The sequence below is a fragment of the Sceloporus occidentalis genome, unplaced genomic scaffold (genome assembly GCF_023333645.1).
Source record: "Sceloporus occidentalis isolate IW3139 unplaced genomic scaffold, rSceOcc1.0.p SCAF_3, whole genome shotgun sequence".
NCBI classification, from domain to species: domain Eukaryota; kingdom Metazoa; phylum Chordata; class Lepidosauria; order Squamata; family Phrynosomatidae; genus Sceloporus; species Sceloporus occidentalis.
The window spans coordinates 28,503,345-28,791,702 of NW_028316983.1; the positions used below are offsets into that span (position 1 = coordinate 28,503,345).

General features: G+C 40.3%; 1 protein-coding gene across 4 annotated transcripts; it reads right to left on the reverse strand.

The window, feature by feature from the left end:
* Window positions 1-15,897: 15,897 nt before the first annotated feature.
* On the reverse strand, window positions 15,898-214,840 carry LOC149315685 (protein phosphatase EYA2). Of its 4 annotated transcripts, none has more exons than XM_089513900.1 (16): window positions 214,806-214,840; window positions 146,902-147,020; window positions 139,041-139,089; window positions 134,269-134,411; window positions 126,387-126,503; window positions 92,894-92,961; window positions 89,859-90,036; window positions 85,093-85,217; window positions 83,151-83,234; window positions 56,985-57,074; window positions 36,625-36,683; window positions 34,605-34,765; window positions 27,733-27,847; window positions 27,071-27,192; window positions 22,755-22,855; window positions 15,898-16,707 (listed from the first exon to the last, which is right to left on the reverse strand). In XM_089513900.1, exons 2-16 carry the CDS (start codon window positions 147,008-147,010, stop codon window positions 16,627-16,629), a joined length of 1,602 nt encoding a protein of 533 aa, XP_089370026.1. In that variant the 5' UTR covers window positions 147,011-147,020; window positions 214,806-214,840; the 3' UTR covers window positions 15,898-16,626. The 4 variants fall into 4 exon arrangements, with proteins under 4 accessions (XP_089370026.1, XP_089370024.1, XP_089370025.1 ...); XM_089513898.1 differs by lacking the exon at window positions 214,806-214,840 and adding an exon at window positions 214,487-214,561; XM_089513899.1 differs by lacking the exon at window positions 214,806-214,840 and adding an exon at window positions 153,551-153,627.
* Between the last annotated feature and the right edge of the window lie 73,518 nt (window positions 214,841-288,358).

Genomic DNA, 288,358 nt, shown 5'->3' on the forward strand with positions numbered 1-288,358 from the left:
GCTCAAGGCCGCATATGGCGTGCCCGCGTATGGCGCAGGCGCGCTGTAGTGAGTTATTACTAAGGCAGATATTGAGATCACTAATAGTAGCACTGTTACCCCTTTTTTCAAAATCTGATTTGCTCATCTCTTAAATCTGTGGCCCAGTTCTGAAAGTTGTGGGCAATGCATGACCACCAGTGAGTTGATTTTAAACTGATCAAAAAGTTTCGCAGAGTGGTGTATCAGTGCTGTATGAAGAGGAATTCACCTTGCTGTGTAGTGAGTGAATGGTAGTCTCTTTTACTAGGAATTTCAGGGTTCTCGAGTCATAGCCATCTTTACTAGCTGTCAGAAAAACTGAAATTAGGGGAAATAGTTCAATAGTATGAACCTATGCTGAGAAAATTGTGGCTAAATTGTGAGTTTCATTTGCTGTGAGTTTTCATCAAGCCTGGCACCAACAGACAACGTTCTCAAGTGGGGACCAAGGATTTAGTAGGACTCACCACCATTGCTGCATCTGTCAGGATTGAGACTGGTGACACATGTAGGGATTTGGCACTTCAATCAGTATAATAGCCTAGTTGTAGCAGCCCAGATAGGCCACAAAGCTAAAGGCCAAAATGTCCTCCCAATATTCTTGAATTGCAACCCATCAGCAGGAATGGTGTACAAGTTACAATGGCAACTCTAAATGTGGACAGTGGTTTGTCCACTGCTGACCAAACTACTGTGGGCAGGTGGCCGTCCATCATTAATAAGATGTGGGCAAGCATTGAGGTGAGTGAGTAAGCATGGAGCACGACAGCCATCATGGTGCAGTATTTTGAGTGTTGAACGACGGCTCTAGAGACCATGGATTGATTCCCTACTTGGCCATGAACCCCTTTAGGCGACTTTGGGCAAGTCACATGCTCTCAGCCTCCGGGGACGGCAACGGTGAACTGCTGAACAAATCTTACCAAGAAACCACATGATAGGTTCACCTTAGAATCACCATATGTCAGTAACAACTTGAACTTGACAAGCCTGTTCCACGTCTGACAACCTGGAGTCCACTTTGGCTTTTTTTGAATTGGAAGTTACCTGTTACTAGATCAGACCGCTAGAAACTGGTTCTGTATACCATCGAGGCTGACATCTTTCCCCTTATCCCTTATCTAATCCCTTTTTAGCTGGAGGCTGAAGTGGTTTGGCCACCTGCATGCTGGGGATAAACTAAGGTCCCTCCCTAACAAATATCTAGATTACTCATTCAGAAGTGTCTTACATATGCACCAAGATAGACATGCACTAAGATACAGATGTGTTAGTCTTTATCAATATACAAAGTGACCTTGTATACTGATACAATTTTGAAGCAAAATGAGAGAAAAACTGGCATAAACTTTTATAGATTCAGTCTACTCTCACTTAGTCTCACAGATCTCAAATCTCTGTATGATTCAGGAGATAGCGAATTTTAATCCCCCCCCCCCCCCCATACACACCATTTTTAAAAGGAAAATTGAACTTGTTATTCAGTCTCGGGAACAATCTCAGGAAATTCATGGAGTGCTTGCAACCCATTCCTGATGTTAGAGGACAATCTTCATATGAGCGAGTTTAGAAGACTAAAAATTTTTGGACTATAATGTCAATACAACTACAGGTGCCAATACCAATGCTGCCTGGACATTCTGGGAGTAGTAGCACCAGGCAACAGCACCACTTTATATAGTGGTGGCTTTGGAGAAGTGATAGGAAGCAAACCTACATTGTAAAAAATTTTTTTTCGTTTGCCTGGAAACTATGATTCTACTTTAACTGACATGGTTTCACTGTGTGCAATCCTTGGATTTGGAGTTTTAAGGAGAGGCACTTTGAATTCACTGTCAGAGAGTTTTAGTCACTGTCCAAACTACAAATCCCAAGCTATAGGATATTGCCATGGCAGTCGAAGTGGAATCATTGTGCATTTTAGTCACTGTCCAAACTACAAATCCCAAGCTATAGGATATTGCCATGGCAGTTGAAGTGGAATCATTGTGCTACAATTGTAGAGTGTGAATTGCTGCATCAAGCCCATAGTACCGGCGCGGTCAAAAGGTGAGCCTCCAGATATTGTTGGACTTCCATTTCTTCTGCCCTTGACTATTGGCTGCCTGGGGCTGACGGGAGCAGCAGTTCAACAACATCTGGAGGACATAGTTTGCTCATCACTCCCCTAGCGAAAGGCGCACTTAAGGTACAGGTAAAACACATGACATTCCAGATATTCTTGAACTACAATACCTATTAATTCTACACTGCACAGGCAAAGATGGCGGTTGCAGTTTAGTAGCATCAAGGACCACACATTTGCCAATCCAGACTCAAAAGAGAGGTCTGTGCAAGCCTTTAGACAGTCCTCAGGTGTTGCAGTTTCCATCCTGTAGATGAATCTCATGATTGTGTTAGGTTTCCCCATTCAGGCTCCTACTGATGTTCTTGGAAACCCATGTACTTCCACCCCTGCAATTACAACCTCTAGTTTTCAAACACCTACTGTGGCAAGAACTACTTTCCCTTTCTTTTTGTCCCACAGATTTCTAGTTAAGACAAGGATATGAAATGGCTTTTAGGATTTCTAAGCTAAGACTTTCTCAAAGAAGAGTGCTCTGTTTTGTTTCACACTGGCTGGGTTCTTTGCAAGATCTGGGATCTAGTTGTCTATAAGTTTGTAACAAAACAATTTAGGCTGTATCCACAATGCATAAATAATCCTGTTTGACACTGTTTTAACTGCCACATTCAATGCTGTGGAATTCTGGGAATTGTAGTTTTGTGAGACATTTAGCCTTCTCTGCCAGAGAACTCTGGTGCCACAACAAACTACAATCCCCAGGATTCCATAACATTGAGCTATGGCAGTGAAAGTGCAGTCTGCCTTTGCCTTATGCAGGGATCCGCTCCGGACACACACACACACACCGTGTAATGCAAAAAGTGTGTATGCTCAAGCTCCATTACATATAATGGGGCTCGTGCATGTTGCAACCTCCCACATAAGCTGGAAGCCGCCTATAACGAGCCTGCGTATGGTGTGGGCTCACTGTGGTGTGAAACTGCATTAGTTCTACAGTGCAGATGCAGCCTTGATCACACTGAGTGTAATTCTACAATGACTGTTTTCCATAGTGTAATTCCATTAGGTACCCATTGTCATGACTAGTACCCAAAATCATGGTGGTCTAAAGGAAACTAGTTTCTTCTGGGGGAGTTGTGTTGGCATATTCCATTGTGGAAGGTAATAAACATAGGAGGAGAATGACAGAAGCAAAGTTGCTTTTCCCAGTAAGGTGTCTGTGTGTCCTTTTGCAAAAGGCCATAGTTAATAGGCAGCAGGGATGTAGCCAAGGGGGGGGGGGGTGGATCTTGGGGTCCGGACCCCCCCCCCCTTCCATTAGAAAAATGAATGGTGTGTGCTGCTGCACCGCTGCACCCAAGCCTCATTATAATGGTGGCACTTAGTCTGGACCCCCCCTTCCTAAAATCCTGGCTACGTCTCTGAAGGCAGAATACATATTTGACCAGGATCAATTCCTAATATCTCAGATTAAAGTGGCTTCAGGTAATAGCTGATGTAACTGACCTCTGAATGCTAGTCAGAGTAAGCTAGTATTCAACTTGGTGGACCAGACATCTGACTCAATATGATAACTTTCTGTGTTTAGGTGACTTTTATGTACCATAGAGTCCAATTCCTAAGTGTTCTGCATGAAGCAGCATCACAAAGTAATGAAAGGAAAGCTGTCATGGTAGTGGTCTTCCAAGCTTTTACCTACATAGTTAATCTGTGATTAACTTTTCTCCTCCTGTCTTTGTCAGTCAGAATATCAATGGTTCTATGTTTGTGCCTTTTATATGGGCAAAAATGTTGACCCAACAAACAGCAGGACAGCCATTTCTCTTGAAACATGACAACCACTATTGATCTACCTCCTTGTTTTACTGATGGAAAGCTACATCAACCTGCACTTGACTTTCAAGGAATGCTAAGAACAAATATGAAAATTAGACAAGTCACTCCCTGTAAAATCCAGTTTCTGGGGCTGTGTTTGGTTTATTCCACTAAAATTGTAAAAAGGTATCTTGTGGTACCTTAAATACTGACAAATTTACTATGACATGAGCTTTCAGATGCAGGTAGTATTGTCTCTGAAGTTTAAAAAAAAGGATTCAGTAGTAAATTAAAGCAATCCCACTTCTGATAAGTAGGAAAGGGATTTGCCAGCATAATCTGACATGATATGAGCAAATGATATGATTAGAACTCACTATAGTTACTTTAGACAAAGGTGGAGGATGTCTCCTTGTGAGTTATTACTGAGAGTTTGCTGCCATCATGTGTCAGTCTGTAGTAATAACAAACTAATACATTTGAATGTGTGTTCACTTGGGACAAAGTTTGTGCTAAAGTTCTCCAACATGGAACTGAACAATGTAAGATGAAGTCTTAGCCCACAGTTCTTTCCACAGCTGTTCCAAGGTGGCTCTGCTACTTCAGTCTTCAAGTATATCCCCCAAAATTTTTATGGATTAAAACTGGTGGCATGCTTCTTAACTTTGAAAGTAAAAGGCAAAAATACAGTGGGACATTGGTATTTTCTGGGGTTTGATTCCAGTACACCCCATGGATACAAAAATCCATGGATGCTCAAATCCCATTAAACACAACAGGGTAGTACAGTCATGTTGGTTATATAAAATGTCAAAATCAAGGCTGGCTTTTTGGAATACAGATATATATTTAAAATATTTTCAAGCCATGAAAAGTTGAATCTATGAATAAAGAATCTGTGGATATGGATGGCTGAGTGTATCAATGTAATGTTCTTTATTAATTAGAAATATATAAATTGTCATGATTTAACAAAGTCTTAAACTGTCTGCCCTATTTTTTTGTTATCTGTCTCTCTGTGCCATTTGTAGATGTGCAAGAAATCTGATGTGAAAATATGCTGGCTAAGAGGATGACCTTTAAAAGCTATCTTGAGATGATCTAGCCTGCTGCATAAATGACATATAGAATCATAGAATCATAGAGTTGGAAGAGACCACAAGGGCCATCCAGCCTCTGCTTAAAGACCTCCAAGGAAGGAGACTCCACTACACTCCAAGGGAGTTTGTTCCACTGTCGAACAGCCCTTACTGTCAGGAAGTTCCTCCTAATGTTGAGGTGGAATCTCTTTTCCTGGAGCTTGCATCCATTGCTCCGGGTTCTAGCCTCTGGAGCAGCTGAAAACAAGTCAGCTCCTTCCTCAGTATGACATCCCTTCAAGTATTTAAACAGGGCTATCATATCACCTCTTAACCTTCTCTTCTCCAGGCTAAACATACCCAGCTCCTTAAGTCGTTCTTCATAGGACATGGTTTCCAGACCATTCACCATTTTAGTCAGGTGTCCCCCATCCTATATCTGTGCATTTTATTTTTCCGCCCTAAGTGCAATACCTTACATTTCTCCCTGTTGAAGTTCATTTTGTTAGCTGTGGCCCAACTTTCTAGTTTATTCAGGTCATTTTGAAATTTGATCCTGTCCTCTGGGGTATTAGCTACTCCTTCTACTTTGGTGTCATCTGCAAATTTGATAAGTATGCTCCCAATTCCGTCATCCAAGTCATTGATAAAGATGTTGAATAGCACTGGGCCCTGTGGGACCCCACTGGTCACTTCTTTCCAGGATGAAAAAGAGCCATTGTTGAGCACCCTTTGGGTTCGGCCGGTCAACCAATTACAGATCCATTTAACAGTTACTTTGTCTAGCCCACATTTTACAAGCTTCTTTGCAAGAATGTCACGGGAAACCTTGTCAAAGGCCTTACTGAAATCAAGATATACTATATCCACAGCATTCCCTTCATCTACCAAGCTGGTAATTTTATCACAAAAAAGAGATCAGATTTGTCTGGCATGACTTCTTTCTCTGAAACCCATGTTGACTTTTTGTGATTATGGCATTGCCTTCTAGATGTTCACAGACTCTCTGTTTAATGATCTGCTCTATAATCTTTTCTGGTATTGATGTCAGACTAACTGGACGATAATTTTTGGATCCTCTTTCTTCCCCTTTTTGAAGATGGGGACAACGTTTGCCCTCCTCCAGTCTGCTGGGACTTCTCCTGTTCTCCAGGAATTCTCAAAGATTATTGCCAATGGCTCCGATATTACATTTGCCCGTTCTTTTAATACCCTTGGATGTAGTTCATCTGGTCCTGGAGATTTGTATTCATTTATATAAAAGTGATTGTCACTGGGAAATGTGTGCTGTTTGATTAATTGAATTAATAATTCTTATAGTTAGCCAATATTTTAATTGGCTATGCTGTTTTTCAGTCTTCCTTACCAAAGTCCTTAGGAAAAGAAGGATTAAAAAACTGACATAAATGTATCTACTTTTGCCATAAGATGAAACTGAAGAGGCGAATACTGGTACAAGTGCTGTACAGTAAAGAAGGAAAAACTATGAAGGTAAAATGTGATGCTCCATTAGAGTAAAAGGGGGATCTGCTTGGCAGACCTTTTCCTCAGAAGTTTTCTCTCAGAATGACAAGCTGCATCTTGTCAAAAGCAATTTATCTCTTTATAATTATAGCTTTTCTGCTACAATCCCTTCGGCACCTGTACTGTCCTCGCAAGTGGGGAGATGCAGACAAAGGCACACCCTCATAATAAATCATCTGTCTTTCTACCACCCAACCTTGTCACAGATGAATCATACCTTTTAGGACAAAAACACAAACAGGCATGCCTGAACTAGTTCATAGGATTTCCCTGTTGTAGATTATTTTAGAAAATGTGATTAGTTAAATATGTAGATATATTTAATCATTCTTTGCTAGGTTGCACTAGCTTCACTTGGGAGTTCCTTGTGACTAGGCTAGACCCCAGCTTTTAAAGCATCACCTGAAGCCCTCTTGCTGCCTCCTATTGAGCTGAAATAATTTCTCTACTGAATACAATTCTGGGTGCCCTCACAGGACCCCAGCATTTTAGGTAAAAGTGGCATGTTTCTGAAATTGTCATTTTTTACTTATAGCAACCCTAAGGTGAGCCTGTCACAGGGGTTTTCTTGACAAGATTTGTTCAGAGGTGGTTTGCCTTTGACTTCCTCAGAGGCTGAGAGTGTGTGACTTACCCAAGGTCAGCCAGTGAGTTTCCATATTTCAAACACTACTCTCCAGAGTAATAATCCAGCACTCAAACCAATACATCATACTGGCTCCCAATTAAAAAAACAAACATATTTCTTATAATGTTGTTGTTGTTGTTGTTGTTGTTGTTGTTGTTGTGTGTCTTCAAGTTGTTTCTGACTTATGGCAATCCTATCATGGAATTTTCTTGCAAGATTTGTTCAGAGGGAGGTTTGCATCTGTTTTTCTTTGAAGCCAAGAGAGAATGATTTGCCCAAGATCACCCAGTGGGTTTCCACAACCAAACAGGGAGAACTTTGGTCCCCAGAATCGAAGTCTAACACTTGAACCACTACACGATGCAGATACTAGGGAAGGGACAAGCAGCTATGGAAGCTATGAGGGCCAAACCTGTCCCAATTCTGCATCCTCTGGATCACCACAGATGATCACCATAGGCAGCTGAAAAAGTGAGATAGAGGATTAATTGGGACTGTCCCTCTCAAATCAGAACTTTTGGAGGACATGCATAAATGGAGTTGAGCATAGGTGACAAGTGACCCGACTGAACTGACCCTATTGGCTAATGCTGGAGAAAATTTCTTTCTGCCTTTCCTTCTGGCTTTTGTACTCCAGCAGAAGGAACACTTTTCAGAGGAACACTGCAGCAGAAATGATAATACAAATACAGTAGAGGAAAATTCCAGTATAGGGAATATATAAGCAATCCTGCCAAGATACAGTGAGAAATTAAAAAATAAAACACAAGCAGCTAATGGGGCATGTGCTGTTCCTGGAAAGGCACTTCTAGCCTGACGAGGCACTGTTCCGTGAAGCTATTGGAAAGGTTATTTTCCTTCTGAATGAGAAAGAAAGAGGTTTGGTTTTTTTTAAAAACAGGAGCTGTTGTGCATGGATGCTGAAGTGACTGTTCAGCACAAATGTCTTTCTCAGAGAACTGAAGGTTTAATTAAAAAGTAATTAGCAACCATTCTAATTCCAAGGAGCCTATACAGTGGACCCTTGTTATATGCTGGGATTTGGTTCCAAAATCCCCAGTGGATAACAAAATCCATGGATGCTCAAGTCCCATTAAATAGCAAAATGGTGTCCCTTATAAAAAATGGAAAATCAAGGTTTGATATTCGAACATTTTCAGACTGTGGATGCTTGAATCTGTGTATAAGGAATCCGTGTATAAGAAGGGATGACTATAATTAGTTACCATTATAGTTGGGATTTTTTTTAAAAAAAAGATAGCTACTTACTATCAAAATTCTCAAAGATAACTAGAATAGTTACTTTCGTTACTTTAAAAACATCTGCAATCAGCCCTCCTGGGCCCAGTGCTATTCAACATCTTTATCAATGACTTAGATGAAAGAATTGGGGACACACTTATCAAATTTGCAGAAGACACCAAATTAGGAGGAGTAGCTAATACCCCAGAGGACAGGATCAAGATTCAAAGTGACCTGAACAGACTACAAAACTGGGCCAAAGCTAACAAAATGAAATTCAGCATGGATAAATGCAACGTGCTGCACCTAGGACGGAAAAATAAAATGCACAGATATAGGATGGGGGACACCTGACTGAATGAAACTATGTGTGAAAGGGATCTAGGAGTCCAAGTAGACCAAAAGTTGAACATGAGTCAACGGTGTGATGCGGCAGCTAACAAGGTTAATGCAATTTTAGGCTGCATCAATAGAAATATTTTTTTATTTGCAGTGTCTAGATCAAGGGAAGTAATAGTGCCACTCTATTCTGCTCTGATCAGGCCGCACCTGGAATACTGTGTCCAGTTCTGGGCACCACAATTCAAAAAGGATGTGGAGAAACTGGAGCGTGTCCAAAGGAGGGCAACTAAAATGGTGAAGGTCTGGAAACCATGCCCTATGAGGAACGCTTTAAGGAGCTGGGAATGTTTAGCCTGGAGAAGAGGAGGTGAAGAGGTGATATGACAGCCCTGTTTAAGCATTTGAAGGGATGCCATATTGAGGAGGGGGCAAGTTTGTTTTCTGCTGCTCCAGAGACTAGAACGCAGAACAATGGATGCAAACTGCAGGAAAAGAGATTCCAGCTCAACATTAGGAGGAACTTCCTGACAGTAAGGGCTGTTTGACAGTGGAACAAACTTCCTCGGAGTGTAGTGGAGTCTCCTTCATTAGAGGTCTTCAAACAGAGGCTGGATGGTCAGCTGTCGAGGATGCTTTGATTTAGATTTCCTGCATGTCAGTGGGTTGGACTGGATGACCCTTGTGGTCTCTTCCAACTCTATGATTCTATGATTCTATGATCCATGTTAGCTGCTTTGGTTTTGCGGCTTTGATTATTTGTGGATTTGAGTAAAAAGTTCTGTTTAGGAATTTTTACGCCCTCCAGTGTGACTCTATAATCAATTTTTGCCAGACATTGCACTGGAGGATTTAGAGATTACTAGAGAGAACACTTCTCTAACCATTTGTAGGTCCTCCGGCACAATTCTATGGTCAGCATTCATAGAATAGATGGCTGTTGACCATAGAATTGCACTGGAGTACATATAAAATCTTAGAGAGGTGTTCTCTCAAATAAAAAAATAAGTGTGAAGTCAAAGGCTTTCATAGCCAGCATCCATAGTTTTTTGTGGGTTTCTTGGATTATGTGTAGAAGAGTTTGTTCCTGATGTTTTGTCAGCATCTGTGGCTGGCATCTTCAGAGAATGAAAGTTGTACCTGCATCTTCTCTGAAGATGCCAACCACAGATGCTGGTGAAATGTCAGGAACAAACTCTTCTAGAACATGGCCACATAACCCGGAATACCCACAAAAAACTATATAAAATATTTTTTTATTTGCAGTTTTTCTACTTTCACAGAAGTCCTGTGTCCTTATTCCCAGAGAATGTGGAAGGCCCAGTACATACAGTAGCACAGATGGTGTAGCATAGGCACTCCAACCGCATGATATTCCTTCTATATTCTTGTTGTGTACCTTCAAGTCATTTCTGCTGAACCTCTCCCAAGTTTGTCTTGGCAGCACTTGCCTTTCCGTCTGTCAGGGATGCTTTCATTTAGATTTCCTGTATTGTAGGGGGTTGGACTGGATGGCCCTTGTGGTCTCTTCCAACTCTATGATTCTATGATTCTATTCTATGATTCTCTGAGGCTGAGAGAGTATGACATGCCCAAGATCACCCACTGGGTTTCCATGGCCAAGCCAGGGTTTGAACCCTGGTCTCCAGAGTTGTAGTCCAACTTTCAGACTTCTGCACCACACTGGCTCCCATTCTTCCTCTACCATCTAGTTATGAGACCACTCCGCACAACCAAAAAATTAACTAAAATTCCAGTTATACTCCAAAGAAATAATAGCCCCCATTCAGTTACCATTTTAAAGTCATGTAGTTATACTTTTGCTACTAACAAAAATAAAAAATTATCAGGCAATGTAAACACCAGCATTTCTCAGAGTAAAAACAATGACTCGAATATCCCACCAAAAAATGATCTGTTCTAAATATTGGGATTGAATAGGTCCATCCTAACTAACTTGAAATGTGAACAAGGCTATTTGTTTTAGCTCTCCTGCCAGCTGAGTGGCTTCCACAAAATTCTCAGAGGGGATCCCAGTGATGATCTCCAACACAAAATAATATTTTGACTTCCCTTGTAGAAGCCAAGACCGGCCTGGCCCAGGTCCAAGAAGAGTGCGAATCCTATATAAACAAAACAGGGATTGACTCGAAAAAGACCATGAAAGCAGTGCCAATAATGGTCTCCATGCACTTCCCCACCTGCAGCAGAGAGGGGTCTGGCTTAGAATAATTGAATCCAGGCACACAGAGTAAATGCTCCCATGGATTCATTATAGCTATAATTGAGGTTGTTTAAGATATTTGGGATATTCTGTTTTGTTAACCTGGTGACTGAAAATAGAATAATAAAAATCCAGTTCATAGTTTGCTGTCCAAGAGCCATTATAATTCTCTACAGGGGCAGACAAACCACCTTTATACCCTCTTCATCCCTGCTGAACTAAGCAGACCTTATTTCTGAGTAAACATGTACAGGGCTGCACTGTTAGAATGTCTTCTGCCACTACTCCTTCACTACATGTGTGAGTTGCTGTCCTGTGTGTTTGAAGACAGAAAATGACATTTCTCTTATTCTTCAATCTTGCTCAAGTAGACACATCCCATGTAACCAATTAGTTATCTACCAGAACAGGACCAGTGAATATGTGGCCCTCCAGACAATTGTAGCCTGCATAGGGATTGGTCTGGAATTATGAGAGCTTGCAATAGCTAGATGATGCAGCTCTTAGGTGGATTTGTTATTGGTTGACCAACAAAACCCAAAGGGTGCTCAGCAATTATTCCTCTTCATTCTGGAGAGAAGTGACTAGTGGGATGCCACAGGGTTCTGTTCTGGACCCAGCGCTACTCAACAACTTTATAAATTACTTGGATGATGGAACAGAGGGCATGCTTATCAAATTTGCAGATGGCATCAAATTAGCAGGCTTAGCTATTAGCTCCCCAGAAGGCAGGATCAGGATTTGAAATGACTGTAACAGATTAGAGAGCTGGAGCAGAACTAACGAAATGAATTTCAACAGGGAGAAATATATTTTCCCTAATACTTGGGGAGAAAAAAGATGAAATGTACAGATATAGGATGGGTGACACCTGGCTTGACAACAGTGCATGCAAAAAGTATCTAATAAGCCACAAGCTGAACATGAGCAGCTAACAATGCCAATGCAGTTCTAGGCTGCATCAATAGGAGTATAGTGTCTAGATTGAGAGAAGTACAGTTGGCCCTTCTTATACATGGATTTCTTATACATGGATTCAAGCATCCACGGTTTGAAAATGCTCAAAAAAAGTATAAATTTCAAACTCAAGCCTTGATTTTCCATTTTTTATAAGGGACACCATTTTGCTATGTCATTATATTTAATGGGACTTGAGCATCCACGGATTTTGTTATTCACTGGGGATCTTGGAACCAAACCCCAGAGTATAACAAGGGTCCACTGTAATAGTACCACTATATTCTGCTTTGGTCAGGCCTCATCTGGAATACTGTGTCCAGTTCTGGGCACCACAATTCAAGAAAGATATTAATAAGCTGGAATGTGTCAAGAGGAGTGTGATCAAAATGGTAAAAGGTCTGGAAACTATGCTCTATGAGGAGGGGCTTATGGAGGTGGGTATGTTAGCCTGGAGAAGAGAAGGTTAAGAGGTGACATGACAGCCATTTTTAAATATTTGAGGATGGGTCAAACTTGTTTTCTGCTGCTCCAGAGTCTAGGTCCTGGAGCAATGGATTCAAACTAGAGGAAAAGAGATTCCACCTAAACATCAAGAAGAACATTTTGAAAGTAAGAGCTGTTTGACAGAAGAAAACACTGCTTCAGAAAGTAATGGATGCTCCTTTGGAGTTTTTAAACAAAGGCTGAGTGAGCATCTATCTAGAGTGCTTTGATTGTGTATTCCTGCATGGCAAGGGGCTGGACTGGATGGCCCTTGAGGTCTCTTTCAACTTTATGATTCTGTGGTTTTAAATAACATCTCGAGAGGGTGTACACTGCCCATCCCTGCAGCAGGAGGATCCTGTTTGGATAGGACCTCTGATTTCTCTTCCCTTGCTCTAGGTACAGATGATTGCAAGCAATTCCACTTAAATGTAAGTGTTGAGATAACAGCTAAATCAAAGATTTGTACTGTATAAATATTCTCCATAAATTTGGCAGGTTTTTTATTTCCTTTCACAAGTGTGGTATGATTGATCTCTGGGTGTATTTTATGGCTGGGCCTCTGGCAGAATCCTGGGGATCTCTGGTGACTGGGTGTGTACTCTTACTGTGAGGAGTGTTTCCCTCACTCTCAAATCTTTCACATTCACAAATTGTAGTGGTTCAAGTCAGGGATAGTTCACAATAGTAATGCTAAAAATAAAAAGAGGATGCAGAGTGTTGTTTCATGCGTTTCTCCTCTCCCAAGGCAATTTAAGAAATCTGTGAGAGATTATTTATTCCTCTTCCCCAGCTGGGACAGATGTTGTATAGTCATGTTCTCCCTTCCTCCCCCAGCCATTAAATAGCCATAGCAATGTAACAGGGACTTGAAAAGTGCCTGGGTGGAACTTTTAAATATTGTACAAGGACCTAATTAATAGCTCCTTGCATAACTTGCAAACAAGATATGCACATGTAACTGAGTTACATGCCTCTATGCCATCAAGCCGGCATGGTGTGTGAGAGCCATCATTGGTATCATTGTTTGAATGTTGGACTAGGATTGTGGGAAACCAGGCTTCAAATCTCCACTCAATGATGGAAACCCGCTGGGTGATCTTGGGCAAGTCACACTATCTCAGCCTCCGAGGAAGGCAATGGGAAACCTCTTCTGAATATCCTGCCAAGAAAACTCTAGGTATGGTTGACAGGACTCAGAATAATGACAACAACAGTCAGAATCCTGTATTTATGTACCGATATGCATAAGCACTGAACATACAGTGCTGCATAGTGAATCCCACCTTGGGAAACCCTTACTGGGAAGCCACTACAATAAACAGGAATCTGTTTCTCTGTTGCTCAAGAAGTAACAGGCTGCCATTTCTACCTTCTCCCATGATATCTAGTGGAACAGGTGGTAGTCGGTCTCTGTCACAATTCTCTTTTGTGCTGGAGATCACTCATGCAGTGTTTGTGTGTGTAAACATCAGTCAGCTAATTCCTGATTGACAGGTAAACAGATGGCTGTCAGTCATGGTGGCTGCTTCCCGGTAAGTGGGGATGTGGGGGGGGACTTTCACAGTCCCTACATAGCCACTAAACTAGGAGTTATGTAGGGATAATGAATAACAGTCATGAATGCATAACTCTAGATTATGTATTTGTAACTGCCATAGAGGATCAACCACCATGGACAGGATTCCAGCCACTAACTAGAGTGAATCTGGCACTAAAAAGCCAATCACACAGGAGACAAAAAACTTTACTCAAACATGATCTTCATGGTAAATTCCTAAACAATTAGGAATTTGTGGTAAATTTCTACATGATGAACTATGCTATTGCATAAAATATGTCAGTCTGCTACAGTAACTTTAAGATTCCAGGCAAAAGCAACAATTTGATGATTGACAAGTGCTAAATGATTCAGTGTTGCTGTCTATCACTGACTTGGCCTTCAGCTGTCCCAGCATTGTGTGAGTCTCAAAAGTCTTAATTCAATTTGTTCATCTCTTGGAAGCCTGACAGCTTTATTATTTTTCTTTTCTTTTCAGTTTTCCATTTTCTTCCTTTGGTTTCCTGTCTTCACCTTGCAGCCAAAAGTATTTCTGTTTTTGACAGTAATTCAGCTGTGAATGTAGGGCCAGAAAAGTATGTTCTGTGCTGTCCCAGTTTTGTGTCCTTACTCACCCATTCTTCTCTCACTCCATTTTGTAATAAATAATGATACAGCTCAAGGGCAAGGACATCCATTGAAGGGCATGAGGTACTGTCCTTTCTTGATACTGTAAAACTTGCCCCTGTTGTGAAGATAAACTCTAGGTTTAAATTCTGCAAGAACTTATGATCATGAAGATCATTCTTTTTGTAGCATCTCTTAAGTAGCAAAAATTCCAGTAGCACTGCATACAAAAACCCAACATATATATCTAGGAATGGCTGACTCTTCATATGTTGTTGGACTGCAATTCCCATCAGTTCTAGCCAACTTAACCAATAGTGTTTCAACATGGGAATCTGACTACAACAATCTCTAGATGGCCACAGATTCACCATTCTTGAGCTAGCAAACACTGCCTCAGAGATATATATTCTTTCCCCTACTATCTCCTGGTAGAGGAAACAAGTGGCAAAAAGGCATTAGTGGCATATTTAGTGAAAATGAACAGATAAGTGGAAAGAAGAGAACCAGTGAGCTACTTAGTTGTGACAGCTATAAATGACTTCTAGGATCAGAGGAAATATGCTTCTTAACACTGTTGAAATGCACCATGAACAGAAAGGTGTTGTTGCACTTATGTCTCGCTTGTGGGCTTCCAATAGTCATTTGTGTGGCTACTGTGAGATCATAATGTTGGCAAAGCTAGGCCTTTGGCTAGATCCAGCTTACTTCTTAAGTTCTTATGAAAGAATAGAGGAGATGGTCCTTAAACTAAGGCTGCACCCACACTGCAGAAATAATTCAGTTTGACACCGCTTTAACTGCCATGGCTCAATGCTGTAGAATTCCAGGAATTGTACTTTTGTGAAATACGTAGCCTTCTCTGTCAAAGAGCTCTGGTGCCACAACAAAACTATGTTTCTCAGAATTCCATAGCATTCAGCCATGGCAAAGTAGTGGCAAACTGGATTATTTCTGCAGTTGCAGATGCAGCTTTAATGTATTCTAGGTTTACCTGGTTCAGACCATAAACAGTCCCCTATATACTACAGTGAAGGAGTCAATTTTCTACCTTTTTTCAGTTACAGGAGTGTAGTAGTACACTGATGTACCAAATGATTCCCCTGCCCTACAGAACTCCTGAAGGTACATAATCCTCTCAGGATTTGTTCCCTGCAACTCTATATACTTTCTAGATTTAATGGATGGTTTGGTGTTTAAGCAGCCATTGTCAGGAATTATTGGTTATATCTAAGGAAAACTTTAGAAGCTTTCTCTGGAGAAAGAGCAATGAAGACATCAAGCTTCATCCATGGCAAAAAGTAAACATTTCAACCCTAAAATTGTAAACATAGTTTTATTGCCATTCACTCATCACAGGGTAATTCCTCTTCCCAACCATGAGAAAACAAGATGACAGCCTATGGTGATACATGTGAAGCTCACATGCCATAGCTTTTCAAAACTAGTTATAGTTCTTACATCAACAGTCCCAAATGTGCTCATTTAAAATGGACATGATAATGATTGTTCCCCAGATTTTACTTGGAGAAAAGAGCTATTAAATTAGAATGGGCTGAATCCATCCAACCCAGCAGATACAAACACAGGTATGAGCTTAATATCAGAGTAATAGGATTAGTTCATAAATTAAAAAAATACAAAAAAATTCATCTATTTCAATCTCCCTGTACCCCCACTTTCCCTCAGAAACTCATCTGAATTGATAAAACTGTCCAACATATATGCCTAGAAGCTCCATGTCATGTCTTCCCACCCAATTCCCATTTATTAAAGCAAGGAAAACACATAATCCTAATTAATAAAACCGTGACTGGTCTTCTGCATGCCTGGAAGTAATTTACATGGCAAAAGCCCCACATCAGTTCTGAGCATCCAGTTATTAGGCCATTTAAAGATTTCTCCTCCACTCAGATAGAAAGGAGCTTGGTATGTTGTGTTCCCGATGCAGATTCTTTTAAAGGTTTTCCTAGAAAATTGCTCCACCTCAGGAAAAGGACTGCATAAAATGCCAATAAAAGAGATGGTGTCTTGAAGAGTTATCGGAAGCCCACAGCAGAAGATTGTCTGAGCCTGCTACAAATATTCCAGCTCTAGTGCGTGACGCAGAGCTTCGAGGTCAGCATGACAGGAGATCCTCCAGAAAGGCATGTTGTGCTAGAATTAGACATTTAAAAAAAATACTTCAGTAGATATTTCTGAGACTGCCATACCTTGGACACATCATGAAAAGTCATGACTCATTGGAAAAAAAACCAATAATGGTAGAAAAGGTGGAGGGAAGTATAAAGAGAAGATGATCACATGCTAGATGGATGGACTCTAATAAGGAAGTCACAGGTATGAATTTGCAAAAACTAAGAAGAGCAGTGGAGGACAGGGTGTCTTGGAGATGTTTCATCCACAGGTTCACCATGGGTCAAGAGTGACTCGAGGGCAGTTAATAACATCAAAGGTGTTTCCTATATCCTAGCACACAAAGTGGTAATTGTAGAAATGTGACCAGTTTTGTTCACATAGAATTGAAAAGTAATTTCAGATTATGACACAGGCCTCAGTCCAACATCCCTGCAGCATTCTGTAAATATCTGCATACAGATTTAAGATAGACTGAGCCATATATGCTCCCCCTGACTTACTGTAATGCCCTTGAAGCTGAATTGCTGTTTTCTGCTTTGTGGCAAGCAGGCAGGATCAGAGAAATGGCCAGCTATCTCTCCATAGCTAGACATGCAATGATTACAGCAACACTGAGACTCCTGAAGGACCCTGGTGGATCTCAGTCCTGATGTCATCAATTTGCATCTGGCTATAGACAGTGGGATCACTAGGGGGGCGCAGGGGGTTCAGACTGCACAAAGTTGCACCCTAAGGGTGGGTGACACCACTGCTCCTCAAACACTTGCTTTTTGGCAGAAATGGGCTGTGACATTTGCCTGTGTTCCATTAAAATGCAGAAGAGATCCGGTGAGTGGCATGAGGCTCAGTGGAAGGAGAAAGGAGAGGTCCAAAAGTTTGTTTTTTAAAAATAATTTTTAATGTAAAAAAAGATTTTAATTTTTTAAAAAATATTTTTATTCTTTTAAAATTTTCCTTAAAACAGCACCTTTTACTAAATTTTCACTTCAACCACGTGAAACGATGTATATGTAAATGCACTGAGGCTGTGCCTATGATAATGTAATTTAAAAGTATAATTTTTATTTTGCTAGTTGTTTATGTCACAACTATTACCATGACATTCAGTGACATTCAAGAATTATGGTTAACGAGTAACATTAGTACAAAAAACAAGAGTAAAGATTCTGTACGGTGGCGGGATAGGAGAACAACAATGGGGCAGGGGTGACACCACGAGTTACTGCACTGAGTGACACCAACCCTAGTGATGCACTAGCTATTGTTGAGGTAGCCAGATGCTTCTCTGACCTCGCCTACTTGACACAAGGCATAGAATGGTGGAAGCAGCTTTGAGGTTTTACAATAGGTTTGTGTGGGGTGATTTTGGGGCCTGCAGAGAGAAGAAGTGAATATCAGTCCCCATGGCACCCAAAAATTGGACATCCATGTGTGTAAAGGACACTTAGACATGCATATGTCCTTAACTGAATCCCAACCAAAGACAATAAAGGAAAGGGGAAGAAGCAAGCGAAAATGTATTATGTACATTCGACAACCATCTACAACAGTTTGTTCTCTCTGTGTCTTTTCCATAATTTCTTACCCCCATATGCATGACGACAGAACAAAACAACAATAATAAAAAGTCATGTGCATGGCAAAGGTCAGTGAAGAACTGCCTGTGTCCAAAAATGTTTTACTGCTTGCATCAGGGCTGGCCCAAGATGCCTTGGAACCAAGGTGGAAAATTCAGAAGATGCATCCTTGAATCCTTCAGTCCTTGAAGCCTCTCCTTTCTCCTCCCAGTGAGCTCCACTCACACCATCTCTAGCATTTTAAAGGGATGCACACAAATGCCACAGCCCATTTCTGCCAAAAGGCAAATGTTTGAGAAGCAGTGGCGTCACCCTCCTTTGGATGTCATCTGGTGCAGGGTGCACCCCCAGCAGCCCCTTAGTAATGCCTTGGCAGTGAACACTGCCTGCAGCAATACAGTTGGGTCCAAAGCAGCTGGACATTTCTTCACGCATGCATTCTCCTTGCTCACAGATGGAGCAATCAGGTACTTGGTCCCAATAATAGACAATCAGTATAAGGGTAAAAGACTGAAAGGAAAAAAAACGTATTTTAAAATTCTATTTCTTTATTGTTTTCTCATCTATTTGTGGGAACACTATTGTCTCAAATGAAATGGAGGATAGTATTCCATAATCACAGGGATTATTTTGAAGTGTAGCTGGACATAATGGCTGAGATCTGTATGGCACAGAGTAGCATAATACAGTCTGAGTCTCTCTTATCCAAAATGCTTGGGACCAGAAGTGTTTTGAATTTTGGATTTTTAAAAATTTTTGGACCACCTGTATTTGCATATACATACATAGTGAGATATCTTGAAAACGGGACCCACGTCAAAGGACAAAATTCGTTTATGTTTCATGTATACCTTACACACACATAGCCTGAAGGTAATTTTAAATAATATTTTAAAATAATTTTGTGTATAAAGGAAATAATAATAATAATAATAATAATAATAAAATTTTATTTGTAGCCCGCCTTTCCAGTGATCAAGGCAAGTAACAACATGTTAAAATACATCACAACATTATACACAGTAAAACCTCAAAATAAAATCACAAATACACAATACAATACAAATAACACCAGCTAACATTACAGTGCTGCTGAGAGGAGAGAGGGGAGTACTTCAGGGGCATTAGCGGTATGCCTGCTGGAACAGGTGTGTTTTTAACCCCTTTTTTAATTGGTCCAGTGAGGTGGCTGAACGAAGCTCGCCGGGAAGCGAGTTCCAGAGCCTAGGGGCTGAGATGGAGAAGGCCCTCTGGTTAGTGCTGGAATATCTCACTTCTGGGACTCTTAGCAATTGCTTCCTGGCAGACCTAAGTGTGCGGGGCGGATTGTAAAGTTGTTTACACTGAACGATCAGAAATCAAAAGTGTCACTATCTCAGTCACCCATGAAAAAAGTTTTGGGTTTTGGAATATTTCAGATTTTGGAATGCTAGATAATATAGATGCAACCACATGCTGAACTACACTACATCTGTGCTCTCAAGACCACACTCACAGTTTAGCTGCTGCAGCTATTTGATCATTTTGTGGAAGAAACAGCTCTGTGCAAGCTGTGTGTCATACACAATTTTGTCCTCTAACAAGGGAATGCTGCTTATTCCCTTATTACTACAGACACTCAACTACTGCTGTTTTTTGTTGCCTGATGCAATAATCTCTTTCTGTGTAATGTTAGGGCTGGCCCTGATTTGTCCGATAAAGTCACATAAAAATAAATCCAAAGTGAACTGCTCCCACCTAAAGGATAAAATGCCAGGCAAGTTCTCCTTTCATTCTTCTTCTCTGTTTCCCACATGGTCCCACTTTCCATTTAAACATTCTGTTTTTCTTTCTCTAAAGAGAGGCAAAGTTGGCAGCTCAGCCACGCCTGCTGCTCAGCTCCCATCAATTTATCACTCCTCCGACAGGTGAAGAGAAATGACCCACTCAGGCTGAGATATCATCAGTGCTGCCGGTGAAGCAGTAAAAGGCGCCCTGTCCTCCCCATGGGTTTATAAAGCTCAGGTGTGTAGTCACCCGTGCTAATGATCATCATCAATCAAAGGCCCTGACAGCTCCAGCAAAGAATGTGTGCCCATTAATAGGAAAAGAGGCTTAAAGCAAGAGACACCGGCAAAATGAGGCCTCTTGGAGCACAGTTGGTAAAAGGCATTGCTTAACCCTACTGCTGGGGAGCCCGCTGGCCTTTGATGCACTCAGGTGCACTGACCCCATTAGTTTTGAAGTTCAGAGGAGCCCTATCTAAGGCTGCACACTGTTATCATTATGTCACTTTCTTCCTATGGAGCTTTTCTTTTTGGTAGGGGGTGCTCTTTAACTCTTGGTGAATAACCATGTTTATCTGGGAACTGTACATTTTATGGATATCTTTAAGGGGCCAAGAAGAGGCAGTCAGTTCCACATGTAGGAACAACATTCAGTTTCTGGGGGGAGACAACAGCATTACGCAAAGGATTTTTTTCATTAGGAAAAACAGGTTACACAGGCAGAGTTTGCAGCTGTGATGCCCCTGAAAGCTGTTGCCAGTTGGTAAAGGTGGGAGCATAATTCCCCCCCCGTTTCATGCTGAATTTACTTGGGGATGATCTCTCAGGGGCTGCATGCTAGTTGTAGCTGATACTAAAGCCAGTAGCAGTTGAGCACCAGAGCCAATGACAACAGATTTACCTCTCTTCATTCTCTGTCCACTTTCACTCCCCTCTGTTTCTCCCATTCTGAACAAGCACTATGGAGTCAGATGGACTAATGGTCTGACCTGGTACAAAGCAACTTTGCTGTGTTCATCCAAACTGGCTTTCTTGGTAACCTCTCCCTGGCTTTGTCCTGAAGGAGACTCAACTATCCATCATTGTTGCATTTTTGTTGGCAGGCAAAAACCTTCTATTTAAGGCAGGCCTTTGGCAACTTCTTACTTGTGGCAGCAGAGGCTTTTAAAACTCTGTGGGTACTGTATTTTTCTTTTGCTGTTTTGTTTTGAAAAACAACAACAACTATGGCTGAGATCCTGCACTGGGATCCCAAAACCAACCTTTTGGTCTTTGTAGCCCTCCTCAACATGGCTGTTTCCAAATTGCTGGAGATCAGGGAGATGAATGCTGACCACACCCAGCTCTCTTTCTCTAGGCTGTGGTCTCTGCAGTGTATCCAACTATATACAGGAAGAGGGCAGGAAACATTATTGTTCATTCCTGCTCTGTAGCAAATTAGAAATGGCCATGTTGAAGGAAGGGGTTACCCACAGAGCTTAAAACGTATGTTGATGGGTGCTTTTGGTGACTGTGATGGTGCAACAACCATAAAAGTGAATTGTAATGTCCTAAGTGAGGCTTACAACTTTGTAATCAGTGAACTGCCTCTGTTTTAAAAAATAAATTGAGTATTTTTAATTATATTTGTTTTATTTAATAATACTTGTACTATTTAATAAGCCACATTGAATTCCATTCATAAGAGAAACATGGGATATTAATCAAATGAATGAATAAATCTTTGATTCCACAGTCTTGCCTGATTCCATGACTGCTATCTGCTAGCATTTAAAAGAAGTGTGGCTATATCATGCCTTTCCAGATGTTGCTAGATCAAACACCTCAACTCAGAACTGATAACGGTAAAGGCTGACGGGAGCTGCAGTACAACAACATCTGGTGAATTTTGAGTTACCCAGTCTTGACTTAGTGATTTGGGAATTCAGCCAATGAATCTCTGTAATCTTAGACCAGGAGTGGGAATCATGCAGCCTTCTATGTGGTGTCAGATTGCAGTTCCCATCAGCCACCATTGCCAGTGTGAGGACTTTTAGGGGCTGTGGACCAATAACATCTGGACAGCTGCATTATTCCTACCCTAGACTTAGACCTTGAGCTTAGGCTATGGCAAACCAGCTTTCAACATGTTTAACCATGTTGCCAATTGGTCCTGGATCTATGCACACAAGTTATTTTATAATCTTTACAATGTGATTGTTCCTGTTTTCTTTCCATTGCAACACCTTACTTATTATGGAATAAAGGAAAATGGAAAAGAGGAGGAATGAGGATAAGAAAATAAAAATGGCAATTAGCCATTTATTAATGAATAAGTATACAAAGCACCCACTTTATAGAGAGGTATATTTAACCATTCTTCCCACATATTTGTTTTTGGAAGTGTAGCCACACTGTAGAAATGAATATGGCAGGTCTTGTCACACTGACAGACCTGTTCTCCCTCCTTATTTATGCACTTAACTTGTTGCACTTAAATTGTTACTAACCAAGGGCAGTAGCAAGCGCAAACTATCGAAAAGGCCACAAAAGATGCCAGGGGGCTGGAATGAGGATTTACAGTTGGAAATTGTTCAAGAGGCTTTATGGATGTTCAAGCCAGGGAAGGGGGGGGGGATTCTAATTGTAAATATCTTAGAATAAGAAGGAATTTCTACTCTTGTTTCAGGTAGAGGGAGAGATTTTCTATTTTCTCAAATAGTTGTAAAATAGAAAGGGGTACCTTTTTTGCCCCTTGTTCCTCTTCAGCACCATCTCCTATTACAATGTAGACAGCTTTACGTCCAAACCTCTGCATTATCCTCTCAAAGCAGCTCTCCTTTCCTGCATAATGAAGGAGGAACATTAATTTATTTTGATGAATCACAGAAGCAAAGGAGATTCCCCAATATCATTTTTCTGCTTGCATTTAATTTATTCCTTGTAAGCCATTATCTTCCTTCTCAATAAGGTGATTCTTTCTCTCACCTCTTTTCATAATATAATAAAAACAGAACTGAGCAGAAAGAGTTCATAAACATATATTTTGCTTGGGTGCCTGGATCAGGAAACTTCAGCATGCAGACTTGACAGTACTGGGATTCTTTAACATAAGTTGCAACCATCATGCAACTCACTTCCACACTTATCCATTTAAGCCTTTTTTTTAAAAAGCCACTCAATGGCAGGAGATTTGTGGGGTACAATTTTAGTTTCCCAGGGGGTTATAAAGGGAAACAAAAATATGCAAGTTTGAAAGTTAAACTAGTTAGAGTTCAGCTTTCATCAGCAAAACAATGAAAATGTGGGCCAGACTATTATTTTAAATCTGCCTTCCCAAAGAATAAAGACTTACTCATTTGTAGTTTTAAAAAACAAATAATAATGGCTTTAATAAATAAATATATATATAACAAACTAAACCCTATCCTAACTCGTGATGGTTTGGGAAAAGAGATGAAATCTCATCACCTTTTAATATATGACAGGAAAAAAATTGCAACTGATTGCTTGAAGAAGCCTAGAATTTTGAGAGAGCTGTTAAACTACTTCCAAGCTTGAGTGACAGGAGCCACATGATAGAATGAGAGAGGGAGGGAGCATCCCTGTCTAACTAAGGAGGGACAGGAGAATGCAAACATAAATTTCCCAACAATTACAGCTCTGCAGACTCTCTGGGCTATTAGGAAGGATGATATAAGGACATTTTCTCTGTGTATGTAACTTCAAGTCACCTGTTGACCTATGGCGACCCCTTGAATTTCACAGAGTTTTTTTTAAGTAAGGAATATTCAGAGGTGGGTTTGCCGGTTTCTTCTTTTATAATATAGTCTCCCATTCAGGACTGACCATCTTAGTTTCCAAGATCACACAGGATCTGGAGCCTTTAAGGTATTTATACCCTCTAATGGCATTTCCTAGCACTTGAGAATTCAGCCTTGACTTGTTTTTAACTGTATATATTTCTCTGAAGTTGCCAGCCACAGATGCTGGTGAAACGTCAGAAAGAAACTCTGCTAGAACATGGCCACATAGCCCGAAAAACCCACAAAAAACTATTGTTTTTAACTGTCTGTAGAATTCAGAGACATAGCCATGTTAGTCTGGAATATCAGTATGCAAAGGGATCTTGTCACATCTGCATGCATCTAAGGAAGTAGACCAAGTCTACGAAAGGTTATGGTACAACTTCTTTCACATAGTTAGTCTCAAAGGTGTTACATCTGTATAAGTCATGTTACGGACTGGTCTGGTTGAAAATCAGTCTAAGCCAGGAATTGAAATCATAAGTTGCAGTCCAACAAGTTGCAGTTCAATCATAAGTCATGCAGTCCCTGAATAATGCATATTCCATATCAAGCAAGTGACAAGATATCTCATTGCTTTTTTGTGTTGAGTAGGACTGAATGTTGCTGCAGTCCAGCATCTGAAAGCCAAATTCTCCTCATCTCTGATTTACACCACTTTCTGTTTTGTTATATCCCATACTCTCTTCATATGTGAACAAGTAATGGCATGTGCAGAATATGGTCATGAATCCTCTTGGTCATCTCAACTAGACTAGACCCACTGAATCAATTGCTGAATGGTGAGTCTCTCCTTTGAATCCTACTAATTAAATGGGTCTACTCTAGTGGGAACTAGTAACAAGGTTCAGGCTTTTGCTGTTGTTACCTGCCACCAAGTCAACTTAAACATATGGTGACCCTATGAATGAGAGAATTCCAAACACCTTGTTATTAACAACCCTACTAAAGTCTTGCAAACTCAGGGCTGTGTCTTCTTAGATTGAGTCTATTCACTTGTAATGCAGAATTCCTCTTTTTCTACTGCCTTCAGCTTTACCAAACACTGAGTCATTTCATCTCATTGGATGCTGGAAGTATGAGAGCCATTGGCCTGAGACAGACGGTCTGAAAGGGGCATGGCAGCGGCGACACTAGGGTTCTGGACCGCACAGTAACCACACGGTCCGGAACCCTAGTATGTAATGGCAGTGACCTGATGGTGGTGTCCCATCCACATGGGCGCCGCCATCTTGATGTAAGGGATGTGCAGTGTCCACATGTCACTGTGTGTCTGTTACATCACAAGTGCTGTGTGTCTGTTACATCACAAGTGCACCATTGGCGCACTCATGATGTCCGCCCAGCAACCTAAAAAGAACACAGTGCTTCTGGTTCTTTTTACTCTGTAGGGATGCCGCATGGTTTGGTGGCTGCAGTGTCCCTCCGGAGGGAAACAGGCTGCCACCAGCCCGTCCTTTTGGGGTGGTCTGTCCTGGGCCTTAGCTGAGACATTTTAGTTTCTAAGACGCTGTCTGCACAGACCAAATAAACCAGCTTCCCCCTGTCCTCTCAGTGTGTAGTCTGGATAATGTATGGGCCAAAACCTGAGTCTGGTGAAAAAAGACTGGACAATGTCTAGCCCATTCAGCACCAATCCTGGGGTATAAAATAAGAGCCTGTTTGCTGGATCTTCCCAGAAGATCCAGAGCCCTCTGTTCCAAGACAAGGAACAGAAATGTGTCCACCATCACTACAGGTTGCTAACTCTGATGTCAGAACAAGGCATCCAGCTATGTGATTGAAGATGGGCAGTTCATTCTGACCTCAGAGTGGAGCGACCCGTAGTAATGGCATCAGGCAGCACAGTGGGATGTCTGTGCAAACAGCTGCTCAGCACCGGAATGGAGGGCTTGAGGTAACAGGGAGGCTGGAGAAACTCTGGAGCCAAGATGCTCCAGGCTGCCCCTGGAGTATCTTGGCCAGTGCAGACAGGACCTAGGAGGGTTCAGGCTTTAGTATTTTATAAAGGTTTTCTAAGAAAGGAAGACAGAATTAATTATTCTGAACTCCAAAGCCATATTTACTGTGCTGTTCCTCCTTGAGAGGTCCAAACTTACTAATAACTAAACTGGTTCTAATATAAGGGTATACAGAGAAATTCTGAGAAAAATCCAGGTGATAACACCTCTGGCTCACAGGTCCATGTTTTAGGGTTCATCTTTATTATTTTTTGATTCTACAGGTAATTTATATATGTAAGAGTGAGTCACTCTGGTAAATAACTAGTTACTTGTAAATAAATTCTCTTCCACACGATTGAGGGTATAACTAAGACACATTATGGATATAACTTCATAAGTAACAACTTCATTTCCTGTTGCATTACTGTAGCTTTTAATTACTTTTATGGTTACAAGGATCACTACATGGTGGTAGAGAAGTAGTAGAGAAGTACATAGTTCAAGTGCTAATTTTGTGCTGTGGTCTTCAGATTTTTTGTGTTTGTTGTGTTGATAGCAAATGGGATGTGGAAGAATAGGTTTTGTATCACAGGCCAGTGATTTATAACTTTCAGATTTTTAATAGTATCTCAAAAGTATCTTTTGGGACCAATTACATTTTAAAAAGTAACTTTCTAAGTGCTGGTGGAAGTCCAAAACAGTATGCGAATTATTTCAGCCTAATTTTATGTCAGCCAATGTAGAGATATACTTGAGGAAGTTGACCAGGAATGTGATTTTCAACATTAATTTGTGCACAATTTGAAAAATGGCGCTATATAAAAGTTTATCCTGGAGGCAGTGTGGGGTAGTGGTTTGATCACTGGACCATTTGGAGACCAGGGTTCAAACCCTTGCTTGGCCACTGGGTGATCTTGGAAAAGTCATGCTGCATAACATAACAAATAAAGGTGGCGCAGTGGTTAAATGCCTGTATTGCAGCCACTCACTCACAAACAACAAGGTTGTGAGTTCAATACCAGTCAGGGGTTCAGGGTTGACTCAGCCTGGCATCCTTCCAAGGTCACTAAAATGAGTACCCAGCTTGTTGGGGGCAATTAGCTCACACTTTGTAAATTGCTTAGGGAGTTCTTAAGTGCACTGATAAGCAGTATAGAAATGTACTTGCTATTGCTATTGCTATTGCTAGGTTTCCAAGCATTCTGAACCTGCAATGGTATGGTTAGCATTTATGTACAATAACTGTCACTCATTCTCTAAATATCATTGGTTATGCTTATACAACTATACTTTAGTGATGTTGTTCTTACCTGTCTTTGTTGCACTATAAATATTTTCGATAGGAAAGACTGTGCCTAGACCATATAACAGCACTTTTGCAAGTGCTGGTATGAGTTGGGTTGTAGTTACCAAAACATTTACGCAGTTAGGCCTACAAAACAGAAAACAGGATGAGAATGAAAGCAAAAGGGGACCCCTCCCTTTCCTAAATAGAGATCCTTGTTTCCAAACCCTATTAGTCTAAACTGGAAGCAGGATGTAAGGTTTGCCAGCAATGAGTCCCATGAAATCAGTGATTAACACAGTCAGCAGTGGCTAGACTTTTAAACATTTTTCTTCTTCCATAATTTATTAGAACTCAAAACTAGTCTGAAAGTGAAGTACGTCACACGTAATCACACTCCGGGGATATAAATGGTGTAAAACTCCAATAGCATTTACACTCTGTGCCTCTTGGGCAGCCGACTCCCTTTATTGCTTTCTTGTGTTTCACAAAAGGCATATCTAAGAGCCAGGACTTGGACTTGAATGTTCAAGTTTGACATTTAGTTCTCCATCACATGCCCAGATGGGCCCCCCACAAATCTGACCAAAGGTGTCCTATAAAAGAATATGCCTTGGTTTGTTTGGAAAACACAAGAGGAAAGTAAAATGTTTGCAACTTGGAGACGACTCCTTAAGCCGTTCTTACCGGGAATGTATCAAATCCAGAGCTTTCAAAGCATGTGTTAGCCAGAGATCAGTCAGCGCTTCCAGTTCTGCTCTTAACTGCAGCCAGGTTTCCCTCTTAGGAGCGCCTATTAAACCTGCAGATAGAGAAAGCAGCATTTGTGGCTCACTCCAATGGGAGGGCATGGAATACCTTGCACATGGCTTTTGCAAAACCAGAGAATCATGGAGTGTGGAATGAACGAGAAATCCATCTTGTCCACCCTGGTGCTCCAGGCAAGCCAATCCACCCACCAATAGCCTGCAAACACAGTTGATAAACAGTGTGTCAAAAATGGGGAAGGAGGGAGGATGGGAGAGACCGCATTGCAAAAGGGGTTTATAATACAATAAACAGCCTGTTCCTATCACCTAGTCAGCGCCTGTTGATTTGTTCCTTTCTATCTTACTCATTATCTACAAATATCTTATTTTGAAAAATAATAAAAATGAAATATTGTTAATTCTGATTTTATAATCCTGTTCATTATTTCTCTTATTGCTCCATTATGTTTCATCGTTTTAAGTCTTTCAAGCCATCTTGGAAGGATTTAGTCTAAAATGGGATTATCATTTAATTTATATGTTGAATATATCATAGGTAAAGCTGGATAAGATTCAGAAGGAAGCATGGAAACTGAAGGCAGGAACATCAAGAATGTAAGTGATGCAGATGACACCGTACTACGAGCAGAGAATAGCAAAAACCTGGAACGATTATTGAAGAAAGTCAAGGAAAAAAGTGCAAAAGCAAGTTTACAACTGAACATTAAGAAAACAAAAATAATGACCACAGATGATTTAGCTTAGTCATTAATCAGAATGGAGTATATAGTCAAGAAATCAGAAGACAAGGAAGGAGAAGGGAAGCTATGAAGGAACTAGACTACATCCTGAAGTGTAAATATATATGAACAAATACTAAAGTTAGGTTTGTCCATACCATCGTATCTCCAATTTGTATGCATGGTTGTGAATGCTGGACAGTGAAGAAAGCTGACAGGAAGAAAATCAAATCATTTGAAATGTGTTGCTGGAGAAGAGTTCTACACATATTGTGGAGTGCTAAAAAGACAAATAAATGGGTCGTAGAACAGATCAACAACTACTGAGCAGCAGCAGTAGGGGTGGGTGATACTGGTGGAAGACCTTACAGACACCAGTTAGTACTGTGTGAAGGGAGCCAAAGATGAAACTTCTTGTGAATCCCTCTCATGAAGAACACCCTATAATGAGACAACCCAAAATGAATCAAAAGGCAGGATTAGAACACAAACAGATAGTTAAAAGGAAGAATCGGAGGACAATTACTAACAGAGACATGGCAAAGGGAACAACAGAACTCAAAAAGATGGGAAAGCAAATAGGCATATATGAAAATGTAAACAAGGTTCAAAGTTGTACAACACATTTTACAGGAACATATAACATGAGAGATATGAGCCATGGGAAGCTAGACATAGTAAAAAACAAAACAAAATAGAATGTATGCACATAGTAGTGCTAAGGGCGAGTGAGTTAAAATGGTCAGGAATGGGACATTCTGATTCTAACAATCAGTGAAATGATGTAACACAAAGTCAGACCGAATCATGTCAATAAGGTTTCAGTGAAAACCTATAAACATTACCATAATCCAAGTATATCTATCAATCATGGAGGTAGACGAAGAAGAAATTGAAAGATTCTATGGTGGAGTCAAGGAAGAAATTAATGACATTCCAAAACAGGACTGAATGCTAATAATATGCAACGGGAATGCTAAAGTAGGAAGCAAAGGGGAAAAAACGTAGGAAGTTTTGGAGTTGGTACAAGAAATGAAGCAGGAGAGCAACTAATAGAGTTTTGTGAGGCCAATTACCTATTCATTGCAAATACCTTCTTCATATAACCAGAGAGGAGACTATACTCATTGACATTTCCAGATGATCAATAGAAAAATCAGATAGACTACATAAGTAGAAGCTTCCATTCTTGCAACTAAAACTAGATCAGGTGCTGACTGTGGTACAGGTCATGAACTACCAGTATTTATATCAAAACAAAAATCCACCAAACAGTGATACCTTTACTGGCCAACCGAAATGCACAATATACTTGCTGCAAGCTTTCGAAGCTCAACTAGCTTCTTCATGAGGCAAAATGTTACAAACCAAGCAGGAGAAAAATCAGAGATGTTAGTAAGAAGCCAGCATTCTGTTGTTTCTGTCCTTAGTTAAGATGGTATGTTCCAATTAGGGTTGCCATAATTCTCTACTAAAAACTGGGACAAAATGTAGGACAAAATTTAGACCAAAATATAGGACAATTGTAGGATAAAATTTAGCCCAAAATGTAGGACATTTAAGAAAAATGGATTACCTTAAATGTCCTACATTTTGGGCTAAATTTTATCCTACAGTTATCCTATATTTTGGTCTAAATTTTGTCCTACATTTTGTCCCAGTTTTTAGTAGAGAATTATGGCACCCTAGTTCCAATGGAAGAAAAACACAAAACCAGTCATCATGGCAAAATATGACTTGAACAACGTCTCAGCAGAATTTACTGATAATGTAAGAAAATGATTTGTGTTATTAAGCATAATCAACAAGGAACTAGAAGAATTATGGTCAGAAGCTAGGGACATAGTCCAAAAAGACAAATGAACAGGCCTGAAATCAAATCAAGTCTGAATTCTCACTAGAAGCCAAAATGATAAAACTGAGGCCATTCCACTTTGGACACATGAAACAGCATGACTGATTGAAAAAGATAATAATGCTGGGGAAAGTAGAAGGCAGTACAAAAAAAGGATGATTGCATTACAGTTGATTGACTTAATCCTGGAGGCCATAGCCCTGAGCGTGCAGGACCTGAGTAGGGCTGATGATGATTGGGGTTCTTGGAGGTCCTTCATTTATGGAGTCAGGATAAGTTGATTGACCACAAATAACCATGAAAACAGCTACCAATGTGTAACTTTTGCCTTGCAGGGTACCGAACAGCTTGAAATGTAATTTTGATAAGATAAATTGCTCAGAGTAAAAGAGAGAAGAGCCCTCTTCTTCCTCCTACAAGAACATGTGGTCCAGACTGCTTCTTTCCATACTTCTTTTAGATAATTCCCTCTGTGCCAATCTTACTGTGTGACGTTCATACATCTTAGTGCCATGTGAAGCCTTATAAAGACTCAGCAATCTTGCAATTCCCCTGAATAATGTGTGTCATGGAAGTTAAGAACCAGAAAGGATCTCAGGGTTTGGAGGTGAGTTTAAAAAAACAAAACCCTCTATCAGCTGTTACCATTTTATATGAACCTTTAAAACATATTCAGCAGAACATGAACAGAACTTAAACAATAACCATTAAAGTTTGCAGACTATTTCCTGTAGATTAGCAAACTGTAGAGAGCAGCCAATGCTCTGAGCTAAAGCAGAGGACTGGAAAGGCCTAACCATGAACTCAATTCCCCAGAAAAGTTGTGTGCCAAGCCATTATTCCCAATAACCACAGGAAGGTCATTATTCTGGATTATAAAGGCAGACAATGCATAAGTTTAAAATACCTGGAGGGCCAATTGCTATTTCTACCACTTTTCTTTTTGGTGGTTGTTCTGGCTCTACCTATATGACAGATGTGATGAGGTAATGCTGGGCCAGATCTGCTCTGAGATATGTTGGATTTCAGCACAGGTGGGGCTCCCCACTGTTTTTGTGATGAGGTTATGAAAGTGAATGGCAGGTCCCCCCACCCCCCCAGGAGTGTATTTCCCCTCAGATCTATGAATAATTCTCCTTTCCACTAATGTTTGCAGGGCCAGCCCTGCTACTAAATGAAACAGAAGAAGGCAGCTGCCTCAGCCAGAAAATCTTGCCTGAAATGGTAGCAAAGTAATTGTATTACTACTACTATGACTACTATTATTAGCTATTTGACTACTAGGGATAGGAAGAGGCACTTGTGGGATTCTCTGCCCCTTGTGTCAAAATTGGGCAATTGAGGTCCATGGGTTGTACAAAAGACCTGCTCCAGGTATAGATGATGTCAAGACAATTCTTTGTGAATCTGAATATTTAAATTGTTAAGGTACCTGTCCATCTTTCCAGCTCATTATCTTTAACAGTCTAAAGACTTGAAGCACATTTTATCAATAGCTCCGTGAAGCTTTCAAAATCATGTTCAGTGTTCTTAGAATGAACCAATGCATTTATGAGAATGGGGAATGAAGCAATGTTAGGAATTATAAGGATCAATTCTCTCCCAAAAGGATTGGGAGAGGCTGGTCTGTGAGGAAAAAAATTCACATTTGGCAATGCCTTTATTATGACCACTGAAAATGTTAAAAGGGTGTACTAGCTAACCTGATGAACCAGCCACTTGTATGCATTTGGGGGGAACCTTGTGGAAGGAGATGTCCTGGATCACCCTGTACAACAGCTCTTGACCCAGGTGGGAAACAGCATCCATGGTGCTTGTGGGCCATTCCTTTGGCCACTGACAATCTGCAAGAGAACGCTAGGGAATGTTCTAGCTACCCCTCTCTCACAAACAGAGGGGAAAAAGTACAAACTTATGGTGAAAGTGGGATCTGCTCCTTTTTTGTCTGGTGCACAAGGGCAGTTGGAACATATCTGGGTGTTCCTTTCCCCTGTAGATACTGGGTAATCAAGGGGAAGGAGCTGCATCCATAAGTGCTCTGACTGCTGTTGCTCACTAGCAGAGCCAGTGGGAAAGAGAGAACAGCCTCTTCTCCTATCCCCCCCAAACATAAGCACAGTTGGCCCTCCATATCCACGGACTCCTTATCCACAGATTCAACCACCCATGCCCTGAAAATATTCAAAACTATATAAATTCTAAAAAGATAAACCTTGAGTTTGTCATTTTATATAAGGGAAACGATTTCTCTATCCCATTGCATTTAATGGAACGTGAGCACCCAAAGATTCTGTATCTATAATGAGTCCTGGAATCAAATCCAGGTAGATATGAAGGACTCACTGTACATGGACAAAGGCAGCATACCTATTTGATTTCACCTATAATGTGCCATGAATAGAGTCAGAGCCCTAGTCTTTCCAGCTCAATATTACCTAATTTGACTGGCAGCAGTTTCTCAAGGCTTAGACTCAAAGTCCTTTCCCAATTCTGCCACCCACAATCCTAACTGGAAGTACTGGGGACTACATTAGAATTCTTCTGCATGAAAAGTATACACATGGGTGTGATCCTTGACTCAATGTATGCCTTGCTCCCATGTATGAATATAGAAATTTTATATCCTATCCTTCCATTTCAATGTATGCATGCCAGAATTGTGCCAACTCTTGGCTCATTTTGAGGAAGTAGGATTACATTTTTCCATCTTTCACAGGATAGCAATCCTGCAACTGCCTCACTATGTTATTTCTTGTTGTTATGTGTTGTCAGGTTGACTCTAGCTTATGACAACCTTGCTGAGGTTTTCTTGTCAAGATTTGTTCAGGGGAGGTTTCCCACTACCAGTGTGGCCTGCCCAAATTTATCCAGTGGGTTTCCACAGTTGAGTGAGAATTTGAAGCCTCATCCTATGAAGTTCTAGTCCAACATTCAAATAATAATAATAATAATATGCCATCACTCTATATGCCATCACTCTTACAAGTAAAAGAACAACAAAAAGATCCCTGCTCTCAGTCTTACAACCTAATTAAAACATGACACAAAAAGAAAAGGAGATGGCACTGTGGGAGGGGATTAAGTCCAGCAGATATACAGTCAGCCCTCGATATCCATGGATTCTTTATCAATGGATTCAGCCATCCACTGCTTGAAAATATTCAAAAAAATACATGTTCTCAGCCTTAGGGGAAGGCAATGGCAATGTTCCTCTGAATAAATCTTGCTAAGAAAACATGGACTTTATCACATGGGGAAAATCGGGGCTTTAAACAGCCGATTCTCCCATGCAGAACGCGGTATCACATTTAAGATTGTCAGACACATCACTATTAAAGAGGCAATAAAGAGGCTATAAAGAGGCAATAAACAGCAACAAATCATTTTGGGGATTTTCCCCGTGTTGCTGTTTATTGCTTCTTTATAGCCTCTTTAATAGTGATGTGTGAAAATCTAAAATGCAATATTGTGTTTTGAATGGGAGAATCAGCTGTTTAAACTCCAATTTTGCCCTATTTTCCCTGTGTGATAAAGTCGTATGATAAGTTTGCTTAATGTCATCATAAGTTCAAAATGACTTGAAGGCACACATCAAACTGCATTATTTCTGCACTGCAGATTCACCCATAGCTGTGACAGTTTGTACATCAACTCAGGAGCTTCTGAAAATAGAGTTGGCTCTCTGTATCCATGGATTCCTTATCAACAGATTCAACCATTCACGTCTTGAAAATATTTTTTAAAAATATAAATAAATTCCAAATATATATTTATTTTTATATATTAATATATATAAATTCAAAAAAACAAACCTTTTTTTTGGCTATCTTTTATAAGGGACACCATTTTACTATGCCACTGTATTTAATGGGACTTGAACATCCATGGATTTTGGTATCCACCAGGGTTCCTGAAACCAAACCCCAGTGAATACCAAGGACCCATTGTAATGTTTCTTCTCTTTCTGTGAAGCCAGGCCAGTGGCAGTTGGGATGGAGGGAGGGTCTTTCATCACCCAGTGGACCTATATTCTGAAGCCTTCTCCATTCATCTCTCAGGATAACTGGAAATTAATGGCCCAAACAATTCCTCTTTTTTGAATTTCTCTCTTTCTAAATTGTAACATACGTAGACAGTTCTGTGCATCCGGTCTGAAGTACAGACTAACAGCAAGATGAGAAGGTGATTTCCCTGATGGTTTGGGAAGACACTTACCTCCGACATTGTTTTTGTAGGTGTTGTAGAGTTCTTTCACCCTCCGGTAGCGGAATGCTAATTTCCTCATCCAGTCAACTCCCCCGTGAACTCCAGAGCCCAGACAAAGATTTGCTCCAGCGGTTGAGCTGTGAAAGCCATCTGCTGAGAAATTATATGTGCTGTGGCAGAGGAAGGAGGAGAAGGGGAAGGGGTGAAATTATAACCTACACTTCCCATTAGGATGCAGAAACTAGTAAAGAGAAAAGAGGAGAGACTGAGAAGGGGGAGGACATGTTCCAGACTTGTGGCCTTCTTAGACAATGAGTGGAGACCAGATAAAAAAGGTTGTTTTGCCCTCCCATTTCTCAAAAGTAGAGTTCAGTGGCCTTGTGTTGGTTTGCTTTTTTAGCCTAGTATTTAACTACTGCTTGTACTTTAGCTGAATGATTATCTACAGTTGGGTTAGCCTGTGAGCAACACAAGGCCACTGAACTCTACTTTTGCATACCACAAAGCTGGCTTGCCAGTGCTTTGAAGCCTCCTGAGCCCCTGCATTTATTAAAATAAATAAATAAATATTATGACTTGCATTTGAATGCAGTCCACAATGGGTTCATGGGTGTAAAAATTGGCCCCTGTCCCCCCCACAGTTATACATCTCAATATACATCTAGTTCCCATTTGTTGTTGTTGTTGTTGTGTGCCTTTAAGCAGTTTCTGACTTATGGCAACCCTAAGGTGACCCCATCACAGGGTTTTCTTGACATGATTTGCCCAGCTGGAGGTTGCCATTGCCTTTTCTCAGAGGCTGAAAGAGCGTGACTTGCCCAAGATCACCTGGTGGGTTTTCATGGCTAAGTGGGGATTTGAACCCGGGTCTCCAGAGTCATAGTCCAACACTCAACTTTTGTTAACATGTTAGTGAAAAGAAGCACAAGAAGACGGTTGTATTCTTATGCAACCCTCATTTATTTTAGAAACTGGGAGGGCTTTTATAACTCTGAATCACAAGCCCAGCCTTACAATTACATAGAGGGAGGCAACCATCTTGACTGGCAGGTGCTAGGAAGCCACAGTGAAAGCTCGTGGTTATTCTTGTCTGTTGGAACTGTATATATCTCTGATTCCTCTAAATAATCATGATGCCTGAGGAACAGTTCTGTGTACTGCCTCGATTGTCTTTTGACAGAGAGGTGGGGTAAAAATAAAGTTTATTATTATTATTATTATTATTATTATTATTATTATTATTATTACAGTGGAGGATGTGTTTTCTGTGTTGAGGCAAGGTTCAACTGCCAATCAAGTTAGCTTCTGTACATGGAATGGAATGAATGCCAGCTTGCCCTTTGACTCAGGCAGCAAAATTTGCATCAACTTGTCTTTTCCATAACCCACACCAAAGAGTTGGCACTAGTGAGCAATATGCCTTTTGCCCAATAGGTAAATTGGCTTTTAGGAGGTAGGAATGTAATCTCGTAAAATTAGCCTAAACACCTTGAAGACATCAAATCTTGTCAGCTCTTGGAAGTTAAGCAGAATTAGGCCTGATTAATATTTGGAAAGGGGACCTCCAAGACATAACAGGTTCTGTGGGCTATATTTCAGAGGAAGGCAATGGCAAACCACCACTGAGTATTCCTTGTCTAAGAAAAAACAATGAAATTCATAGGATTGTCATAAATAGACAGGTGACTTGAAGGCACATACTAACATAATCTCATAGGGAGATTAATTTAAACATACAAGATCCTGGCACTGTTATGTGGATTTGATGCATATAACAAATAAATTGATGGGTCTACTCTAGTTGAGACTAACAAAAAAGAGTCAGACCTAATTCACCTTTGAGGCAACTGACAGCTATAAGAAAATAAAAAAGTGAGCTAACTGCTTTGTGAGAACACAGAAGTTCCAACATATAAGGATGTAAGGCTACCAAAATCCAAGAGATACATTTATGCCACTGGCTATTCTCCAGATATCGATAAATAGCTGGGGGCTGGTTGCACAAGATGCTGCAGTAGAGATGGCTTACCTTAAATCTTGCCCATTGTCATCTGATGATACATCATCTATATGTATCTGGTCACAGTCCTGAAAATCATTTCCAAAATGCAATCAGCCAGGAAAGGACTATTTCTTTGTTAAGAGAAAGAGCAACTCACCCACCCAAAAACTGAAACACAACAACAATGGAGAGATTTCGTGCAACAGAAACCAAGCTGAGGAAAGATTCCCCAACAATTTCTGGTCAATTATAGTAATCAGATTACAAGCAACATTTCAGATACCACATTCCCAGAACATGAGTACTATGTGGTTAAACACAGTAATTCTCTCAGACAATAAAGTCACTTATACAATTCTTTATTCACCTAAGGCTAAATTGCCTGCTATTCATTCAAGGCAATGTTGAAACATGTAAAGAAAAATCATTGTGTTTCAAGAAGAAGACATTATTAGTACTTTCTAAATCTAAGCCTGTAACTTATTTAAAAGCAGGAAGTGCTAAGAAAAACTAACAAGCTGTTTTGCACTGCATCTACACTGCAGAATTAATGCAGTTTGACACCACTTATCTGTCATGGCTCAGTGCTGTTGAATTCTAGGATCTGTGGTTTTGTGAAGTATTTCCTTCTCTGTCAGAGATTTCTGGTGCCACAAAAAATTACAAATCCCAGGATTCCATAGTATGAAGCCATGAAAGTGGTGTCGAACTTTAATTCTGCAGTTTGGCAGCAGTTTCATATGAGTCCTTCATTACACCATCAGCTTGTCATATTCAAAGAATCCTATGAGGATTTTAGGTAACATCATCCTCTACTTGTAATTCACCCTGCTTTCTCACTACTTCTTCTGCCTTTTCCCCTTACTGAACAAAATCCATGAAGGTGAAAAAGAAGGAATAGATGTAAACTGCCTCTAACTACTAGTGAGTGGAATGCTCTGACTGGAAACACTTTAATGCAGGTATACAACAGTTAACAAAGTACATGTGTTCTGAGCATTATTGCTTCTTTAACAGACATTTTGGTACCAGAGGTAGAAAAAATATGGAAAGAATAAGGATAGGTTTCTACATCACAAAAAAGAAGAGTAGCTTGAACATGTTTCAGCAGATGTTTTATTCAGAACTAAAGATAGGCACATGTGAAATGAAACAGACAGTTCAGGCAAGCCTTGCATGAGTAAAGAGATACACGCTGAACCTTCCAGATACCATTTCTTTCAAAATGCACTCAGGGATAATTATTTCTTTCACCAATATGCATTTTTTCTTATGATTTCCATTTTAGTGGTAGATCTATCCTTTTTAATGTGTTGGGAATCGCTGGGGAGGTGTACTTATTTGCTCTAGATTTTCCCCTCTGCTTTGCCATTCACACAGGCTTAGTAAGGAATTCTGGAGGTTGCTGGTGTACACCTTGCCACAGACACAATAGAATTAGCTACAGCAGAATCCCACTCTTTCCCAGCTCAAGGTTTATTACATTGTTTAGTCTGTGTTTCCCTAGCCTTCTTTCACCATCTTCCCAGTGCTGATGTTGCTAAAAAGCCTCCTGCTAGACTGAGGACAAGAAGGAAGGAGGGCTGAGCAGGCATAAAAAGACTTTGTAAAAAGAAGCTTCTTTCTCAGAGGCTTTGTTGACTGAGGTATACCTATACATGTATCTGACTCTATCTAAAATAAGGTTCAGTGACTCTGCTAGCTGTGGGGATTCAGGGAGTTATAGTCCAAAACGTAACATTTGCAAGTTCAGATGAAAAGTGTCAGAGGAAATAATACAGCAGGCACTGCTCCAACAGATCAGCTGCCAGATATTAGATCTGAGGATGTGCAATTCAGGTTTCTTTCTGTCTTCAGGTATTTGTTGTTGCTGTGTGCCTTCAAGTCATTTTTGTCTTATGGTGCCTCTAGGGTGGGGGTTTCCTGGCAAGATTGGTTCAGAGGGGGTTTGCCCGAGGCTAAGAGTATGTGACTTGCCTAAAATCACCCAGTGCGCTTCATGGCTCAGTGAGGATTTGAACTCTGGTCTCCAGAGTCATAGTCCAGGTATTTAAATGGGATTAAAGGTCTATATCAATCTTTGACTGTGAGATTGCACCCTCTGTTTATTGTTCTTAACTACCCTTGCATCGATCTCAACCCATGGTGACCCTATGGATGAGTTATCTCCAGGCCGCCTGTCCTCTACTGCTCTGCCCAGCTCCTGCAAACTCATATTCATGGTCTCTTTAATAAAGTCCATCCATCTATCATGTGGCCTTCCTCTCTTTAACTTCTCTCTACCTTTCCTAACATTATTGTCTTTTCCAACGATTCATGCCTTCTCATGATGTGCCCAAAGTATGACAGTCTAAGTCTTGTCATCTTGGCCTCTAGGGATATTTCCGGCTTGATCTGCTCTAGGACCCATTTTTTGTCCTTTTGACTGTCCATGGAATCTTCAGCACTCTTCTCCAGCACCACGTCTTAAATGAATTGATTTTCTTCCTATCTTCTTTCTCAACGATTCTGTCAAAGGCTTTGTGTGGTGCTGCTTCTGATGGGGTTTGCCTCTCTGAGTGTTTACTGCTTGCTTTGTCATTTTTGACTGCCCTTAGCTGCTCTTGCAAGTGTGTTTTCCTTTAGTTTCTATCTTTCTCTCTGTTAGTGTTCTTGTCGTGTCTGTGTGACACTTTTGATGCCTCCTCATAGGGTTTTCTAGGTGGGGGGTTACACAAGGAGGACCACCTACACTTCCTTGTGCTCAATGCTAACATTCCCCTCTCTCCCCCCCATTATTGTTGAAGGATTTCATCCCTACCCTTCTGCTCCCTCCTTCCTCCTTTTTCCTCCCCACCTCATTTCCTTCTTTATTTTATTCTCATCTGCTTTCTGGCACTTGTTTGATTTTCCTTGTCTGTCCTCTCTGTTTTCTCCTCTCTTCCCTCTGGAAGGTGGAGGGGGGGGGGCTGAGATGGTCTGTTCCAGGGCCGAGATGGACTCAAGTGGCTAGCTTTTCCCTTCTTCTTCCTCCCAGCTATTTCTCCTCTCCTCTCTCTGGAAGGTGGTGATGGGGGGTGGGGGGCTGAGATGGTCTGTGCCAGGGCTGAGATGGACTGACTGGGATACAATTAGATGGGGTCTTTTCCCACCTCTCTTTGCTGGTTCCTGAGGCTCCTATACTGGGCAACATTAAGACCCAACCTTACTTTATAAAATTCTACTTCTATCCTACTATGACTGAAGAAGGTCCTTTTTCATACAGACAACATTAATAAATTGGGAATGGTTATCATTTCCCTTCTCATGATGTTAAGGCAGGGGTAGGCAACCGGCCCGGCGAGGCCTTGGGACCGGCCCCAGCCCAGTCCTGCCGCCGATTGCCACCGGGGCCTTTGGGGGGCAATTGTCTATAGAAGCCTCAGAAACATGCATTTATGTTAACATTTTTTAAAAAATCAGCAAATTTTTTCGTGTGTCCTCCATTTTTTTAAAAAAGTGTCTTCCATTTGAAAATTTTGTCCTACATTTGTCCTAGTTTATTTATATATTTAATTTTTAAAATAGTTATTTATTTATTTATTTATTGGCTTCGGCCCCCCAGTTGTCTGAGGGACAGCAACCCGGCCCCTGGCTCAAAAAGAGTGCCTACCCCTGTGTTAAGGCATGGAGATTGAGAGAAGGAACGAGAAAATATGGCTGCTATAAACCCAATTCCTTGTGCATATCTATAAACTGTTAGACAAATACTGGAGGAAAAACCAACAACCAAGTCCACCTTAATATATTATACACTTGGAATTCAGCCACTATAAAATATGCACTTCAAATCTTATCTTCCAAGTTCTTTATTGTCTGAGTGGAGGAGGTCTCAACCTCAAAAAACTTTTAAAATGTTGTTTTAATGGTTTCTTTATTTGATTTGACATTCCAAATTCCTAAAGACTCAGGAAGCATCTTTATGTAAGCAGGAAAAAAAAAGTATGCTGCAAAGTACATGCAAATGGGCAAGTTGTCCCCCACTTCCCAAATCCCTCCTTGAAATATGCTGAAGCCACACACTGGAAAGGCTTTTATTAATAAAATTTAATGGTACTATTAGTGAGCAGATTGCTGGTCAAATTACTTATTTTTTAAACTGCTTCATTTAATATGGCTGTTGTTCAAAACAAAAATGATCACTGTATGTATATGTGTGTGTGTGTTTGTGGGTGTGTGAAACACACACAGAAGATTTATTCCTTTCTCTCTTGCTATACTCATCATGCAAATAACCCATCCCATACTTTCACATGAAATAGCCCAATAAAAGAACACATGATTAGCATACAGAATTTTCTAGGTTTAATCCTTGACATCTCCTGGGAAACACTTTTGTCTGAATCCTGCTGTTTATCAATACAAAGAGAGAAAAGCTTGGTGGACTAAGGATGTGACTCAAAACATAGGGTGCCCATGTGTCACAAAAACATCTTCTCTTTGAAGGGCTGTCCAGGCCAAGTCTGGCTCAAAGATCAAGAATCATGAGAAGAAGGGAGCTCAGGCCTTGGGTTTGTTCACCTTCTTCTCACTGAATAGGCATCTAAGTCATCCCATTTGTGGTGAGGTGCATTCTATTTGTATTAAAATTATTTTTAAATATGGGTCTAGACCTGTGAATTGGTACATGACATTTTATGCAGATATCTGCCCTTTCCCCCCCCCCTCTTTCTTGATGATTTATCTTGATGATGTAAATTCCTACCCCTTGGAATAAGGCGGCTGCTTATGTTTCCAAGATGCGCTTTGCATTAGGAGGAAAGTGCCGATCAACCCTAAAGAGAAAATGACAGAGTAACAGAAAGAACCAGAGCAAAGGCTGAGTCCAGAAAAGACAATGATCTTGGAAGGTCAAAATCTCAAAGGGCTGCAGTACAATTTTCATTTTTTAAAATTTTTATGAAGAGCTTGGAAATGTTCCTTTTTTGGGCAACAAGTTTCAGAATACCCAGTCAGTATAACCACACCAGGGAACCAGCATAGCGTAGAGGTTTTAGTGTTGGACTACAATTCTGGAGATCAGGAAACATCCAGGAATAGGAGATCAGGGTTCAGTTCTCTGTTCGGCCTTGGAAACCCATTGGGTGATCTTGGGCAAATCATATGCTCTCAGCCTCAGGAGAAGGCAATGCCAAATCTTGCCAATAAAACTCAGTGATAGGTTCACCTTAGGTCAGAAATGACTTGAAGGCACACAACAACAACAACAGCAACAACAACAGCTGTCAAGCCCTGGGGTGGGCGACCATTTTTACTTATTGATGGGGAGGCAGTCAGACAAGATAGGTCTGAGGGGAAGTGAAAGGAGAATGCACCTCATTTGTGAACCTACACTCCTTTTCTGCCCCTCTGAGCCAAGATCAGCCAGTTCTTCATAACCTGGCTTGTCTCCCTTCTTCTTCTTCTTTCCACTTGTAAGCAGCAGCATTCTCTCTTCAGAGCTGCTGGCAGTGTAGGGAGCGAGGTTTTGGATGCAAAAGACTAGATGCAGTGATTCCCAAACTTTGGTCGTCCAGATGCTTTGAACTTCAATTTTCAGAAGCTCCAGCAGGCTTGGCCAGCAATGAGGGAGCTGATGTCCAAAACATCTGGGGGACCAAAGTTTGAGAACTACTGGACTAGAGGATAGCCTCTTGAGCCCTGTTCAAAGAAAGACGGAACGTTATGTGGGGGATGAACGTAGAATTGAGCAGGTGGAGTGTTATGGTCTACCTGCTTGATGTAAGATGCCAGCCAATATATGTTAAATATGGAAGTATAAAAATATAAAGCATAAATGGATGCTTATCAGAGACTAAAAGTAGCTACAACCTAAACATATAGATCTGAATCTAACTGCTAAGTTTCAAGGAAAAGTAGCACAGTTGAATCAGTAAACTATGTAACTCAACACATACAAATTCCATTAGTTAAATAGGTTCCGTCTAGTTGGGATTAAGAATTGTATTTGGGTGATACTGCCTTTATATTGATTGTGGTTTTGGCTTTCATGTTTTATGGGTCTCAAGTATACCTGAAAAAGCAATCTGACTCACTTTCTTTTACCGTTGCTCAGACTGTTTCTGAAACCCAAACTTTTTGGATGTTTGGATATGATCTTTTGGTTGCAGATTATTTTATTGATTGATTGAAATTATATCCTGGCTTTCTCCAAAAATAGGATACTATGAATTCATCTGATAATACTGAGGTGGGTTAGTATTGCATCCTAGATAGCATCTTTGATTTCCTCTTGAATGTCATCTGTTAGGGTTGCCAAGGAATTGGAGTACTGGTGTTATATGAGATAAGGTGTCAGAGCTCGGAAATTTTACGTTTAAATCACTACATCCAGAATTCACTGCCAATGCTGGCTGGGAATTTCTGAGAGTAACATTCCATGCTGTGATAGTTCCTGCCTTCTGGAGTCTCTGGTTTGAGACCTATCTCTTAGCATCTTACACTGTGTGCAATGTGGATTAATAGCTCAAAAAAATCCATGTACATTTTACATTACTATTTTACATTACATCCTTTGGCACAACTGTTTTAGAATGAAAAAAGAAAAAGAAAAGATTCATGTTAGAGACACACTGATCTTTATTTAACTTGCTTGAGCATTGTAAAAATACCATCTTCTGCTGTAGGCAAATCTGATATACCAATAATTCCATACTTATGGTTATATCTCTAGTTCCTTCCTTCTTTAGTCATATTCAGGCTGCATTTTAAGTGAGGGCTGACTCTACAAACATGTCTTGAGAAAACAGAATCAAAAGCACATTTCTGCTGGCACACTCACACACATGCCTCACCAAAATGATAAAAACATTCACAACCGTGCATGTGACATGGTGTAAGCCATGCTGGAATAATATTGTGGCAGCCCACTCAACTTCAGCTGCACTGTGCAGTGAAAATTATGTCAGGGGAAAGGCATTTGTGGAAGGATCTGCTTTTCTCATTTGTGAATGAATTGTTCTGAATGCTAAAGCTTGACAACAGTAGCTATCACATTTCTGACTTAATAAAATACCATGACACTTAGTGAGACACTACCTCATAGTCCACCGACCGACACTATCATGTTACGGCGTAAAACATAGCAAAACTGGACAAGGCAAGAATGTAGACCATATTTTACTACAGTACTTGGTTACTAGACTAATTTTTCATTCTTGTAGATTTTGCTTTAGAGACCTTGGTAAGCAAGAAAAGGAGGATGTGAACATCTGGGTGGCTAAATACAAGACTCCAGCTTTGCTTGAATAAAGTTTGGTAATGAGGACATTTCCTAGTCCAGGCTCCACATGTGGTGGCTTTAACTGATATGCTGAGATCTCACAGGGTTGTGTGATTAGTGTGCTTCATACAGGCCATGTGGGTAATTAAAATAAACCACAAGAACCATTTTTGGTTGCCCAGCACATTTGCTGTGGTGCTGTAATGTCTCTCTGGTGATCAGAGGTGAAGTGATATAAACAGGAGATAGCAAGCGCTCAGTGAAATTCTGGATTTTATGGGCTCAAAGAGCATGAGGATTCTGACTCATAGGCTGTGAAAGCTGAAACTTTGAAGATTTGTATGTTACAGCAGTTAGAAGTATTACTAACTAATGACACTGTGTATTTTTAGTACCAGAGTCTTCCATTCCTGGTCAAACAGTTTATGGGGCCCTGTACAAAATTTCCACATGTGTATGCACACATTTGTGCACATAAATGCACATATGGTAATAGAAATAAAAGCATTTTGTAAAGTAATTCTCTGGCTCTGATTGATTCTCATGTTGTTGTTATTGCTGTTGTTATATGACTTCAAGTTGATTCTCATATATGGTGACCCTATCATAGGGTTTTCTTGATGATATATTAGTTTTGCCATTGCTTTTTTTCTCTAAGGATGAGAGAGTGTGGTTTGCCCAGTTGGGGGCTTCTACAACTGCACAGGGATTCAAATGCTGGTGTCTTAGAGTCCTAGGATATTATCACATTACCAAAACTGTGTCTTATCCCCAATGGGATACAGTCGTGTTTCGGATTGCAAGCGAGTTTATTGCACTCAAAAATGCTGTTGCTGCCACTAGGTGACTGCAATCCACATGCAACCCAGGTCCCAGCCGCGCTTAGCCAGCCGATTTACAAAGACGGGAGTTTCCTGTCTTTGAAAATCAGCCGGGCTGCATACGGGTTGCAGTCGTCTGGCAGCAGCAGTGACATTTATGTGTACAACAAGACTCACATGCAATTCAAAATGCGACTGTATCCTATTGGGGATAAGGTGTTTTTTTTTTGTAATGCAATAATCTCCCTAGTTCAGTACATCATGCTGGTTCAGACGGACCCATCCAAATCTCCTCTTCCTCTTCCCCAGCAAATCTCAAACTCAGGAAGAGTTCTCTGTTATTCATAGTCCCAAATGTAATGTTATGAAAACTGCTTGGCCCTCACATAAATATATATTTTATACTGTCCCATTAGCACTTGGTTCTAATTTACTATATGTATATGACTCCCTTATTAAAAATAGCTTCACTGGCTACTGGTTTGTTTCCAGGCCCAATTCAAAGTGTTGGTCATGACCTATAAAGCCCTATACAGCTTGGGTCCAGATCATCTAAAAGACTGTATTTACTGTAGTTGGAAGTAGTTCATTCTGTTCCACTTCGTTGCCTCGTTTAAGATAGAACATATTTTAAAAAGTGTGGGACCAGAACTGTGTGTTAATCTTTTCTTTTTAAGGATATCAGAAATGTGAACGCGTATACACTACTTTAAGCTTACTGATGGGAGTTTAAATATTCTTAATATTTTCAGGCTGGGTAGAAGAATGTGGCAACACTGTTAACTGCAAACAGAATAGGAGTGAAGAGAAGCATAGTCAAAGTATACAGTGTTAAACTTTACCTTAATTCAATATAGGCTATCTTATCTAAGGTCTCTAGGGAAAAGTAAAATTAGTATTAACATCATTTGTATATCCTCCACTCTTACTTAACTGACTTATATTAACTGCAGTTTGTGTGATACAGTTATATCATAATATTGTGAGAACAATAACACACTAGATTAACACTGTAGTAACAAATGTTGGACTGTTTTCTATGCATTTATAATAGTATTTCAAGCCATAATACTGTGAAATAAGGTATTTTGTGTAAGATGATGACAGCATACCAGAAACCACAACAATTTAGACCACAAATACCCACGCAGATCAGAAGAGGCTCTACAGATATGGCCAACAAACAAATAGACTCAAGCCAAATGTTAGTTGAGGAAATGCGGAATTTCAAATCAGAAATCTGGCAGGAACTGCAAGATAATAGAAAGGAAACTAGTGAAAACCTCAATAGAGGGCTGGAAAAATTTGGAAAAAAACTTGACTCAATCTCCAGTGAAATCACCACTTTGAAAAAAGATGTTGATTTACTTAGAACTAAAACAACAAGTCTAGAAGAAAATGTGAAATGTATATCAGACAGACAGAAGTCGGAAGAAAATACATCTTTGATCCAAGAACTGAGATATTGCGAGAGATGCCTGAAGCTCCGCGGGGTGCCCGAATCAGCACAGGAAAATCTTTATCAAACTGTTGTTCCATATTTGGCCAATTTTATTGGCATAACGGAAGTGGAACTAGAATATGATATGGATAAGATCTTTCACGTAAACTCATTATTAGCTAAGGAAAGGCAACTGTCTAGAGACATTGTAATTTGTTTAACAAGAACAAAAGTTCATGAAGAGATATTACAGAAAAGTTATACAGATACATTTACAATTGAAGAAAAACCTATTGGCATTTTAAAGGACATTTCGATGGCTATATTAAAAAGAAGGCAGGAATATAAAACGCTAACACAACTGCTATCTAAGCATAATATAAAGTATGCGTGGGACCGGTTGGAAGGAGTCTCATTTGCGTAAGACAAAGGAGACACAAATTAAATACGAAAGAAAAGTCTGAGAATTTCTATAAAAAACTTCAAAGACAAGAAAGAGAAAGAAGAGATAATATGGAAACAAGAGCTCAAACAAGATAAAAAGAAGCCAAGATGAATAAGGATGATAATGAAAAAATGAACAGACAGAAGGAGGAAGATATGAAAAAGGCTGAAACAGAGTCTGATCAAAATTTTTAATAAAGGAGACACTACTGAAGAAGGAGAAAGTACATTATAGTAACTTGTGTACAGAGATTTTGAAATTTTATTTTACTTCTTGACTTACTTACTTGTATTTTATTGAATTATTTTGATGATGAACATTAAAATTTGCTCTTGGAATATTAAAGGTATCAGTGCTATTCACAAAAGAAGATGTATATTTCATTATTTGGAGAAAAAACATTTTGACATTCTGTGTTTACAGCAAACTACCTACCATCAAAATTTCTTGGTCTTGTATTTTTACTTTGACACCCACATAATGTCCTTCCTGATCTTTAAAACATTCCTTGGCAGGGATTTTATTTTGAATATAAAGGGAGACTCCACCTTTCTTTTTATCATTATTTGAGCTAAACAATTGTCCCAACTTCCAATTCCTTAAATATTTTACATCTTTTTGTTTTATTTTAGTTTCCTGTAGTTTCCTGCTAGGCTAGCCCTCTCCCTGCTTTCCTTTAGCCAGAAGGTAAAGATGTTTTTGGTCAGGCAGGCTTTTTAATATGTTTCACTTTCAGGGTGGCTTCTCATTGGGGTGTGTGCTGTGTTTATGTTTTTAACTTTTGAATTTTTAATGTAATTTTATACTGCTTAAATGAAATGATGTTAATTGTTTTTAAAATCGGATGGATAAAGTTTTAATGAATTTAATCTGTGAGCCACCTTGAGTCCCACTCCAGGAGAAAGGTGGCATATAAATTAATGAAATAAATAAATGAACATTTTCTTTGGAGTTTGAGCTGCAAATTTAAAGCACTGTTTTGAAATGGAATGCATCTAGTCTTTGTTTTATTCCCAGTATGGGAAAACTGACCTTAACTGGGGAATGTCAAATTTATTTAACTGATGGATATGGAACACCAATACAATTACACAAGCAGGAGCAGAGGACCTCAAAATACAGGCATACGTGTACAAGGCTGATCTCACAAGGTGGAATTTTTTATTGGGAACAAACTAACAAAAGAGGCTGTTTTACCTGGATCTAGGATAGAAGGCTATATTCCCCTTCCTCTCATGGTTCCCCTTTCTACAATCTCATAAGCTCTTTTTGTGTACATATTAACATACAAGTAAATATGCTGGATAGATATAGTTTTTGATTACTGTGTAGATATAAGCTAACCAATCTCGCATGACTATCATATACCACTTGATGGTGCTACAGCATGCCACAACTTGGCAGATAAAACAGTGATCAATCTTTCTGCCTGCTTTTCTTCCTTTTCTTTTCCCCCATCAGAATCCAATTAGGCCAAATTAGATGAGATACCAGATTTGAGTGAATGGTCACCTAGTGTTTTCTGTTTACCCTAAAAGATTGGGGCAACAGGAAAGGCAGGTTTACTCAACCCTTTCCCTATGTCATTTTTCTGATCAAATTCCTCTCTCCTGGCTACATTTTCCTGCAGGGAAAAATACTTCTTTCTTTGAAAGGGGGAAGGTAGATGCAGGGGGAGTAAGAAAGTACATAGTTCAGAAGCGCATTATATGTTTTACATCCAAAAGTTCTAATGTTAGATCCCTACAATATCCTGGTACAACTGTGTATATATGTACCTTTAGATTGCCAGTCAACTTATGGTGACTTCATGAATTTCAAAAGCAAGCAAGGAAGACTTAGAGGTGGTTTGGAAATACTTTCCCCTGAAATATAGCCTACAGCACTTGATATTCCTTGGTGGTCTGCCATTCAAGTATTAACCAAGACTGACTCTGAGTAGTTTCCAAGATCACATGGTACCTTCAGGGTATTTATGGTATGAAAAATATCCCAGTAGTGCTGGAAAAAGTCCTGCCTGAAACCTTGAAAAGATGCTGCCAGCCAGAGTTGAGAACACTGGGTCAGATGGACCAGAACTCTGACTCCTAAGTCATCTTCCTATGTTTCTATGCTCAGAAAAGTGGCCTTTGAGAAAATGGTCAGATATCTCCTTCAGTGTGCCTATCAAATTCTCAGACAGCCATGTTTCAGTTTTTTAAACTGGGTTGCTGGTCATCTAGCTTTGTCTAGTTTGACCCCTTGAAATATAAATGTTCTGAGGGATAATTTAAACAGTTTGTATCCAAATGTTGGGCATAAAAGTTTTATTTGATCACACAGAAGAAGCAAGACAATGGCAGAGTGAGGTGACAGCAGCACTTAATTTCAGGTGTCATGAAAGGGCAGCAACTTGTTACTTAATTCATTATATCATATAAATGTGACTATAAGTTGACTTCATGTATAAGGGCCAAAATTATTAATTTTGATATGACCCGTAGGTAAATCGAGGGTAAAATTAGGGGCCTGTAACAAAAGATGTAAAGGATGAAGAAAAGGGAAACAATGCCAAAGAACTTACAAAATCCAGAAGGCATAACTGTTTGCACTCACTCTAAAGCAGTGGTTCACAACCTTTAGCTCTCCTAATGTTTTGGACCTCAACTCCCAAAAGTCTCAGCCAGCTGCCCAAATGATCAGGGATTCTGGGAGCTGAAGTCTAAAATGCCTGGAGGACCCAAGTTTGAGAACCTCTGCTCTAAAGGCTGGGTGGATGAGAGACTAGAGGAAGATCAGAGCTCATTGGATAGAGGACAGTTCCTTTTTAAAATAAGAGTTAAAGTACAATATTTATATTGACCCCGTGGATAAGTCAACTCAGGTTTTGGGGAGCAATTTTTTGACTAAAATTTCTAGACTTATACATGAGTACATACAGAGGTGCTTTTGGACTCTTTCACATCAGGCGCCAAAAATGTTGGCTGGCCTTGAACATTATCCATTTCATTCTGAGAGGCCTGCCATTTGTGTTTTCCTGTTAAAAGAATCTTTCTAGATTTAACTTTTAAAAATAGACTTTCTCCCTCTACTTCTGTCAATATTTGTTGCTAGTGATTCTCCCAAAACTGAGACATTACAGTGTTTATGAACATTAATTGTGAATCAAATGACTCTTGGTTCAAATCTCTGACAATCTATGTACTCAGAAACATACAGAAAATATATGTATGCTTTTATATATATAAAAAACTTCAATTAGTAGATGAGGAAATCCAATCAGAATTGGGATCACAATGAATAAAAATACTTCTCCTCTGTGCTGTTTCCCCAAAAAACGTTGCTTGCATTGGAGAGATAATTCCGTTAACACATATGGGGCTTCCTTGCCTTATGCCAATAGCTACTGTGGGAGGCCTTTTCATTGAGAAATGGGTGAAAATGCCCTTTCTTATTCACATAAGTCTCAGGGTGTAGATGCAATGTAGAAATAATGCAGTCTGACACTACTTTAAGTCCATTTTATGGAATCCTGGGACTTGCAGTTTTGACCAGTCTTTTCCCTTCTTTGCCAAAGAGTGCTGGTCCCTTACATAACTCCAAATTTGTTGATTCTGTAGTATGGAGCCATTAAAGCTACAATGGTGTCAAACTGCATTATTCTATAGTATAGATGCACCTTTAAGCAAAGGCCCCCACAGCTATTTAAAAGGTACAAAGAATTTAAATGGACCCTTAAAACATTTTTGGTGGAATTTGTGAATTGACTTTAATTCTAAAATATTACAATGGATACAACTGGCCAGTAACCATGCTCTGTCTCATCTGAGAGCACCTTGTCTTCCAGTACAGCATTGTTATGGTTATGGCAAATGTTATCTTGCCAAACAGTCAAGAACTCACAGTGCCTGCCTGATTTTTTTTAGATTTCTTTGGTCTGAAATAAACAATGATAGGCATAGAAACCAGAACACAGGAACATATCCTGCTGCCTTCTACTGTGTTAACTCAGGATGCATCTACATTGTAGAAATAATACAGTTCAACACCACTTTAAGTGCTGTAGCTCCATCCTATGGAATCCTAGGATTTGTAGTTTTATAAGGTCTTTAGCCTTCTCTGTCAAAGTGTGCTGGTGCCTCACAAAACTACAAATCCCAAGATTCTGTAGGATAGGGTCATGGTAGTTAAAGTGGTGTCACACCATATTATTTTCACTGTACAATGTAGATGCACCCTCAGTGGATCAGCAGCTCTTGGAGTGAAGGTCAAAGTGGATCCCTGGGGCCATCCACAGGTGCCCATGCAAGACTACTTTTGCTTCCCCTCCAGAGTCTTCTGGGTCATGGGTTTTCTGGGGAAAAGGAGGAAATGCAACTTCTGAAAGCTGGCAGAAATGGAGATTCACCCTTTAAATGGGTCACAGGGCCCCTTATACTCTTTAGCATCAGGTTTTCAAAAACCAGAATTGGACTCCTGGTCAGTTTCAAATTTGTCCCCTCCCCCCCTTGCACTTCTGGAAGTTACTGTGTGGCCTCTGGGGGACCCTGAGAAAGAAAACTGGTCCCTGGACCTACTGGAGTTTCCCAACACTACTCTAGGGTTTTGAGCAGGGTTCTTTTCTAGCAGTAACAGCTCAACTCAGTTTCATAAAGGATTCCTTTTGAGAAATCCCTGTTATTCTCTACTGGTCTTCCATCCAAACAGAGCCAAAGTGCTGTAGTGGTTTGAGTGTTGGATTATGACTCTGGAGACCAGGGTTCAAATTCCTGCTCAGCCATGGAAACCTTGCTGACCTTGAACAAGTCACAGGAGATTATCGCATGGAGAAAAAGACCCAAAATAGATTCAGGATTGCAAATTCAAAACTGGGTATTATCACATGTAAAATCGCCACCACTGCCGGTGGTCCCACCCATGCTCAGACAGCTGCTTTGCAAAACCAGGAGCTTTCCGTTTTTGCAAAACGGCCAGATGAGTACGGCTGAGACCTGGATTGTAGCCGCCCTGCAGCAGTGATGGCAATTTTACATGCGATAACACCCTGTTTTGAGATTGCAATTCCGAATCTATTTTGGTGTTTTTACTCCGTGTGATAATCTCCATACTCTCTCAGTCTCTGGGGAAAACAAAGGCAAACTCCCTCTGAACAAGTCTTGTCAAGAAAACCCTATGATAGATTCATGTTGGGGTTGTGATATATTGGAAATGACTTGAAGGCACATAGCAACAATAACTACTACTGCTGCTGCTACTACTACTATTGCCTACACTGTGATCAATCCCACTTAGCTTCCAAAATCAGGTATATTCAGGGTAGAATGGTGGTTGCTTGAGCATTCTTCCAGTATGTATTCTCTACTTTGCCTTGAGTTATACAGCAAGTGGAAATTCTCATTGTAATTATTATAATGATGTGGGATAAGCTTGGGCAAACAAGTGCCCAAATCATTAGAACAGAGTTCTCCTTCCTGCACTGCACCATCCTCCTGAAACTAGTGGCAAGGACATCTTAGCTAAAAGAAGATGCAAACTGCCTGGTCCAGCTGGGTAAATGACACATATTTTTAGCTCTGCAATTTCTGGTTTGTGGTGAGGCAGTCCAAAATCACCTTAGCCAGGGCTCTTAGTTTGCTGTATGTTCTCATCACATTTGCAAACATCAGAATTTGGATCTAATGCAACCACCAGGTTTGAAACTTCAGGTTTTTTTTTTTAATTAAACCTAGTGTCTATTATTTGTTTGTTCACTGAAACATAACTTCCCTTCTATATGCAAGAGGCCAATATACAATGAGTGTGATTACAAACATACAAGATACAAGAGAAATGGAAAAACAACATATAGCTAAACCTCAGTTAACAGAGTACATGTGTTCCAAGGCATTTTTGCAATAGAAAATTTGTTCAAAGAGGCAGAAATAATTGGGGTGGTGGTGGAAGCAAGATTTCTAGACCACAAAAAAAGGAACATTCCATCATGTTTTGGTAAAGTTTTTATTCAAAACTAATAATATGCACACGTGAAATGGAAACAAGGTCAGGTAAACCTGGAATAACTAAGCAAAAACATTTTGAGCCTTTTAGATACTATCTCAGTTTTTCTTCCAAAATGCCTCCAAGGATGACATTTTCTTTCACCAGCTTCCACTTTTGTTATTTCTATTTTAGTGGCCAAACTTACAGGTCAATGACTAATCACCTCCCCCCGGCCACCCTGTCTCTCTATTTGGTTGCTCACACATGTTCAAGGGATTCGGGAGGCAGTTGCTGTTTACCTTGCCTGTAGTAAGCAGGCACACACAGCTACAGTAAGATCAGCTAGAGAAGCATACAATCCATCCTGCCAATGTGGATGTTACTAAAAGAAATTTCCAGCTAGACGGAGGACAAGGAGGAAAGGTAGAATGGGTGAGTGTGCAGCAGATCCATTCCTTGATCCAGGCTAGGTTTATCAGAATGTCCTGGAGTAGGTATAAATGGTCCCTGCCATGTTTTCTATTGGATGTCTGAGAAGGATAGAAAAGTTGGCCAGTGGCCATGGACAGGAAAGGAACAACAGGACAATAGATCATGCATGTGAAACTATCTGAAGAGTTTACTGTCATATTTCTGAGAATTCACGCCTCATCACAAAGAAAAAATTTTCAGGGGTATTCAATCCATTGCAAAATGGAGATGACATCTAATAAGATTTTACCAATCAATTTCTCCCAGAATTTCTAACTATCATCTATCACATATTTTTAAGTAGGAATGAGTCCCATTCTACTATTTGCTTCAGATACAGCAAGTGTGGATTTGCCTTAGATAATAGTAATTCCTGTAACAATGAACTCTCTCAGCCTCAAAGGCAAACCTCCTTTGACCAATTTTGAAAAGAAAATCCCATTATAGCTTTTGCTTTAGGATTATCATATGCCAGAAATGATTTGAAGACAAACAACAACAACCCAATTGGACAGATATCATCAGATCAAATAAGGTTTATAAAAGAGATGCAATCTGAACACTTTTATTATTATGGTAATTTGTACATTCTGATTCTTCAGGTTAGTCTTGTGACAAACCAAAATCTTAAAGTGACCAAGTTCTGAAGGAAAGTAAGGAGAAGCAAGCATTCAAGAGGACACAGAGAATCTTTTCCTTCATTTTCAATTACACTAGAAGCTAGGCTCATATAATAAAACTGATTGACAGGAGGTTTGGGACAGACAAAAGGTAGTCAGTCTTTTTTCACACAGGGCAGAACTAATTTGTGGAATTTGCTGCCATAACACATTGTGATAGCCTCTAGCTAAGATGGCTTTAACAGAGGATTAGACAAATTTATAAAGTGTTTCAATGGCTACAATGTCTAGGTTTAGGGGTGGAATGTCACTGAATAACATTTGCTGGGACAAACATCTGGAGAGGCTGTTGCCTTCATGCCCTGCTTATAAGCTTCCCAAAGGAGTCTGCTTGGCCATTGTAGGAAATATGATGCTGGACAAAATTGGTGCAATCCAGCAAGGCTCTGACCACATGCCACTCTCACTCGTTGGAATGGAGTTAAATCTAATATGAAACAACTACAGTATGACTCCTCCGGTACCCCCGGTTTCACTTACCATGTAACCACGGGACAAGTACCCATGGTTTCACTTATCCATTTCCAAAAAAATAAAATAAAAAAAATTCTCTCTAGGCATTTTCTACATTCTCCACTGGAGAATGCACTGGAGGACCTAGAAATGCCTAGAGAAGTGTTCTTTTCAGGAATCTCTAGGTCTTCCACTGCGACTCTATGGTCAATTTTATCTGTATATCATTCATTTCAGTAGGATTTGCTATTATCTACGGTTTTGTGTTTCCATGTCAAGCCTAGGAAATAACAACCCCCAGGAGTACAGGGGTCATTTTTTGCATAGTAGTCGAGACTTTACAGCACATATATTAATTTTTAGGTGTTCTGGAGTAGATCGCTGTCTCTTATTTGAATCATGGGAAGCCCAGTATGTGTTCACAGAACAAGAATGCAAATGATTTTCACATGATTTTTGTTGTCCCTATTCCAATATTGCTTTTTCACTGTCTGAACATTTTTTCCGTAGCTGGGTTTAGCAACCATAAAACAGGAATATCAACAAAGTAAGTACCACATTCACATCTGCTATGGCTTCCCTTTCACCACATGTATGCACATGCAATAAAAATAAGAATCACATCCAGCTAACATGGACATATTAACTACTGCTCATAATAGAATCTAAAGTGGTCTGTCATGGAAATGTCTTGGGCATTCATGGGCAAAATTTGTCCAGAGTCCCCAGACAGATGACCATAAGTGGATAAGAGTCGTTCTTAACATTTTCTTGGCTGGAGATTCTGGATTCCACTGGCTGGCTGTGGCTTCTGGGAGTTGAAGTTAAACATACCTGAAGACTAGAGACTGGGAATCACTACTGGTCTCTAGCCAGACAACGTTTCACCCTTTCCCTAGCAACACCTAGATAATACTAGTGATAGCAGAGCTCCTCCTCAGCTTGGAAGAGATGTGGTAAAACACTGTGTGAATTTGCTGTCAAATATCAGCAAATGCACAGCTGGCTCCTACACCTGAGATTCATAACTGGTAGGCTCTTCAGACTGGCCATTATGGCCACATGACGCACACCCCAACTCTGCCCCCCAGGGTACCGTGGCGTTGCACACTGCTCCACATAGCATCCAGCATCATGGTGCTCCTCCAGTGCTGCATCTGGATGACAGAGCACCAAAGAAGCACCATATAGCTGTGGCACTGTGACTGTTGCGCCCTTGAAAGGCCAGATTGGGGCTATGGCATGCGGTTGCTGCAGTCCCAATCTGGCTAGGAAAGGGGCAGCATTGTGCCTTCCCTTAGGGGCTGTCTGTACATCTCCTTGCTCTGCCTTGCTCTAAAACAATTTAAAAGGCCTTCCCCCCCCTACTGCTGATGATAATCAGCACAGCCAAAGGATTTTTCAATTTGTTTTTGCTGGTAGTGCAGTTTGGTCACCAGATACTTTATTTACTAGTTACAAAACTGGGTTGATTCCCCCCCCCCCCAATCAGGAATGCATTATTGTTATTTTTATATCTTGTTTTGTTATGAACTGCTTTGGGTTTACTGTTTACAGAAAACGGGAACACAATGTGATTTATTGATTGACTGAAGAAGTTCCAAGATGTCATTCTGAGAGCCCATGACATGGAGAAGCTGTAGACAGGACTGCTGGTTCTTGGTTTTATTTATCTTTTTCTGCAATTATATCTCAACTGTGTTACAATACACTCATAGCGGAATGTATGGTTCTCCTCTTCCCCACTCTATCCTCACAACAATCTTGTGGGGTAGGTCAGGGAGAGAGAGAGAGAAAGAGAGAGTGTGTATGGATACCCTCCAACTGTCCTAATTTGTCTTACTTTTTAAAGCTGATTTAAAATGTATCCATTTCTCTCTCATTGTCTCACTTTCCCCCTTTGCCCTCAGCTTACTTCGATTGCTGCAAACTGAGTTCAAAATGCAAAAGTAGTTTATACTCAATTAGCAGGGGAGAAAGAAGAGGAGAGGGTTGAAACTTGCCCTTCCCAGTAGGCTCAGGCAAAAGCAAACTCCTATAGCCTCTACTAGGTTGTGTGTTCTTTCTCATTAATAATGTTTGCCATCTTGATAATACTCTGACATTGCTTGGCCACATGTCCTGGTTTTCATTTATGAAATGTGAAGAGGATGCATGATTGGTTCATGATGATACAGAGAGTTTCACAGCTCAGTGTCATTACAATTAGATCTCCCACAGCCCACTACAAAGCTCTAACCACTACACCACCTGGTTCACGGTTTTAGCCTCACCACTTTTCTCCCTTTACAATTAACTACTACACAGACTAATGGACATGAATAATGGCTTAGTTCTGTTTGTTTGTTTTGTGCAGACAAGGGAGAGTCATTTATAGGGAACACAAGCTTTCATTCACTAGAACTAACTCTGTGAGCCCAAGGCTAATTTGTTATCTGGCTTTTGAAATCATTGCCAATTTAGATCATGAATTACTGCCATTTATTTTAAAAGGATTGTCCATGCTCCACCCACTCTTGAATGTTTTTTTAAAAAACTGGGCCTCAAGTACATGAAGTTCCAGCTTCAAAATATTTTCAAACAAACTTTTAAAAATTCTAAGAAACAAATAGCAAATTCCAGAAAGCATTGACAACAGTATTTAGCAAATAATCTTGAGACCTGTTTATGAGTGCTACTATAAACTTACTTTTACATTCAAATTATCATGGAGTAAAGACACATGAACTGCAACTTTAAAACAGGATCTGGTCATAATGTACTTTACCCATTAACGAAACACAGAGAAGCAACCCCCCCCCCCCGAAATTGTTGAACTTCTAGTGGTTAAGGGGAAGGAAATAATAAGAACTACATAATTAAAAAATACAATCCCTACCTCCAAGTCATTAAAGAACAGATGTGTATCTGCAAGGTTGAAGATCATTTCTTCCATCATAAGACCTATCCGGACAGACGTAGTAGTGTCCTGTTAAAAACAAAAGCTATCAGCCATTTTGTCTTCCTATTTACAACCATTTTTTGGAGATAAATTTGATTTTGTAGAGCAGACTTTCTTGACCATTTTATTTTGCATAAAAGTTATTATATCTACATTTTAAAACAAATGATTATTGTTTTCTCCAGTCACAATCTCTTGCAGAACCCCTAGAGACCTTTCATAGAACCCTAGGGTTTTAGAGGAACTCTGCTTGAGAAACCTTGTTGTAGAGTAACAGTAAGAAGACTTAAATCATCTGTCTCCTCTTCAGATGCAAGGGGCAGAATATTTCCTGTTGTCTTTCAGATGGGAAGAATAAGCCAAGGGCCCTTTCACATTAAATTTGAGTGTTAACTTTCACTTAAACTGCATCTACACTGCAAAATTAATGCAGGTTGACACCATTTTAACTGCCATGGCTCAATGTTATGGAATTCTGAGATTTGTAGCTTCTCTGTCAGAGAAGGATGGAGGATGAAGCCATGACAGTTGAAGCAGTGTTAACCTGCATTCATTCTGCAGTGTGGCAGCAGACTTAAACTGCCATTGCAGCATCCTATGGAATCCTGGGGTTTGTAGTTTGTGGCAGCACTAGAATTCTGTGATTGAGAATTCTAAGTATCCCTCCCTAAACTGTAAAGGCCAGGATTCCACAGGATGTTGCTATGGCAGTTAACATGGAATCATAGCATGGTAACTGTGTAGTGATGGAGGATCACCAACACTGGGTCAAGCATGAATAAAGAGAAGGAAGAGGCTGACCAGCTCTTCCAGCTGCCACCACTGTTCTGCATTTAAGACTTTTCTGCTATTTTTCTTGTTTTCTGGAAAGGGGAAGAAGCCATTCCTTTTGTGAAAAGAGGCATGAGGGTTGTGTTTTAATGGTCAACCTAATCCCTGACACTTACCAGAAGGCATCCCTTCCTCTTACCTACCTGAGCCTAGAACAGCAGTTTCAAAGCAGAGTGAGCAGAGCCTGGGAAATTTCATTTTGTGGATTACAATTCTCAGCAGTTTTCAACAAGTGTAGGCAACTAATGGTTGTAGTTTAAAAAATAACTTATCCAAGCACATGGACATATGCACCCTTTTTCTATTTGTTCTTTGACTTTGGAAATCACTTTTTGTTACCCCCTCCCCCATTTTTTTATTTCTGCATATCTCTGACATTTCACTATTCTTTTTCTTGCGATTTCTGCTGACAAACATAAGCATCAGCATACCGAGCATTCAATCAGAAATAGAACAGATGATAATATTTTCCCCTCCACTTCTGTATATTTGAACTTTGAAGACATATGAATGATTTTAATCCCACTTGATTACAAAGCACATCAAAACCATGCAAATTTGTATAGATTTATGTTATTGTACAATGAGGTCACTCAAGAAATTCCATTTGGGAGAATCTCCAAAGAGTCACAATGCTCAGAGACAGACCATGTTTCATTCAATCAACCTTTGTGGCAAATATTGTTGACAATGGTTGACGTGTTTATGTACCAAACCAATTACTATGCATTCTTGATGCAGTTGTTAATTACAAAAGAATGGATGTGGTACAGCCATGTGGAGGTCTCAATTAAAGCAAAAGGAAAACTGTGCTCCTTAATTGTCTTTGAAATGTGATTACTGATGTCTTAAACCTAAAAACAGCCATCATTTGTTTTACTCTCTAAGTTTTCCATTCTCCACCTACCCCTCACCCCTCCGTCATCACCCTGGATTTTCCTAGAGCCCAAAATGACTTTAATATTATCCATTTTTCCCCTTTATGTGAAATTATATATATATATCTCAGTGAAAAACTATGCATCTTTCCAGGTGCAGTATGAGCAGGATGCATGTCAGCAGCTGACACTTGTTCAAATTATTCTCGCTGATTTCTACAGTGGTCTGAGTTGTGTGTGTATGTATGTGTCTGTGTCCTCCAGGTACACTGATTCCAGTTTGCTACTTCCACTTGTCCTCTGCTGTTCACAGCCAGTGAACAGTTTCTCCTATCCTATGACCATGTCCTGTCCTCTTTTAAAAAGCAAATTTGGCTGAGATTCTACATCACAGATGTACCGTAGTTACAAATGCATCTATGTATTGTCTTCTGATCCGACTTCCCAAATCTGCCTTAACAGCCAGCAATGCTGAACGATGAAGGACTGATCTGCTGGTGACTGGGATGCAGCAAAATTACATTTCTAGCCACCTCCCACCACTTATCTGCAGGGAGTTGTGATTGAGTCCTGCTTCTGATTGTCATGCTGCAGATCGCTGATGGGAGAGGGCTGGAAATGTCATTCTACTGCATTGTGATCACCAGCAGAACAGATCTTCGGTGTGATCACTGGTTATTAAGATAGGTTTGGGAGGAATTTGTGATCATGGTAATAGTGAAGAACTGTTAATCAAACTGTGGATTTATTACTATTAATATGTGGAAAATGAACTAAATGTATATTAGCTAAACCTCAGATATGTAGAACAAGAACTGTAACGATGGTTTGCAGAATGTTTTTTTTAAGTTGTATATCAAAAATAACCAGCATAGTGTAGTGGTTTGAGCACTGGATTATGACTCTGGGGATCAGGGTTCAGTTCCCTGCTTGGTCATGAAAACCCACCAGGTGACTTTAGGGTTGCTGCAAGTTGGAACTGTCTTGAAGGCACACAGCAACAACAACAACAACAACAACAGTTAACAACAACAACATCAATGGTGGGCACCATTTTTGTATACCACTGCCAAAACATCTGCCAAATATTTAGTTTTCTGCTGCTACAGAGAGTAGGACACAGAGCAATGGATGCAAACTACAAGAAAAGAGATTCTACCTCAACATTAGAAGGATCATCCTGACAATAAGAGCTGTTTGACAGTGGAACACACTCCCTCGGAGAATCATGGAGTCTCCTTCTTTGGAGGTTTTTAAACAGAGGCTGGATGGCCATCTGTCAGGGATGCTTTGATTCTGTGTTCCTGCATGGCCTTGATGGCCCTTGAGATCTCTTTCAGCTTTATGATTCTGTGATTCTATCTGGGCTTATGCATACTTTTTCCATAAAGAAAAATATAATGTTGAGAATGTCCAGTACCTTGAACAGAAGACTTCCATGGAAACAGGGAAGATCTTTGAAAAAACTTTGCTACTCACAAAATTCAGGAGTGTGCATTATTCTATAATCAAGCTTTCAAGTTTGGAAAAGTTACTTTTTGGGACTGCACCTCCCAGTATCCCCCAGCCAACACAGCCAGTACTAAAAAACTAAATTTTCTAAGGCCTGGGACTATTTTCATGTTTTCACTTTTTAAAAGATGTTTTAGTATCTATTTATTTAAAGAATGTTAATCTTGTCTTAAGAATAAAAGGTTCCCAGAGTGATTTGCAGATGAGTGCATCCCCACCTCCAAAACCGCTCTCCCCTTAAAGCAATGAGGCCCTACCTTCATGCACTACGAGAGGCAGGGACATGAAGGGCAATCTGAGGCATCAATGTTTAATGATAAAAAGTTTCTCATAATGACCAGCTGAAATAAAAACAATTCAGAGACAGGAAGAGCCAAATCGGACAAATCTCTTAGATAAGCCACTTTGTTGGGTCCTGACTTCTACCTCTTTGGGGGCCTCCACAAAGGGGGAAAATCTTTTGAAGTCTCAAGAAGTTCCAGTTCTTTTTACTTTGATTGTAGCTGCTTATTCATGACTTGTATGCATTCTTTTTCTTTAACCATGCCGGGTTTCCCTCTCCCTGCTTCCCTCTCTCACTCATCAGGTGTCCTATCCAATTTTATGCAACATTTCAGAACTTGATTTACGCCACTTTCCACTGAGCCTTTTAAACACTATTATTTATGAGTTACAGTTTGAGTGCTAAAGTGGTTTAACAATATGGCACTAGTTAAGCATTGGGATCATTTTAGCACTAAGATCCCTTTTCCTCATTTGATCTCTGTTGAATCTGTGTCCTGGAAACACTAGTTAAGCATTGGGATCATTTTAGCACTAAGAACCCTCTTTTCCACACTTGCTCTCTGTTGAATCTGTGTCCTGGAAACAACAGCTGTGTTTACAGGAGGTGAAAATTGTAGCTAGTTCCCAGAATTTAGAAATGCACAAGTCCTGTACAGATTCATTTCATATTGAAAAAACACTGGGTTAATTTATTCTGATCTGGAGAGTGGGAATGAAAAGTCTTTGGCAATGCATAGAGCTCCCAGGAAATACTTCAGGCTGAAGTAAACGTCACATAGCTCTCCAAAATAAAATCAGCAGAGGTACAAAACCTAGGACTTTCAGGTTTTAAAACAATTTACCTTAATGCGAAGGGACCTTATAGCACCTTTGAGACTAACTGAGAAAGAATAGTTGGTAGCATGGTCTTTCATAGACTTGAGTCTCGTGCATCTGAAGAAGCAGACTCGAGTCTACAAAAGGTCATGCTAGCCAAATCCCCAAGTATTTAACTTTATCTTTAATTTTATAGCCAGATATAGATTCTAGAGTTACTTTTTCTATTTTATTCAAGTTCATCACTAAGGTAGATGTTTTTTCTTTGTTGACCACCAGGCCAGCTACGGCTCCAAATTGTGCTAGCTTTTTGTTTGTTATCGGAATGTGCTCAATTGGATTTGCCAGAGTAAGGACTAGATCATCTGCGTAGGCTTTAAGTTTAAATTCTGTCCCCTTGATTTTGACCCCTTCTATATTTATATCATTCCTTATAGTCATAGTAAGTATCTCCAATACCAATATGAACAGAAGAGGGGACAGGGGACATCCTTGTCTGGTGCCTTTAAAGATGTTAATTTTTTTTGAGTTTTCTCCATTTACAATTAAGTTTGTATGCTGTTTCTTGTAAATTTTTTCAACCCATCTACAGAAATTCAATCCAAGATCCATCTTTTTAATTGTTTCTTTCAGAAATAACCAATTGACATGGTCGAATGCTTTTTCGAAATCAATAAAGATGAGAGCTAACTTCCTATCAGGTCTTTTCTCGTGATATTCTATAATGTTTAACAAAAATCTTATATTATCTTTCAACTTCCTTCCTGGAAGGAATCCTCTCTGATCCTGGTTAATCCATACATAATCGAAGACGACCAGCCCTCCCTTCAGCCACCATCTGGGAGAGAGAGGCAGGAGAGCTCCAACTGCCTTCCTCGAAGAGGACCAACCCTCCCTTCAGCCACCATCTGGGAGAGAGAGGCAGGAGAGCTCCAACTGCCTTCCTCGAAGAGGACCAGCCCTCCCTTCAGCCACTATCTGGGAGAGAGAGGCAGGCGAGCTCCAACTGCCTTCCTCGAAGAGGACCAGCCCTCCCTTCAGCCACCATCTTGAAGGGGAGAGAGGCAGGCGAGCTCCACCAGGCCTGCCTGGAAGAAGCAGAGCCCTCCCTCCGGTCCATCTGCCTTGGTCCAGGCCTCAGAGGGAGAGAAGAATGCTGGACCTGATCCCCTCCCCCTCACCATTCCCTTCTCTTTTTGTGTCGTGTCTTTTAGATTGTAAGCCTGCGGGCAGGGAACTGTCTGGTTAAAAATAATAATAAATGTAAGCCGCCCTGATAGCCATTAGGGCTGAAGGGCGGGATATAAATACCTAAATAAATAAAAATAAATAAATAAATACTTTCAGAACTTTTTTCAACCTAGATGCTAACACCGATGCAAAGATTTTATAATTTGCATTGAGGAGCGCTATTGGGCGGTAATTTTTTGGATCTGAGGTGTCTTTATCTTCTTTAGGAATTAAGATAGTATTGGATTCCGATGAGGAGTCGGGAATTTGACCCTGTAGACTATTATTTATTGTGTTTTGTAAAGGGTTTATTAATTCCTCTATGAATATTTTATAAAATTCAGATGGAAATCCATCAGGACCCGTAGCTTTACCTCTTTTACTACTTTGTATCGCATCTCTTATTTCTTGTAAAGTAATATCTCTATTTAAGACATTTTTCTGTTCCTCATTTATTTTGGGAATATTTTTATTGTCCAAATAATTTTTAATTAAATCCTCTGGAATTTGACATTTTGTAAACAAGCAAGTATAAAAATTAACAAAAATCTGCATAATTTTGCTTTGCTTATTGTATGAATTTCCATTATGTTTTATCATTAAGATTTGTTTTTTTTTGTAACTGATTTCTTAATCTATATGCCAGCAATTTACCTGGTTTATTGGCCAACTCAAAATATCTTTGCTTTGTTAATCTCATTTTTTTGTTTATCTGCTCCACTAATAATAGAGAAATTTGGTTCTGTATGATTTTAATATCTTTTAGTATTTCTTTATCTGCTCCCTTATTCCAAGATTTTCTTTACTCCTTAATTGATCTTGCAAATCTGCTAATTTTTTATTTTTGTCCTTTCTTTTTTCTATTCCTTTTTTTTATATATAAAGAAGCCTCTCAATACAGATTTCATTGCATCCCATACTATATGGGGATGTACCTCTTCGTTTAGGTTTTCTTTAAAATAATTTTTTAGTACTATTTTTGCTTGAAGAATAATTTTTTCATCCTTTATCAGTAGCTCATTTAATCTCCAATTATTACTTCTGTTGGCTAGACAGATATCCATAACAATAGGTTTGTGGTCTGACAAAATAATTGGGAGCATATCTTTTGATTTAACTTTTGGGCAGAGAAATGACGAAGTTATAAAAAAAAATCTATTCTAGCCCATGAGCTATGTGGTTTTGAAAAGAAAGTGTAGTCTCTAGCCGAAGGGTTTTTTAAATCTCCATATATCATATGCATTACAAAAATCGATCAGGTCAAAAAAAGATTTTGGCAATTTACCTTGTTTGGGTTTAATTTTTTTGTGGGAGAGTCTATCCATTTTGGGATCATTAACCCCATTCCAATCACCCAATAGTACCGCGACATCAAAAATACTGTCTTTAACCTTATTCAACAATTTCTGATAAAATTCCTCTTTTTTCTCATTAGGGGCATATACTCCTAAAATTAACATTTTTTGCTCCTGTATATTTCTTATTAGACCTACATAGTGCCCGTACTTGGCGATTTGGCTAACAACAAAAAATGTCGACTTATTTAAAAATAATTATTTGAAGCTCTGGCAATCCATAAAAAACGATTTAGCTCGCTGGGGAAAATTGGGTTTGTCTTGGCTTGGTAAAATCGCTACCATTAAGATGAATATTTTGCCCAAAGTTATGTTTTTAGACGATTCCGATTATTGTTAATGAAAAGCCGTTCAGACAGTGGGACATCATACTTCGTAAATTTATATGGGAGGGCAAAAAACCCCGAGTTAGGTTAAAGACAATGCAGGATGAGGTGAAAAGAGGCGGAATGGGGCTACCGAATCTTAAAATTTATTTATATTCATGTTGTTTTGATTGGTTAATCGACTGGTTCAAGTTAGAGAACAGAGAGATTTTGAATTTGGAATCAGCTGATTTGATTTATGGTATACATGCGTATCTCTTTTATGACAAAACAAAGGTATATAAGGTGTTTTTGAACCACTTTATAAGAAAACCGTTAATTAAAGCTTGGCTCAAATTTAAACAACTAATTTATAATAAACTGCCATATTGGGTTTCAATTAACGAAGCTTTTCATAAAAATGATTTAATACATACTAAGAAGTGGCTAACTTATAAAGATATGATTATATTTGATCCTGTAACTAATAGTTGCAATTTCAAATCACAAGAGGAAATGTGTACAGAAGGGTTTTCACTAAATTGGTTTTTGTTCTGTCAGATTAGAGAAAGATATATTTGTGATAATAAACTATTTGGTATTTATTTGGAGCCACAAGAATTTGATAAGATTATATTTGCAGATAGCCCCCCCCTCAAATTTCACTTTTTTACAAATTTCTGTTGAAAATTGAAATGTATGAGGACTATGTGAAGCCATCCATGATCAAGTGGGCTCAAGACCCAAATGAGGTCTTACCCCTGGATCAGTGGGAAAAAACATGGACACATAGACTAAACCATACAATTTGTGTGGAGATTACAGAAAATTATTACAAAATGCAAAACCATTGGTATCTCACGCCCACAAAATTAGCCAAAATATATAAAAAGAATAATCCGGTGTGTTCGAGATGTGAGAAAGCTCCAGGTTCTTTTTTCCCAATGTGGTGGAATCCTGAAGTTGTTAAAAAATATTGGACCCAAATTCATGTAAAGATTCAAAAAATTTTAGGTTGTCAATTTAGGTTAGATCCGAAATGTTATTTATTAAATATGATATCTGACGCACATTTAGAAGCTAAATATGGTGTACTTTTGTTTTACATGATTGCAGCAGCTCGGATAGTCTTCGCTTCAAAATGGAAAGAAAGAAGCAATCTGACATGAAATGATTGGTTGTTGAAATTATTGACTTACCTTGAAATGGACAAACTTACATGCTTGATTAGGGATAAAGATTGGAATAAAAGGAAGAAGAGTTGGATACCTTTAATCGAATTTATAACAGTTGAAGGCATAGTAAGCAATTTTATCTTGTAGTCCAGTAATATAAAGGTCAGCCACAGAGAGTGGAGGTAGAATTTAATTCTGTTTCATGACAGAGTATTATTTCTTTGTTGTTAAGAAAACAAGATAGTAAATTTATTTCAACAGGAATGTACACGGCAAATAGATTTTAGAACTCAATTATTATGCATTAATGGGTGTTAGCTTTGTATAAGAAGCTCAGACTACTGAACCTTCTAAGGAGGCTTACATGTGTGTTGTTCTGGTATTGTTTTGTCTTTTTTGTATATTAATGTGTGTATTTGTGGATTAGTTATATGTGGATTTTTAACTAATAAAAATTAATTTAAAAAAAAAGTTCATGCTACCAACCAAAAGAGCCCCTTGCACACTGATTTTCCAGACTAATACCACTACGGTTTTGAAAACTATCTGGTAGTAGTATTTTCTGCAGTCTTATTCACTTTTAACTTTCAAGGCCATTTAATTCTGAAGTGCTTAAATATATGAAGCTTTCAGTTGTTACACAAAACTCATGTGCTACTGAAGTCTGGCTCAGTTTGCTCCCCAAACATTATTGTTATGGTTTCCACTGTGAGTTACTGAAAACTGGAGTGATGGCACAGTAAAAGATCTGAACCCCATGGTGGTCCAGAAAAGGAACTAGGGAGCTGGATATAAACTTAGAATGGTTCTTACAATTTTTAAATATTATTTTAGGGCTTTTTGCTGCCATGTTCAAATACTTCCGTCTTGAGCCATGAGGACTACCAACTTCCCTTGTTTAAAGAAATGCTGGAATCCTGAAAATTTAACCTACACAACTTTCAAATGTGTGAATGAAAACTGGAGCTAGAATTACTCTTCATTTGCAGGATAATGACAGAATTATGATAATGTCATGCAACGTTGTCTGATAATCTTCACACAAGTGCACGATAGTGACGGGAGCATCCCACTGTGCTCCTGTCACTTTTGGCCATGTGATAAAGTCCTTAGTAACTAAGGAAGCAATTCAGTAGGAATGTTCTTTAGTTCTTCCCTATAAAATTGAAAAATACATAACACTGCATCTATTGTTAGTTCAACCTTTTAAGCTTCATTTTTATTAGCTTCATACTGGACTTGCACTGGGGAGTTTTTATTTTAATTTCCTTTGGCTTTTCCAGTCATTCTTCTGGTCCCAACACACCACTCTGTTATAATTTATTGTATTACCACAGGCACTTCTATCAAAATGTTCTTGTAAATTTGTTTTAAGTTGTCTCTATTGAATTTACTTTGATTTAGTTTCATAACCTTTTGCAGCCTGAGTAAATATATTTATACCTGGGAATTTTGCTATATCAAGTGTAAGAGGGAGGGTGATGTTCTTTAATTTATAATTAGAAGGTTAAATTAAAAACCAACATTTTATGCCAATCAAAATGCCTCACCCAGGAAGAGGACCCAGACAACTCAGAGTGTTTATATGTGTGTATGTGTGTGTTATGCAGAATCCCACCAGTCTCAAGAATCTGTCAATCTTAGGTTGCCTAAGCACCCATGCTTGAATTCTGGTGATGAAACCATATCCAGGCCAGGTTTTTCTTACTGACTGCAGACTAAACTTCATGTTACATTGAAGCCAAAAATTAGATTCAGGAAGCACCAAACGAATGTGCTTCATACTCTCCCATTTCTAACAGCAAGTAGATATTATCGATGTCGTGAAGTTCTCTGTGTTTTTGTGAATGACAATGAATGATGTGGAGTGGCTGGAAAACACAGGCGATCATGATGTGCGTAAGTTCCAGAACTAAACACATGGCTGCCATTTTCATTGGAAATTTCACATGCATACTAATCAGTGACCTGGGTTATCTGCATGCTGATCTTTATATAGTGGGCCCTTTGTATCCAGTGGAGTTTGGTTCCAGGACCCCATGTGGATACCAAAATCTGTGGATGCTGAAGTCCCATTATATACAGTGACATGGTGAAATGGTGTCTCTAATATAAAATGGCAAAATCAAGGTTTGCTTTATGGAATTTTGTTGTGAATATTTTCAAGCTGTGGATGGTTAAACTCATGGATGCAGAATCTGTGGATATGGAGGGCTGACTGTATAGCTAAAATGCTATTATTCATATACAGGAGAGAGGTTATCAACAGATTCAAAGTAAACCCAAGTTATGTAGTAGCAAAAAAAAATCTTTAGGGCACCTTCTCTGATAATAGAGCAATGATGAGTTATGTGCTCAATGGACATGGAATGAGATGATTGGCTGGTATTTTTTTTGGAAGGGACTGGAGCATAATGTCTGTAAATGTGAACAAGCTATGTCACAACATTGGTCTCACTTGTCTATCTTGGGGTGCTTCACACAGGACAAAGACAACTTGGATCACAAAAAAGGTTTCTTTTTGTGCTGCTAATGGACTTTCCTGGATTTATTTCCCGGATTTTATGACTTTTTGTCTCCCAGAGCCCACATGGCCAAGAAGGAAGAATGACCTCTGCCTACATGGTTATCCCTCTGTATCATCTTAACTAAGAACAACTATAACAACATCTTTTTTCTTTCATTTTCATTTTTTTTCTTTTTCCTGTTTGATTCCCTCCCCCCAAATATATTCAGATATCAGGGTGAACTATGTAAAACCTCTCACCACTCTAATATACATCACAACAGATTTTCCATATTGTTGGGAAACCTGGGTTTTCATTTGGAAATGAATAACTGCAAATATTATTTCTATCCCTAGACACTAGATATGGGGGAAGCTTGCACACTATCTCATCCTAGCCTACCATATAAGATTGTTGTGGTATTAAAATTACTTTGTGATACTGTTTTAGATATGGTAAATGGTATACAAAATAAATAAATAAATAAATAAATAAATAAATAAATAAATAAATGCCATTGTGAGCTACTTAGAGGTACTGTATATAAATATTGCCTTCAAGGCCATAAAATGGACACCAAAGGAGCCTAAAATAAGTCTAGTTCCCTACGCATTAATGCATACTGATTTCAATAACATCAACACCAATGACTTCAATTTTCATTGTATAAATCAGTTTTTAGGATTGTGGATTGAGGAGAAAAGGCAGGATTATTTCCACCCAGCTAGGTGAAACATTCAAGTGTGGTCCAGCCCCATCCCATCCTCCTAACATGGCTTTTCATTCTATTCCATGTTTTACCAACTAAATCCATTACAGTTACTTTTTTTTAAACTAAAACTCCCAGCATCCGCTTTCCAACAAAATGTACTCCAAAAGCTAACTTTCCCATGATCTGATTAGCAGCTGTCTCAGAAGCAGGAGGAAACATTCATTTAAATGTTCTCACTTTTTCTACCTTTGGGCAAGTCACACTCTGTTATCCTAAGAGGAAGATAACAGCAAACCTCCTTGCCAACCCCCGCCCAAACCCAACACATAGGAGAAGGTCACCATAAGTGATCGTCCCCTTAAAGGCACATAACATGGACAAAACCTGTATTGTCTACTCTAGTAGTGGTTCTCAAGGACCTTCAGCTACCCAAGAACATTTTACCTAGAGATGCCAGGAACCTTATGTATACAGTAGTCCCTGTTTATCTGTAGGGGACATGTTATAAGAACCCCAGGAGATGTCTGAAACCACAGATAGCACAAAACAAAATAGCAATATTATTTTTGGACCTTGATTGACTGTGGGCAGTGATGGCAAGCCTTTTAGAGACCAAGTGCCCAAAGTCAGTGGCATTCCCACACCAGGTGTTACCTGGTGCTTGGGGGCACTTCTGCCTCCTGTGGGCGGGAAAACCCAAGGCACACTCTTTCAGCCTCAGGCTAGCAACAGCAACCCCCCCTCTGATGAAACTTGCCAAGAAAGCTTCATGATAGTTTCACCAACCATAAGCTGGAAACAACTTGAAGGCACTACACACACAAGTGTAGCCTCTCGGCCTCAAGGGGTGGCAAAGACAACCTTCCTCTCCATTGCTTCCTCCGCTCTCTCGTGCCTTTAACTAGCTCTGGGAGCCAGGTAAAGGCATAGGATGGGGGGGAAGGAATAAGTGTGCACCTGCTCCACTCCTTGCCCCACTCTCCCCTGCCTTTAACTAGCTTCAGGAAGCCAGTTAAAAGGATTGGGATGGGGGAAGAAGAGAAACAGGTGTGTGCCAGCTCTTCCTCTTCCCCCACTGTCACATCCCTTTAACTGCCTCCCCAGATACAGTTGAAGATATGGGAGGGCGAGGAAAGAGGAGGAACAGGCTGCGTGTCCACAGAAAGAGCTCTGCATGCCAGAGAGGGCACACATGCCATAGGTTCATCACCACTGACCTTGAGTAACGAAAATTGTGGAAAGCAAAACCACAGATAAGGGGGGGACTACATAATATTTTCAGACCATGGCTGACTACAGATAACTAAAACTGTGGAAAGCTAAACCGATAATCAGGATGGACTATTGTATAATGTGTGTACTCTGTCACAGAGCAGCAGAATTTCAGTTAGCAGCTGGGATAGATATACTCAAACATTCAGCACACATTACATTTTTGTCTGAACTGCTAATTTTTGGGCTGGGGCAGGTTGCATAAAAGTATAGACCTCATTTCTGAAAGAACAATTAGCAAGCTTCTGCCTAGATTTCAGTACAGGTCATCATTGTTCTTATTGGTTCAAAAGCCTTGCCTTCCAAAAGAGTTTATTTTTGGACTTTCCTTGTATGAACTCTTTGTCTCACAATGTGTGTTGTAATCAGGGTCAGCTGCTCAGGAAGAAAGCCCTGAAAAGTACTAATAGTTAGAAACTAAACTGAATCTGATTTTTTTTTCTAAGATCCTTCTTTTTATGGAGGAGGAAAGGAAGGACCTCTACATCTTTGTGGAGGGGAATTATGTGTGGATCTTGGAGTTATACATACATATTTTTCAGAGAAAAGAAATAAATTTCATATGTTGTCACAGAAGTTGGTAAAGTCACATTTTAACTTCAGCTTCCAGAACTTTATCACACCAGGGTGCTAAGATGCCACAACTGCATTAGTGTAATAAACGCAAACATACAGGTTTGGGGACAGTCATTTTCACACAGTTCTTCAAAAGTACCATGGAGCTGCTATAGTCCCAGGCTCTTCCTGCCCTATGCCCTTACCGGCATGCATTTCAGTCTGTATTTTTAATTTTTTTTTAAGTTACAGCAATTGATTAAGTAAAAAAAAAAAAAAAAGGAAACAATTTTAAAAAGAGAAGTAAAACAGCCTGCTTAGGAATAGCAAGGGGGAAAGGAGAGAAGCAGAATTACATCCACTTGCAACATGTGACCGCCTGTATTGGAACAGCAATGGGAGAAATTTATCTAATGTGAATCAATAGTGGAAAAGCAGTACGACTGGAAGACATTGATCGGTTTTGCCATCAATGAAAAGGAGTGTTCCAGGAATGGATGGAAGACAAAGTACCTATAGGACAGACATGACATTGTGTGATAAGATATAGCCACAGACGCTACTAATTCCACCTTGACAGCCTCATGTAATAAAGTCCTCAGAATCCTTCAATATTAAAGCTGTGACAGGATTAAAAGAATTCAAGACAGTAAATTTTCTGAACTCTGGTTTATCCTCCAGAATACAAGCCTGCATGGAAGAGTGCTTGCTTGTTTCTATCCATTTGCCAGAGAACCTGTTGCATGTTGACATCATTCACAGTATGTACCCAACAATGTGATGGATATTTTGGGTATGAATGTTTGTGGGGTGGGAAAGACCCATCACCCTATTCAAAAATAAAGCCAGAGTTTGTTTTGAAATGGTGACTTTAATTTTAGTTCTTATTAAAACAAGTATTTGCTTCTGCTTGTTTTTGAGTATGGGCAGCGGCATGCTCTCCAGCATTTCACAGATGAAAATCCGGACACAAGTGGACAAGTATCATCACTGTGGTGAAGACTGCATTAATAACCAAGATGGTTTTTAAAGAGGAAGAACACACAAGCTTGGAGAGGCTGCAGTAGTTTGTTTTTACCTGAATGTACAGGGAAGGGCAAGATTGATCCCCCCCTCCTCTTTTCAATTAACTTCTGAGTTTATTGAATGCAAACTACTTTTGCACAGTTTGCAGCAACCAAAGTAAGCTAAAGACAAAGGGGGAAGGTGGGAGGAAGAGAGAGAAAATTGAATATTTTAAAAAGTAGCTGAAAAACATGGGATGATAGAGAAGTAATTGGGACTTTCCCTGACAAGTCGGGATAGTGGAAGGGTATGCGAAGGAACAATATTTTTTTACACTACCTGCAGGTACTCCTGATCCAGTTGGCTGGACATATTGTATTCAATTACCTCCTCCTGTTCCTTTTTCATAGCTCTCAGTAAATTGTAAAAGGAAGTTGGAGGCTAACTTATCTTTGGCAATCTCTCAAGCACAAGTCACTCTTTCTTCAGTTTCTGGTTCCAAATCATTCACCGTTCCAGAGTGATGTCTTAACTAGCTAAACTGTTAAGACTTGCACTCCCTTAATGAACAGGGCAGAGATTGACTGTCCTTCCATTTTACTTTTGTGCCAACTCATCTGATCATTCAAATGTTTGAGTAATGTATTTCCACCTCTAACTCAGGTTTTTTTTTTACTTTTCAAAAACAAAACACACACCACACACAAAAGGCGCATACACAAACGTTCCCCATACCAGCCACTCTTTATTGAAATAAACAGACTTTCTCCCTTCCTGCCAAGTACTTGCTTATGCAGTGAACAAATAATGACTTTTCCACCAGGAAGAAAGCATTAATTAAGCGTATTTGTCAGACTTCTATTCTCTGGGGGGAAATGGGGGAGGGTTATCTTCTGGAGGTGTCAGCCAGAGGTGAAAGGCAGATTAGTATGCAATTGGGGGCCTTCCAAGTTAAATCTCATCTTTGTGGTTAGCTGTTAATAATAAAGTTGTCATTAAAGAAAGAGTTTAATGGTTTTAATTTGGTTTAATTACTTGGAAACGCTTGGAAATGGGGCCAGTTTGTTTGCTTGTGTTAACTAGAAAAAAGAAGTCATGGTTGTAAAGAGAAAGAGAAAGAGGGAGGAAGAGAGGAGGGTGATCCACATGTCTGAACGCAGGCAAGTTATACTCTATTATTTCGTTGTTGAGTTTCATGCCGTGATGACATATCTATCTATGAATATATATAGGGTTTTTAAAATTTTAATCAAGTTTTTCTGAACTCCAACTTTTCTTAGCACCAGTTGCTTCATTCTTCCCTAGTTATTTATTTTAATATATCACAAGGGAGTAATGTATGTCAATATAAAACTATTTGTGATTTATGTCTCTACAAAACTGTTAACTCTTTATACACTATTTATCTTCTCTTACTGAACTTCTCTTTCTAAATGTATAAACCCTCTTCCATCCAAATGGGATCCTGGGTGTTAGACATAACAAGACAAAAAACAAACAGAATAATGACAACTGTAAAAAAAAAGGCTTTAAAAACTATTCAACTGCCAAACCAAATGAATCAATTTGGGGAAAAAATTAAAATGACTTGGATTTTGCTATATCAAGTGGACAAAAAGGACTATTTTGGTGTGTGTGTGTGTACGACAGCAGGCTATAAGACATAAAGGATAAGATTTATATGAAAAGCTTACTAGCTGAATGTTATCAAGGAGGGAACAAAATTATAGACAGTGTTAAAGTGGAGACAGGGGACAGGTGGCAGTAAAGAACAGTGGAACCTGAAGAGGAGATGTGTAGGTTGTTTTTAAAAATAACTTTACCCTTTAAAAATGGATGATACTTGGGTTTTCCAGATTTGTATCAGTTCAGGCCCTGAGATTTTTCATTACTAAAATATGAGACTAATTGAAAGTCCTTGGTGAAGTCACTGTCAATGATGATGCATTAAACATCAACCACAAGTGCTCACACTATGAATGACACATTCAATTCTTTTTTTAAAAAAATAATAAATGCGAATATATTCCTCTCCCCCTCCCATCCACACAAACACAGACTCTTTCCAGGACAGTGCTCTCATGCTGAGATTGCTCCCCCCCACCCCCCAAGGCCTGGAGAAGAAAGGCCAGGCTCTGAGTTATGGGAATTCTAGTTGTTACAGCTCTTCTAGCAACCACAGTTTGCATCCAAAGGCGGGATACAAACCGCCGCTTTGCGGCGCTTCCCCGCCGCCGCCGTTTGCTCTGCGCGGGAGCTGCAGCAGCCAAACCGCGCGGCTCCCGCGCGGAGCAAAAAAGAAGCTCCATTTCGGAGCTTCTTTTTGTGGCGCCTCTATGACGTCGCGAGGCGCCGCTGGCGCATTCGTGACGTCATAGGCGCCGCGACACGTCTGGACGCTATGCGTTCAGTACGTAAAGATGGCGGCGCCCATGTGGAAGGGGCGCCGCCATCTTGTACGTATAGGATACGTACTAGGGTTAGGGGGTGCGGAAGCACCGCCCCTTCCTAACCCTAGTACGTATCCTATACGTACTATATGGCGGTTTGTATCCCGCCAAAGATAGACAAGATGGTACCTTGCAGATGTTTTGGACTATAACCCACAACAAAACCCTAGCCAACATGCCAAGTGATCAGAGATGATGAGAAGTGCAATCCAGAACACTTGGAGAACACAAGTTTGCCTACCCATCTTTACATTCCTTGAAGTCATGTCAAGCCATGAAAAACAGAGTACACTCAAAAGGACACAAGAAGCAGTGTGGTGAATCAGACCATACTCTATCCAGTTCAGCATTCTGTTCACACAGTAATCAATATGTTGTCTATTGGAAACTGGTCTTCAGTGCAACAAGCAGCACATGAATGTTTCAGCTACCTCCTTCTGTCTTCTGTAATGATTATATAGAGACTATTGGCTCAGGTAACCATCTTGCATGAATTTGTCTAATTAACTTTCTAAACTATCAAATCTGGCAGCCATCACTATGTCTTGTAGTAGCAAATTCAGCTGCTTAACTGTGTGCTGCACTCTTACTAGCCTCTGTTTTTTTTCTTTAAATAAGAAAAAGAAAAATCTGAACATATGCTAACAAACCACACTAACTGCCTGGAATAGCTCTCCTGATAAACGACATAGTGGCATGTCTATAATAGTCTTAAAATTGCTTACAATGACTGAATGCTTTTATTATTTAACCTAAAGGGGCACTGAATACAAGATTTAGCCTCTAGTAGTTTAAACAAAATATTTCCTACTTCCTCAGAAAATCCTTCCCAAATTGTATTCATCTTGAGTTAATCCACCATCTACTGAGTGAATTAGTGTGTATTTGTTTTGAAAATCTATTTTATAGAATTCCAAAGAGCTATGTTTTCCTTAGGAAGGACTTACTCTGCCTTTCCCCCTCTCCTCCCTCCCCGCATTATTTCTTTTCAAATGGTGGTGCCTGCTAGTAGGCCATGGTAGGTTTTTAATATCCCAAGGTGCCCAGCCCATATGAGTAACAAAATGTAAATAAACACAGCTGAACCAGGAAGAAGATGGAAGGTTTTCTCATTAAAGAAATAAAATAAACAGATGTCCTTGAGCACTTTGGCGTATGTTTGTCAAAAGAATGGAGGACTCTTAGATGTCTGAACAGCAGCAGCGGTGGTACACACATATTAGGTCAATTCTCAAACAAAGCAAAGAATACATGTCACTCTGAATTAGCTAATAAAGCTCATGGGGGAAGTCTAGATTTGATTTGAAGTCAGCTTGAGCTTTTGCAAACCAAGCCAGTCAATTTGAACTTCTACCACTAATTTTAAGTGCCATTTTAAACTCCTATGCTGAATAATAAAAGGGCACAAATGTGGATGAAAGTCAGGGACAGTATGACTACTTTTCTAGATCATTTAAAATCAGCTACTGATTTTAAAGGAAATTAACATGATGAGTGGAAGCACATAATTAAGCTCCACTGAGGAAGATTTTTTTTAAACACCCCTGATATCCATTCAAATGATATGTCTTTAACATGCATCTGGATATAGCTGGAAAACATTAATATGGAGGCAACGGGATCATGTTTGTCTAACATGCTCATGGATATAAATGTATTGGCATGTCTCCATGTTGAGTCCAAAGACTAAGAAGCTCTCATTTGTATTCTAACAATTTTGATGGGCATTATCTCAAAGTTTACTGCATGGGTGCGGCGACTTTGGCTTTCGATATTTTGGACTTCAGCCCCCAGAGGTTCCAGGCAGCACAGTACAGTAAATGGCAAGCAATGGTGGGAGCTTCAGTTCAAAATATCTGGAAAGCTGAAGACATAAGCTGGTTGGAATTTGGATCCATGATTCAGCTGGTGAAACAGAAAAAATAATTCTTGGGATATTCTATCCTGTGACCATAGTATTACTTCTGCAAAGCATTCTGCTAGAGTCTTATCTCTGCAATTGGATGTATATCAGCAAAAGTGCCAATGTACAAAGTTTTATTTTGTTTCTACAATGTATTTTTGAATGCTGAAATTATTGTTGACATTTTCACATTTTCAGTATCTCAGGAAGCCCCAAGAGTGACTGACCTCTGATTCCCAAAAGAAAACTTAAAAATCATATCTCCTTCCTTTGCACTTTGCCTCTTTTTGCACCCTTTAGTCCTCTCATTTGCTTCACCTTATGCTTTCATAATGTCTCCCTCTTACTTTGCAACTGCACTACTCTCCCTTCTTTGCTTAACCTTGCAACTTTTCCATGCCCCCCTCCCTTGCTTCTCGCACTCTGTGGCTTACGCATCCCAGTGGCGTGACTAGGGTGGTGCTGGCTGCACCAGGTGACACCCTAAGCAGGGATGACACCACTGCTCCTCAACCATCTGACTATTGGCAGAAATTAGCTTCCTTTTCAATTATCATTTCATGTTACTCCACCTCCTCCTTTTTCATGTGCCTTGCTCCCTATCTGTTCTACCTGCCATTCCTCTCCCACTTTATCTTGCCCCTATCCCATCCCATTCTTTCCTTCCTTGAACCTAAAGTTGCACTTCGAACCATCTCCGCCACCCACTTCAGGCAGGTCAAGGCAGTGGTGCTGATGCCACTGCAAAACAAAGATCAAGAGGAGAGGGAGACAAAGCTAAAACTAAACACTTTCAAAGGGAGAGGCAGTACTGTTTCTTGCAAAACAATTGGACAGACTAGCAACTGTATCTTTCGCCCTGCAACCCCACTCATACAAGGACTAGAAAATTATTTTTAAATGGAAGCTTGGAATCTGAGCCAGGTGATGGTTCCAAATGGGCCCTGGCTTACATGCTTGGGATCCAGGTATAATCTAGCTATCTGAATAGTATGTCAGTCCTACTTATCCAAACAGTATAAGAAAATATTCTTAAAGCTGGCAGAGAAAAAATTTCATGCAAACTAAACCACAATTTTGCACCTATTGTGTTTCCTCTTCTATTGCCACTCCTCCAGTTCTGAGCACTGAAGGGTATTAGCATTATGTACTTTCATCTTTTTTAAATGCACCTGTTCACACCTGGATGCCATAAAAGGGGGGAAAGAGAGTAGAACACTCCTGGAACAATAATGTCACAGCACATTTGGTGCTTACAAGGCCTCTGCTGACCTCTGTTGTCCAAAGATCTATACAGATGGAATTAATGCCCATCAGGTATAATTAATGACAGATTATGTTTCAAGACTTGCATGGGAAATGTACTGACAACAAAGAGAATCACAGCTAACATAATGTGTATTGTTCAAGGGAAGGTTAGTTCATGCAATTATTTGTTCAGGGAAAGCCCACGAATCATTTCCTTTCAAATTCTGTTTGGACTGTACCCCAAAGGTTTATATTTGACAATCATGCATTCTTTTTGTATGGACATCCTTTTCCTTGTACACTCATTCACACTTTACTATTGTATTACATCACAAGGATATATGTGAAGAGATATTCATTTTCAATAAAAAATTTATTTAATGGGCTTCTGTACTTTCCCCTTGACCTTGTGTGTATATATGTTCAATTTCTGTCTGTCTCTCTGTTTCTTATGGTACGATAGGAAAGTGGCTGGTTGGTTTTTACCAGATTAGGATGGGCTATTTGGGATGATGTTTACTTAAAATATAAGTTTAGATGCATACAAGAAATCCACTTTGGGATGAACCTGGTGTGGCACCCCAATTTTTGTTTTCATTCACACAAAGTAGTGTGACACACATTTGAAAGATTCCAACAAATTAATTTTGGAGAAATTTTGCCCTAACTTATTGTGTGCCTTCAAGTCTTTTCTGATTTATTGCAACCCTCAGTTGACCCCATCTCAGGGTTTTCTTGGCAAAATTTGTTCAGAAGAGGTTTGCTTTCTCTAAGGCTGAGAGAGTGTGATTTCCCCAAGGCCACCCAGTGGGTTATGATGGCTAAGTGGGGCTTCAAACCCAGATCTCCAGAACTGTAGTCCAAGGCTTAAACCACTATATCGCACTGGTTCTCTTTGCTATAACTATATGAATTAAATTAAGTTTTTTTGTCAGTTTGTTTATATCACTGCTTCATGATGGACTGATTTTTGCAAAATCTGAAAGAAATGTTTGGTATGTTGTGATTATGTGGTGCACATAAAATGCACTTGGAGATTGGGGGGGTATTCTAATTATTTTTTTCATTCATGTGGAGTAGTGTCTCTGGCAACCACTTGGAAGAGGCACACTCTCCTAGGAACTCCATCTGCACTGCAGAAATAATCCAGTTTGACATCAATTTAACTGCCATGGCTCAATGCTATGGAATTCTGGGAACTAATAATTAATTACAAAAGGATCGTTGCCATTTCAGCTTGGCTGGGTAGACTCTGCTCCAAATGAAGTTTGCCTATTGGGAGCAGAAAAAGCTATTTGAGGTTCCTTTTCCATTGAAAAACCCAAACCAATTACCTTTCAGAGCTGGTACAAAGTAGTTTATTGGGGGGGAAAACTTATAATACACATTCCTCACTTTATTTATATTTATTTATTTATGACTGCCATGTTGCCAAAGAAACATCATGATGCCAAGTACTCAAGAGACTATGTTAATAATACATCAAATACTGGACTTTTTGGAAAAGAGAGTTCAGACATTCAACTGGAGTTCACCACAGTTCTACTTTCAGACTAAGCCAATCTTGTCTTGTAAGATGTCTTAAGACTCACTAGAAGGAACATAAGTTGAGTGGATCTTGCAAAATATAGAGGAATCTTGTAACACTTTTGAGACTAAGAAACTTCTAGAGTGAATCTTGGTGATTTTTCTTAATTTTTAACACCTGTGTCCCCACTCCTTCACTTTAGATGAGGCCAGTACTATCGAAAGAACAGTAGCTATAGTCTCTGTGCATGTATAAATCATGTGGCACTCTAGTTGTTGCTGGAGTATAGTTCCCAGCACTCCTCATTATTGATTCTGCCATCTAGGGCTGATGGGTGTTTTAGTCTAACAATATTTGAAGGACTGCATGATTTCCAACTCTGATATAAATTCATGCATCAGAAGGAAGGGTTTTATTGCTGAACTACAGCCACATAATGGGATGGCCTGACGTATACATGGCTGATCTTACGTCCAAAGAATAGCCTTGTTAGAGGCAAAACACAGATGCGCTGGAGGAGGTGAACATACAATCAGTGTCTGCAGAACATGGAGGAAGGATCAAGAAATCCAGAGCTCTGAAATATCTCATGAACTGATTTTTGGATAGCCTGATTTCTAAACTAAAAACATCTCAAAACCAGTTGCAAAACCTTCTGCCTTCTTGGACATTATGTCTTGAACCTCTGAGCAGTAGTGCTTGAACCAAAAATTTAAAAGGGAGATTGGAAAGAGGAACAGCTGAATTAGGATGTACCTATAAACTCGAGTCCATTGGCAGTGGTTTGAAAACAGAAAATGGTTTCCTTGCACATTACATATATTAATACATTAGTTGACACTTCAGATGCTAAGCAGGGTTCTCATGCTTGCTTTATTGCAACATTTCGTTGAGTCCTGTGCCCATATTAATGCACACTAGACCAAATACATGTTCCACTATTCAGGTTTACCTGTACATCTTGGCTTGTATGAAAAACCTGTCTCCCATCTTTGTCTCTTTAACTATTCTTTCCCCTAGTTGGGACTGAACTTGTCACCCCGTCATCATACCCTCATGTTTTCCAATAATTTTACAATTCACACTCCCCCCCCCCCCCCCACACACATCTGATATAAAGAGGCTTCACTCCATTCATCTAATGAAGTGGAATAATGACCACAAAAACATATGCAAGAAATGTCTTTCTCTCAATCTCAAAGTGGAACAAGATCCCTCTAATTTTTTAAAAAGTGAACACTCACATAATTTTGGCAACATCATTTTGAATGCCCAAAACAACTTTCTTGTGAATATTTTCATAAAAGATCATGGTAGCTGAAAATTCAAAATGACAAGGCCATGGGAAGAAGCTAATGATGATTCTGAAAATACAGCAATGGACCATGATCCAATAAGTGCAAGTCTCCCCTAACAGCCATTCCATGATTTGTGGGGAGTGGGCAAGATTACAAAGCATGTGGTTATATTCCCTACCCGGGTGTGAAATGAAGACACCAGTGCTGAGATCATCCTCTTGAAGTCTCTGCACTGCTGTAGTCATTTCATATCTGGCTATGGGGATGTGGTCAGATGCTTCTACAATCCTTCCCATTCACCACAAAGCATGGGATGGGGGGCTTCAGAGGCTGTTCAGTAAGCTGGGAATGTGCATGTAGACTACTACTGTATGCTGAGTCATACAGGATTGTACTCCTTAAGTGCTAACTGCAACAATTGTTTCAATTCATCTGATTTTCATCTGATGGTGGAACAATTAGTGCAAAAGGGTATTTAATGTGAAATTAACCAGGTACAAACAAATGTTTGCCTTCAATTACATGTACTGTCATTTCAGGGAAAGATGCTAGAAGCTTTCCAAACATTTCAGGCGGTTTCTACATCATAAACAGCACTTTAGATCTTTTTACATGAGCTCAGTTCTAAAGGCAGAAAATAAATCTATCTGCTAATTACATGTCCGGCTTGCTATAACCATCATAAAACAAGCCCAGCTGGTAGAATCATAAAATAGTGTAAAATCATATTTCTACAGTCACAGAAGCAGTGTCCAAGGCAATTCAAACAGCTGCCCAGTTGGTCATCCTGTTCTAATGAATAGCAAATGCAGCCTCTGATATTCCATTTTATAGTGCTCAAGCAGACTGTAACACAAAGACATCCTGATCATACATGTTTTTATCAGAAAGAAAACTGCTGTAAAAATAAATTAAGGCTGACTGTCTTAAAATTCTGCTAAAGTTATCTAGGTGTAAAAAGTATCAATCTGTGAATTCTGTTACTTGCAGATTAAATATCATAGGGAACAACAATCTAATTATTATACAACAAGCCTCATATGGAATAACACTCTAACTGTTATCCAATCCAAAAGCAATCCAATCCAATAACAATTTCTGGTGTTTTGGCCATATACTTTTATCCAGAATTTTATTGTAGATTATTATATAGAGGTGTGTTTATAAAACAGTGATAGTCTTTGACTGTAATAAACGTTTGTGTTGTAATCCAAGTTAAGATACAAAGAAAGAATGTGTTACTCTTTGGTATGAGGCCAGTGTTCTTGAACTGGAGCAGAGAAAAGGTCTGAAGCTGCATATCTTTGGTCACATCTATGGCGCGGGACAGACCGCCCAAAAAGGGCAGACTCCCAGCACCTTTTTTCTGCCAGAGGGAAGACGCAGTCGCCAAACCACGTGGCTTTCCACTGGCGGAAAAAGAACCCGTGAAAGGTAGGTTCCTTTAAAGCTGCGGTGGCAGCGTACTGGGCCTAAGATACAGAGAGAAACTACATTGAAACGGGTTTCACACTGGTTTAGTTACTTATTACAGAATTTTAGCCTCTTTACTGTATCACAATTTGTAAAGTTTTTTGACACGGAAATATTAATGGTTTTCCATCTGGACTTTTTTTTTTAAATAAAAATTGGACAATCCCTTTGTAATGTTGGCAGAATGAGAACGAGCTATGAGATGTGCCTTTTGAATCTGCCAGAAGTCATGCATGACATGGCCCAACTTAACCTTTCCAGCATTAAAAATTAGGATCTTTGATATTTTGGAAGATAGAAAGCCAGAAGTACCTTGCACATAGACTTGAAGAAATGAGCTACACAATCCATATAACTAACTTGTAAAACTATATCACACCAGAGAGCAGACAGAGGACTGGATATGTAAAATACAAATATTTTTGCATGCAAAAGAATTTTAGCCTAGTGTTCTCCATAACATATCAATTTTGCATTTACAGGAAGGTTTGTTCCTCTTGTTTTTAACATGAGCAAACATTCAAAACCCACATATACCCTGAAGAGGTACAATCTGGCCACAGATACATATTTATTTGAATACATCCCTTGAGGGGGATAATTGTCATAAAATCACAGAATCTTAGGAGTTGGAAGGGTTCTCAAGGATCATCTAGCAGAATCCCCTGACATGTAGGAATACACACCTAAAGTACTCTTGAAATACTTTCCAATACCTGTTTAAAGACCTCCAAAGAAGGAGAATTCATCACATCTGGTCTATTCCACTGTTGAATAGTTCTTGCAGTAAAGAACTTATTTCTAATGTTGAGGCGGAATCTCTTGCCTTGTAATTAGAATCCCTTGGTTCATGATCTAGTTTCTGGTGCAGCAGAATATAAACTTACTTCATCTTCTACATGACATCCCTTCAGATATTTAAAGATGGCTATCATGTCACCTTTCAGTCTTCTCTAAGCTAAACATACCCAAATCCCTAAGTCATTCCTCATAAGGCTTGATTTCTAGATCTTTGGGTTATTTCTCTCATACAAGGGAGGAAAAAAGGTTAGCTAACCAGGCAAAACATTTTCTATCATAGGGGCTCAATGGACCACCCAAAAAGGGTTGGCTGGAGGTGCCATTTCTGCTCCCAAGGGAGACCGGAACAGCAAAATTGCGTGGCCTCCCTCCGCCCCAAAAAGAACTCAGAAAAACTGGGTGCTTCTTGGGATGCTGTGCGGACATCATGGGTGTGCCATTGGTGCACCATGGTGCATCAGTGATGCAAGCGTGGCATCGCAACATGCAGATGCGGTGCCATGCTTGCGTCATGGACACGCCCCCGTGTGGGCAATGCCACGCAATAATGGCACCACTGGCATGTACTAGGGCTTGAGAGTGTGTGGTTGCTGAGCGCTCCTGAGCCCTAGAATGGGCCCTGTGACAGCTCTTCCCGCCTGTCTATCCTGAGCTATAGTTTCTTTTCTTTTAAAGAGAAAATCCTTGACAAGAAAAAAAAAAGTAGTTCACTATGCTAATCTAAGAGAAACTGAATAATACAATCTTTTGCAGAAAGTGCTCTCTTGGCAATGTTAATTAAATTTTCACATGTTGGGGGAAATATCACTGGGTTTACTAGTCTTAAATAAATGCTTTAGAAAAATATCAGCAACATCTGCTAGAATAGCTGCTCTATTAAGTGGCCTTACTGTTCTCAATCTGTTCTGAGTGGACAAACAGCAATGGGGGTAGGGAGAAACCACACAGATGAATTCCACAGTACCTTTCCGTATCTGGATGCAAAAGTTCCCGTGAGTAAGGAGTGGAAAATAATTATTGTCTCATCCAAGTCCCACACAAACACACGCTGTGATGAAAGACATAAGGGAATGGGGTGGAGGACAGAAAAAAACCAACCAGTTAATTCAGGAGTATCGCTGTGTGGGATTATATAACAGTGTTGTGAACAGCATCTTCCAAGGGTGACAGGCTACTCCCACCAAAAAGTTCTTCCTCTCGTTTCATTATAATTCCTTGTCTTTCAAGACTGTTGGCAGACCTGACATAATCCTACAAGTTATTTTGGCTGATTGAGCAATGCTACCAGATAACAGTCTTATCTTTTTCTCCTGATATTCCATATGCCTAGAACTCTTGACCAGACTATCTCCAGGAGACATCTGTCCTTCCTTTCCTCCTCAAAATACCTTTTCTATAAAAACCACTCAGGAAGGAAAAATACTACTCCTAACATCTTACAGTAATTAAATCAATTTTTGTTTTGTATTCCTCTCTGGTTCCATTTCACCTCATTCTCCACATCTTGTTTCTCTTGTGTCCATATTTAGACTGTAAGTGTCTTGAAGTATTGGCTAATCAAACCTACTCTTTAGAAAATGTCCTGTAAATAGACAATGCATTAATTTTTAGGGGATGGAATAGGATAATTTTGTTTATAGATTTAGTCTCTCCCTTTCATTAAAAAAGGTGTTTTGTTTTTAATGCAAAACCCTAACATCAAATAGTGTCATCCCATATGCATATTGAATCACTTAATGGCTCTGGCCAAATAAACCTGGGGATTTTAATTTTTATAAGGTTTCTCTTCCACATGGACTTACAAATAAATTCAAATTCAAATGAAACTTTTTGCTGCACCAAGTTTGATTGGTGTAGAAGCAGGTCTCTCACATTATGCATTAGAGATCATAAAGATTTTTTCCCCCTGACAGATCTGACATCAGTTTAGCAGTTGGGTCCATTGGCACTGATATCTACCCTAGTTGGCAGGTCTCTAAATTTCCCACAATGCACATGAAGTAGCATCACTGGTGGTGTGGGAAATAAGTAATTGGTGATTTGTGCAGCCACTAGAGACCGCTTAACCAAGGACTTGCTCAAAAGTAAGTCACTTGAAAGAACCTAGAACCAATTCACAGAATCAGCACACAGGCCAAAAGGTATTTTTGTATTAATTATTTACCAAATGTAAATGTAATACAGGTTTAGTATTCCTTATCCAGAATTCCAAAATCCCAAATACTCCAAAATCCAAAATTGTTCACACAGGTGGCCGAGATAGTGACACCTTTCTTTCTGATGACTCAATGTACACAAATTGTTCCATGCACAAATCTAAAAATATTGTGTACAAAATTAGGTTCAAGCTATGTGTATTAGGTGTATATGAAACATAAATGCATTTTGTGTTTACAGTTGTGTCCCATCTCCAAGATATCTCATTATGTAAATGGAAGTATTCCAAAATCAAAAAAATAAAAAATAAAATAAAAAATCAAAAAAAAAATCAAAAAAAAATCCAAAATTCATAACACTTCTGATCCCAGGCATTTCAGATAGGGGAGACTCAACCTGTAATCATATTGGTTTTTGAAATATATTCTGATTATGACAAAAGAGCAAAACCAAAGAGATCAGAAGGGAGTTGTATAAAAAAATTGAGAGGTAAGTGACCTTGTTACCTGGTGGTGCAGTGGTTAAATGCCAGTACTGCAGCCCAAAAGTTGTGAGTTTGATCCTGCAGGGCTCCAGGCTGACTCAATCTTACATCCTTTCATAGGTCAGTAAAATGAATATCCAGCTTGTTAGGGGCAATTGATTAACACATTGTAAACCACTTAGGGAGTCCCTAGCACTATACAGCAGTATAGAAATGTAAGTGCTATTGCTATTGCTAAGTGCTATTGTCCCCAATTGCTTGTTACCTCAATTTCAGTATCAGCCGCTGGAGAAGGGTCATTACTTCTTTTTGATCGCCCCCGTAATTTTCCATCAGTTCCTCTGTGTTGTCTGTCTGTTTCTGTGTCTTTTACAGGTGTTGTATATTCTCCTGTGAATATAAAGTGGAATCCTATTGAAAGCCAGACCCTATATTATGGTTCTTCTGCACATATCAAAAATCTTCATAGTAGCATCATCTTATCAACACAAGAAGTTACTATTGAGGAAGAAGGGAAAGAAGTTAAGTTGGCACAACTATTGGGGGGGTGGAATTAAATGAAATGAGCACATCTTTATAATTTATAGTTTATACTGGAACTGAAATGATCCTATTCTTTACCATAAGAATTATGCAGATTATAACAATTTAAAGACAGTGCTTTTTTGTTGTTGTTTTTAAAAACTTTTTATATTGAGATTTTAGCTATACTTCATTTTAATTTGTTGTAATCTATCTTGAGTCCCATGATGGGAGAAATGCAAGATATCAATCAAATCCATAAAAATTCACATGGCAGCTATAAAAAAAGTAACAGAAGTTGCTCTATTCAGTTTGATGAGATGTATCTCCAGACTGATTAGCTATCAGTGTGTAATATATGCAGTAAAATAAAACAAAATATTGAAGTTTTTTTTTACAAAAAATTCTGATTATACACTAACAAAATTTTTATAATTCAAACAGGTTAAACAAAATCTTGTCTGGAGAGGTAAGAACAAAAGACACTGAAAATTTAAAAAGAGGGTTGGATCTAAGGGCATTTGGCTAACTTACTATCTTGAACTACAATATATGTGTTGGCTGGGTGGTTCTGGGAGGTGTGGTCCAAAAAACCCCTCCCACTCAAAGTGCACACTTCAAGCACTTGGCAAAACAGAAGAGTGGCTACCTCTATGAAGCTTTGTGTCACCTCTGAGAACTCTTCTTATTCATACTACTAGCAGTCTCCATTCTCTGGCTGTCAAAAGAGTCTTAAAGAGCCAAAATAGAACCTTCCACTTACACAAGGTATGAGAATAATTTTCCATAGAATCTTGTAGACTGCAGAAGTACAAAATAATGTGTGTGTGTGTGTGTGGGCGGTCTACTGGATGGATCCTCCAACCCTTGCTCCAAAGCAACCCAATGAGGATTGAGCATATTCAGTGAACACAAAATTCTCATCGTCTTGGTAGTGGTCATGGAGGAAATGCACTAGTCTATCATGAACAGGAGCATTATCGTAGGCCCTGCATTTTATTGCAAGACCTACTTGTACAACATGCTGGATTTAAAATCCATTTGTCCATGCAGGAAATGCAAATGTGAGTGATGCTTCTGTACATATTTTTATGCCAATCATCTGCATCTCAGTGACCATCTGGGACTTAATGAACTGGTAGGCTGTGCTTGATATAACATACATCCATATATATTGGGCTTTTACAGCAAGTAGAGATAGATGAATAGGAATCTATGACAATATTTCATTGGCTCAGCCAATCCTGATGGTTTTTAGGATACCAGGTGAAAATCTTAGCCTTTTATGGTCGGCGGTAGTACAGGTTACTAAAATTGTTTTAAGAAAAAAAGCTGAATGATTTCACATAACTAATTCAAGTTTTTTTTAAAAAACTACAAGATATTATTTTTTTAAGTTTAAAAATCTCTTTAGGGCATAGTTTATCTTTTAATATTTTATCATTCCCCTTTTAAATTTTGGCTCTCTACAACCAATGAAAACTGAGATGTTTTGCAAGCTGAATGACGTTTTCACTTAGGTGATTTTAATTAAAAGTCATATGCTGTTTAAATACCGTCACACAGCTCCAAGAAAATTTCTTAAGCACACTGACTCAAAATAACAATCCACTGAAAATCAATGGAGCTTACTTCCAAAGAACTGAGTTTTTAAGTCAGCTGAACTTTAACAGAGGTCAAAGATGCCTCATCCTTTGACAATAGAAGATTTGTTACCTGCTTTTTGTACCCTAAAGGCTGCAATCCCAGGGTCCCTGTGGATCCATCCAAAGTGCTGGATTGGGACTTGGAAAAGCAGGGTTTTGGTTGCCACAGAGTCATGAAACCCAATGGGTGACTTTGTGCCAGTCACTCTCTCTCAGCTTGGGTACAGATCAAAGATGTGTTTTAAGGATACAGTGACGAGTGGGGATTAGGAAGGGGAGTCCTGCCTACCTCCTGAACTGACTGGAGGAAAGATGGGATGTAAAAGTAACAGCCACTCTGTTCTGTCTTGCCAGGCTTGTGCCTGTTTGTGCTGGCAGAATTTTGGATATTTCAGAGGCTCTAATGTCATCTCTCTGAGCAGTAGCAAAAAAGACTTCCGTACCTTTGGGGATTATTATGAGCAATGGTAACACTGATAAGATCAGTCTTTACAAAATCTCTTTAGATTTCAATTTTCTTTGTACTTTACATGTCCAAGAACTTGGAAACAGTAGCATTAATGCCAGCACTAACACATTCTTGTTAAAAAGTGTTTGAAAGATAATTATGAGCCGGAAAAATGACCCCCCCCACACCCTTTTCATGGAAACAATTTTGAAATCTCAGGCTATAAAGTCTAAGAAGAGAAGAAAATATTCCCCCATCCATAAACCATATTAGTTTATTTTCCTTGTTGAGTAACAGCAGATGTACAGGCTTGTTCCATAAGTGAGCAGACACCACTGTGGGCATACATCCAGTGCTTATCCACAAATGACGTCATGTTTTATATAAATTATATTGCCTGCCAATGAGAATTTCTCTTGGGAAATGGTATTTGAAGACAATATTCCAGCCATATATTGGAAAGTAGTAATACCTGAGCCTCCAAAGCTAAAAAGTAAGCAATCTAAAAGATCCTGGATAATTTCAAGATGAATGGAAAGCATTTTTTCTTTAATAAGGAGCTCTTCATTAATGGTTAACCTAACCTTGTATTCAATAGCTCTTTTTAAAGGGACCTCAATCAATAGCCACTCTGGTTAAATTTCCCCATACAACTAGATTTAATAGGCAGTTGCTAAAAAGGAATTGCATTTCTGGAAAAGATTATGAGACACATGAACTTTTGTTTAGATTTGTTTAAAAAAAATTCAGGGCAGAAATGGGGTGCAATAGCATTATGAATGAATATGAAGAAAATTAAAAGGGGCTAGTAACAGATTGATCTGTCTGTATCTATTCTCAAATAAGCCTCAATTAATGCAGTAGGAGTTACTTCTGAACAAATATTATAGGACTGTACTATGGAATGTCTTCACTAATACTGGTTATTTTAAATCTATTGTGAGAAGATACATTGAACAGTGATCATGTCACACTTCACTTAAATCACTTCACTGGCTGCAAATTAGTTTCTGGGCAAAGTATAAAGTATTGGTTATTACCCTTAAATTCCTACATGGTATGGCTCCATGTTACCTGCAGGATGTCTTCTCCCATACAATCCACCCTGTACACTCAGGTCCTCTAGGAAATGTTTGCTCCAACCAGTCAGGAGGAGACTGACAACTGTTTCCCAGAGGACCTTTTCATCTACTGCCCTGAAAGTGGAATGACCTGCCAGAAGAGATATGACAACTGAAAACACTGACAGCTTTTAAAACAATGTTAAGGACACATCTCTTCCAGCAAGCCTACCCTGTCAATTTTAAATAATAACTTTTTAATTGCTATACTTTACAGAATGTATTATATGAGTGTATTTTAATGGTTTTATAGGCCCGTTACAGACGAGCACCCTAGGACGGACTCAGTCCGTGCTAGGGTTAGAAAGGGGTGTCTCTTCCGCCCCGGATATGATGCTGCGAGTGCGTGATTAGCGCCTTGTGGTGTCACATCCGGGCCCCAGGAAGGAGTGCGATTTTTGCGCTCCTTCTTTGCTGCGTCCGGGAACTGTGCCGTTTGGCTGCTGCGGTTCCTGGATGCAGGAACCGGCGGCGGCAGCAGACCGCCACTTTTCGGCATTCTGTAACCCGCCATAGTATTGTATTTTAACTCTTGGTTTTATGTATTTTCTTTTTAAATTGTGTTTTATATTTTAACATGTTGTACCACATCTCGATCCTTGAGGAGAGGTGGGAAAGAAAAAAATAGACTGTTGTTGTTGTTATCTCATCCATCCAGCCTTTAGGATGAGACCAAATAGTTATGTCTGCTGGAATTTTGTAAGTTCTTTGGCATTGTTTTCCTTTGCTTCATCCTTTGGTTCCTTTGTTACATACCCCTAAGTTTTACCTTTGACTTATCCATGGGTCATATCAAAATCTCTAATTTCAGCCCCAAAACCTGCCCTTGATTTATACATGAGGTTGACTTATAGTTGGGTATACACAGTAGTTGTATTATTAATACAATTTTGAAAATAGAAATATTCACTTTCCTCTTTCTGAAAATTAAATTTAAACTTTAAAAAAAATTCTGCAAGCCAATTGCTTGTGATACGAAACATACTTTTTCCTTCTAGCTTTCACAGGGAATAGCACAAAGCATAGAATGAGCCAAGTCTTTAACTATGTGATGTTCTTCATCATTTTCATCACATACACAAAAGAACAAATATACTGTGACTTAGTTGTATCTTCATTGTTGGGTAAAGGAAATATCTTCCAAATTCTTCCAAGGAAGTAATTTTCAACTTCCAAGTTATTGGATAAAGAAAGTAACTTCCAAAACTAGACCCTGAGTTTTGGCTGCAATTAAATCCTACAAAATGATGAGCCTGCAGTAATAAAAGAGATTTTCAGTATTTAAGACACCTACCAGAAAGTGATTCAGTGCTTTGACTGTTGATGTTGTGTGATGATTCTTGGAGAGAGTATGCTGATGTTGGAATGGCTGATGGGCTGATGCTGTTTGCAGACATATATGAAGAATTGTATGAAGAGCTGTAATACTGTGAATACTGACTTTGGGTGAAGCTGGGATATGAAGAATACTCCTTTGAAAAAAAAGACAGTAACTCTAATCACCCCATCCAGGCAAAACATCAATAAGAACGAAACACAATTAAGAGTGATGTAGCTGGAAGAAGAAGTATAATTTGACTTACAAATATTTTCCATTATTTTTGACATTACTAAACACAACAGTAATATTGACCAACAGTGTTCTGCAGAAGGTATATTACTGCTGGCTGTAGAGTTCACAAGGAAAAATTAAAGTTCCAAGGCAACTGGTAGTATGAATGTATGAGTGATGTAGCAAACCCTTTCATGAATACTCAGACAACTGTATGCCTGCAAAAGGACTTTTCATTTGTTTGTTTAAACAGTTGCTCTGCAGCATCAATGTGACATCCATGTGTCTAAGTGTTTGTGTGTGGGAATGTGTGTGAGCAGCAGAATTTAATAAGCAAATAAGAGCCATGCACACATTGCTGTTATGTTAGTTTTATTCTTGCACAGGCTAGCTCTATATAAGCAAGTCACAGCTATCTGATAAATGTTTTACATTTTTATAGAATACTTTTACATTTTTATGGAATACTTAATGAAAGTTAACATGCATCTGCAGTTAATCTGTGATGTGCAAGGTAGATATATTAATTTATTACACAATGACTCTGTTCACAACTATGTTCTTTGATTATATGAACAAGCTATATGTTCAAAGAATACGTTTAAGGAATTACTTCCCTGGGCTGAAATAGACTGGCTCGAAGCCATCCCCTGTGAAGGCAGATTGGGGCCATGACAACCGTACGGTGAGGCCCCAATCTGCCTTGAACCGAATCCACTCTGTGTGACATTTTAGAATGTTTATTCGCATTCATTACCTAAAGCCAAGTTTGGAAAAGAAAGACGTGGGAGCTTTCTGTAAGATAATGGAAACTGCTAGCTTAAAAAAGAAAAGAGGAAAGCTGTTCATATGATACTTTGGTCTCCCCATAAGAACTGGGAAATGTTTTCAACATTGCAGTTGACGTGTTGAGCCAGACCCAAGACCAGTAGGAGAAGGAACCGAAGTTGGGGTGAGGTGGGGGAATAATTTTGAAAACATTTGATTGTTAAGTCCCTTTTTAAGCTGTTGAGCTCTGTACAAGCCCATAGATATGCCCCCTACTGTTTGTTTTGTAAAAATCAGATGTTAAGATAATCAGAGGTAACTCTCAAAGAAGTTAGTCATGCCCGTTTGGGTGTTATAGTCCTTTCTGAAAGAACAATTTCAATAGATGGTGCTCAGAAATGTTTATTCTATTGCCCTTTCACTCTTCACAATTTTAGCACAATGTCCCTGTCTGGAAAATATATATTTTTAAAGAATTTACCATGAAAGAAATGAAGGAAATAGAAAACCCCCTTTTAAATAATATACTAGAAATTTGGGGGAAAAAAATAAAGAATAAAGTGGATGAGCCCTGTGAGTCGATAGCAGTGGTAGCAGCTATTAAGAAAAATTAATGCCAGCCATCTCACCATTAACACCAGTTATAATGCTAAAAAAATTTCCAATAAATTTAAAGGAAGAATTAGGGAAATTGGTAAAAGGTCAAGAAATATATAGATAAAGAATGGATGAAGATAATGAGGGAGAAAGGGAAAATAAAGGAGAAATTGCAAGGAGTCTCCTGGCCTATGACGTCCACTGGAGTCTCATAGGACCTATGAATCTACTTTGGCAGCTGTAAAAATGTCCCCTGGAATCTGGTGAGGAGCTCTCTGACTGAGAATTCCAAATACCCCTCTCTAACCAGGAAACCCCAGGATTCCATAGAAAGCAGCCATGGCAGTTAAAGGGGAATCATAGTGCTATTATTATGTAGTGTGAAAGAGGCCTTGATACTGGCAAGGGCCAGAAAGCCCCATCCTGAAATTCCTTTATGGTACTGAGTATCCTTGTTAAACCCAATTCAAGTACTGATGTGGATATTTAAAGACCTAAATAGCTTGGAAACAGGCTAGTTTTATGCCTATCAATCTACGCAGTTTTTTGAGAACATGTCTGGAAGGACTTGTTTACATGGGGAAATTATCCTGAATTCCCTCTGGACTCCCTGTATCTTTTTTACATGACACAGGATCCAAACCTGAATGGATCTGGACTGTGTTCACAACATAATGCCCAATTTGGGGCTCCCCTAGCCTGCATTTCAATAACTCACCTTTAGATGTGGGTTTTTGGCTCTCCTTGGAGCAACAATGGTGGCTACTTTCACTCACAGCCCTTGTGAGCCGCCTGCCATCACTGGTGCTGACAGCACAAGTCACTTTGAGATCAGAACGATACACCCAGCATTGGTAACATGGCTGGGCATCTTGTTCTGACCTCAGCAGTGGCACTGGGTGATGAACAGGGACTGTGTGGGAAGACAGCCACTTGTCATTCACAGTGAGAATCAAAAACCTGTAGCAAAAGAGAGCAAGAAAGGGGGAGAATTCAGGGCCAGAATAACTCCAGGATCATCCCGGAGTACTCTGGCAAATGAAGACAAGCCCTAAGACTGTCTGTGGAGAGGGCCTTCTCAGTGGTAGCTCCTCATCTGTGGAACTCAGTTTCAAGTGAAGCCCATTTGGCCTCATCCTTTTCACATTTAAAGATCTATTTCTTTAAAAATACTTTGGTATAAAGTTTTACTGTGTTGCTCTTTGATTTGGTGGTGTATTGATTATGAACATTTGATATGATTTTAGTGGAGTTACAGTGGGTTCCATTCGTTATTAATGGTGCTTGGGTGCTCCCCCCGCCCTTTGCAGAAATGTAAAGATTAATTTTATAGTAATTTGCATGATTCATGAGAAAAATGATAAATGAACTGCCTTCCCAAGAGATTTTTTTAAAAATGTTTGAAACTGTACCTGGTGCACTGTGCTGAAACCTGCAGAACCTGTCAGGCCATTGGGTCCCTGGTAAATCCCTGAGGTACCTAAGAGAGATCAGAAGAAGCAGTGAGAAGATTCACAGAATTTTACCAACCTTCATATAAATAACCAAACAACTGTTTGGGTAAGTGTTCTCACTACAACTTATTTGGCAATCTCTATCATATGTTAAATTAAGGAAGCAGTAGTAAGGGGGTTCTTGGAAGAAATAGTCCCAAAATGAACATTTCCAGGGTCCTGGTCATCTGCAGCTCCCAGAGATTCCTCAGTTAACTATACCTTGATTACCTGGAATTCATTCCAGGATACCATAAATTTCCCCTTGACAACAATGTAAATTTGTATAAAGAGCGCTAATTAATCTTAGCAACCTTTTCCTTCAACATTAACAGTGACTTAAAAAGTATAAGTGTGCAAAGGGATCTTGTAGCACCTTTGAGAATAACCGTGTTGAAGAAGTTGTAACATAAGCTTTTGTAGACTTGGTCTACTTAGATGCAACTGAGGAAGTAGACCAAGTCTATAAAAGCTTATGCTACAACTTCTTCAACACAGTTTCAAAAAGGTGGTACAAGATTTCTTTGCATGTTGATATTTCAGACTAACATAGCTATGTCCCTGAATTACAAAGCACAAGTAACACTTCCAAGTGGTCATTTACATTTAAAAATCCCCTGTGTCAATACCTTGGTCAAGAAAAATTGATAACTAAAGATTAGCCAAAGAGGAACATCATTCCTACATGAAAGAACCAATAGAGAGTACCAACTGAGGGTTGATTCACACACACATGCCCTTCATTTGATGACTATACTTATTAAGTGATGTCCTGTGGGTTTGAATAAACTATGAACAGATTAAAAACTGCAGAATTTTCACACATCCTCACTTCAGTGGAAGATACAATGCTTTTTAAATGAGTCAGTGCACATATTCAGATGCAAGTAAAGTGATGGGTCATTGAGTAATATATATAGAGAGTTAGGAATCATCAATAATATCCGCTCAACTGAGGAGAAGCCCCTGATGTTTTCAGACCACAGTTACCCAGGTTCAATGCTAAGTACAATCTTCCAGGGCCAGGACAGACTTTATTCCTATTAGGCAAAGTTGATCACCAGAATCCATTGGCAGAGTGCTGAAACATGCCACCCATCCCCTTCCTGGAAAGGGCTGTGTTTCTATTTCTCTGGAGAGTTCTGCACTGTACGTAAAGCTGGCTAGATTCCAAATGCTTGGCTCTGAGTTGCCCAAGCAATCTCCCAGACCCACATGGCTCACAGATCTGAAGAAGACCATCTCAGAACCAGGTGTTTGGGGCTGGTTGGTTCTGTGGAGGGAAGTGCCATCCCCTTTGTATGGCTACCACTGCTATCGACTCACAGGGCTCATCCACTTTCTTGTCTTGCTCTGAGAGAGAGGAGGGACATGCATTGGTGGCATTGCTTCTTCCTGCATCTGGGTCTGCAGCAGAGAACTATAGCCACTGCAGGCCTGGCAAAGCAACAACAGCAAAAGAGTTGAAAAAGAGTCTCCACTCTGTTTGGGAAAGAGGGCACTACTGCCCTTCTTGTGTAGAATGCAGAACCAGGTTCCCCTAGCTTGTTATTCATGAGTGTCTGGTTGGTGGTGAATGCTATCCACTTACGTCCATTTGCAATGGGAGTTTGCAAAAAAAACCCCACAAATATTAAGGCCTTAGTTTGCTTAGGACAATGTCCAAACTTAGCAGTAGCCCATGCTCTGGCTTGTTTCTCCCACCACAAGGATCAACCAACCAACATGTACCACTAGCATGCCAGTTCATGCTTGACAAAGCTAGAATTAAGTCTTGGTCTTGTGATGTCTAGATACATCCTATGCACTGGGCAATGAAACATCTTGAGGGAAAGGTGCAGATCTGAAAGTTCACAGTCAGTAAAGCTGCAATCCTATATTCAATCACCCTGGTGTAAGTCTCAGTGAACTCAGTGGGACAATGGGGGGCTTCTCTCACAGGTCTATTTTCATCTTGGTGGGAATTGAGATTCTGTACTGCAATTCCCAGCATTCCTTACAACAGGCTATGTTGATTAGGCAAGAATAGGCATCTGCAGAATTGCACCAGAAGCTTCCAACCTTGGCTAGAGCCTTGAGTTTACATTAAATGGAGGAGTTCCTAGCTGTGAATTTGTCCTCTTGTTCCCCTGCAAATGTTGAAATGGCTTGGCATTGAGCAGGAATATGCTTGCCTGCTGGATTGTTGGTGGTTTTCCCTCTTCTGCTTAAAAGAACATGAAGAACCAAATCCCTGACACAGTTTCTTACTCCAGGCATGGCCAGCTTCCTTAGCCATACTGGAGTCAGTATCAGCAGAGTGCTGTTTTAGCCAAAGCACATGAACAAGTGCTCCTCAGTGTCTCCATGCTGTGTCCTTTCTGTGAATATCCGCTTGTTTGTTTTTATTTTAAGACTCAAGATTAAGCAGGGGAATGGACAGCTGAACAAACTGCAGCTCGCCAAGTGCAGTCAGTCACAAAGGAACATGCAGGGAGAAATAAATCTCATGCCAACCCCCCTCCCCTTTTTAGGAAAAGAATCTGCTTCCAGAACTAATTTACCATCACATCTGGCTTTTAAAAGCATTTCAGACAAAGCGAGGGGGAAGAAATTAAAAGCACAGGAGGGGTCAAGAGCTAATGATCCCTTGCCATTGCATCTGCCTTATGATACCAGCTTGGGACACTGCTACATTTGGGTATCCTCCACCCAATATTGTTCTGGGCTCAGACAGGAGTGTTTATGCCAAGGAGATAAATTACAGACCTATCTACATGTCAACAGCTTTGTGTTTCCAAGCCAGAAAGAAAAGAAAGAAAATCTCACTAGACTCAGCACCTAAGATCAAAATCCATGCATGTTCAGAAAACTAAGCTGAAGGTACTGAGGCAAAACAAGGAATGTAGCTCATTCCTTCTGTTCCCATCAGAAAACTTCTAGACAAGAAATTTAGTTAAAGTGGAAGCAGAGATAAGTTTTCAAACAAGAGCACAGGATCAGTTATCCACAGATTCAATACTGAGCTAGATAAATTTATGAGGGACTTTAAATTTTTTAAAAAGTTGAATGCTTCAGTTATGGCCTGTTGGAGTTAGAAATCATTTTCTCCCTAACCTTTAATATTTGGATTATTTCCCACTTTCCCACCAGTTTTTCTTATGACTAGAAAGAGGATATTAGGTAAAAAAAAAAAGTATTTGAGAAGATTTTGATGGCATTACATATCCTAGGGGTTACTGACACTGTGAAAATTATCCAGGATGAATCTGGGTTAAATCTCCGTTGTTCACACTCATCCCAAATGCACCAGATTAAGTTGGGGGGGGGGGCTGCCAAAACCCTGACTTAATCTGGGATAATCGATATTGGGTTGTTCCCTGAGTTTTTTTTTAAAAAGAGCCACATCATCGGCAGTGTGAATAACCAATGCAAATAGACCCGAATAGACTCATGATAAAACACTGCTTGCCTTGAATATGTTTTAAATGCATTTACATAGTTGATACCATCTTTATTTTAATGATTGCACATGTGAGCAACTGAACTCATAGAGATGTGCATTGATGCAGTTCCATAGTGAATAACAAACCCAGATTGCATGAGTGAGATTAATCACATTGTAGCACTAAAAAAATGATGTCTGAATGATCCTTTAGTGAAGATACCAAATGCCTTAGTGATTCCCATGTGCTGGGGGTTCTCCCAATGGTCCTGTTTTCATCTTGACCTACAGCACAGGTGGGAATGGAATAGACCTCAAGATATTGCTGTACTGTAATTCCCAGCATTCCTTACCACAGGCAATGCTCATTAGGGCAGATGAACCTGCATTTCAACAACATCTGGAGGGCTGCACAGTTCCTAGCCCTGACCTGCAGCAAGAGATGAGTAATTCTCTGCCCCAGGGATGTCATTAGGGGGTGTGGGCCAAACCAAGTGACACCCAAAGGGGTGGTGGTGACACCACTGCTCCCCAAACATCGGCCTTTGGGCAGAAACAGGGTGTGGCATTTGCCTGAGTTCCTTTAAAACATTAGAACTCAGTAGAAGAGATGGTATGAGTGGAGTGAAGCTCAGGAGGAGGAAAAAGGAGAGGCCTCAATTTTAGAAAAGGGAAAAGCAGCCATGAAAGAAATAGATAAGTTCCTAAAGAGTAAAGACATACAACTGAGCGCTAAAGTCAGAATTGTCCAAGCCACAGTATTCCCTATTAGCACATATGGATGTGAGAGCTGGGCAGTGAAGAAAACAGACAGGAAAATAAACAACTCATTTGAGATGTGGTGCTGGAGAAGAGTGCTGAGGATCATATGGACAGCCAAAAAGACAAACAAATGAACAAATCAAATGAGAACTTCCCCTGGAAACTGAGATGACAAAATTGAGGCGGGCCACATCACGAGAAGGCATGACTCACTGAAAAAGACATTAATGATTGGGAAGGTGGAGGGCAGGAAAAGAAAAGAGTAAGACTGCATACCAAATGGCTAGACTCAATTAGGGAGGTCACAGGCATTAATCTACAGGACTTAAGCAGAGCAGTGGAGGACAAAGGGTTCTGGAGATGTCTCATCCACAAGGCTGGCATGAGTCAAGGCTGACTTGAGGGCAGTTAACAACAACCACCTACATGGATGTCAGCCACTATTCTGTTTGTGCAACAGTTGTTCTGCAAATCACTTTCTCTTCCATGCCCCAAACTGCACGACTTACACTTTAACTTGCAAGAACCTAGAAACTCTGTTGTACTCAAACTGACCAGTACCTCAGTATTTTGATTCCTAACATTTCTTATCCATTGCCAAATCCTCACCTTCTAAATAGGCCTTCACTTATTATTGTCTCTCTGTTTTGGCTGCTATATGCCCTGCTGTTTAATTTGGCCATTCTTAATAAAAACACAGCTTCTGAAAGAAAGTTTTGCATACACCCCAACTCTCTTCAGAATATAAAAGCCTGACAACCTGTTCTAATTTCTTAAATAAGATCTGATTAAAACTGATGGAGGTGTTGGCAGTCCTTCATCAGTAACGTGTGTACAAAACTGTTCTTGGTCCCCTTTGCTAATTTTCAGGGCTTCTGCCATTTGCAGCAGAAACAGATGGATGCGTAGGTAAATGACACATTTATTAATTCCCCTATCCCAGTGGTGGGCTTATGTCATCCAGCTTCCATTCAATCACATGCACCCCTTTAAAATCAGAAGCACAAGTCAAGATCTTTTACTCCTAGATCCTCTCCATGCCGAGCATAGTTCACATCTGTGTTCAATCAAATCAGCTGCTAACATGTCACAATGCCCTCATTCACAGGTAACAGAGAACATTTAGCTGGTAATAAAACAACCTAGGTATTAGAGAAGAACAGCCCTTCAGATGCACAGGACTGGAAAGTACTCCATAGGAAAACTCTAAATTGACCTCACGCCATGGGTTTTCCTAATGATGGATTGTGAAAAGACATCTGAGCATATAAGGGCAAAACTCAAACTGAAACCATTAGGAAACCCATGAATGAAACAGCTTGTGTCCTTTCATGACAAACTGATTCCATTTACCATTCCTTTAATGTTCTTTTAAAAATAAATGTGTGCCACACTTTTAATGCAATTGCATCTGAGTCTAAGCCATAGATGTGGTATGTCTCAACTCTGGTGGGCCACATGCTTGCAGAGTCTTTAACTTTTTTTTTTAAAAGTAAGTGATGGGGGTGGAGGGAACATCTGAACCACAGTATATTTAGTGGCCATAATCACTTTAACCCTGCAATGTTATCTAAGGGTTTGACCATTTTGGGAAGCCCCAGAATAACCATCACCACCACTAAAATAATTATGTAAAGAACAGAATCATTCCTGTCTCTAGGAAGCAGAATAACGAAGCTATGTAATCCCACATTCAGTCTCCATGAAGCATGTTTCAACATTGAAAATAAAGCAAATGATCCCCACAAACTTTGTTTTAATTTTAAGAAGTGGTTTTCTGGGTTCAGTCTGGATGGGGGTGATGCAGTGTATGAGTGGAAAACTGGCCTCTGGAATCCCTGAAATATCTGTTATTGTGTACCATCAAGTCATTGCTGATTTATGGCAACCCTAAGGTTAACCTATTGTGTAATTTTCTTGGGAGAATTTGTTCAGAGGGGGCCTGCCCTTGCCTTCTTCTGAGGCTGTGACAGTGTGACTTGTCCAAGGTCACCCAGTGGGTTACCATGGCCAAATGAGAATTTGAACCATGCTCTTCCAATGTCTTAGTTCAGTGCTCAAATCACTATACCATCTTTACTCTTGAAATTGCCTACCCCTGATCTACAGTTATAACATAAAAAAACCAACAATAATGTAGGTCAAAATAATAAAAAGAAGACGACAGTATACATTTCTATGGTCAATTATTTGTCTGTTGTTATGTGCCTTCAAGTGGATTCCATTTTATGATGATCCTATCACATGGGTATCTTGGAAAGATTTATTGAGAGAAAGTTTACAACTGCCTTCCTTTGAAGCAGTTTCTGTGTGTATACACCTTCAAGTCACCTGTCAATGGATGGTGACCCCATGAATTTCATAGGGTTTTCTTAAGCAAAAAATACTCAGAGCTGGTTTTGCCAGTTTCTTCCTCTGAAATATAGCCTACAGTACCTGGTATTCATTGCAAGTCTTCCATTTAAGTATGTAACAGAGCTGAACCTCCTTAGCTTCCAAGATCAGATAGGATATGCTGCCTTTAGGTATTTAGGCCAGCCGACAGAGTGTGATTTGCTCACTCACTTAGTGGGCAACTTACCTAGTGGATTTCCATGGCTGAGTGGGATTCAAACCCTAGTACCCTGGAGTCTTGACATCTATACATTACCTTAGAGGCAACAGTCTTCTGAACACTAATTACTGGGGAACACAAGCAGAAGGAAACTACTGTACTCATGCCTTGTTTCTCATCACTGTTAACTTGCAATGTGTTCCCCTCCGCCATCCCTATGGCCTTTTTTCTTTCCACATAAAATATATTAAGGAGGAAGAGATGGAAAACTATAGGGAGGAGGTGGGAATTAGAGCACTGCTCCCAAAATAATAATTCTGGCTCCAAAATGAATTTTTCCTTCATTCTAGCACTGACGAAAGTGATACAGCGAAAAGTGTTCACACCTAGAACACTTCTCAAGTTGAATCCAAAGAAAACGGAGGTACTTGCGATAGGTACCCCAAGCCCGGGAATGGAGATTTGTCAACCAGTCCTGGACGGGGTCACACTTCCCCTAAAGGACGAAGTTCGCAGTTTGGGAGTACTCTTGGACTCGTCCTTGCAGTTGACATCTCAGGTAGATGCGATGGCCAGGAGTGCTTGGTACCAACTTCGGTTGATATGCCAACTGCACCCCTACTTGGACAAAAAGGACCTTGAAGCAGTAATACATGCACTTGTAATCTCTTGTCTAGATTTTTGTAATGTGCTCTACTTGGGGCTACCCTTGTATCAAGTTTGGAAGCTTCAATTGGTTCAAAATGCTGCAGCCAGATTGGTCACCAGTACTTCTAGGTTTGACCTTATAACATCAGTGTTGAAATCTGTTAACTGGCTCCCAATCAGCTTCCAGGCGCCATACAAGGTGCTGGTTATTACCTTTAAAGCACTACATGGCTCGGGGCCAAGTTACTTGCGGGAACGCCCCTCTCTACATAATCCGCCCCGCACAGTCATAACATCTGGGAAGAATTTGTTGGAATATTATAATACCAGATTAACCACAACTTTCCATAGAGCATTCACTGCTGCGGCCCCTAAATTGTGGAATGGCACTTAAAATGGATCTCTTCTGGCGGGCTTACCCACCTGATTCTGTATGAGAGATTATGGTTAATGCTACACCCTTGATTATGACTGAATAACTATTTGATGATTGGATTTTAAGGAACTAATAGGAATGTGTAATTCAGTATTAGTATTTTAGAGATTGTTTTTCTGGAATTGTACTGTGTTGTTGTTGTTGTTATTATTATTATTATTATTATTATTATTATTATTATATTTGCTTTGTGCTCATTCTCTTGGTATATAACCTTGCCCGTCCCTTTTCTTTGGATACCTAAGTCGTATTTCTAAATTTTCAAGTGAAGATTTAAGTTATCACAAAACTAAAAATTAGGAGACTGATGCAAAATTTCATGGGGGCAGAATTCATATTTAGAAAAGCCATGTCCTCTTCTCTCTCCCCACCCAACCCCATAGCTGGAATACTTGCATGCCCTTGGACTAATCACACTAAGAACCATCTATGTGCAAACAACCCAGGCCTTCCCACAAACATCCTGTGTGTCTTTAATTGCTTATCCATAAACATAAGGGCTAGGCTTTCCTTTGTTTAAGACTATCAGATAGATTCTCAAATCCTATTTTTGTCACATGTAAACATTTCAGCACAATAAACCATCTTAATTATTTTTTCCAAAAGCACAGCTGAGGCACATAAATTCTCAGAATAGATTGTATCTTTGACCAATGAAATCTCACAGAAAGAAAATTTCAAAAATAAAATAAAATAAGTGGACTAAAACTACTTCATGTTTATGATTGCTGCCAATGCTGATAGTTCCCAAACGAGAGAGTGAAATCTCTTTGTGAATCATCAGCTATATGAAAAGCAAGCATGCTCAAGCAAGTTTTTTTATGTTCCAGTATTTTGGGTATGCTGCAATCAAAGCATAGATATGTACATGTATGTATGCACATATATGTATACGTACACAGAGGCCAATTGTATGACTGCCAGAAATGTCTAACTGGCAATCCTGCCAGTTTGCCATGTAGGAAAACTGCAGCATTCACAAACCACAGAAGATTATTCCAAAGTCAACGCTTTTCTTTCCACTACTCAGTGCATGCTGGAATACATAAGGATTGCAAAATGTGTGGTTTTTCATTACCAAATTTGAAACAATAGATGATCATTTTTCACAGCAATCACTATTTTAAAAATACTTCATGACAGATTTTTGAATATCTGCATGGTGTGTGGGTTTTTAGTTCTGTTGGACTTACACGAAGAGACAGCATAGTGTAACGATTAGCATGTCAGCCTAGGCCTTAGGAGACTCACTTCTAAATCCCTGCACAGCCATAGAACTCATTTTGGGCTATGCAATGTTTTAAAACCAAACCTAACTCACACAGGATTGTTCTGAAGCCAAAATGGGGGAAGGGAAAACTGGCCTATGCTGCTTTGAGTTACTTAATGGATTGGCACAACAGTAAACTAGTAGCTAACCTGTAGTTAACTCCAAGTGCATGCAGTTTTCTCAGACGACCTGCTGGGCAATGTGTGTTTTGCTTTTTGGGTTACTAAAGTCTCCATCCAATTCATATGTTTTCAGTGGCCAAGAAAGTATCAAGATAAATGTAGTTCCAGGGCCGGGTGGGCAAGCAAAGCAGGGAGAGGCAACCCCAACTAATTTAATTTCTATAATTATTGAGAGCTCCTTTGCCAGCTATGATACTTGCATCTAAGGGTACCTGACTTGAAGTAGATGACTTGAAAGCACATAACAAAAGGCTGGAAGAGGTTTTTTTTAAAGACTATGGCGGGATACAGATGGGCAGGGGAAGACGTCTTGGAGGTGTATTCTGCTGAATACGGAGCCTCCAGACCGCCGGCCCCGGGGACGTGCTTCAGGTGTCAGGGCTTCCACACGGGGGGCAGTGAAGACGCCTCACCTGGGTCCGTTTCGGACCCGTAGCTTCTATACCGCCGCCTCAGAGGACGCCGCAAAGAAAGGGGCAGCTTCCGCACGGGCGGCCCAAACCGCGGCTTTTTTTTCTTTTGCCACATGAGAAGTGCGCAGCTGCGGCACTCCAGCAGCAGCCGGCAATTTCCCTTTTGCCGGCTGCGGAATGCGCATGTGCACATTTAAAGCGCCAGGCCCCTTTAAACTTTTTTCCCCGCCCTGTCCAAGAACAAAGGTGGCCTCCTGCCAGCTGGTGATCAGCTGGTGTTGGCATCCTTGCCCACTTGCGCATTGCGAGTGCCACCACTGGCATCATGGATGCCTCCTCTCCTTTGTTCCCTGTGGTCTTCCTGAAGCTGCAATCCACAGCCACAGCTGTCGCCGGTGCCACCGCCGTCTTCTCCGCCCCCTCTGCCCCCTCCGCCTGCATTGCCGCTGCAATGGAGGTCCCATCATCCACCACCATAACAGCTGTAGACTTGGATGACAGCAGTAGTGATGATGATGATGACACAGAACAGCGCACGGCAGTGGCTGCCATAGCACTTCATCAGGCTACTGTTGGCGGTGCCATGGCCCTGGCCAGAGTGGCACGCCTCCGCCGATGCTGGAAGGTCCCTACATCCCAAGACTTGTGGGACAACTTTGTGTCAACCATATGGTCTGATGAGCAATGGAGGCATTTCTTCCGAATGCCCCGTGCCCTCTTCCACAGGCTAGTGGGCATCCTGCGCCCAGAACTGGAGAAGGCAGACACAGTGATGAGGAAAGCCATCCCGGTGGAGAAGAGAGTGGCCATTGGTGTCTTTTCACTGGCACACAAGTCCAGCTACATTGTGACGGGGGCGCTGTTTGGGACTGGCGTTGCCACCGTGGGGGAGATCGTGGTGGAGTTGGCCCTGGCCATGGAGAAGCTGCTGCTGTCACGGACCGTGTACCTGGGGAACGCACGTGAGGTAGGGACAGCCAGACCACCTTCCCTTTCATCTTTGGCAGCTCTGTGATATTCTGTGTCAAGTGTCACCCCCTCACTGTACATTTGCTGTTCTTGCTATGGTGCAGTTGCGCATGTGTAAAAGAGTTGTCATCTCAATTCCTCTGTTTCTCTCCCTTTCTTTCCCCCATAGATTATGGATGCCTTTGGTCGCCGCGGCTTCCCACAAGTGGTTGGCCTCATGGACGGGTGCCACTGCCTGATCATACCACCCTTGGGGCTGAGGAATGCCTATGTCAACAGAAGGGGCTCCTATTCTGTCATCCTGCAAGGGACATATGACCACACAGGAAGGTTCGTGGACGTGGAGCTTGGATGACATGGGTCAGCCCACGATGCCAGGGTGGCACGGAATTCTCTCATCTACGAGGCCATGGAGGCTGGCATCTATGTGCAAGGGAACCCCAGCATCAACATCAGAGGCCAGCAGATCGGGCCCCTGATACTGGCTGACTGTGCCTACCCCATTCGGAAGTGGCTCATGACACCGTTTAAGACCCCCCGCACTCCCAAACAGAAGCTCTTCAACAAGAAGTTGAATCGCGTGAGGGGGGCCGTGGAGAGATCGTTTGGCAGATTGAAGGCGAGATGGCGCTGTCTCACTGCCCCACTGCTGGTGGCAGAGGAGAACGTGGTGCCCATCCTGGTATCATGCGTCATTCTGCACAACATCTGTGAGACCAAGGGCAGGGTCCTGGATGAGGGCATGCGATATAGGCGCCGTTTTGTGCTGCCCACCCTGGCACCAATCACAGAGGCTCAAGAGAAAGAGAAGAAGAAAGCAGGGGAGACTGTGAGGAATGCCCTGGCAGATTTTTTTCTGACAAGGAGAATCTGAAGGATGGCTCCTATGCCATCATCTGTGATGTCAGAGTGCAATGTTCTGTAATAGCATAAGCACATGAATAAATGTATCCCATTATCCACAGTTTGAGTCTGCCTATCATTCCTGATCTGTGCTGTGGGCATGTTTTGCCACGTGCCTGAGGGGGACACACACAAACACACACAACCAAAAGGTCTCCTGGCGCCTGTTTTCCTGGGTGAAAAAGATACATCAGCTCCAACTGCCAATTGCCCCTTTGACAATGTATCAATCCCCCTCAAATTCAAGGTTTCCTAATGGCCCATTTGAATGTATCAGTAGGGCACCCAGAGGGCATCTATTGGGGGAGAGATTCAAACTGCTCCTCTGAAAGCTATCATTGGCCTAGGACCACCTTGGCCTAACGGCCCTGAGCCGCAGGTGCCCATATATACCCGTGCGCAACTGTGCAAGACCCCAGGACAGCGGTCAACATGGCAGCGCCACGCAGGAGGGTCCCGGTCCGATTCGCCTATTGGACCGATGAGGAGGTTGGGATCCTCCTGGACTCCCTGATGCCACAGGCAGCTGCGAGGAGAGTGATGGCCAGCACCAACAAGCCCAACCGGGGGCATTTTCTCGAGTCATCTCGTGCCCTCCGAAACCAAGGGTTTCAAAGAACGCTGCACCAATGTAGAGTTAAGTTTAAAACTCTCAAGGCAGCTTTCTTTGAAACCCTTGAGGATTTCGGAGAGGAGCCCCCGGTTGACAGGCGGCCACCATTCTTCTCGCAGCTGAAGGACCTGTGGGTCAGGGGAGATAGGCCCAGACCGGAAGATCGCCATCCTCCAGGTAAGTCAGAGCTCTTGCCATGCCCTGTCCTCCCCTCCTTGACCCTTCCCTTGCCCTCCTCTCCTTCCTGCATTGTGCCAATGCCATCCCTCCTCTTCCCTTCTGCAGGCGTGCGGCCAAGGCGGAGGCGGAGGGAGGGAGGGCACCGTGCCAGGTCGCCCTCTCCACCATCCTCGGGGGACGAGGATGTTCCCGAGGGTGGGCCACAGCCAGGACCAGCTGCTGTGGCCCCTCCGCAGCCAGAGCAGGCTCCTCTGGCGGCATTAGGTCCCTAGGGTGAGGGGTGGGGGTTGCCTGACTGCAGCCCCCACAACACTTGTGCCCTCGTCTGCCATGCCAGCATGGTAACTTGGGCCTTTTCTTCCTCTTTTGCAGGGCTTGAAGTCCTTGCTGCTGTCGCCGCCGCTGAGGAGCCTGGCCCGAGCTGCCGCCTGCCAGGGGAGCCAGGGGACTTGGCCCTCGATGCCAGGACCCTGGATCGAGTCCTCCAAGCCCGGCAGCAAGGTAAGTGTGGAGGTGAACCCAGGGAAGGGAGCGGGGGCACCCAGAAACCCTGCCTGTGGGAGTGGGTGATGGGCTCCACAGGCTGACCCTAACCATCCTCTTTCTTTTCCCCCTACAGAGAACCGGACGGAGAGGAGGTTCTCTGCGCTGGAGGAGAAGGTGGACAAGCTGGCGGAGAGAGTCTCCTCCATGGAGGAGACTCTGCAAGAGATCCTCCGCCGGCTGCCCGCCCCACCGCCTCCTCCCCCTCCCTGAAGCAGCTTCCCTCCCCTGCCCCCTCTGCCATCCCCCCTTCACCACCACCCTTCACCCTCCCCCTTCCCTTTTTAAATAGTTGTAAATAAGATTTTTATTGTTATTATTGTTAATAAAAAAATTATTTTTTTAAAAAAATTGTGTGGTTCATTATGCGCAACTGCGGCAGTGTGGCTGTGAGTGTGAATGTGACAGCTTAGGCGCAACTGTGCAGTCTAAAGCTAGGCAGGAGTGCTGGGAGGTAGCAATGTCCAAACTCTGTCCTTCCAGGCGTTTGGACTTCATCTCCCAGAATCCCAGACCACAGGGCAAGGTGTCTGGGGATTCTGGGAGATGAAGTCCAAACACCTGGAAGGACAGAGTTTGGACATTGCTGGTTTGGGGACCAGTGAGCCAGGCATGGTGGGAGGAGGGAACAGGAAGGGTAGCCTAGAGTAGATAGGGCTGGGAGGGAACACATGCCCTGGGAGGCGAAAGGTCTTGGGCACATTCAAGGTCCGGGGTCTCATCCTCGTCCTCCTCCTCCACCGCCACAGGCTCCGCTCTGGCTGGCTGGCCCGCCGGGACCCTCACACGCTCCGCATGAGACCAAGACGTCCCCCTGCCTTTTTTCGGGGTGCTGGTGGATGGCTGTGCCATCCTGCCTGGTGCCAAAGGGGAGCCGCCGCACAGCTGTGCCAGGAGCAGCCGAACTGTGCCCGTTCCCAGGTGAAAATGGCGCAGGAATGTGTGTAGGGGGTCACTTTAAATTCCAAACTTTCCCTTATCACTTTCTACAACCAAAACATCCGCCGGCAAAACTTACAACTTCCCGCGATTCCAGCAACGCATGCGCACATGGAGCTCTAGGGTTAGGGTTACGAGACTTAAAATGCGCCACAGCTGTGCCGCAGCTTCCACAGCTGCATGGCAGCGGACGCTGCAATTAAAGCCCGACTGCAAACCACGCATGTCCCGGACCCCGACCCAATATGCGACGCAGCTGACACGGAGCTTTTAAATGGGCAACTTAAATTAGCGGCGTAGCAATTCTGACGTACCGGTGCAGCAGCTTACAGACAGAGCTGCGCAGCTGCGCATCAAACGGAAAAGAAGCTGAGAAAAGCAGCACCTTTTTAATGCCGCTTCTTCCCGCTTCAGGCGTGCGGGGGGCGTGTTCATGGCGGCATTCAGGTAAGGGCCGTCTGAAGGCTCTACCTTCATGACGTCATGAATACATCCCTTTTTGCCCGTCTGTATCCCGCCTATAAATCCCAGAACACCCCAACCAACATGGACCATGCTAGTTGGGGGATCCTGGGAGTCAGCAGGGCAAAAAATAATGTTTCCAAGCTCTCAGTACGGACAAAAGAAAAACCATTCTCACTGTGAAATGACTGGCTTGTAGCCTGAAATGGTGAGAGAGAGAGTAATTGACTCCTTCTCCTGCCTTTGTAATTTGCAATCTATATGGATGCATTTCCTGTAGGAGTTTCCTGTAGGAATCTGAAGCCACTGTAGAAACCTGCATGATGCTTTTAAAAGATGCTGCTTGTTTATTATTTAGATTCCACTTTTCCTTCCACAATGGGATTCAAGACTGTAGCATACATATGGATTGCCAGATTTCTAGCTGTCTTCTGTGTACACACTGATCAAACCAGACCTGCTTCACTTTCACTTCCATCCAGTTGCTCTGTCATGACATTTCAAGGTCATGCATTAGGACTATGACCTTAACACTCATCAGAAATCCCACTGAACCAAAACAGTCTTAATTATATATGTCTATGAAACCTGGGCCCAGTTACCATAGCCAGAGAATTCATTTGATTTTTTGACAAATGAATGAGTTAACTCTCTGAGAAACTCTATTGGAATGAGTGAACTCACTGGGAAAAAACACATTGTCGCTATGTTGGCACCAAGTAAAACAAATATTCCAGATGATGCTTATATGTACATTCAAGCAATCACCTGATGGTTTAATTAATGTGATTTCAACCTTTTAATTATTCAGATTAGAATAATATTGCCTACTTGGATTAGACAGCAGGTGTTACTGGACATAATGACTCTATTATTATGGAATTACTGGCCATAATGATTCTACTTTGGGACCTATAATCCAACAAAGTAACTCTTCCTAATTCTGACTTGGATTTGGTGGTGCTCCCCTAAGGTCTCAAGTCTTCCACAGCCCAACCTACCTACCTATAGTTTTTGACATCTGTTGTTGTTGTTGTTGTTGTTGTTGTTGTTGTTGTGTGCCTTCACATTGTTTCTGATTTATGGAGACCCTAACATGAACCTACTACAGGGTTTTCTGAGATCTTTGCTACAAGATAGTAAACTTGGGCGTGTTACAGACCACCCAAAATGGGCGGTCTCGCGCCGCTGCCAGTTGCTGCGTCCGGGAACCGCAGCAGCCAAACCGCGCGGTTCCCGGGCGCAGCAACAAAGAAGCTCCAAAATGGCGCTTCTTCCTGCGTCCCAGAAGAGGCGCCGAAAGGTGCGAGCACACACTCGCGGCGCCACTTCTGGTGCGTGATGTCTGGACGCTGCGTGTCCGCAGTGTCAAAATGGCGGCGCCCATCTGTATGTGGCGCCGCCATTTTGACATAGTAGTTACACGCGAGGGGCAAGATGCGTCAGGAAGCGTCTCCCCTCGCACATAACGACAGCGCCCCATGCATTACACCCATCTCCTCTATTTTGCATACAACACTAGATCTGTTCAGGGCCAGCCCTATCAGTAGGCAGAGCTAGCTAGCTACTTCAGGCAGCACAAATTTAGGTACATCATGTGAAAGGGCAACAACCATTAGTTATTTTATTTATCATCATTATTTTTTATTGTCAGAAAGGAAATACATTTAGGTGATTTTTTAATTTTATTTTGTTTTGGCTCAGATCCCTAAATAAACTGGGTGCCCGGGATGGTATATATCCTCAATATGGGAGTGATGTGTGCACCATTTGTGATTCTTCCTCAGGCAGAAATGTGTCTGTGTCTGAGCTACTGATCCAGGTAGTCTTTCTGTAGGTTCTTCAAAATACCTAGCATGACAGACAAACCTTTGGCAGTAAATATCTTCTCCAAGATGATTCTCTGGGATCAAGAGGTTAAGAGCTCAACAAAATTACCTACCACCAACAATGCTCTAGTGGCTTGTTAAAGTTCAAAATCTAACAGCAAAACCTCCACTTACTGAGCAGAGAAGGACATAAAATGTTACATGGCTCTCATTGGGGGATACTTCAACATGAAAGCAACCTGTGAAAGCAGCAGATAACTGAACCCATATGCAGGTCTTGTCATATTGCTCAGTTCTCTGCCATTTGGCATAATGATCCTTTCCAATCAGCCCAGCATGTATTTCTGTCTGGAACAGTTTGAAAACTGCTGTAAAGAGCATCTTATAAAAATTCTGGATGGAACAAAGGACTTTGCTGCTGCACAGAATTATAGAACAGCAGAGTTTTAACTTCCACAGAAGCACGCTGTGCATTAATGTCTAGCAAAGCTTGCATTTCAAAGACTTCACCCCAAAGAAAAATAGATAGTTAAACTGGGAGCATAAGTGCAACCAGCAATTTCATCAGTCCTGGTTAGGAACCACCCTCTTTGTCAGGCCTATGGTTGTTTTAATTTGCAGTCAAAGTATTATCACCATTACTGACAACAAAATGAACAAAATAATATGAGAAAGAAGGAACATCATTTTTTCAGGAAATTAATTTTTTTTCTCTAGAGTGGGCATACACTTTAAGCAGTATCCACTTGCAACAGATAACAGTGATCCTCAGTATGTACACAGGTATAAATTTTGGGTATGGACAAATTATAGTATAATTTATAATGATTCACTGTTAGAAAATTTATGTTTGAATTCTCCTGTCCCGCCTTAGTTAGACAGGGATGCCCTCTCTCTTTCTCATTCTAACTATCAAGTGACTGGTCACTGACTATTGGAGGCAGTTCAAGAGCTCTTTCCCAAGATTTTAAAATGCTTTAAGCAGTCAGGGTTTTTTTCTTCCTGCTTTCTAAAAAGATGGTCAGATTTATTTCTCTTTACCTAAACCAATACCAGTTAGATTAGGTTTTAGTTATTTCAAACTGGCTTTCGGGCGGGTTACGGGGTTGAGACGGCCATGGTCGCCTTGGTCGATGATCTCCATCTGGGCATTGACAGGGGAAGCGTGTCCCTGTTGGTGCTCTTGGACATCTCAGCGGCTTTCGATACCATAGACCATGGTATCCTTCTGGAGCGCCTGGCAGAGGTGGGAATCGGGGGCACTGCACTCCAGTGGTTCTGGTCCTACCTCTCCGGGAGGTTCCAGATGGTGCAGCTGGGAGCCGTGTGCTCCAACAAGAGGGCCCTTACAACTGGGGTCCCTCAAGGAGCCATTCTGTCTCCTATGCTATTTAACATTTACATGAAACCGCTGGGAGAGATCATCCGGAGACATGGGGCGCGGGGTTATCAGTACGCTGATGACACCCAAATAGTCTTCTCTATGTCTCCGACTGATGCAGTGACTGAGGATGGCGTCTCTCCTCTCGTGGCCTGTCTGGAGTCAGTAATGGGCTGGATGAGGGAAAACCGACTCAGTCTGAATCCAGAGAAAACGGAGGTACTTGTGATAGGTTCCCCTGGTCCAGGAATGGCGGTGGTTCCACCTGTCCTGAACGGGATCACGCTTCCTGTGAAGGACTCCGTGCGCAGTCTGGGGGTGCTTCTTGACTCGTCGCTTCACCTTACATCTCAGGTGAATGCGACGGTCAAGAGCACCTGTTATCAGCTTCGGCTTATCCGCCAGCTGCGCCCATACCAGGCCCAGAGGGACCTTGAAACGGTGGTACATGCTCTGGTAACCTCTAGATTGGACTTCTGCAATGCGCTCTACATGGGGCAACCCTTGTACCAGATCCGGAAGCTACAGCTGGTACAGAATATGGCAGCCAGGCTGGTCACTGGTACTTCCAGGGCCAGCCATATTACACCTGTGCTTAAAGATCTACATTGGCTGCCTATTCGCTTCCGGACACAGTACAAGGTGTTGGTGATTACCTATAAAGCCCTACATGGCTTGGGCCCAGGATACCTGAAGGACCGCCTCTCCCCATACATTCCGCCCCGCACCCTCAGAACTTCTGGGCAGCAATTACTCAGGGTTCCAGGGGCTAGACTTACCTTCACGACGAGGAGGACATATTCCATCGCTGCCCCGGCCCTTTGGAACACGCTGCCCACAGAGCTCCGCTCAGCTTCCTCCCTGGCTCAGTTTAGAAGGGATTTAAAAACCTTCCTATTTCGAGCTGCATTCCCCGAATGAAGCTCCAGATAGCCTTCCTTCCTCTCCTGTCGGCAAGATGGTCGGCTGATTGTGTTTTTAATTTGTTTTTAATATGTGTATATTGTTATTTGGCTGTCGTTTATTATTGTATATGATTTTATTATGTTGTTCACCGCCCTGATCGATGGAAGGGCGGTATACAAATAAAAATTTTATTATTATTATTATTTATTTATTTTATGTATATATTTATTAAATGCATTATTGCTTGTTTTTTAAATTACAATCTAAATGTTTGTTATTTTTGAGTAAATTTAGGAAAACAGATTTAAAATACAGTAATAGTCTGACCTACACCTTCGTTGTTCTGCTGCTGAAAGCTGAACTCTAACAAGTTTAACTTTCAAATCTGCATATTTTTCTTTCCTTTAAAAGGATTAACACTCTGGGAAACTCAAATTAGACCCCACGTTCACTTTCTACTGTAGATGCACTCTTAGTCTCATCTGAATATGCACCTGTTATCTTGTCTCTGTGTGTACACTGTCCTTAAACAAAAGGGTTTGTGTGTGTGTGTGTATAGTTGGCACTCTGTTTTCATGGGGGATCCATTCTGGACCCCCCCCCCCCCCGCAAAAATGGAAGGTCATGCATATCCAAGCCCCATAGGTTTGAATGGGACATACGCACCATTGAAAATAGTGGAGGTCACCCCTCCGTGGGTATCCAAGGTTGCAGATCTGTGGAATGCGATCTGACTAGAGCACAGGAGAATCTGAAGGGGAAACATCCAGTATAGGTGGCAATACCTATTTAATAATAATAATAATAATAATAATAATTTCTACCCTGCCTCTCCAATAAGATCAAGGTGGCTTATTTAAACTACAATAAGACAGGGCAACGGCTACCAAATCAAATGCCTTAAAATGGGAAGCAGACACATTACAGTGGGTCCTTAGTATATGTGGGGGTTTGGTTTCAGGATGTCCTGATGGATACCAACATCAATGGATGCTCAAGTCTTGTTATATACAATGGCATAGTAAAATAGTGTCCCTTATATAAAAGGACAAAAACAGGGCTTGCTTTTTGAATTTTTTGAGGCAGGGGGTGAGGGGGGGGGGGGGACAGAATATTCTCCAGTTGTGGATGGTTGAATCTGTTGATGCAGAATCCGTGGATATGAAGTGCTGACTGTATAGGTACTAGATGAGAAGACTATCAGTAGCTAATGGTCATGATAGCTGTTTGCTACCTGCAGTATCAAGAATCTGACAAACATGAAAGAGAAGGAGCTACTGCTTCTATGATTATCTTGTTGACTATCCAAAGGCATTGCTGTGATTACCGTGGGAAACAGGATACTGGATGAGATGTGCCTTTGGTTTGATGTAGCAGGTCTCTCACGCATGTATGGACTAGTTCTTTGTCCTTGATTGAAAATGGCAGGTTGTAGTATAAAAGCTTGTCCTATGATATCCTTTCTAGTTTTAAAAACATTTTTAAAAGGGGAGAGAACGAAAGCTGTGATACATGCTCCTGCCACAGACATCTATTTTACTGATATATATTTGGGCTGTTATGTCTTTGGACATTCTTTGCTGCAGCTGCCAGTTTGGAAGCCTTTCTGGGTAATTCAATTCTGCTAATGGAAATTGGTTCCTTTCCCATAATGTATTGATTCAAGGTTCTTGGTGTTTAAAGAGAAAGATGAATTTCACGTGTGAGAAGTTTTGCGCATGTATCTTTCTCTTGGCTATCACATTTCCACTGCACTCCATCCTTGCCATATGTGCGAATAAGAGACAGCTGCTCACTACAGACAAAACCTAAAATTCCTTTTCAGCAGAAAGAAAGCCCTAAAGCTAGCTACTGCAGACTGCTGTGCATGGTGAACTAATTTAATCCAAAGCAAGAGATAGAAGCGCATTACATATCACTCTCTCAACAGAAATAGCAAATACTTACAAATTTGTCCATGAGGCCCTCTTGCTAAAGACAGGCCTCACCTGTGCTATTCCTTTGTTAATTAGAGCAATTATCACTCAGCAGCATGTGCTACAATTATCATGTATCTTATGATGTATCAGCTTCATATATCAGACTGTCGGGTTAAGGATCCAGTGCTACAAGGGATGCACAATAAATGTTGTTGGTTTTCATTCTCTGTGGTCCAAAACACACTGCAGAAATAATCCAGTTTGGGACCACTTTAACTGCCCTGGCTCAGTTCTAGGGATTTCTGAGAACTGTAGTTCTGTGAGACATTTAGCCTTCTGTCAGAGAGCTCTGGTGCCAGATTCCCAGGATTCCCTAGCACTGAGCCAGGGCAATGTAAGTGGTCTCAAACTGGATTATTTCTGCAGTGGTTTTTTTGGACCTGTGTGAACATACATAATTCACACTTCCTGAACCAATATGTAAACTGCAAGTTATTCATTTTTTCAGTATCCAGAATTTTCAGAATTTTTGGATACAGTCTTCCATCTAAAACAAGTAAAAGTCTTGAAAATACAGTTGGCCCTGCATTTTCATGGGGATCTGTTCTGGACCCTCCCCCCCTATGAAAATGGAGACTCGCCAATATTCAAGCCCCATAGGGTGTGTGCTGTGGGGGCGCACCCCATTGGAAATAATGGAGATTGCCCCTCCGTGAGTATTCATGACCATAGACCTCAAGTCCATAAGGAAGGAGTGGCAACTGTAATGTCCAAAATGCATGCTCTCAGGAAAGATACTTGGAAAACGTATGTATTAAACAAGATTTTATACAAAATTGTATGTATTTGAAGAAATTCGCAAAGTGAATATTTTTTTTAATGTGCAGCCTGAACAAAATGAATTCACAACCTAGGAGTTTATTGCGTGCAATTTTCATGCCGACCCGGGCATAGGACGGGATTGGGCTGGAATGGATTAAAACTGATTTTACTGCACACAAAATTGCTGCTGTGCTGCCGCCCAACCATCACCTGTCCTCCAGCAGTGCTCCAGCGGTCGATTTTGGTACTACAGAAGCTTTGGCATGAAAATTGCATGCAATGAACTCCCTAGAAAAATTAGAAACAGTCAGAATTGACCATCCTCAAGTCAATATGTGAGGGTTTTTTAAAAAAAGAAGTAAAAGGACAGTATGTCAAAGAGAGGAAAACTTTTTTTTAAAGGGAAGAATAGACAGATGAAGGTTTTGAGTAGGTGAAGAGGATATGATAGAGGAAGATATGGGGAAGATGGTGAAATGGATGGAGGGAGGGGATTTCTAAGAAGTAGAGGAAGAAGAGGGAGAAACGAAATTGGAAGGGGAAAATTTTTAGAGGGAGAGAGAATGAGATGAAGAAGGAATAGGAAGCAGAAGGAAGTAGAAGGATGAAGAAGGAATAGAAAGAAGAAGGAAGTAGAAGGAGGATGCATGAGATAAATAGATAGGATAAAATAATTAGAAGAGGATTTTTTAAAGCAGAGGGACATTTAGAGTTATAGATATAATGTTTGATTGTAACAAATTATGTTAGACGTAGTTGATTGGTGAGGGGATGGGTGATGGTAATAGCGATGAGGTGATGATGTGGTATGTTGTATGACTGTTGAATAATAGATGAAATTTAAAAATATATACAAGAAAGAATTCACCATCCTCCATCAGAGACCTGTCCTCCACACTTTTGTCTTCCAAGCACCATTTTAAAAAGTATCTCTTTGTTATCAAACTTCTCTGGAAATAAGCATTTGATATATATTTTACTGCTACCTTCCTCTATAGATTTTATTGTATTTTAAGATATATCCAAATTTGTCAGATTACAAATAATACTTGTATTGTTTGAGATATGTAATTTGTAATTTTATGATTGCAATTTTAAATATTCATAATTTGTGATTTTTACATTTTTACAAAGTCTAAATTGTTACTGCCCTGAGCTCTTATGAAGAAGGGAAGAATATACATTGAATTAACAGTAACTGTAATAATACAAATAAATTAATATTTAAATATTAAATAAATTGAGAAAGGAAAAAGCCAGAATTGGCTCAGAACCAGAGAAAAAGCAAGGATGTATGGAAGACAAAAGACTGAATACGTTAGTAAGTTGAAGGGGGAGAAAGTCTATGGTGCTATACCGACTACCCAAAGGGGCGGCCTGTAGCTGCCCTTTCCTGGGCTGCAGTAACCTCATGGTGCGGCCCCAATCTGGCCTCTGGAGGACGCAAAAAGGAGCCACAAAAAGTGGCTTCTTTTTGCACCCTCCAAAGGGCACTATAGCTGAGGCAGCATGGCTGTATGGCACCCCTTCAGTGCTGCGTCATTTGGATGCAGTGCCAGATGTACACTATGATGCCTTGCGCCATCTGGAACAGCCACAGCATCATGACACCCTGGGGGCAGAGTCAGCGCATCCAGTGTCAGGACGCTGTGCCCTGACTCCGTGCACAGGCCAACCTTTTGAGCCTAAGTGAGAAATAAATTATGAGAGAGAAAGAAGGTTCTTTTTTTAAAAAGTCACACAGATCCTAGAGACAAAAAGAAGATTCTCACAGGCTTCTAGGGATTGTAGATCAAGCAGCATAGGAACAACAGACCAGGTAAGCAAACAGTGGCTTTAAGTTCACGTATCGACTCAAAATAAATCAAGTCAAATCATTGGTCACATCTTTAGTTTAGTTCTGTTGTAATACAATGCTGTTTTAATTTAAAAAATGATCATACAAGGAAAATATTTGTACAGAACGTAGATGTTAACCATATTCACACCTCAAGGCAGTTTTCAGGCACAAGTTGTTAGTTTATAAATAATACAAATTGCGTTTGTCATGGTCTTTGTCCTTCCCAGTCAATGGCTAGGACTCCAGGCAGCCTACGGCAGTTCCAAACCACATGTTCACGTCTACAAACTTGGGCAGTATCCAATTACAACTAAGACAATCGCAACACAGCACAATAATAGAGCAATAGCTAAGTGAGGGTTACCCCCCTGACTGCTACAGACTATTGTCAATCAACATTTTCTTCCTTTTGTTTCTATTATCCCATCACTTCTTAACATTGTTTTTTACAATGAATTTTTAAATGACTTTTAAATGTGTTCTTTTGGGATGGGGGGAAGCATCCATCTAGTTCAGGGGGAACTGTTAAAAAACTAGACCTAAGCACTCTAAAGATGAGGCCTCTCCCTCCCCAAGCTCACTGTGGTATGAAGCACAACTTTGCTGCCACAGCCTTAGACTGCAGCTAATACAAACCAGCTGTGAGAGAGAAGCTCCAGGAAAAGGGGACAACTAATTTTCTATGGAGGTTTTAGTTTTACAAAGCTAACCATCGCAGTGACAGTAAGCCAAACATAGCCTCGCCATCTTCTCCACTTTCCACGATGTTAGATGAATCTAATGTTTATAATGCACAGGATAATTTACATTTCTCAAGGAAGAGATGAAAATTACACCACTAACGCACATAAACATGTTACAGAGGCAAGAACCCCAAAGGAATATAAGTTAACACACATATATACACACACATCCAAAAACATCCAATCATCACTTCTAATGTGAGTAATACATACTAGGATACCTTCTTAAGCATGTTCAAGTAGATTTATGTTGAGTATTCAGTTTAAGCAATGTGTAATCCACAAGCCACAGAAGCTTGTGAATGTGTGTGTATATGAAGACAGGTATTTATGGATTTGAAATTTTTTTTGGCTCTGCCATCCATGCTCAAAATCTAGACAGTCAGTAGCAATTACCATCTGCCAGCATGCTATTACAATGATACATTTGTTAAGACGAATGACATAAGAAGAGCTGTGCTGGATCAGATCAAAGGGCCATACAGTCTACTGTTGCCAAGCTCATAGCTATGGGGATCCCACAAGCAGGCTAATACCATCTTCCACTTGTAAATGGCCCGGTCCAGATGGGTCCTGAAGGATGCCTTCGTCACGTGTGATGGTTGTCTCGGGGCAGCGCATCCACTCGCCCCGCAACCCTTGCACGTGACGAGGGGGTCATCGCTGTGCGGCACCGTATACACGGCGAGCATAGCGATGACATCACTGCTATGCGGCGTCCAAATGGAGCCGTGCAGCAGTTATGTGCTCACGCCGCCACAGACTGCTTGCAGCAGTGCAAAAAGGAGCTGCTTTTCAGCGCTCCTTTTTTGCCGTGGAGCAGCGCCACACATTTTGGTTGCTGCAGCGCTGCTACGCGACAAGGAAAGGCAGCCCCAGCCCACCCTTTCGGGCAAATCTGTACCAGGCCCATAACACCCTTCCACTTGTGTTGCCAGTATTGACAGCAAACCAACCAAAGTCCCTACAAACCAAAAAAAAACCAAACAAAAAACAAACAAACCCCAAGATATAAAACTAAACCAAACCAAACCGAAGGGTTCTAACAAAAAATGTAAATAGCCAGGATAAATAACTGAACCCTGGAGCAAAAAAACCAATATTATTTCTAAAAGGGTATAAATACCCCACTGAGAAGTCTGCAAATGCAAAGAGTGAATATATAATGATATTAAAAATTTCAAAATTCAAAGCCAGAGTAACTAAACCCTGGAAGAAAAAAGCCAGTAAAATATCAAAAACGGGTACAAACAAACCCCTTTAAAATTATGCAAATGCAGAAAATAAACTGCTATAGTATTAAAAATTTGGGTTTGCCAGTATTGACAGGTCATATGTAGCCATCATGACTAACAGCCAAAAGCAAAACATTAGTTGATATTTTCAGAACTGTCATGCCTAGAACATGTAGTAATCACCATAAGGGAATATGTCTGTGTTTGGTGATCAGTGGAGTTACTACCTGTAATGTCACAGTTGCATAACTAGCTGTGGCATTTCTGTAATATTTTCTGCTGGGTATCTGCTCAGGTTGGAAGGGAATCTGTCATATTTCCCCAACACTAAAACAATTACATGGGGGGGGGGGGGGGAATCATGGTAACAAGGTACAGGTAATAAATGGAGATAGTTGCTCTCCCACCATGTGACTTTAATTACCTACATCGTACCCTCAAGCACCAATAATTATTGTAGCTTTCTACCCTCCATTATGCTATGCATTTCAGTTCATGAAATATCCTTTTAAAAACTACAATTGTCAGATCCAAGGATTTGATCAAGGTTACACCTTGTGAGCTTGGAAAGTTACTTTCAAAAATAAATTATCAGAGTTACAGGATCAAAGCCTCCCAAAATAGTTGAATCCTCACTGTATCCCAGTCTTTCAAAAGCAGTATTTCCTCCCACATAACATAGCAATAATAAAACATTACTTTTGAGTTACTTTAAAATCACATTACCACATGACGGAGACCTGTAATTAGAACAAACTTCAGTACTGAGATCACATGAACTCGTAGCTATTAAAATATCTAAAACCAGTTACAACATAGGTCGTGTCTGCACTGATAGGAAAACCTGGTTATCTCGGGGTTTCTGAATCCACAGGGAGGACAAGCTGTTTGCATAAGCGGCACATACAATGGGCCAATACTGGCAGCACTGTCCACACACTCTTCCCTGCCATCCTGTTAAAATGTAGTATGCACTGGAGGAACCATACAAACCAAGTGATAGTGCTGTGGTGGGAGTTGGAATTTCTGGATGGGAAGAGGTCAGTGGCTTGCATGGCTTCCACTTATCTGCCAACACAACAGCACACAGTCCACATGGTCAGGGGATTCTCTGCAGTTTATGGCCTTATTCAGGGCAAATGGGGACTCTTTTTACTCCACAGAATTGTCCTTGAGTGTGGATTGGCCCCGTGTTTTACCTGTTTTGGCCCTTGTAATATCTCAACAGGTCAGTGCAGGAACGGGGTAGGAACTTTTATTTTCCTCCAAGCTACCACAGCCACAGAGGGAGTTAAGCTGTTGTTGTTGTTATTTATATCTTGCCTTTCTCCTAAAATTGAATTCAAGAAGCCTTGCAATAATTTATAAAGAATAAAACTAAAACACTATTTACAAAAGTTAAAAAATAATTAAATAATACTAATATTAAAATGTAAGCTAAAAACACAGCATAGTTAAAACTATTTAAAAAGTTTTAAAAAAAACATTAAAAGAGCACACCATTCTACTTAAGTATAATTCATACACCAACAGTCTACCTAAAAAAAAAACCAAAACATCTTCAGCTGCCAGTGAAAAGAGCGCAAGGAGGAAGTTGACCTCATCTTCCATGGAAGGGAGTTCCACAGGTGGGGTTGAGAAAAACCCTCCCCTGCCAATCTTAACACTCAGGCTGGCTTGTATAGGGAGATATGGTCTTTCAGATAGTCTGGACCCAAAACATTTAGGGCTTTAAAGGTCAAAACCAGCACCGTGAATTCTGCCTGGAAACAGACTGGTAGTCAGTGCAGCTGTTTCAGCAAGGGACTCACATTTTCACTGAAGCCAGCCTCAGTCAACAGCCTGGCCACAGCTTTTTGGACCAAAGGCATCTCCACTTAGATTGCATTAGAGTAGTCCAAACAAGATGTAATCAAAGCATGTGTCGCTGTAGCCAGATCCAACTTCCCAAAAAAATGGGTGCAGCTGGCACACTAGTTTTGACTGTGAAAAGGCGCTCCTGGCCACAGCCAAAACCTGGGCATCCAGGCTTTGATCTGAATCTAGGAGCACATCCAAGCTGCCAACCTGAAATTTCAGGGGGAGTGTAACCCCATCCAACACAGGCTGAATCCCTATTCCCTGATCTGCTGTCTGATTGATCAGGAGCACCTCTGTCTTGTCTGGATTAAGTTTCAATTTGTTCACCCTCATCCAGTCCATTAGTGACAGCAGAGACAGCTTCCTTGGAGCTGGAAAGGAGTTGGGTATCAGCGGCATACTGATAACATTGAACCCCCAAACTCCAGATGACCTCTTCCATGAGTTTTATATAGATATTAAACAACATGGAGGACAGGACAGAGCCCTGAGGTGTCGAACAGGCATCCCCTAGCACCAGATTCTGATTCGCCCCTACAAGAAAGAGTGGACCTACTGTAAGACAGTGCTCCCAGAGAAGTGACCCAGAAGGATATCATGAATGATGATATCAAAAGCCACTGAGGGGGCCTACAGAACCAACAGGGACACACTCTCCCTATTCAGTTTCCTGCAAAGGTCATCCACCAAGGTGACCAAAGCTGTTTCTGTCCCATAGCCAGGCCTAAAACCAGACTGAAATGAATCTAACCCAGTTCATCCAGAAATCCTTGGAGCTGGGAAGCCACCACTCATTCTAATACTGTGCCAACAAAGGAGATATTTGTGACTGGCTGATAGTTCTCCAATCTGGTGGGATCTAGGGAAGATTTTTTTCAGTAGTGCCCTCACCACAACCTCTTTTAGACAAGCTGGAAACCTGCCTTGTTGTAGTGAGGCATTCACTACTTGATGCAGCTATCTCTCACTGCATTGCAATTATAACGTAACTCCACAACACCTTATTTAATAAAATAATAGAACCATAGAGTTGGAAGAGATGACTAGAGCCATCAAGTCCAATGCCCTGGCATGCAGAAATACATAATCAAAGTTATTTATCACAAAAGAAAATTAAGTATGTGTAATTCATTCCTGGTAACAAATTACTTCAAGCTCAAGGACAATGCTCCCTGGAGCATTCTCTGAGAAAAGTGTAATTAAATCCTAAACTGATTTTCTGTTTGCACAGCCTCCTGCACAAGGAGAAGCAGAACTATTATAGTAATGTATGAACTCTATAATGTTGCCGCAGTGACTCTTGTTCTGTTGTTGTGTTCGTTGGATACAACTGTATAGTATGGATTCAAAGCACAGATTCATTGTACAGTATCTCACTCCCCACAGAAAGATATAAGATACTTCTTCTCCTCTCCACCTCACATCCATTCACTACCATAGTCATAAACATAATAGAGCTAATGCACATTAAAAGTTTGTTAGGATAATATATTTTTTTTTGTTAGGGGAAAATTAAAAAAAATGTATATCTAAGCAGCTGAATCAGGTGTACCAAGTGGCATGTTACTGGAAAAGTCAAAACATTCAATACAATTCATAACTTTCCTTGGTTTCAGGGTCAAGTCTAAAGATTTGATGGCACAGAAGATTGTTTCAGCTGCATCACATTGGGACAGTATGTGGTGAGGAAAAAACTCAATCAAAATAAGACAACGAGGCCCAACAAGGTGTCAGTGAAGCCACATACAGGAAAAGTCCTTACTCTCCTTTAAGTGGCTTATGAAAGCTGGCAGCAGAAGGGGAGGGGGGTTAAATCCCAGTCCATTTTCCCAGGTGTACAAAGTGTGGGAAAATCCTGAGAGCACATTCCTCGGATGCAATGAAGGACAGAAGGCCCTGAACATCCCAACCAGCGCTTTCACCGGCACTTTGAAAAGGTAAATAAACCCAAGATAAAGAGCTAGTTAAAAAGGGGGGGATGGGTGGGACAACCTTTTCTCCTTTGAACAGCTAGGAAGCTTGTTTTTGATTGGAAAAGGAAGTGAGCATCTCTTTACAGTGTTCCCAGCATAAAAGGGCCTGGCTTGCCAGTGAAATAAACATTGAGCAATTGCCTATAATTCCATGGGAGAGACCAAGACATTGAAGGCAGCTTGCCTCTGCGGAGCTCCTTAAATACATATGAGAGATAAAAACAGAGGTAGCACTGAGTAGATATCCAATATTTTCAAATGCCAATACTATTTGCATGTATGGAAAAAAGAATCACAAAATGTAAACAAAATAAACATCTCCCAGCCAAAATTGACAGAAAAGGTTTACATAAGAAATTAGAGTGGAAAGTGTGCAATTTTTCCAAAATCTGGGTAATCCAAAAATTGAGACATGATGCGTCAAATTCAAGTTATAAGGAAAAACGAGGGAGAAGGAGGGACCCATGAAAACCTAAATGTAGTACAGGCATGGGAGTCAACAGGTAGCATTTAACCCTCCCTTTGCCCATCCAACTGCCTCTTTTTGCTTTAAATGACTGGTTCTGAAGTCAAAAGAAAGCTTACTTTACTGGGAGGGCAGGATGCTGTGGTGGTTATTAAAAATATTTGTATCCCATCCTATATCACAGTATCTCATGGTAAAATACAAGTAAAATCAATTTAATAGTTCAAAATTTATAACAATCAAAATAATGTAAAGGGAAAATATATTAAATAATTTAACAAAGCAAAACAGGTTGAAAAAGCTATATCAGTTTAAAACCACATATGTGTTCATTTCAGGGCAGTGGATGGGCATTGGTGGAACCAAACCCAAAAGGAGCTGCTTGCATTCATGTTGTTATAATAAGTATGGCTTTACAAACACTGATTTGCTGAGATTATGTGTAGTTCAGTTCAGAAATGTTGAAGGACAGAAGTAAAACTGAATTGAAGGTGAGCAACAGAAGGAAGCAGGAAAATGCTATTAATGTCATCGGAAAAAAAATTCTACAACGTATTGATAAGAATAACATGGAGACACACCTCAGTTAACAAAGTCTGGCTATCCCTATTCTTTCCTATTTCTGCCTCTGGTACACAATTTTCTGTTAAATAATGCCCAGGAACATATCTGCTTTGTTGAGGTATACCTGCACAATTCTTTTAAACATGATATCCTTGGCATTTCACACTAAGCTGAGTGAAGCACACTTAAGTGCTTCATTTTAATTAATGTCCCGCCATAAACCCACTTATTTCTTCAAATATTAGTGCAACATAAGACACATTAAATAATTAAAAGGAGAAAATGAAAAGGAGACAACCAATGTAACATGTGAACATAATTTTTAAAAACCCATATAAAGCTAATACAAAGACAATTAATGAAATCTCTTCACATCCCTAAAACATGCAGCAGCTGTTGAACAATCTGTGGCTTGATTTTTGCTTCCCAGATTGTAAGCCACAACACATTAACATCCCATGAGAAGGACTGAAATTAAGCCAAAATGATAGAAACATACTCCACTTTATGTCCTTTAGAGTAGGGAGAGTCTACCAGCCCTTGTCTATCAAAATATCAGGAACAACAACAACAAAAAACCAAAATTACACTTACTTAAGGGGCATACAACTAGAAGTCTCACAGGAACCTACTTTTTCCTAAGTACGAACACCTTTTTGATCCTTATTATATGTACCAAGGAGAGGAATGGTCTGAAGGCCAAATTTGGCTCACTAGATTGGCATATCCAGCCGATGTCTCATCTCACAAATGAGGCCCTTCTCATAATGCTCTCCCACAATAGAGGAAGAGAGGAGAGTCTTTCCCCTATGGGAGAAAGATACAGGAAAGTTAAATCAGCTCAATTGCAAACTTGAGGGGCAATCCCAAGGTTGTGGCTGAGTATGATTTGTCCATCCCTTTCCTTTCTTGCACAGGGAAGTCATAGGAAGAGCAAAGTCAGTTTAGGACTCAGCCAGCATCTGGAGGATCCCCAATTCCAAGGGCCACTCAAGCCCTCTTTACCGAATGGATTGCCATCTCAATAAGCCAAGTTAGCATTTCACACAGCCAGCAGCAGGAAGTGCTCCTCTAATTAATTGCAAATGCATTGCCTATTAATTGATATTTTAATCAGAATGACAAGCAGCAGCCGAATGCCTTTCCTGGGAGAGAGTGTGGCAAAGAGGTCAATAACTTTCTCTGCCCAGGGAAAAGGAAAATGGTACAGATCCTGTTAGGGAGTAAAGCTAGCCTTGTGCATAAAAAGCATGTGCTTTACCACTGCATTATGGATCATCCCAAAATATCAACCACAAATGGCTGAGATTGTTGTCATGACTTTCTCAGATTTATTTTCCTCCTAAGCCCAAATTTCCTGGAGATCACTTTCTGGAAAAGTTTAGTTCAGCTTATTAAATCTATATATTTCTTCATGTAACCAAAATGATTCCTGAAGTGAGTTATGAGAATATAAAATACAAATAATACAATGTACAGTAGCATATTCATTAAAACCATACAAATGCATTAAAAGTTTCCATGTAGTGCCCACTCTTCACAGTTTGCTAGCAAGCCCCACTAAGAATCTGTTTTCAAAACCAGTTGCAGTTCTTCCCACTGTTCTTAAACTTGGTTTCAACTGAAATGAAGAGAGACAAGCGTGAAAGAACTGTTTTTCCTTGACACTAGTTTTTGGGCGGTTCTTTTGAAAAGATCCAGTACTGAACCATGTTCAACAAGTAGGAACGACGGGTCAGATTCGCATCAGGGGGCTGCGCCAGCTCTTGACACCTTCTCTCAGCCAGCTCAGGTGCTCTGGTGCTGTTCTTGGGGGTGCAGCTTTCTTGGGTGGCTTCTCTCCCATGACCCTGTCTGGCAGGCGGGGCAGTCCATCTTTCCTTCCTCCCCCCTTCCTTCCCTCAGTCTCACCAGAGTCCTTGGAGCACGACTTCACCTTCTTTCCCAGCTTGGCCATGGAAACCCACTGGGTGCCCCTGGGCAAATCACATTCTCTCAGCTGGAGGGGAGGAGGAGGAGGGTCTGGGAGCGCTCTGGCCAGGTTCCCCACTTGAGGCTGCAGAGGGCAGGGTGGGGCCGGAGGCCTGCAGAGGCCTGGATTGAGGCCCAGGAGCGCTCTGGCTGGGCTCCCCACCTAAGGCAGCTGGGTCAGGACAAGAAGGAGGAGATGGAGCGCCGCAGCCACCATGGACAGTGAGGTGAGAGGCGCACTGGAGGGCAGCCCATCTGTAGCAGGAGGAGATGCCCAGGCAAGCCTTCCTGCCATGCCACTATCCCTCCTCTATTGTTGTTGTTGTGTGCCTTCAAGTCTGTCATGGGGTTTTCTTGGCAAGGTTTGTTCAGAAGGAGTCTGTCTTTTCTTTCCTTCTCCTCCTCTTCCTCTCTGTTGCAGCCATTCTTCCTCTCCCCCCCTCCCTTAAACGTGAACGGCAAAGGGGAGTAAATGCTCCCAGAGAGATTTGATCACAAAATAACCCAGTATCCACACTGGGTTATTTTGTAGTGGGAATGAGCTCTAATAGTTGCAGATGCCATCCAGAACATGTTGTCCCCCACCTCACCAAAACCGCCTCTGACTTTTATGACAAATAAACTTAGCTATTGTATCTCCCTTCTTAAGCATTTTTACTTGTCAAAACAAAGACGTTCTTATCCCAAACATCTTGCAAGTGGGTTTGTTGAAGATTTGTTAATTGTTTAGTCATATAATTTTACAGTATATAGTTTTTGCCCTATATCATTTAATACAAGGTGGGGTTTTTTAATGCATAAACTTTTGATGGTTTGAGGATTGTTAGATTATGGTTAGGGACATCATCTTGAGGAAGCTGTTAATGACAACCTAGGTTTTCATGAGTTCCAGCAGGTACACACGAATTTGATCTTTGGACATTTCAAAACAAACTGACATGATCCACATGTCCTACTATTGTGAGGAGTAAGAATTTAGATATCCATTGTTTTTCATTTTCCCGAGACATTCTGACACAGTTCTTGGCTCAAAAAAGAGTATCAAAAACATTTCAAACATTTATAATTCAGTAGAACATACATTTTAAATATTTTAGTTGTTTTTGTGTGCCTCCAAGTCATTTGATTTATGGCAACCTTGTACATAAGTGTAAATTTTCATTTGGGTTAAGAACTACACTGCAGATTAATGTGGAAACAGGATGGAGTGGGCTTTCTAGACACAGACCGGAAAGAGATTGATTCATCTGCACTCCAGAAAACACTGGGTGAAGAGAAAAGTAAGGCAATGGGTAACCCTATTGTGCTAAAGGTCTAAGAGAGATGCATCCCCCCAATTCTTCTGACCACTGTTAGTGAAAATATCCAAATGTTAAATTTTAATGCAGAAGAAAAACCTGTGCTCTTTTGTATAACAAAAAGCTTGTGCAATACTGTTTAAATCTCCCCTGAAATCCACACACTCTAGCTTGTGTGGTAAAGCGTATTCTCATTCCTGAACATAAAGAACCATAATGACAATTGCTTAATGCTGCAACAGATGCCACAGCTAAAAGTGTCATATAGAACATACAGTACACACATAGTACACCATGCCACACTGACCGTGCATTTGATAGGTGTAGGGTGCCTGTCCTGACGTTGCGGTGCTGAAGCTTGATCCATAGCTAAGGAACCCACTCTGTCCCGGAGAATGGCTCAGGCTGTCTTCTGTTTTGATGCCTTAGGAGAGCACAGTAGGTGAAAAAATATTACTAGTTTTCTGCTATCAAACATACACAAATATCCAGTGTATCATGTTCTGTCTCACACAGGGTTGCAATTATTAAAAACAAAACAAAAACAACCTTAGTGCTTAAAAGATTTATGTCCTTGGGCATAGTTTAGTAACACTATTTATGCTGATTATATCTTCTGCTCTGTTTAACTGTGCATAGGACGGTTGATTATTTATTACACTTGTATTTTGCTTTTTGGCCAAATAGCTCAAGACAGCACCCATGGTTCTTTCCTACCTACATTACACCTACAATTATCCTGTGAGGTAATTTAGTTTGAGTAATACAGGAGGGGTGAAAGTCACCTGATGAACTTCATGAAAAACCAGAAACTGGACCCATCTCTCCAGTCTTACTCATATTTTAAAGTTTCAAAAAATGAGGAAAATTTCAGTCCTTATTGTACTAAAATTATAATACAATTTAGATGCCATATACATTACCTTATAAAAATATAGCCATCATACCAATAATCATGAAACTTCAGTATTACACAACACTGCAATTAAAATCTTAACTGAACAGTTACTGATAGGTAAAATGCTGTTTCCAATACCCACTGCCACTTCATATTTTACATATTCTGCAAACAAAATGATCAATTACTCTGTTTTTATGTCCCTAGTTGCCTTTTGGAGTGAAGATTTTGAGGGTTTATCTCAGAAGACACAGGGTGGGAAGGGGTTATTCGTTACAATTAAAGTGAGCATGAAGAGGGACATCAACGTGACAAAAGTTATTGAATAACAATAGAGTTGTTAGTGTGTGTTGATACATTAGACTAGTAAGAAAGGTGCAGAACACATGCTTTGCATTCAGGAGATGCCAGATTTAACATGGAGAAACACGTATTTCTCTACAATATGGAGAACCAGAATAGATTCCCAATGGCAAGGGGATCAGACAAGACTGCATTTTATCACCCTACCTATTTAATTATATGCAGAGCATATTATATGCAAAGTGAGAGAAAGGAGGTATGAAAATTGGGGGAGGGATCAACAATATAAGATATGCAGATGACACCACATCAATGGCACAAAACAGCAAAGGCTTGTGATGACTAGTGATGAAATTTAAGGAAGAAAGTGCAAAGCAGGGTCCCAGTTAAATATTAAGAAAACAAAAATAATGACCCCAGAGAAATGACATAACTTATAAGTGAACATTGAAGACACTGGAATGTTTAAAGATTTTCTCTACCTTGGCTAAATCATTAATCAAAATGGAGACTGTAGTCAAGAAACGAGGGGGGGGGGGACTAAGACTTGAAAAGGAGGAAAGAACTAAAAGGAACTAGGAAGAAACTAGATAAGATCCTCAAATATAAAGATAAATAATTAAAAACCAAAGGCAGGATTGTTTATGCCATTGTATTTCTGATTTTTGTGTATGGTTGTGAAAGCTGGACAGTAAACAAAGTTGACAGAATCAAGTCATTTGAAATGTGGTTTTGGTTCTATGCTCCTAAGGGATGAATGAATGGGCCCTTGAGCAAATCAAGTGTGAATTCTCACTAGAAGTCAAAATGACTAAATTGAGGCTATCATTTTGTACATAGCATGAGACAACATGACTCACTGGAAAAGACAATAATGCTTGGTAACGTGGAAGGCAGTAGGTGAAGAGGAAGACTACATTATAGACAGGTTGATTCAATTAAGGAAAACATGGGACTGACTTCGTCAGTCATTCATACAGTGGCCATAAACCAAAATCAACTTGATCGCAAATAACACAGCAACTTTCAGTTAAAAGACTATTAGGTAGCTGCTTCATATCTTGCAGAGCGACAACTAGTCAGAATATAACTTATCGTGCACTTAGTATAAGGCAGTTCTTGTTGCATCTTTGAGACTAACTGAAAGAAAGAAGTTAGCTGCATGAGCTTTCGCAGACTTCAGTCTACTTCCTCAGATGCATTTGAGCAAATAGACTGAACTCTATGAAAGCTCATCCTGCCAACTTCTTTCTTTCAGTTGTTCTCAAAGGTGAGACAAAATCTCTTTCCATACTGACTCTACAGACTCATATGACTATATCTTTGAATTCTGTCAGTATAAGGCAGCTAGTCTTAATGTGAGCAATTAAACATTTGGATAATTTTAAACTGAAGAACAGAATATGTGAAGTATCAGGGTTGCAGAACAATTAACTGGACCTCACAATCCCTTTGTTGTTGCATGCCTTCAAGTAATTTCTGACTTATGGGTATCCTAGGGCAAAACTATAATGGGGTTTTCTGAATTGAGTACAAGTCCAATCAATAGGGCTGTATATGGTTGATGTTTGAGATTTGAGATTTAGTGAAGAGATCCTCTTCTGTGTCCCATCAATGAGTGCAAAACCTTGTGGGAGATGTGGGAGATGGCCTTCTCTGCCGTGGCATCCCAGTTATGGAATACTCTACCCACAGAGGCCCACTGGCACTAATGCTGCTGTAATTCTGTTGCCAAGGAAAAACACTGGTTATGTAATGAACATTTTGGGGCAAGATTGATCTCATTCAAATTTGCGCATGTGATTTATTTTAAAAAAATTAACTGCTATTCATCATGTTTTAAGTGTTAAGTGGTATATGCTATTAGCGTTTACATCCTTATTATTTTAAACTGTTCCCATTTTAATGTACATTGTTCTGAGATCCTCAGATAACAGGGCAGGACATCAATATATTAATGAATAAAATACATAATAATGTTTCAGCTAAACACAGTCAACACCTGTTCTGAAAGTACTGCTATGATGGTATCAGAGAGAATAAACATGCTTCAGTTACTATGTCCGTGTGTGCCAATAATTACAAAGGCAAGATCTTAAATTTTCAGAAGTGCTTTGTCTCTGTAACCCCCTTAACCTCAATTCATTTGGCAAAAGAAAGGAATACAAAGAACTCTTTCAATAATGATGTGTACTGTGTCATAGTATGAACCAGGCTCTGCATTTCTCTTCCAAAACAGGGGAGGGCAACTGTGCAATAATTGCCCGAGTCTGCTCTTCAAGGTTCATGTCCTGACTCAAACATTTCTTAGGAAGGAGACAAAAGTTACACAAACTGGATGTCTCTTTAGTTTAGTTGGACGTTGCTGTGAAGCACCCAGTTCAACTACTCACAACATTATCTCTCTGTGTGTGTGAGCCTCATGACATTTTACCTTGGAGCCAAGCAATGAAGCAGTTTCTAGTTCAGAGCTAATGCTTAAAAAATGCCATATAAGATCACAAATGCCTATCTTTCCATGGCCATTTAAACATTAGAGAAAGAGCTTATACATCCCAGCACACTAACCATTAGATAACAAAATCCTGTGCCAAAGGATTTTGTTTGGGCAACAGTGAGTGATTATATGTTGTTATGTCAGATTCCATTGTTGCTGGAAGAGCTGGGCTTTTCTGGGTGTATGCTAAGAGAAACTGCTTTTCATAATGTGACATTTTGTATTCTGATTACAATCGGCAACATGCATGCAAACACTCAACCCATTACAGCCTGATTACGATTAATCTTCAGTGACAGACTCTTTCTGGAAGCCTGTTGTTAGACAGAGAAGTAACTTGGCACCAAATTAATTTCCACATAGTTCCCATTTTGTCTAGGAACTTGGGATAGTTTTATTTTTGAGCCAAAAAACCACAATAGTACTTTATTGTTCTTGGTTGTCTGCCAGGTGGAATTTTTCAAAACTTAAGATTATCACATGCATTGCTGGTGAGGGATGGGGGAAGAAGACTATTGTTCAAAAGTTGTAGATAGATAATCTATAGGATTTATAAGCACCATGTGGGCTGGGTTTGTGTATGCCCTTAAAACACTAGCCAGTAGCCAAAGGGCTGGTTTTCACCTGCTGTTAAGGATGACAACTGTTCAGGATTTGTATTGGCATACATCCAGCTCATACAATACACAAATGTGATTCCAGAAAATGAATCTAAAAGTTTCGCTAATAAAACCAGGTCTTTTTTTTTTATTATTATTTAGACTGTCTGGAGATGTATACAGAACTTTTTGATGGAGTTCATTTAATAAAACATATGTTTAGCCAGTGAGGAGCTAATTATGAGGAACTACTTAAAGCTTTAAAAGTTAGAGATGGTGAACTGAGAAGCAGCTTTAGATTCAACTAAAACCTTAAAATTTAAAAAGTTTAATTTTAAGATGTGCAGCTCTGTGAATGTTAACTTGCAAGTAAGCTCACTGAGTTCAATAGAGCCTATTACCAGATAAGAGAGAAAGGGATTAAGACTATGGCGAGTTATAGACCGCCCACTTGGGGTGGTCTGGACCCGCCCCTTTCCCCACAGTATCGGGGCCTCAGCTGCCAGAACGGCAGCTGCTGAGGCCCCGATCCGCCCCTTTCAGGCTGCGGGGAAGCAGCAAAACGCCGCTTCCCTGCAGCCTGAAAAGGGGTGTCCCTGGGGCTTCAAGCCCCAAGGACACCCCGCAGCGGCGGGGAGAAGAGAAAGGGACCGCTTGGCCCCTTTCTCTTTTAGTCCTCTGGGTGCAGCCGTCTGAAGGCTGCGCCCAGCGGACTAAACCAGGAAGGAGCTCCGAAACGGAGCTCCTTCCTGCTCCGTGTTCAGGGCGCACTAAGCGCCCTGGCGCGGAGCAAGGACGTCACGTCCGCGCCGCCCCGTCTAGAGGCGGCGCGGCTGTGACGTCCTCACGGCGGCGGCCGTATGGAAGGGCCGCCGCCGTTTAGTGCGTGACAACCACGCACTAGGGTTAGGGCGGTGCGGAAGCACCGCCCTTTTGTAACCCTAGTGCGTGCTTGTCACGCACTAAAGTGCTGGTCTGTAACCGGCCTAAAAATCACTTGCGTGATCAAGCACTAAAATATTACAAAAGGTTTCTATTGTCAAAAGTCTAGACATTGCTATAGAGAATACAAAGACAGATGGATTTAAATAGGCATTCAGCTTCTTACACATCTTGTATCAGAATGACACCCAGGTGCAGTATCAGGACTAAATTAGTTCTTTAAATCATAAAACACAATTGGATCCTATTACATTTCACCCCACTTCCACAACTGTGAAAATGTACTTTATATCCTGAGGCATGGATATTGAACTGTCCTGCATCTGAAGAAGTAGGTTTATATACACAAAAACACATGCTAAATAAAAACCAGTTAGTCTTTGGGGCTGTACACATGGACCAAAACAGCTGTGTTCCCCCCAGCTTTGTGTCATCACCCTGTTTGGACAATAAAGGGCAATACCCTGGGACCAGGATGGGCCAGATCCTGCACACCAGATGCAGATTCAGTAGATTTGGCCTGATCCTGGGGTAAGCAGAGCTTAATGCAGGTCACACTGACCCCCAGTTTGCAGTGGAATTTCCTGGAAACTTTATGGCAAACTCTGGCAGATTAGATGGCTCTGAGCCCCTCTTATCTTACTCACCTGTTGTCAGTACTGATAAGACCCCTATTGCTGTGACTGACATAGAAATGTGGGTGTAGCCAGATGACCCATTTCCATATCAGTTGTGGCAACAGGGGTCTTTTCAGTAGTTCCTCCTTTTATGCTGCAAGAGACTTCTTTTATGCTGCATGATTTCAAAACGTTATGAACCTATGAAAACTTTCCTAAAATTTTAAACAGATGATGCAGTTATGCAATGGATTGCATAAAGCATCGCTGCATTTGGACTATTTCTTCTTCTCTTTTTCATTATTTTTTATTAATTTCAAACTCATATTAAAAACAAAAACAAAAACATAATTTGGGCCATTTGAGTTATACTTTGACATACACACATACACACAAAATTTGCTTCCAAATTAGCATTGATCCATGCAACTATTGAGAAAATGAAACAAGACCTCCATCTCCAAAATGCATTTAACTTCACCTTCCTTCAGTCCATATATTCATAGTGTAGCTACACTTCAACTTGTTTAAACAGATATCGTGTTATTTTGTTTAATTAATTCTATAGTTAATTAGTTAATTAATTGATATTCTGCCTTTCTACCAGCGTAGGATAATAGTAATGTGGGCCTTTCAACAGTTCCCTACTCTATTAACAACAGTATATAACTGAAAATGCATAGCTAGTTAAGAGAACTATGAGGGTTGCAGGCCAACACATCAATCTGGAGGGCATGTTGGGGAAGGCTGACCTGAAGGTTCCTGGGCGTTACTCTGATCTTGTCAACAGTTCAAACTATATAATCCAAAGCAGAAAAAAATTGAAGCCACCTGTTCCTGACACTACTACTTGACAGACTGAGCATCAGTGATGTAAATCACTGTTGTTAGTCCCAAGTAAAGTAGAATAAACTGAATTAGACCACTGAACCAATGGCATTTACCTATGTGCTGAATCAACATTTAATTCCAGGGATCTAACCAACACAATTTAGTCCATTTTGTTCAATTCTTCTGTACTTAACATGTGGGATAAATCTCAGCTGGTGTTCTGCATAGGACTTACATCTTTGTAAATGGCTTTATGTGAGCAACAAATTGAAACTAGTAGTTCCACAACATACATAGTCATGTGCTCTAGTACACATCCATACACCAGCTAAAACGTGCTGGATCACAATAGGAACACCTATTGTACATTAAAGGGCCCAATGCCCATTGGAGTACTTTTGCCAGTGCCCGGATAGACATCTTCTCAATTCACCAACAAGGTTTTATTTGTAGTTATGGATTCACAAAGTTACAAACTTAGACTCAGATGTAGGATCTCAGTCCTCTGATGTATGCAAGCTTCTTATTGATTCCACTTTTGTCAGAACTTTGAAGTTACATGTGTTGACCGAGCCAGAATTAGAGCTTGCACTCCTATAGTATTGAAAAATACTTCCCACCTTCCCCTTGTAGTCCATGGTACTACTATAGCACCCTACTATCTGTAGTTGTCTCACAAACTGTATTGAATTGCCCACTGTACTCAATGAACTTTATCGCATGGGGCTTAAACCGTTCCCCAGCACGTTCTAACGGGGGCGTGCGGGGGCGTGCACGGAACGCGATGGGCACCGGATGGGGCCCAGAACACGACTTTACCGCACGAGGGAACACCGCCGCCGCTGCCGCACGTTCCAATCGCACCCCAATTCAGTTCCAGAGGGCGCCATTTCTGGGAACTATTTCAAAGCGTCCCCAGAAATGGCGCCCTCTGGAACCGAATTGGGACGCGATGGAAACGCACAGCGGCGGCGGCGGTGTTCCCCGTGCGGTAAAGTCGCGTTCTGGGCCCCATCCAGTGCCCATCGCGTTCCGTGCATGCCCCCGTGCGCCCCCGTTAGAACGCGCTGGGGAACGGTTTAAGCCCCATGCGATAAAGTTCATAATGTTGAATGTGAACTACTCAGTGTACTCAATGAACATGTTGAAGAAGAAGCACACCCACTAGCCATACTCCTAGTGTCAATGCATCCTCTGGAAACATTCCAAGATTCATGGATACAGTTGTACATAACGTGTCCTTTCACATCTACATCTGAATGTACTATTATTGGATGTAGCCAAAGGGTACAGTCCCATTCCCTTATCTACTAAATGGTGGGACTTGTCTGAAAATGGCTTTCATCTTTCATTAACAGTAAGACTGTTAACAGCTGTTGATGATTTTTAGTTTTACTTTCTGCAGCAGTACCTAACCAGACATTTTAAAACCATATTCTTCTATAAAAAGAAGTAAGGCAACTTAATGGCAAGTACAGTCAAGTAGATAGCACACAACTCACTGTAAGAAGGTATTCCATAAGGTTGTCCAGGTGGTGGATATGCTGTATAACCAGGTGTTTGTTGGATTCCCGAACTGTACTGAGTCTGCCCGTATGTGGCCATTGTTGGAAAGGATGGGACAGTTACTATATGTGGGTAATGTCTATTTAAAAAGAAAAAAAATGAAAAAAAAATGAGGAAAGCAGAGAAAAATTCTAAGACAAACAACAGACAACAAACACAGAAGAGACATTCCAAATAATGGTTGGTCAATTTGAATAATAATAATAATAATAATAATAATAATAATATCTACTATTATGCTAAGCCATTTTTAAAACAAATAGCTCAAATTAATAATAAACTAATAATAATAATAAAACTTTTATTTGTATCCCGCTTTTCTGTAACTTGACAATCAAGTTTGGACGGTTTGGACGACGGCTAGAGCGCAGATGGCGGAAAACTCGACTCCTATCTGACAGAACTCGCCATAGGAACTTTCTTTGTTCCTATCGGGAGGCAATACGTGCAGCGAAGAGAGCCTTCTCCTCTGCACGTATTGCGTCTGCAGAGTCCCGTCCAGCAGAGCTGTTTAAGGTGGTGAGGGAGATGACACAGGTGCCGCCTGCGCCAAATCCCTTGCTTAACCCGACGACGGCCTGCTGTGACGCGTTTAACAACTTCTTCGCAGACAAAATCTCTCAGATAAGAGCCGACTTAGACGCCACCATGGGAACAGAGTCGATAGGCGAGGTGTCCAGTGACTCCGCCAATGTAGTTATACTGGATCAGCTCCAATCTGTAAGTACCGAGGACGTGGACAAGCTGCTTGGTAAGGTGAGGAAGACGACCTGCCCTCTCGACCCTTGCCCATCATGGCTGGCCGTTCAGGGGGGGGGGATGCATTGATGAGATTCCTCACAGATATCATCGGTGCATCCTTCAGGGAAGGACATGTTCCATCTTGTTTAAAGGAAGCGGCGGTTAGGCCGCTCCTGAAAAAACCTTCCCTGGACCCCCTGGATATGAGAAATTATAGGCCGGTGTCATTGCTGCCATTTTTGAGCAAGGTGATCGAGAGGACGGTTGCTCTTCAGCTCCAAGTTGTCTTGGATGAAACCGATTATCTAGACCCATTTCAGACTGGCTTCAGGACAGGCTTTGGGGTTGAGACTGCCATGGCTGCCTTGACCGACGATCTGCGTCTGAGCATTGACAGGGGGAGTGTGACCCTGTTGGTGCTCTTAGACCTCTCAGCGGCCTTCGATATGATAGATCATGTCATGCCCAGCCTGGAGGACGGCTTGGAGGACTCAGAGATTGAGCTAGAGCCCCTGGGACCTGAACCTGTAATGGAGGAGCCAGAGCCCCTGGGGCTTGAACCTGTAATGGAGGAGCCAGAGGCTGGCCCTAGTTCTGCTGGAGCAGAGTCTATGGCCCCTCCAGAGATTCAGCAGTCAAGTTTGCCTGGTGCTGAGGCTGTGGACATGGAGGAGGATCTGGGCAGTGTGCCTACCTTCAAGGAGCGTCGAGCAGAAAGAGAGGGCCTTCGAAGATCTCGGAGGCTTTATCAGAAGCGTCTTCGTAATCAGACACAGCTGAAGGACGGCTCCTTGCCTTATTAAGCACCTGGAGCATGTGTGGTTCTTTGCCAGTGGATATCTGACTCTTTTAGAGGAAAGACTCTGTCTCTGGCTCCTTTGGCTTCTTGTCTTGACTACCCGGAAACCTTGACCTTGGACTGCTTTATCGACCTGCCTATCTGTTGCCCTGAACCTCGGACCGTCTGACAATTCTCTTGGTAATCCCTTTTGGTGGAACTACTGTGAATCTCCAGGACTGTGTAGCTTACACTGACTTTGCTGTGCTGGGAGGGGGTTTGTTTGTTTGAGAACTAGCTGCCTTATCAGCCCTTTGGCTGCTTTCCCGGACAGATCACGGCATCCTCTTGGACCGCCTGAGGGGGTTAGGTATCGGGGGCATTGCTTTGCAGTGGTTCCGATCCTTCCTCTCGGGCAGGTCTCAGAGGGTGCTACTCGGGGACTGTAGCTCCAGTAAGAGGTACCTCACTTGTGGGGTTCCTCAGGGGGCTATTCTGTCCCCGATGTTATTTAACATCTATATGAAGCCGCTGGGTGAGATAATACAGAGTTATGGAGCTGGGTGCTATCAGTACGCTGATGACACCCAAATCTATTTCTCCGTGTCTCGTTCGTCGGTCTCGAATTCCGATGGCATCTCCCCTCTCAATGAATGTCTTCAGGAAGTAATGGGCTGGATGAGGAAAAACAGATTGAAACTGAATCCAGACAAGACAGAGGTGCTCATGGTAGCGGCCCCGAAACCAAGAATTGGGTTACAACCTCCAGTCCTGGACGGGGTCACACTCTCCCCCAGTGACTGTGTTCGCAGTCTGGGGGTGCTCCTTGACTCGTCGCTCCTGATGACAAATCAGGTAGATGCGACGGTCAGGAGCGCCTGTTATCAGCTTTGGCTGATACGCCAGCTGCGCCCTTTTCTGGAAGTAAGGGACCTTGAGACTGTTGTGCACACGCTGGTAACCTCAGGCCTCGACTTCTGTAATGCGCTCTACATGGGGCTACCTTTGTCCTTGACCCGGAAACTTCAGCTGGTCCAAAACATGGCAGCCAGGCTTGTTTCAGGAACATCTAGGAGGGACCACATCACTCCTGTCTTGAGGTCCCTCCACTGGCTGCCTATCAGCTTCCGGGCCCAGTACAAGGTGTTGGTTATCACCTTTAAAGCCCTAAATGGCTTGAGTCCAAGCTATCTTAGAGACCGCCTCCTCCCGTACAATCATCCCCGCGCTCTCCGCTCCTCCGGGAGGAATTTGCTGCAGCCTTCAAAATCTAGACTTGCGGCTACCTCTCAGAGGGCATTCTCTGTTGTCGCCCCTAAGCTCTGGAATGACCTGCCGGATGAGATCCGTCAGTTGACATCTTTCGACAACTTTAAAAAAGCTGTCAAGACGGATCTCTTCCGGCAGGCCTTTCCAGATTAAATTTTTTCCCGGCCAGGCTCCCGGGCTCCCCGATTTCCCTTATTCCTCTCGTGGCCCCATCCCCTGATGGTGAGGATTACTGAGGGTTTTGGGGTTTAGTTTAGGATAGTATAATTAAACATTGTTATAGTCCCATTTTAATACATTTACGTGTTTAATAATTTTTTAAAGGGGGGAAGGGAGTATAAATATTTATGTATATTTTATTCTGTAAATGTTTATGTTGTTCACCGCCCAGATTGGCTTTGCCACCGGGCGGTATAGAAATAATAATAATAATAATAATAATAATAATAATTATCAAAGCGGCTCACAACATATTAAAATCCACATTTACAACATTATGTCCCAAATTCCCCCCCTTAAAACAGGATTAAACATGTTACAATTAAAATATCAATTAAAACAGAATAAAAAAGAAAGAAAGAAAATATATACAGTATGACGAGGACAGTTTGTTTGTTTGTTTGTTTGTTTGTTTAGAGTAATGGAGGTAACAGGCAGGGACCTGACTATTCTGTTCTAAGCAGCAAAAATTATACATAGGCCATGCAATGCACATATAACAAGCACATAATTTTTGGATCTAACTTCGACCCAGAGTCATGCAATGCACCTTTAATAAATACACAATACTGGTGTATTGAGAGAGTGACTGGAGAGCATGGACAATACAAATGGTAAAAATTCAAAGTTAATTTCTTAATATAATATAGAATGGCAGCATACCAATGTGTTTTCAAACAGTTGTTTTAAAAAGCAGAGCAAAACAATCCAAATTCAACACTGATCATGGTATCAATGGCCCGGTACACACTGGTGGTAAAATGCTGCCTCTCTTTGCTGCGCAACATTGCTGCAACAACCAAACCACGGGGCAATGCTGTGCCACAAAAAAGAAACAGCTTAGAGTGTCTTCCTTTTTGCAGTGTTGTAATGATGCCGCTTCCTCTAAGAGACGTGTGGGTGCTCAGATGCCCACATTTCATCTACACGCCCCCCCATCTGGGCGGTGTCACTCAATACTGACGCCACCTTCATGTCATAGAGCTTGGGAGCGTGAGGTTGGTTCATGCTCCCGAGCCCTACTATTGCTGCCAGGACACTGATTCCTGGCGGTGTGTACTGTGCCAAAATTCCATTTAATAATAATAATAATAATAATAATAATAATAATAATAATTTTTATTTATATTTCCTACCTCTCCCAAGGATCGAAGCAGGATTACATCATTAAAATAATACAATACAATCCAGAAAAGCAATCTATAAAATTTACACTTTCTTCAGTAGTAAACCAAAGCTCACATCAGACACAACATATAACACTGATATGGCATAACTACAGAATACAATATATGTCATGTTAAAATGTCCAGACTTATAATAGACAAATCATGGTTTAAACCTGTTTGGCTGGTTTTGTTCTTATCTTCTTAGAAACCATACTTTGAAGTTCACTTCTGTGTCCCTGGTACAGCAGCCTCTGTGATGGCTATAAGCCATGGCAGTTAGTGGCTTCCATGTCAGTTAGGCAATGATTTTGCTCTAGGTTTTAGTTCAAACTTTAAAGAAATTATCCAGCAAACTTGCCCTATCCCTAAATAGGAAATTTGGACAGTTTAAAATGCATGATTTCAATAGGACCTTCTTGCAAGTAAATGCAACTCAGATTACAGTGAAGACGTTCTTCACTGAGTGAACAGTTACAGGTAAACAAAATGATGTATTTTGAGAGTAATTAGAGGTTCAGTAAGGCATTCTTACTTTGAAGAACAGAGATGGAGAGAACACTGAGGTGCAGCGTTGCTGTTGCCTATAAAACAAAAGGACATAATTAACAATACCAACAACACCGATGCCAGTGAGATCATAATCTGTTAATTACTTTTCAAGGTCTTTGGATAATTGACATGTAGAACAAAAGCATTCATAATTGGCCTCATAGGGCATAGGTTATTTTAACAGAGGGTGACTTCCATAGCCCATGAAATTAAAGCAGCACTGTGCATCACGGACTTCAGATAGCCTGACTGGTCCTGAAATAAACTAAGTACCAAAGCCTGGGGAAAGAAAAAAAAAGATACTATGGTTCATTGTTCATCTCAGGCTTCACACTGACAGTGGCACAATGCATGGCAAGTCCTTTAGCAAAACGGGGAAGGGAAAAAAATCACAACAAAGAAACATTATGAAGGAATAGTCAAACCATCAAAACTTTCTTAGATCACTCTTAACAACACTCATCCAAAGATACCAAAAAATCTTTAAAAAAGCAAAGCTCCGAATTACTATTGCATAGAACTGGCAGAGGTCACAGTACCCCAGTTCATATCAGAGGTATGACTAGTCAGCCATCCAAACATCTGTTTTAGAACAACATATGATAAGATGGATATTTGGGTTTAGCCATTACCACACATTGCCATCTTGATTTATAACTTTACCCTGTCACCTAAGGGTTGGAAAGTGATGCTTCTGGATTGTGGAAGAGAGATTAGCAGTAAACAGTATTCAGACTTGCTGAATCTACTTTACTTTCCACTATAAATCCAAGATCCATCAGCTGGCCACTGCGACAAAATGCAGACACTTGAACTTAATTCTGAGCCCAGGAATTTGTTTTGAGCAATAGCCAGAGCTGAAAGGAGCTCAACCTCACCACAAAAACCTCACTCGTCATTTATTCCAAGGAGCCTTTGTTCCTCATTTCAGCAATATATTTTAGGACAATAGTGTGGGAGCCATTTTAGTGCTGGTATTGTTAAAACAAAACAACAAAAACTGGGAATCAGAAACCTTTGCCAATCCACAGCAAATCACCCAGAGATCTACCAGTAAATCGAGGTCTACCCACTCCAAATCCAGATACTTCCGTTGTGACTGAGGAGCAGTATTACCCAATATTCTACTAACAACAACCTGAACTATAAAATGAGGCAAAGTAGGGAGTATAATTTAGGACAATAACATGTCACACCCCAACTGGGTTGGCTCATGCGGGGCACAGTAGATTCTGTGGGATCTTGAAGGACTGCATTACTCTACTCACCACTCAGAATTTTGAAACTCCCCCCCCCATTTTTTTTAAAAAGGATTGTGTGGTGTAATTTTGCCATGGTTTTAAGCCCCCTTGGGCTTAAAAGTTGTGTATGTATATATAAAGCTGGCCCTCCGTTTTTGTTGGGGATCCATTCCGCCCCCCCCCCCCCCGGTGAAAATGGAGACTCAAGTATATCCAAGCCCCATAGGCTTGAATGGGGCGCATGCCCACAAGCACATGGGTGCAGACCTCATTAAAAATAATGGAGGTCGCCTGTCCATGAATATTCAAGGCCACGGACCTAACATCTGTGAGAAAGGAGGGGTGACTGTATATGTGCTTATAAGTTGCCTGTCGACTTATGCCGGGGGGGGGGGGGGGATTGGTTGGTTTAAATTATGTTTTTACCTTTTGTATGTTTTAAATTTCAACTGTCCAGTGTTTTAATTAGGTTATTTTAATTGTCTAATATATGTGTTTTATATTGTGAGCCATCTTGGGTTCCTTTTTGGGAGAAAGGTGGGATAGAAACAAAACAAAACAAAACAAAACAAATAAATAAATAAATGGCGACTCCATGAATTTCATATCATTTTCTTAGGTAAGGAATACTCAGACGTGGTCTTGTCAGTTCCTTCCTTGGAAATATAGGCTACAGCACCTAGTATTTGTTGGTGATCTCCAGTGGCATCGGGGGGGGGGGGGCAGGGGGTTCAGACCACACCGGGTGACATCTCAGAGGGGAGTGAACACCTGGTGGAGTGGTTCCTCCAGCTCCTCCCAAGACTCTACCAATCATCCCCCACTGCCAGCCAGGATGCCTCTGCCATCCATCAGCTACGGCTGCTGATGGGGGTGAGATGTTGCTGCTGTCCAGCAGCCCCTTCTGGGTCTGGGGGTGGGGGGGACTGGTGTCTGAGTGGGAAAGAGAGGTGACTTTCTTTTTCACAAGGCCAGCATCCCAACCAGACCCATAGGGGGCTGCCAGGCAGTGGCAACCCCCTATCTGCACCATGATAGAGGCAGCCTAGCTGGCTGAGGGGTGTGCCAGGCAGGCTGTGGGATGACAGCATGAGTTACTAAACTGGGGTGACAGCAACCCTAGTAACACCACTGGCAGTCTCCCATCCAGGTACTAACCATGGCTGACCCTGCTTAGTTTCCAAGATCAAACAGGATCTGGTGCCTTTAGGGTATTTAGGTTTATAGCCTAAAAGTTGCTTTCTGGTTACATAAAGGCTCCACCTAGGACTAAACCAACCTGGGAGAGGGATTTGATAAAATAACTCCTACATTCTCTAGTTTTCATAAAATCAGAGTGATCTTGTTGCCCTCAAAAATGGCCTTTTGAGTTGCATGCACTTTCCTCACCTGTGCTATAAATTGTGAAATAATGTCAGAAATTATCATTTTGCAATTTTGGAAAATAACACATACAGGTTCACTTCAAACAGGAATATTTCCAAACTCTGCTGCATGGGATCTTTGGGCAAAAAGCCCAGCAAAATAAGTGCAAACTACTGTTCACTGAACAATATTTTCCTAGTGTACAGTAATTAGAAAGATTCAATGTGAGATCCTGCATTGTGCTGCAAAGTGTAAATCTCACACCACTACTTGGTGGCTGGTTCACACAATTCTTCTGTTGAATACTGACATTGTGCAACCAGTTTTGTATCTGCTGCTATGCCAGGTTTTTTGCCCCATTTTGCAGTGAGGATCTTCAGCAACTTTGTGAATAAAGTGGTAAACTGAAAGCACAGGTGCTTGTTGCTGTTATTGTTTTGGTTGTATATGGTTTCGAGTAATTTCCAACTTAGGTGACTCTAATGCACAGGGGTTTCTTGGCAAGTTTCTTCAGAGAGGTTTTGCCATTGTCATCCTCTGAGGCTGAGAGAGTGTGACTTGCCCAGGGTCATCCAGTGGGTTTCATGGCCAAGTAGGGATTCATGGTATCCTTCTGGAACACCTGAGGGAGTTAGGTATCGGGGGCACTGCGCTCCAGTGGTTCCGTTCCTACCTCTCGGGTAGATTCCAGATGGTGCAGCTGGGGGACGTGTTCTCCGATAAGAGGGTGCTTACATCTGGTGTCCCTCAAGGAGCCATTCTGTCCCCCATGCTATTTAACATTTACATGAAACCGCTGGGAGAGATTATCCGGAGACACGGGGCGAGGTGTTATCAGTACGCTGATGACACCCAAATATACTTCTCTATGTCTCCGACTGATGCAGTGACCAGGGAGGGCATCTTTCCTCTTGATGCCTGTCTGGACTCGGTAATGGGCTGGATGAGGGAAAACAAACTCAGTTTGAATCCAGAGAAAACGGAAGTGCTCGTGATAGGTTCCCCCGGTCCGGGATTGGAGGTTTGTCCACCTGTCCTGAACGGTGTCACGCTCCCCTTGAAGGACTCTGTTCGCAGCCTGGGGGTGCTCCTGGACTCGTCGCTCTACCTCACATCTCAGGTGGATGCGACGGTCAGGAGCACCTGTTATCAGCTTCAGTTGATACGCCAGCTGCGACCCTTCCTGGGCTGGAGGGACCTTGAAACGGTGGTACAATTCCACTTACTGCCAGAAAGTTCTTCCTAATGTTTAGGTTATCAATTTATGTGGCAAATGATAACCTAAACAATTGTTTAGTTGTTACAGCACAACTGTAAGCAGGTTTGAGTGAACAGTGCAATGCGGCAGCTAAAAAGGCCAATGCAATTTTAGGCTGCATCAATAAAAGTATAGTGTCTAGATCAAGAGAAGTAATAGTGCCACTATATTCTGCTTTGGTCAGGCCCCACCTGCAATATTGTGTCCAGTTCTGGGCACCACAATTCAAAAAGGACATTGAGAAACTGGAGCGTGTTCAAAGAAGGGCGACTAAAATGGTGAAGGGTCTGGAAACCATGTCCTATGAGGAACGACTTAGGGAGCTAGGGATGTTTAGCCTGGAGAAGAGAAAGTTAAGAGCTGATATGATAGCCCTGTTTTAATATTTGAAGGGATGTCATATTGAGGAGGGAACAAGCTTGTTTTCTGCTGCTCCAGAGAACAGGATCCAGAGCAATGGATGCAAGCTGCAGGAAAAGAGATTCCACCTCAACATTACAAGGAACTTCCTGACAGTAAGGGCTGTTCGACTGTGGAACACACTCCCTCGGAGTGTAGTGGAGTCTCCTTCTTTGGAGGTCTTTAAGCAGAGGCTGGATGGTCATCTGTCGGGGATGCTTTGATTTGGATTTCCTGCATGGCAGGGGGTTGGACTGGGTAGCCCTTGTGGTCTCTCCCAACTCTACGATTCTATGATTCTATGATTCTATTGTACTGATGGGATCTTGGTAAATCAGCAGTTATGCAAGTTCCATTAATTCACTGAATCTGCTCTTTTTTGGGACAAGCAATTACATTTAAGCCATTATCAGCTGCATCCAGTTTTCCCTTTTATACCATAATAAGAAATGCAATACCACCTCTAAGTTGTACTGTTCTTACATGTTAAACAAGATGCTAATATGCTACTTGGCAATTGTTCTCTGCCATGCAAACTGATTATTGCTATTACAATAATTTGCAAAGTGAAATTGTTCATTTGGGAATATTCATTCCTTCTTTCAATATACAGTATCAACATTTATCCTGGATGCTAACAATCCAAATACATTGGGCCCCCTTGGCATCTGCTATGGTTTGGTTCCAGGATCCATTGTGGATACCGAAATACGTGGAGATGCTAAGGTACAATTAAATACATTGGCATAGTAAAATATGTCCCTTATATAAAATGGCAACATCAATGTTTGCTTTTTTGAATTTATATATATTTTTTAATATTTGTATGCCAAATTTATCTGCAGATAAAGAATCTGTGGATACAGAGGGCAGACTATATTGCAAACTTTTTATAAAATCACCTGTTGGCTACTTTTGAAGATGAATTGGAAACTTCAGCTACTGTGAAGTGGGACACCTAGATAACCAGTACTGTATAGACCATGTTCATGAAATGCAGCTCACTTTTTTGTCCTAGCTCCCAGTTGACTTCAGGAAGTTGGCTTTGACCTTTAAATCCAAACTGGCTTGTGTACTTAAGGAACTTGTTCTCCCATTTAAACCTGTCCAGTTAGGAAAAATTCTTAGCAATCCTACTCAAGGTCTTGAACCTGTAGAAATGAAGATCAGAGGATGGTGCCTTTTCAATGCTGAGGACGAAACTATTTTGTGCATGAAGGACTTTTCATCCTGTATTTTTCTGTTTTTTTAAAACATAATCTTTTAAAAATGATTTTCTGCTGCATTTTTTTTGTATGATTGATAACTGTTTTAGTAGAATATTGCAATATCTTGATTTTCAGTGCATCTCAAAGGAGCTCAGATAATATTTTCTGAAGACTGCAATATACATTAATGAGATTTTTTTTTAATGTTCTTAAGAAACAGCACTGCTAAATCGTAGTCAACAGCTGCATGAATAAAGCAAATAATATATACTGGTTAGGGTTTCAGCAGACATACTTTTTAGACTTTCAATCTTACACATAGGGGGGCAAAGTTTGCCAGATGATATACTGGCATCTAACATCTCGATGTTACTCTGAGTTTCACAGACCTCAGGAAGACTGTGCCTATAATTTCTATTAAGTCATAAACATCTTACAAGGCCATTAGTAATCTTGCAGGTAAAGGGTTAATAATTGCTATAGTTAAATAAACTGGAGCCCTAACCACAGCAAACAATAGCTGGAATTGTACTCACAAAACCAAGTTCAGTGGCATAATTCAGCAATAATTTTAAAAACAGGTTTAAACACCCCTTCTCTTTCTTTCCCTGCCCCATTCTTTTTATTCATAGCGACCAAGTGAAGGCAAAAGAAGGGAATGGGGAAAGGCAGATAAGTTTCCACCCCCTTACCACAGCTACCAAAAGAATGTGTTCTTAGTATCTGCCAAGCATGAAACTTCAGATCACAGATTCGAAGGAGGATTGTGTGCGTGTGTATATGAGGCAGTGGGAGAAAGAAATGCATTCAGCAGCGATAACCGTGCATGAAGAGCAGGGAGAAAAATAAAAAGAGCAGCAGTCATATAAGTCCACAATGTCCTTCCTGTTCTGTATGCAAAGCACACTAAAGGAGCAATTTCATGTGATAAAGTAGCTGAAATTCAAACATATTCACCAACATTTTATAAACAAGTGGGGAATAGTAGTAGAGCAAACTGTTGCCATCTTTTGTCAATGAATATGTAATTATATGGATGTACATTAAAGTACATGAGAAGGGAAAAATGTTAATCAAGAACAATATTGTCAGCACCTACTTCAGAATCATTTCAGAAGGTACATGCTAAAAAACCAGCATTTAACTCACTCTCTAGTTTCTCACAAGTGCTCCAAAGACCACTGTTTGGGCAACATACTCCCCCCCCCCCGAATTCTACATTTCTATCACATATAAGAATACTTAACCTGACAACAGATCTAGTTGCGTGTGACAGAACAGCTAAAATTCAAACACATTCAGCAATGTTTTTTAAAACTAGAAAGACAGTTAACATGTTGGATGGAAGAAGTGAAGGAATGCACTGGCATTTTGTGTATGTGTGCATGCATTTACAGCCATGAACATGAAACTCAAGATATGCATATGTCATAACATGCAATTTAGAGATTTAAAATCTAAGGGCTTGAAACTCTACTCAATGTGTGTGAATACTATTTTATTTTTAAAAAGAGCCTGATGTCTCTCCAAAATAAAAAAATTACAGACAGCATTTGACCAGGGAAAAGGACTCAAAAATAGGAACTGTCCCTCATAAAACACGAGAAACAGATATATGACCCAGGACTCAAATCAAAACATCTAGAAACAAATTGCATTCTTCAAACCTATCTCCTTTTTAGGTTCAGCTAGAAAAATATAAAAGACCCCATGAACCAATTATAGCATTAAAAATGCAAAGCAGGACAGCCAGGAGAAAATAGCTGCAAGGCATCCGACAGACAGAAGAGCCAAATCCACATCTCTCCCATGCAACTAAAAAAGCTCCCTGAAGCTGGTCTGCCAACAGGACAGATCGGGCTTATCAAAGCTGATTATTCTTCAGTCATTTTCTGTCTTCTTCCCTCTGTGTGCCTCAGAAAGATACAGGCAAGCAAAAGTAACCCTGAAAACAGCGGTTATCATATATGGTCTGTCTCAGCCCAGTGTGCATGAACCTTAAATGGCAGTATGTCTTGGGCAGAATTTCATCTTGTATTTGCTCTCTGGTATTCATTAAAGAGAAGCAGAAAATTGACACTGGGACCTTCTACAGGCAAAGCTTACATTCCATCACCAAGCCACAGCGCCTTCTAAATATCTTCTTCATCCAAAACTGAGACCACATAACTGGAAATAATCACACTACCAATACGACCAAGAAGTAACAGTCACATTTGCTTGATGCGTTTAAGAGAAAAATCTCCAAACTCCTAATTGATGCAGGGTTAGGCCCACATGTCTGCTTATTCTGGCTCTTCCAACTTCACATGCACACCAATGGCTAGGCATGTAATGTTTATAAACCATGACCAAGAAGAACTGTCAGCTTACCTTCTATGTCATCTGGAACAGTGGCATAAGTGTTAGAAAGGTTAAGCTTCAGAATATCAGGGTATTCTCTATTTACAGTCAAGCTGGGTGATGTCACTAGATCTAGCATTTCCTTATACCTGGAGGAAAACAAAGGGGGGGGGGAACCCAGATAATTTATTCATTAATTATGCGCACTTGCTAATGATTCTACTTTTTTCCCTAGGAGTACAAATATTAAAGCTGATTACCTAAACCCCGGCTTCATATAAATTCTACATAAACAACATCCATGAAAAAAGTTTTCATCAAAGGAAAATGTTGAATTAAAAATCAAGCATTCACTTCCCTTGGAGATTAAGCCCCTCTGATTAAATGTTTTCCTGCTCAACCTGGATTTTGCCATCAGAAGATTACATTTATGTGCTTCTTAAAATGCCATGAGGAACAAGCCGCATATTTTAGCATTACCATCACCTTTCAAGGGAAGAAGTTGCATTGGAGAAGGCGAAGGGTTACAGAAACATCTGGAACAAGAATGGACATAGGAGGCACTTGACAGCATTATATAGTCATGGAAGATTTAAAGGGAGGAAGCTATTCCACAGGATCAGTCCAGGTTAATCCTAATAACAAGCCATCTTGCATACAGTTAGCATAAACATCATGGGAAGTCAGTAAGAATTAAGCAGCCTTAACTTTTTTGCAGGGTTACATGAATTAAAGGGTGAAACTAGATGTTATGGGGAAATGCATATTCCCCACAGTACATTTTCCGTCTAGAAGTGTGATTTCGTGAGAGACAATGGGTGTTTCTGTCTCAGTGAAATGCAAAAACTAAAACCCAGATTTTTGCCCACAGGCCAGTTGGCAAATAATAAAATAAGAGATTTCTAGAACCGCCTGATTTGGCACTATTATTATATGCATTGCCAAGCATAATTCAAAGTTTTCAGATGAAGCTACCAAATATACGTCAGCCCCATAGTCAACACTTAGATTGAACGACAGGTACATTTTGAGGACCTGGTGTACAACAATGAATGGGGATATCATGCTTCTTTTTAGGTGAGCTGGCCACAACCATTGCTCCTTTCATAAATGCGTCCTCTGTCCAGCCCCTGAGGAAACCAAATCCAGATGGTACCCACATACACTTAAGGGCTCAATTTGGAGACCACCCATTGTAATATCGACTTTAGCAACAAATATGTTATGACTGTAAGAAGCTTTGAAAACTGTGATATACTGATTAGAACTTTGCTGAAAGCTATGGACTGGTTTATTAGTGGATTATTTATTTATTTAAATATTAATAACAGCCTATATCACAATAAATAGGTGGTGGCAGCATACCATAAAATAAATTTCAAATATTTTAGAAAGATTTTAAAAGTTAAAACAATAAGGGATAATGTAAACATACCAATATTTTAATCTATTTACCATTTTAATTTTTAAATTAGCATAATTTTAAATTATAAACTTATTTTAAATAATAATCATAATCATAATCATAGATAATTAAACATAAAACCTACAACTCTGGAGACCAGGGTTCGAATCCCAGCTTGGCCATGTAACTCCACTGGGTGACCTTGGGCAAATCACACTCTCTCAGCCTTAGAAGATGTCAATGGCAAACCCCCTCTGAAGAAATGTGCCAAGAAAATCCTATTATAGGTTTGCCTTAGGATTGCCAGAAGTAAAAAATGAACTGGAAGCACTCAACAACAAAAACATAAAAGCATATGAATCAGTTTAACACATTTAAACAATACCTGCCCAAACTTGGGTAAAATTATTTGATCCCTAAAGGTTTTGATACCACCCCGCTTTCCCCATTTTAACTTGTCACTGGAATGAAGCCAGTATTGATGCAAGATGGCTTTCTAAGAGAAATGCATTCCATAAATAGGGCAACGTAGCAGAGAAGGACTTCTTCCGTGTATTCCTGCAATATACACGTATACCTCAGTTAACGTAGTAGACATGTTCATGAATATGACATCTTGAACAAAAAAATTGGTACCAGAGATAGACATAGCAAGGAAAGAATATAGGTTCCTAGACTATGAAAAAGAAGAACAGATCAACATGTTTCAGCAAACTGAAAAGACAGGGAGCTATAAATGAAATCCATATGCTTCCCCTATATCCCACCCCCACCAATTTTAGACAAACTGTCCTAATCATAACCTTCTACCACCAGTAGCTTAGGGGAACCATCACAAATGGCTAAAGAACCAACACTGTTTGGCCATCTTTAATTTGAGCACTAATTGGTATAATTTATGCAATTAACTCAAGTTGTGATTTAAAAGTATTAATAAATAGCCTATAACCATGGAATCACCTCCCAAACTATTTTCAAAATATTCATTGCTTTTCATTTTCAGCATGTCAGGTTATAATAACCATTCAAGTATTTTTCCAGAACTCTAGTAAATATAATCATTTCAAGGTTCACTGGAAAACTGGCTGCTACATCAACATACAGGAGGTCTAGAATGAAATGGAATGAAATAAAGAATTTTCAGATGACAGCAAACATGCTTCTTAAGGCTTTCTACAAGAAAATCTCTGCTAACTTTTGAGCACTGAAGATGCCAAATACAGTTGTAGAAAAATAGGGAAATCAAATGCAAAGTTGTAATTTTTACTTATGCTGCAAATCTTGAAAATTAAAATAGAATGGAAATATTTAAAAAATGGTCAGTGAATTTTCAGCAATATTGGGTTGTGGGTAGAAACTGGAACAGTTTTGGACTACAACTCCCTGAACCTCCTAGCAGCTGGGAGATTCTGTGATTTGTAGTCTACCATCAAAGGATAAAAACATGTGCACATGTAAAGTTCATTTAAGCTTTCATCCTGAAGTACTGGTGAAATTGTGCATGTCAGGAGTAAGAAGCAGGGAGAAGAATTTCAGCATTTCCATGTCACCACATAACTGGGCTGAAGTCTATCACCCCTCCTGTTATGCCTGTCCACTCTTGCTGGGAATAAACATCAGCATGTTGTGAGGCTGGAACTACAATTATGATTGTTTCAAGCTGCTGACAACAAACCACAGGTCACTGGGCTTCTGCATGCTGCAAATCCATCCCCTACATATTAGGCATCTGTTTTAGAGTGTGTTCACACTACACAATTTTAGCAGTTCGACACCAGTTTAACTGCCATGACTCCATCCTATGGAATCCCAGCATTTGTAGTTTGGTAGTACTTAGAATTATCTCATCCATGTCCCTGAATAAGGGACCTCTGACACAGAATTCTAGTTTAAAAAAATGTACAGCCCACTAGATAGCTTCTGTTCACAAAGATAGGCTGGGATGAATGTCAGATAAAGGAAAATACCAAGATTCAGGTATGCCTGGGAGGATATATGATCTACCCTGGAATACGTGTCTGCCCATTCGAATCTAGGTGAATTGTTCTGTGATGAAGAACAGTCCTCTGCATATGTTTAGAGGCAATCTATACTTTTTTCAGGGAGAGATCTGATGAGTAGTCTATTGATGAGTTCTTAGCTCAAATAAGGACTGGACAGCATTTCCTGGCACTCCAACATCCATGATGCAGTCCTGCTATGGTAACTCCTCATAACTTTCCATCATTGAACATATATACCCCCCTTCCCCCAAAAAATAATTCTATCATGATATCTTGGCTTTGCATTGCCAACTATCTCTGAATCGATTGTAGCAATTGCAATGGCTCCCACTACAAGCTGCACAGGAAAAGATCCAGACATGCATTGTCTCTCGCAACCTTATTTTCTTTTTTCCACAGCTGTACAGAGCAGATTGCACCATTTGTTAATCCTGTCGTCACTGTATGTCCCCTGGGGCTACAGCATTAAGGGAAAAGCATGACTGTGCTTTTAGAAAAGTGCTCCACAGCGGTGTCAGAGAGCAGAACTTAGGAGATGACAGCTGGGCAGTGGGGAAGTGGGAGAGGGGAGGAGAGCAACTTCAAAAGGCTCCCCTGGCTGCTAACAGATTAAAAGCATATGGAAAGTTCTAAGTCAGGGCCTGAACCAGCTCACCTTTCTATTTACCACTGCACGCCTTTGTTCAGCTACCTAAGTGACAGACAACTACCTATACTCAGAGATAAAGATCGAACTTTCAGAGACATAAAGGTAACAGATGGCATGGCAAGAGGGATAGCAAATGCAGAAAAGGGTAGGGTAAATCAGCAACCATTTCTAAATGAGACTATAAAATAGTCTATTTTTATATTACCGTCGGCTCTCCTTATCCACATATTTTCTATTCACGGATTCAAGAATCCAAGACTTAAAAATATATTTTTAAAAAATGTAAATTCCAAATAGCAAACCTTGATTTTGCCATTTTATATCAGGGACACTATTTTGCTAGGCCATTGCATTTAATGTTACTTGAGCATCCACAGATTTTGGTATCTTGACACCTTTAGAATCTCCAGACAACACTTTTTCCACTCAAAAAAAAAGGTGAATCACCTCTCCTGGCAGGATCAAATAGGTTGCAATCCCCTGCACTATTGAACATGGTGGAAAAACAGTTTGTTCAAAATCAAACATAGGCTTCCAGGCCAGCCACTTCTGAGATGTGTGGTGTGGGTGTGTGTGGTTTGGGGAAAAAATTTCATGTGGCTTCCACAATAAGGACAGAAAAATTGCACTTGCTCCTGCTTCTATTGCCATTCCTATTCTAGACTAACAAAGGGATTGCTGCATAAGCTTTTGTAGACCCCAAAAGTAATGAATGATAATTTCCTTATTTTGTATTAGAAAAATCTTTGACATTTCTACTTGTGTATAATCTCTGTGATTTGCAATTTAACTGAGGGCCAGCATGGCTAGGTCCTGCATGCTGTTATTGTTGCTGTAAGACTTAGATTTCAAGGTTGAAAAGATAAACATTCACCATCTACCCTTCAATGATCACTATATGTTACTTCCTTAGCCACATATGAATGTACATGTTACAGAAATCAACTTGAAGAAAATGTATTGTGAGACACACAGTCAGTTTGTATTAAAATATATTCCAAGCCTATGTACTCCTCCCCCTTCTTTCTTTCCCTCCCTTTTTGGGTAATATATTTTTATAAATCTAATATGTATGGATGTGTGTATATTAAAAATACCCTTCAACAAAAGGTATTTGGAAATTAACACATACATTCTTGCCTGGATAGGCCTAGCCGACTAATTTATATAAAGATAAAAACTTTACACACATTCCTCTCTATTTAAGGGACAGGAGATTAGAATTGAACTTTATTTTATTTAGCTGTTCCACACTGAAATCTGTTTTTGTAGTTCATTTAAGTGCTACTAACTTGAAGTCAGTGGCAGAATATCTCCATAAGTTGAAATGCAGCCGCACTCATTTTAGTTTGATATTTCCCTTTCTTATGTCAGATGTGTGTCCATTCATTCTTTTTCCCAGAAGCTAGCCTGTTTGCCCTTTCATTCAAAGTAGTGAGTAGGACTTCACTGTTTACAATCCCCACAGCATCTGTATATATTCCTGCCAACTGAGCAATACACTCCATGCATTTCATGGAATGGATGAAGTCTACTAAAAGTTTATGACATAATAAATCTAATCACTGAATCAATGGGACTTGTTAAGTATGCATTTATATAAATTCGGTGGATTCAGTGCATTTACTCTGGTTGGAAGTAACAATTGGATTTAGCCTTTACGATACTAGAGGGCTTTTCTATTATCAGGGGTATCACCAGGGTGTGTGTGTGTGTGTGTGTGTGTAGGTCACACCAGGTGAAATCCTAAGGGGTGTGTGTGACACCAATGCTCCCCAAACATCTACCTTCTGGTAGAAATGGGCTGTGGCTTTCACCTATGCCCCTTTAAAAAAACTGAAGAGATGGTGTGAGTAGGGTAAGACACTTTGCAACCATGCAGATGGAACATGTGGCAAGTCCTGAAAAGTGCATTTTTTTCTCAATGGAAAGCATGTGCAACTCATGTCCATTTTTGAGTGTATATTTTGGCAAAACCAGGGTGGGAGCGAGAAATGGAATGTGAGGTATCTGCTCTCTATGAGCTCAACATTTACTTTGAGATTAGTACATACAGGACTTCTGCCTAAATGTAAATCACCTCAAATGCTATCTGCACCCTACTTTCCAATCCATGGCTATGCAACATCCTTAAAAAGCCTAGTGATTTATTATGGCATTAACCAATGGAGCATTAAAATTATCATCAAATTCTGCCTCCATTGGTCTGATAGTTATCTCATTAGGTATATTGTCATACGTGGTCAGAACAGCAAATATGGGGAGGGTGGTGTTGGTAGATACTGGGGTGACTGGTGAGAACCCTAAAATAATATCCTAACATGAAATCAAAGATGCATTAACTAAAATCAGGCACACTGATGAAATGCTGTGACTGAGGAAATCAGTTACACGATGAACTCTGATTTAAGTCAACATGAAAATTAACTTGGAGTAGACAAGAATTTATATACATTTAAAATGGCAGGTACGAGCACATCCCATTGCAAACAATTATGTCTGCACTTAATTGAATTCAGATGCACTTTGCTATCTAGTTTCATTTAGATTCTCTAAGATACATAATTTATATGCAAGTACATAGTTATTAGCCTCTGGCTCTAGAAATATGTATTGAAGTACCTTGTCCCAGGTCACATAGAGAGTCAACAGCAGAACTGGAAAATAAACCCAAGAGCTGCAAACTTTGTGCTCTTCCCTTCACAGGAACATTTTTCATTTAAATATAATAGCAAAACTTAGCAGAACTAGTAAAACATCCTGTCATTTCATCATTAAAGGTCACCCTGAAATACATAATAAGAGATTTAATTTGTCATATAATAAATTATCTGACTACACACCTATTCTTTTATATATTGAATTTTTGATCCTGTCAACTTGGGGTACAACTGTTCTTAACAGGCTGCTTCAAATCCACTGCTGGAGATAGAAAAAGCATAGAATCATAGAATCATAGAACAGAATCATAGAATCGTAGAGTTGGAAGAGACCACAAGGGCCATCCAGCCCAACCCCCTGCCATGCAGGAAATCTAAATCAAAGCATCCCCGACAGATGGCCATCCAGCCTCTGCTTAAAGACCTCCAGGAAAGGAGATTCCACTACACTCCGAGGGAATATGTTCCACTGTCGAACAGCCCTTACTGTCAGGAAGTTCCTCATAATGTTAAGGTGGAATCTCTTTTCCTGTAGCTTGTATCCATTGTTCTGGGTCCTAGTCTCTGGAGCAGCAGAAAATAAGCTTGCTCCCTCCTCAATATGACATCCTTTCAAATATTTAAACAGGGCTATCATATCACCTCTTAACCTTCTCTTCTCCAGGCTAAACATCCCCAGCTCCCTGAGTCGTTCTTCATAGGGCAAGGTTTCCAGACCTTTCACCATTTTAGTCGCCCTCCTTTGGACACGCTCCAGTTTCTCAATGTCCTTTTTGAATTGTGGTGCCCAGAACTGGACACAATATTCCAGGTACTCCAGAGAACAGGACCCGGAACAATGGATGCAAGCTACAGGAAAAGAGATTCCACCTCGCCATTTGGAAGAACTTCCTGACAGTAAGGGCTGTTCGACAGTGGAACACACTCCCTCGGAGTGTAGTGGAGTCTCCTTCCTTAGAGGTCTTTAAGCAGAGGCTAGATGGCCATCTATTGGGGATGCTTTGATTGGATTTCCTGCATGGCAGGGGGTTGGACTGGATGGCCCGTGCGGTCTCTTCCAACTCTATGATTCTATGATCTATGAGAGCAGCAAAAATTCAACACATATTCCTGCTGCTTACTCTGTCACCATGCCTGGAGACAGCTTTATTTGTTGAGTTTCAACCTGTTCTGCAGCTATTCCAGTAAAAGTATCCCTTCAAGGAAAAATGTGGCAAATCTACCAAATTGTCAGACTGGCCACAGCTTGAGTCATCTTAACCTTCACAGGTTGCTATGATACAGTTTGAAAATACCGTCCTTGCAGAAGACTATCAAAGTCACCAAATGATGCCCATAAGAAAGCATTTATAGCAGTGACACTTTTCCTGTTTGTTAGTCCTACATCTCCAAAGGATTCCTGCTTAACATGTAATTGGACCAGAGCTGAGACATTCATATCTTTTGGTTAATCTAGACTTCCAGTGGCAGCACCCTTGTTTTTTTTAAAATTCACTCCACTGACATCATTTTTTCATCCCTACATTTCCATACATGTCCATATATGTTAGCATGTTTTTATTCCAATTCAGTAATGCACAATCTAGCTCTCCATATATCTGTCTATCTCTCTGTTTATCAGGACGGTCCTGTGCTGAAGGTCTGTGCAACAGTGTTGGTGGCAACTGAAAGTGACATTTCTGGCAACTAGAAGTCACTTGCTGTTACTTTTTGAGTGTTGTCTTGGAGTAAGGCTAAGGCTGAAAATAGGACAAGATCGACTCTCTAGAAAACTATTTTCAGCCAGGAAAAAAAAAGATTGCAGATTTTCTCTTTGTACCTGACCTGCTGGTCACACCATTCCCACCCTAATTTGAAGAGAGGTTCTCTGTGTGTGTGTGTGCGCGCACGTTTGTGAGTGTGTGTAGGGAGAGAGTCAACATGAAATGAGAGGTGTACCTTTTCAGTTCTCATCTACCCTTCAACAGATTCTAGAAGTGAAAATGTGGCTCTTAAGACTGGATGATATTGCCCATCCTTATTTTAAAAAATACAGTGCCCATGAGTCTTGTATGCCAGTGTGATATAGTGATTTGAGCATAGGGCTCTGGAGATCAGGGTTTGATTCCCCACTTGGCCATGGAAATCCACTGGGTGACCTTGAGCAAGTCAGAAAATCCCATGATAGGTTTGGTTTAAGGTAGCCAGAAGTTGGAAATTACTTGAAAGCATAGGACAACAACAACAACAAAGAAAAATAATACTTTCCCACATTAATACACACAAATCACTTCTGGTTTTCACGACAGGTGGAGAGATATTTTAGTATGTTTGTTACACTAGATAATCATATGATAATGGGTTCTGCTATAGCAGAAGTGGAGCTGAATTAGCAAAAATCTTATTTAAAACTGTAACATTTAATGACAGCAATCTGCACTATCAGTTAAATGTGTAATGGTCCTCTCAGATCGGGATATATTTCACACATAGTTGTTTTTACATAAAACAGTATTTTCTGTGCAGAAAATATTAATTTCTCTGCCCAGAAAATGCTGTTTTATATACAAAACAACTGCATGTGAATTTTGCACAGAACAAGTCCTGAATCATGAACAGGTTTCAAAAACTGCATGGTTTTCAAAGACTCTCTCACATCAGGAGGAAAATTGCTAAGATTACTTGTTTCCTTCAAGAAGAAAATTAGTAAAGAACTACATCCCTAGGTGGGACGGCATCCTCCACCATACTTGAAGGCAGAAGGCAAACGTAGGAAGCCATAGGGCAACCTGCTTAGCACCCAGCATACTTCCTTGGTGCTGTCTTTATATGTTTACAACCTTAGGTGATCACCTCTAAATGCCTAATGGTAGGAGCATCTCTGCAATTTACACTGAGGACTCCTCAGCTCCCAGAACATGAAGGTAGTTTGAAAGAGAAATCTGTGCTCCTAATATGTAGATCTGTAATATTTTCAATTATGTTGAGGCAAGTTGCAGGTTTTACTTATGTTCCAACATCCTGCTCAAAGAAAGCATTTTATTTTACTTATTACCCATCTTTCCCCAACAAGCGGCCTAAGGTGGCTCACATGATCTAAAACAAGGCACATCTAAAAAACAAACCCCAAAACCAAATGATAGAAAGGGGGGGGGGAGAAGACAGTAAGATAAATTAAGTATATACAGAGCTTGGAAATTTTATTATTATTAGTTTTAAACTACACATTCTAGATTCCTTTGCCCTGAAAGCTGGAGGATTCTGGGAACTGTCATCCAAAACCATAATTTTTTCAAGCAGTGAAATCAATCCTCTTTCAAACCACATTAGATCCTCTTAAATTCTCCCATCTGCACTAACCTTGATAAATCCCAAAGCAAACAGTACAATAGCTGAGAGATTTTTCTACTGACACAGTAGAATTACAAACATGGTCTAAGTAGGGGGTAGTGCTCTTGAAGGCCATTCAAGCTCCTGGTTCTTGAAGACCTCCACTGCTAATTGGCTCCATCAGCTGAAAACACAGACGAATCTGCCCACTGATATAAGGCTACACATTGATCTGACCAATGTCAGCCAGTGTTTTAACCTTTAGATTGTAAAAAAGACGCAAATGAACTAAAATGCCATATGTGAATTTGGAATCTTTCTTTCTCTTTAAATCTTCATACTGAAAGCAATGTTCTCTGACACTGATGAAAGGTGCCCATAGCATCTTAAATAAGGAACAGATTCATTTTACCACAGTAATTTTGAAGGGAAAGGAAGCCAAGCTAAACATTTTAAAAACCTCATATTCACAGGCTTGGATATACAAGTTTATATACTGAATTTCTTTGCATAAATACCTCAAATTTTGAATACCAAAATGCCAGCTCTTAAGTTTTCAGTCCCAAAATACTAAGCTGCATACTTCACTCAACATATCAATCAGGCAAAACTTTCCTTGGTTCATCATGGAAGCAAGTTTACTTTTTGATTCCACAGTGACTCCTGTGTCTTACCATACTGGTGAATGTTACTGTCTTCACAATGGATAAAAAGCATCTTAAGAGGGCCTGTATCTTTGGCTTTCCAGAGACCATGGACTCCAATTCCCAGCAAACTTACCAAGTATGACCAATGACAGGGGATTATGGGCATTGTTCCATGATATCTGGAGAGTCCAAGGTTCCCCATTGCATCTGTAGAAGCTGAAACACCATCAGACCTTCAATCCTGTATCCACCTCCCTAGGAGAAAGCCCAAGTGAATGCTGAGGAACTTAACTTCATGGCAAACATGTGTAGGATTACAACGCAGGTCTGCTTATCCATCGCATGTGCCATTACATGTTATGGAAATCAGAGTCAGGCTTTTTTGTACAGGAACATTTTCCCTTCCTCTCCTTGGTATGATCTGTTTTTAATCACTCAGCTTACCCCTCCCTCTACATAAATGGGAAGAATCACACCATAGATATGTATTTGCTTCTTACTTCTAAACAATTGCAATAATTTACCAGAAATGATCCAACTAGATTATTTGGAGAATGCCCTTATAAGTAGGCCACGAAGCAGCATAAAAAGAAACATGTTTTTTTAACAAAATGTTTCCAGCTCAACCTGGGCTTTTTCTGCATTCATCAAATTCTTCTTCCACAAAAACAAAAACACCACCAAATGGGAGATTCCTTTACAAATGAATAATGTTCAACCACAAGCTAAACATGAGTCAGCAGTGCAATGTGGCAGCTAAAATGGCAAACACTAAGCTGCATAAACAGGATAATGTCAATGAGAAGAAATTTCATTGTTCAATTCTGCGTTGGTCAAACCTCAATTTGAGTATGGGGGCCCCTGGAATCCACTGAGGTATGGTTCCAGGTTCCACTGTGGATACTAAAACCCATGGATGCTTAAATCACATTAAATAGTAAAATGGTATCCCCTATATAAAATGGCAAAATCAAGGTTTGCTTTTTGGAATTTATATATTTTAAAATACTGGCAAGCCATGGATAGTTGAATCCATGGATAAAGAATCTGTGGATACAGAGGGCTGCCTGCACTGTGTCCCATTCTGGGCACTGCAGATTAAGAAGAAAATAGACTAAAGGATGACAAGGAGCTCCGCGGAACGGGCTGAGAACAGAATGGAAGGAGCCTGGAAAGAGTGCGGGATGCAATTTACTGCATACGGAAATCCCTCACTCATTCTGTTCCCTTCCCTTCTGTTCCCATTCTGTTCCAGAGGGCGCGATTTTTGAGAACTGTTCAGAACAGTTCCCAAGAATTGCCTCCTCTGGAACAGAATGGGAACAGAAGAGAGGGAAACGGAACGAGTGAGGAGTTTCTTGTGTGCAGTAAAATGCATCCCCCACTCATTCTGTTCCCTTCCCAGCCCCCTTTGGACCGTTCTCAGCCCATCCCAGGAGCCCTGTGCGGTAAGGTCCAAAGTTCCTGTAAAGTAAGTTCCATTAGGTAAGATGGGAGTTGGATATGAGACTAATTCCAGGCAGTGTGATAGTATGTTCAAACATTTGAAGAGTAGATCACCAAGATAATGCTACAAACCTATTATTTTTTGATCCACAGCAAGGGTGGGTAATGGTCAAGGGATTCTTTTCAGCTTCTCTGGAGACTGGGCAAAATATATTAGCCTGCCTGGTGGCAACCTGAAAAAATGTTTCCAGGTGATCAGGAGTTTGTTTTTTGTTTTGATTTGGGTTTTTTGTGTTATTTGTTAAAGTAATGAGAGAATTAGTCTGATGTAATGGTCAGAATGGCTGGATTGAAACTGCAAAAACTTCAAATTCCCAGTCAGACACAATGTTATCTGAGAGACTTTTGGCCAGTCGCTTGTTCAACCTACTCTAATTCCCCTGCATGATCTTTCACTCTTTTGTATGTTCACAGTGGATTCACACTGAGCTTCAGGCTCATGAACTCTATATCTCCTGGGCCCATTTCCCTTCTCTCATTCTGGTGTCATCCTATTTGGATGATGCATGCCCTAAACACCTGCAAGCAGTCAAATGTCTGGCACATTCTGCATCAGAACTGGGATAAAACACATTTAACATAATTTATAAAAATGTATCTGTTGCTCCAGATCTTCCGAGAAGATCTAGAGCTCTCTGGTCCCAGGCTGCAGCAGCTGTCTGCATGGGTGTCCCACTGGATCACCTGGTGCATCCACTGCCCCTATGGGTCACTTTTTCTGCAGCCCAGCCATGTGACTATTGCTGGATGCCTTGTTCTGACCTCATAAGTGAGCAGACGATGGTGGCAGTGAATGCAGCAGTCAGCCCAGCAGGATCCATGCAGACAGACACCACGGTGGAGGGATGATGAGTGGTTAATGGGAGCAGATCGGGGTAGCTGTGGAGCCAGGATACTTTGGGCTGCCCTTGATTATCCTGGCCAGTGCAGACAAAACCCTGTTCTCCTTTCTAAATGCAATGAGAATAGGTCCCAAGGTCAGGTACTACTTTTGATAACATGAGTTTTCCTTAAATACAAGTTCAAGAAACTGAAATCCGTATCTTGTTGATTAAAACAAATCAGGTTATCAAACAATGAAAAAGCACACTTACATGCAAAGTGTGAGTTGGTCTCATACATAGTCTGTAGAAGCTGTTCTTTTCTGATTATTTGTCTTTCGCCTCCCTCCCCTGCATAACTGCCTAACTCTTTTTGCAAAGCTGACAATTTATCAAAAGCTGCAAAATGACTTTTTTTCCAAGGTGACCCTCCAGGCACAGTTCCACAGACTGTTTATACTCCTGAGCACTAGCTGTCTATTGCTGACATGACCAAACTTTTAAAGGTCCACTAGATTTCTGGGTTTGATAACTCCTTTGTTAATGTTGTGCACAGGTCTCTGGGAAAGCAGATAGATTCCCATTCTCTCAAGCCTCTTACAATAGTAAGAAAAGGAAAGAAGAAAAGAAGGAACGAGGAAAAAAATATAATCATTCAAAACATGGAATTGTAATCATAGCAGAAAAATTAGGGAATGAATATGACAGGCCAGTTTTTTTTTTAAAGGCTGATATTTTTTCTAGCATATGATCCAGTTGAAAAACAACTAAATTAAGTCTGTTTCAAAGGAAAACCAAGAAAAAATAGTGTGAATTTTAATAGATGAGAAAATAGGGTAAAAGACAAAAATACTGTCTGCCAAAAAGAAAAGACTGGAATGTTAAAACTAGAGAAGAAATTAGTTTCACTTCTTTATTCTGAAAACTAAATTACTTGAGAGCCCATAAAATAAAATAAAATAAAATAAAATAAAATAAAATAAAATAAAATAAAATAAAATAAAACAAAACAAAACCTTCAGGTTTTTAATGCCAACATTTATATGGGCCTGTTTCTGGCTTTAGAAAACTATTGACTTTATGGTTATGAATTAAATGTCATTGTTATGAACTATCCTGCTAAATATTCTTCTTAATTAAAGTGTAGCATAGTATATATTTTTAAAAATAACAAATAAAAATCCTAATAATAACTACTGCATACAGTTGTCCATCCATATTCACTAGGGTTAGGGGAACAAAGATACCTGTGAATACGGGAAAACCGCAAATAACAAAAACACTGTTTTTACCTGAGAGGACACCTCTCTAGGACTGTCTAGGTCCTCCAGTGCAACTCTGTGGTCAATGTCCAACATACACTGACCATAGAATGACACTGGAGTAGCTACAAATGGTCTTTCAGTGCAACGTTTAGTTAAAATTGACCACAGAGTTGCACTGGAGGACCTAGACAGTCCTAGAGAGAACATATTAATGAAATCAGTGAATAATCAAATCCGCAAATATCAAAGCCGCAAATATGGAGGGATGACTGTATACTCATGTATAAATCTAGACATTTTAGTCAAAAAACGACTCAAAAAATCTGAGTCAACTTATCCACAGGTGAATGTAAGCACTGTACTTTAACTCTTTTTTTTTTTAAATGAATGATCCCCTGGTGAAAGGCAAAGGTATAATCTGTCTTGGAAGTACTGATCCCCCGCTCCTTTCTCATCCATCTTGCCTTTAGTTAGAGTCCAAAAGTTATGCCTATTGGCATTTTGTAAGTTCTTTGGCATTGTTTTCCTTTGCTTTGTCATTTACACCCTTTGTTATATGTCCCTAAGTTTTATCCTCAACTTATCCACAGGTCATATCAAAAACCTTAATTTTGCCTCCAAAACCTGCCCTCAATTTATATGTGACTTAGAGTCAAGTATATATGGCATAATATATAGAGTAAACAAACATCTGATAAAATCAATAAATCAATAATCAGCAGTGAGATTATTTGCAGCAGCAACCAACTGTTCATAAACAGGGAAACTGATGATATTTTAGCTTGGCATGGAAACATCAATAAATTTGGCACCAGGAATTGCTCTTAGGAGATGGCATTCCAAAGTCATGGACAAGTCTCTATTTCATGTCATCATTCAATGTCTTTCCTTTAGGAGCAGGATAATGAAATGGGTCCATCTTTCAAACTGAAGCTAGCTGAGCTTTATTTTTCCTTATTCTTCTTCTCCTAAAAAGAAAAGGCCTTTTATTCACTTGTTTTAAAACAAATATAAAAGGGTTATTTATTTTGCATGAAAATTAGAATTTCGGGTTTGCAACATTTTGCAACCTTTTCCTTACATTTTCAGGTTATCAGTGTCACCACTTTTTCACGATTCCGACAAAAAGCACCAGGACAAGGATTTTGACAAATTTCCAACCATTATGCACAAAAGAGATGGTTTTTTTTGTGTGTGCATAAATCCAAAAGATGGAGAAGATTATTACACAGGGCTTTTTCCAGCTCTGTAGCATTATTCAATCGTTATTGAACAAGAACAATACAATTGCGATATTAAAACACTTACTTTCACACACAAGTCGCAATAACACTTCATTAATGATTCAACAGCAGCAAAGAGCACAACTGATTTCCACACATCAACAGCCTTTAGCGTTTATCATTCTTGAGAAATCTTACACCTGCACAGATGGAATGAGAGTGACCACGCAAGCCTCAGAAGACATCTCATTAGGATAAGAATTGTGAAAAGGTGGAAAACTGGTTCATCTCTTGCCGCTTACTTAACACTCCTGTGTAGAAGCGTTTCTGCCGAACTGCACCTGGATGGATTGACGAATTGTCTATATATCCTATTGAATCATAATTGCTTTTCATATGTTCTGCAATAGCACAAATGAATTGTGATCGCCAAGCTATTCACACTTTTTAAATTGTTAATGGGTTATTCCAGTAGCATGACATTTCAAGGACGTTACAAGAACGATAGGAGGATGACGTTATGTGAAAATCTTTCCTCTGATCACGCAAGAATGACACTTCCTTTATGCTTTTTACCCCATGTGATAATCTTCGGAATCTCAACACTCATTGACTGTAAGTAATATTGAAAGGGAACTACGTTTGAACAAGCTAGCATATCAAAATCTCAGACTTAACATGCCATGCACCATCCAAAACCAGAACAAATTACACCAGAGACTTTTGTCTGTGGACATTACTTAAAAAAGAGAAAGTTTCATTATACAAATATTCAGCCATATGAGAAGGGAAGAAAGGAATCTATGTCACACACCACTCTCCAGCATGTGCACCACACAGATGCTACTGCTTACCAAGATTCAGCTGGCTTGCAGTGTAATTTCAAAAGCCAAAGCTCACATGTACCAGTGGAATTGCACCAGTCAGTTCAACACAAAAAAGGTTATTGAAGAGTTAGTTACCCAAGCAAACTTCTCATGTACCAAACAGTGAGATCAGTGCATGAGGAAACTGCTTATGAATACACACAGAGGCACTTTCAGAGGACCATAGTGGGGAAGCATAGAAGGCAATGGTACCTTCGTTTATCACATTCTTCTTTAGCAGGGTTGGCTGAGCTGACACTAGACCAACTGATGCGGCACTGCATCCTATTCCCTTCCAATGTAGAGGTGTGGAAATTACTCAGGGCTCCCCCCCATCCATTCTGTCATAACTTTGAGCTGGCTTGGGCTTTCATTCCTGAGCTAGATCGGACATAACACTGCTCCTGTTTTGCATATCTCATCTCTGTCCCATTTTCCTGTTTTTCTCCTATAAAATTGTTCTGTCAATAAAGATTAGCCAGCAGAAGAAGGTTCTGCTGATTGATGGGCCTTTCAGGTAGCTGAAGAATCTTATACTTACAGCAATTCTTACCTCTTACAGCTGGTGTATTTTTGAGTTAGGATTTTACTGCTCAGCAAACCTAGCTGAGACCATGCACTCATGGTTAACTAGAATGATTTCTTTCAATCTGTTTGCTTAGAGCAAGAGGAAGGGGCAAAACAGACAGACCCAAAGTGGCAGCTTGACACTACCTCTTTCAACATCGGATCAGGCCCGCAGCAACTACACACTGCTGGCCTGATCTGGCGCTTTCCCAAGCCTAAAAGAACTGGCAAAATGCAGTTCCTTTTTAAAGTAGCAAAAAGCTATCCTTGCCACAGTGGTGGCAGCTGTTCTAGATTTCTTTGATGCAGCATATCTAAATGCTGCACCAAAGAAATGGTGTGTGGCATGACGGTGGCATTGGGGTGGAGTTGGGGCATGCAGTCGCCACGCCCCCATTTCACCCTGATGCTGGCATTTTATACCAGTCTGTTTAGCCCCCTAAGTCTGGATTCAATTTAATACAAATTGAGCATCCATTATCTGGAATTCCAAAATCCGAAATGCTCCAAAATTTTTCACATTGGATGGCTCAGATAGTTATACCTTTGCTTTCTGGTGGTTCAGTGTACACAGACTTTGTTTGATGCACAAAATTATTAAATATATTATAAAGTGTATATGAAACATAAATTAATTTCATTCATTAATTTAGACTAGAGTCCCAATTCAAGATACCGCATTAAGTATATACAAATATTCCAACATCTGAGAAAATCGAAAAGCCCAAATACTTCTGGTCCTAAACATTTTGGATAAGGGATGCTCAGTTTGCATCAGTAGCTGACATTCTTATTCTTACTATTAATTCATTTAACATTGTTAAAATGTGTTTCACACTAAGTTCTTTGCAAAATGGAAACAAAGTAGCAAGTTGCTGGGAAAAGACAAAGGGACTGCGGACACTAAAGAACTGAATTGTGGGACTGACTATTTAGGGAGGGGCATTTAAAATTTTCAGCAGTAAAATCCATTGACTGATCAAATAACAAATTCCAAGATTCCATAGGATGGATACATGGCAGTTAAAGTGGAATTCACAGTGCTATAATTGTGTAGTGTGATTAGCCCCAAAGTTTGTCTTAAATTTCCACAGAATGTTTGGAGTGTAAAGCTAAATCTAAATATCAAGCATGGTCAAAATCTGTTTATCAGTATGCTTTTTAGAATAAAATGAAAAGAAATCCAAGGTGTTTGTTGAAGCGACACTGAAAGTATCTGATGAACAGAGTTCAAAACCTTACAGCAGTTTTGGTCCCATTAGATAACACACCAAAGTTTGATGAATCCGTTGTCAAGCATGAAGATTTGTATAACATCACAAACTGATAAGAAAACAGGAAAACCTTAAATTATAATGCAGATATTGCACTTCCCAGTCCACAACAGAAATTTCAAAGTAACCAACAAGCATAGACATTAAAAAGAAAAATCATTTTCATTTTCAAACAGCAGTTCTAAATGATCTGTGCCTTATTTTAAAATCTCTTGCTAAAAGTATCAAAGATAAGAATTCAGTTTTGGGAATATAAATACATGCAGCTTCAGTCTATGTCCTGAGCCCACTGTGTCATTAATTGTGGTTGATGAATACTTACATAGTAAAAATCCACAAGAAGTGATACCATTTTTGGGCCAACTCCAAAGTATAAAATACATTATGCAAATTTCCTATAAAAGCATTGTGTTGAGTTGTTTGTGTACTTTGAACAATGCTGCCATTATCATGACAGAAAGTCTCCCACTTTGGCTGCTGCCACACTGCAGTGTTGAGGACTTTAACTGTCATGGCTCTATCCTTTGGATCTTAGGAGCAGGTTGTACAAAGTCCAGTAATTTTAATTTTTCAATTTTTTAACAGTTTTAAAAATAAGTAAGTGCAAATGGAATTGCACCTCATGTCACTGTGATCTGTTTCTGAGTGTCTGGAGTATTTGCTTGCAAACTCAACCTCAGCCGCTGCCTTAATTTTCCTTTTTTTAAAAAAAATTCTATTATGGTGATTAGAAGGAAGGAGGAGAAAAAAAGGACTGCAAGATTTTTCAAAATCGAGAGGAAAGTAGAATGCGTAGTTCAGTGAACTAGGCACATTAGCTACCTCCTTTAAAAACAAAACAAAAAACAAAAGCTGAAACTGTGATGTATATCAGACTTGGATTTCAAAACTATTTTCTGAGGTTTTGTTTTAGTTTAGTATTTGCTTGCTACAGTAACTCACTAATATAAGGAATTCTGAAGATAGCGACAACCTTAAGAAACTCTAAGGCTTTTAGCATTGGTAGCTCTTTCCATTTTGCATTTTATATCTTAGGCCACAATTCACTGGACAGGTCTATTGCCAAACCCTCACAGAAATAACTAGGAATTATGCACATTTTGCTTTTGCTGATATACCATCCATTTTATTAGACCTTGCTCAGGAAACATTGAGTGCATGTATACTTGGCATCTGTAAAGCTGGCAGTGAAAGTATTTACTATTCTGTAGTGGAAATTTTATCTGTAACTAACTAAAGTGCAATAACAGAACAACTAAAACATGTTTTATTTTAATGTTGGATTGAACCCAAATTCTCACATAGTAATGGCATAATTAAAGCCTTCTACGAAATCATAACAGTTTTAATACACTCATCCCTCTACATTTGCACTTTTGGCTTTTGCAAATTTGATTATTCACGGATTTTATTAATACAGGCGCATAACAGACCGCCCGTTTGGGGCGGCCTGTAACCGGCCCTTTCCCCGCTGGATCGGGGCCTCAGCTGCCACAATGGCAGCCTCCGAGGCCCCGATCTGCTGCTTTCCAGGCCGTGGGGAAGCTGCAAAAGGCCGCTTCCCCACGGCCTGGAAAGGGGTGTCCTTAGGGCTTCAAGCCCCAAGGACACCTGGCGGTGGCGAGGAGGAAGAGAAAGGGGCCGCTTGGCCCCTTTTTCCTCTGCATTGCTGGCGCAGCCATGTAAAGGCTGCGCCCAGTGATGCAAAGCTGGAAGGAGCTCCGAAATGGAGCTCCTTCTGGGGCCGCAAAAAGGGTGCCCTAGGCGCCCTAGGCGCCCTCGCACGGCCCCACTACGTCACAACCCCGCCGCCCCATTTAGAGGAGGCGTGGTCATGACGTAGTCATGGCGGTGCCCATGTGCATAGGGCGCCACCATTTTGTACGGACTCGGTCCGTACTAGGATTAGGGGCGTCAAGAAGTGACGCTCCTTCCTAACCCTAGTATGGACCCAGTCCGTACTTTTATGCCCATTTGTAACGGGCCACAGTCATCTATATTCAAGCCCCATAGGCTTGAATGGGTTGCATGCCCGCAAGCACATGCGGAGTGCATGCCACGGGGGTACACCACATTGAAAACAATGAAGGTCACACCTCTGTGAATATTCAAGACCATGGACTTCAAGTCCACAAGAAAGTGGGGCGATGGTATGTTCTCTCTAGAAATATCTAGCTCCTCCAGTGCAACTCTATGGTCAACTTTAACCAAACACTCCACTAGGCATTTGTAGCTCCTCCAGTGCAATTATATGCTCAATGTCTGGCAGATGTTGACCACAGAGTTGCACTGTGGAGGACCTAAAGATTCCTAGAGAGTTGTTCTCTCAGGTAAAAACAGTGTTTTTGTTATTTGCAGTTTTTCCACATTCACAGGGGTCCTGTGCCCCAACCACAGTGAATGTGGAGGGATGAGTGTACTGAAGATTGCTACACTGGCCAAATATCCCCAAACGTTTCAGGAGTGTGACTAACCTAGAATTGGATTTTAGAGTGAACCCCATTTACTACTTTCTGTTATAAACTGTCCTCTTCCAAAATTATGTAGTGGACATAAAGCACATAATGCTCTAGAATAAAACGAGCTTTCCCCCATGGAATTGTGATACATCCATGAACCAGAATTCCATAATGTCAACATATGCTTAGCTGTTCACAGAATCTTAAGTGTTGGAAGTGACTGCAAACATCATATAATCCAACTCCACACTATGCAGGAATATACAAATAAAGAACTCGTGAAAGATGCCCACCCATCCTTTGTTTAAAGACTTCCAGAGAAGAAAAGTCCACCACCTGCCAAGGCAGTCTATTCCATTGCCAAACAGCTCTTTCAGTTCATTATTCCTGATGTTTAGAAGGGGGGGGGGGAAATCTACCTCATTTCCAATTAAAATGCCTCAAGTCATCCTTGAGGTTCCAGTGGTGTAGCTGAGCCAGAGCTTGCAGGGCTGAACACTAGGATTTTTGATTAGTGAGGGAAACGAAGTCATTGGTCACCTTTTAAAGATATCCTTCTTTCTTTTGCATTTAGCTGCAATCCTGACAGTCACTGTAGGGATGGAGAATGGATCCTCTCAACAACATATATTGTTGTGAGCGATAGCAAGTACTTTGAGTCAGCTTGGTCTGACATGATCAATCCAGAGCCATTAGTTTTACAAAAGACCTGTTCCTCACAAAGATGAAAACTGCTAGTTTGGTGACAATTCTTTCACTCTTCTCTTGTACTTTTCTTGGGTATGCGACTAGAAGCAACTGATGTGAACATGTATCACTATACTGTTATGGGGTTCAGTACCTGAAGTCATAACATAATATATAGATTATCTGAATGCTAGCAGACCTCAGTTAATAAAGCCTCTGATGGTGATGTTCTTTTTAAACAAAGGCTTATTATATCCACCTAGCCCCTTCCCTCATCCTCTGTCTAGCTAGAAATTTTTAACAGTATCAGCATTCAGAGAATAGAAAGGAGTCTGGAGAAAGACTACTAAATAGCAAAAGCCTTTCAGTTTTAGGTTGCAGAAGAGTGTCTACAGAAAAACAACACAATAAGGTGGAAAAGAATGGGATCCTACTGCAGTTATGTGCATCTGCCCAGCAACCGACAAGGGAAATGCAGTCCTAAACTGAGCATGCCTAAAGAGCAAAACAGAGAGAGAAAAAGAAAGCACACAAGTCTGCTGGCATCCAAAGTTTTCTGTGTTTTTTTCAGGCTATGTGGCTGCTTTCTGAAATAATTTATTCCTGATGTTTCACCTGCAACTGTGACTAGCATCTTCAGAGGGTGGTGACATGGAAGTGTGTGGAGTATATAGGGACCCTTGGTTGGGAGAAAGTGATTTGGAATCTCCTTCCTTAAACAGAGGCTGGATGGCCATCTGTTGGGGATGCTTTGATTTAGATTTCCTGCATGGCAGGGGGTTAGACTGGATGGCCCTTGCGGTCTCTTCCAACTCTATGATTCTATGATTTTATGTTAATGGTGGAGTTAGTATGTGTGTTGAATGGCAACGTCTAGAGGTTACTTTATCCACAAATTCAACCATCCACAGCTTGAACATGTTCCTAAAAATATAAATTCCTAAAAGCAAACCTTGATTTTTTCATTTGATATAAGGGAATCATTTTATTACACCATTGTACTTAATGGGACCTGCGCATCCACAGGGTGTCCTTGACCCTAACCCCAGCAGATACCAAGGGCCCACTGGATTTCCTAAAGTTTTCCATAGGCTCAGTTGTTGGGCCACCTCACCTCCAGCTTCTGGAACACCTAGCAAAAAAGGCCCCTACAATGCAATAATCCTGGATATTCAAGGGTAATCTGTGAAGTTACTATCTTGCCTTATTTACTCAGCTTGAGCGTCTGAACTGTATGCAACCATCCATCAAACCTTAATGTGAAAAGTCTGTGGGAGTCCATTAATGAATGAGGGATCAGGCAGCAGGGACTACAGACTCTTGGTTCTTCTGATTACTCATCACTGTCTATTAATAGTTTTGTCCTTCTTAAGGGATTCTCTTTCTGCGGGTTTGTTTTTAAGGTTTCCTAAACCAAATGCCTAGTTGCTATGAACACCAATAACTGCCAATTGAGCATATTTAGGGTTGCAATGGAATTTCAAACTTTTTCCATTGCCTGAAGATAGCACTACGTGCACACTGACAGATTCTCCTGAGGGATATGTTTGTTCCATGTTTGGAAATCATTCCTTCCTCCACTTTAGTTAAGCCTGAAGCAACTATATATCAGTACTAGATGCTCTGGGAGTTAAACAGGCCATTTCTCTTCCATTTGTAGCACATGAGGACGTTTAAAGCTGTTGGCCAATCTAAAAAAAACAAACAAAAAACCCTCCAAAAACTCAACCCTAAACCCCAGACCAATTAATCATACAAGTCTTCAATCATAGACTTCAATATAAATTTCTGAAGAAGAAAAAAGCTTCCCCTGTTTTCAGGTTAAGCGTGCATTTTATGTATTTCATTAGGTGCCATCTTCTAAGAACTATTTTGTGAATGAGACAAAAATGACACTTCATGGCTTTTGTCAGTGGCTTATCAAAACCAGTGTTTAAATACTGCTTCAGTAAACTAGGGAATCTTCTTTTAATTCAATAATTTTAATTTGGCATTTCAAGAAAAAACAGATGAAGAAAAAGAGTAAGAAAAAACCATGTACACACAAAAAAAAAATAAGATAGAATACATACAATATAAGCACAATTTTAGTTTATAACATCATCCTTCTCCAACTCTCATCCTTTCCCCATTAAAACTTCCCACTTCTCCCTAAATGTAATTTAAAACTATCACCTATCCACATATCAACATATCATTCCATTTTCTCGCTAATCAAAGTTGGTTATCACTCATGATTTACCTCTCTTTCATATACAGTTGACCGTGCATACGCACGGATTCTTTATCCATGTTTTTGACCATCCACAGCTTGAAAACATTCAAAAAATATATAAATTCCAAAAATCAAACCTTGATTTTGCTATTTTATATAAGGGACACCATTTCACTATGCCATTGTATTTAATGGGATCTGAGCATCCACGGATGCATCCTGTAACCAAACCCCAGTGGATACCAAGGGTCCACTGTACATAAATTAGATTTCATTTGACTCAGCCATATTTAACAGTAATTGAATTCCATAGCACTGATAACCCCCTTGTTTGTTTTAAATATTTCATAAAAGGTCTCCACATTTTAAAACAAACAAACACAACTTCCTTTGGGTTTCTCTTTATTAAATTTGTTAACTTGCCTAAATGAGCAAATTCCATCATCTTCTGTAGCCACTCAGCACAAATTGAAATATTATTATTCTTCCAGTATCTTGCAAAAACCATAGTCTTGCAGGACTCACCACATAACTTATTAAAGTTTACTCATTTCCCCTTCCTATGATCTAAATTAACCATAGGTAATAAATATAATTCCAGGCTTCTAGCTGTATTAAGCCCCAATATCTTCTGTACCCATTTATTAATCCTAAACCAATATCTTTCGGCTTTTCTACAATTCACCATAAGTGATAAAAGATAACAACATGCTTATTACACTTCCAGCAAATATGCTTACACCTTTGTAAATTTTTGTCAATTTTTCTGTGGCTAAGTGTCATTTGTATATAATTTTGTAGAAGTTTTATTTCAAATAATTAGAACATGTAAATTTCAAACCCTTAATCCAAATGTCTTCCCACTGTTTCAAATAAATATTATGACCAACATTTCTTGCCCAGATAATCATACTGTTTTTAATTTGCTCCCCTTCCATATTAAATCTTAACAACCTTTTATAAATTTTACTAATTAAACTATTATCATTCATGCACATTAATTTCTCAAATTTTGATATTCCCCCTTCATATTGATTGCTAAAGTCCTCTTTCACTCTCTCCCACAATTAATAATATTGTAATCATTGTAACTTAAATCCATCTTATTCTATCTCCTTAACTCTCCATTTTCCTGATTTTTTTCCCAGACTATCCCTATATATTATCCATTTATCTCACCTTAATTCTTGTTTGTATAAGGTGAAAGCTTGTTTGTGGTGAAAGCTAACCTGGAATTTTTGGATTGAGTCCAAAAAATAATTATAAATTTTGCATTCATTTTGGCTTTCTCATACCATAAATAGCTATGCCATCCCATTCTTAATTTGTGACCTTCCCCATCTAATTTTCTTTTCTTCTCTTAATACAATCCACTACTTTCACCTAGGGAGTCAAGATGCTTTAAAATACAGTTTTACTAACCTATCTCTTAATAGCTTCCACCTGATTTCTTGGCTCTGACTTAAAACTGGAAGTTCAGTGGATCAAAATATTTTTAAAACCCTGATTACATATCAAAGACTGGCAACTGTGGTCCTCCAGATGTTTTGTACTGTGACTCCCACAAGCCCTTACCATCAGCAGTGCCATACAGGCTCATGGACGTTGGCCGGCAAACAAACAAACAAACAAAACTGGAGAGCCACAGTGGCTCACCACAGTTGTAGAAGGCATAGGATAAGCACAGAGAAATTAAATTCTGGATTCCTGTTAATATTAGGTTTTCTCTTAGGAAATGCAAAGTTTAATCAGCATAGTTAACTAGAGCATTGTAGAAATCACAGAGATTTCTTCCTTCCTTCCTTCCTTCCTTCCTTCCTTCCTTCCTTTTTTTTTTCTTTTTTTGAAGCTGTTGCAAAAGGAGGGTTCCTAATCAGAGAGCAGATTTAACAAAAATCAGGGCAGGGTAGGCAGCCACAGTCCTTATGCCAGTATCTTCAGATCAAGGCTGTGGTTGTTCTGAGTTTCACCTATATTTTCAGAAGTAGGAAGTTATCACCATGGGAAGCTTGACTGTGAATAATAATGGGAATTGAATTGTTGTATGTTCTGTTAACAATCTAATCAACAGAAGCAAGCCATTAATAGATTATAGAGAAAAAATAGAAAGTTTGGTTTCAGAAGGGAATTGGAGTCAAAATATCTGTAATCTATCAAGAAACCCCTCCTGAGTCTGCATTAAGAGAACTGGACTTGCAAACTATGCTTCTATAAATGCAGGCTTTTTGTTTGTTTGTTTTGCATTTAGGACTCCTTAGCCATGTATCCCCTATCCTATATCTGTGCTTTTGTTTTTTTCTGTAGCCTAAATGTACAATTTTGCATTTGTCTCTATTGAATTTCATGTTATTAATTTCTGCCCAATTTTCTAATTGATCATGGTTATTTGTGATTCTGTTCCTCTCTTTCAGTGTGTTAGCCACCCTTGCTAGTTTTGTGTCATCTGTAAACCTGATAAGTATTCCCTCCACCCTGTCATCTAAGCCACTGATAAAAATGTTGAAGAGTTAATGGCCCTGAGGCACTACATTCAAGACTTCCTTCCAGTTTGAAATGCAGACATTGATGACAGCTCTTTAAGCACAGATTTCCAACCAGTTATGGATCCATCTAATTGTTCCCATCTATTCCACATTTAATCAGCTTGGCAATCAAAATTTTATGGAGGAGCTTATTCAATACTTTGTTGAAATCCAGACAAATGACATCCACAGCATTCCCACTGTCCACTAAACTAGTAACCTGATTTTAAAAAAAGATATAAAACCAGTTTGGCAGGATTTGGCCTTGACAAATCCATCCTGACTCTTACTTATCACTGCATTTGTTATCAAGATATTTGCAGACAGATTCCTTTATAAGCAATTCTTATATTTTTCCTGACATTGATGTCAAGTTGACTGGTCTGTAGATTCCTGGATCTTCTGGTTGGACTTTTTTTGCTGAGAGGAACAATGTTTGCCCTTCTGCAGGCCTCCGGCACCTCTCCTGTTCCCCAAGATGTTTAAAAAATGATAGTAAGTGGTTCAGAAAGTACCTCAGCAAGTTCCTTCAGTATTCTGGGATGCTGTTCCTCTGGACCTGCAAATTTGAACTTGTTTATATTAGCTAGGTGATTTCTGACAAAGTCCCTATTAATCTTGATCTGCAATCCAGATCCTTTGCCAAGGTTTTTGCTGCTGGATGGAAGCATACAGTTCTATTTTTGGGAGAAAACTGATGCAAAATAGGGATTGTGTAGTTACCATTCTTGGGAGTTTATCCCATGAATATCCCGGAGAAATCACATAATTACACGAAACGATTTCACACGACATCACACAAAACCCACCATTAAAGTGGTCACAAAGAAGCATTAACGTGCATCTTTTTACTTGTGGGATTTCAGCAACAATGCATTTCCGATATCACTTTATTTGCACAATTATATGTGATAATCATTTGCGCAATTACTCACCATTTTCGCTTTATTTGCAGGATGCTATAAATGTGCTTTAATCTATCTTTAATGCTGAAATTAGCCCCAGTGTGATAAACTCCTTACAGTGTCTGTACACTGTCTCTGTGTCATTCTCTTCCTTGAATGTATCTGAAAAAATGTCTTCTTGTTGGTCTTTGGTTGTCTAGTCAGTCTCAGCTCACGCTGAGGTTTAGCTTTCCTTATACAGTCTGCCCTTTGTATCTGTGGGTGATGGATGACGTGGGTCCATTTCGGATCGCCCTGCAGATAGCAAATTCCACAGCACCTCAAGTCCGGTTCTCCTCAATGGTGGCACAATGTGCACCAAGCATATTGGCACAGCTGTGTGCATATGCTGCCGTTCGGGAGAACAGGGCAGGGCATCCGTGGATGCTCCAATCCATGAATGGCAACCTCACAGATAGGAAGAACCAATTGTACTATTCCTACAAAGTTGGGCTGCACACCTATACTCTTCCTTGGTGGTTTTTCTTTCATTCTATTCTTAACACATAATCCCACCCACTCCCTTTTTTTATTAACTCCTCTGAGTTTGCTGTGCAGCCACATTGGCTATTTTCAGATGTTTCCAATTTTTCTTCTTCCATGGGATTGTTTGTGATTTTGCTTTTTGCAATTCCTCCTTCAAGAACTCTCACCCTTGCTGAGGTCTTTTTCCTTTAGCACGTCTAGCCATGGGATTCCACTCAGTTTTTTTCTGAACTTGTAAAATCCAAGGTCTGTGTTTAGCTAAACTCTTATTGTGAATTCTCGCATTACATGGTCACTTCCTTCTAAAGTACTGACTACTTCGATTTCAATGACCAACTCACGACTACTGGTTAGGATCAAGACCCAAATTGCTGATCTCTTTGTTCTTTACCTTTTGAAATAGGAAATTGTCTGCAAGGGACACCAGGAATTTGTTGGCGAGCCTTTGCTTAGCAGAGTTAGTCCCCAGCAGGTATCAGGTTAATTTAAAAATTACAGCTTAACTACTAATTCTTGCATCTTGTTTCAGAAAAGCATCATTCACCATTCTTCATGCTTTGGTGGTATGTAGTAAATGCCTACCACAATGTTGCATTTATTTATTTCTCCATTTATATTTGCCCAAATACTCTGAACTCATCCACTCTGATCACTCTCATGGATTTCTGTACAAATGAATTTATTTTTGACATATAATCCTCCTCCTTTTCTGCTACATCTGTTCTTTTGATATTCCATGTTGCTTTTTTCTGAACTTATTTGCTGCATACATTGTCTAGGCTCACTGAATGAAGAACTCAGTTCCCTTACCTTCAGAAAATAGTTGTTGAAAACTTTCACTATTGCAGACTCAGATAAACTGATAAATGAACTAAATAAATGAATCTGGCAGTTTCAAATTTAGCTGGGAAAAATTACACCTTTGGGGCTAAATCCAACATTGTGCTGGCAGTTAGAACTGAATGTTCTACCTCTCTCTCTCCCCACATCTGAAAATTGATTCTGGGAGTCTTCCAGGTCCTTACAGGTCCTTCAAGGCCAGCTTGGCAGTAAAGGGTGAATTTAGACTGGGAAGAAATGTATTGTTTCTTCCCTGTTCCAATGAATTCTACTATTCTACCATTGGAAGTCCAAAGCTGGGTCACCTTTTATGTTCTGTTGGAATACACATGACACACTAAAACCTTTTTTAAAATATTCTTTTCACTTATATCAGTGATTCCCAAACTTTGGTCCTCCAGGTGTTTTGGACTTCAACTTCCAAAAACCCCAGCCACATTGGTCAACAGTCATGATTCTGGGAGATGAAGTCCAAAACACCTAAAGGACCAAAAACTGGGAATCGCTAATTATAGCATTAATTATAAAACATTTTGCTGATTAAGTGAATTGCTGATTAAGTTTTGCAGCCTTACAAAACTGTCTTAAAACTTGCAGCCCAGACCTTAATGAAAGTAAGTCATGCCAATAGTATGTAAATGAATGTCTCCACTTCAGTTTTACATCACATTGCTATAGTAATCCCACCCCCATCCCTTTATACAACTAGTATAATATCCAATAAGTATACAATCCATCTAGTTACATAGCAGATGTGACTTGTACACCACTGTTCCTTAACTGCTGTGAGCTGATTGGCTCACTGGCTGCAGAACACAGGACAGATGGACACAGGAAGAAAGTATTAGAGCTGCAGTGTACTGATTCTGTCACTTACTTGTTCTCTAAGAAAATTTCTCCTCACACACACTATGACTCCCAAATGGACACAACCAGCCTATGGCAGCTGTTTGCAAAAACGGGAGCATCCACACAGCTATCTTTGTATTACTCCAATTTCAGTTTGCACTCCTAGTATGAAAATCATGTGCAGTCACCCCTCCTAACTCACGGGGATCTGTTCCAGACCCCCCCAGGTTAGGAGACTCTCAGATAATGAAGTCCCATTGAAATGAATGGGGTGTGCTCCTGTGCGTGATCATAGGGCATGCACCATGGGAACACACCCCATTCACCTAAATGGCGGGTCGCCCCTTCGTGGATCATCAACTCTGCCGATTTCAAGTCTGCAGACTTGGAGGGCCGACTGTATATTTATGTGTGTGTGTGTGTGTGTGGGGAGTTTGAATTTAAGGAGACCTATTTCTGGGTAGACATATACAGGACATAACATAAACTCACCCATATAAACCCACCTCATATCTCAAAATAAATATATCCATATAGACATTTAAACTACTGTTTAAAATTGTTAAAGTCAGAGGCTGGATGGCCAGCTGTCAAAGGTGCTTTGATTGTGTGTTCCTACACAGCAGGAGGTTGGACTAGATGGCCCTTGAGATCTCTTCCAACTCTATGATTCTATGAGGTTTCCCTGACTTTCCTTAGTTTAGGGCAACTCCCCGGAAGTAGCCAAACATCACAATAACTGCCATCACTGGCTTCAGGCTGAGTGTGGCGTTAAGCAGTCAAGCTTCCAGACTTGCTTTGAGCAGATCCAGTGAGATCAATAGGACAAGTTTCTTCTAACTCAGGTCTCAATGATTCCAGTAGGTCAACTCTAAGAATGGTTAGTCTGGATCATTGCAAGAGTGCTTGGTTTAGTCTAGGCTATTCAATCTACTCTTGCTGCCCCTTTTCAAGTTGTGTTATAGTCACAGACTCCTTGATGCCTGCCTAAAGTTCTAAAATGGGTGTTTAAACCTCTCCACTATGTATTAACATTTCTCTCACTCACTCTTCGCTATGCTGTATTTTCCTTTTAACTTCCAGTTCTTTTCATTTAAGATGCATGCAGTAGTGTGGAACTTTCCCATGCCACAAAAGGAATGGAATCATGGATGTTTTTTTTTAAAAAAGATAATAATTTATGAAGCATGGCAAGAGTTTGTTTCCAACTCAGCTCTATAAAAACCTGTCCAGTGTTGTATGAAACATTAGGTGTAAAAGTCACTGGCATCCACTAGTATACAGCAAAAGAAATGAGTCTAAAATAAAAATTAACAGCTGGTGTAGAGCACAGTGGATTTATGCAGTGGGTTTATAGAGAATTATCTGACTTCTGCCAGAACATTAAAAATGAGAACTGGAGGTCTTAATGTTGCAGTTACACTCAGCAGCACCTGAAATACTCCTTCATTTCTGATCTGTTCTGGCTGTCAAGTAATGAAAATACTTAGTATTTAAAGAAATGGAAAATTGTTTGGCGTTTCATACATTTAAAGCTGTATAGCTAGGCTGGTGAATGAATCAAAACTTATGAAAAATTAAATTATGTTTATTTTAATTGAATACTGCAGGATCCCCTAGGCCTTAAAATATAGCCAAAATAGCTAGCGGAGCATAATGGCTAAGAGTGTGAACTGTGAACTTGGTTCAAAGCTAGCCTCAGCCATAAACCCACCAGGTGGTCTCAAACAAGCCAATGTCTCTCAGCCAACCACCTGCAGCCAGATTAACAGAGGAGTAGCAAGGATTGTAGAAACAATATAAGTGAAACACTTTGAACAACGTTTTATAAATATTTAAGAATATGCAAGCCATCTAAAATAAAGGTGTTCTGAATACATCTGTGAGTACAAAACAGGGCTGCCAGATCTCACGTCCTTTCCCTCTCTTCTCTAGTCCTTAGTAAAGGGTGCAAACCTCATGGCTTTGCGCTGGCCTGGGGCCAAAATTAAGGTTATGTAGGGCTGGGCATCCACACACGGCCATCCTTACTATCAGTGCGCGGGCACCATCATTGTGCGTGCCTGTCCATACGGGGTGCACAATGGTGATTTCCGTGTGGTGCAGCACCCAAACAGCACCATGGCATGTGGACATCATTGTTGTACGTGAGTGCACCAATGGCACCCTGTGCATGGTGTAAAAAGAACCCACCAGGAGCAGGTTGTTGTTAGGCCTGCCAGAAGCCGTGCCGTTTGTTGCAGCCTCCATCTGGAGCCAGAATGGATGGCACCTGGCTGCCCCTTTCTGCCCATCTCTATCTCCCCATAGACTACTATTTGACATATTGAAAGGTGAGTGGAATTTTTGGATGCCGAAAAACACAGAAAAGTGTTAGTATATACCAGGAGTTGAGAAAAAGCTGAAAAATCTGACCTGTCCCCCATAATCCTATAAGGAGTGGAGGGCAACATTTTTGCCCTTTCTTGGGGGCTGCATACACAGTCCAAAAGGTCCACTGCCCTCCCCCCCCCCCCCGACCTGGCGTCATCCTGTTTAGATGACACAGGCCAATAACCCTGGGCTGGAATCAGGCAGACCAGTTACTGATCTGATGGATCTGTCCCAACCCTAGCCCAACGGTCCTTTTTCCTGGTGTAAAAAGATCAGTTGTTTGCAGCTGAGTTTCTCAGAAACTCCGCCATGACAGTGGCCAGATAAGACAGCTGCTGTAGCCCCTTGCCTGCTGCCAATACTGCCACTCACTGCGAAGACCCCAGTCACAGCCTGTGACATCAGAAGGGGTTACCTGGCCATGTGGATGGAGCAAGGGACCCTGTTTCTGCCCTTACAGGACATAGTGGATGTCTTCATAGGGATTGGTGGTGGCAGGTAAAGTGGGTGTGATGGCGGTAGCTCCAAGAGGAACACCATCTGTGTTGGCCCAGGTAAGTACCAAGAATGGGATTGGGCCAGACCTATAGGTGGAATACCTGGACCGTGGTATCCTGCCCATACTTTCAATGCCTTGGACATTTTAGGAAAATATCGAGTCAGTTGGAATTCAACTTCTACATCACTTCCTACCTTATAAAAGACATATCTTGGTCGTAAAACAACTTAGAAAAAGACCAAAAAAAAGGACTACCTGTGGGATGATGCCAATATTTTTGAATTCAACAATGAGGAAGGGGGTGCTGGGAAACCCTGAGGGCCTAAAATGGCCTTGGGGGGCAGCATGCTGCCCCCCTAGGCCACATTTTCCCCAGCTCTGGTATTTACTTTCATCTTAACATAAATCCACCTCATATCTCCAAATAAAAATATACAGGTAGACATTCAGTGTTAACATGATTCAGTAGCAGTGTCATAAAAAGGGAGGACTCTTAGGACAAAGCACATACCAAAATGTGTGTTTTGTGAGCAATACACACACACACACACACACACAAAAATTATTAATTTCCATGCAGATTTTGAAGAGTGTTAAGACTAAGGCAGGATCTTAATGAATGAAATTTCTAAATGGACACATGAGGAACTGTCATGATATAGAATAAGGCACACAATCCTGACACTAAGAAGTCAAATAAGAAACTTAAAACTTTCCAGTTTTCATTTTCTGTTAAAATGTTTGAATAGCTACTGGCTCATTTTCACACTCCTATACTCAGACTGATTCCCATTCATAAACAGGGCCCAGAAATACAGAACTTTAAAGAAACAATAAACTGCTGAAACTTTCCAGTGGAAATTTTCCTTGGAGATGCTGAAAGAACAAACCATAAATCAAACAAAATTTAAAATATTAATAATATAAACTTCATGTAATATACTCAGACAATAATTATAATCAGACTGACAATAATTTAAAACAAAAATCTTATACGACATGGCATATTGGACAGAATATATTATATGTGTTACGAGTTGTATTTTCTTTAGATATCCTGAGGGAGGATTGCAGTGAAAGACACTGGGCTATTTACTACTTAAAATTCCATTATTCCCCCCCCCCCCCATTAATTTTAATTTTATTTCCTTCCCATCAGTTTTGTAAACTAAATTCCAGTAATTTTCTTATACAATTTTTGATTGATTTCACCTTTGTGGGAATTTTCCAGACAGTATTACTGGATTTTGCGAAACAGCTGGGGATTGCCAGATCAGATGAGAGTACAGCATAGATCACACATGCTAAAAAGTGCTGTGCTGATTTTTACAAGTTTCTGTCTTAGCCTTTAAATAATTTTTGCACAACGGGAGCTGATACACCAAAGCAGAGTTCATTATAAGGCTCTTGGCTTATTTGGCAAATTAAAAACCTTTGCTAGATTTCCTATTTTAATTAGGTTCAAGTTTAAAGCCTTTTACTACTTACTTTAGATTTTACCACAGAATACTAACAGCCACCATTTAATAGCAAAACATACCATCCTGAAGCATTTTGATAGTTTTTATTTTAAGAACAGGATCCCATTGAATGTTAATAAAATAGCATGCCTAATTTTTCCAGGCAAAGCATTCTCTGAAGATGCCAGCCACAGATGCTGGCAAAACGTCAGAAAGAAACTCTGCTAGAACATGGCCACATAGCCCAAAAAACCCACAAAAAACTAAGCATGCCAAATTGCAATGGCATAGTTTTACATAAAGAGACGTGTTATTCATACTGATTATTAGGCAACCAAACAGAACACTTGTCTTTGCCTGTACACAAAATTTTATGAATGTTGACTATATCAGTAGTTCAACAGCTTCAAGGTGAGTGAATATCTCCATTTCCAAGGTCTACACAATTTGCTATGCCCTTACAATGTTTAGATCAGGTTTAGGAAACCATTGTCCCATTAGATATTTTTGGATTCTGGTTCCCATCAGCCCCTACCAGCCTGAGTAATGGTGAAGGATAATAACAATAGTCATTAATCAACATCTGGATGATGACAGGTTTTTCATCCTTGCCGAGTTCATCATCATCAATCAATCAATTATTATATTGTTTTTATAATTATTGTTGTTTATCAAAGACCGAGCTCAGCTTTCAAAATAAGACAGGACAGAAACATAACAGAATACATTCTCCAATACTTTGCTTGTCCAAAGCACTACTTAGCTGCTCCTGCTTGAACGTAATCAAATACATCAACCCTCTTGGAAATATGTATCTGTCCTAGAAAGAACTCCAAGTAATGTGCCCAATTCCCCTGCTTTTTAAGTACTTTTAATGTTTCCTAGTTGTGACTTGGCAAATATTATAACCAGGTGGAGGGCTCCTGAATTATTTGCAATGTTTGTTGACCGTGACCTAGTGGACTTTTGTAAAGCAGTTCATACAACATTCTTTCTTCAAGGGTTGCTTTCCAAGCACTAAAAGTATAGCCAATATGGTCTTCCTGATTAAAAATGGCTTTGGAACTATAATACTGGCATCCCTACACTGATTCCTGTTCATTCTTTGTTGTGAATACACTGATCATGACAGCAGAGGGGAATATCCAGTCTAAGGAACCAGAGAACAGCGAGTAATTACAGGAGTAGAATCTGGAAAACAATTACGGTGTTAAAGACCTTTGTCTCTAACAGCATGTTAGTACCTGTGTCGTGATTTATGAAATGTCAGTTATAGCTCTTTCACCAAGGCTAAGCTTTGCAAGCTGTTTTGGCACTTCCTCTCTTGTGATCATTAGGAACTACATGTTCTGGTTGTTCCACTGTTCCTGGTCAGCAAGAAAAGGGGGAGGGGGACCCCAAACTTTATATCCATTATAGAGTTTGATTTAATGAACTGCAAGTTAAACACACACACATATATAAATAAATAAATACATACATGAAGGAGGGTATGAAGGTTTAGTACTTACACATATATTCCAGATAGTTTGTCTTGGAACATCTACAATACTTGGGAAATTGCTCTGTTTGGCATGCTGTCCTTTCAACATATTTTAAAATAAGTGCAAGAGAGACTTAACATCTTAAAGGGAAAATAAAGAACAATGTAGACTGTGTTTTCTTCTCAATCCCTAACCTTTTTCTTCTCCCTAGTTCTAGAAGTCTAACATATTTTAAAGGGCTCAGATACTAATGGGGCAGTATGTATGCACAGTTCCACCAAACTCCAACACTCCATATGCATTTAGTCAACCTGGGCAGAAGTTAGTTATCAAATGGAGTTAGCAGCTAGGCAACAGTTAAATCTGAGGTGCTGTGCAACAGATTTATGTTACACATTCCCTGCACCAGGAAGTTCAGGAGCAGCATTTTATCATTCTTTGTAACAAAAGAATGGCAGTGAACTGGATAGCATTTCTGTAAAACTGGGCATGTAAAAGAGCATTCAGGCAGACAATACAGGTTGAAGCTCCCTTATCCAAAATGCTTGGGACAAGAAGTGTTTTGGATTTTTAGGGGTTTTTTTTGAATACCCGTATTTGCATATATGTACATAATGAGCTATTTTGGAGATGGGACCCAAGTCAAAACACAAAATTCATTTATGTTTCATAAACATCTTACACACATGACCATGTGATTTAAAAAGTGTATAAATGGTCTTTAAAACTAGAGACAGAAGATAAGGGGGACCCAAAATTTGGTCATAATGTCCATATGGATGTCTGGGGGAAAAATCAGGTTCAAAGATATATAATTTACTTTGCACAGTAATTTAAAAGCAAACCTGTATAAGATGATGTACAGATGATACTAACCTAAAAGAAATTTCTGAAAATGTCCCAGAATGTTTAAGACCAATATCGGAGCTCCTTATTTCATATATGGTACACCTGTAAAAAAGTGAAAAGTTACTAGTCTAAGGGGATTATTGCATTGCTGAAAAACACGTCTTACCACTATCAAATTGAAGCTTCATTCAGAATGTATCCCAGTGTTATCGCATGGCTTGTCTCCCCAAAACTGCCACCCGGGTACAGTCCAGCTCCAATGCGGGTCCCTGAACTCACTTCAGCAGCCATTTTTCAAAGTCTGGGCTTTCCAACTTTGAAAAATGGCCACTGAAGTGAGTTCAGGGAACTGCATTGGAGCTGGACTGTACCAGGATGGCAGTTTGGGGAGAAAAGCCATGCGATTACACCAGGGTACAGCCTGAATGAAGCTTCAATTCAGCAGCGGTAAAATGAATGTGATAATCCCCTAAAATTTACATGTTAATCCAAAAAATTCTAACAGTAGATTTTGTAATGTTACCAGAAATGTTTCTGTTGGGCATTATGGATAAAAATCTGGATAGTATGCCTCACTTCTTCAATATATGACAATAGCAGCAAGAATATAGTCAAACTTGGAAATGGATGATGGAAGAATGGATTTTTAAGGCTGCTGAGTTAGCCCAAATGGCCAAATTAATATGGGTTTTAAATGATAAACCAATTGAAGACTTTTTAAAAGATTGGAAACCATTTATGTATTGTTTGATCAATAAGAAATTTAATGATGTAATAAACGTTGGCTATGGTTATTTGCCATTTTAATAGGATTATTTAGTTGGATCTTGTAATGGCAGATCCAACTTTTTCCCCTCTTTCTTTTCATTACAGACAGGAATTGGGTGTGTGTGTCTCAGAGCCCTACTGAGCATTAGTTGTATGTCATTCTGTTCTCTTCTTTTTCTTCTTTGTTTTTTTATCTTTGAGTGTGTAGTACTCTGATTATAAATTAGATAGTTTGTGTTAAAAATTCATTTAAAAAATTAATCACACCAAAAAACTAGTAACATGAATTCCACAAAAGCAACAACATAGCTATAGAGCAGGGGTGCGAATCATCATGAAGCTGCCAGACTGCAACTCCCATCAGTCCTAGTCACATAGCAATGATGGAAGTTGCAGTCCAAAAAATCTAGAAGGTCACATGGTTTTCACATCTGTTCCTGAGCCATCCCTACAGCAGTTACAAAACAGCATCAATTCTTACTCACTTATTCTTATTTCTGACTTTAAATGATTTTAAAATCTTTTTTTTCTTTTTCTTTTTTCTTTTTCTAATATCAGAATCAGGTGAGGAGGTCTCTTTTACAAAGCTCAATGACAGCAAAACCCTATGAAAACAAACAGGTGTGTTTCTCTGCATGGTGCCAGCACTAGCAGAAAACTGCCCACATAGCAGTTTTCAAAAGGTAGATCATTATTTCTAACTTACTGTTTGGGAGAAATGAAGCTGGAAAGTACTGATTTTCCCAACAGTAATATGCTTAATGTGAAGGCTCAGGCTTGAAACATTGTGTAATACTAATGAAAGGGCATGCACAAAATACATTTTCCATGTACCTTTTCTTCAACATTATGTATTGCACTAACACTCAGTTCTGTGAAACAGTGAGGGGAAATATGAGTTGGCCCTGGGTCAGTCCACACTTACAGAATTCAGGAATAGTTGGTAGCACAGAGCTCATACTTTGCAAAGTCATTTTCTTCCAAAAGCCAACCAACCAAACCAAACCAAGATGTTGCTTCATCATATACAAAGTCACCATTAGTAACTTCAATCCATGATGCAGAGCTTTCAGATGGTTTGGGAAATTGAAAAACAAACATAACCTTTCTGATAAATCAATAATCACTTAGTAAGATGCCTTATACTGGTCAGATTATTTGTCAGTCTTATACAGCACTAACTAGCTGAACTCCTCAGGTTCTTGGGAAGAGTTCTTTTCTATCACTTGTTAACTGATCCATGACAAAACAAATAAACAAGGACTTGGAGATACCAGGACTGAAGCTGAGATCTTATACGTACAAAGCTTGTGCTTTGTCAATGAACTATAGTCCTTCCTACAAATGAATCAAACTCCTTCTCAATAGCAAGATGATGATTTCAGAAGAGGAACATGCCACAGATTCATCTAGTGTTCTTTATCTATTACATCATATCTTTATACCATCGTTTCCAGTAATAAAACAGTGCTCAAGGAGGGAAATAGCATTGTTTTCAACAGTGGCTCATTAAATGCTTTTAGGAAATTCATAGCATACTTGCATACATTTGCACATACATACTACTGCTGTGTTTGTCGTCAGCATTCAGAGCTAGATCTGTGTGCTTGCTAGGGCTGATGGGAATTGGAGTTCAAGAACACCTGGATATCCATAAGCTGCCGACTCATCATGCAGGTTAACATGGGGGAAAAGGAGAAACTATTGTCCACATCATTTTCCAGGGTGGGCATGAATCACCATCTTTTGGGATAACTGTAGCTTGTTTGTGTGAAACTATCACAATAGGTAAAATGCTAGCACCTCACATTTCTTACTATCAAGCTTTATAGTTTTCAGTGAGAGATTCACATGTACAAATGGAAATCAAAAGGAAATGAATACATGCATCAATATCTGATGGCACCTTATGCTATGGAAAGTGTTTCACAAACAAAAATTCCTAGTTGCTATCAACAAATACAAGTCTCTTCCTGGCAGTTACATGTGATGGTGAGGATAACAAATAACCAGGTTCTCAATGACAACTTGGCATGCTGCTTCTTCTGGCTGTTTCCAAAGCTTAGCATGACAACAGAAGAACCCCATCATAGAATCTTTGAAGTTTATCACACCGGGGTTAATACGTTCCCCAGTGCGTTCTAACGTGCCCCTGCGCAGGCGCACATGGAATGTGACAGGAACGTGATGGGGCCAAGAACTCCATTTTATTGCACACTGGAACGCCGCCTTTGCTGCCGGGCGTTCCAATCGCATTTCCGTTGAGTTCCAGGGGATGCCATTTCTGAGAATGCTTTAAAACAGTTCTCAGAAATGGCACCCTCTGGAACTCAACGGGAATGCGATTGGAACACCCGGCAGCAAAGGCGGCGTGCCAGTGTACAGTAAAATGGCGTTTTTGGCCCCATCACATTCCCGTCACATTCAGTGCGCACCCGCGCGCGGGCACGTTAGAACACACTGGGGAACGTTTTAACCTCGGTGCGATAAACTTCATAGAGTTGGATGAGACCACAAAAGCCATTAAGTTCAACCCCCGCCATGCAGGAACACACAATCAAAGCATCCCCGATGGCCATCCAGCCTCTGTTTAAAAATCTCCAGAGAAGGAGACTCCTATGGAACCATATGGTTCCTACAAGTTCTCTAGAAGTCATGTTCTGTGGAACTATGATTTGGTGGCATAGATAAACACATATTTCTCTCAATCCAATGTTAAGTGACAGATTGAGTTCTTTCATCTCCTTCCCCACGTGGTCCCCATATACTAGAGGCCTCATGGGATTATCACAAATGCTCACTGGCTGCTAAGGCCTGCTAAATTTTGTGGACTGTGGTGTTTCACCAGCAGAAAGGCAGTGGAGGCCAGCTGCACCTGAGCCCAAGACTGCAGAGGACTCAGGCTGGGGATATAAAAACCCTGCCCAGGCACCATCTCCTCAGTGGGGAAGTGGGCGGTGCTTAGCAGGCCCAAGACTATTTCCCCAACACAGCAGCATTCTTGGCTCTGGAAATTAGGGTGTGCATTCTGTTCTTCCCCCTGTATTTCCCTCAGAGTGTTATTTTAAGGGGTAATTGGAGGTCTGATTGTATTATTGTAAGATCTGAGGGGTTGTGGGTTGAATAAATAGGATTATACCATCAGCCATAAAGTCCTTTGTCATCTGAGATGGGGTTAAAGGACTTGGTTTATCCTATGTCCCAATTACTCCATCTTGTCAGTGGCTCTAATTCCTATCACCGCACCTGAGGCCGGGAATGGGACGGGGGCGGCTATTGGAGTTGTGTTGGGGAATGGGAGGTATGGATGTAACAGAGGGAACAGATGTTACAAAAGAAGGCGGGATCGCTGTTTGAAAGCGATCCCGCCTTCAGTTCCCCCTGTTTCCCAGAATGGCTTGGAGAGCAGACCAACCATTCCACAGAACCTCACCTTGCTTCTTTGCAATGCCAGGTTGGTGAAAAGTAAGACCTATATCATCCAGGATCTGTGAGTACCGAGGACGTGGACAAGCTGCTTGGTAAGGTGAGGAAGACAACCTGCCCTCTCGACCCTTGCCCATCATGGCTGGTCGTTCAGGGGGGGAATGCATTGATGAGATTCCTCACGGATATCATCAATGCGTCTTTCAGGGAAGGACATGTTCCATCTTGTCTAAAGGAAGCGGCTGTTAGGCCGCTTCTGAAAAAACCTTCCCTGGACCCCCTGGATATGAGAAATTATAGGCCTGTGTCACTGCTGCCATTTTTGAGCAAGGTGGTTGAGAGGGCGGTTGCTCTTCAGCTTCAAGCTGTCTTGGATGAAGCCGATTATCTAGACCTATTTCAAAACGGCATTAGGACAGGCTTTGGGGTTGAGACTGCCATGGTTGCCTTGACCGACGATCTGCGTCTGAGCATCGACAGGGGTAGTGTGACCCTGTTGGTGCTCCTAGACCTCTCAGCGGCTTTCGATACTATAGATCACAGCATCCTCTTGGACCGCCTGAGGGGGTTAGGTATCGGGGGCACTGCTTTGCAGTGGTTCCAGTCCTTCCTCTCGGGTCGGTCCCAGAGGGTGCTGCTCGGGGAATGTAGCTCCAGTAATAGGAACCTCATTTGTGGGGTTCCTCAGGGGGCTATTCTGTCCCCGATGTTATTCAACATCTATATGAAGCCGCTGGGTGAGATAATACGGAGTTATGGTGCTGGGTGTTATCAGTACGCTGATGACACCCAAATCTATTTCTCCATGTCTTGTTCGTCGGCCTCCAATTCCAATGGCATCTCTTCTCTCAATGAATGTCTTCAAGCGGTAATGGGCTGGATGAGGAAAAACAAATTGAAACTGAATCCAGATAAGACGGAGGTGCTCATGGTAGCGGCCCCAAAACCAAGAATTAGGTTGCAACCTCCAGTCCTGGATGGGGTCACACTCTCCTCCAGTGACTGTGTTCGCAGTCTGGGGGTGCTCCTTGACTCGTTGCTCCTGATGACAAATCAGGTAAATGCGATGGTCAGGAGCGCCTGCTATCAGCTTCGGCTGATACGCCAGCTGCGCCCTTTTCTGGAAGTAAGGGATCTCGAAACTGTTGTGCACGCACTGGTAACCTCATGCCTGGACTTCTGTAATGCACTCTACTTGGGGCTACCCTTGTGCTTGGTTCGGAAGCTTCAGCTGGTACAAAATATGGCAGCCAGGCTTGTTTCTGGTACATCTAGGAGGGACCACATTACTCCGGTTCTGAGGTCCCTCCACTGGCTGCCTATTAGCTTCCGGGCCCGGTACAAGGTGTTGGTTATTACCTTTAAAGCCCTAAATGGCTTGGGTCCAAGCTATCTCAGGGACCGCCTCCTCCCGTATAATCCTCCCCGCGCTCTCCGGTCCTCTGGGAGGAACTTACTGCAGCCTCTAAAATCTAGGCTTGCGGCGACCTCCCAGAGGGCGTTCTCTGCTGTCGCCCCCAAACTCTGGAACGACCTTCCAGATGAGATCTGTCAGTTGACATCATTAGACAGCTTTAAAAAAGCTGTCAAGACGGATCTCTTCTGGCAGGCCTTTCCAGATTAACCATCCCAGCCCAGGCTCCCTGATCCCCTCTTTTCTCTTGTGGCCCCATCTTTAGTGATGGTTGAGGATCTCCAGGGGGACACCAGGGTTTTTAGTTTGTTTTAATTATGTTTTATGCTTTGATATTGTGTTTTTAATCTGTCTTATTTTTTAATACTTTCTTAAGGAGGGGAGGGATTATAATGTTTTTAATTTTATATTTTACTCTTGTTATATTTACTGTTGTCAACTGCCCGGATTGGTTCGCCACAGGGCGGTATACAAATAAATATTATTATTATTATTTATTGATAAATGTTAGCTAAGAATGGGACTGTTAATTGCCAGGCATTCCTGAAACTATTGAAAACCCATTGGTGTATGGAGAAAATAGTTCCCCTACACTTCTTATTTTTATTAGTGCAACCCATTGCTTTATCTACAAATAAAATTTGCAGATTGAAAATTTTGTAACATACACATAGTCCAAATTTCAATCATCCATGCCCTAGTCACCTCCAGATTAGACGAATGGAATGTCTTGTACATGGGGCTGCCCTGAAAGACATCTCAGAAGCTTTCAGTTGGTTCCAAAGGTGGCTTCTGAAGATTTGATTCAGTAGAAGATAGGAATCTTTGCTGCAGAATTTTGAGTATGGCTTTACTTGTATGGGAAAACAGTGTAATGGTCCTGTAGTTGCTGCAGTCTTTTATATCTCCTTACAGTGAGCTTTTTCTGACTACCATTTCAAAATGATTTTGTACTATTCTGCTTTGTAGGCTTCATTAACTGTTCTATTGCCATTTTTTAAAAAAATAATAATTCTGAAATGTTTTATCCAGACTATAAACTCCCTTGAATATCTGATGCAAAGGTAGGATAAAAATATCAAACACACATACTGTACATATGTCATGTTTAGTGCAATTTCTTGGATAGAAATGTCTGCAGTGAGAGTCAACAAATCAGATCAAGAGCAATACTTTGGTAACACAAACGTCACTTCATGTTTATCATTATATTTCCTCCCACATCACCACTACTTCCTTTTGTACTCCTCCAAGCAGATTTATGAACTTCATTCACAAATGTATCCTCTAAAGAGTCTGATCTGAGCTGCTCTGTTTTGGGAGAGAGTAACATCTAAGGCAAGGTGAAGAGGTCAAACAAGGGCAGAGTCCAAAGTAATTTTAAGTGGTTGAGCTAAGTATTGAGGAAGCTAATGGAAGCCTTTTTAATTTATTACAGCTTTCCCCAGTGAATATAAAGACAATATTTTTCTACAGCAGCTTGATTAAGAAGTCTGCAATTCCCACCGTGCATATAAAATACAAAACCACTATGGAGAGTGTGCACATCAAGCATAAGAAAAGGGGCTTTTTCCACCCTAACTGTGAATAAATATTATAGGACTGGGGATTTATTGTTTACTCACCCATTTGCCATTCATTTATTTCTCTGCAGGTTACTAGCCAAGTTATATTCTATGCAGTCACATCACACACCCACTTCTCTAAAACCAGTTTGCTACTCTCCTTTGATAATTCCTTTGCCTAAAGGATTACCCCTTCTTTCAAGATATTCTTGGCAAGACAAGAATAAAAGGGGCCTGATATTTTCTCATGAATACACTTTGTTTACTTTCTCCTTTTTGCTGGCCCTGGAAATACAGTTCTGCTCTTAACTATTGGCAGAGGTAGACTACTGCAAATGGAGACTGCTGCAAATGGTTGGGATCCAGATGGACTTTGGTTAATATAAAAAGCAACATAAAAATATATTACTGGGCATACACAGTCTGTTGTAAACTCTTCCCACTTCTACCTCCACATGGGATTCTGTACATCAACTCAGTTTCCTCACTAATCTCATCATAAAACCTTTTCCCTTCCCACTGTAGCAAAGGGAAATCTAGTTATGCTCCAAAGAAAGTATAGGGTGAGTCTACATCAGCCAAAAAAATCTGAGAGCAGCCCATAGTATTCTTCTTTGGAGCTGCCCTGGATGCACTATGCGAGCACCACACGTACCAGCATAACAGCAAGGCAAAGTTCCCTTGCTGTCCAGATAGCTGAGCCCTGTCTCCCTTGTGGACACTGCCACTCCCTCACTAACCACAAAAGCCATTCTCTGGTTGAAGAGCCTTTCTGGTGACATCACTTCTGGGGAGGTCAGAAAGGGTTACCCAACCAAGTAAAGTACCCAGGGGGTAACTTATTCCCAGAATGATAGTCCAAGCTGGCTGGTAGACCTGAAGGTTCCAACGCCAAACATATTTTGTCCAAGCTCTGTTCTTTCCTCTATTGGTGCATCTACACAAGGAACCCCCCCCCCCCATACCCATTAAAAACCTGTTACAAACCAAGATGAAGCTTTTCATAGAAGCATAGTTTAGAAGGGGCTACAAATTCCAACCCCTGGAATCCAGTACCTGCTATCAAATTATTGCCAAAATACAGTAATACATTCTCTATTTAAAAACCTCAAAAGAAGGAGAGCCCGCCACCCTCTAGAGCAGTCTATTCCAATGTAGAAGAACTCTTACTGTCAGGAAGTTTTTCCTAATGTTTAGGTAGCATTCTCTTTCTTGCAATTTGTATCCATTGGTTTGTGTTGTAGTCTCTGGAGCAGCTGAAAATAAGCTTGCTCCATCTTCAGTATGGCATCCCTTAAATGCTTAACAATGGCTATCATATCACCTCTCAGACTTCTCTTCTCCAAACTTAACATTTCCAGTTCCCTAAGCCACTCCACATAGGAATTGGCTTCCAGACCCCTTACTATCTTTTCAGAGGTCTTTGGCATGTAATGAGAGCTGTTCTGCATTTTCTATTTTCTATTTTGCCTTGTGTGTTGCAGTTGTGCCATCCTTTAGGATCTGTTGCTTTAAATTTTTTAAATTTGGTTTGTTGTTTTTGCTGCCTGCTTTTTCACCTTGCCTTTTTTTCATTTACAATTACATTTTTCTTGTTATAATGCAGTTTTGACGGTAAGACGCTCTGGTTTCTTTTGAAAGAAACCAAGGTACATTTCCCCCCAAGACAATAAAAATTTACAGTGAAATGCGAGCTAAGAAAAGCCTATCCATGTCGCAATGCAGAAGCTAGGAATCTCATTTAAAAGAGGTGCTCAGTAGCAAATGCAGGCAAGTGTCATCAAAGCTATGAATGAATCCTTCAATTCATGTGTACAACAGGTGAAGCAGCATAAATGAGACATTAGGTCCATGAAAAGCATGTTCTTTCTCCTCACCAATATGTAAGTACCACGCAACACAGGATAAGGTGGTTCAACAAGCTGGCAGGGTTTGTGAGCCTATGCCTAAATCAAAATGCAGTTTGGAGATTACATTTCTGAATATTCTCTCAGATTTGAACATTCCATGTATATGCAGTAGGGGGAATAGTGATATATCAAGGAGAAATGTTTAGTATATTACACTTGCTGATGTGTTAAATTCCCACAAGCAACTTAGTGCTCTTGAGATGCCGTTCAGTAATTCTCAACTATTTCTTCCTTAAGTCATGGCATGCATAGGGCAAAGGTGAGGGAAAATGGAAACTGCAGTCTAAAACATCTGGAACAGAGGATTCCATGTTGCCTGCTCCAGCTGTAAGACTTCACAGTTTATGCAGCAACTGTGCTTCAGTTGAGTTAACACCAATGTTTACTGCAGGGAATATATGAAGTGTGGAGATTAGAGACATGTTTCCAAATGTGCTAGGACTTGTGACAAGAAGCCCTGATTGGTTAAATGTCAACTATATGTTTAAGGATCCACATCTGCTCCTCCTCGTTTTGTGTGCATTGATTGTAGAAAAACCCGGTGGTGGTGGTGACACCAGTGTAGCTGAAGTAAATAAACTACACATAATAATAGATGTGAGATAGCTCTGAATGCTCAAAAGAGAACTACAAGCTGAACTGCATTTCCTTTATAGAATAAAAGAATGTTGCATTCAGAACTTCAAGAAAAGTAGATGGTAAAGACACATGTTCCCATTATCTTCATCACACAATTGTCTAATGCTTCCCCTCTATTGACAGCCAATGTCTTAGTCACATCCATTCATTGATTACTAGACTCCGAAGAAGTGACTATCTTTGATATGACATCCAGGTGGAGCCTCCAGGCACTCTTTCAAAAGCATTAATTAATAATATGGCCAGTAATTACCTAGTCTGCTCAAAACAGAAGCCCTAGAAGGCTATTTATCCAGCTGTCATTTCATCTAACTTTGATCCTCCCTCAAAACTTCAGTTTTCTATGCACCATTTGTACCTATCAGTCCTTAACGGCAGCCAATTGGCACAGGTACAGCACAATATATCTTGAGGGAAAATCTGAAGGAAAAAAAATGAACTATGAAATATTTCTCAGAATGGTTAATAAAATGTTTAAGACAAGATGTTAATATCTTTATTTCACCAAAATGATTTCTGAAAATAATGTAACAGGAAGACCTTTACGTAAAACTATTTATAGTATCAGATCATGGCAGTTCCAGGTCTTGGTCTCCCATTCTCAGTTATTTTTATTGGAATGAATATTTTATATTGGCTTGATACTATGGTGGGCTACAAGAGACAAAATACTTTTCTATTTTGCCAATACTGTTTTTATTTTTTATTTTTCTATTTTTATTTTTTGCTTGGGCCTTATAAATCAACAAAGCCAAATAGACTAATTACAGTTTAGGTATTCAGTACTGTTCAGGACCTTGTAGTTCCATTTGCAACAAAACAGTTTTTTTTAATGCACTTTCAGTTTTTATTACTGCCTGAAATAAATTGTATTTTTAATATTCCATACATGATAATTTTATGTTAAACCAAAATACACATAATAGACTAGACAAAATAATTAAAATAATTTAGTAATTATTTTGAAATAGTAAAAGTAAGGAAAGGTATACGATAAATCTCATTAAAGGAAAGCAAGGATGATAGGGATAACTGGAATAAATAATAATAATAATAATAATAATAATAATAATAAAAGGATTTATTATTAACTTCATCGCCTCCCCAAAATAGTATTCTACGGTGAACTCGCCACAGGTCAGTGTAAGAGGGGCACCCCAAAGAAGAGATACAAGGACTCCCTGAAACAACATCTCAGGCTTGGCCAGATAGATCACCAACAATGGTCCTCCCTGGCTTCGCATCGGGAGGCATGGAGACGCACTATCCATGACGCTGCAGCCTTCTTCGAAAGCTCACGCCGAACGAGCCTCGAAGAGAAACGACAACGCAGAAAGAATCGCAACCTGGAAACATCACTTTCTGCTGGCTTTCTGCAACCGGACCTGTTTATCCCGAATTGGCCTTTTTAGTCACCAACGCGCTTGTACAAAGCGCGGGATGAGTCCTTCCTGAATCTTCGTTCGCGAAGCAAAGCCAGAGAGAGAAAGTAAACATTAATCTGATGAAGCAGGAATTAAGGGTAAGGAAGATTTACTCATTTAAACTATAAAACAAGGTAAACGAATGTTTAGAAACAACTATAAAAAGGAAAAAACATCATTCAGATAACTGACTGGGAAAACATTTTATTTTGTGAAGGAGATGTTAAAAATAACATTTAAGATAAAACAAGGAAAAAGCAAACATATTGTATAGAGACCTTTGCAGTTGGAAGTGCAATTTATGTTAAATGTAATTTTAATAATGTCATATGTTTATGCTTATGTGTTTGTTGTTGTCATATATAGTGTTGGTTTTGATTGTCCCTTACATGTTTGTAAAAAAATGTGAAAAATAAAATTAAAAAAACAACAACAAAATACACATAATATATTTTATGTTTCTAAAGTAACAAAGGGATATTAAATCTGTAAATTATACTAAGACCTTCCCAAAAATTTCCATTCCCCCCCCCCCACACACACACCCTAAAAAAAACATGGGGGGAAACATTTTTCCTTCCATGAGTTCAAAATTTATGGAGATTTCATCTCTGCACATATGTCTGCTCAGAAGTAAATCCCAGCAGATTCAGTATGGCTTGCTCCAAGGAAGTGTATACAGGATTGCTGTCTTCCTATATATACTAACCTCAGAGTAAGATCCATTGGATTCAGTGGGGCCTATGTCTGAGTAGGCGCACATAAGATTACATGTTATCTATTAACAGGCTAAATAAATTGAATAACGATTTGTAATTGAATGTGCTTACAGTACAGTGGGCCCTCCTTATCCATTGGGGTTTGGTTCCAGGACCCTCCATTGATATCTATGGATGTTCAAATCCCATTATATATAATGGCATTGATCTTATTACCCCATAAAATAAGGGTGGGAATCATGTGACCCTTCTGATGTCAGATATCATTATTCACCATAAGCTATGCTTCCAACATTCCTCACCACTGGCTATGCTGTGTAGTGCTGATGACAGTTGAAGCCTAACAACATCTGCTTCCCACCCCAGATTCATCTGCATAATGCTAATAACACAAAGCAAATTTTGAGTGATGGTCCTTTCTGAATGGGTAAATATTTTCACTCTCTCTTGCATGCTCTCCAAACAATGATTGAAACAGGGTTCTTGGGCATCTGGCAAGAACTGTTATGCCCTCCCATGTATGTCTGTTTTAAGCAAGAAAAAAAATGTTTAGGTGGCATGATGATTTCAAAACACAAGGCAGACAGGTTTCAAATGTATCTATAACCTGGCAAAAACAGGATTTTCCATCTTTCTTGACACATACATTTCATTTATTATGTCTGTTCTGTTCTTCTAAAGCAGCCATTGGCAGAAATTTGTGAGATTAAAGTGGGGAAGTAAACCATGACTCAAAATGCAATATGAAGTTGATCAGAATGAAAGAGTTTCTTGTTGATTTATAATCTGGTGTCCAGGATTAAACTGACACCAAACTAGATTAAATGATGTACAAGTTTAGAGAATAAGACTCTTTCTTCACATAGTTTCCTCAGACACTTGTATCATGTTTTAAACCAAAGGCACAACACTTGGTACATATTTTGAACTATGACTCCAAGCTAGCATGGTGAATAAACAAGGATTATGGGAGTTACAATGAAAAACATCTAGCAGGCATCAGATTTCCAACTCTTGTTGTAAACAAATCATTGAGCAGTCTTCAGATGGGTAGGTTAACACAGGCATATATTTATGGCATACACACGGAGAATATTACTAGGACAGTATACTGGGACACTGAGGGATATGGACCAAACACTAAGAACTGTAACAAATAACATTACAGGGGACACACCCCATTCTGGAAATCTGCAGCCTACTAAATACTTAATCTCACTGATGTCAGACCCAATTTAAGAGGGATGTTCAGCACATAAGGGAAATTTACCCATGCAGTGCTATATGCAGATGACATCACGTTCAAATTATTATTTTTATCCCACCCTTTCTCCAAGGAGCTCATGGTGGCATAGACAGATATCAAGTTGCTAGCTTCTGCAACTGCAGCATTAGAATGCCAGGTGCCAGTCACATTGCCTTGTTAATACTTCATGCACAGGAAATGTCACATAATTTAAAATGTGTCTCTGATATATTTGAAACAAAACCTCAAAGAGACAAAGTCTGTATCATTGCAGTTGGGTATGGAGAAATAAATCTGTCTGGTCTATGTTGTCCTTTGTTGTTGTGTGCCTTCAAATTGTTTCTGACTTCTGGGGCTGAGAGAGTCTGACTTGGGTTTCCATGGCAGAGTAAGGAACTGACCCCTGCTCCCCAGAGCCATAATTCGGTGCCCAAACCACTACACCATGCTGGCTTTCATGTTGTCCTACTTCTGTATTTTTAAATCTGTTTAAAGCATGAAGTTATTTGATCCAGTTCATGAAGAAATTTACAAATTCTATTCTTATGAAAATCAAACTGAAATAAACCCTCAAACATTGGTACTAGGTTGAATTCAATAGGTCTCACCATTCCCAACATGCTGTACCTGCCTGTCATGTAGCTGTTCTAGCACTGGCAGTGGTTGATAAATCACTGCCATCAGTGGTGCTAACGTAAGGAGAGGGCATGAACACTGCAGAAATAATGCATTTGATACCACGTTAAGTGCTATAGCTCCAACCTATGGAATCCTGGGATTTGTAATTTTACAAGGTTTTTAGCTTTCTCTGCTTTAGCTTTCATACTTGTGCCTCCCAAAACTATAAATCCCAAGATTCTGTAGAATGCAGCCATGGCAGTTAAAATGGTGTCAAACTGCATTATTTCTTTAGTGCAGATGCACCCAGTGTGTGTGTATGTGAATCCACTGCAAATTTTAATCCAGCACTTAAAGAATTTCTCCAAGGTGCTGAACTCTATCCTCAAAATAGGTTCAACACTAGCTGGTAAAAACCTAGAACGCATTCACTGTCTCAGTGACACGGGAGCCACCTATCACCACTAATCACTGGTATGGTAAGCCCACTCTCAGTTTTACAGCCACCAGGGGCATTATTAGGTGGGTGCAAGGGGTGCAGGCCACATCAAGAGATGCCCTAAGGGAGGTGATTTTACAAGGTCTTTGCTCCCCAAAGTCAGAAATGACTTGAAGGCATGCAACTTCAAATTGCATCCCCGGGATTCCATAGGAGTGGAACCATGGCAACAGACTAGTTTGGGGGGAGGTGGCACAGGGTGAGCCAGGTGCTCTCCGACATCTTGCCACCACTGCCCATTCCCTACCATGTGCCATCTGGAGCTGCCTCAATTGATTTAATGGTAGGCAGGGGTGGCACTAGAGTGGTGTGGGGGCCATACAAAATGACACACAATCACAATGACCAGCAGAGGAAAAGAACTCACAGATCTCTGGCCTGTGAGGAGCTCTCCCTTAAGGCTTACTACAGGTGCTGGAAAGAAAGCCAGCATGCTGTAATGATTTGAACATTGGACTATGGAGACAAGAGGTCAAATTCCCACTCAGCCATGGAAAGCCACTACATGACCTTGGGCATGTCACACTCTCTCAACCTCAGGGGAAGGCAAAACCATCCTCCCGCTGAACAAATCTTGCCAAGAAAACTCCATGAATAGGGTTGCCTTAGGGTCCCCATGAACTGGAAATTACTTGAAGGCACACAACAACAATAACAACAACGGGTGTTGGAGGACAAACATATTTGTGGTGAAAGCTAAAAATATCAGTGCACACCTAGACATGTCAGGATTCTGACAAGATGCTGCCATAAAAGTGGTATGCTTGATTTTTGATGTTTTTATGTTTGATGTTTTTCCTTTCTTTGGTTATGTTATTGTTTATGCTTATATTTGAATAGGATTGCTGGGTTTGATAACACATATGTTAATCGTATTACAAAGAACAAGGGGTTTGGTGATGAAGCTGGTGGAATTTGTGGTGTTTGTTCAAAGAATAATACAAACCTGGCTGGATGATGAACAGATTTATGAGGGTGGATGCTGGCACTGATATTCAACAAGCTTGAAAGAAAGTTGTGTGGGAGAGGTGGGAAAAGAGTGAGAGTGCATACAGGTTTTGATTCATGAGCGAATGAAAAAGAAGTCCATGAACCTACAAGGTGGGTACCGTGCTTACTAAATGCTTGCAACTAGGGATTTGCTTTGAATAACCCAATAAATAAATGAACAGAACAAAACGATAATCCATCTGCACAATTAGGCAATTTAGAAGAAAACACTGAGTTTTCCCATTGACAAGGACTACCAGTTACTTCAGGGTTTAGCCATGGTCCAACCCACAATATGGAAAAACAAACAAACTAGTGTACCAGGCAGGCGAAACTGTATAACTTGAAATAATTGTGCAGTCTTGGGGCTCATCTGAAAGGGGAAAAGTCCAGAGGGGGAAAAGTCCAGGATTTTTTGTTTTGTTTTGTTGTTTTATGATTTTACCTCCATATTCCAAGGTTGACATCCAATTTTTTTTCCAAATAACCTGGGTTTTTCTCCCTCCTTCCTTTGTGTTCTTCCTCCTCCCCCTCTTCCCCACAGTCTAGACATTTCAGAAATTGATCTTCGCTAATTTCCATTAAGCCTTCTTTAGTGTTATTCAGGAGTTATAGTCAAAGTCCCAAAGTGTTTAAGTTACACCAGTCAAGCATTAGGATCATTTTGTTTTGGTGCAAACATCCCTCATTTCCCCCATCCACTTGCTCTCTGTTGGATCTGTCCCTGAACAATAGTTGTGTTTACTGGCGGTGGCCATCACAGCTAGTTCCAGAATAATACAAACAGACAGCCAAGTAGAAATACATTTCATTTAAAAAATACTGAGTTAATTTAAACTGACCTGAGAAGTAGGGGGAAAAGTACTTGGTAATGCCAGAAGTGCCCAGAAAATACTTTGAAATGAAGAAAATGTCATGTGGACCTCAAAAATAAAATCAGTTTGTACAGGAATAAACCCTGTGATTTTCAGAGACTTTTTTCTCATCTGGAGGGATTGCTAATTAAAGTATCAAGCTGCATATGATGCTTTTTATTATTATTGAACATAAAGGCTAACTATGCAGTTTAGCCATACTTGTTTCTCACGTCTGTTCTGAAAGAACTATGTCATCACCTGTGGATGAAAATGTCCCAGGGCCAGCCATACATGTTGGCACAATGAAGCAGTTCCCTCAGGCATATTGAAGGTGGGGTAAAAGATAGAGCAGCTATCCCTCTAGAGAGTTCCTCTCACGAAGCCATTCAATTATTCTAGAATGGAGCAGAGGCAGCAATGTTTGCTTGCTGCTATTTCAGCCTGACCAGCTAGACATTTTGTACAACCAACTTTTCTCAAATGTTTGACAGGCAGTGTCTTTGGCACCAATGGAAATTCTCCTTGGAATTCAAAGAACAGTTACAGGGAGGTGATTTTTAAAGACCAAAGCAAACAAACAAAAAAACATTATGTACTGTCTGTATTTGCAAAATTAAATACCACACTTAGTTCTACAGGAAGAGGAGAGATTCTTGATCAAATGTCTGCTGACATGTAAAACACTTTAATTTAAGACTGAATATACAAAATGAGGAGATGATGATGATGACGATGATGGCAATGACTTATATTCACTTTTCCTCATCCCTGGGATGCTAGGAAGCTTACCAAAATCAAAACAGATGCAGATACGTATCCTATTCACATATCTAGGTTAAACTGGGATGTTCTTGTTCCTCAGTCTCTTGTAACTCCACTGTATAAGGGAAGATGGCCAATTTCTGCTTTAGAACTAACCACAGTTCTCCATGATTACCTGATTTTGGGAACTGTGATTTGCTGTCACTACCTACCACACCCTGCCTACCACTAAAACCAAACATGATCCAATCATCTTGATAGCCTGGTATGTTTTGATCAGATACTACTCGACTATCAGGAAAAGCTTCCATTAGTTCTAAAGCAAGAATTAAACCTTTCCATCTTCTCTTTATGCATATGATCCTAACATTCATGCAAGCTTACTCCTGTACTGAAACAGTGTGTTGTAGTGCTCAGAGTTTGGGACAGTGAGCTAGGAGAACCTAGGAGGTTCTAAACCACACAGAACCATGAAACTCATTACATCAGTCACACACTTTCAGCCAGTCACATTTTCTCAGGATTTTTGTGAGGAGAAAGTGGGCAGAAAGAAAACTATACATTTTGCCTTTAGCTCACTGGAAGAAAGGTGGGATAGAGATGTAACTACAAAACGTACATATCCAAAAGTAGGCATGTTGGTCATATAGCAAAGTACAATTAAAATCCAAAATCCACAAAACACTGATACGTTTTTTGGGCCAACCAAAATGAATAAAACCTATTTAAATTTCCTTGACTTTAAAAGACTTTGTCTCTCCCAGTACGACATGGTCAGAAGGAGGAGTGGCCTGCCTGCATAGATATCCTTCCATACTCAGAAAACCAACAACAACATCTTGACAAAATGCAGGCCTGTGACTATCATTGATTTTTTTCTCATGTATTATTTTTAACAACTTTGCCTGATGAAGAAGCCAGTGCATTATATATTTTGTGGTTGGTTCAATAAAAATATCATTGTTTTGTGGGTTTGGGATGTTATTGTACTTTACAAAACATACAGTTCAGTATAATATCTGAACTGGGCAATGTTGTGTGTGTTTGTACACACACACACACACACACACATATATTTACACAACCACTATATAAATGCATGCAAAAGGAACAGTGTCTACAGAAGTCTAATGATGGTTGGTCATATTTCCCATCAGCAGGATGGACGACGTGAATTTCTACTGATGTCCCTGCCTTAATGTTTGCCAGTATCCTTATACTGGACTTTGGAGATATGGGCAAAGAAAGGAAGAACACACTTCTGTGCTGTAGAAACAGGTGTAAAATGTCAACCCAATGTGGGTGGAAGACTGATGAGGTGCAAATAAAGTACCAAATGAGAGAGACCAGCTTATGACTGTATAAAGGGATGACTGTTGTCTGATGGCTCTACACAAAATACATGCAAACCTGCAGTTTTGTCCTCCCCGTTCCCCAGCATCCAATCTGGTTTAACAAGGCTGCATATTTACACTCATCTTTCTCTAATTCTAAGGCATAAGACTTTGCCCCTTCCCAGATCATCATAACAAGCCAAGGCACTGAATGCACATAACTAAGATGCTTGCAATTCAAATTGGAATATCATTTTCCTGAACATGGCAGGTGCCTATGTACAGTTGTTTGGCAGACTACATGAGCATGAAGTATACTTCCTGATGAAGATGAGATAACATTCCCAGTTTAAAATTGCCAAAAATAAAGTGACAAGGGGTAGATTAAAAAAAAATGCTAAGTGGACCCCGATCATCATCTGGTAATTGCAAGCATCCCTTTATTCTTGTAAGTGACCAAACTGATACTTAGGTGAAAATTTCAATATCAGAATTGAAACTGGTCCAAGAAAATGAAGACAATTTCAGATGGGTGTGGTGATTTCATGGAAGAGACCACAGGGGCCATCCAGTCTAGGCCCCTGCCATGCAAGAATACTCATTCAAGGCAATCCACTTTTCTTCAGATGTAAACAAAAGAACCTATCAAAACAAGCCAGCCTCTGGCAAGGAAAATAAAATTGAGGACTGCAGCAATAGAATGCTTCAGTTGGGGTGTTCCATTCTTTCTCCAGGCTAAATTGTACAGTGGCCTGAATTCATTTGGTAGTGCCCTTCCAATGTTATTGTTGTGTGCCTTCGAGTTGTTTCTGACTTATGGTGACCCTAAATTGAATCTATTATGTGTGGGATTGGGGTGTTTGGTTTTGCAAGATTTGTTCAGCATTTGTTCTTTTAAGGCTGAGAGAGTGTGATTTCCCCAAGATCATTTGTTGGGTTTCTATGGCTGATGGGGTAATTCAAAGCCTAGTCTTCCAGAGTCCTAGTCCTACAGTCAAATCACCACACCACACTGGCTCTCCCTCTTAAAATAGACCCCTGAATCAATATGATTTACATACTTACTGACTCATCTTTCAGAAATTGATCCAATGGGTCTACTCTAGCTGTGACAGGGGCCAGGATGTTGTGGCCCCTAACCATTATTGGATTTCCAGCTCTCATCAGCCCTGGACATCCTGGCCAACACACTTGGTAGTGAAATGAAGGAGGCACATAATGTGAGAAAATAGCTTTCTGTTCATGCTGATCAGTTCTCTCTTCTGATAACACCAAAATGGAACTTTTGGCCTTGCTGCAAAACTCTATTGATGGTGAAAAGCTACCAATACTGATTACAGTAACACCATACCCATGTTGAAGCATGGTGATATGGCAGCAACATGTTGTGAAGATGCTTTTACTAGAGGGACTGTGAAAGTGGTCAGAAATTAGGGCAAGATGGACTGAATAGCTCAGTCAAACCTCAGATCTCCATCACATTGAGAATTTGTGACTTGAACACTGCTGTTTGGCAACCTGACAGAGCTGGTGCAATTTTGCCAAAAAAGGGGCAAACACTGTAGATTCTAGATGTACAAAGCTGATCAAGACTTATCTAAGAAGGCTTACAGCTGTAGTTACCATCAAAAGTACCTCTATCAAGCATTGAGTTGAGATGTGTGTGTGTGTGTGAATGCTTACGCTTATGTAACCAATATATGCAAATATATTTGTTTTTGTTTACTTAATTTTACTTATTTTTACTTTGCTTAATATATATGTTTTTGTTTACTTAACTTTTGTGCCCCAGTAAAATTATTTTGCACCTGCACAATGTTGCCTATCTTGTATACACTGAGTGGTAACAATTGCAACTAAATCCAAGCTGTAATACAACAAAATGTGGGCAAGGCAAAAGGAAGTGTACACTTTTGAGAGATACCGTATGTGCAAAACATCTTCCTAAATTTTATTTTCTTACCTTCCTCTCTTCCTCACAAAAAATTATTTACTTTATAAATCAAAGTGAAAACCATTGGTTAAAAAATTAAATCATGAACAGAAATCTTAAATAAAACCAGTAAAAAACAAAACAAAAAAACCTTGGCCTAAATACTCTAAAGGCACCAGATACTGTATGAACATGAAAGCCAAGCAGGCTCAGGTCTGGTTAGTACCTGGAAGGGGAACCATCACAGATATCAAGTGTTGTATGCTAGATTTCAGATGAAAGAATTGGCTAAACCATCTTTGAGAATCCTGTGCCCAAAAACACCCTATGAAATTCATGGGGTTGTTGTAAGTTGAAAGGCAACTTTAAGGCACACACACATACACACAAATGTGCCAAAATGCAAGAACATGACAACTAAATAGCTTGGGCAAATAAAAATAAAAATTCCTGTTGCACCAGGAATGCCTCTCTCAGGAGTGTCTGTGGAAGGCATGCCACTGGTTCTCTCTAGAACCATAGAGTTGGAAGAAACAAAAGGGCCATCCAATCCAACCCCCTGCCATGCAGCAGCATACAATCCAGATAGGTGGACATCCAGCCTCTGTTTAAAAAGCTCCAAAGAAGGGGACACCAGCACTCTATGAAGCAGCATCCACTTCTAAGTGTGCCTATCCAGTGCAACAGCAGAGCTGAGATTCATGCAACATCTTTCTAGTTTTTCAGTATTCTTTGATCTCCAGTCACTGATTGGAACTACTAACAGAAGCTTGCAAGTCAAATGGGCATTCTCCCCACAGCTCTGGACCAGAGGTTTTTCATCCTTGCAGTAGTGCCAGTTATTTAGATTGGGCCCTTTCAATATATAAGAGTTCCAGGAAACTGTGTCCCTCCAGGTGTTGTTGGATCACGTTTGCAATCATCCCTCACCATTAGCTATCTAGTCTGGAACTGACAAGAGTATAAGTGTAACAACATCTAAAGGTTCACAGTCTCCACAACTTTAACAAATAGTCTATTTTATCTTCCTTGTTTATCATCTCTCAGTCCACAATGCCTCCCAATCTAAATGGTCACAGAAATTAAGAGAGAGAGCTAGGCATTTCACAATGACTGATGTAACTATGTACTCAACTCAGACAAGGGTGCATTTTGCTAATGGTTTTAACTCTTGAGTTCTCCAATCTCTGACATGCATATTTAGGCATTTAGGACATACCATCCAAACCTCAAGGGATTAATTACTTAATTCTTATAACATTCCCTACACATGAGAGTATAAATATATTTTTAAATTATGTAGATAACACATACTTGGGAGCAGATTATGAAGTCAATGAGAGTTAACATAGTAAATATGATCTTAAGTCCCAATAAGTACATCTACTGCAAGCAGGACTGGAGTATGGGCCCAATATACTAGAATTAGTAACCCTGATCTGCTATAAATCTTGGCATCAATTTTTATTCTAAATTTAAATGTATTAAATTTTTGTTAAGAGCAGCTGTAGGATAAAAATGGTTTACAGTGAGAGAAATGTTTATGGTAAAGGGACAAAACCTTTTGCCTTTCGAATTAGTGATCAACAACTTCTATCATTCTTTTTCACACCTTATCTATGACTTTAATGGATTCATGTGTCACTGTAGCATTCTTGACAAGGCATCGTGATTCAACCCATCGTAAACCCTGTCTACACAAGAGAAGAAAACACTTCATTTCATGTCAAGAATGCAAGATTCAGCTAACACTCTCCAGTGCTGTGAATAAATCTGGAACGTATCTTAAAAATATATATTCAGCATATCTATTTTTAGCAACTCCTCTCAAAATACCATGGAAAAATCAGTTGACAATCTACACCTGAGAATTTTAAAATCTTGCATTCAGAGTTTAATCCCCCTCCCCACAAGGTCTGGTTTACATAATTTATCTAAAGAATGGTGAACCTGAGCTCTGATGGGTTTCACTGTCTGAAGAGCAGGGTAAAAATACTCTTAAGTTATTGGTTCAAGTTATTTCTGAATTTTATTCAAATGAAAATAAATACAACATTGTAAATTAAGCCCAATATCAGCAATGATCATTCACATTCAGTCCCACCTGCTGAATACTATTTCCTTGTTACCAAGGGACAGGATACCAGGGGACATTATTTTAATACCCATTTCTTTTCAAGGTTTATAATATTAGTTTTATCATAATCTTTTTAGTTTTTGAGTCACTAATTCACATGTGTTTTAGCACAATGATGTAAACACTCTTACTGCCCTTAAGAGGTTTTAGAAACAAAACAAAATAAAACAATGAAGTCAGATAAAAGCAACTTTTCTCTAAAATAGTTAAGAGAGAAAATAAAAATATATAAATGTAATACACTTGAGAGAGGAATGGACTTTTCTCAATTTCAGTTTTGTTTTGTTTTTTTAAACCTAGAAAGATGAACACAGTGCCTCCTTTTCTTTTAAGAAAATAATCTAATGCTTTTTGTTTTAAAAAATCCTGCTCAAGTGTCATACCATTCTCGTAAGTCTTGAAATGTACATGAAGTTTCACACACATTTCAAGATCACGTGTTTAAGTCTTTATAACAGAAGAACAAAGATACTTGTACCGTGCTGTACTGTTGGTGACAAACCTCTTAGGTTTGTATGGAGAGAGTTCTCTCTCAATATTTTTCAAGACAGATCTGTTCATAGGAACTCTGATATATTTTCTACCAAATTTCCAATGCACTGAATAAACAAGGAATTCACACATTTGTATGGTTTTCTCCAGCTCCATGATTAAAATGTAAATTGTGGGTGATTGTACTAGTCATTATATGACTTACACAACTTTATGCCTTGCCCTTAAAGATCATTCCTGTATCTATGGCAGTTTCAAAATAAATTACCAAAGAAACATGAATATATCCCTAAATATTAATCTGTTTTAACATGTTCAGTGTCAAGTGTAGGTTTTAAAAAAACCACAATTGGGGCAGGGAACATGAGTGACAATGAAAAAACGCTTCGGTCTCATTACGGAAAATGCTGATACAAATTAAGGATGTCCCTATGACCTTGACTTGTTAATATATTATTTATTTGTTTATTTATTTCATATGCCAACTTTCTCCCAACATGGGACCCAAGGAGGCTTACAAATACTAAAAACATGATTTTTTAAAAAATTTGGATATTATTTTTTATTTATTTTAATATTAGTTAATTTGTTAAATTTATATCCTGCCTTTCCATACTGCACACTCCAGTGTCAGTAACACAGAAGTCTGTTTTTAAAAAGGTACTATATATAAAAATAAGACAAAGATTATTTTCTGAGTAATGCTTAGCCCAAACACCAGGAAAATTAAATGTAAAGCCACAATCAGGTAGAGAATTCACATAGAGCCTGCTTCACTATAGGAAATAAATACCTCATCAGCACAGGAGGCAACTTGGTATACATTTCTGTGATTTCAATAAAATAAAAAGCAACTTTTGGTAGATTGTATACATGGACACACACACACACAGTCCAACTGCCAAATACTTTCACAGCAGGCATAAGAAAGAAAACTGGCTTAGCTAGTTAAATCAACCAGTGTGTAAAGTTAATGGACCAGATGCCATAAATGAAGACATTTCTTACACCCTATATGTGCTGTTAAACAGAAAGGATTGCTTCTGTGCTAGTACTTAAAACATGTACAATATGAAACAATAGCACCATTGATATTAACTAAATTTATTCATATGGAAACCCCAGTGTGAAGACTTAAAGCAATAGAGTAGTGATGCTAATTTAATCAGAAGGCCCTGTCTGTTGGTTTGTTGCTTCCCAAAATGATAGAGAGAAAGAAAAACTGAACGAACATGAAAAAAGAAAGGAAAGGAAGGTGGGGAGGGAAAGCTCCTGAGCATTTTTTTTACTCTACTTTTCTGGTTATTCATTGTGTCTAGACTTAAAAGTAAATTGCAACCGTCTTTTTGGTTGCAGTTTTTAAAAACACATGTCCTACTATGCACACTCAAACACAACAAAATTAACTTTTGACCAATGTGTATGAGCTGAAAGTGCTAATAAGTCTCACTGACTTGAACGAAAGAGTTAAGCAATTGCTTAAATCACTTCTTTTAATGGTCAATTAACAGTAATTGATTTCTACCTATTAAGCCAAAAAAGCACAAGCAGGACAACTCCTCACCCACTAAACAGGCATTCCCCATAGCAGAAACTCATCTACTGAACTTCTTCACCAAGGATACTTCAAGCTCCCAGCACTTTCAGTATTTGAAATTAAGGGACAAACCTATTTCATTTGTATATTGCCCTGATGACTCTCTCTTTATAGATCCAGCTTTTCTTCCTTTTTTCAGGCTGGTTACGGAATAATGAATAAATAAGTGAAAAAATGGCTGTAAAACAGAAACAGGTTACAGCTGTTCGTGTACATTTGATAAACGGAGTTGCAGAATGCCATAGTTAGGACACAGCTTGTACAATAAGAGATGGAATATTTGCCCACAAAAGATCACAGTTCTTAGCACTGTTTTGCCTTTTTGACTGAGACGGCAGCAAAAAAGCACTGAGTGTTCAGTATAAATTAACAGCACAATCATGACAAAAGTAAACTAGTACAATGGCAAATTGATGCTGCCTGCAGAAACTATCTCAGCTATAAGGTCTTAGCAGAAGTAAGGTATAACTCAGGGTGCAAGATCAAGGATATAAGAGAGAGCACAGGGGCACAGGTTCAAGTGGCAGGAGACATGTTTCCCGTAGAAATAATGCAGTTTGACACCACTTTAAGTGATGTAGTTCCAATTTGGGAATCCTGGGATTTGTAGTTTTACAAGATCTTTAGCCTTCTCTGCCAAAGAATGTTGGTGCCAAGCAAAAATACAAATCCCAAGATATTGTAGAATGGAGCCATGGCACTTAAAGTGTATCATAGAATCACAGAGTCTGAAGAGACCAAACTGTATTATTTCTTCTTCAGTATAGATGCACCCTCACTTTTTAAAAAATGAACTTTTAGAATACATCTCCTAGGTGCCCCAAGCCATCATAAGCCTTTGTCATAGTGGCTGGAAAATTTCTGGATGTACTGTACTCAGGAAACCCCACAATTTTTGAAGCTTTCTTTTCTTTGATATTACACATACAGACTGAATCTTCCTACTCCAAAATCCTTGGGACCAAAATTGTTTTTGATTTTTTTGTGTTTTGGAATATTTGCATATACACAATTACCTATCTTGGAGATGAGACCCAAGTCTAAAAATGAAATTCACCTATGTTTCATATACACCTTACACACACAGCCTGAAGGTAATTTTATACGATAACTTTTTAATACTTTTGTACGAGACAAAGTTTGTGCACAATTGAACCATCGAAAACAAAGGTATCACTATCTCCGCCACCCATGAAAAAAGTTTTGGATTTTGGAGCATTTCAAATTTGAGATTTTTGGATAAAGTTTACTCAACCTGCATATGCTTTGAGCTTCAATCTCTAATTCATCCCGCTAGAAGACCCCTCCCCGCCAATCATGTGGTGCTACGTATTTTCATTGTGCTTCTGATCTACTCCATTCTCTTAGTTTCTGCATCTGTGATTTGCATCATCCCCACGGCTAAACAAATATGATCCACATCAAAGATCTACAAACAAACGTGACCCACATCAGAACTCAGTGGTGTCCCTCTTAAATCAGAAGCCTACTGTAGTTTTATGCTTTGCTGAATTTGTTTTATGCAAATATAATCAATATGATCTTTGGGGTTGGGTAATTTCTAATCCCTTTAATTGATAACCTTTGCTCCAGTGTTTCAATTTTTTAAAGAAAAATCCAGAATGATCTTTGTATATATGCGTATACATACATACATACATACATACATAGTTTTTAGCTTAAAAAAACATTATTATTTTTAAGAAGGAGTGAAAAATATAGAACTGTTCCACGAAAAGTTGTTATTCTTAAACCCTTTTCCTCTTGTGAAATTACAGCAGAGCCAGCAGCCAGCAACCACTAGTCTTTTCTGCAATCGAGAAATGATCTAAGCCCCCAAGGTAAAGCTACCAACAAGCCACTGGCCTCATTATTTCTTCACCACCAATTTTGGAGATTTATCCTCACCTGATTAGAAGCAGGGTGTTGGTTAAACACCATTAAAGGAGTTAAGATCTATAAATAAAGATTAGATACCGTTCTCAGCAATGTGGTGCCTGCTTCGCCATTGTTTTGTGAGTGAAAAGTTGAGCTCCTAAACAGGCAAGTCTTCCAGAAAGAGAAATAAACACAAGGAAAGGCAAGGAAAGTAAAAAGAGAGAAAAGACCATTTTTCCTTGTTTATCACTCTGTGTTTTTTAAGCCCTAAATTGTCTTGTTGTTCAGCTGGGTGCAATTCATAAAGCGTGCTTTAAGAATTGGTAAACAGAAACCATAGGACCCAACAAAACACATTTTAAAACTGCTTGTCATAATGGAGATTATCAGATGGGGCAAAAGCCGGCAGTAAAAGGCATACTCCCAGCATAATAGTGTGATTGTGCTGAAGATTTTCAGATGACATCGCGCTCATCCAGGACTTATCCCGTGACGATCCAGGAAAGCTTGACCAACAAACCATTCCTGGGACTTCCCGGTGAATGGTTTGTTGCTGGAGCATTCCTGAATCTTCACGGAATATGTCCTGGAGGAGCGCAATGTGTCTGAAAATCTTCAGCACAATCGCATCATTATGGAGGGAATATGCCTTTTACTCCTGGCTTTCCCCTCTGTCTGATCATCTCCAATGTTTAATTACAGTGTATTTCTGATTATGAAACAAAAAGAGGTATCAAAACTAGAAATGAAATAATGTACACTTGACAATGAACTTGCACTGATGCTTTTGAGATTAGAACCACAGAATCATAGAGTTGGGAGCCACCACAAGAGCCATTCAGTCCAACCCACTGCCATGCACAAATACACAATAAAAGCACCCCTGACAGATGGGTATCAACTTCTGTTTAAAAAGCCTCCAAAGAAGGAAAAGTTGTATAAGATAAGTTATGTTATATTTCTCTTCTTACCAAAGTGGGAGGTGAGGTTTATTTTACTTAAAGCTAAAAAACAAATTACAAAAACAACAACAATTAGGTACCCCCCCCGCCCCATTTACCCAGCCTACTAAATTATCTAAAAGAGAAATCTCTATTTGTGCTTTTCCTTATTTTGTGACAGTTCACATGCTTTAAAATTACAGGGTGTGAACTAACTAGATGAAACTATTTTACTATCCTACTGGTTTCCATTGAATTTAGTGGGATTTTAAGAAATTAATTTGACAGAGTTTCACCACCAGCATTTAAGTGGAACGTATCCAGCAGGGTATAGTGGTATGAGTGGTTTTACCTCAGGAGACTGGGGTTCAAATCCTCACTCATGCATGGAAACGCAATGGGGAACCCTGGGCAAGGCATACTCTCTCAGCCTAAAATGAAGACAACGGCAAACCTCCTCTGAATAAATCTTGCCAAGAAAACCTTATAATAGGTTTCCCTACTTTTGCTGAACAACTTCACATCTGGTATTTGAACTGAATTATTTTAATTTGAGGTTGGGGGTGAAAATCCATTTTCTCACAGATGGAATTATATTTTCATTTACATACATATTTGAAATACAGCCCCCCCCCCCCAAATGTGGTTTCTCATTAGGGTGCACAATCTGTAAATTTCATGCATGAGCAGATTACAGGAAATATTAGTTTTGAGTAAATTTAGGCTTAGACATTATCTGGAGATATCTTATTATATCTGAAGGTCAATAGCAAAATCTCTCAGAGGACCTTATCACACTAGTGAAATCCTGTTCAGAAATGGGATTTAAACTAGATTTAAATTTATAAAAAATCATAGAGGCGGGAAGTTTATCACACGACGTTATTACCAAAGTGAAATACTGTAACACAAAGATAAACCAAAGGTAAAACGGAGAAAAACAGCAGCTCTTTACTCCCGGATCTTCTTGAAAGTAAAAAGCTGCCATTTTTCTCTGTTTTGCCTTCGGTTTATTTTCGCGTTATTTCACGTTTGCAGCAATGTCATGTGATCATTTGCAGGTTTTTTAAAAAATTAAATCTAGTTTAAATCCCATTTCTGAATGGCATTTCGCTAGCAGGACAAGGTCCAGAGTGGAAATGAAGGAATACTTGACAGGAGCTGTAATCAGTTACAAAACAACTATTCATTCATAGCAGTAAGCAATGCAATACAAATTCACCCTGAAACACTATTTACTTTCACTGAATTCAGTAAGGCTTGCTTCTCCGTATTCCTCTATGGGACTGCACAGCTAATTAATGCAGAACTATCCTGGCTAGATCGAAAATTCTTTCTCTCCATCCAGGTGCTTATCTCAATTAGCTTTAAGCTTGTACATGGAAGTTAATTATGACCAGTAAACAGAAGGCAGCATGGTATAGTCAGTGGTTTGAACACTGGACTACAGATCTGGAGACCAGAGTCCAATTCCCTGCTTGGGCATGGAAACCCATTGGGTGACCTTGGGTGAGTCACACTCTTAGCTCCAGAAAACTCCATGATAGTTTCATACTGTATTAGGATAGCTGTCAGCTGGAAATGACTTGAAGGCACACAACAACAAAACACAAGGACAAATTGTTCTAAGATGAATGTTCCATTACGCCAACTTAATTTGACTACAATGCCAATAATCACTGAAATGAGTTGTTCCCTTTGGAGTAATACAGTTAGTACTTCATGTCCAGGTGACAACATGAAGTCATCCTGATACAATTTTCCAGAAGTTAATCAACAGACAACGGCAGAGATACTTTTTGCTAATGTTTTCTTACCATCCTCAGCAAAGTAACTCCAAGTTTAGCCGGTCTTTGTCAGAGCACTAGATCGGGACAAATTTCAGCCACCCGGAGATGTTACACAGTCACGCAGCTAGACTCACCTTTCAAAACCCTTGCAAGCAAGAGGAGAAAAGTAATGACAAAACTAAGCAAAACAAAACCCTACTATCTAGGCACAGCAGTAATCACTACTTAAGATACCCCCAAAGCTATCTTTTCCAAGATTTTTTGTCTGCAGATTGTGCCAGCTGAGCATAGGTTTCTGTTTGTTACCATTTTCTAAATTTATTATAAAACGGCCATTGAAATGGAGCCGGTCTTCAAAACACAGTTATGACTGAGGAACTCATATTCCAGAACGAGAATTTAAGAGAAAGGGAGCAATGTTTTTAAATGTTTTTTTAAAAGCAAAAGTAGCAGCAGCAGAACTAAATCAATCTGCTAGAGCAGAACAATAAATATATCTTTATAAGGGGCAATTGGTTAAAAGATAATATTCTAGTCCTAAATTAACCTTCCAAAATGCCTTCACACATCTCAAGATCAGCACACAGAAGCATCTAAATGTACAGAGGTCAAATGAAATGTAGTTGCTATATATAGCAATTTCTTGCCAGGAATAGACTAAATACTGTACTATCAAGACCGCTAAACACCACAACCAAGTGCTGACCCACAACTTTCAGAGTGCTAAGGGACATATACTTGAGATATTGCCTCAGCAATATTGATGTGGAACATGGGGACACTTAACCAGTTTACCAGTTTGCTTTAGAAGCTCATGTTTTCATTCACAAGGAATATATCCATCTAAAAAAGACTTGAGAGATAAATGCAGCAACTGTACGCTAATAAATTCCTTCCCTGGACTCAAACCTTTAATTTCAGATTTAGGAATTTATTATGTATAGATCATACTAACTGTTCTCTTCCTAGCAATAACTCACTTTCCGGATTGTATATAAATCCTAATTTTAATTTTAAAAATTCCCCTCCTTTCTTAAATAACACATTGAATGGTGAATATAAGAACTTCAGTCTTCTGTATATGCTTCAAGCAAGAATGACTAGTACTATTGCTATACTAAAACGGATTAAGGGATTGTATCTTGTAGTAAACTGATATTTGGTGTTTATAATACAGAAGAGACCTTTAAAAATCACATTGTGGTTTTTGTTGTTGTTGTTGTTTTGTCAAAAGACGTCAGAAAAGTTGTATGGCTAAACTGCCTGTCATTTGCAACTTTATTTTCATGTTTTAAAAAGCAGTATTTGTTCCTCCTGGGGATCCCTCCGTGTCGCAAGTGTTAGAGAACGAAATAAAAACACGAAGCAGATGTACTGTCAGGCTTGATGTCCCATTTACAAGGTCAGTACCATTTGTAACATGCTCTTTACAAATCCAGATGATGTTACAAAAGTCTCCCTGTTTGTAATGTTCAAAAGCACTTCATCCAGAACTTCATCCAGAACAGGACTAGTAAGAAGTCACAAAAATGTCATTCACTTTGCTCTTCAAGCACAGGGAGCCTTTTCAAGTACATATTATCACAGATTAATTATTTATTCCTTTACTGGTATATTCACCTCCCTGAAATGAAATGTTTCTATTATGACAAATGACTTATTTGCCCAGTTGTCACACATAGCAGAAACGCTCTCATGTCCGTATTGTCTCCAGCAAACTGGATGACACACCTGAAATGCCATGTATAGAGTAACCCGCAAATAAACAGGGACGGCGAATCAATGTTCACCTACTCAGGGTTACGCAAGAGTTTTGGTAGGTCTTCCAGAAATGCATTCAACCCCCAGAGAAAACTTTCCATATGTTTTGAACAAAAGCTAAGCCAAAAGACCCCTTTCCTATCAAAAAAGAGTTAATGTTAGGCCAACTATTCCAAATGCAACTTGGAAAAAGTGACTGTGTGTGTCAAAGTCTGCAGCAAGTGGAGGGCTACTGAGAATCAATACAATGCCATCGCTGAGAAAGAAACAAGCATTCAAAAAAGACATAGCTGTGTTTGTCTGGAAAATCAGTCTGCAAAGAGATCTTGGAGCCCCTTGGAGCCGAATAGAAAGGCAGAAGCTGGGCGCATGAGCTTTTGTAGCCTTGAGCCTGAGAAAGGCATGTACTGAGGAAATAGGCTCAGGTCTAGGAAACTTCAGGCGCCCAGTTTCCAGGGATTTCCAAGATCCCTTTTCCAAGACAGGAAAAGGGAGAGGAGTAGATCTTCTGTATCTATTTCTCTTCCACTTGCTTTCCCACCCACAATGACCCGGAAAAAGAAAGAAAGAAGACAGAGAGAGAGAGAAGGAAGGAAAAGAAGAAGAAGAAGAAGAGAGGGAGAAAAGGAAGGAAAGAAGAAGAAGAAAGAGAGAAAAGGAAGGAAGCAAGGAAGTGAGAAAAGGAAGGAAGGAAGGTCAGAGAAGGAAGGAAGCAAGCAAGCAAGCAAAAAAGAAAGGAAGGAAGGAAGGAAGGAAGGAAGGAAGGAAGGAAGGAAGGTGCTGCCCCAAGAGAAAACCAAGCGGGTGGCTGCCTTTCAGTCTCTGCGCGGAAACTGAAGTTTTGTCTTGAAAGCGAAAAGGAGCGGGAGAGCAATGAATGGAGGCAGCCTTTGCGCCTAAGTTCTTTCCCCGGAAAGGCGAGGGGGGCCAAAGGTGGGACGGTCCCCCAAAGGAAGATGCACAACCCCCATCCCTCTCTCTCTCTTGGGGCGCCCCAGTCTCGGGAGCCAGGAAGGACGGGGGTGGGTGGGGGTCCGATGCCATCCGACTCACCCGGGGCTGTCGCAGAGGGTGGCTCCCCTCACCCGCCGGCTTCTGCCAGGAGGAGGCGAAGGTGCCCTCCAAGGTGTGCTGCCAGGGAGCAGGAAGGGGCGCCCTGCCCTGGCCTTGCCCTTGGCCTCGGAGTTCAGGAGGCAGAGAGGAGCCCTAAGGCTCGGAGGGATGGAGGCAGGAGGAGGAAGAGGAGGGCGAAGAAAGGAGGGAGGCAGGGAGGGAGGCCGAGGGGAAGAAGGCAGAGAGCCAGCGACACAGCGCCGGGGAAGAGGAGCATTTGGGGAGGCAGCGCTGCCTCTGCTGCTCCCGCTCGGCTTACCTTGGGAAGAGGAGGAGGAGGAGGAGGAGGAGGAGGGAGGCATCCCCAGAAGCCCCCAAGGCCCCGGACCCTCCTTGGCTTCGGGTTTCTTCCCCGGCCCCCGGCCCCCTCCCCCCTTGAGAGCAAGGGCTGGGAAGAGGAGCCCCCTTCTCTCTCTCTCTCTCTCTCTCTCTCTCTCTCCCTGGCCTTCAGCCCAAAGGAAGAAGCAGGAGCATCCTAGACTCGGAAGAGAGAAGCAGCTCCTGCTCCCAGCTTCTTTTCCTTCCCTTCGGCTCAAGTCTAGCAAAGCTCACAGGGAAGGGATGCTGGGGCAGGGGCTTTCCTAGACCCGGGCTTAAGGGAAAGGAAGGAGCTGGCCTTATTTAGCCCTCAGGCAGAGGACGGAGGACCGACTTCGGACATCCTTCCCAGGGATGGGGCCAAAAGCAAGGCAGAGCTGCTGGGAGCAGTCCTTCTTGGAGGGTTGTCAACATCGGAAGTTACATTCTTTGTAATTGAATGGTTCTACTTTGGGTAATGTTTTATCTTCACAGTCAGAATACCATAGACTAATTTTTAAAAAGCAAAAGAGTTGTCCATTTTCTCCAAGTCTAACAGACTGCCTGAAGGTATTAATAATAGTCGATTCTCATCAACTAAACTGGGAAGCCTCCCTTCAGTTAAGCCCAAAAAGCTGGCGAGGGAGCTTGGCTGTCCTTCTTGCCCATAGGAACTCCCTGAGGGGCCTTGGCTGAGGCAGAGGCTCACAGACCCAGAAAACCCTGTCATAGCTTCACTTTAAGGTTGCCATAAGTTGGAAATGAAGGCACATGGCAACAAGCTTGATATATTATCCATTTCAATAAGTGCTGAATTGGGCTTGGCTCCCACATAGGGCTAGAGGCTTCTCATAGGCTTTGCAGCCCATCTGGACTGATTAAAATACCCCAAAGCAAGCACTATGCACTCCTTGGTGGTCAATCCCCTTGAATCACCTTACTTTCAAGTTAATGACATTTAAGCTTTGCATGATCTATGGTGGTGGAAGGCAGTTATCCAGTTGGTTCTAGCTTGATCTGCATTTAAGTCCTAGAGAAGAAAGGAGTGAAACTGACAGTACTGACTGTGGGTGGGGTCAGACTTTACTGTTTGTGGAATTGGGCTCAGAGGTGGACAATGAATAGTACTGTATTCAGTCATTTTTACTCCTATGTGCCCCCTGAAAAGTTGCCCTGGAGAGTTGGTGGAGGGCAGCATGGCAGATGGCACTGGTGTAACCTGCCTCTGATGACCTCCACATGTTGAACTACAATGGCTCTGCTTGCTGGGGAAATGGGAGGTATAGTTCAGAACATCTGGAGGGTGTTGGTTACAGATGTCTCTCCAGATGTGTTGAACTATGATGGGCTTGCTGGCTAGGTATAGTGGGAGGTATTGTTCAGCATATTTGGAGGGGTTTGGTTGAAAATGTGTTGAACTTTATATTGAACTATGGCATCCTTGCTGGCTGGGAACAATGAAAGCTTCACCTAGAATCATAGAATCATAGAATCATAGCGTTGGAAGAGACCACAAGGGCCATCCAGTCCAGCCCCCTGCCATGTAGGAACTCTCAAAGCATCTCCGACAGATGGCCATCCGGCTTCTGTTTAAAGACTTCCAAAGAAGAAGACTCTACCACACTCAGATGGACTGTATTCTGCTGTCAACCAGCTCTTATTGTCAGGAGATTCCTCCTAATGTTGTTCCATCGCTTATTCTATGGAGCAGCAGAAAACAAGCTTGCTCCATTCTCAGTATGACATGCCTTCGAATGCTTATTCAGGGCTATCATACCACTTCTTAACCATCTCTTCTCCAGGCTAAATATACCCAGGTGTTTATCACATTGACGTTTTTGCAGCTCAGATCCGGGGTGACTCCTGGTTCATCTATGTGAATTCACATTATAACGTGAATGTTTTATCACACCTGGTTGCCCTTCCGTTGCCCTTCCAAAACGAAGGGGAATCGAATCCAAGGCAAGGCATGTGATGCGGATTCAATCAAAGCGGAGCGAGTGCAAATTGTATTACCACACTGGTGGGATTCAACTATTTGAATCGGCACCCTTGCGCAGACTCAGTGGGGGTCTGAATGCATCGTGACCTTGTACATTTATGGGGTGAAAAGGGGCGCAAGTTCTTGTTCCCTGCTTCGTGCAATTGCATGATTGCGTGAATATTTGTCTCGTGAATATTTCTGTGTATTGTTCATCCCCCCTTTTTTATTTTCCCTTCCATTTCAGCAATTTCAACACACACACACACACACACACACACAGATAGATAGATATACATACATATCTGTATATTCACATTCATGCACACGCACGCGCGCGCGCGCACACACACACATACACACATGTATATTCCAAAAAAATGAGTTGCCCTGAAAGTTGCCCTGAAAGTGAAAAGACCACCGAAAGGAAATGGGGGAAAGTTGCAGCACTGCATCATGGGAAATTTGCAACCCAGGGGGTTTGCAGTGGTGTATCAGAGCAGAAGTGAAGTTGCATTCCACACCAGACCAATTTGGAGTGAAATCGAAGTGAGCTTGGAAGCAACTTCTGTGAATTTGCTTGTTACTGATTACACCAAAATGAGAAGTCACTTTGGAATCACTGCGGAAGCACCACGGAAGGAGCCCCCATAGAATGGAATCACGTGTGATAACACATCATGTTATCGCGTGAATTCGCACCGTTGGACCTGCAGTCATGTCAGATCTGAGCTGCAAAAAGCTGCAAAATCCTGTGTGATAAGTCTCTCCTCATAGGACATAATTTCCAGGCCCGTCACCATTTTGGTGACCCTCCTCTGGACACATTTGGATACTTCAACATATTTGGATGGTGGTAGTTGCAGAGGTCTCTACTAAGGGAAATAGTGGGTGAGGGGAATCGGTAAAAATAATCTCCCCATTCACCAGTGGAAAATTTCACTAAGTCAGACATTTCTGTGAATAGAAGGATCCCTTCCTTTCATTGAAGGACATGTCTGGATCTAAGCTATGGGTAGAGTTTTTGATTGACTAGATTGGACACCGGTAAATGCCTAAAGTAAGAGTGCACATAGATTCATGTTTCCTGATTATTTTTTTGTTTGTTTCTGTAAATGAGGTCAGCTGTCAGCCTTAAAATGCATTTAAACAGCATAAATCACTTTGGTTTTGGATATATTGTTGTTGTGTGCCTTTAAATCATTTCTGATCTATAGCGACCCTATCAGGGAGGGTTTATTGTCAAATTTTTTTCAGAGAGGATTTGCCTCTCTGAAGGCAGAGAGAGTGTGACTTGGCCAAAGTCACCCAGTAGGTTTCCATGATTTGAACCCTGTTCTCCAGAGTTGTAGTCCAACGTTCAAACCACCATACTTTTATGGATATGGAGACCTTGGATGAGTCACATGCTCTCAGCCCAAGAAAACCTGTGATACGTTCCCCTTAGAGTCATCATAAGTTGAAAGTGACGTGGAGGAACACAACAACAAAAATATCCAGCATAATCCACAATGTACATTATCCAAATGAGTAACTGTAGTATAGCATTATTTATTATCAAACAACAGTAACAAAAATAGATCATGTTTGCTTTTCCATGATGCATTATCTAGGTCGATTAAACTCCACAAATGCATAGAGGAAAACAGTGGCTTGGGTGGATCAAGAAAGTGACCACATCCAAGCTCATCTCCCAATTCTTAAAAATGCTCGATTTTGCAGGAATCAATCCAAGAGTGTTGGCAATTCTCTGTGGAGTTGTTTTCTTTTATTTCTTTTCTATTTAACATATAACTTGTCCAAGGATACATGATACCTATGAAAAAAATAACAATTTCTTTAGGAGGAAAAACCAGCAGCATTACAATTTTATCCCATAGAATGTGGAAGCCACTTTTGTGGAAAATGAAGGGACACAGAAAAGCATTAGAATTGAGGATTTTAATATACTGCTGCAGCCCACTTTGAGATTTCATTAATTCCAGCCCCTGCCAGTGCAACACAAACTTTATTGTAGCTAGGCAGCTGGTTTTGCAATCAGTTCTTATCTTTCAGAACAATCTGAATGCCAAATGTGTCAAAAATGGTAGAGGGGTGAGAAGGAGGAAGGGGACAACAAGAAGAAACAAAGTATAGCATGGTGTTGTCAACATTTTGAATGGCCTAATAATAATTCCTGACATAGCCCTAACCCCATTATCTTGATATGATTTTCATGAAGGTTTTGATTGTTATTATTTTTGTCATCCAGTGAGATATGGGTATTGATATATCCTTATTTTGTTTAAAAGAAGAAGGTAGATCGGAGAGAAAAAGAAAAAGAAACCAGGCCAAACAAAGAGTTGTGTATTGAAAGTGTCACCAGATCTGAAAAGAATGAAAGCTACTGATCTAGTGTTGTCGTGTGCCTTGAAGTCGTTTCCAACCTATGGCAATCCTAAGGTGAACCTATCATGGGGCTTTCTTGGCAAGATTTGTTCAGAGGGGAGTTGCCCTTGCCTTCCTCTGAGGCTGAGAGAATGTGACTAGCCCAAGGTCAACCAGTGGGTTTCCATGGCCAAGCAGGGATTCAGATCCTGGTCATAGTGCAATGCTCAAACCATGCCGGTTCTCTCTATTATACCTCAATAAACTGAGAAATAGTCAGCCTGGCCATCAAGATGTTTTCTAAACTTTGCATAAGACAAGGGTTGGAACCTTTCCCCCCACCCCTGTCAAGGGCCATATTTCCTTGGAGGCAGTCTGTTGGGGCAGTGCAGAAACTGTGGGTAGGGCCAGAGCCCTAAGTGGGCTTCCTCTGTTGTTTCTCTTTTTCTGTCTCTCTTAATTTTTTCTTTCTTTCTCTGAGCCATGCTTTCTTTACTCCTCTGTTCCTTCCTCAATGGGCTAATGGTTTGCAGAGGTCTAATTCTGATCCCATGAAGTGGGCTTTTCAAATCAGTCTGCACAAGTTTAGGCAGAGGGTTGCAGGTTGCTCAAGGGCTACAGGTTGCTGACCCTTGCCATTGAAGTGTCTTGTTGAAACAGATACTTGTTTCTTTAGTTAGTCCAATAGAATATCCAAGCTCTGGCCCACAATGACATTAGGCCACAAGAAAATACATGGTGGATGCAAGGATTTAAAAGAGACAAACGTACACAGTTTTTGCAGACAATTATGCTATATGAGAAGGAGTCAAAAAAGCTCAGGGATACCAATTTATATGACCTAATGTGTAAAAATACTTTCTAATACCAAATATGGAGATCTGTTACTTTCAGAGTGTGAAAGCCAAACCCACCTCCTGTTACCCTTTTCCTAAGAGAATTTTTTGGGTTTCTTTTTTAGTATTTTAGCACTAATCCACTCAGTTTTGGATCTTGACTTGCAGCTGGATTCCAGCCATCTGCTTCTATTTTCTCAGCAGTTGACTACTTAAGGATTTTACAAAAACTCAGTTTTAATTGTGAGCAATTTTTTACTTGCATCTATTTTAAATTAATTAGTATATGCAAATTAGCAGCCGCCAAAGGAGACATTGCAGCTGCAAACCAATCCAACTACTCAGTCATTATTTTGGCAAAGCTACCTTACACAGGGGGGCATTCCATTTTAATTCTAGACCATGGACGATTGTACATTCAAATACACTTAAATGGATTGCCACATGCAAAGAGAAAACATACCTCAGTCCAGTATTTCATCTATAATTGTGGTACTCATGGCTCATAGTACCTTAGAACAGTGGTTCTCAACCTCTCAACCTCCAGATGTCAGGACTTCAACTCCCAGAAGTCCCAAATGATATGGCAAATGGTCAATGATTCTTGGTGATGAAATGGCATGTTGGGAGTAGGCAATAAGACAAGACCATTAGATAGCCCAGGCCAGTAAATAGCAAGCATGAAGAGACATGTTGGAAGAAGGCAAAAAGGGAAGACCTCTAGATACCCCAGATCAGGAAGCAGCAAGCACAATTTCAGGTATTTCAACATTAGTGACAAGATGGGTGTACCCCACTACAGGTAATAGCTGCAGACTCACTTACAGCAGGGTACACAGAACAAGCAATGGAGCATGTATAGCTCTTTCTCCAGTCTGTGTTCCCCAGCATCGGTCTCTTGGGGACAACTGCTTTATTGGCCTCATCACAATAGAAACAGGTCAGACCTGCTCCCCAGCATCCATCACCTGAGGTGACCAGATCATTCTATCTAATATTCAGGATGCTGGGGTTCAGGTGTGGCAGCACCAGCAGTGGTCCCTCTGTTGAGATTCATGGGTCCATGGAGTCATCTAAGGATGTCACATGACAAAAACCCAGCATTGTACAGAAGGAGGAGAAATGCAGCTCCTTCAACCCCCCCCCCCCCCCCACTTTCGTAGTGAAAGCAATGCTACACCAGGTGGTGGTCATTAGACTGGTGCTGGTCTGCCAGCCATCAATTAGTGGCCGACAGAGTTTCCAGGAAATTTAAAAAATAGTTGTGTCCAACAGTACTATCCTATACAATTGGAAGAAGAAGACGAAGAAGCCCATCCTTTCTGCAGAATCTATGCATATTATGGCATAGACTTCAAACTGCTGATATAAAAAATCAGAGTGAAGTTAAAGAAGTACTCCAAGTCCATCATCCTACCAAAATACTACCTAAAGAACATCTCTGTAGAATTTAAACACCATGTAAAGAACATGTTCATATTACTAAGCCTAACTGACAAGGAACCAGAATAATTCTAGACTGAAACAAGGAATAAATGCAAAAAGACACTATCAGTAGCCAAAGATATAGAAAAACCACACTGAATGACAGATGAAACTGTTCAAATGCTTAAGAACAGACAAGAAGCAAAAGTAAAAGGAGACAGAAGTAGGGTCAGTATCCTAAATGCAACTGTTCAGTGACTTGTCCAAAGGGACAAAGAGAACTATTCTAATAATCCATGAAAAGAAATTAAAGATGACAACAAAAAGATAGAACAAGAGACCTCTCCCACAAGGCTCAGAAAATTAAAGGGAATTTCAAACCAAGAATAGAGATATATAAACAACAGGAAACTGTATAATGTGATCAGGACAAAATAAAAAGTCAACAGTAGCAGTATATTTTAAAAAACTCTATAAAAGAGATGGAATTATGAGAAATTTCTCAAAGAAGTATAATTTGAAGATGAATTTACAATTTTAGAAAATAAAGTGGAAAAAGCTCTCAAAGCAATTGGGAGAAATAAATCACGAAGAGTGGAAGACATATCAGTAAGAGCTGTTTCAAATTCTAACACAAATTGGCCAATTGATATGGAAAGTAAAACTATGGCCCACAGATTGGGAATATTCAAGATTAAAGTTGAGGATTTCCTACACCTTTGGTCAATCACTAATCAAAATGGAGACTGTAGTCATAAAATCTGAAGGTTACTAGCCTTGGAAAGGCAGCGATGAGGGAAATGAATAAGATCCTTGAGAGTAAAAACATATTATTAAATATGAAAGTCAGAATTGTCCAGGACATAGTGTTTCTGATTTCTATGTATGGTTGTGAAAACTGGCCAGTGAAGAAAGCTGAGAGGAAGAAAATCAAATCATTTGAAATGTGGTGCTTGAGAAGAGTTCTCTGGATATCACAGATGCTAAAGAGAAAAAAAGAATGGGTCTCAGAGCAAATTACGCCTGAACTCCCACTGGAAGTGAAGATGACTATTCTGAGGCTGTTATACTTTGGACATATCATAAAACGATGCAGCTCATTTGGAAAAAATGATCACACTTAGTATAGTAGGAAGTGGTAGGAAAAGGCAGTTGGTGACTTCTCGTTCATAAAGTTACTATAAATCAATGTCAACTTGATGACAAATATTAATAACAATCCAGTGGACACAAGTATGGCACCAGCTGGGAAAAATTTGCTGCTTCCCTAATAAAAGACTGAGAAGTCCTGAGATGGAGGATGCCTCAAATGAAAAGAAATCTTCAGCAAAGGAGGGCTGGGTTGGACTCTGTCCTTATCGAACAGGTCACTGCTAAAGCATGAGATTAAAATAATAATTGAAAAGTAATCCTTTGTAATCACAGATTGGTTGCTGACTTCTATTATTCTGCCTTCTATGAAGTATCTGAAGTGGCAGCCCTCACAAGTATGTTTTGCTGATTTAAAAACAGGTTTACACACCAGTTATTAAGCACTCTGACAGAAGGCTCCTAAAGGGCCTTGAGAGGCGACTAATCCATGTTAAGGGATCCCAAAGAAATAGTCAGGGAGATACTATTGGCTTCCAGCTATACCAGCCTATGGCCACTTTTGTCTCCTCAGTAATGCTTTGAGGAGGAATCCTAAAACCTATTGGCTAAATATATAGGTTTTTCCCCAGATTGTTGTGGGTTTCAGAGTGCAGGTACAGTAATGCTTTTCAAAGACTTGTCATGGAAGTAGTATTGGTATTTCTGGAATACCTCTCTGTCATGTGAATGGGAAAGTGAAGCGCCAATAGAGGAGTGTGTAAAAAAAAGGTGAGAAAGCTTTAGTGTTAGATTTGCATTCCTCAGGCTTTCAGTCCTGTTATACTCATTTCCGCAGACCCTACTACCTCTCATTAAACATCACATGGAAGTTGCACATAAAGCATACATATGCAAAAGCATTCAAAAGAGTCCATGATCTGTGTATTGCTATTACAATATCCTGGATAGGTTACATATCCAGCATGCTGGCTGGCATTTTACTCAATCCTGGGGAGAAAGAAGAAAAGAATGGAAGACCAGTCCCTTGTGGCTGCTCCTCTTGAAAGACAACTGTGTGTAAAGGACACTCTAGATGTCAGGGAGAGAAATGAAAATACAAAGTGGTGCATGGGGAAAGATTAGACCCACAAACTCCAATACACTCATGAGGGTTAGTATGGTTAGCGCACCACTTTTAATCTTGCATTCATTTTTTTGTTTTATTTTTATATTTTTGTTTACATTTTTAGGTATAAACCATTTTATACATAAATAAATCAATATAATTTTTTAAAAATATATATTCAGAATGTTAAGCTGTACGCACAACAGCATTATATTGTTCGAAAGTTCGAAGCAAGCATGCAGAATGTCTGGGCTGGAAAGTATTTTGATTGGCCTCATGGTATGGATGCCACCTAGTTTAGCAAAAAATAACCTACCTCAAAGGATTGCTGTGAAGACAAAAGTGAGAATCACATTAAAAAAAAGAAACAAACACATCTAGAATTTCAAACTAATTCATTTGGAATTTATACAGGAATCCAGCACCCTTCCTGTTGTTCCCCTCTAAGTTGTGTTTAGAAGGTTATGAGTATGATTTGGCTAAAACCGGAGGAAAATAAAGGGTGAAGGTTGGTGTGTTCAGAATGTTTTCTAGTAACTTACACACTGAGCCATCACAAATCCCCTTTTCCCCTGTCTATTGCAGCACTGCTGTGACATAACCCAATCCAGTTTGGCCTGGCAGTTTCAACCCTTGGGTTGATTTACCATAAAGACCTTTCCTTGCATCTGGTACTGAGGCCTCAAGGTGAACACTAGACTGAACAGATAATCGTGTTGTACAGTGGGTTCAGGGTAATAAAGCCTGCCCAGTGTACCTTGTTATTGAATTAAATTAAAACATCCAGGCAGAGTTGTAGAAATAACAACAATTATTATTGAAACAGATAGACATCTAGCATTATGCTGGTTCCACACACAGTATATTGTGGAGGTGCTGTACTGTTTTAAAGTGTATGGTTTTAATGTGCGTTTATCTTTTTAATTGCATTCTATTTTTTAAAAAACAAGTGATCCATTTTAATATTGTAATAGTTTCAGTCTATTTTAATGGTCACTTTTGTATGTTTTTAATTGTACTGTACTTTTACATTGTAAGGTGCTTTGAGTCCCAACTTTTGGGGAAAAGCAGTATTTAAATAAATTGATGATGATGATGATGATGATGATGATGATGATGATGATGATGATGATGATACATGGTTACCACCTCCATTTCAAGCAAAATAACACTTCTCCTCTTCACATTGTCAACTTCACATTCTCAGCTCTTAAACCCTTTTCATATTCTCAGCTTTTAAAAACCTATTCATATCTTCTCCTTTCCTCTCTTCTTAACTGGCCCCAGCTCTGTCTGCCCCAACTCATTTTTGACCTGGCCTTCTCTAACCTTTTATAGACAAACCTCTGGTTTTCTATTTCTCCCCGATAGCTCCCCCCCAGCATTATGAAGGCTGAGGTTGGCTGTGATCTACCCAGACTTGTCCAACTTCTTGCTGCACAGGTACTTTCTTCTGAATACTCTTCAAAAAGAGCAGCATCTGCAGCCAGAAGATCTTCCAGTCATTGTTGTATTATGCACCTATTTTGCCCCAAGATGGCTCTGCCACTACAGGACTGGGATGTCTGAACCACCTAGGCAGCTTACTGTCCAGGCAGCCTAAACACCTAATTGAAGCCATTCTTTCTTTGGTGTCCCACTGCACTGGCTTTCACAATATTGCACTACACTGTTATGCTGTTATTATTCCACTTTAACTGCTATGGCTTCCTCTTGTGGAATCCTAGGATTTGCAATTCTGGGAAGAGCATTTAGAGATCTCAGCCAGTGAACTCATAGCATTTAGAAATCTCAGCCAGACAGCAATCACTAAACTATTTTTGTTTGTTGTTACCCACCCTCCATCTCGATCCATGGCGACCCTGTAGATGAGACATCTCCAAGACTCTCTAATGTCCACTGCTCTCCTCAGGTCCTGCAAATTCATACCCATCTAGCATGCAGCCTTCTTCTCCTTCTGCTTCACTCCACCTTTCCTAGCATTGTTGTTTTTTTCCCAATGAGTCATGCCTTCTCATGTTGTGGTGGATAAAGTCAGTATTATTGTTTAAAAGTTTAAATGTAGATAGAATAGCAGGCACATTATAATTTGGATACACATATATGTTCACCTGAAGATGTAGCAAACAAAGGTTTGGAGATAAACTTATGGGAAAGTTATTTTAAAAGATAGAAGAAATATGATGGGGGTAAAGAAAGCACTAAACTATATAAAAGATAAAACGAGATTAAACAGAACAAATCTAAGAGGATTTCCATATAGTAGGAAGTTAATGTACTATTTGTTATTATTATTTTAGAAAATTTGTTAGTAGTATTAATGATGTATATATGTATGTGTGTATAGGTACAGTATGTTATGTTTTGGTATATGTTGTATGTTTAAATACAAATAAAAATAAAAACAAAGTTACTGTAAAGTCACTCAAAGTTACTCCTACAGAGTTACTAAAATTCAAAATAAAAGTATAACAATCAAAGAGAAAGTTTAAAAAACAACAACAACAAACCACATGTTTATATCAAGTTTACAATCTTTTTGCAAGACAGTATATAATCAAACCATGCCAACCTTTTCTCCAATATTTTATCACTGGTATCCAAGCTTTTCCTACATCTGTTATTGACTTATTATTTAATCTGCATGTAAGTTTATCTAATTAAATCATGTCCAGTAGTTTTATTATCCACTTTCTTAACCGTCCAGGTCTCACATACATACATGATGATAGGGAACACAATGGCTTGTATGATTCTAACTTTTGTGCTCAGTTGTATATCTTTACATTTTCTAATTCTTTCATAGCTGCCTTCCCCATTCTTAGTCATTCCAGAATGCTACAGGAGGCAGTCATAGCAGTTAAAGTGGAATACTAGCACTATAACAGTGTAGTGCGGTATTGGCTGTCCTTCTCTTTAGTGCTCCTGCCATCCAAAGACAGGATACTTTCAAACAAAGGAATGACACCTCTTCAGATAGAGGACTCTCCTCTGGAAAAGCAGGATGCTTAGCTGTAATATTCCCTCCTTCAAGACGTGATGCATTCCTTTCACAGGGATTTCCCCTGTGAATTTCACAGGGTTCTCTTTTTAATATGTACTACATATGTATGTATATATATTAAAAGATGTGACACTAGGCAGACAAGGGTTGGGCCAATTCCTCAGTGCAGAGGAGTGACTAAATATTTTGTTGCTTTGCTTTTTACTGTCGTCAAATTCAGAACATTTGTAACTCATAAACAAAATGCATGTTAGCCATTAAATTCAAAATTAGGCTGGCAGTAAAAAGTAACATGAGAGGACTGCAGCTACTGATACTATTGATGCTGTTCTTAAACATATGGTTCCCAATCATTAACACAATGTGCAAAAATAAGGCTACATCCAATGGTTGTCTGAGTTTTTCATTGTTAACTGATCAAATATGCTCTTTCTTTTCCCCAATACTTTCATGAAATCAAAATTGCCCTTTGGACAGCTGAAAAACAAAGCCAACCCAGAGCCAATTTTATGGTATGCATGTTTTGTAAATATATGGCATAACAGCTATCAGGTAGTGGTCAGATGTGGGTGATCGCTCCAGAAAACTCGGATGGAACATTTTACCAAAGGCTTGCACTGAATACAAAAACAAGCAAATGTGTGTCCTGCCCCTCCTTTCCTCTTGGTAGTTAGAGGGAATTATATTCCAGCTCAGTCTTAAACTTATTTAGATTTGAGATGTGCAACTATGGTCTTCAAGATGTTTTTGGTTAACAGTTCCCATCAGCCCTAGTTAACCAACAGTGAGGGATTATGGGACTTGTATCTAGTACCTGGGGAGCATCTTGGACTTGGCTCTCTCCAGTGAGGAAACCAAGATACCTGAGAAGGAGGGGTGAGCATGTAAGGACCTCTCCTGCCTTCTCTGGTGACATGGCTCTCTCAGACAAAGGAGACAAGGCACCAGAGAAAGAGGGGCAGCACACACCCCTTCTTTCCCCTCCTATTGTCTCACTTGCCTAACTGCCTGCCCAGCCCCCAGCAGCCCTGAGTAGGTGAGACCAAGGCAGTCCTCCCGTCAGGGCTTCGAGGCTGTCCTTTCATCTCACAGACATCTGCAGACCCCTTGGTCCTAGGCACTTGCCCCACTTCTGCCCTTAATACACTTTCCTTTAAATGGCTTAGGGTTGGGATCTCCAGTGTCCTTCTCTCCATGTTTTATCTTTCGTTGCATGTTGTCTGTGAAGTTATTTTTATAAATTCACTCAGGCCAATACTCTTACAGAAATAAAATAAATATTAACTTTATTTACAAGCATGTTTTAAGAATGTATCTTTTCAAGATTGTGTGGTTATAGTAGTCACAGTATTTTAATAATACTAATATTATTATAATAATATTATTATTTATATTCTGCTTAATCTCAGGAAATCCAAGCGGATTACAGCAGTAAATAACATACGATTAAAAGAAAAATGCATTTAAAAAACCCAAAATCCCCAACCCTCCCCCAGCATAAAAACACAATCAAGTCCTTAAAAAGAGATTAAACCAAAAAAGAAAAATTAAAAACATTATTGTACAAATACACTAAAATGAGATAAAAAATTTTCAGGTGGAGTCCAGGTAGGGTAAAGGATAAAAGATGAAGGATGAAGGGAGAGATACAATTAAATTTAATAGATACAAGATATTTCTTATTCAGTTCATTCACTGAACTCTCAATCCTAAACTGTTTCTTGCTTCCTTTAAACCTAGGAGATTATTACACACACATTTTTTGCCGGATCTGGGCATGGGATGGGAAAGGGCTGCAAAGGTGGAAAACAGATGTGATTGCACATGAAATTGCTGCTGAGCTGCTAGCCAATCACCACCCATCCCTGAGCTGTGCTTATCCCACCAATTTTGGTAGTACAGAGCTTTCTGTCCTTCAAAATCTGGTGGCTCAGGGACAGATGGTGATCGTCTGGCAGCGCAGCAGCAATTTTGTGCGAAATAATACCTATTCCCCCCCCCCCCCACACACACACACACTTTCCAGCCTGGTCCCATCCTGTGCCCGGATTAGACAATAATGGCTGTGCAATAAACTCCCTAGTCTCTTATACTTCAAAACTGTTTCCCATTTAACAGAACTACAGTGTGACCTTGTTATCCACTGGGGTTTGGTTCCAGGATCCCCCATGGATAACAAAATCCATGGATGCTCAAGTCTCATTAAATATAATGGCATAGCGAAATGGTGTCCCTTATATTAAATAGCAAAATCAAGGTTTGCTTTCTGGAATTTATACTTTTTAAAAAATATTTTCAAGCCATGGATAAATCCATGGATAAAAAAAATCTGTGGATAAGGAGGGCCGGCTGTATGAATTTTGCTAAAGTACACTGGCCTGAATTCTAACTGACAACTCTCAGAATAGAACAGATCTGAACTGCTTTGAACTGATTCTTAAACTGACACACTCTCCCTTGACTCTGACTTACCACTCCCTTTTTATAGTCACTCCTCCCACACCAGCCCCTCTTTTACAGCCAGTCTGAACCAGGATTGACTTGCCACAGTGGGCATGGGGGCAAGTGGCAGGTGGGTGGCTATTTGAGTGAGTGAGGCAGTGGGAGGGAAGGAAGGACAGGGTAGCCCATTGCCACTTGGCAACCCTTTCTGGGTCTGACTGGGCAGCTGGTGGCTTGGGAAGAGGGCAGATATACAAGACAATGGGAGGGGAGGGGAACAAGACAGGATGGGGCAATACATAATCCCTGCCCCCCCCCCCCCGGCATCCCCTTCCAGACACTGGGTGATACCAACACTAGGGATGCCACTGGAGCTCTGTAAACTACCAGCATTTTGAAATGCAGACTTGCACTCTACACATGGCTACACAGGCAGAAGTGAATTTTGACCTACCAAAGGGAATTGAAATGGTGTAAGTCTGACATATGCCATCATAATTCAAAGATGGGGTGCCAGTGCCAGCCCATTTTTTGAAAAATGTTGAAAATCCAAAGTGCTGCTTCGCAAAAAGACCTGTAAAAGATATTACTAACAGAGAATTTTAAAACAATTGCTCCAGTTACAGCATTTCTTTTATTCAGCTGATTTTATAGTGGTCTCCCATTTTTTCTGTTCCACTGGGACTACTTGCAGTGGACCCAAATGTAAATACAATATAGGTCACAATTACCGAGTACATTACAAGTAGCAGGTTACACTTCAAAACCTTTGGTTCACAGAGCACAGGGCTATCCATCATTTTTATTATTCTAAAGGGCTGAAAAGGCTTTAGAAACTTTGCCTAGGAAGCAATATAGATTCCAAACAGCTGGACACGGTTCCTTCTCATGTTACCACAGTTTAATATGGAACTCTGTTTTGCAGTAAATAGTCTGGACATTCTGGAATTTAAAAAAAAGCCTGTAGAAATCCATTTTTTACCAAAAGAAATATTTTTTAAAAAACAGGAACAAATTGCCATTCTAATTCATATAATCATTAAGTCACCAGATTATTACTTAATCTCTCACATAATATTGTTGTGGTTGCTATTGTTCATATATTTTCAGATATGTGGCCCACATCATTTTACTACCTGTGGTAAAACACAAAATGGCATACTCCACATTGCAGTCAAATTAAGGTGTATCATACCCATGCTTTGTTTCTTTGGCACATGAAGTGGTAAATCCCACTGGACCTCCCCCCATCCCTGGTAGCATAGCTCAGTTTGTTGCTGTTGTGTGGCTCCAAGTTGTTTCTGACTTATGGCAACGCTAAGATGAATCTATCAGGTTTTCTTGGCAAGTTTTGTTCAGAGGAGAGTTGCCATTGCCATTCTCTGAGGCTGAGACAGTGTTACTTGCCCAGAGTAATACAGTGGGTTTCCATGACTAAGTGGGGATTTGACACCTGATCCCCTAGAGCACTAGTCCTGATCCCCTAGAGCACTAGTCCAGCATTCAACCCATTATACTTCACTGGCTCCGATAGCTTTGCTAGGTAATATTTTGATGTCTTTTCATGATATCCAAAATATGTTAATAATAATAAATAATAATAAAATTTATTTATGTTTCCCCGCCTCTCCCGGTGGATCGAAGCAGGATTACAGACTAAATAAAAACACAGAGTATTTACATCAAAATTCAATTAAAAGCAGCTAAAAACAATAAAATATCCAACAGCATACAATAACAATAGCATCATACAATAACAAGGCAGGGATCATACATAGACAGGGCATGTCATTCATATCAAGGGGGTATTCATATCAGGTGGGGTATGCTCAGCTAAAAAGTTCGGTTTTAACCGCTTTTCTAAATGTCTCTAGCGAGGTCGCCGAGTGGATCTCCTTAGGAAGACTGTTCCAGAGTCTTGGAGACACACTTAGAGGTTGCTATCTCCAATACGTTCTTACCTGATGTTCTAAGAGTGCAGGGCGGATTATATAGGGAGATGCGGTCCCGTAAGTAACTCAGGCCCAAGCCATGTAGGGCTTTATAGGTAATAACCAACACCTTGTACTGTGCCTGGAAGCAAATAGGGAGCCAGTGAAGATCTTTTCAGATAGGTGTAATATGGTCGAACCTTGATGAGCCGGTGACCAATCTGGCTGCCATATTTTGCACTAACTGAAGCTTCCGAGCTTGGTACAAGGGTAGCACCATGTAAAGCGCATTACAGAAATCTAGATGTGAGGTTACCAGAGTGTGTACCACCATTTCAAGGTCCCTTCGGTCTAGGTAGGGTCGCAGTTGGCGTATCAACCGAAGTTGATAGCAAGCACTTCTGGCCGTCGCATCCACTTGAGATGTCAATTGCAGGGACGAGTCTAGAAGTAGTCCTAAACTGTGAACTTCGTCCTTCAGGGGAAGTGTGACCCCATCCAGGACAGGTTGGCAAATTTCCTTCCTTAGGCCTGAGGAACCTATCACAAGTACTTCCGTTTTCTCTGGATTCAGTCTGAGTTTCTTTGCCCTGATCCAGCCCATTACCGACTCCAGGCAGGCATTCAGAGGAGAGATGCCATCCTTAGTCCCTGTATCAGTCAGAGACATAGAGAAACATATTTGGGTGTCATCAGCATACTGATAACACTGCGCGCCATGTCTCCGGATGATCTCTTCCAGCGGTTTCATGTAAATGTTGAACAGCATGGGGGACAGAATAGCTCCTTGAGGGACACCAGATGTCAATTCCCTCTTAGAGGAGCAAGTGTCCCCCAACTTCACCATCTGGAATCTACCTGATAGGTAGGATTGGAACCACTGGAGGGCAGTGCCCCCGATACCCAGCTCCCTCAGGCGTTCCAGAAGGATACCGTGGTCAATGGTATTGAATGTTGCCTGAAGCAGGCAATTTCTTCACTGTGCCTAACAGCAGACCCAGTCTTGTGTGAAGTTGAGGGGGACTTCTTTTGAAATGCAAAGCAGCTTTGGAGATATTACTTTTGTCAGGCTTGTGGAAGAGAAAGAAGAGAGGGAACTTCTCCTCACTCCATCCAGCAGCCTTTCTTCATACCTATTATTTACCAGACCAAAAAAACCCTCCCCATGCATGTTAATTGCATCCACACAATTTTGGCCCTTGCTCCTTGATAAACATACTTGGGAGTAGACTGTACATTAACTAGAAAGTTCATGTGCAGGACAGAAAGTGTTTTCTAGGCTGGGGTTTTAACGTTTTTGCTTTTTTGGAAGACCACAGTGTTTGTCAAGGTTATGGAAAAACAATTCTCTGTAAAATGCTATTCCCCAAAGTCAGCTCCAGTCTTGGTCATTTTCCACCGAGGCATGCAACTTCCCAATTTGCTTTCCTCCCAGTGCTCCCAAGCTGAACTTTACTCACATTGTGGTCTCTCTCTCCTTTTGTTTTTTTAAAAAAGCACCCTCCCTCCAGTTTCCACCAAGCAAAGTGTTGTTTTTGTTCCCCTCCAGACTCATCTTCTGAAAGCACTGAAGCATGTTGAATACAGGCAAGTAATTTGTCCCTGCAGGCAGTCTGTGTCTTTATTAAAAATTACAAGGTGGGAATCCACAGCTCGGTTGAGAGGGAACATATGTTGAAACTGTGAAGTAGGGAGACAATGGGCTGCAGCTAATTTCATTTACTTATTGCTAATAATAGAGGGACTACTTGTTTTTCTCTCTCTATGTCATCCTTTCTTCCTCTCTCTCTCTTTCTCATACGATCAAATCGTATCTGTCTGCCATTACAATTATCCCTCAGTCAAGAACACACTGATTTAAGTAGTTAAGGCTGCATAACAACATCTTCTGAAAGGGAAAAAAAGTACTTTAAATGGTTTTATTGTGAGATTCTTTAAAATCTCACAATATCAAAGGAAATTGGAAGTATAATCCAATCCGAATGCAATCATGGGGTTTAACGTTATTGCGTGATAGACTACCACACACAATTTCGGGCAATGGCAAGCTATTTTCAGGCAATGGGAAGTCAGTTCGAATGCAATTCGAATTCATGTAAATTTGCTGAACTAGTGAATTTACATGAATGCGTTCTGGCCCCACTTTCTTTTCATTTGAAATTAAGAGAAATTCCTCCCGTGTGATAAACTCCTAACATGCTAGTTATTAAACAATGTTATTCCTGTCAAAAATGATCATGGTGTGAAAAGGAAGAAGGAAGAAACTAAGACTATAGTAAAAGTCCCTGGACTGGCACTTATATCCATTTAATGCAGATGTGTTAGAACATTAATGAATGTTGACTTTCAGTCTTTCCCCAACTGTCATCTTTGTTAAGTGTGAACATTTGAAAGATTTCTTTTTTAAGAAGATGGGTCCTTGAAAATGATTGAAATTTTACTTGTCCTAGGCACTGCTAGATAGTTTTAATTTAGACGAGTAGGTGGAGGATATAGAGGCAGATAGAAACAGACCACCAGGGTAAACATCCTTGTTTACAACTTGCTTGTACAGTTCTCATATCTATTATGATGGGAGATGGCTCACATGTATGCAGTTCAGTTAGTTTTGCTTGCTTCTCTCGGATATAACCATAGGCGATCATTCTTGTAGTTGTCCTGCAGTTTTGACCCTGGGATTATCTGGGTAGAATTCATTTTCCAGGGGCCTTATTCTTTAAAGGGATGCTGCAACATGTCAGCTAAATGAACGTAATGCTTTCCTCTGCTGTAGACCACCTGCTGTATCAATTTATCACCAATATAGCTTACCTCATAGCTATTGTGTGTGCCAATTTTCAGTAACAAGTACAGTCCTGGGAAGAACTGGAACTGCAGCCAGTTCCAGCCCAGAAAACACCTTCGGGGAGCTGAATCCTAACTTGACTAGGCATCCCAGCAGGATAGCATAGTAAATAGTATTAAAGGCCAGTGAAAGGTCCAGAAGATTTAACAAGGTTGCAAACACCCTGGCCTTCTCCCCAGTCCATTCCCCAGCAAAAATCATCATTCAAAACAACCAGCCTGTCCCAAAGTGTGGCTAGAAACCTTACTGGATTGATGTGAGTGAAAATGCATTGCAGATCAGAAACAAATGGCCCTTTAATGCGCAGAAAGAGTGACAATGTACAAAAACCTTTGAACAGAGTATGCAGTGAACACGGCCCACATGTCATCCTGCTATGCAACACAATGGCCATGATATAACTCAGGTGTAGTGTGTGTGTGTGTGTGTGTGGGAGGAGGATGTGGACATTGCCCTCTAATAAGAATTTTGCTTTTCTAAATGATGTTTTCCACCAGTTCCCAAATCAACAGCATTGGAGTGATTTAAAATGCCCATTCAGCAGTTAGAAATACTGTTTAGGTGTCCAAAGAAATGGATGAAAGATTATCAGGGGAATGGAAACACAGGAAATGAAAGAGTTTTAGTTGTGGACAGTTTTCAATGTCTCACTCTCAGTAATGCTAGACATGTGGTGACTGGAGGAACATTTCATGGTGAGGGGAGAATTCTTATTTGGAGGGTGCATTTCCCTCTACCCCCCTTCCCCAGGTAGACTCCTAGTCTAACTGTGGCAATATGCATGTGCAACTCCTAGTTTCCCATCTCCAAACCTTTCATAAGTACATCCAATTTCTTTATTCACAAGTGTTTCTCTGTTCTGGGTGGTACAATCAATGGTGCAATGGAAGCTGATGGAAGAGAGAACACAAAGAGAGACAGAGATGGATAGAACAAAAGGAAAGGAGCAGGGATGTAGCTAGGATTTTAGGAAGGGGGGGGGTCCAGACTAAGTGCCACCATTATAATGGGGCTTGGGTGCAGCGACGCAGCAGCACACACCATTCATTTTTCTAATGGAAGGGGGGGGGGGTCCGGACCCCAAGAACCCCCCCCCCCTTGGCTACGTCCCTGAAAGGAGCAAACTGGGTTCCTGAGAAGAAACACTTGCTAAGGTGTAACATACATAGAGTGGAAGTACTGTATGCTATCATTGCCTTTTAACAGATGCCTCCTTCCTTTTTTTAACTAATGGCTCTTTCTTCCTCCTCAACTCAAAACTCTACAAAAATTCCTCTAAGGGGCTTTTTGCTCCACCATTGCATTGAATCTCAGCCATAATAAGTCAGTAACTAACAATGTAAAGTCCAAAAGAGGAGGAGAAAGGAAGATGGCAGAAAAAGAAAAGTTTGTTTGTTTGTTAGCTGCCCTTGAGTTGATCCAGATTCATGGCGACACTGTGGATGAGACATCTCGAAGATTTCCGATCCTCTCTGTTCGGGTCCTGCAAATTCATGCCCATGACCTCCCTGATTGTGTCCAACCATCTGGCAGGAATTCTTATTCTTCTACCATCTACCTTTCCTAAAACTATTGTATATTCTAATGAGTCATGCCGTCTCATTACATGTCCAAAGTACCACAGACTCAGTTTGCTCACCTTGGCTTTTAACAAGAGTTCAGGCTTGATCTGTTCCAGGACCAATTTGTTTGTCTTTTTGCCTGCCCACAGTATCCTAAGCACTCTTCTCCAGCACCACACCTCAAATGAGTTGATTTTCTTCCTAAAATCATAGAATCATAGAATCGTAGAGTTGGAAGAGACCGCAAGGGCCATCCAGTCCAACCCCCTGCCATGCAGGAACTCTCAATCAAAGCATCCCTGACAGATGGCCATCCAGCCTCTGCTTAAAGACCTCCAAAGAAGGAGACTCCACCACTCTCTGAGGGAGTGTGATCCACTGTCAAACAGCCCTTACTGTCAGGAAGTTCCTCCTAATGTTGAGGTGGAATCTCTTTTCCTGGAGCTTGCATCCATTGTTCCAGGTCCTGTTCTCTGGAGCAGCAGAAAACAAGCTTGCTTCCTTCTCAATATGACATCCCTTCAAATATTTAAACAGGGCTATCATATCACCTCTTAACCTTCTCTTCTCCAGAATAAACATCCCCAGATCCCTAAGTCGTTCCTCATAGGGCATGGTTTCCAGACCCTTCACTATTTTAGTCACCCTCCTTTGGATACACTCCAGTTTCTCAATGTCCTTTTTGATTTGTGGTGCCCAGAACTGGACACAATATTCCAGTTGGGGCCTGCCCCAAGCAGAATACAGTGGCACTATTACTTCTCTTGATCTAAACACTATACTTTTATTGATGCAGCCTAAAATTGCATTGGCCTTTTTAGCTGCCGCATCACACTGTTGACTCATGCTCAATTTGTGGTCTACTTGGACTCCTAGATCCCTTTCACATGTAGTCTCATTGAGCCAGGTGACCCCCATCCTATATCTGTGCATTTCATTTTTCTGCAGTACCTTACATTTCTCTGTGTTGAATTTCATTTTGTTAGCTTTGGCCCAGCTTTCTAGTCTATTCAGGTAATTTTGAATTTTGATCCTGTCCTCTGGAGTATTAGCTATTTCTCCTAATTTGGCGTCATCTGCAAATTTGATGAGTATGCCCCCAATTCTGTCATCCAAGTCATTGATAAAGATGTTGAATAACACTGGCTCCAGTGTCTGTTTTCTTTACTGTCCAACTCTCACATGGTGATGGGGAAACACAATGGCTTGGATAATTCTAACTTTAGTTCTCAGTTGTCCATCTTTGATCTATAGGATCTTGTCTAGTTCTTTCATAGTTGCCCTTCCCTTTCGTAGTCTTAAACCTGCCTTTGCACTATCATCTTTTACCTTCCTTAATTAGTGTTCCAAGTTTGTAAAGTCTTCCACCAGTATTGTGGTGTCATCTGCGTATCTTAGGTTGTTGATATTCATTCCTCCTGTCTTCACTCTTCCTTCTTCTGAGTCTAAACCTGCTCTTCTTACGATGTTTTTGGCATATATGTTGAACAAATAGGGTGACAGAAAGTAAAAAATAAATCTGCACTAATAAGTATAATTGGCTGAGAACCTAAAGAACTATGGGCATAAGCCAAGGACAAAATCAAGTAATAAGCATGAAGACACTAATAGTGGCCAAAAAGAAAGAGAAAACAATGTATGTCAGATGGAAGACTCCATGCAATACAGGAAAGAAGAGAGGCAAATGTAAAGGGAAATAGGAACAAAACCAGAATCATGAATACAACTGTGCAACGTCTAGTGTGCAAGGATAAAGAAAACTACTACAATGATAAATGAAGAGAAATAGAAGGCAACAACTACAAAAAAGGAAGAACAAGAGACCACTTCCATAAGATCTAAGAAATCAAAGGAAAGTTCAAACCAAGGGCTGGGATGCTTGATGACAAAAAAAAGAACATACTACAGGATCCAAAAAAAAAAAATAAAAATACTTTGGATACAATATACAGAAGAGTTATATAAAAGAGATGAATACATGAATGACACATGAAGTGGAGAACCATACGAAGATGAACTCCAAATTTTAAAAAGCGAAGTGGAAGCTGCAGTAAGAGAAATTGGCAAAAATAAATCTCCAGGAACAGATGATATCCCAGTTGAACTGCTACAATGCACACAGACTGAAGCAACTCTATAGTTAGCCAAAATATGCCAACAAATATGGAAAACAAAGCAGTGGCCAGCAAACCGGAAATGATCAATATATATTCCAGTCCACAAGAAAAGAGATACAAAATAGCAATAGCAGCTTCATTTATATACTGCTTCATACTGCCTAAGCAGTCCCTAAGTGGTTTATAACTATAAGCTAATTGCCCCCAACAAGCTGGGTACTCATTTTAGCAACCTTGGAAGAATGCCAGGCTGAGTCAAGCCTGAGCCCTGGCTGGTATTGACCTCACCACCTTATGGTTTGTGAGTGAGTGGCTACAGTACAGGCATTTAAGTACTGCACCACCAGGGCTCAGACTGAAGATTGAAGAAAAAGACTGAAGCAGTTATAGGACTATAGCAATAATCTCCCACCCAAGCAAAATTCTGCTCGAAATTCAGCAGCATAGACTCCAATCATCCATGGAAAGTGAAATTCCAGAGGTGCAAGCAGAATTCAGTAAAAGGAAGAGACACTAGGGACCACATTGCAAACATATTGTAAGCCTGAGAACAGGGAACCGTCTAATTAAAAATAATATCTGTAAGCCGCTCTGATAGCCATTAGGGCTGAAGGGTGGGGTATAAATACCATAAGTAAGTAAGTAAGTAAATAAATAATATGATGGCTAATGGAGTGCATTACGAATTCCAGAAAAAAAATCAGCATGTGCTTTATAGATTATATTTGACTGTATTGATCAAAAAGTTATGGAATGCTCTCAAAGATATAGGGATGCCACAGTACTTGATAGTCCTGATGAGAAATCTGTACTAAGGACATGAGACTACCAATAATAGATAAAATCTATTGTTATTATTATAAGAACAGAATACAGAGAAACAGATTGATTCCCAATAGGCAAAGGGATCAGGCAAGGCTGCATTCTATCATCCTATTTCTTCAGAAGAAAATTAATTGGCTTTTACTTTAGCATGAGCATTTGTGAATATAAATCTACTTCTTCAGATGCAATACAGAGTTATATTAAAGACTCAGGTCAGAAAACATATTTATACAGTTTTAGGACTGGGATAAGATATATTAAGATCCAGAAAGATTAGTGTTGATGCGTAAATGCAATAAATCTGCATACAAAAATCAGTTTCCTTGGCTTCAGTATTCTCTCTGAGAATATGACTTTTGTTATATGTGCAGTAGCGCCATGAAGCAATTGTCTTTGTTCATACTTCTGCTAATGGATTGGAATTTGTGAATATAATTCAGTTTAACTTTTTCTCTTTCTATTCTTCCTTTGTAATTTACAGGTTCAAGGACTGTGACCTGTAAATCCTTTACATTATGTATAGGAAGGCTATAATGTTCCACAACTGGTTGGGGGGTATTGCCATTTCTAATGTTAGATTTGTGCCCATTTATCATCTTACACAGAGGCTGTTCTATTTGTCTAGTGTAGAGTTTCAAGGACATTGCTAGCATAGGATGCATATATCACATTGGAAAAATAGTTAATAAACACACCTCTGACGTTGTGCATACTGTTATTGACACCTGTAATATTGCTCCCAGGTAGGTGTGGGGATAGAGTTGCTTGGAATTGTTCCTATATTGTTCCTATCTTACCATTCATGTTATGTGAGCAGTGGTTTAAGATTTGGAGACTGTAGTCTCCCTTCTTTCATTTTATGGTGCAAGAGACCAACATGTCTACTTTATTAAAAATGTACAGTCCAGTATGCTAAAGCATTTCATACATGATTTTTAAAAATATTTATTTTATGTTTCTAAAGATCGTGAAAAATCCTATTAGAATTTATAACATATTGTTTTCATGGAATGCTTCAAACAGTATACTTGATATCCTGAAACAACCAGAGTGTATTCAGTCTCTGCATGAAATCAAAGCAGAATTCTCATGTGTACACACTTTTTAGTGCCTTTCACAAGCATTTTGAACTCCACTCGCACTGTGACCTGTCAATGATAGTACATACTACTCGTAAGAGTTGCATATAAAATCCACACCTCTAGTCATGCATGAGAAACTGCTGAAAAGAGTTTGATTCAACCCTGAAAGCATGCTGGTTTTCCTCTTAATGGCCAAAGCCCTTAAGGCTATTTTTCAAAACCTGTTTTTTTTTTTTGTATGTGTAATTTCTGGTTGTAGGTAATGGACCACGTACTTTGGGCGGCACTTATCAGCTCTTTCATTTAAAAACAAAATGAAATTTAAAAATGGGACATAACACCTTAGATGACAAATGGTTCCTCAGCTGTAGGTTATAGTAAGAAGGATGTGAACAAAACACATTAAGCATTTTTGTCCAAAAATGTGCTTCCAAAATAGGTTGGGGGCTGTTAATAGAGCTTCCCAAGATTGCTGCTGCAGCTCTGCCATAATCATAATGCTACTCCTAATGTGCATCTCTATTGCTCTTTCTATGCATTGTATACCGGCTACAGTAGAGACATGAACCCAAAGAGCTTACAAAATGATACCTGTACAGAAACAGGATTAAAGCTAAGATTAGTAGTAGAATAGGCACCAGTGGAGCAGGGCATGAAGACAGATTCTAGGGCTGGTGTTTGTGTTTATGTGCTCAGATATCCACAGCCACAAGTGGCATGGCCAGAATTAGAAGGAAAATATGTGCAAGTACATGGGCTCAGTCCTGTTATCAAGGTATACAGGGGGGAAAGTTCATGTATATATCCTTTACTTTTTGCATATGAAACATCTTTGAGAATACAGTATATTCATGTAGAGAAGCATTGTTGGTACATCTAGCAGTGATTTTCACAACTGTACCAGTACTCTTTTGAGATCCAGTGACTGCAGAAATAAATGACTGCTGACCAAGTATATCTATGACCTACCAGTTCAAAGGAACATTGTATAACTGAAGAAATACAGAGAAGAGTGTGGAATACTTATTGGAAGCAAAGACTTTTCACTTCAAGTTTCCTGAAGAATTAAAAAAAAAATGGAAATACATATTGCCTCCTTTATCCTACTGATTTGAAATACAATTTGCATTATTGGCAATGAGATAACAAATACCTTGAGTTGGAAGGAACTAACTTACTAAATCAAAAGAAGGGAAACTAAGACCTCAATAAACATATATTTATCTCTTATCTTTTTTCTTTACCTTTCCTCTTTCTTTCTTTTTTCTTTTTGAAATCTGAGAAGAGAGAGATTACATGAACTCCCTTTATTCAGCCAGTTTCATTGATTAATCTTTGCATTGCAATTTAATATTGTGAACTTAATTTAGCTGCTTTAATAAATGTAGTGCTTTTCTGTGGCAAACCTATGCTTTGGAAGTAAATCAGAGATATTCTAGCCCCATTCTGATAATGTTGAACCAGTCTTACTATTAAAGAACATGTATTGAAATCCTACAGTGGAACACTACTTGTGTAATGGTCCACTACACAAATGGAGTTACCCAGGGAGATGATAGTGATGGGAAATGGAGTAAGAGACTACAGCCTCCAAACCACCTATTTGTAAAATGTCTGCCTTCCAGGAGTGGAGGATGGTGGTGATGGAAGGGATTTGTTGTTTATCTCCTTTCCTCATTGTCACCATTTCCCTCTTCTTGCTACCATTACCTTCACCTCTACTGGTGGCATATCTAGGTTAAGAGAGGTATAGGATCTCAGTGGTGCATTGCTCATCTCCAAAAAATATATGAGCATAGTTATCTTGGATCAAATCAAAAGCCTATCTGGACCAACATCCCACCCACACAGGGAGCAATCTGTTGCCCTTGGGAAGCTTGCATGAATGAAATTGTGCTTTTCATGTCATCCCCTCTAGCAACTGATACAGAGGGGGCATACTCACTTTGATACTGATGGTGATATACACCTGAAACTTGGCAACAGCTAGCAAAAAGGTAATCAACTCTTTATGAAGTTGATTTCATCTGTAAAAACATATATGATAAGCACTTTGCATTTTTTTTCTTTTTTGTAATTTGCTGATGTATGGGTTTTTCTGGGAGGGGTGTGAACCTACATAGCAGTATGTGAGCATCATTAATGTGCAGAACATGTGTTGCTATAACACACCTGTAGATTCTCTCTGCTCCTGTATGTACACTATATGCACACACCCATTTTGATATTTAATGTCACATTCAGTGACATCTAGAAATTTATAAAAACTGGGAGAAAAGTCTTCAGGACTTAAAATTTGACAGCATTAAGGATGAAGGCAAGCATTATCATGAAGTCCAACAGTCATGCATGTGCAGTCAGATGCCTTAAAAACAAAACTTAAACAGTACTGCAGAATGTAATGGGTATTTTCTGGTATCATTGCATTCATTGTAACTTAAACAGCTTCACAAGATATGCTAAGCCAACAGCCTTTCTCATCTAGAATGATTTTTTTCATCTTGGAAACACTGATGGATACTCTGCAGAAAGAAACATTGGGGTATATGAAGAGTATCTTTGGGGGTGGGTGGTGGGTGTTAAATGGCTATGTTTGACTAAGAGTGGATCTCATTTTTGTATTTATTAAACTATTTGTATATCAAAAGATTACAAGACAGCAAAAAGTAAAGTCAATGCAAACAAATAAAACATATTTACAGCAATAAAATAATTTAAATATCCCACCAGGTTTATATTAGCATTGTATTGCTAGGGCGACCAAATCTCATAAATATTTACATGGCAGGGGTTAGGACTTGATGATCCTTGAGGTGTTTTCCAACTCTATGATTCTAAATTTCTATATCTCTCCTCTAAAACTGGGCAAAGCCAGACTCTCAATAGGAGTAGTTATTATTTATTATCATCATGAAATGAATGTATAATTCTGAGGTTGTAGGAAACCCCCCCTCCCCCCTTGGCAGACACCAATGCTCTGATCATGGTAGTGGTGTTGGAGATGATGAAGATGATAAATAATAATAATAATAATAATAATAATAATAATAATAATAAAATTTATTTATGTTTCCCCGCCTCTCCCAGTGGATCGAAGCGGGGTTACGGACTAAATAACAGCACACAGTGTTTACATCAAAATTCAATTAAAAGCAGCTAAAAACAATAAAATATCCAACATCAGACAATAGCCTCAACAAGCAAGACGGGGATCATACACAGATGGGGGCATATAATTCATATCATATCAGGGGGGTATTCATATCAGGTGGGGTATGCTCGGCTAAAATGCTCGGTTTTAACTGCTTTTCTAAATGTTTCTAGCGAGGCCTCTGAGCAGATCTCCTCAGGAAGACTATTCCAAAGTCTCGGAGCCATTGATGAGAATGCTCCTTGCGAAGTAGCAACACATTTAAAGGTTGCTATTTCCAATAGGTTCTTACCCGATATTCTAAGAGTGCAGGGCAGATTATATAGGGAGATGCGGTCCCGTAAGTAACTCAGGCCCAAGCCATGTAGGGCTTTATAGGTAATAACCAACACCTTGTACTGTGCCTGGAAGCAAATAGGGAGCCAGTGAAGATCTTTTCAGATAGGTGTAATATGGTTGAACCTGATGACCAATCTGACCAATCTGGCTGCCATATTTTGCACTAAGTAAACTTCCGAGCTTGGTACAAGGGTAGCCCCATGTAAAGCGCATTACGAAATCTAGACAAGAGGTTACCAGAGTGTGTACCACGGTTTCAAGGTCCCTTCGGTCTAGGTAGGGTCGCAGTTGGAGTATCAACCGAAGTTGATAGCAAGCACTTCTGGCCATCGCATCCACTTGAGATGTCAATTGCAGGGACGAGTCCATAAGTACTCCTAAACTGTGAACTTCGTCCTTCAGGGGAAGTGTGACCCCATCCAGGACAGGTTGGCAAATTTCCTTCCTTAGACCCGAGGAACCTATCACAAATACTTCCGTTTTCTCTGGATTCAGTCTGAGTTTATTTCCCCTCATCCAGCCCATTACTGACTCCAGGCAGGCATTCAGAGGAGAGATGTCATCCTTAGTCCCTGTATCAGTCAGAGACATAGAGAAACATATCTGGGTGTCATCAACGTACTGATAACACCACGGCCCATGTCTCCGGATGATCTCTCCCAGCAGTTTCATGTAAATGTTGAACAGCATGGGGGACAGAATAGCTCCTTGAGGGACACCAGATGTCAGTTCCCTCTTAGAGGAGCAAGTGTCCCCCAGCTTCACCATCTGTAATCTGCCTGAGAGGTAGGATCGGAACCACTGGAGTGCAGTGCTCCCGATATCCAGGTCACTCAGGCGCTCCAGAAGGATACCATGGTCAATGGTATCAAAAGCCGCTGAGATGTCCAAGATCACCAGCAAGGTCACACTTCCCCTGTCGATGCCCAGACGGAGATCATCGACTAAGGCGACCATGGCAGTCTCAACTCCGTATCCTGCCCTGAAGCCGGTTTGAAATGGGTCCAGATAATCAGTTTCATCCAAGACAGCTTGGATGATGATGATGATGATGATGATGATGATGATGATGATGATGATGATATATTTAATCACACTTCCCACCTTTCCCTAGGACTCAATGCCACTTACAATGACAATGTACAAAGTCAGAAGTAAAATCATATAAAAAGCTACTCTTAATATGTACTTAATCTGCTTAATCTGTTTATGGAATTAAAACTGTTTGAAACAAGTCCATTAAAAAGGCAAACAATAAAAATCAAGAGAACCACATGTTTACTGTCATCTCCTAAAATAGAAAAGAATAGAAAAGTTTTCACATGCTGATGAATGGAAAGCATGGCATAAGCCATCCTAACCTCTCTAGGAAGGTTGTTCCAAAACTTGGAGCAGCCACTAAGAATATCCTTGCACACATTCTCACCAGGTGAGCCTGTAATGGTAGTAGGAAAGGGGAAAGGGTCTCTCTTAAAGATCTTAGAGCCTGGGCAGGCTTATATAGGCAGCACCCATGATTTGCTAGATCTGTGTCCCCAGTCATCCACAACTGAATAGGCACAATTGACCAAGATACCCACATGTGCTAAAGAGCCCCCCCCCCCCCCCCGGCTGCAGTTTCTTAAACACAAAAATAAGCTCAAGGTGTGTATACTGACCCCAATTGGCCCCTGGTGGCTTCCATACAACTGGGGCGGTGAATCTGCTTCAGGTTAGGTCCATACTTTAAAAGAAGTATCCAAAGTGTTCTATTCTATTCCCCAAACAGGTTCAGAAACTTGGATTGTTCGTTTAAAGTTCAGCCCAAAATCAAGAGCAGATTTCCCCACAGCGGCCACTGGACTGTTATGCTTCTTTTACTAATACTTGAAATGGTGCTTCCAACTGTCAGCAGTTCATGCTTGTGCATGCTATTAAATGAGAATGTTATTCACATCCCGTTATGATTACACATGAGGAACATATCACGGTTATAAGTTGTTTTGGGTAAAAGGCATAACCAAAGAACATTGGTTTTGAGTGCTTTTATTAGATTTGTGGTCTTCTTCATAGCGCTTACCAGAATTTGGAAGAATGCACAAGTGTAGCAGGCATCTAGATTCAGCAACAAAAGAAAGCATATTTATACTGTTTCTTTTATTTGAAAGAACAATAAGAACAGGAAGAGAGATGGAAGGTCTTTTTCTTTTTCTTTTTTTCTTTTGAATCTGCCAAAGTTAGGTCACTGCTGATGCAAACAGCATCTCAAGTTTCTGTTTGGGTTTGGAAACATTTATGAATTGCAATTGATTGAACTTCTCAACTCTGAACTTCAACCTCCATTTTTCTTCCCTGACTGATACCAAAAATGACTTTCATTTCATTCTGTATCTCTCACTGCACAGGAATAGGGGCAACCTGTGAGGAGGGAAAATAGGAAGAAGATTGGTTTTATTTGCCCCCACAACATATTTTCAGAAGCCAAATTCTTTGGCTTTTGTAACTATGGGCTTGTAATAAGTGTTATCCCAATACACATGGTAAGAATTAATTGCATGCTGTTTAAATACAGAGAAGTGTTCTTGTACCAAATGGGCATTGATAAGTATATATTACATTTAGCTCAAGGACATGTACCCCTTGTAATTCTGCTGGTGTCATAATTCAACTTGGGGAAATGAAAACTATGTGGTTGATTACTAGTCCAGAGGTCGAGAGCCAGGATATCAGTTTGAAGCAGGGGAGGCATGCAGAAGAACAGTCTGGATTCAAGAACAGGGCAGCCTCTAAGCTGGCTTGGATGCCTCTCACAGAGTCATAATCAAGATTGCTCCAGAAGCTATAGAGCATTTGTTGCCTGATTTATCTATGGGGGCTGATTGTTCCATGCAAAAAGTTGAAGCAGCACCATCTGCAGGTATGCTTAGCTTCTCCCCAAAAACAGCAGTTCTGCTAGGTTTTTTTTTTTGGGGGGGGGGATGCACAACACCTGGTTGGGAGGGTAAGCATTCTGGGGTGAACTTCAGGAGAAATCTTCAGAGGAGGCTCTCTTTCTGCTCACCACTCTCACAGGTACATCTGATGGAACATAGGAGAAGGCTTTCTTGATAGCTGTACCCTGGCTGTGAAATTCTCTTTCCTGTCAAGTTTAGCTTGGCATCTTTCATGGTGGCAAGTGAAAAAGGTTTGTTTTTGTGTTGCTTCAGTAGCCCTTTGGGAGGTGACTGTAGTTGTGGAGTCTTTGGAGGTTTTTAAACAGAGGCTGGATGGCCATCTGTCAGGGGTGCTTTAACTTGGCAGGGGGTTGAATTCAATGGCCCTTGTGGTCTCTTCCAGCTCTATGATTCTATGACTTTTTATGGGGAGAGGGCTTTTAATAATTTGCTTAATTTCTTGATTTTTGATGGATATTTTAAAATTCCTTTTACAGTATATGCTTTCACTGATAATGAGCTTTCATTTCGGTCTTCTGAATTTTTGTAAGCTACTTTGACTCACAGGGCTTGGAAAAAGGCAGGATATAAATATGGCTGTGAAGAAGATAAGTAAGGGGTGAAACAAACTGACCCTTTGCACCACCTTCCAGGTGGCTTGGGAGCATGGCATTTACATGCTGCAAGGCCCCAAGTCATCTGGAAGTCGCCTGGCCGTTTACACGTGGGCAGCTTCATGATGCTCCAGTGGCACGTAGTTTACTTGCTGCATGCCACTGGAGCATCATGAAGGTGGCTTATAGCTGTGGCACACATGGAAAATCCAGCTTTTTGCCACCCAAAAAAGGAGCGGTTATTTGCCTCTCCTTTTTTGGGCGGTTTCAAGACAGATTGGGGCTGCAGTGTGCAGTTGCTGTGGCCCCAATCCGGCTTCGGAAGGGGTGGCTTCAAGCCTCCCCTTCCACCGGTCTATTTTGTCCCTAAATATAACAAAAACATCATCCACACCTGACACTGGCAGCTTACATCCATATAGTCTATTTAGAAAAAAAAGTTAAGACAATGGCTCAGATCAGACCAAATGTACAGATAGCAACCAATTAGAGACATATTTCATTTAATAATTTATTCATAAATTCAGAATTCCCAGTGTGCTTCAAGGAGATTCTTTTATCAGAGCACTAGAATAGGAAGTTTATTCTAATCCAGCTGAATTTAAACTGTCCTTTTCAGCACATTGCAGTGGGGACGTTGTGGTTTGTATGCATCCATCCCCATCCCTAATTTTATGTAGTCCTCAGCACCACCATTTGGCTCTCTAGGTGCTGTGATCTCCCTCTTACATAGAAATATGAAAATATCTTTACCTTTCAGTGTATTTACCTGAATCCCACTTGCATTTGTTTTGTTTCTATCAGGCTGTGAAGCTTGTTTGTGTCTTATCTGCACTTTCTGTAAACTTCACATTCATTTACATACTGTTCCTAATACATGCATATTTGTACATATGCACCCCACTGAATAAAGTGTCTCTGTGTATGATTTTCAGCTGAATTTTTTATCTGTTTGCATTATTAAAATATATGCATGAATTTGGGCAAGGCTTGCAAATGCATAAATTTCTTAATCAAAATCCGCTTTCTTTTGCAGAAGGTCTCATGAGGAGCAAAATGGATAATTTTGGTGAGAATTTCCAAATCACCAAAATTAGTTTCCATTCCTGCTCTTGATTTCTGGGAATTCCTATCCATCTGCTTTGCATATGTATATACATACACACACATACATAGAATCATAGAATCGTAGAGTTGGAAGAGACCACAAGGGCCATCCAGTCCAACCCCCTGCCATGCAGAAAATCACAATCAAAGCATCCCTGACAAATGGTCATCCAGCCTCTGCTTAAGGACCTCCAAGGTAGGAGACTCCACTACACTCCGAGGGAGTTTGTTCCACTGTCGAAAAGCCCTTGCTATCAGGAAGTTCCTCCTAATGTTGAGGTGGAATCTCTTTTGCTGTATCTTGCATCCCATTGTTCCGGGTCCTGTTTTCTGGAGCAGCAGAAAACAAGCTTGCTCCCTTCTCAATATGACAACCCTTCAAATATTTAAACAGGGCTATCATATCACCTCTTAATCTTCTTTTCTCCAGGCTAAACATCCCCAGCTCCCTAAGTCGTTCCTCATAGGGCATGGTTTTCACACCCTTCACCATTTTAGTCACCCTCATTTGGACACGCTCCAGTTTCTCAACATCCTTTTTAAATTGTGGTGCCCAGAACTGGACACAATATTCCAGTTGGGGCCTGACCAAAGCAGAATACAGTGGCACTATGGTTGAAAAGTGATGGTGCCATCCAGAGAGAAAGAGCTATGGAATCCTGCACACTTTGCTTACTTTGGGCTCTGGTGTTACCTACTAAAAGCTCTAACTCTGCTTATTGTTGGCCACCATTTTCTCTTGATACAATTTTTCCAATCCATTCTTAGTCTACCTAGTCCCATCAGTAAGCCTATCTTTTGACCAGTGAAAGAACTGGGCAAGTAATACAAAGAAGAGTTTTTATGCTTGAATGCCAGTTTAATAAACTATTTTTCAGTGTTTTCTGATATCCCCCCCCCCTCCAGACCCTGAAACATCCCAACAGCATACAAGTGTCTGGGGATTTTGAAACATTCATGAGCATTAAATTAATGAGATGCTTCACTGTCACAAGTGCAATGCAGTATTTATATTGGCCCTATTTCAGCTGTTCAGAAGAGTTAAAATGAATGTGTGAGCAGAGGACAGGCTAGTTCCATACCCTCATTGTCTCTCTTTTCACAGGGACAGAATTTAAGGAAAGCCTCCACTACTTGCATACTTTTGCTGTGATTTTGGATCACATTGGGCTTTGGATCACATCGACAGTCTCCAACTGTCTTCTTCAGATTTTCCAAGTAAAAAGAGTAATAAAAGAGAGGAACAAGTGTAGGCTTCTCTTTCTCACCACAAATTCATTCCCCCATATCTTGAAGACCTGAATAGGGCTACTGCTCATTCCAGTTGTTGCTCATGAGATGAAATATACAGGATTGCATTGGAGAAGTCACATGTATAGGTGACATCCAACAACAATATGCCAAAGACTTTCTCAGTTACCATGACTATTCAAGGGAGTAAGTCATGGAAAGGATGACTGGTCCTAACCATATGGAAACAACGAGATTAGCTGCTAATATGGAAATTTACCTGGCCAGGTTTTTAGATCACCCATAAGGAAATAGAGGAGATCGAGGAGGGAGAAACTCCTCAAGTTGTGAGGTAATGTAGCCACTGATGAAAGCTTGTGAAGTTAATAGTACCAGAGGACCAAATAAGAAGTAGGTTTTCTATAGCCAAAAGCATACGTCATAAAATGGCTGGCTGGCTGTTTTACATTTGCTAAAATGCTTGTCTTTTACAAAAATAGCAAGGGGGGAAACATGTAACCCTGATGGATATGTTTATTGAAGCACTATGACTTGTAGTTCTGCTCCTGTGTTGGGGTAGCAGAAGCCATCTGTGCTGCTCTATGTCAAGCTGGAAAAGGATGATGGGTTGGCAGAAGCATACTGTGGAACATTGTATGGGCCAATAGAGAGATCATATTTTCTTTTTGCATGGCATAGCTCCAGTCATTGGGGGAAGGGGTGAGTGGGTTCAAAATAAAATGTTTAAGAATCTGCAAAGGAGGCACAATTCTGTGAAAGAAATGGACAAGGAGTATGAAGAAGACGTTCTAAATTTGAACAATGCCAGTTTAATGAATTATTTTCCTGTGTCACTTGAATTCCCTACACTTCTACCCTCTTAAGACAAAGCCAGGCAATATGCCACCCACTACTAATTTTGCTACGTATTTTCTTCTACTACATTTATGAAAACAGAGGTCTTAGGGGGAAAGGTCAGCAAGCAGCATCCCGCCTTCAATTCTGCTGCGTTTCTTTAACTGGAATACCAATGATAGACCAGGTTGTATGATGAAGCATGGGTAAATCATGCATGCCAGGGATTGTATGGTTACTTTTCATAAGAATTAATAGCATTACTCAGAGCCTCAGAATATCATTGTTCAGCTGTGAATGGCTTCATCATGTAATATTCTCCAGTTCTGCATGACCAGGGATGCGTTGTAACAGTATCTTGCAGTTACTCTTTTCTATTATCACTAGCATTTAACATTATAGCATGCCCTAAAACATCATAGTATTTATACAATTTGCTGTTGTCAGTTCAAAGTATTTTAAGTTAATTACTGTACACTGCATACAGAACTTTGCCATTAGAAGGTAGTTTAAAAGTACATTCAAACACATAAACATATAAAGAATTCTCACACTGAATAATGGGACTTTTTTTAACATCCAGAAATATATGCCTAACTTAAAGTCTGATCAACTGTTTAACAGAAGTGTATTCAGTCTACAGTTCCCCTCCCCCCAGAAAAAAAAATTCAAGAAAGTATATTATACCAAAGGGCTCTTGGCATTCTTAAAAAGAAACATTTAGTGAACACTTTATTTGCCCCCAAAGTCAATGCTATATGAAAGTTAATGTGCAATGCTACATGATGTGGTAGTTTACAGATGTAACTCTGATCTGAACCTAGGTCATGACTAAATTGAAAAGAATGAGATAAAGACAACCCAGTAAAAAGTGGAAACATGATAAGACTGGAATATATGGATTTCTGGGAGCAGAATTAACAGACAGGGCATTCAAAGTGGAAAAGTAAAACACTAACTCAGATCTGATCTTGAGACAAGGCTAACCTTGTTGCCAAGGGATAAAATGTCAAAATGTAGAAAAAGAAATACTTGTCATGGGTGGTGCGTAATATTGGCATTATTTTATAGGTGCATGCAGCTATCAGCAGCTTTTACAAAATTGCTTTATAACTTCCAGTATCATTGACTGGAAATTAATTTAAGGGCCTGTAAGCAAAAATTTGTTAATTAATATGTTAAAACACCAATCAGTAACTTTGATTGCACTAAGAAACTGATTCATACATGTTTTTTTCGAGAGGCATTTGTGTATATTACAAATTATTTGTTAAACAGAAGACGAACAGACAGGGCAGAACTACTTTGTCCCCTTTGACGTGACATAATTATAGCACTATAGCAGCCCTGACAACATGCTATAGAATCCTAAAATTTGTAGCTTATTCCGGGACTAGAGTTCTCTTGGTGAAAATTCTAAGTACCCCTAAACTACAAAACTACACATCCAAGGATTCCATAGGATGTTGCCATGATAGTAAAAATGGAACCATAGTGCTACAAATGTGTAGTGTAAAATGCACCTCATGTTGCTAAAACAGATTCTAAAACAGAATTAGTTCTTAAGCTCCTTTTGTCCTTCCTACAAACCTAGACTACTTCAACGAGACCAACATGACTGAGTGCACTACAAAAATACTAGATTTACTCTCTGGCCAAAAGAGTGGCACACACCTCTATGATGTTGAATGGATTTAAATAATAAATAGTTGCACTAAAGGTCTAAGAGGCTAGCACTGGCAGCTGTCTCCATAGGGTTTTAAGTCACAATAAACAGTAGTTGGTTTGGCATATCTGCATTGAAAGTGTTTTAGGAGCCGAACATATGGCTTTGGTTGATATCACATTGACCATTCTATGCACAAGAGCTTCTGAATGTATGAACATGTGTACCTACCTAGAGAATGTCCAGTTTCACATAGTATGTCTTTTATGTTTTTGATCATTTGCACAATATGTCATCTATAAGACTGCCATCTATTTTCACTCTTGTGTCTGGCCTTTGTGGCTTGGAAGTTTCTTTTCAATGTCATAAAACCTCAGGTTGTAAAATTCATAATGTAACTTTAACAACCACATCTGTTTTAAACATTTTTGTTGTAACAAGCCAATGTGAATTTAATGGCACAGCTATAAAAGTAAAAGTTGAAGGAAATTATCACAGATTTGTAAAGCCATAAGATAGGGCACCATACTTAGGCGAGAAATCATATTACAAAGAAACAACCTGTTTGCATTTATAGCAGTAAACCGTCCCATTTAAACATGTTGTCTTAATTACTAGCTATTTGCATTAACATCTTATTTCACATTGCCTGTCATAACAGCAATTTCACCCATTTGAGGAACACTGCTGTGATCACATTTTTTTCTTCATTTCCTCTCTGACATAATGAGCAAAAATGGTTTCCCACCAGTACCTTGGTTGTGTGATTATGCATTTGTTAATGCTGCCTCTTAAATTAATTGATATGTCATATATTTTACAAGTCGGAAAGGCATTCAACTCAAGAAAACAGTTTTTTAAAAAAAAAAATTAAAGAAGGACTTTCTTCTATTATGGATTTTCCCCCTAGAAAAGGAGGCCTGTATGCTAGCTAATGGAAAATGAAGCAGTGTTCATAAAATACGCACTTCCTTTGGGACAGAGGAGGAAGCATTTCCAGTCACATATTTATTTACCTTTTTGAGGGAGAAAATTAAAAAAAAATCACTCCCCAAAAGGTCCACAACAAGCCCTAAACAAATATTTGAATATATTAAAAGGTGAGAGCAATATAAAAAAAACTTTGATAGGATTCACTTTAAAAAAGGATTTTAAAAAGAAGAATAAACAGCTATTTAAAAACCATTAAAGGATTAGTGGAATGAAATATCTTGATCCCCCTGCCCTGCATCTCCACCCCATTTCCTTGGGAGAGAGTCCCAAAGGTTGATGTCACTAAACTGATGTCACTGTCTTACATGGCCTTTCAGACAGCAACATTTTGACTTGAAGGGAGCTAACAACAAACAAAATCCCCTCCCTAAACTGCAGTTCCCAGGATTCCATGGGTTATGCTTCCACTTTATTATTAGGAGCCCTGGTGGCATAGTGGTTAAATGGTGCTACTGCAGCCACAACATTGTGAGTTCAATCCCAGGGCTTCAAGGTTGACTCAGCCTTCCATCATTGTAAACCACTTAGAGAGTGCTGACTTCCCTATTAAGTGGTACAGAAATGTAAATGCTATTACTATTACTATTACTATTATTAGTTTATTTGTACCCTCCTTTCCCCTCCAAAATTGTGACTCAAAGCACCTAAACAGTCTAAATACAGTACAAAAGATATTTATGAAAACACTGGATATGTTACAATTACATAGATTAATAATGTTAATTAGAGGGGAATCAATTGAGACATGGGGAAAAGATTGGGTCGCAGTCTTTAAATATTGTAAGAAGAAATGGTCTATTTAAATATGTAAGGACAAGATAAATAAAGAACAAATAGATAATGTGGTAAATGGTTAAGAAATACAAATGTAGGCAAAATTAATATATGATTGTTTAGTATATAAGCAGTGAAGGAACAGAATTCACAAAGGGAGAAAAAGGGGTAATTTACTTTCTAAGGGGTGAATTGATTTAATGATTTATTTGATGAAATAGAAGAAACAATGGAAACAATAGTTGATAAATTAAATGACTGTTATCTGTATGTGTTTGTAATATGGGGAGGGGGATAATTTGTAACAAATTTAAAATGGAACCAACTAGATTTGTTTATAGAAGTCAATGTGTTATTGTGTTTAAAGTGGTAACTCTCTCTCTCTCTCTCTCTCTCTCTCTCTCTATATATATATATATATATATATATATATATATATATATTACAATTAAAAAAATAAAATCACTTAAAACCATACACTTTAAAATAATACAATACCCCCATGACATTCTTTAAAAACGTAAATGCCTGTATGAACAGGAAGGTCTTAGCCTGCCGGCTGAAGGACATTAGAGGGAGGGTCTTCCTGAGAAAGGAGTTCCAGAGTCTAGAGGCAACCACCAAGAAGGCCTCTCTCATGTCCCTACCAACCATGCTTGCAATGGTGGTGGGACTTTTAACTTTTATCTATTTCAATTTCACAAATAGTCAATCAACAGGGTTAGGATATGAGTTAGCAGAAAAACACATAAAAGGGATGCTTAACAGACAGTTCCATTAGGATAGTTATCTGGATGGTGTTGTACGATTAGGGTGAACACAAAAGTTCATTGAGGACGCCTTTCATGATGGGATTAGGTTCAAGCAGAAAGTATCTCTCCATAAGTCAGGAATTCCTGATAGTGGATTGGGCAAATGTAAGTCAGCTGCAACATAATAAGAGCTGACCAGTCCCCATAAAAGGAGTGTGATTTCTTTTATCCTTTATACAACATTACATTTAACGGTCATGGTAACAGTCATGATCACTTGTTCCAGCATGTCATCTGAACATGCATGCGGTCAGACACCTGGGGTCAGAATGGAGAGCTTTGCAACAGGAGGGAGGGTTGAGGCAGCTCAAGGATCAGAAAACTCTGGGCTACCCCACACCAGTGCAGACAGGGCCTTAGTAATGGATTTCATACATTGAGATCACTGCAGTAGGATTTGACCTATTATCTATCAATCTAGCTTACATACATGTGTGCATGTGTACACACAAGTGCACATTTTTCCTCATCATTTCTCTTTATAAATAATTGCAGGATAGCAATATATCCTCAATATAGATATCCTTCAAAATTATCACAACTCATGTTACTATACTAAAGAAAATATGTAATGATAGACCTGATGGCTAGTCTCAAGTACAATACAGTACAGTGTACTTACTGAATCAAGAGAACTTGGTAAATCAGAACTTATGTAAGTTTCAGTGATTCAGTGGGTTTATTATATATGGGACTAGTAACTTGATTTAGGCTGGAATTCAGAGACATAGCCATATTAGTCTGGAGTATTACTATGCAAAGGGATTGTAGCACCTTTGAGAATATGTAGAAGTTATAGCATAAGCTTTTGTAGACTTTGGGGCGAAGCTGACTGCCACCTTACACTGGAGTGTGGGTGCATGGTGTTTAGCTACTGCATGCTCTGACACCGCCCCCACACCTCTGGGAAGCCGCACAGCTGACTGCATGTGTGGCAGCTTCACAGCATTTACATGGCACAGTATTTACATGAGCCGTGCCATGGAAATGCTGAAAAGCAGCCGCTACTGTGGCAAAGCCAGCTTTTTCCTGGCTCAAAAAGGAGCAGCTTTCTGCCACTTCTTTTTGAGCTGGAAAAACACCAGATCGGGGCTGCAGTGTGTGGTTGCCATGGCCCCGCTCCGGTGATCAAAGGGATGGTGTGACGCTGCTCCTTCAGGGCCATCTGTTTTGTCCTTTTGTGTATTTCCTCTGATTCTTTCAAATGTCTTACATTGAAAGCATGTAACTATTAAATTATTTTTGCTGAATTTATTGTGAGAATCTGCTGAACTGTTTCCTATATATTGTAAAGAAGGACACTGTTACTCTGCAACTCCACAAAAAAATAAAGCAGCCATGTTGTTGTAGATCTCAGCCTAGTCCATCCTTAGCAGGAACATGAATGGCGGTACATTTATCAACCTTCTTGCTCTTTCTTTAAAAGGAAACACCTTCCTCCCATTTTATTTGCAATGCAGTGAAGTGTGTTGTAACACACTGAGATGACAGATCAGATTTCCTCTTCATTTTATGGCCTTCCTTGACTCCAGTGAAATGCCTTATTGATTGAAAGCACTTAAGGAGAAATCGAAAAGATCTTCCAATGTCATGGAAATTTTCCATGTTTCCCTTTTGGTGATGAGTCAGGTAACATATGAGACATCTAATTTTGAGGGCAAGGTACGTCTGAAGACTTACTTTTCCCATTTGGGCTAGATGTAGCTGTTTTTTTTTAAATTATTTTTTTATTAATAAATTGCTTTATAAAAAACAAACAAACAAAAAATCACATTACATAGCACTGACAGATGTAGCTGTTTTAAATTGTTTTATAATAGTTTTAAATTGTGCTTTATTTTCTATACCATATCCTAGGGTCATCAAATAGCAAAGGCACAGCTCATGAAAGTTTTTTGAGTGTACTTGATGTGCATATAACTACCAGGAACTGGCTAATAAATTCACATCTGAGCTTTTGGTTAGTTATTACAGTAATTACTATTGATAGCGTGTCTGAAATATAGGGATGGGTAGCTAAACATGTGTCCAGTACATATGCTAGGGATATTTAAAGTGTTTTTGTATTGTCTCCCAGCCCACAAAGCTGATGAGGTGGTGAACAAAAACAAAAAATGAATTAAAAATGTATAAAGATAAAAACATTTTTAAAATACATTGAATACTCTTTAAAACTTCTAAAAGCAGTCTTCAAACCAATCCTAGAATACGAAATAGTTAAAATGCACTTTCAAACAGAATGTCATGCAGAACAACATTGTTTTGGCTGCCTTCTAGAAGTTTAAACAAGATGAGGCCAGCTCCTGATTTTTCAGAGGAGGAGCAGCTCCACCCAGAACAGGCTGTGAACCACTACCAAGTTGGTTTTCCTATTGACCAGCAGCACTTCCATCTTGTCTGGATTAAGCCTCAGTCTATTCACCCCTAATTCACCCGTGTTCAAGTAACAGTGCCACTTTATTCTGCTTTGGTCAGGCCTCACCTGGAATACTGTGTTCAGTTCTGGGCAACAATTGAAAAGGGATGTTGGCAACCTGGAACGTGTCCAGATGAGGGTGACTAAAATGGTGAAGGTTCTGGAAACCAAACCCTATGAGGAGAGACTTAGGGAGCTGAGTATGTTTAGCTTGGGGAAGAGAAGGTTAAGAGGTGATTTGATAGCCCTTTTAAAGTATTTGAAGAGGTGTCATATTGAGGGTGGAGCAAGCTTGTTTTCTACTGCTTCAGAGAATAGGTGCTGGAGCAATGGATTCAAATTACAGGAAAAGTGATTCCACCTCAACTTCCTGATAGAAAGAGGTGTTCAACAGTGAAAAACACTGCCTCAGATTGTAGTGGAGTCTCCTTCTTTGGAGGTTTTTAAACAAAGGTTGAATGGCCAATTGCCAGAGTTACTTTGATTGTGTATTCCTACATGGCAGGGGTTTGGACTGGATGACCCTTGTGGTCTCTTCCAACTCTATGATTCTATCCAGTCCTTTCATGCATCTTGACAGCTATGCAATGAGAAGCAAAATGAGGGCATTATTAATAGGAATTCCTCCTTGCACTGGAGATCACTTGTGGAGTTAGGGGTGGAATATCAGTTAGCTGCTTCCTGAATGACAGAATAGACCTCTGTTACTTGCAGCAGCTGCTGCCCAGTAAGTAAAGATTGGGAGGCTTTTATTGTCCCTACATATTCTCTAAACTAGTGAATATGTAGGGATTGTGAATATGAATCAGTCACAAATTCTTAGCTCTAGGTTATGCATTTGCAACTGTCTTAGTGAATTCTGGCCCTTATTTTTTAGACTAAAGATTCCAGAATCTCTCAACCAATATGACCAGTGGCAATGGGGTTCTACTTCTTTCTAGGTTTTATGAGGCCAGTTATAAATGCATATTGCAAACATAGAATTTTATTGCACAGGGCTTCAGCACGGCCGGAAAACGCTCTTAAAGGAGCTTGGCAGGGAACAGAACAAGTGGGGGACGCATTTTACCGCACACACAAGTCCCTCACTCATTCCGTCCCCCTCTCTTCTGCTCCCAATCCGTCCCCAGAGGGGGTGATTTTTGAGAACTGTTTTGAACAGTTCTCAAAAATCGCCCCCTCTGGAACGGATGGGGAATGGAACGGAACAAGTGAGGGCTTGTCTGTGCAGTAAAATGCATCCCCCACTCGTCTCTCACTCATTCCGTTCCGTTCTGAGAGCGGTCCTGTGCAATAAAGTTCATAGTCACAATGTAAGTCCAATTACGGTATTTTCTTAACAACAACAATATGATCAACTAGATATGAAAATGAACACACATACCCACTATCTCAAAAATTCCACGCATCCAAATAAATGCTAGTGCTTGATTGTAGGACTCTTCTACATATGACATTCAGCAATGTTGCAACTTTTTAAGTTTGGATTGCGAAACTTAAAAGCCCTAAATAAAAGATGCAAAGTAGGTGCAAATCCCACTATAAGAAATATACTCCTTTGTTGCCTCCTAAATACATAACTGAAATAACAACATCTTATTCAAGGTGAAAAGGCCAAATCCTTATCCTGGACAACTACTGCTCCTCTCTTCTACAACTCTCCCTCTTTAAAAACTGATTATTCAGTACAGCTCCTTCTTTAGCATTTCCACACGCACTGGGTCAAATCAGTAATTTAACCACTGACTGGGGCATTATGGAAGCTGTAATCCAAAAGAGTAATTTTTCTACGTTCTTAGTTATAATTGAAATTTAATCCTTGATTCTGGACACTGTTATGGTCTGCTGAGTTTGAACTAGGTTTCTGCTTCCTCCTCAGCCCCACCCTGCCAAAAAATAAATAAATAAAATAATTTTACAAAAATATGTAGACAAACCAGGAGTTGTTCTGGCCCCTCCTGACTTGTCCTTTCAAAACCATCCAAGCATGCTTTTTGTATTTGGTACCTTCTCACTCTTCGGTGCTAGTTTCTGACAAACTGAAACTGATTCCCTCCCTTCTATCCTTTGGCAGGCACTGAAGAGTCTGAGAGCTAAGAGCACTTTTTGCCATCTGTACAGCACAGGTGTAGGACTCTCCATAAGCCCCATACGCAACCTGATGGATTTAGCACACTGCATGCATTGTTCTGCTTATGGGGCACTAATGTGTGTGTGTTGGGTGGGGTGGGGGGACAGCTGGTCTGAGGCAGCCATCTGCATAATGCTGGGTAGCTACAGTCGCAAAGGGACAGACTTTTGAGTTTGGAGTAGCAGCTGACATCAGCTAATTTATTAGACTTAGATAAAGCAGGTGCTAACCTGCCTCAGAATAGAGCTAATGAGATCTTCCCTCTTGGGAGTCAGCCCAAAGGGCCATTAGAAAAACTTAGCATTATTTCATCCAGTTTGCAAGACAACATGGCCGTTTGCACTGCTTTTGTTGGTTTGTGCGCATATGTTTACGCAGGTGGTGGTTGCTAATTGTATGTCTTATTTATTTTAGATCACTTATTTTTTAGATTTTCTATTTGGTTTTAAACATGGAATGCCCCTTGACTTGGGGAGCAAGAGAGCAGACACAGAAAACAGAGGTGTCAGTGTGAGAGGTGGAAGATAATGCATGTCTCCAGCATTTGGTTTTCTATGTGCCTCATGTCAGGAGAAAGGCAGGGTATATATAAAACAAAATAAATGGAGGCATGGTTTGTGTGGAGAAGCATTTGATCATGTGTGTTTCTGCTTACAGATTAAAGTTGTATCAGAGCTTCAAATGATAATTAAAAAAAACCAAACACTAATTTATTATGGGAATTGATAAAAAGCACCCCTCCCAATAATTAGCTATTGATGATGTTTGACTTTTTTCTATTCATTATTTTTTGCATTCTCATTACAGGTGAAGTATCCTTTATCTGGAATTCCTAAACCTGAAATACTCCAAAATTGTCCTCATGGGTAGCTGAGATAGTGACACCTTTACTCTCTGATGGTTCAGTGCACACAAACTTTGTTTCTTGCACAAAATTATTAAAAATATGTATAAACTTCAGGCTATGTCTATAAAATATATATGAAGCATAATTTCAGGTTGAAATTTGGGTTCCATCTTCATTGTATCTCATTATTTTATTTATTTGTTTCCAAGATTTATATCCAGCCTTTCTCCTGCAGTGGGATTATGTATATGCAAATAACTCAAAATCTGAAAAAATCAGAACATTCTTTAAATGTTACTATAATGCATTAGTTAATTGGCTAATGGTGGCAGAGCAGAACAAAACCCCGTGCTGCTGGACATATGGTGGATCTTAGAACAGAGGCATCCTGCAGTAGTTGAAACCATGGTGAACTGTCTGGGAGTTTCTGGCACTTCCTCTGGGCCAATCAGTTGACATCCTGAGTTGTCTGGAGGCAGACTGAACTGGATCCAAACTGGATCTAAGTGGGAGAAGAACTGCCTCCTTGCACAAAGTCTGAGCAGGTACATATGTTCAAAGAACCAGGAGTAGCACAGATACCACCACATGGCCTTTACCCAGAAAATTGGAAGGTTTGCAAAACTAGTTTGCTTGGGTTTCTTCCTCCCCCACCCCCCAGCATATTTTCTGAATGCAGTCTGCAGTCAGTGACTCAATGTTCAGTGTCTTAAAAGAGGGAGTTGCTGTAATCTTGTTTTAATTTCTCTGAGAGGCACGCTGCTATCAGTGCAGTGCTCCAAATTCATGCCTTTCAACATTTTACCCATTTAATCAAAATGGACAATGCCAGCTCTGCATCTGCCTGGCCACCCATCTGCTTTGAACCTTGTGAATCCCATTTTAATCTCTCTTGACATTCTTTTGTTTCATTCCTTGCTGCCTTCCAGTTTACGTCTTAAATAATTCTGGAAAATGTAAGTATGCTTTAATCAAATTTTATTACATTTAGCTGAACTATTCATGATGCTTGGAGTTTATTGGAAGAAAAGCAAGGCAGAAATATTACAAAATAACAACAGTAACTACTACAACAATTATTGTCTTATCATCACTTTCACTATTTATGCATTTTCAGTTGGCATCAAAAGAACAAAGAAACACAAAACATAAGGGTATATAGTACTAGAACATGGAGGTTTAAATTCATTTTCTCCAGTAATATACATTATTTCGGACTAGACTGGTTTGTCTTTTATTCCAATGAAAACTAATCCTCCTGAACCGCTCCAGACATATTAATGTTCCCATGACGTCCCCAGTCTTCCACTGCCTTTGTGAGGCAATGTCTTTCCTGTTATTGATGTGGGATCACTTGCAAGGTCTTCCTCTTGTCCACATGCACAAGTCACTTAATAAGATGGTGAGCAATGTGTAAAATAACAAGAGTGTTGATGTAAAGATCTCAGGTGGCCAATCATCAATGAATAGTTAATAGCTTTATTGACATATGTTTACTATTGATGAGCAATGTAAAGGATCCAGTAACATCCCATATAGGTGGAGACATTTCTGATGGCTGTGTCCTCTCTCAAAATTAGACTATTGTCTTTCTAAGTTATCAGTACATAGGCATGCCAATTCTTCCAATATATTTGAAGCAATGAACTAAAAATGTAGGTCTGATGTATCTCTTCATCACTTTTGAATTTTGCTTCATATCATGACAAGGTAAAGTTTCTATGTGCTGACTTAATTCTTGATTCTTATATATATTGTTTTTAAGTTTTATAAACAGCCTAGAATCCCAGTTTGGGGGCAAAGATTGGGAGGACGGAGATAATGGCATTAGTGGTGTTATTAGCAGCAGCAGCTGTTGTAAAATCATGACAGAGTAATTCTATTCCCCCCTAATTGTGCTTCATCCTCACAACTACCAACCATATGTCTGAGTGTGTTTGTACTGGGGATGTAAATCTTCACTTACTTGGCTTTCACGTGCAAGAATGAAATGTTTCTAAAGTTTGCATTTTGGGATTTTTCTGTGAAGAATTCATTTTTGTAAAATACTTGTGTTCTGTACAAAATACCTGGGGTTTATGCATAAAAACATCTTTGCACAAAAACCCCAGTGGGGTGGGGTGTGAGGTGGGGTATCTCCCCCCCCCCCAAAAAAAAAATCTGACTTTTTTGTTGTTGCAAAAAGCCATGCAGATTTTTTTTCAAGTATTTGCAAAATACTCCTAGTTTATTTAAAAGACACCTTGCAGCAGCTCACCATTTTCTTGATCAAGGTGTCTCCATGTATTAAATCACTCTTACTTGTTGAGGATGAGAAAATGTGCAAGTATTCTTTACATGCCTAATACATAACAATCAAGGATACATAGGCAGCTACTATGTGAAAGTATTAAACATGCACTTTCCAGCCTTGATCCTTTTCTTTCTTTTTGCTTTTTCCACTTGGTTCACCTGTGGCATTGTGTATCACTGATCCAGCCTCTGACAACAGACAATAAACCCATAAGTTGCTTTTAATGAAGCAGATAATAAGAGGAAGGGATCTTGGGATGGGGGTTGGGAGAAATTGCAAGTGCCTGGCGTTGTAGCAATACATAATTGATGAGACTCCTAGCACTAGCTTTGGTAGCTACTAAATTATTCAAAATAGACTCATTAGGGAAAGATTTCATTATGGGATAATTTAATTAAATGGTGGACAAAAAGAAGAAGTAGAAGCCATAAGGTAGCAAGCCCTTCTGTTGATTTGAAAAACCAAAGAGGGAGAACTGTGTTTGGAAATCGGCCCACTGTTCCTTGTAGAGCTGCCATGGGATTTCTTATGTTTTGAGACTGCTCTCATCATCTTGCAGCTTTGATTTCACAATTCCATGCCAATTTTTGAGACTGATTTGGTTCCGTGATTCCATGCCAATTTTCTTCCCCCTGAAGCTCATTTATCAGACATTTCTCCAAGGTTTACAGATGTGATTACATACAGCGTAGCATTTAGCTTTTAAGATTAAGGGCCAGTTCAGACATTGACACATCGGTTCATGCAGATTGATGTGACTATGCCCAGAAGGAAGGTATCCAAGTAGATTCTGGACACATCCAGACCAATTAAAAAGACCAGAGAGTCCCAGATTTCCCCCGTTTTTTCTGATTTTATTTTGGATAACTATACAAGTTTTGCTTATCCCAGAATACTTTCTGTCAGCTCCCAGTATGACTTTTCATACCAGCTCCCCAGGTTAGTTTATTTTAACCCAGTATGAAATCAGAAAGGACAGGAACAAAATCTGAGATTTTTCAATCAATCTGGATGCACCCAAAGAAATGTCTGGATGTAGCAGTCATTTTGGGTGCCAATTCATTCTGTGGCAATGATAACTATCCCACCACCACAACACCACATTTATATGAATTACCACTTGAGATATTGGCTGCATTCCTAGGCAAGATCAAGTCATTCAGTTTTAAACAATTTTAAAAGATTTGAAACTCTGAGATAAAAACAAATTCAGTATAGTCTTCTCAAGCTAGTGACCTACCTAACAGCTTTTAAAATAATCTGAACACAAAAACATAGAGTGCATGTTTTAGAAACTCATTTTAATTGCCTTGAGTCAGACCCCCCCCCCCCCCATTTCTGAATTGCAACAACAACAAAAAAGCTGCATTACAGCAAGATGTACAGGCCTGAATACTGTTAGTGGAATGAATGCACATTATTTCAAGATTATAAATGTTTGCTTCGGACTCTGAACTTGCCTGGTTGCTGACCAGCTGTTCCCTCACAATCCACATTTTTCAAGATGAAATAGACAAGGTCAGGTGCACACAAATTAAAAAATAGCAGGGAAGAGACTTTTCACATGACAAGCGTAGCCAAACCAGGAAATTCTCATTTCTAAGCAGATACATTATGTATCTTCCAAAACATTTGTACAGAAAGAAGCGTACAACTGCTCATCTTTTGTATATTCTTTGACTCAAGCCCTATTCCAGTGGATTGCAACTAATGTTTTAAATTGTTTTAATTTTGTTGGTAATTTAATCCTATTTTAATCACAGTTGCTATGGGTTTCTAAATTTACCATATATGTTATTATTTGCAATTTTCTCCATTTTGTAAACCACTTTTGAGTCCTAGCTTGGGAAAAGGTTGTGTATAAATAAAAGGTTGGATTAATGGAATCTTGCAAAACTAGGATGCCTGATCTCTGTCCTCTAGATGTGCTATACTTCTGTTCCCATCATCCCTAGCCAGCATAGCCAATTGCCATGCAGACTGGGTGGATGGAGGTCCAACTAATTGGTGTGTACTAATTGTGAAAGGATGACTACCTGGACACTTGACCCATCTAGTAGAACCAAAAGTGTTGGTTTCTTTCTACTTTCTAGATCAAGTCTCCAATCATGTGATATGCTATTCCAAGATCTATATCTCACCACATTTCGGGTGAAAAATCATCTGATTTTTTAAAAATGAGGTGCTGGATTTTCTAAGGTGAAATTTGGAGGGTCTACAATTTTCTTACCCCAGTGCACCTGCACATCTGAAAATCCAAGGACTATTATACACTACACAATTATATTATGATTATATTATACAATTATATTATGATCCTACCTTAATTGACATCATTGCATCCTATGATATCCTAGGTTTGTAGTTTGATAAAGTACAAAGAGTTCTCTGGCTGAGAATTCTAAATCATCTTCCCTAAACTGCAGTTCCCAGGATTCCATAGGATGTAAGCATGGGTCCTTTCATGCTACACAAACATAGTACTGTAATTCCACTTTGACTGCCATGGTTTCATCCTGTTACTTTTCTGACATCGGCACAGTTCAAAATCCCTCCTCACCTTTGCTCTTACTTGCTACTTGAAGCATAGTCACAAGCATCAGAATCATAATTCTGTCCTTTCTAATTTACTAGGCTGTCTTTAATGTTTAAAAATATCTCAATATGTATACTTACAAGCTTGCTATGTTCAGCTGTCCAAGCTATGAATGCACAGTTCTGCATATGTTTTAGTTCTTAAGGTAGTGGTTTTACCAACCACTAGGTGGCTGCTATGTTGTGATTTACTGTTTCCTAAACATTGAACACATGTACCAATCGATATGTGCCAATCATGCTGAAATAATGGACAATCATCTGGATTAAGTGGTGAAGCTCTTGCTGGAATGTATCAATTTAGGTAAGGAAACAGTACACTTCTGTTAGACAAAAATGGTGGTTCACCTCACATATTTTCTTATTCAGACATTAGCAGTCCAGTGTTCTTTCTCCTTCCTTCAGCATTTTGTAGCACTTGCTTTCTCTTTCCTGGTTTTTCTACTCCCCACACCCCAGTACTCATTCAGCCTTTTCTTCTCTGCACTTTCTCTGCATATCAGGCAGCAGTTAAGATGCCACCCAACCTTACCCTCAAGAGTTTGAAGACTTATTGGTCCTGAAGAGGGAAGCAATATATAGAACAGTCTAGAGGCCCCGTGAAAAATCAGTCTTGGAGGTCTCCCACCAACCTTGTCTTTATGGAAGGTTATGGATGCTTAGTCCTTCATCCAGTTCTAAGGCTGTGTCTGCACTGAAGAAATAATCCAGGTTGATACCACTTTAACTGTCTTGACCCAATGCTAGGGAATTCTGGGAACTGTAATTTTGTGAGACATTTAGCCTTCTCTGTCAGACAGCTCTGGTGCCATAACAGCTTTAGTAGAATAGAATAGTCCTATTGTTACTATGGGGATCTTGCAAGTTAACATTTATGTATTTTCCATAATTTCTGTGCATCTACTCTAAATGGAATTAGGAACTGGAATTAGGTTCTAAAGATGATACTGTAAGCTACAGGTAGATGTTAATTAGCTAACATCAATAAATCAATTAAAAAAAACACAACCTGAAGGATGGTGTACAAGCTCAAGGACCCCTTAGTATCCATGCTATTTTTCAGGTAGCTAGGTTTCAGAGACTTGATATGCTGGAGACGCAGACACATAGATATTAACAACAGAACTACATAAATAATGATTCATGGACCCAAGACAGAAGGAGAGAGACTGGCATCAGTGTGGACAGGAGGCTAAAGGAGCTGCTTCAAGAATTAAGAAACTAGGAGTCAGGAGAGCGGATGAAAAGGGAATAATGCCTGTTTAACTGCTGTAACCATTGGTCTGCATAGGAAAATCTTAGCAGGTCCTTCCTCCATCTGTATCTTAAAGAGTTCCCTGCTCTGGATTTTAAGGGATGTGTGTGTTTTTGTAGGGAATACATTTTCAGAATGGAGCAACTCTCTTCTCTTTATTTTTTGCTTCCAGTAACAGTGAATCAAACCCAGAGCACCCAGCACTTGGAGTCCTTCCAAAGACCCCTGCCCATCAGTTTAAGAACATCAAGTCTAGGATCATCGTTCCAAAATGAATGGATTTTTGTAATGTGTGGAAGCATTGTTAATGTGAAATGTTTTTCTAATGATGATATTCTTGCTTGAAATTACCTCACTTTTACAGGTCAGACCATGAAAGAATAAATGAAAGCTAAGGTGGGTAGAAAGAATTTAAACCAAAGCTGGTACATTGCACTTTGGCTCTCTATATTGTTTTCATACCTCCTTTATAGGCCTTGACCTTGCCAGCTCCCTACTTAACTTTTGAAATGATTGCATATAATGCAGTCAATAAAACATGGCCCTTGTTTTGCATCTACAGAAGGTGTTGGGTTCAAAACCATGGCAAGGCAGAGCCAGAGGGCATTATCAAGGTGCTAAAATTGGCTCATGGATTCTCCTTTCCCAGAATAGTGGGATATTTCTTCCAGGTCTGGTGGGTCATGGCTAAGCATGAATGAAATTTGATGGAGGTGTTAACGAAGTACGCAGGGTTAACAGACGTCTCTCCCCTCCCCAGCATTTTTTTTTAAACATATGGTACATATTTTGCTTTCTAAGAACAGGATTCATAAAACGATTAGTTCTCCTCCTCCTTGAGAGTTTATTCTTTGGAATGCTGGGTCTAGTGGTGGTCAGCCATAAATAGCTGTAAAGGAATAAAAAAATAAATAGCCATCTTATATAATGGTGCCCACACCTCTAGAACTCCCCAGCTTGTCTTCTTGAACCACTTACTTGACTTAGTGGGGGAGATATCAGCTAAAATACAATGCTGAGGCAAAGGTATTAGAGCTGCATCTGTCTCCAACCTGGTACTCTCCAGAGGTGTCATGCTGCAGCTTCTATAATCTCCTGACCACTTAGAAAAATTACTCTTTTAAACTACAGCTCCCAGAATCCTCCTCCTCATCCAGGATGGTCACTGCCTGCACTGCCTGGAGTGGATTCTGGGAGTTCTAGTCCAGCTTTTCTAAGTTGTGTCCCCAGTCAGCATAGACATTGGCCATGTCAAATGAGGATGGTGAGAACTGAATACACATCTGAGAATGATGCTGATGGGAACTTTAATGCATATTGCAATGCATCAGACTATGGAAAGACATATTGTAGATGGAACCAGATAATCTTTTAACCCAAGCCAAATCGGCATAAATGCACCCTTCCCAAACAGCATGGGAAAATATACAGTGGACCCTTGTTATACGCTGGGGTTTGGTTCCAAGATCCCTCATGGATAACATGGATGCTCAAGTCCCATTAAATGTAATGACATAGCAAAATGGTGTCCCTTATTTTTTAAAAAAATGGAAAATCAAGGTTTTCATATTTGAAATTTATACTTTTTTGGAACATTTTCAAACCGTGGATGCTTGAATACATGTATAAAAAATCCGTGTATAAGAAGGGCCAAGTGTATATTAGCTTCCAGGAAAAGATGTATTAGCAAACCTTGAAGAAATGGATAATCAAAGAAAGGCTCTGGCATATAAGATGGTCAGATGTTGAAAAGGACTTAACACAAGGATGTTGCTTAGTGTTGTATTTTTTTAAACAAATATTTTCATTAAATGTTAAAAATCATTAAAATGACATACAAACAAAACTAGAAAAAGACAGAAAATAAAAGACAGAACAAAAGAAAGAAAGGGGGAAAAGGGGGGGAGGAGCTGTACTTCCACCCTTCCTACCCATATATATTAAAACTATATAATTTTACTTCTTCCACTTACCTATATTTCATGCTTCTATCATTTAATTGCCTGTAATAATCATCAAAACCCACAGTTAATAATTCATATTTATAATCTTTTATAAAAGCAATCAGTGGTCCCCAGTCTTTCCAAAATGTAAATGCCCATTTCTGATAATTCCATCGGTTTCTTTAGCCAATCTACTTTAGAATCTCTGTACTTTTCCATGTTTTTCTTTCAGCACCTACCCCCCCAAAAAAAAACCCAATCAAAGATTCCCATTTCTTCCTTATTAAATCACTTGATCACTTAAACATATACTTCTTACATATTTGTCCCATTCACTTAACCCAATATTAATTCTCTTTTTACTTTTTGAGTAGAGTCCAGCTAGAAAATGGGTTGAGTTAGACTAGGCTTGGATTGAGAGAAGGGAGTTTGAGCTGAGTAATTGGTAAGGATCTGAGCTAGTTTAAAAGGAGAGAAAGAAGTGTTTTAAATGTAATAAATAAATAATTTGCTGTGATATGTTTAAGTCTGTAAATAAACATTTTTTATTTTTATACACTTTTGGCCTCTGGAAATCCTATCTAGCTGAGAGGTTGGGTTCAGACAAGGTGTCTGTGGGGGCAGCATTGACTATAGATGTATCCATTGACAACAGAAGTTGAATAAATTGTCATATCTACCTTGAGGGCATATAGATGGTCCCCAAAGTTGCTATTACAGAGGTGGGGGTCAGGGGAAGCCCTGATTCTTGGTAACTGCAGTTTGAGCACTAAGGATGTCTTCACAATTGGTGTAGAAATGCCACATTTGGCCACAGTGGTGGGATTGCTCGAGAAGAATACTCACAGTTGGTGGCCAAGTACAGTATAGTGAGTGGGATAAGGGTTGGAAACCCCCACCATTTGGTAACCACAGTGGTAGAATAAAAGATGGAATTTTGTAAAGGGTGGAAAAAACCACAGGTTACAACTGTTTATTGCTTTTCTGGATACTCTCCATGACTGGCTTGGGGACCAGGACCAGTCAAGGGACTACCACTTTGATAGCACTGGGTTAGGGGAAGGTGGAGGAAAGGGAAGGGGAAAATGGCAAGGTGCATAGTATCCTAGATCAGCAAGTTGTTTTGATGCCCAGAAGTAAAAGTACAGTTATTACAAAGTAAATATTAATCAACTGGCTGCCCATCCATGATGCATTCCGTACATACTGACTGACATAGCTGCCTTCCTCTGCCTACAGCAGGATGGCTGGAAGGTTTTGGGAACTGTAACCCAAAAATGTAACTCCATGCAGTTCTACTTGACAGCTATGTGGCTTTAATAATAAGGAGGATATCTTATTGTGGAGCAGCCTTGAAATCAACTGCTCAGGTTGAAGAATAGTAGCATGGGCTTATGTAGAGCAATAGGAAAGACAATAATATTGGATCATTGTAAATAGGAGTAAAGCTCAAATTGTAAAACCTCTTTTGTCTTCTTGTGTGCAAGAATAAGAAAGAACAAAAATGTGCTTCTGCTCACATGGTGAGATCATTAATTCATTCTATGTACAGTGGGCCCTTCCTTTCCATAGGGGTTTGGTTATGGGCCCCTTTGAGAATGGGAAAAAACACATATACTCAAAACCCATATTATTCAATGGATGGCAACATATGTTTGCCTGGGTCAATGCAGCAACATGCATGCCCCGCCACTGGATAATATGGGACATGGCAATCTGTGGATGCCCAAATCCATGGGATCCAAGGCAGCTCACAAAGCTAAAACCAAGATCAGCTAAAAATCAGCTAAAAACAACATTAAAAACTTGCCACCCCATGACTCCCTGCAAGAAGATACTTTTTTAAAAAATTGTGCAATAAGTTGGCAAAAGGAAAGTAGAGAACGTGTCAGCCTAGCTTCCTATGGTGAGGGTGGCAGTAGACGCTAAGAGGACTCTGTCCCCAGATGGTCCTATTATCGTAGTGAGACTGAGAGAAAGCTCTCCCCTGTGAATCTTTAGATTCTGGCAGGTTCAGATAGATCTTTCATATAGGCAGGACCTAAGCCTTATGCCATACTAACTTTCATTTAAGGTCTTTGTATCCCACCCTTCCACCACTGTAAAGCAATGATGATGGCTAACAACAATTTAAAAATAAAATCAAGGGAAGGCATTATTGATGCAGTTAATAACAAAACAACAACAACAACAACAAAAGTAGAAACAGAAAAAGGCACAGTATATGAAAATTTAAAAACAAGAGGTTCTAATAGAGAAATTTGATTCCTACTTACTTGAGAGTAACTCTCCTAAGTAAGCAATGTGATTTACTTTTGTCTGGACATGTATAGGATTGCACTGAGAGTCATTTAAACCTCATTGCAAAGTTAGAGTTCCTTTTCAACACAAGCAACTACGATAAATGCCCCTCCCCCCCCCCCGAAATCTAATCCCTGAAATTGATTTCAAAGTCAATAGCAAATCCAATACCCACCTGACTAAAATCTTATTTCAATTATTTTATTTCCGAATAAAAGGCTTTTTAAAGTATCAGGTGGAACTAGGATCTCTTTTCTTACATTCATAAATGCTGGAAATCCTCTTTGTCTTAGAATGAAAATTGTATTTTCAGAGCGATAATAGAAATTAGAAGTGGAAGAACCTTATTAAATGAGTTAATTCATTCTTTGCTTTCTTTTCATAGCTGCATGTTTATCAGCTGCCTCTCCCCCTCCGTCCATAACATCAACTACTCCTTTGAATTCTGTTAGGATCAGCAAATCCTAAGATGTTAGGTGGTTTCTGGAATGAACTACAACGCAATGGAGACTGACTTTTTCCTGTGCTATGGAATATTAGAATCCCCCAGCTACTATGGTTGCTGCTCTGGTTCAATTTTGGATTCAGTTTAGGACAACCTGCTCTAAGTTTATTTTTTTCTAATCTTAAATTTGGAGTGCCCTAAACCTGAAGAATTTTCCCAGTCTGAAGTTCAAGTCATTTTAAATTTTGAATGATTTTTATGGTTTGCATGAAAAATATATAGAGATGGATAGTGTGGTGTAGTGGTTTGAGCTTTGGGGTATGACTCGAGAGATTGGGGTTCGAATCCCTGCTCAGCCATGGAAACTCATTGAATAAATTTGGGCAAGTCCTGCTCTCTTAAGTTCAGAGGGAGGAAAAGGCAAACCTCTCCTAAATAAATCTTGCTAAGAAAACTTTGTGATAGGCTCACATTAGGGCCAACATAAATGCAAAACAACTTGAAGGTGAACAACAACAATTTAAAAAATTGTGCATTTTGCATGCATTTCTTCCAATACATTAATTTACGTTATCCTATTTTCCCATCATATACCTTTTTGCAAGCTGTTTCTCCTAACATATACATTCTGAATATTACTTTCGCTAATATATACATTTCTCTGTGTTCATTTCCCCCTGTTATATGCATTTGCTGTGCATTTTTGGATTGAATAACTAAGAAGTGCAAAATCTAATAGGTGCAAATTTCAAGGGATAACTGAATTTCAGTTTGCACATTACATTAGAAGTGTGAAATCAGTGAGTTCATCTAAACATTAAGAAGTTAATTACAGTAGGGGATGCTTGACAAAGAAATGGACTTCATGAGAAGGTGATAGACCTTTCTTTTTTGGAGGTTTAAAACAAAATCTGGATTACCATCTTTAAAGGATGCAGACGTTATGGTTTTTCTGCATTGGCATTTTCTGCAATGGTCTACGATCACTAGATAATATTTAGGATACCTTCCACCTGTAGATTTCTAAGACTATGAAACTAGGCGGGATTCCATTAAAATGCAAACGTAATGTTTTTATTTCCTTTCCTTGTGTCTGTGTATGTGTCTTCAAGTTGCCTATCAATTTATGGTGATCCCATAAATTTAATAGGGTTTTCTCAAGCAAGGAACAAGCCAAAATTCATGTACATTAGATACATCATATACATGTGCATTAGGAACCTGCTCATTCTCCTATTTCTGTTCCTAAGTCACCAGCAAGTCATAATAAATCACTTGAAGGCTGTCTTCAGCTTGCTAGATCACAAATTGTGAAGTCTTAGCCTGAAGCTTTAAGGAGCAAGAAGTAATTGGATCTCAGTTTAGGAAGTTGAAAGTTGACAATGCAAACAAGAGAGCAGAGCTGAGGAGTCAATAAACATATTAGCTTTTTTCCTCTTCCTCCACATAAACTGAACTAGCATGGGTGTGACATTCCTAGCATTTTAACCCAGGAAAAGCCTAATCCCTGTTTAATGGTCTTTGAATGGAAATGGTCAGTAGTTTGGTAAATGTTTAAGTGACAGATTGATAGACATGGAGCTAATGCTTTAATTCTGCCTGTAGGCCAAAGGGCTGGCAAACAGGTTCTCATTTAAGAGCAGGGACATTTATTTCCAAGGCAGCTTAAATAAAGAAGGGAAAAAATTGAAGGGAGGAAAAATACAAACAGAATATTCACAGATATAAAAAAAAAACACCATTATTTGTATCTTCCTGAGCACTGAATCTCTACCCACCCCCCTTTATTATTATTATTATTATTATTATTATTATTATTATTATTATTAACCTTTATTTATAAAGCACTGTAAATTTACACAGCGCTGTACATACAATCTTTTTAATTGGACGGTGCCCTGCCCTCAGGCTTACAATCTAGAAAGACACGACACAGAGGGAGTGGTGGTGGGGAAGGGGCATCTCTAGTAGGATAATACATATAAAATACATAGCAATACAGGAAATGATTCAATAAAACAGACAACAAAAAATCATCAAATAGCAAGTGACAATTATGCAATGCCTGGGAACGCTGCCCTGAACAGAATGGTCTTCAACTCCGTTTTGAAGCTGGTTAAAGAAGTGATGGCTCTTGCTCGCGGGGGAAGAAGGTCCCAGGAGTGAGGGGCAGCAAGTGAAAAGGGGCGAATCCGGGATGGGGCAGAGGAAATCCTGGGCTGTGACAGCAGGCCTTGACTACCAGAACGGAGGGCCCTAGTGGGAAGGTGAGGAGAAATAAGGTCTGATAAGTAAGGGGGGGCAGCCCATGGAGGGCTTTAAATGTCGACAGCAGGAGTTTGTACTGAATGCGGAAAGGGAGGGGGAGCCAGTGAAGGGATGCCAACACAGGAGAGATGTGGTCAGAGCGGTGGGTGGAAGTGATAATGCGTGCAGCTGAACGCTGGACAGAAATTAAAGGACGGAGGTGAGAAAGAGGAAGCCCAGCCAGGAGGATGTTACAGTAATCAAGTTGTGAGATCACTAGGGCATGGACCAGGATCTTGGCAGTAGAGGCAGAGAGATATGGTCAGATTTTGGCAATATTGTACAAAAAGAATCTACAAGCCTTGGTTGTGGTCTGGATCTGAGGGATACACGACAGAGAAGAGTCAAAGATAAAACCAAGACTGCGGGCTTGCTGGACTGGTTGAATAGAAATGTTGTCCACAGAGACAGAAAAGGAGTGTTGAAGGGTGGGCTTAGGAGGAAAGACAAGAAGCTCCGTCTTGGACATGTTGAGCTTCAAACGCCGATGGCGCATCCACTGCGAGACGGCTGTGAGGCAGGACGAGACTTGCTGTTCAAGCCTTGGAGAAAGGTCAGGGGTGGAAAGATATAACTGGGTGTCATCGGCATAGAGATGGTAGGAAAAACCAAAAGAGCTAATGAGTTTACCTAAGGACAGTGTGTAGAGAGAAAATAGAAGGGGACCCAGAACAGAGCCCTGGGGAACTCCAACAGATAAGGGAACAGGAGAAGAAGTCTGACCGCCTGCAACCACTGCGAAAGATCTGCCAGACAAGTAAGATCTAAACCAGTCGAGAACAGAGTCTGAGAACCCAAGGTCAGAGAGTATGTCAATTAGGAGACAGTGATCAAAATTAGCTGGCACCAAAATGTCTGTTGTGTGGCAAAGGAGGGTTGAATACAATGAAGAATCATAGAATCATAGAGTTGGAAGAGACCACAAGGGCCATCCAGTCCAACCCCTGCCATGCAGGAAATCACAATCAAAGCATCCCTGACAGATGGCCATCCAGCCTCTGTTTGAAGACCTCTAAGGAAGGAGACTCCACTACACTCCGAGGGAGTTTGTTCCACTGTCAAACAGCCCTTACTTCGGGAAGTTCCTCCTAATGTTGAGGTGGAACCTCTTTTCCTGTAGTTTGCATCCACTGTTCCGCGTTCTAGTCTCTGGAGCAGCAGAAAACAAGCTTGCTCCCTCTTCAACATGACATCCCTTCATCTATGCCACATTAAAGATAAATAGAAGGATGTGCTGCACATATTCAGAAAACAGGCACAGCCCTACAAGGAAGCAGGGCAAACCTTGCATCTCAGATGGTGGACTTAGGTGGACAATCAGTCATGTGGGTCTTGATTTCTCTTCAGTAACACTTGTTGTCTGCTACAAAGAACAGAAGGAAGAAGAAGGCAGGAACTATCCAACTCTCCCTGTGACAGCAGTGGGCACAACACCTTCTTCCAGAACTCCATGAGTTATGTAATGAAGGACCACAACAGGTGACACCCAAGAGGAGGCATGACATTCTATTGATCCCTCATCCCTCTTTGGTGCACACTTCCCAGCTGCTTCATCACCAGACTTTTTCCCTGGGGATGAAGCCCAGCAATGGAGGAGCAGGAAGGGTGAATGTGAGACCTTCCTGGATGACACCATCTGCACTGGGTGACACCTTAGCTAGTGATGCCATTGATGAAGGAGGCCCAGGGTAGGGAAGACACATTCCATTTCCTCAAATGCAGCCATTGTTTCCCTCTCCTGGACTAATCTTATGCCTCTGTCATGCTCTCTCTTTTTATTTGCACTCTGCTGCTGCATCTCCTACTCCCTTCCTCCTTTCCTTCACCCTGTGATACCACAACTCACTGTCTTGCACTTTGCCCCTCTTCATGCCTATCTCGTATTCTTTGCACTCTGCCATTGCACCTCTCACCCTCCTTTCTGCTTCATCCCTCACTTCTCTCTCCCTTCTTTTATACTCACTCCTTGCCTCACCTCACACCTTGCATTGTGCTCCTTGCTTGTGCTCTGCCACTCACACCATTTCCTCTCCTATCTCTTCCCTTCCTTACCTAATTTCATACTCTCAGTGCGAGCCTCTCAAAAGATGTATACGAGAGGGTATCCTAAAGTTTTAATTATCACATTTAAACAATTTTGACAAAAAGTTTGTTTTGATTTGTAGTTGTTAACTTACCATCCAGATTTACACATTTTTCTCAGCGTTTCTTGACCCTCTGAATACCGTTATTGTAGAAGTCTGCAGATTGCTCCTTATGAGGATTTTACTTCAGTCACTTCTGGCACAACCTGTCACAAAAATAAAGGATGCAATGAGCTGACCTTCCCAACATCATGCACTTAGGGACCAATGAGGACGCTGACAAAATTTCATCAATATATCATAATAACTTCTGGGTGATAATTATTACTTTACAATACCCCCTCATAAGGCACAATCTGCAGAGTTCTACAATATCAGGTATTTGGAGGGTCAAGAAATGCTGGGAAAATGTGTAAAACTGGATGGTGACTATGTAGAGATAAGTTAACAACTACAAATCAAAACAAACTTTTTGTCAATTTTTTTTTAAAAGGTGATAATTAAAACTTTATAATAACCCTTGTACATTTCTTGATGGAATATTCTAACTGCCGTTTTGGTTGTGGTAAGTTTTGGTACACCTCTTGAAACTCCTTCCATTGCACCATGTATATCTCCAGCCACCTGACTACAACTTGGCTGTGCACAAAGACCTTCAGCAGATCATTTTTTTAAAGTTTGATTTGTGTTTGCTATCATTCTTTTATAAAGTTCTCTTATTTTTTATTTTATTTACTCATGATGGTTTAACTTTTTTGAAGTAAATATATTTTAATTTGAAATTCTAGCTATTGACAAAACACAGAACCACTGGATTAAGCATACTGATTTTTAAAAGTATTGTCAGCGCTCCATATCCATAGATTTTTTTATCCATGGATTTAACACTCCATAGCTTGATAATATTCCAAAATAAATAAATAAATCCAAAAACCAAAACCTTGATTTTGCCATTTTATATAAGGGATAGCATTTTACCATGGCACTATGGAACTTGAGCATCCGTGGATTTTGGTATTCATTTGGGGGCGGCGGAGTGTTCCGGAACCAAACTCCAACACATACCAAGGCCAAGGGCCCACTGCATATGTTTACTTGTATGGCTTTTAAACGTTTTTGATCCATTGTTTTGTTTTCATTTACTTTTTGAGCTGCCTTGAGTCCATCTGGAAGAAAACAAGGGAATATCAACTTTGAAAATAAATAATAACTGAGTAACAAATCCATGTTGATGACAGAAAGTACAGAACCATGGCCAATAGTTTAACCGATGATTTGGACTGATGCATAAATATCCAGATTACAGCATTTCACAAGAAGAGAGCAGAAGACATCAACAGATGAATTCTGGTATAGATGGCAACAGATGCTCTGTTGGCATTTACACCATGCCAAGAGAACTCTGAGTTTTAGGTAGTAAATCCCACAATACCAACCAATGTGGCCAATACCTGTTCTGGCTAGAGGATCTTAGGTGCTGTAGTCCAAAAAAGGAACTTTTCCAAGTGCAGCTTTTTCAAAACTGCTTACCCCCTTGACTGTTAATTGCTGATTGTATTACTACTGGCCTATCTGAAGTTCTTATATGTGTCACATTGACTGTCATACCATCTGACTAAATGCATTTTAAATGCCCATAATTTGCTGAATAGGACAGGAATTGTATATACCTTGCTCGCCTCTTGCTTGCATAGCCTGATACCTTAAAGCACGTGAGCTCCCTTTCATGCCAACAGCCTTTCTACTTGTACAGGGTAAGAGTGCCTCTCTCCATCTTGCATTTGTATGTGTGTGTGTACACTTACACTTACTTGAAAAGAAGAAAATGACTTTGAACAGACAGTTTAAATTGATTTTAACTACCAAAAGGAACATGATCTTTTTCAAATTTATGCATTGCATTTTAGTCATATAGTTCTCTTTCAAACTGGAAATTTTCCTGCCAACATATTTTTGCAGGATAACATATATGTGATTGAAATAACCTACCCACCAGGGAATATGTTTTCATTTAAAAAAACCTTTTCTACCAATGATTGACAGCTGCACTCAGACCGTGAGGATTATAGAGGATCAGCGGGGATTTTCTCATTTACTTTCATTAACCCTTGAGTTTACTTTTCCCATTCTTTCTTGAATGCCACTTACTTCAGCCTTAACAGTTTCCTTTAACAGGCAGCTCTGCTGTCAAATTCAGACTCCATCCCCCCCTTGACACTGTAGTTAATGTCCTAAAGTGGTTACAGGTAAAAGGCAACTAATCAGCCAAACCTATCCTTGGGTTACACCAACTGGAGAAGGTCAGAATTGCCTTCTGACTGTGGAATTACAAGTGTGGCCATAAAGACATTGTTACACTCTTGTAAGATTAAGGACCCTTCCAGATGTGTGGCTCCTAGAGCTACCCATCCCAAATCACTGTGCAGTATTCTGACTCTCCCTCAGTGATGGATTTGTTGAAAATGATAGAAGTGATGATAACTTAATCTATATCCCACCTTTCACCCCAAACAAAGATTCAGAGCAACTTTCAACCACATTTATAAAAGATACTACTAAAACCAGTGTGGGGTAGTGATTTGAATGTTCAACCAGGACTCTGGGAGACCACAGTCTACATCTGCATTCAGCTATGGACACCCACCTTGGGCAAGTCACACTCTCTGAGGCCCCTACAGCACTGGTTCTCAAACTATGGGATGGGACTCCAAAGTGAGGGATGCAAGAGCAGCTCAAGGGGGGTACAAGACTTGGTGGCCCTAATTTTTTCCACCTTCCTCCGTCTCCTCTGCTTCCCAAACTTTTTCTGTGCTGGCAGGGAAGAGAAAGGCAAGGAGGGTACTTGGAGCCTTTGCCTGTGGGAGGAGGAAAAAGTGAGCTATTAAATATATTAATATACATGAATGTGTGAACAAAAATACACACTAAACAAACAAAATATTTTTATTCATATACTATGTTAAATGTGGGGGGCACAACATCTGGATGCATATATAAAGGGAGTCACATGGGTAAAAAGTTTGAGACTCATTGCTTTATAGAATAATAACACTTATTCCACTTTAATTTCCAATGCTCTGTCTTCTTGATGAAACACTAAAGCCATCTGGCTGAGAGTTGCAAATGTCCCTTCCCTAAACTACAAACCCCAGGATGCTATAGGACAGAGGCGATTATCAGATGGGTGTTAGGAAGGATCTAATTAGGGGAATTTCAGAATTTAGCTCAATTGCTGAGAGGTAGGGTCCTAACGACACCCTTTCGAGACCGGGTCCCAAGATGTCTATGAGAGGTCCACAAGAATTCCTTGAGAGATGACGCTGAGACAGACAGCTCCATTTAAGTCCAAATATTTATTAAAAAGAAAAAACAAACACACAGCAAAAGGGGACACACACACACTCTCTCACACACGCAATTCTCAATGAAAGTAAAGGAGGGAAATCAGAAGAGAGTTGAGAGAGGCAAATCTACTGGAGATACTCGCTTCCGAAGGCTTCTCCGGGAACCAGATGGGGATATAGATGATGAGATGACACGGCTGCCGAAATGTGGGGGGAAATGGCCGAGGAAGCTAAATCAGAGTTCGGTCTGACATGAAGCCAGGCTGTATTCTGAATGTAGCACACTGGTGTATGCTTAGACTGAGGCTTATATAGACAATTTGTAACCTCTGGCTATGAACTTGATGGCTTAACTTCAGCCAAGACAAAGGGTATGGAGACCTGGGCTTTTGTTAAACCAAGGTGAAGAATAGACTGAGCCAATGCACTTGGATCTGAACACAATCAAGGAAGGCAAACAGATGAATAGATGGCCAGTGATTTAATCACTGGGTCACTAAGTGTGAGGCTGAAAACAAACAGCCTGTATTGTACTGGTTTTGGAGGTGATGGTTTCCCTTTTGCAACTCCCAAACCTTTCTGTGGGGAATTTCCAAAGTGTTGCTTTTCAGGGGTCTTGTGAGGCTGACTCATCTGCCTACCTGACCCACTGCTTTCAGGATTATGGCTGCCAGCCTGGCAGGTCAGTCTGGGGTCAAAGTGAATTACACACACACTCCAAAATTTATTAAAATCCATATGTGGTAACATGGGGGATGGGAGCAAAACCCATCCTTATCCTGTCCATGACAGAAATCACACAAAAGACATTCATACATTCGTGCTGATCCTGTGATTAAACTGTCAGTGAAGTGGAATTGAATTAACGCATTCCGTTAATACAAAATGAAGTGAAGGGCAAGGACAGGATCAGTGTGACATCATGTGAAAGTCTTTTGCGTGATCATAGTCAATTCCAGTTTAATGATGGGACATTGACAGGATAAGCGCAACATCATATGAAAATCTCACAATCATGCTATAAGAACGGGAAAAGGACAGGACAAGGAAATTCCACGCCCTATCTGAAAATCTCCAGAGTCATGGAAGTTAATGTGAAATCATAGTGTTACAATTCTGTGCTGTGAAAAGGCCTTCAGTCTCATAGTTAGGAAACTGCAAACCTCCCATGAATAAATCTTGCCAAGAAAACTGTGTGATAGATTAATCTTAGAGACAATGAAGTCAAAAATGAAGGGACACAACAATAACAACAACAGTACTAAAATGCAACTGAAGAATTTAAAATATTATAAAAACATCATGATTAAAAGCAATTTTAAAAATTCAATGAAAGGTACAGTAGTTTCCTCCCTATTATAAAAGTCTTTTCCTCACCAGCCAGTCCCTTACCAAAACTCCATCTGATGCCCAGGTGGCGCAGTGGTTAAATGCCAGTATTGCAGCCCCAGCGTTGTGAGTTTGATCCCAGAGGACTACAGGTTAACTTGGCCTTCCATCCTTTTGCAGGTTGAGAACCTAGCTTGTTGCAAGCAGTAGGTTTACAGACTGTAAATTGGCTAGAGAATGTTGAGTTCACTATGAAGCGGTATAGAAATGTAAATGCTATTGGTATTGCTACCTGAATAAAACATTCTTGCAAGAAAATGGGGAATGAAGTGAGACCAACAACTTCTCTTGCAAGGGAGTTCCACAGAAAGCAGCTTTAAAAAAGGCTGTATCATACAATCTAAGAAGTACATAAAATTTTAATAATAATATTGTAATAATAATACATTTTATTTCCTAGTCACCTCTCTCCAAGGCTTGAGGCGGGGTACAACATGGATTAAAATTCACAAAAACATTTAAACTCATTAAGTTAAAATACATAAACATAGGACATATTAAAAACATCCAACATAAAAAATTACCAGTTTAAATTTTATAATTCAAAATTGACTGAGTAGGCCTGCTGGAAGAGATAGTTTTTTAATATTTTTAATTAAAATATTAATTTTTATCCCAAGTTTAAAATTTTGCTGTTGACTCTCTCCTGGGAGATCATTCTATAGTCTAGGGGCTGATGAAAATGTCCTCTGTGTGACAGTTGCCAGTTTAGTTCTGGTTGGTTGAAGTAAATGTCTCCCAAAGAAACTGAGTGTACAGAGTGGATTATGCAGGAGGAGCAGTGGTGTCCCTGGTGGTGTGGCCTAGAGGAAAGGTGACACCTGGTCAGGAACTCCTCCTGCACTCCTTGCTGCTGCAGCACCACTCTGTTCATGAGCCATGGCAATGAGGTGGGGAGATCAGAGCTTATCCCTCTCCGAAAGGGGGGGACCCAGCCTGAAGAAACAATAGAACAACCCCTAGAAAGACCAAGGAAAGTGCACGTGGAAACAGAGAGAGAAAACAAGACTGGGATGGCTGGAGAAAGATGAAGCCTGAGCTTGCCAAGGGCCCTCAAGGCACCATCATCAAGAGCAGCATTCCTTCTGAGACTGTGGCACAAGGGTGCCAGGAAGATGCCATTGGCACCCGCTGCCACCACCACACACCTGATGGCAGACCATCCTCACCTCCTGCCGGCCCACATGCCCCCGTGGCCTTCCTGGGTAGCTGCAGTGAGCCCACCAAACGCAGCAGTGAGGGAGAGAGCTGAACACTCCCCTGACAACAAGGGAGTTTTTTCTGTTTGGGACATTAGAATGCAGGCAGATGACTGCTGAAGAATCTTCATTTTCTCTTGCATTGGGAAGAACACCTCCTATATGAGATGCTGAAATGGTCATGTGAAGACACACCCAACTAAAGGTGGTGGCAGGTTTGGGTGTGCAACGCCGGTACCCTGGTGAGATCAAACTCTTCTACCCAAAAAGGCTCTGATGCTGAATGTAAAGATCAAAAGGGGGGAAGTTTAAAGAACAAAAATAAAGAGTTTTCTCCTCCCCAGCTCTAAATAATTTGAAATAAAAGATACTTTACAGTTTGAGTTTCAGCAATCTTCTGGGTTTGATCTCCTCACTCAATGGAGCTGGTGCAAGTTCTTTCAGCTCCTGATCTCTTTGTCTTCTTTGATGCTGGTAACTAATTTCTGGTAACTGATTTGGCTAACATTCTTGGTAACTAAAAAGGCTAACGTGTAAGAAATGCCCTTTCTGGCTGCCTGGGCCTGTTCGCCACCAAAAGACAGCTCTCTGCCTGCTCACAGCAAAGACTGCTCCAAACTAAAAAACCTTAAGCTAAAGCAGAGCATGCTGGGAAAGGGCAAACCAAACCTGGAAAAATGCAAGGGATCCTACAGCTCCTCCCACAACTAATACAATGAATTTTCCTACACTAAAATATTCTATGGCCTGAACCAAAATGAAAGAAAATGCAGGGGGAGATTCAAATAGTCCTGGCAGGATGTCATGGGTCACACATTTATATCTCTAGTGCACATCTCTTTGAAAAACTGGTATCTATTAATCTTAAACGATGCAAATGTGGAGGTTCTGCAAGCTATTTAAAAAGTAAATTGTCTGTCCTGGAGGCAATTCATCCCTTTTTAATGGACAGAAAAAATAAGGCCTGGGGAAATTGGACAGGTTAAGGGCTGCAGAAACAGCCTTAAAAGGCCATTTTGCCATCCGTTATACTCAGCAACAGGCTATGAGGGAGAGAGAGAGAGAGAGAGAGAGAGAGAGAGAGAATGACAAGAAAGCAAGTATGGCAGATGTCACTTGGGCAGATATTTGCAGTTTTTAAAAAGGAATCTGCCTTCTAGCAGGTTTGTACTCTGGCTTTCTTTTCTCTGAAAACATTCTTTATATGACAGGGAAATAAAAAGGAATCATGGCTTCAGGTTGACACACTTTTTGCGTTTCAGAATCCTTCCTGTAGGATGCTGTGAGTCTCCCCTTTAGGTTAAACTGTTCCTTACTTGGCAAGTCAACCAATTAGTGCCAGACATGTCAGTGACATCTGGATTTGATTATGGGGGCATTAGCTGTTCATTGGGATGTTTTGACTGGGACTCTTCAATGGGATTTATTGTACTTTATCGTTGTTTATTTTCTAATCAAAGTCAGCCCTTTAAGTCAGGACTGCTGCTTCAGCCTCTTCTGAATAAAAGGAAACACAACATAGGTCACCGCTGACCCCTAGATACAGGGTCTACCATTAATTACACAAAGACTAAAAGCTGTGGAAGTCAAGAAATATCAAAGGGAAAAAAAGCTCACTCTAATAAATGAAGCAGGAGGTGTTAGGACAAACTGAAAGTAGCTTAAATATTCACGTCTCAGCTGAGATTTCCTTTAGAGGTTTTTTTTTAATGAAATGAAAAACAATATTCACATGGGCTCACAAAAATGTATGTTGTCTAGTCTTATTCTTAGCAGAGGGAGTCATAGGCCCACAAAATATGCTAACAGTGGTGTTCCACAAAGTGGTTTTGATGAGGACTTGGAAAAGTAAGCTTTTTTAGACAATGACTTTGACATCCCTCAGCCAATTGGCTGGGGGTTCTGGTAGGCATAGACCACAAGGGTCAATTTTTCAAGCTTCAGTTCTCACAAAGAAATGCCAGGTACTAGAATGGCTAGCCAAAAAACTAATGGAGCATGCTGGTGGTGGTGCAGGCGGGATTTACTACAAAACTGTGCAAGCATCTGCTTGCTAGCCAGGAAGCCACCCCAGCTAATGGATGCACCTTGTGAGGTGGGGGCTGCTACACGTCAACCTTGTGCCTATCAATCCCTCTGTGAGCTTCTTGGATGAAACAACGGAAATAAATAAATATGGCAGAGCACTGAGATAAAATGTTAGCACTATTTATGAATATTGAGACCCATTGTTGTGTAGTGGTTTGAGTGTTGCACTAGGACTTAAGGGGCTGTGCAGACCGCCTCTTTTACAACCAGATTGGGGCCACAACAACCGCATGCTGCAGCCCTGATCTGGCCTTTGCAGGGCACAAAAAGGAGTCACGAAAAGTGGCTCCTTTTTGTGTCCTGCAAAAGATATGATAGCTGCAGTGCTGTGGCTTCACGGGGCTCCTTTAGCACTGCGTCATGCGGACACAGTGCCAGAGGAGTGCCATGATGCTGTGCACTATGTGATGCAGTGCACAGCATCATGCCACTCTGGGACGCTACGCCTGACTCTGCACCCAACCCGGCCTTTCCTGCTGATGGGCACAGCCCCAAGGAGACCGGGATTTGAATCCCTGCTCAGGCATAGTTATTTTGGGCAAGTCAAATTCTCTTATTCCATGAAGACGGTAAGGGCAAACCTCCTCTGAACAAATCTTGCTAAGAAAATCCCATGATAGAGTTGTCATATCCCAGAACAACTTGCACATCACAACAATTTATCAGTGAAACTAGGGCATAGTCCTTTCTCTACGCCAGTGATATTTCTCAGAAGAAATGGTTTGAAATGACTCAAGTAAAAAAAAAAAAATCCTCTTTATTTTGATTCTTTGGCCTGCTTGAGTTCCTTCCGTGATTCTTCCCAGGTGTGGAGTCCTTGTCAGTCAGCTAAGTATGGCCAGCAGTCTTCAACCTAATTCATGATAAAGCTTTTACATCCCTGCTCTTACATGCAGTTGCAAACTTTCTGCTGCTACCAAGGCTTCCTATAATTGTTATTATTAGGAACTATATTCTTAGTAATTTTTATTGTAATGTCTGAAGTAAAGTGTACATTTTATGTTTTCACACTGGCTGGATTTCAGTCCTAAAATCCTCAGTAGGGGGTATAATTTCTTATTTTTTTATCAGTGTTTCCTTTGGGTTTGCTTCTAGCTGCCTCAGTGATATTCAGGCAAGATTAAATATTTTTGCACTTAGCTTCATTTCTATGATAATTTCTCCCACTTCCCCTAATAGGAAAATTAATCCACAGAGGATTTTGTGACCCAAGTGTAATTCAGACAGTATTTTCTACACGCCCTGAAAGAAACAGTCTGAATAGAAAATACTGTAAGGGCGTTTAGGACCATGCCTGACTTCTCTTATTGAAAACATTGAGGGACATTCCAACCATTTGGATAAGCAAAAATGCTATTTACATCCAGGGAGAGGATGGCCTGGATTTGCTGTGTATTTGGGCCAAATTTTAAAAATTCAGAATATGTAAATAAATAGAGAATACTCCCACTCTCCCCAAAGTCCCTACTCAGTAACTAAAACCCCTCCCTTCTAATTAAATGCATGAACCACTAGTCCGACAAAACCATAATTCTTCTTGTAGACTAATGTTGCAAGGCAAAGTGATCAAACTCAGATGCATTTTAGAATGCAGGATCCAGATTTTGGGGTGTTTTTTTAAAAAAAAATTACACCACAATGACTAAGGAGTAAGTTCCCAGATAGCAGTGGTAATGTGCAGCTTTCCTCAATGTGGTTAATGTTCCCAGTGGGCCAGGCTATAACTCACTATCCCTGTCAACACCTGAGGAGGACACTGTTGGGGCATACTGGTAACAGAGAGACAAAAGAGCCAGGGTCTAAGAGCCTCAAGAGACTGGCATCAAAGGCCAGCATCAGGGCGGACTGAGGGTGTGGTTTCTACATGACACATGCCCTGACTCCGCCCCATGCCAGTGTGACGCCGTGCATCCCACCACAAGGTGGGCAGCATCATAGCGCTCCTCTGGCACTGCATCCAGATGAGGCAGCACCAAAGAAGCACCAAAAAGCTGCAGTGCTGGCAGCTATGTAACCCTTTCTGTGGCCCAAAAAGGAGCCACTTTTTGTGGCTCCTTTTTGTGCCACGGAAAGGCCAGATTGGGGCTGTTGCATGTAGCTGCCGCGGCCCCAGTCCGGCACTGAAAGAGGCAGCCTGTTCAGCCCCTAAAGCCCTATTCAACTATTAAATTTACTGGATTGTCTTGGCAAGTTGCTATCTTTCAGCCAGCCCTACTTTAGTGGGATGTTAGAGATATATCCCCATATCTGAGCACTTTAGAGAGATGTTAGTTGGACATTCCAGGCAGGGGTCTCTTGCTTGAATTCTAGAGGTGAATGGTTAAGACTACCAGTCTGAATTAAGAATTCTCACCCTAAAATGAATTTCTGGCACCATCTACTGAGCCATGGAAAACATCAGGATTCTGCTTTTATATACAGTAAATTAAGGCCTTCTTAAGGTATTTCCATTTTCCATGTATGGTTGTGAAAGCTCAACAGTAAAGAAAGCTGATAGGAAGCAAATCAATTCATTTGAAATGTGGTGCTGGAGGAGAGTTCTACAGATACTTAGAGCTGCTAAAAATAAATAAATAAATAAATAAATAAATAAATAAATAGGTCTCAGAGCAAATCAAACCTAAAGTCTCACTAGAAGAAGCCAAGATGACTAAACTGAGGTTGTTGTACTTTGGACATATCATGAGATGACATGCTTCACTAGAAATAAGATAATATTTGGTAAGACAGAAGGCAGTAGAAAAAGAGGGATGGATTAAATCAAGGAAGCTGAAGCCCTGAGTGTGGAAGGTGTCAGCAACACAGTGGATAACCAGGTATCTTAGAAGTCTTTCATTCATAGGGCCATTATAAGCTGAAGTTAATGTGATGGCAAACAACATTAAAGCCAGTATATAAAAAGGGTGATAGGAACATAGAACACATTCACAAATTTATATCTGTAAAATATATTTATTTATTGAGAGCAAAAACCATCCAAGTAATCAGTGGTCGAGAAATGGTTATATCTATTTCTCTTAATTACTGTAACCAACCCTTTCACCCAGAGTATCCTGGCTCCACAGTTGCTTCCTGTCAAGCAGCTATCATGATTCCTGGCCTTTTTACCAGTTCTTCTCCTGCTGCACTAATTTTCATTCTCCCTTTGGCTTTCTCCTCCCCACCTATTACTGAGCCTGACTGTACCCCTGCTGTCATCCCCACTGTCAATCATTCTTCCACTCATTCATCTGCCACAGTGGGATGCAAAAATGATCCATGATTGAAATAACTTCCTGCTGTAGACTACTGCCAGCATATATGCGATTATTCACTGAAATGAGTGGCTGGGAAAAACCTCCCTATGGGCCAGACTGTATATGCAGATGTAGAGCCATATAGGAGAGTAATCATTTCCACAATTGCTATGGCAATTATATGACCTGACCTAGGATGCATTATATTACCATTCAATGCAAAGGTGGCTAGTAGAATTGGCCTCTTTTGTACTTCTTCCAACCATCTTGATTGATTTACTACTGAAAGCTTATCTTGTTCATGCTATTTTTAAATGTGTCAGAAGCTGAGCTCTTATGTGGAACTCTGGTTGGATCTTGCTGTTCATTTCTTTCTGAGGGGGACAAATTGCATTGTTTCTCCAAGATGAATAGTTTAAAACACCTTCATGAAACAACACAAAGGAAAAGCCCTAGCAAGTACTTGCCTAGCAAGTACACTGGCCAGCATACTCCAGGGGCAGCCCAGAGTATCCTGGCTCCACAGCTGCCCTGATCCTCCCCACCAATTACTTGGTTCCATTTCTGTTCCATGGCAGCTGTCTGCACAGGTGTCCTGTTGGGTCACCCAGTATGTCCACCACCACTGCAGGTTGCTCACTTCTGAGGTCAGAACAAGAGACTCAGTATCAATGGCATGTTGGGCACCTCATGCTAAATGTGTCACCTGTGGGACACTTGCCCAGACAGCTACCATGCCATGGAAATGGAAAGCTCTAAATCTTCCTGAAAGATCCAAGAGCAATGGGTAAGTTTTTTAAAAAAATGTGTTTAACCTTGTTTTGTCCTAGTTCTGGTTTGGGACATGCCAGATATCATCTGGACTGCCTGCACCAGGCCTGGAGTTCAGACCATGCATCGTCTGAACAGGATGATGTCAGATCAGGGGAGAAATGGGCCTTTTGGTCTGTACAGACAAGGCCTGTGTTAAAGATTAAGTTGAACAGAAGAAAACAAAATCACTATGAGTTTTCTTTAGATGAAAATAGTAGTGGTGAAATTTTGTAATTCTTCCGACTTTCATGCTTGTGAGTTATCACTTAGAAACCAGGCTGGCCACTCACTAACTCCTGTACCTTGGATGGCCTACTTCCAAGTTCAGACTATAACTCAGCACTGGCTGCCACTGGCATGCTGCAGGGGACATAAAAGTGCAGGAATGCTGGACTGTAATTGCATATTCATCTTTCTGCATGCTGCTTAGTTGATTTAAATGTCTGCTACTAATGCAGTTAAAGCTACGTTTCTGTCTCTAAGATGGGAGCAGTCAGGGCTGACTCTTTTGTTAGGTAGAGTGATGTAGTTGTTTCAGCCAGCAGCTGCTGCTCGTCCAACACTCTGTCCATGCAGTGGCCAGCTAGTTGCTTATGGGCAGCCCACACGGACCATCTTTGTAAGAAGGTGGAAAGGAGAGCTTGTGTGCTTCCCCAGTTTTGCTAAAGATAAAGTGCAGAATATAGGGGGCTTACGATGTATGCATATGTATGGGCTTCCTCTTTCTCACCTCCGTCCTTTAATCTCTGTCCAGCATTCAGCTGCACGCATTATCACATCCGCCCATGGCTCTAACCACATCTCTCTTGTGCTGGCATCCCTTCACTGGCTCCCCCTCCCTTTCCGCATTCAGTATAAGCTCCTACTGTTGACGTTTAAAGCCCTCCATGGGCTGGCCCCTCCTTACTTATCAGACCTTCTTTCTCCTCACCTTCCCACTAGGGCCCTCCATTCTGGTAGTCAAGGTCTGCTGCCCAGCCCATGATTTCCTCTGCCCCATCTCAAATTCGCCCTTTTCACTCACTGCCCCTCACTCCTGGAACCTTCTTCCCCCGCGAGCAAGAGCCATCACTTCTTTAACCAGCTTCAAAACGGCGTTGAAGACCATCCTGTTCAGAGAAGCGTTCCCAGGCATTGAATAATTGTCACTTGCTATTTGATGTTCCTTTGTTGCCTGTTGAATCATTTCCTGTATTGCTATGTCCTCCCTCCGGTCCATCTCCCCTGATCCAGGCCTCGGAGGTAGAGAAGAACTGTTGGCCCTCATCCCCTTCCCCTTCTCCTTTTGTGTCGTGTCTTTTTAGATTGTAAGCCTTAGGGCAGGGAACCGTCCAATTAAAAAGATTGTATGTACAGTGCTGTGTAAATTTACAGCGCTTTATAAATCAAGGTTAATAATAATAATAATAATAATAATAATAATAATAATAATATGAGGGTCAAGTGCATGTGGAGCATAAATTTTGTTAGATCTATGATTAATCTATACATGAGAAAGCCCAGCTGACAGTTTGACTTTGAAACACATTAACTACCTCTGTTGCCCCCTGTTGACCTATAGTCATTCCTGCAAGAGTAACTGCAAATTTCATTACTCCATGTCTTCATGGAGAGCATATTGAAACCCACTATATCCTCAGAGATCCTGGCACAAGAAGCTAAGAAGCAGCATTCTGGATCAGATCAAGTAGCTATTTGTGCCAGCCTTCACTTGCAGTTGGAGGGTCAATTGCACTCACGCAGGCCATTCATCCACACATAC

Bases quoted from the DNA above. Each gene is read 5' to 3' on its own strand.
- LOC149315685 (XM_089513900.1), bottom strand. From the start codon at position 147,010: ATGCTAGATCTAGTGACATCACCCAGCTTGACTGTAAATAGAGAATAC. The intron at 85,218-89,858 runs GTAGGTGTCTTA...TTATATTCACAG, and splicing joins AAGCACTGAATCACTTTCTG to GAGAATATACAACACCTGTA. The intron at 16,708-22,754 runs GTACCCCTTTCT...GTCTAATTCTAG, and splicing joins AGGAACAAGGGGCAAAAAAG to CACAACATGCCTTTCTGGAG.